The sequence below is a fragment of the Ammospiza nelsoni genome, chromosome 22 (assembly GCF_027579445.1).
Source record: "Ammospiza nelsoni isolate bAmmNel1 chromosome 22, bAmmNel1.pri, whole genome shotgun sequence".
Classification (NCBI taxonomy): Eukaryota; Metazoa; Chordata; class Aves; order Passeriformes; family Passerellidae; genus Ammospiza; species Ammospiza nelsoni.
In genome coordinates this window covers 6,280,095-6,561,789 of record NC_080654.1, presented here as the reverse complement: position 1 = coordinate 6,561,789, position 281,695 = coordinate 6,280,095, and the positions used below count along the sequence as shown (strand labels likewise).

The window sequence follows — 281,695 nt, the reverse complement described above, 5'->3', positions numbered from 1 at the left end:
CAACAGTTGGGAAACGTTCATTTAATAACTTAATTATTATAATATCAGCGTTATTTAGCACTTAGGCAGGGCCCTGCTGCGGGATAACAAAACCCAGGGTTTATAACTGAGTCTGATCTGACCTGACCGTGGCATCACAGAGCGCTGAGGGGTTGGGATGGACCTGAAATATCTCCTGTGCCCAGCCCTGCCACGGATGGGACAATCCCAATCCCACCCTCCCGGCCCTGCCCAGCCTGCCCTGAGAGCTGGCACCACAGCTGGGCAGCCACGGCTCTGTGTGCCCCTGTGCCAGCTGTGCCACCCTCACAGGCTGCCCAATACCCGTAATTGTATTGTGCCCAAAATCCACAATTGCACGGTGCCCGATATCCAAAATTATATTGGTGCCCAATACCCACAGTTATATTGGTACCTGATATCCAAAATTATATTGTGCTCAATATGCACAATTATATTGAGCCCAAAATCCACAATTATATTGTGCCCAATATCCACAATTGCATTGCTGCCCAATATCCAAAATTATATTGCTGCCCAGTACTCAAAATTATATTGGTGCCCAAAATCCACAATGATATTGTTCCCAATATCCACAATTATATTTTGCCCAATATCCACAATTATACTGCTGCTTGATATCCACAATTATGTTGTGCCCAATATTCAAAATTGAATTGCTGTCCAATATCCACGATTATATTGCTGCCCAATACTCAAAATTACATTGGTGCCCAATATCCACAATTGTATTGCTGCTTGATATCCACAATCATATTGCTGCCCAATATTCAAAATTATATTGCGTCCCAATATCCACAATTATATTGCTGCTGGATATCCACAATTATGTTGTGCCCAATATCCAAAGTTACATTGGCGCCTGATATCTACCATTGTGTTGCTGCCCAATATCCACAATTGCATTGCTGCCCGATATCCACGATCATATTGCTGCCCAATACCCAAAATTTCCCTCCTTCCGTTTTTACCCGTTCCCCCCTGTCCGGCCAGCCCAGCTCCCGATGCAGCTCCTCCTGCGGGCTCCCTCCATCCCCTGCATCCCCGGAGGAGCTGCGGTGTCCCCGCACCCCTTCTCCTCCCCGGGGGGATCATTCATTCTCGGGGGGACATTCCCGCTCTCCCGCCCGGCTCCAGCTCAATGCGGGGACCCCGCGGGCTCCCCAAAATCCATCGAACCCGCGGACACGTGGAGGGCGTGGCTGCTGCACGGCGGGGCGGGGCCATGCAAATGAGCAGCGTTGTAATGGTGAGGGGCGTGGCTATGGACTGCACAGGGATACGGCAATGGGGCGTGGTTATGTAAATGAGGCGCTGCGTATAGAGATACGGGGCGTGGTTATGGAAATGAAGGTGTGTATATGGAAATAGGGGGCGTGGTTTGGGGGTATGGACGGTGCCTCGGCCGCGGCGCGGGCGGTGGAGGCGGGGCCGGTCCCGCCCCGCGCTCCCGCCCAGAGCCCTCAGAGCCCCCGGAGCGCGGCGGCGGCCGCAGAGACAGCGGCGGTACCGGCGCGGCCGCTCCGCACCGCCGGACCCTCCGCCACCGCCGGCCCGTCCATCACCGCCAGACCCTCCGCCACCGCCCCTCCGCCATGAACTCGCTGCTCTTCGGGGAGATGGCCCGCGCCTTCTCCCCCACCGCCGCCGCCGCCGCCGCATCCTCCTGCCCGCTGGGCCCCGGCGGCGGCGGCCCCGCGGCGGCCGGGGGGGGCCCGCCGGTGACGGCGGCGCTGCGGAACGACCTGGGCTCCAACATCCACCTGCTCAAGGGGCTGAACGTGCGGTTCCGCTGCTTCCTGGCCAAGGTGCACGAGCTGGAGCGGCGGAACCGGCTGCTGGAGAAGCAGCTGGCGGCCCAGCAGAGCGAGCGCGACCGCCGGCTGCGCTACAAGACCTTCTCCCGGGACCAGGCGGTGCAGACGGACGGCGGGACCCCGCCGCTGGTGCCGCCGCCGGGCCCCGGGCACGGGCCGCTGCCGTCGCCGCCGCACTACGGGCGCCTGCCCGGCACCATCTGGAGCTACACCCAGGTGCGGCGCACCGGCGGCGGCGGCCTGGAGACCGTGCAGGGCCCCGGCGTGTCCTGGGTGCACCCGGACGGCGTCGGGGTGCAGATCGACACCATCACGCCCGAGATCCGCGCCCTCTACAACGTGCTGGCCAAAGTCAAGCGGGAGCGCGACGAGTACAAGAGGAAGTGAGTGATGGGGGATGCGGGCGGTCCGCGCTGCACTGCGGGGAAACGGGGCCAGCCCTCCCCGGGAGCGCCCGGGGACAGCGGGCACCGGCTCCCCCTGCCCGGGGCTCGCTGCGTCCCCGGGCTCCTGGAGGGGTTTTTCGCCCGGGGGTTTGGGGGTTGAACATCCTTTGATACCCAGAAAACTGTGGGGTGCATCCCTGCGGGGATGGAGAGCCTGGATCTTGCAAGGAAAATTGTCAGCTTAACTTAAAAAACAATATATATACATATATATATATATACACACATATATACGTATATATAGTTTTTTGTTTGGAAGGGAACTAATCCATTATTAATATTGCATCGCATAGTTACTCCTAAATTTAGCTCGCCTTCAGTTTTTTTTTATTTTTTTTTTTTGGTCTGATTACTCCAGTAGTCGCCCGTGTGTGCCAGCTCCCTGAAATGAGCTCAGCGCTGCAATATTTGGGTTGCAAATACTGCAGGGCAGGGTTTGCACTCCGAGATGTTGCTCGGAATTGGCCAAAACAAAAGCCTTTGTAAGGCCGGCGGGTCTGGAGGTGTCCCCTGGCCTGTGGATGGGCTTGGAATGGTGATGGATGGCGTTCCCTTGGATCGCTGTTTGTGTGGCAGAGATGGAGGCCAGAGGGGAAAAAAATGTACTTGGGCTTCTGCAGGAGATTCCTGCATTGTGTGCGGAGCTGCTGCCCTTCGGGCTGCCGTGCGCTCTCCCGGCTGCAGTTTGGGCGGGTTTAGCCTCAAAATGCATTTCCTGCCCTCGGGGCCGGGGTTTTCCCTGCAGAGCCCCCCGGATCCGGCCTCATTTCCCGCATTATTTCCCGGCTCCGTGGCCTGCGGAGCGGGGCCGGGTCTCTCTGCCCGGCTTTGCAGACTGCAGTGAGCTCAGGGCAGCTTTTGTAACAGCCTGGAATCAGCTCTAGGTGAGGTCTCCATCAATGCGATGCAATGGATTTCTTGCACACCTCTGTCCCATATGCTGCCTCTCCAGACCCTTTTTCTATGTAGCCCTTACACATAGATGTAGTTTTTGTCTAACAACATTTTCAGGCCCTCTAGTTCCTTTTTTGTGACAAATCCAAACAAATTTTCCCCTGCCCCCATTTCCTAGGCCATTCACGCTGTTGCAAACCTCTCACATCTATCTCCCATTTGATTCCTAGACTGAGGAATCCCATTCAGTCTTAATGTAGAAGCTGCTTTGTATTTAATCATTCCTTGGTCCCTTTTTTATTTCATTTGCAATGCTCCAGCTTGGTTTGTCAGATCAGAACAATATGAAATATTTCCAGACTGATGTGGCTGTGGGTTTGGACAGGGAGGTGATAACATTTGGACAGGGAGGTGATAACATTTCCTAGGAGGGTTTGGTGCCCCAGCTGGGCTCTGTGCCCCTGTCCTGGGCTGGTGCCTGTCCCTGGGGGTGCCTCGGGTGCTCTGTCCCTGCTGTGGCTGGAGAAAGGAGCTGCTCTCTGTTTTCCAGCCTGCTGCTGTGGTGGCAAGAGCTGGTTTTGGTTTCTGTGGCCGGTCCCGAGGAATGGGAGGAGCAGGGAGCACAAAAAGTGGTGCTGGATGGGGAAAAGGGATCCCACAGCATGTGGGGTGTGGGATGTGTCACCAAAACTTGGGGCTGCTTCTCCTTTTTCCATGGATATTTCATTTATTCCTGCTTCTGGGGGAAGAGGAGACTTGTGGGCCTTGAGGTTCAGGTTTACTGCTTTTACTCACTTGTGTAAAGCACATTTTCCCCCCAGTCTTTCTTACACACTCAAGGGTTGCATGAACCAGATAAATTCAGCAGAGCAAAGGGGAGCCTCAGATCTTATTCCTGCCCTTGAAAGGTGTTTTCCTTGTGGGGAAAACAAAAGTAATTAACAGGAATCAACACGTTCCACCCCACGTTGGTGGTGTTGTGTCTGCAGCGTGCGTTGGATGGGTGCTCGTTTCTCTGGAGCCGGAGTTGGTTCTGTGACCTTCAGTCCCACACGGACAGCACACCCTTGTTTTTGGGGGTTTGGCTTTTTCCTCAGGGCTTTGAGGTGCCTTGGGTGGGCTCAGGAAGCAGGAGTGAGCTGTGAGAATTCTCTGGGTGCTGCAGGGCTTGCATGGAGTTTGTGCAGGGCTGGGCTGCTCTGGCACCTCTCTCTGTGTGTGTGCACTAAATGCCCTCTTTGGGGTTCCCTCACCCTGCTGGGATCCCTTGGATGCTCTGGGTTTATTTAGGGAGCCCAAAGAGCTCCAGGTGGGACAGGAGGAGCCTTGTGCCTGTCTGGGGTTTATGGAGAGCTGGGCACCAGCACAGGCCCCCAGCCCAGGTGTGTGAGCAGGGAAAGAAGGAAGGAAAAAGAAAAGGAAAAGAACTTTTTATTGCTCAGTCTGAGAGCCAGCAGAGCCCACAGCCTTTGTGGAGCAGCCAGGCCTTGTCACCTCACCCAGCAGCCCCCAGCCCATAGCCAAAGACCCTTAAGCAGATATTGATAATTCCATTTATCTCCTGGGGCAAGAGAGGCTTTTCCCCCTTTCCAGGGTGGCTGCTTGGCCCAGGAGCTTGTGGCCACCAAAGGTTTGTGGTTTGAAGCATTTGGCTGTGGGGAAAAGCCAGGCAGGGGATCAGAGGGACACCAGGGCAGTGCTGGGTGTGCAGGGCTCACCTGGGATGTCTCACATGCCCCACCTGGGAACTGGTGCAACCCAGAGGGGAAATAATCCCTTTTGTTTCCTTTCTTTTAAGGGAAAAGCAGCCTTGCTGCTGTGAAACAACAGTGGGAGATCACCCAGGATGTTCTTGCCAATGGAATTGTGCCTGTGCAGTTTCTGGGATTAGCAATGGCTTCATTTGGGGGAAATTTGGTGATTTTCTTTGTTCTGTTCCCTCAAATAATTTTCCTTGGATGTTGTCACACAGCAAACCGGAGCTCTGAGAGGGCACAGTCAGTCGAGCACGCTGATCATATTTTACCCTGGCTTTTGTTTGTGTTTGAGGCAAAATGAGGAACCCAGCAGATATGTCAGTCCAAAACTGCTTTTGCTTTTTCCTCCAGGTGATGATATTTTACTCAAATGATGTATAACTTTGCGCATTTTCTACTCATTGTGCTGCCTTAATCTCATATTGTTTTTAGCAATGATCGTGGTTTTACACAAGATTATGACTTCAGTGCAGCAACTGGAGGAGTTTTAGAGGGAAAAGGAAGTTAAATTAATTTTCTTTTTTTTTTCCAGCTATACTTGCATTTAGAAGAGCTTTTGGACATAGATCTGACTCCAAATCAGATAATTTATTGTTTATCTATCGGAAATTTTGTAATTTTTACCTCTTGTTACCCTTTTAGCAGGAAAAAGCAAAACTGTGTTTCTGCAAGACTGCACTTTTGCAGTGAAGGCAGCTCAATAAAAAAGCATTTTCAGGGACAGCTAATTTAAAACAGAGCAGAGTCACTTTTTGAAATTGAAAACACTGAGGTGAAATGATTTTTTTTTCTAGACAGAATACTAATACTAATAATAAAAGTGATAATAACAATGAAAATAATGATAATAATCAGCCGTGGTGCTTCAGGTGCTGGGAGGTGAGCCCGAGCAGGGCTGGGATCCAGGCTCTGTATCCCCGGGTTTGGGGTTGGTCCCTTCAGGTTATTCAGGAGAAAATTCTGGTTTTATCTTTATCTGCCTTTGGGGGAGCAGTTGGGGTGAGCCCAGCCTGGCCCGGCTCCTTTGGGGGTCTTTGTCCCCATGTGGGGACACTCGGGAGCCTCAGCAGCCCCGGGGCACGGCAGGGAGGGCCCTGGGGAGAGTGAGTGGGATTTTCCCCCTAATTAATTAATTATTGTTAATCAGTGACCGAGGGGGCTCTGCTGTGACAGTGCGAGGTGTGGCAGTGATAGCTGGGATGTGTCCCTGCCTCTGGGCTGAGCTGTCACCGTCCCGAGATCCTGGGGGGAGCTGGCACAGCGGCGGTGACAGGGACAGTGGTGATGGGGACAGTGCAGGTGTGACAGTGACAGTGGTGGTGCAGCTGTGACAGCATCAGTACTGCTGTGATGGTGACAGTGGCAGTGTAGCTGTGACAGTGGTGGTGACAGCAGCAGTGCAGGTGTGACAGTGACAGTACTGCCGTAGTGGTGACAGTGGCAGTGCAAGTGTGACAGTACTGCTGTGATGGTGACAGCAGCAGTGCAGGTGTGACAGTACTGCCGTAATGGTGACAGTGGCAGTGCAAGTGTGACAGTGACAGTACTGCTGTGATGGTGACAGTGACAGTACTGTTGTGATGGTGACAGCAGCAGTGCAGGTGTGACAGTGACAGTACTGCTGTAATGGTGACAGCGGCAGTGCAAGTGTGACAGTGACAGTACTGCTGTGATGGTGACAGCAGCAGTGCAGGTGTGACAGTGACAGTACTGCTGTGATGGTGACAGTGGCAGTGCAAGTGTGACAGTGACAGTACTGCTGTGATGGTGACAGCAGCAGTGCAGATGTGACAGTGACAGTACTGCTGTGATGGTGACAGTGGCGGTGCATCTGTGACGGCAGCAGTGACAAGTGGCAGTGCAAGTGTGACAGTGACAGTACTGCTGTGATGGTGACAGCGGTGGTGAAACTGTGGCAGTGCAGATGTCACAGTGATGGTACTGCTGTGATGGTGACAATGGCAGTGCAAGTGTGACAGTAGCTGTGCTGCTGTGACAGTGGCAATGCCCCTGTGACACCTGTGACAGTGACAATCGCAATGCCCCGTGAGAGTGGCGGTGCAGGTGTGACAGTGGCAGTGCAGGTGTGACAATGACAATATAGCTATGAAAGTGACAGTGCCCCTGTGACAGTGGCAGTGCAGGTGTGACAATGACAATATAGCTATGACAGTGACAGTACAGGTGTGACAGTGGCAGTGCCCCAGTGCCAGTGCAGGTATGGCAGTGCCCCAGTGACAGTGACAGTGCCCCTGTGCCAGTGACAGCACTGCTATGACAGTGGGCAGTGCCCCAATGACAGTGCCCCTGTGCTAGTGGCAGTGTCCCTGTGACAATGGCAGTGTCCCTGCGTGTGGCAGCCCAGCTGGCTGCAGCCATTCCCTCCTTTGGTGGCTGTCCCCAAGGCCAGCCCAGCGCACATTTGTACATTTCTGGTTCCACCATTCCCTGTAATTGCTGCAGATATTGAGTCTGCCAGATGTTGCTTGTCTTTCCCAGCACGGGCTTAGCTGGCACTCAGAGCTGAACTGGAAATAATTGTTTTACCTCAGGATGGTATTTCACTGGCAAGATTAATAAAGTCCACTTGGAAAAGAGATTATCTTAAATTTGCTGCAGCTGGGAAGGACAAAGATTATCATTGTCAAAGGCAGCGCGCGTCAAAACTCACTGCAGCTTGTTTTTTTTTTAGAGAGGGGGAACTTAATAAAAATGTGCTTAAGATAAGCCCTGGAGGAATGTCTGAGAACTTTTAAGGCTAAAATATCAGCAGTAACAAGATGCAAATGTTCTGCATAGAGCCAATCAAAAACAAATAATTTTTTCATCCCCCTGGAGGAATGTAAGCAGCGTGGCAGACCTGTCCCTGCCTCGATTGGTCACAGGGCTGGCAGGAGCAATCTCTGTGCAAAGCCACCTCTTTAATTCTGCTATTCCTGCTTTTCTTTTTTCTGTTTTAGAGGCATAATTGTTTTTCAATGTGGCTTTTCGCAGAAATTCCGGATTTTCCACTGCTTCCAGAGTAGTGGAAAATCCCTGGTCTGGGGGATTTTTGGCTGCCTCTTACAAGATGTGAAGTTTGATATTAAATGCTGGCTCTGCTGAAACCTGAGACTCAGGCTTGAAAAGCCCCTTTTTCCCTGGCCTGGGAGAACATCAGTTTTCCTTGTGGAGAAGGGATAAAATTGCCTGATGTGAAAAACCCCTTGGCTGTGTGGCACAAATATCCAGCTGTAATTGCTGGGTGGAAAGTGGCTCTGCTTGGAGCTGTGCAAGTGAAGCCCCATAAGAGTAAAATTTCCTTAAATAATTCCATCTTTTATTGTAAAATGCTGCTGCAGAGACACACATTTAGGGTACACATGGTATCTCTCACAAATCTCAGGTTTATTTCTTTTTTTCCAGCTGGGAACTGGGATTTCTGGGCTGTATGGATGCAGGAGAAGGTTTGTGGGGAGGGGAGGGTTTCTCTTTGATCCTGATTTCTCCACAGTGGGGCTGGGGCTGTGCTTGGAAATTTTAATAGACAAAGAAATCTCTGTGTGTGCCTTCAGCTGATTTGTGATGGGAGGGCTGAGTGTGTTATGAGTGACTTGGAGGAGCTGCTGTTATTCTGAACTTTGTCTTTAAATTAGAATTAACATAATGAGTTTGTAGATGAACTCAGCGAGGAGAAAAATCCCCCCCCTCGTGTTGTGGTTGGAGTTTTAAAGGAAAAAACTTCTTGTTTCTCAAGCAGCTTCCCCTGCTGCAAGAGAACCACAGGACTGTGTGTGTGTATTTAGAATTTACCTTTTGATTCCTGCTGTGACTCACTCTGGGCTTTCTGAAGGCAATAAAACCTCAGATTTCAGCTCAGCTCTGAGGGAGCAAACCCCTCACGTAGCTCAGATCCTAAACCCAAAGAATCTCCCCAGGGGCTGCTGCAGTGTGGGCTGAGGTGGAAGCAAACACAGGAACAGTGATAACCAGTGAATTCCAGCTTTTCTCCTGGGTCTTTGGGGCAGAGATGCCTCTGGAGTGCTGAATTTGGGGCCAGGGAGGGCTCTGAGCCTCCTCCAGCTCAGCAGCTGCTGTTTCGTGGCTCAGCCTTTGTGGTGCTGCTCTGCCAGCTCCTGGGTTGGTTTCCTGCATCTGCTTTTCTCTGACTAAATTTACTTTTTTTTCCTGTGCTAGAAATACTCACAGGATGTTGTGTTTTGGTCCTGCAGGGGCCCTGTGGGTCCTTCCTAGCTTGGGATATTCTGATTCTAAATCTCCATCTTGGTGTTTAAAACCAGCCCCTTTGAACCCAGCCCCTTTAAAACCAGCGCTTTTAAAATCATCTCTTTTAAAACCAGCTCTTTTTTTGTGTGTGGTTGTATGAGAAAGGAAGAGATTTCTTCCAGGTTTTTTTGAAATTTAAAAGCTTTCACAGTGTCTGTGTGTGCATTGTTCAGAGTGGCTGAAACTCCTGCACAACCTTGTGACCTCTTCCTATTAAAAATTACCTTGCTCCAAGAGCCCTGGAGGGATTAGTGAGAAGTGATAATAAAAGGCAATAAATGATAAGAAATGGCATGAGACTGGGTGGGGGAACAGGGAAATCATGGAATCATGGGGTGGTTTGGGTTGGAATGGCCCTTAAAGATCCCATTCCAAACCCTGTGCCATGGCAGGGACACGTCCCTCTGTCCCAGCCCTGTCCAGCCCGGCCCTGGGCACTGCCAGGGATCCAGGGCAGCCACAGCTGAGTTTGTTTTTCTCACATTTCTAACCTTGAACCTCCCTCTCTTACATCTAAAGGGAAGCAATTTGCCTCCACTTGATGATAAATTTGGAATATGATTGTAGTAGGGCAATAGCCTGGGCACACTGAGAGCTTCTTGAATTTCAAATTTATTGTCAAAAATGCCTTAATTTGGGTCAGGCTCTTCTCCCAGGGAGCAGTGGCAGGAGAGGGAGCAGCCTCGTGTGGCACCAGCAGAGGATTGGATTGGATTGGATGTAGGGAAAATTTCCTCATGGGAAAGCTCCCAAAATCCTGGCAGAGGCTGCCCAGGAATGGTGGAGTCACCATCCATGGGAATGCTCCAAAATTGTGTGGATGTGGCACTGGGGATGTTCTGGCTGCCTGCTGGTGCTGAAGGGATTGCGTGGGGTGGGGGGATCTGGTTTAGATGCCAAAGAAATCAAGAACTTGTCTGGTGTTTCCTAAGCCCTGGTGTCACCTTCTCCAGGGGCTCTTCTGGTCCTGGATCATCAGATTATCAGATTATCCTGATTATCAGATCATCGTGCTTCCAATTAAACCTGGATTTTACCAGGTGATTTACCTGACTTCAGGAAACTTGGGAAGGGTTGCCTGACATTCTCCACTGCTGTGGCATCTGGGGCACACACACATTTTTACCACCACTGCATTACCAAGGTGCTGTGTTTGGAAAATTAAAAATGTTAAAAAAAATTAATTTTCAGGAAACTTGGGAAGGGTTCCCTGACATTCTGCAGAGCTGTGGCAGACACACACACATTTTTACCAGCTCTGCATTACCAAGCTGCTGTGTTTGGAAAATTACAAATGTGAAAAATTTTTCATTTTCAGCAAACTTGGGAAGGGTTCCCTGACACTCTCCAGTGCTGTGGCAGCTGGGGCACACGCACATTTTTACCACCACTGCATTACCAAGGTGCTGTGTTTAAAAATTTTTAACGTTTTAAATTTTCCAGTTTTCAGGAAACCTGGAAAAGGTTCCCTGACATTCTCCAGTGCAGTGGCAGCTGAGGCACACACACATTTTTACCAGCACTGCATTACCAAGGTGCTGTGTTTGGAAAATGAAAAATATGAAAAATTTTTAATTCTCTGGAAACTTGGGAAGGGTTCCCTGACACTCGCCAGTGCTGTGGCAGCTGGGGCACACACGCGCATTTTTACCACCACTGCATTACCAAGCTGCTGTGTTTGGAAAATTAAAAATGTAAAAAAAAATTAATTTTCAGGAAACTTGGGAAGGGTTCCCTGACATTCTGCAGAGCTGTGGCAGCTGGGGCACACGCACATCTTCACCAGCTCTGCATTACCAAGGTGCTGTGTTTAAAAATTTTTAACATTTTTAATTTTCCAGTTTTCAGGAAACCTGGAAAAGGTTCCCTGACATTCTCCAGTGCTGTGGCAGCTGGGGCACACACACATTTTTACCACCACTGCATTACCAAGCTGCTGTGTTTGGAAAATCAAAAATGTTCAAAATTAAATTCTCAGTCGTGGTTTGGAAGGCCTGGGCGCCTGTCCCGTGCCCCTGCTCGCTGTGCAGGGTGACATCAGCTGTGGCTCTGTGCTGCAGGAGGGGAGGCTGGCACAGAATGGAGCTCTGTGCCCGCTAACGAAGTGCCCAGCTCGTTAGGGAGCCAGGCCAGGGCTGAAATCCCAGCAGAGTCCCTGCAGCCCTTTGTCCCTGCATCCAGCCCTGCTCCATGTGCCTCCCTGTGCCCCACTTCCCCAAACCTGGCTCCTCTGGAGCCCTTCCCAAGGGGGTTTGGGACTCACCATGGCCCCTCAGCTCTTTGTGCTGCTCCTTCTCCCTGGGGACAGGTTCAGGGGTCTCTTTTTTGGCTTTTCCTGCCTGGGAGCAGCACCATTCCTTGCTTTGAGGTGGAATTGCCCTGTGTGTGATCAGAGCCTTCGGTTTAATCTTCAATGTGCTGCTCATTTCAGGGGGTTTGTTGTGAATTTGCACTGAAATCTAGTAAAAACCAAGGCTTGGTGTTCCAGCCTGCACCTCAGTTCCATGTAACTTCCCAAATTTCTGGGTTCTGTGGGCAAACAACTTAAAATTTCCCACTCTTTGGTTTGGTGAGCTTCATCCAGAGCTCTGGGGTTCCTCTCTGGGGTTTTCTCTCTGGGGTTTTCTCTCTGGGGTTCCTCTCTGGGGTTTCTCTCTGGGGTTCCTCTCTGGGGTTTCTCTCTGGGGTTCCTCTCTGGGGTTTTCTCTCTGGGGTTTTCTCTCTGGGGTTTTCTCTCTGGGGTTCCTCTCTGGGGTTCCTCTCTGGGGTTCCTCTCTGGGGTTCCTCTCTGGGGTTTTCTCTCTGGGGTTTTCTCTCCGGTGCTTTGGGCACTCAGGGGTGCCTGGCTTTGTTTGCTGTGTGTGCACAGACATCAGAGCTGGAAAACCTGACAGCTCCACGATCCTGGACTGAAAAGAGGAGGAATGAACTCGCTGCTCTTCATGTGGGCAAGGGAAGTTGGTCATTTGCAGTGGCTCACTCGGGGAATGCTGAGGGAAGTGATGATTTACAGCATCCCCCTTCCCTTCAGTGCAGTGACTCAGGCTGGGACCTGAGATCAAAGGGATCCTTGTTCCAGATCTGGGGTTCCACTGCAGGAGTCTCTGCCTGTGCATTCTTACAGGTAAAATCTGTCTCTGAGGGGAGAAAATACAACTGTGCCATTTTAATTTATTTTTTGTAAATGCAGCTCCCTCTGCCACAGAGCACAGAGTTGAATTGAGCAGGCCCATGGCAGATCAGGCACAGAATGTGACCCTGACCGGTCACATCTGGCTAATGAGAAAACCAGGCACTGGTGGAAATTCACTGAATTCCATAAATTGGCAGGGGGGGCATTAATATTGAATCACAGTGGGGATATTTTAATATCAATATTTAATATTTCAAACAGCTGCTGTCATTAAAACTGCTACAAGAAATCCCCCCTCTCACAGGCAGAAGAGAAATCTTCATTTCCTTCTCTTCTATATGCTGAAGCATTGGGCAGTCTGGAATATTTTCCCAATCTTTTATCAAATGTTTCCCCCAAATGTCTATACCAGAATCACCTCACCTTTGGCTCTTTCTGCATTTTTTATTTGTTTGTTTGTTCGTTTATTTATTTATTTATTTATTTATTTATATTTTTAAAAAATTTTCCCCCTCTCTTTTTTGTTATTTTGTTTCAAGAAAGGGAGGCAATGGGGATATTTAAATATTGATATTAAATATTTCAAACATCTGCTGTCATTAAAACTGCTACAAAAAATCCCCCCTCTCACAGGCAGAAGAGAAATCTTTATTTCCCTCTCTTCTATATGCTGAAGCATTGGGCAGTCTGGAATATTTTCCTAACTATTTTATCAAATGTTTCCCACAAATGTCTATGCTAAAATCACCTCACCTTTGTCTCTTTCTGCAATATTTATTTATTTATTTATTTATTTATTTATTTTTTAATTTTTCCGCTCTCTTTTTTATTATTTTGTTTCAAGAAGGGGAGCAATGGGGATATTTAAATATCAATATTTAATATTTCAAACAGCTGCTGTCATTAAACTGCTACAAGAAATTCCCCCCCTCACAGGCAGAAGAGAAATCTTCGTTTCCTTCTCTTCTATATGCTGAAGCATTGGGCAGTCTGGAATATTTTCCCAAGTCTTTTATCAAATTTTCTCCCCAAATAACTATGCCAGAATCACCTCACCTTTGGCTCTTTCTGCAATTTTTATTTATTTATTTATTTATTTTTTATTATTATTTAAAAAAAAATCTGTATTTTTTTTATTTTTTACATGTTTTCCCCTTTCTTTTTTTAATTATTTTGTTTCAAGAGAGGGAGAAATGGGGAGAACAGAGGAGTTAAAAATTCCCTAATGCCCTGGAAAATGTGTTGCTGCTAATCTGTATTCCCCCCTGGCACAGAGCTGCTGGCTGGCAGCAGGAGAGCAGCTTTTCTTTCCCTGTCCCTGTCCAGGGACAAAGTCACCCTGGGGATGCTGTCCCACATGCAGCCTCCCCTGGGGCAGCACAGAGAAATCTCAAATAAACCCCTTTCCTGTTGTTATTGCATCGAGGATGAGTGAATTTGATAACTAAAAAATAAATAAAAGTGATTTATAAAGTCTCAGAAGGTAAAATGTTGAGTTTATTAGAAACCACACGTTCTTTTATAGATAGCTGTGATAAAAGTGAACTTGATTGGTCTTTAATCACTGCTTTTTATATTATTGCTTAATTAGGACAACACCCTTCTTATAAACATCTTAAAACTAGCAACACACTGCCTTTGGGGTTTCTCTTTGGGGTTTCCCTTGGAGGTCTCTCTTTGGGGTCTCTCCTTCTTTGGGGTTTCCCTTTGGTGTTTCCCTTTGGGGTTTCTCTTTCTTTGGGGTTTCTCTTTCTTTGGGGTTTCTCTTTCTTTGGGGTTTCTCTTTCTTTGGGGTTTCCCTTGGAGGTTTCCCTTGGAGGTTTCCCTTTGGGGTTTCCCTTGGAGGTTTCTCTTTGGGGTTTCTCTTTCTTTGGGGTTTCTCTTTCTTTGGGGTTTCTCTTTCTTTGGGGTTTCTCTTTGGGGTTTCTCTTTCTTTGAGGTCTCTCTTTGGTGTTTCCCTTGGAGGTTTCCCTTTGGGGTTTCTCTTTGGGGTTTCCCTTGGAGGTTTCATTTTGGGGTTTCCCTTGGAGGTCTCTCTTTGGGGTCTCTCTTTGGGGTTTCCCTTGGAGGTTTCTCTTTGGGGTTTCACTTTGGGGTTTCCCTTGGGGCCAGGGGATCCCTCTCTCAGTGCATGTCCAATGCAGGCAGGCCCTTCCCTGCTCTCCTTTGGTGGCTGGAAGAAGGAATTCACTGTTTTCCCCTTCTTACTTCATGGAGGGGAGGGTGGGAGCCTGGTGTGGAGCAGCACTGAGCTGCTCTGGGTTTGTCTCAGCCCTCCCCTGTTTGCAAAGGCAGAGCCTTTTCCTTTTCCCAGCCTTCAGTGGAGCATTCATTCCAGTTTGCTCTTTCTCCTGTAAAATCCCCGGTGAGCTGGAGCTGCGGGGATTGATTCCCTGGGGCAGCTGTGCTTTGCTTTGGGGGGTTGGGTCCGTGACTCAGCTCCTGCAATTGTGGGGCAGGGGAATGAGGTCACTGCCTCACTCACTGCAGCCCTGGTACAGTGGGAAAGGCTGGGAGAGTTGGGATTGTTCATCCTGGAGAAGCTCTGCACTGACCTAATTGTGGCCTTTCAGTGCCCGAGGGAGCTGCAGGAAGTGTGGAGAGGGATTATTTACTAGGGATGGAGGGGCAGGACAGGAAATGGTTTTAAACAAAGAGGGACAGTTTAGATGGGATTTTGAGCAGGAATCCTTCCCTGTGAGTGCCCAGAGCAGCTGTGGCTGCCACTGGATGCCTGGCAGTGCCCAAGGCCAGGCTGGAACACCCTGGGACAGGGGAGGTGTCCCTGCCATGGCAGGGGTGACACTGGATCAGCTTTAAGGTCCCAGTCTGGTTTTCCATGAAAACCAAGTCTGAACTGGAACTCTGCTGCTGCCCATCCCTTCCCCTCTACAAATACCCCAGGGCTGCCCCTGCCCTGGCTGTTTATGTCCCCCTCTGCTAAAAATTCAAGCACTAAACAGCTCCAGTTCTTGGAGATCTGTGCAACTGGGGCAGCAAAAGCACCTGGTGTGTTTGTGTGAGTTGGAGATTGTTCTGCCTTTATGTAAATATTTAAAAATGCCTCATCTTGAATTTTATACCCATGCTGTCACCTTTATTCACATGCTTCCCTCTCAATGGCAGAGTGCTGTGGATTAATGGTAATTCTGTAGTGCCCATGATTAACTGGAAGCCCTGAGCTCCAGAGGCGATGAGCAGGGGCACATTCTGTTCCTGGGTGGGTGTTCAGGTGCCCCTGCAGCCCCTGAGAACACTTTGTTTCTTACCTTGTGTTAACATTTGTGTTGTTACAATTGTGGCACTGCATTTTCAATATCTTTACCTTTGTGAAGGCAGTAAAACTTTAAATGCAGATATGGGAATGAATCTATAGGAGCTGTGCAGGGGTGCTGGGTGTTCCTCAAGGCCATGGGAGCCCTTGATGAACAGTTTATTTCTTACCCTCTGTTAACATTTGTGTTGTTCCAATTGTGGCACTGCACATTAAATGTTTTTACCTCTGTGAAGGCAGTAAAACTTTAAATGCAGATATGGGAATGGATCTATAGGAGCTGTGCACTATAGAGCTCCTGGGTGTTCCTCAAGGCCATGGGAGCCCTTGAAGAACAGTTTATTTCTTACCTTGTGTTAACATTTGTGTTTTTACAATTGTGGCACTGCACATGAAATGTCTTTAGCTTTGTGAAGGCAGTAAAACTCTTTAAATGCAGATTTAAAACTCTTTAAATGCAACTCTTCCCATGCAGAAATGGGAATGGAACTATAGGAGCTGTGCAGGGGTGCTGGGTGTTCCTCAAGGCCATGGGAGCCCTTGAAGAACAGTTTATTTCTTACCCTCTGTTAACATTAGTGTTGTTCCAATTGTGGCACTGCACATTCAATGTTTTTACCTCTGTGAAGGCAGTAAAACTTTAAATGCAGATATGGGAATGGATCTATAGGAGCTGTGCACTATAGAGCTCCTGGGTGTTCCTCAAGGCCATGGGAGCCCTTGAAGAACAGTTTATTTCTTACCTTGTGTTAACATTTGTGTTTTTACAATTGTGGCACTGCACATGAAATGTCTTTACCTTTGTGAAGGCAGTAAAACTCTTTAAATGCAGATTTAAAACTCTTTAAATGCAACTCTTCCCATGCAGAAATGGGAATGGAACTATAGGAGCTGTGCAGGGGTGCTGGGTGTTCCTCAAGGCCATGGGAGCCCTTGGTGAACAGTTTATTTCTTACCTTGTGTTAACATTTGTGTTTTTACAATTGTGGCACTGCACATGAAATGTTTTTACCTCTGTGAAGGCAGTAAAACTCTTTAAATGCAGATATGGGGATGGATCTATAGGAGCTGTGCACTATAGAGCTCCTGGGTGTTCCTCAAGGCCATGGGAGCCCTTGAAGATCATTTTATTTCTTACCTTGTGTTAACATTTGTGTTGTTACAATCTTGGCACTGCACAGAAAATATGTTTACATTTTCAAAGGTAATCAAGCTCCTCAAATGCAGATAAGGGAATGGATCCACAGGAGCACTCTTGGGAGTGTTGTGTGTTCCTCAAGTGTCTTCGGAGCCCTTGAAGAGCTTTTTGTTTCTTCCCTTGGTTAATCCTCATGTTCTTACAGCCCTGACACTGCACATGAAAGCTACCCTTCAATATATTTCCATTTTCAAAGGCAGTAAAACTCTGGGAATGTAGATAATGGATCCATAGGAGCTCTGTAGGAGTGCTGTGCATTCCCTCCAGTGGCAGCGGAGCCCTTGAAGAAAAGTTTATTTCTTTTGAGGTCAGAACCTCCACAATGCACATAAAAGCTGCACTTAAATATATTTACTTTTCCAAAGGTCATAAAGCTCTTCACACTGAGATAATGCATGTGTAGGGCAGTGTTGGGGGCTTTGCTGTGCCCTAGGTGTGTATTCCACCTGTGCTCCTGACTCCTGGGAGCAGATAAGCTTTATCTCATTGTTTTCTTTGTTCTTTAGTAGGTTCAGTACAAGTATTTAGGGCTGGGACAGAGATTAGGGTGAGCTGAGCTCTGAGATTTGAGTTTGGCTCTGTTTTGAGGCTGGTTCTTAAAGGATGTGGTGGAAGAGGGAGATAAACCCAAACACAAGGTGAGGAGGGCATGGGCACTCCATTATTTTTGCTGCTTCAGGCTGAAGAGCTGCAGAGGGGAATGAAAATGAATTCCAGCAGGTTCCTTTCCACAGAAGCGTGATCCTGATCTATTATCACTTGGTCTTATCAGGGCCTTTCCCAGTGACTGAGGTGATAACAGCATTGTGGCTGGGCAGGGAGGGCTATTTATAGACAGCATTTACTCAGGGAATCAGAAAGTAAATAAAGCCTTTTGTGAGAGAGGTTGTTGAGCCCCAGCGTTCTGAGCCTTGTGCAGGTTCCACTCTAAGGGCTGAGCTCAGCCCGTGCACATTTCATGGCACAGATCAGTGCTGCACTACAGGATGGATCAGCCTTTCCCAAAAATGGGGAATTGTCTGAGTGCTGGGGGCAGGAGATGGAACATCCCTGGGTTCAGGTGTTCCATCAGGAGCTGGTGGAGGCTGCAGGTGGTGGGAGGGGGGCTGGCCCTGGGGGGGTTGGGTAGGGGAGCATTGGGGGGTGGGATGGATGGAGAGCAGAGATCTCTGCAGCCAGGTCAGGAACTTGGGGTTTATTGCAAAGGGCCAAGTGCAGGGACCTGCTGGGAGCTGCCAAACACAGCTGGAGCAGGAGTGAGAAGAGAGGGGGAGAGAGTAAAAAGGGTAAGAGTGTGTGTAGAGGGGTAAGAGAGTGAGGTTCCCGTTCCAATACCATAAATCTCCTTCTGTGCTGAATATTCTAATTCTCACTAACCAATCTAGCACAAGATACAAATCCTACAGCATTTACATACAGCCTATAAGAATCATTACATTACCACACTGGGTTACATTTTAAACCCTAAAAACTCCTCTTTGGGCCCCTTCTGCCAAGCTGTAGGGTCTGCTCTGAGCCTTGGGCCTGTCTGCAAGCAGGGGTGTTGTTCCATCAAAAGGGGGATGTCACTATAGGACATGAAAGAACACAGCAACTCACACTGCTGTTTCTCAAGGTGAAGAAAAAAGGGGAGTTTTTCTGACTTAAACATTTAGAGTTTTCCAAGAGTGACCGTGGACTGGAGGGTGACAGTGCCACCTCTCCAATGGCACTGGACAGACTAACAGTCTATCAAATTTCTCTTCTTCCATAAAGGAATGCAAGACAATGAGTGATTTACAGAAAGTGTGTGAGAAAGTTTGCTACAAGAATGTCAACATCAGAAGGCTTAGAATATCTTAAAAGAACAGGGTGACAGGGGATGGCCATACTATGGCCTTCAGCTGGCCATGCCATTGTTTTCCAGTTGTTCAGTAACTGAGGGATCTCAAAGCTTGCTTTCATTTCAATCTCGCTTATAGTTTCCGTATTCTCAAAATCTTTTGCCAGACAATCATATTTATAAGGCTTTCCTGTTTCATCTTCCCCAACAGGTTTGTGCCATCCCAGGGATTTCTTCCCTTTTTTTCAGGTGTGTGTCCCTGAGAGCAATCCTTCAGGAAGACTGCCAGCCTGGCTGGGGTGGCTTTCCAGGTGTGGAAGTCAGGGGACAGCCCTGGTTTGCTCCCAGGGTGACACTGAGACCTGTCCTGGCTCTAAGAACTCCTCTTTGGCCCCTTCTGCCAAGCTGCAGGGTCTGCTCTGACCCTTGGGCCTGTCTGCAGGCAGAGGGTGTTGTTCCATCAAAAGGGGATCACCTTCAGCTGGCCACACCATTGCTTTCCAGTTGTTCAGTAACTGAGGGATCTCAAAGCTTGCTTTCACTTCAAGCTCGCTTATAGTTTCCATATTCTCAAAATCTTTTCCCAGACAATCACATTTATAAGGCTTTCCTGTTTCATCTTCCTCGACAGGTTTGTGTCATCCCAGGCTGTCACAGACATCTTTTATGAAAAAGCCTTTCCTTAGGATTTTTCCTCCTGAGAAGCTGAGAGGCCTCAGGAACAAAATGTAAACATTGATTATCTGCTGCTGTGGAATGGAACAGGTGCATCTGGGATTGGTCTTGTGTGGTTGTTTCTAATTAATGGCCAATCACAGTCAGCTGGCTGGGACAGAGAGTCCAAGCCACAAATCTTTGTTATCATTCTTTCTTTTTCTATTCTTAGCCAGCCTTCTGATGAAATCCTTTCTTCTATTCTTTTAATATAGTTTTAATATAATATATATCATAAAATAATAAATCAAGCCTTCTGAAACATGGAGTCAGATCCTCATCTCTCCCCTCACCCTCAAACCCCTGTGAACACTGTCACACCAGGGATTTCTTTCCTCTCTTTCAGGTGTGTGTCCTTGAGAGCAATCCCTAGGAAGGCTGCCAGCCTGGCTGGGATGGATTTCCAGGTCTGGCAGACTTGGTTTGCTCCAGGGTCACACTGAGACCTGTCCTGGCTCACCCTCCTCACCAGAGACCTTGGTGGGAGCAATTCCAGTTCCAGGGAATCCCAGCTCTGTCTGGAGAGCAGGACACCCACAGCCCCACTCAAACATCCACCAAATGTTCCCCTCTCCACCAGCCAGCCCTGCAGTCACGAGGCAGCGAAACAAAACGAGTCGTGAAACAAAATAATCCTCACCCTACATGGGCAAGCTTTCCTGTTAGCCACAATGCTGGGAGCTGTGATGGAGGAGCCTTGCCCAGAGTCATGTGCAGCAGCTGAGGGAATGCTCTGTGCTGCCTTGGCAGCCTCCAGCACAGCTTCCACGGGCTGTTTATAGGGCAGGGAAAGGAAAAACATGCCACACAAGTTTGCCTGGACTTTCCGACAGCTTAGACCTTATTATGGCCTGAAATCCCTGCTGGAGCTCCTCGTCTGAGCTGCCAGAGCTTTGGCCAAGTCTGTGCTGTGCTGGGAGCCTCAGTGGCAGTAGGAGGTGAGAAATGACAAAGGAAATGTCCTGAGCACCATAAAAACACAAATGTATTTTTAAAAGGGTGATGCTGTGTGTTGGAGCACGCTCTTAGGTCACCTCCTCAGAGTGGCTGCCAGGCTGGAGCTGGGGGGGATTATTCTGTTTTGTTACAGCATGTTCTTCATTAGGATTTCAAACCTGGTTTGTTGTGGGTTTTGTTTCTCTCGTTCTTTGTGCTCCTGCCCAAGATCCCTCCCCTGTGCTGATGTTTGTGTCAGCTCTGGAAGTCTCCTGCAGTCTGGGGATCAAAAACAAAACACAAACCAGAAAAAGGAACTGAGAATTCAGGGTAAAAGAAAAAGGAAAGGTGAGAGAAGGGGAAATGCAGGTGTATGTGAAAAAATATGGGTTCTTCTCATGCTACTTAAAGAGTTGAGGGAGAGCCTTGAAAATCAAGTCAAGTTTTGTGTTCTGGATTTTATTTCAAAGCTCTTGGGGTGCTTGGCCTCTGAGGTGAGTCCTCCTGGTGCTGGCAGTGCCCCTCAGGGCCTGTGGGATTGATTATTGGGTGTTTTATGTTCCCCTAAGATTCATGGTCTGAAGGGGAGGTGAAGGAAAAAGAGTTTGAAGATGGAACAGGGTGGGACCCCCTGCTCTGGGGACCTCAGGACATGGGGGCAGTCACATCCCCAGTGCAGGGAGCTCCAGCTCATGTTTGGGGGCAGCTGGCAAAGAGCTTTTATTCCTTACAAACATTTGCTTAACACCAGGTTCCAGGGCATGGAGTCCTCATGAGGACAATCCCTGCAAATTATCAAGGCTCTGTTGAAGGCTGGGATAAGATTTTTGTATTATTTTTATTCATTTTTTTAAATTGCAATTTTTTCCTATTACGTTTAGTCCAGGCATGCCTGTGCCCATCTCCTGCTGGTTTATTCCATTTCAATAACCGAGGAGCACGGGGCAGTTTCCAAGTGTCCCCAAACAAAGGCTGGATTTTGCAGCCATTATCCTGTGACTCAGCCAGATCCCCATTCCCAGAGATCCCCCATTCCCAGAGATCCCCCATTCCCAGAGATCCTCAGCCAGATCCCCATTCCCAGAGATCCCCCATTCCCAGAGATCCCCTCTTCCCAAAGATCCTCACCCAGATCCCCATTCCCAGAGCTCCTCAGCCAGATCCCCCTTTCCCAGAGATCCCATTCCCAGAGATCCCCCCTTCCAAGCACTGCTCCAGTTCTGCTGGGAGCTGCCTTGTAAACAACGTGGGCTGGGCTGTGCCATTCTGTGCCATTCTGTGCCATGCTGTGCTGTGCTATTCTGTACCCTGCTGTCCTGTGCCATTCTATGCCATTCTGTGCCATTCTGTGCCATGCTGTGCTATTCTGTACCTTGCTGTCCTGTACCATTCTATGCCATGCTGTGCTGTGCCATTCTGTGCCATGCTGTGCCATTCTGTGCCATGCTGTGCTGTGCCATTCTGTGCCATGCTGTGCCATTCTGTGCCATACTGTGCTGTGCCATTCTGTGCCATGCTGTGCTGTGCCATTCTGGGCTGTGCCATTCTGTGCCATGCTGTGCCATGCTGTGCTGTGCCATTCTGTACCATGCTGTGCTGTGCCATGCTGTGCCATGCTGTGCTGTGCCATTCTGGGCTGTGCCATTCTGTACCATGCCGTGCTGTGCCATGCTTGCTGTGCTGTGCCATGCCGTGCTGTGCCATTCTATGCCATGCCATGCCATGCCATGCTGCGCTGTGCTGTCAGCGCTGAGGGCTGAGCCCTCTGAAGGCACCACGATGCAGTTCCACACTCCTTCCTTCCTCCCCTTTGTCTGCCCCGGCTCTCTGAGCTGCTTTTCACCTTCCCCACAAGTTTCTCCCGTCAGCACGTGCACCAGGAGAGCTGCAGATGATGAATTGTCCACTGGATGCCTGGGGATTTGGCTTTTCTGTGTTTCAGCCCCTGCACTGCCTCAGTGCAGAGCTCTGAACCCCACAGCCTGTTCTGCCAGCTGCTGTTCTCTGTTTTATTCAGACACAACAATTCCTCTGGGCCTGAAACCCAAGGGCACCCTCCAGCCTCAGGGCCCAAAAATATAAACAAAATTACTTGGGGGGAGCAAACTTGGGGTAAATGACTTCATCACCTGAAGCTGTAATTGGAACATTAACTCCTGATATGCAAATTGGGTTAAAAATCTATAATTGTCTGAAAAACTCGAGCCCATCGTCCATTTGGGTGTAGCCTTGGAGGCTTCTGACTGCCCAAGGTGTATCTGTGGAAGGCCTTTGATAAATATTCACTTTTATTTTCTCAATCTTGTTTAGCCTCTGTTCTAGGCAGCCATCCCAAGGATCACATGAGTGAAATGGGATTTAAAAGCAGTGGATGGGCTTCTTCTTCCTGCCCTGCTCTTCAGGGTTGGCAGAAAAACTCCTTCAAGGCATCCAACTCCTGCCTCTGGTTTGCTCAGGGCTGCCTGGGCCTGGCTGCCAGACCCTCACAGTGAATTTTAACCCCTGCATGCCATAGAGAGAGACACAGAGCACCTTCTCAGGAGCAGGGAATAGCTGGGTTTGGAGCTTCTGCAGGAAGTTAAAAAATATTGGCTTAAATCAGTGCTTTCTTCAGGCTCAGCAGAGAATAACTGGGTTTGGGACTTCTGCAGGAAGTTTAAAAAATTATTGGCTTAAATCAATGCTTTCTTCAGGCTCAGCATCTCTCTTCTTTGCTGAAGTTTTGTAGGAGTCCAGGATCTTCTGCAGCCTTAATGATTCTAAAGCATTGCTGCTGAGGTTTGGTAGTATTTTCTTCAAGGAGCTTGGTCATCAGTGAGTTTATTCAGCTGGATTTTCCCAGCAGTTTTTGATATTTGCCAGTGCCACAGTGTTGGGACAAAACACCTGAATGCACCCACACTAAATCCCATGGAATTGCAGCTTGTCAAGAGGCAGAGCTGTAAAAGAAATGTAAATAAATGTGTGCTGATGTGTGTTAATGCAGGGGGTTTTCTTGGGGAGAAAATGGTTTGATCAGAGTGTGGTACAGAGACTGGTAGGGCTCTGCAAAATGGGATTTCTTCCCAGCTTTAGTTGAGTTCTGTGGAATTTCCCCTCTCCCTTCCATGCAGCGTTGGAATGAATGGGTTTTTAAGGTGCCATCCAACCCAAACCATTTTCCTTTCCCTCTGTGTTCCCCAGTTGTTCCCAGCAGTGCCCTGAGACCCCTCAGGGAACACCAGCACAGGAGAAAACCTTGGAAATGTGATAAATGTGATGCCACCCTCTCAAACTGAAACCAGGATGTGCCCACTTTAAATTTGCCTTTTGCTGTTAACAAAATTCTGTATAGAGAAAGGGAAAAAATAATTGGCTAATTCAGTTTTTTGGCAGCTCACATGTCCCTGGGGTGCCTCTGCTCCAAGGCTGTCTCAAACAAATGAGGGCCAGTTTCAGAAATTGGGAGTTTAAAGTTCATCACCATATTTCCCTTTTTTTTTTTTTTTTTTTAACTTTTTAGTGGTATCTGGCTTTGGAGAGGCTCCTCTTCTCTGTGCTGCCCATTTTCTCCTTCCCCACTGATGTTTTTGTCCAGCGTTCCCATTGATGTTTTTCTCATTGTGGACTTGTTTGTGCTTGTTCTCTTGGCTGCTTTTCCATGATTTCTCAGGGATTTCCCTCTCCCCCAAAGCACAGGCCCTGCAGACCTTTCCCAGGCTGCTGTTTCCCACCAGGTTCTTTTGTTGGGGGCAGTTCTGGGTTGCTGCAGTCCCAGGAAATGGCTGGGAATGGGAGGCAGAGCTGGATAAATCCCTCTCCCCTTCCCTGGCAGCTTTGCCTCCCCAAACCTGCATTTCAGCTGTCAGAAACTGCAGCAGATCCCACTGCAGAATGATTTGTTCGTGCTTAAGAGCCATGCATTTGTTCAGGGCTTGTAAACACTGTCAGCAAGGTTTTGACAGCAGTGAAAAATGAATTTAAGTCGCTGGTGCAGAGGCAAAATAAAAACCAGCCTTGGCTCTGCCTGCAGCCTGCCAGGGGTAAAATAAAGGGGAAAAGTCGTTCCCTGGGAGGCCCTGGCACAGACTCCCAGAGAGGCTGAGGATTCCTGGTCTCTGGAAGTGTCCAAGGCTGGGCTGAACGGGGCTTGGAGCAGCCTGGGGCGGTGGAAGGTGTCCCTGCATGGCAAAGGGATTGGAACTGCATCAGCTCTCAGGTCTCATGTCACAGACATCTTTTCATTAAAATCCTTTCTTTAAGATTTTTTCCCCCTTCTGAGAAGCTGTGGCCTCAGCAACAAAGTGTAAACAATGGTTATCTGCTGCTGTGGAATGCAACAGGTGCATCTGGGATTGGTCTTGAGTGAATTTTAGATTTACTGACCACTCATGGCAGAGCTGGGTATTCACTCCTTTTCTATTCTTAGCTTAGCCAGCCTTCTGAGAGCTTTCCTTCTATTCCTTTTAGCACAGTAATAATGTAATATATATCATAAAATAATAAATCAAGCCTTCTGAACATGGAGTCAACATTCTCGCCTCTCTCTTCATCCTGCAACCCTTGCAAGCTCTGTGCCAGTCCCTCCCAGCCCAAACCATGCTGGGATTCTGGGAAATCCAATCCAGCTTGGTCTGTTATTTCTTGTGGCTCAGGCTGGGACAGGCTGGGCACAGATGTGCAGGGAAGGGACGGAAAGCAGAGTTCAGTTCTCATTGTGTCTCTGTTCTGTGTCCCTTATCACATCACAAATTACAGCCTGAGCCTTTCTGCACACCTGGTGGTGCCTTATCAGGCAGAGCAGTTTGTGACTAACCCCAGATCCTCTCTCTGCAGGAAACTCTGTGTTCCTGCCACGGCACAACGGTGGGAGGTGTGATAAAATGTGCTTTTAATTACATCCAGTTTCTTGAGCGTGGATATTTTATTTATAAAGACTGCACAGGCAGAGGCCTTTTGTGGTTTTGCTCCTCAGGATGAAACTGCTCTGGAGCAGCTCTGATTTCCTGAGCTCAGGAGCAGCAGAAGGGCCAGGCTGCAGTGCACAGATGCTGTGAGCTTCCATGAAACCTTGGGAAGGAACTAACTAAGGAATTAATATCCATGGTTCTCCTCAGGAGTGTGTACTCCTGGCCATAGTGGGTGGGAGTTGTGGCTTTGGACAATCCTCATGGGTTTCACCTGGTAAACAATGTTAAAAATCATTTACAGCTGTGGAAAGGCACAAGAGTGGTGATAATCAGGCTGGGTTCTGTTGCCTTCAGCCTGAGCTTCTCTCCAGGAGAGTAAGGAATGGGATTAGGAAGGGAAGAAAGAAGAAGCTGAGATGTACAAATCTTTTCTGTCCAGACTTCTACTTGCAGAAGCTCTGGACTCTCATGTGGAATGGCTTTGACACAGGACAGTGATCACATTTTCCTTCACTTGGCTGGGTGTGAGACTGAGCAAACATCAATTCCCCGTCAGCAGCTCTGTGCAAGGCCAGGGGATCTCCTGGGGGTCTCCTCCCTTGTGTGGTGTCAGAGCTCCGTGCGTCCCTCTGGGTGTCCAGAGCTGCCAGGACCCCACTGGGGGGCTCAGAGACCCTGGCACACAGCCCAGAGCACCTGTGCTGAATATTCTGATTCTCACTAACCAATCTAGTACAAGATACAAATCTTACAGCATTTCTATACAGCCTATAAGATCATTACATTACCACACTGTGTTCCATTTTAAACCCTAAAAACTCCTCTTTGGGCCCCTTCTGCCAAGCTGTAGGGTCTGCTCTGAGCCTTGGGCCTGTCTGCAAGCAGAGGGTGTTGTTCCATCAAAAGGGGATCACCTTCAGCCAGCCACACCATTGTTTTCCAGTTGTTCAGTAACTGAGGGATCTCAAAGCTTGCTTTCATTTCAATCTCATTGCTAATTTCCATATTCTCAAACTCTTTTCCTAGACACTCATATTTATAAGGCTTTCCTGTTCCATGTTCCCCAGCAGCCTCGCAGAGCTCTGTGGTGCAGGGATGGCTCACACAGGAGCGGTGACTCTGCAGGGTGTCACTGCCCCTCTGGCTCCTCCTGCTCTGCTCAGAGCCCCATAATTTTCCCTCTGAAGGAATGCAGGCACAGCTGCTGCTTTTACTTGATGTTGTTGACCTGTGGTGTCATTAAAGGTGGGTTTGTTTGAACAGCCCGTGTGGGCAGGAGGAGACACAAAGGAACCTGCAGAGGATTTTTATTGTGGTTCCACTGACAGGCTGCAGCATCTGCCTCGCTGGCTGTAATCAGGGGCTGTAATTAGGCAATGTTTTCCTGCAGAGTAACTCCTTTTAGCAATTTTCTTCACAAGGAATTGCTGTTCAAAGGTCTGCTTGCTGCTTTAAGTAGAGCCCAGCTCTGGAAGAAGGCTTTAATATTAAACCTCTGCTTTATGGGGAAACACCCCACAGGAGCAGTGCAAAGGGGGCAGGTTCTGCTCTGCAGAGATTTGGTGTCTCACCACAGAGAGTCAGGCACAAACTCCCTCATGGCTCTGATGTTTGGGAAGTTGGGCAGAGATTTAATGACCCACAGTAAAGACTGAGGGACGAACTCTCACACGGCTGTGATGTTTGGCAAGTTTTACTCTGCAGAGATTTCATTTCTCTGCAGAGATAGATTCAATAGATTCAGGATAAACTTCCCCATGGCTCTGATATTTGGGAAGTTTTACTCTGCAGAGATTTGGTGTCCCACAGTAAAGACTCAGGGATGAACTCTCACATGGCTGTGATGTTTGGGAAGTTCTGCTGGGCAGAGATTTGGTGTCTCACAATAGACTCAGGATAAACTTCCCCATGGCTCTGGTATTTGGGAAGTTCTGCTGGGCAGGGATTTGATGGCTCACCACAAACTCAGGGATAAACTCCACCATGGCTCTGGTGTTTGGGAATTTTTGCTCTGCAGAGATTTGGTGTCCCACAGTAAAGATTCAGGGATGAACTCTCCCATGGCTCTGATATTTGGGAAGTTCTGCTGTGCAGAGTTTTAATGTCTCACAGTGAAGACTCAGAGATGAACTCTCCCATGGCTCTGAAGTTTGGGAATTTTTGCTCTGCAGAGATTTGGTGTCTCACAATAAACTCAGGGATGAACTCCCCCATGGCTCTGATGTTTGAGAAGTTTATTCTGCAGAGATTTGATGTCTCACCACAGACTCAGGATGAACTCCCCCATGGCTCTGATATTTGGGAAGTTCTGCTGGGCAGAGATTTGGTGTCTCACAAGAAACTCAGGGACAGACTCCCCCATGGCTCTGATATTTGGGAAGTTCTGCTCTGTAGAAATTTGATGTCCCACAGTAAAGATTCAGGGATGAGCTCTCCTATGGCTCTGATGTTTGGTAAGTTCTGCTCTGCAGAGATTTGATTTCTCACCACAGACACTCAGGATAAACTCCCCCATAACTCTGATATTTGGGAATTTGGATGCTTGGAATGGTTTTTGGCAAAAGAGCTTTGGTGAGAGGGTGTTGCAACAGGCAGCAACACAACTTCCCTGAGTGCTGCATCCTCTGTTGCAGCCAGGCTCTAATGGAATCAGCCCTTCCCATTAAATTAATATGTTCTCCATGGAGCCCATCAAGCAACATTTAATTTGCCTCAATGAGGTTGGGCATGTGGGATCAGCATGATCAGTGCTTGGGATAATCAGGAGCAATCCCTTTGCTGTGCAGCATCCTCAAAATGCTCATTTAGACAGAGGTAGCAATTGGGAAGGATCTAATTGGTTGGTGCAATTTTATGTCTAATTTAGTGCAAAATGAAAACTGGGAGGAAAATGATCTCTTGGGCAAGGATTCCAAAATCAGAGAGAATGGTGAATTGTTCATTTGTTTTGGCTTGGTTTGGGGTTTTTTTTTGGCCTTTTTTTGGTGTTCTTTTTTTATTTATTTTTCTTTTTCTTTTGGTCTCTTGTTTTATCTTGTTTTATTTAACAAGAGCCAGGAGTTTGTGATTGCCCTGTGCCTGGCAGTGTCCAATGCCAGCTGGACAGGGCATGGAGCACCCTGGGATGATGGAAGGTGTCCTTGCCATGGCAGGGGGTGCAGTGGGATAATCTTGGAGCTCCTTCCAACCCAAACCACTCTGGGATTCCATGGAAAGTAAAGAAGCCTTCAGAGAGTTCTTTATTTAAAATGAAATCCAGTGTGGGTCACACAATGCCAGGGTGGGTCACACGGTGCCAACGTGGGTCACACGGTGCCAACGTGGGTCAGACAGTGCCAGTGTGGGTCACACAGTGCTAGTGTGGGTCACATGGTGCCAGCGTGGGTCACACAGTGCCAGTGTGGGTCACACGGTGCCAACGTGGGTCACACGGTGCCAGTGTGGGGCACACAGTGCCAACATGGGTCACACAGTGCCAACATGGGTCACACAGTGCCAGTGTGGGTCACACAGTGCCAGCATGGGTCACACAGTGCCAGTTCGGGTCACACGGTGCCAGTGTGGGTCACACGGTGCCAGCGTGGGTCACACAATGCCAGGGTGGGTCACACAGTGCCAGTGTGGGTCACACGGTGCCAACGTGGGTCACACGGTGCCAGGGTGGGTCACACGATGCCAGTGTGGGTCACTCAGTGCCAGTGTGGGTCACACGGTGCCAATGTGGGTCACACGGTGCCAGTGTGGGTCACACAGTGCCAGGGTGGGTCACTCAGTGCCAGTGTGGGTCACACAGTGCCAGTGTGGGTCACACAGTGCCAGGGTGGGTCACACAGTGCCAGCATGGGTCACATGGTGCCAGTTTGGGTCACACAGTGCCAGTGTGGGTCACACAGTGCCAGTGTGGGTCACACAGTGCCAGTGTGGGTCACACAGTGCCAACATGGGTCACACGGTGCCAGTGTGGGTCACACGGTGCCAGTGTGGGTCACACGGTGCCAGGGTGGGTCACTCAGTGCCAGGGTGGGTCACACAGTGCCAGTGTGGGTCACTCAGTGCCAGTGTGGGTCACACGGTGCCAGGGTGGGTCACACAGTGCCAGTGTGGGTCACTCAGTGCCAGGGTGGGTCACACAGTGCCAGTGTGGGTCACTCAGTGCCAGTGTGGGTCACACGGTGCCAGGGTGGGTCACACAGTGCCAGTGTGGGTCACTCAGTGCCAGGGTGGGTCACTCAGTGCCAGTGTGGGCATGGCCTCATGTGGGCACAGCCCCGTGCTCTGGGCTCCTGTGAGTGCCATGTGGTGCCAGCACAAAGAGGGCTTTGTGCTCAGGCTGCCGTGGGTGCCACACAGTGCCAGTGCAGGCATGGCCTCATGGGGCTCCTGTGGGTGCCATGTGGTGCCAGCACGGACGTGGCCTCATGCTCAGGCTCCTATGAGTGCCAGACGGTGCCATTATGGGCACAGCCCCGTGCTCAGGCTCCTGCGGGTGCCATGTGGTGCCAGCACAAAGAGGGCTTTGTGCTTGAGGCCGTGTGTGCCACATGGTGCCAGTGTAGGCATGACCTCGTGCTCAGGGATCCTGTGAGTGCCACCCGGTGCCATGGTGGGCACAGCCTCGTGCCCAGCTCCTGTGGGTGTCCCCCTGCGCCCTGGAGCAGCCCAGCCCTGCTGGGGGAGGTGGGAGCACGAGGCTGGTCCTGGCATGGGGCACGGCCTCGGGGGCATCCGTGCTGTGCCAGGGGAGGGGAGGGGCTGCTGTGCCCAGGAGAGCAGGGCTGGGGGCAGCTGGTGCCGCACTGGGGTGGGCAGGGACATGCAATGGTTCTGTTCTGGGGTGCTCAGTGTTCTGGGGGTTGGTGTTTGGGAACTGTTCCTGTCTCCGTGGGCATTTTATGGGTACTGCTCAAACCAGCGCTTCAGTTTCCCCTTGAGGACTTAAACCTGAAAGCTCTGGAGCCCTTCCCTTCCCTTCCCTTCCCTTCCCTTCCCTTCCCTTCCCTTCCCTTCCCTTCCCTTCCCTTCCCTTCCCTTCCCTTCCCTTCCCTTCCCTTCCCTTCCCTTCCCTTCCCTTCCCTTCCCTTCCCTTCCCTTCCCTTCCCTTCCCTTCCCTTCCCTTCCCTTCCCTTCCCAAACCTTCCCTTCCCTTCCCAAACCTTCCCTTCCCTTCCCAAACCTTCCCAAACCTTCCCTTCCCAAACCTTCCCTTCCCAAACCTTCCCAAACCTTCCCTTCCCAAACCTTCCCCTCCCAAACCTTCCCTTCCCATCCCATCCCATCCCATCCCATCCCATCCCATCCCATCCCATCCCATCCCATCCCATCCCATCCCATCCCATCCCATCCCTCTTTTTGGGGATTTTCTTCCCTCCCCAACCCTACAAAAAGGGTCTTCCTGAAGAGTTTTGCTTCTGGAATAAATACTTTGTCATTAAGTAACACTTGCTGAATGTTTTATTCCTTGAGGGAGGGATATTTTTAATGAAGGGATAATCCAGCTGATACCATCAGGCGTCATTAACGATCAGCTGCTCTGCTTGTGCCTTTCTGCCTCGAGCAAAACCATTCTGAGCCCGGCATGTTTGTACCTGGTGCCTCCTGTGAGCACCTTGTTCCTTGGTTAAATCAACCCAGGCATCTCAAATCCCTGCAAAAGGCAATTACAGAGCAGCTCTCTGCAAGGCAGACTTGTCTGGAGCTGATCTGCTGTTCCACAGGGGTTTTTGGGATTCTGCTGCCCTTCCCTGGTCTGTGTTCCTGAGCTGCACATGGCACTGGGTCTCAAGGAATGAAGAGGATCCCATTCCTTGAGAGGGGTTTTGAGGCAGTGCTGATGCCTTGGGAAGGCTGAGCTAAAACAGAGACTGGACAGAGCTAAAGAATAAAATAGGGATTTATTGAAAGGATCTCTGTCGCAGACATCTTTTATGAACAATCCTTTCTTTAGGATTTTTCCTCTTGAGAAGCTGAGAGGCCTCAGGAACAAAATGTAAACAATGATTGTCTGCTGCTGTGGAATGCAAACAGGTAGATATTTGATTAGCCCATGTTAATTGTTTCTAATTAATGGCCAATCACAGCCCAGCTGGCTTGGACAGAGAGTCCGAGCCACAAACCTTTGTTATCATTCCTTCTTATTCTATCCTTAGCCAGCCTTCTGAAGAAATCCTTTCTTCTATTCTTTTAGTAGAGTTTTAATATAATATATATAATAAAATAATAAATCAAGCCTTCTGAAACATGGAGTCAGATCCTCATCTCTTCCCTCATGCTAAGACCCCCGTGAGCACAGTCACAGATCTCCTCAATGGACCCACCTTGGGCAGCACAAGAGCCCAGCCAGGGCTGCACCCAAGATGAACCAAAATGGCACAAAATGAACCCAAAATGGTCACAAAATGAACCCAGGATGAACCCAAAATGGCACAAAATGAACCCAAAATGAACCAAAATGGGCACAAAATGAACTCTAAATGGTGCCAAAAATGCACAACCGCTCACAGTCTTTCAACTTTTCTAAGTTCTGCTCCATTTGCATCTTGCAGTTCATTGTCCAATTCCAGCTTTAGCCCATGCAGTCCCATCCTTGTTTTTCTCTCTCCATTCCATGTTGTTTGTGCTCCTGGGCTGAGATTTGGATCATTTGTCCTTGGTCCCAGCAGAGCAGGAATTGTTTTGTCTCCCTGCTCTGTGCAGAGCTCACCGTGCCCTGATGTGAGCCCAGACCCACGCACCAAAGCAGCACAGAATGTGAAAAACGGAACATTTAAACCTGAGATATCAGCACAGAATCTGAAAAATAGAAAAGCTGAACCTGAGATACCAGCACAGAATCTGAAAAACAGAAAATCTAAACCTGAGGCATCATCGGTGGCAAAGCGTTTTGGGGCTGGTGCCAGCACAGAGCTCGGTGCAATTCCATGAACACCGAGGCTGGAAAAGCTGGGGAAGATTTCAGGGCTGTTATCCCGAGGTGTGTCCATCTCTTTGCTGAGCTGAGCTGTGACTCAGCTGTACAAGGGCACTGCTCGGAGCCCTGCTAATCCTGGCTGCTCCGGGGGTTTGTTTGCCCCGTGTCCTTCCCGGGCTCCCTTTGTTCTGCTCTCAGACAGCCAGGCAGGGCTGAAGGAGTGACGGAATGGCCCTGGAATGTGAGAATGTGATGTGTCACATCTGGGAAAAAAGGGCTTCAGAGAAAAGTCAGGCTTGCCCTTTATTTGTGGCTGGATGGGACTGACACGTCCTTGGAAGGTGGGAAAGAAGGGGGAAAAAAAAATAAAAAAGCCTGGCTTAGGCATGAACAAATTCATGTCGCTGAGCTTTTTTTAGAAGAAAGAACTAAAAATGTAATAAAAAGCCTCAAAGTCTGGGAGCTTTGGACGGCAGCGTTTGTGAGTCAGAAAAGGATTTTTGGATGCAGCTGGAAACCATTGCAATTGCTGCATGTGAGCCAAGAAATGAAGCGTGCTTGGGGAGCAGCAGCTCAGCCCCTGCTGCAGCGGGGAGGCTGCTGCCTTCCCAGCAGTTTGGCTCTTGCAGAATTGTGGGATCTGGGGTCTCCTGGGCTGGAAGGGACCCTCAGGGATCAGGGAGCTCCTGCTGTGCGGAGCTGGAGGTGCTCCCCTCTCCCTTGGGATTGGGGGTGCTCCCTTCTCTCTTGGGATGGAGGTGCTGCCCTCTCCTTTGGAACTGGAGATGCTCCCCTCTCCTTTGGGATGGGAGTGATGCCCTTTCCCTTTGGGATTGGAGGTGCTCCTTTGGAACTGGAGGTGCTCCCTTTCCTTTGGGATTGGAGATGCTCCCCTCCTTTGGAATTGGGGGTGCTCCCCTCTCCTTTGGGACGGATTTGCTCCCCTCTCCCTTTGGGATTTGAGGTGCTCCCTTGGGATGGAGGTGCTCCCCTCCCTCTCTTGGAATTGGAAGTGCTCCCCTCTCCCTTAGGATTGGAGAAGCTCCCCTCTCCCTTGGGTTGGAGGTGCTCCCCTCTCCTTTGGAATTGGGGGTGCTCCCTTGGGATGGAGATGCTCCCTTGGGATGGAGGTTCTCCCCTCTCCCTTGGAAATGGAGGTGTTCCCCTCTCCTTTGGGATGGAGGTGCTCCCCAAACCCTTGGGATTAGAGGTGCTCCCCAAACCCTTGGGATTGGAGGTGCTGCCCTCTCCCTTGGGATTGGAGGTGCTGCCCTCTCATTTGGGATGGAGGAGCTCCCTTCTCTCTTGGGATGGAGGTGCTCCCCTGTCCCTTGAGATTGGGGGTGCTCCCTTCTCCCTTGGAATTGGAGGTGCTCTCTTGGGGTGGATGTGCTCCCCTCTCCTTTGGGATGGAGGTGCTCTCCTCCCTTGGGATTGGGGGTGCTCCCCTCTCCCTTGGAACTGGGGGTGCTCCCTTCTCCCTTGGAATTGGAGATGCTCCCTTGGGATGGATTTGCTCCCCTCTCCCTTTGGGATGGAGGTGCTCCTCTCTCCCCTGGAATTGGAGGTGCTCCCCAGTCCCTTGGGTTGAAGGCAGCTCCTGAGCTGTTGGGTCCCTCTGTGGCATTTTTGGGCTGCCTGCCCTGGTTCTGTGTGCCAGGGAGCAGCACAGGGGCACCCACAGCCTGCTGGGGTTACAGTGTGACCTCAGATGGTAACTGAGGAGAGAAATACTGATTAATGTAAATGACCAGGGGAATAATGGAGTGTGGTGAATAATAAAGGCAGCAGAGCCATAATTAGCATCCTCTCAGTGCCCTGGCTCCTGGATTTTGGGAATGTGCAGCAGCACAGCTGCCAAGGTCCCTTTAAAGTCGGCTGTGCTGCAGCAAACACAGGATGATCACAGAATGAGCAATCTTCTTATTGTCTCACCTCCCTGGAAGTTGAGATGCACAATTAATCCTCCTCTCCATTGTCACCCCCTGCCTGGCTGTGTCCTCTCCTCACTGGGAATATTCTCTCGAGGTTTAAGTGTGAGGGGAAAGTAAGATTGGCATTTTGAGCTGGTAAATGAGGTTAATCAGCTTGGTGGTGGGTGGGAGGAATGTGCTCTGGGGTTAAGAATTTGCTATTAATGGTTAGCAGGACCCTCCTTGCCAGACCTGTGAAAATTTCCTTCAGTCAGGCAGGAACTTTTAAAAAATTTGCGTTAAAAACTGGTTGGAACTGATTAAAAATCACCTGATGGTTTTATTGTTGCTGTAACTAAGAGAAACACAGGGACTGTGGGAGGATGGTGGCACTTTCCCCCTCTCCTGAAGAAGACACTGGTTGGGTTTGCTGGGCAGGAATTAGGGCTGTAAATCTGCAAAAAGCACCAAGCAAAGAAATGGAGCTGCCGGGCTGCCTGCAGGATGGGGGAGGTTGGTCTGAGCAGGCTGGGATGTGTAATTCTGGCAGCTGACCTGCTGGGGGGGAACTCAAATCCCTTCTCCTGCCTTTTGGCAGAGTCAGGGAAAACACAGAGGTGACGTTCTCCAAAAATCCCTCTCTCCCTCCCTCTGCAGAAGGCAGGGTGAGGAGGCAGGAATTCAGCAGGAGGGCTGCATGCAGCCAGCATCCCTCCCTCCTGCCAGGAGTTCAGCCCTTGAGAAGCAGCAGATCAATTTTGCAGTGTCTGCTCCACTCCCATCCACCACTGGCAGCAGAGGCAGGAGGGATGATCGCCCTGGAACAGGAGAGGCAGCTCACTCATTGCCAGTATAATTGCCTGCTTTAATTAATTTCACCTTCTTGCCTTTGATATTAGAAAGGCAAAGCTGCTATTTTTATAGCAATGCACATTAATTAGTACAAACCCACCGAGGGCACGGAAATCCGAGCTGCAACGTTTGGTGACAAATGCAAATTGCAGCCTAAATATTTTCCCCTGCTTGGCAGTGAATCCATGCTGGTAAAGAGATGCACAACAAGTCCTGCTGTGTAAGAGCCTGAATGAGAGATGTGGGACTCCAGGTGGGTGTCCAAAATGCAGTTTATTGTATCCAAAATGCAGTTTATTGTGTCCAAAATGCAGTTTATTGTATCCAAGAGGTTACAGCACTCCAGGGTTGTGGGTGACAGAGCCTGTGCCTACAGCTGTCAGCTCCAGCTGCAGGCAGGCCTGGACACCTTAATTTTAATTGAAACTTTAAAGTTTAATTTAAACTTAATTTTAGTTACAGTCAATTATATACTTTGCTGAGCATCTTAGTACAGTAGAACCAATCTATACCTCAACTGTTATCTATAACCCATCATAACTACTGTAATTACCATAGTCACGTTACTTTCTCCAATCACTAAAAGTTAGTACTTTACAGTTTAAGCTAGAAGTTGTTTTTCAGTTTCTTGCAGTGGAAAATTCTGAGACCTTTTTTCTACTTGCCACATTGACAGGCTTCTTTGCCTGTGCTCTCTTTCTGCTTGTAAAAACATCTTCTTGTTTGGGGTGGGTTTATCCTTTGCTCTAAGTCATTAAAAGCCTTTCTAACTAACACACTCTTTGCCTCCTTGGTTAGCCAGTAAGACTGGCTCAGCCATTCTTTTCTTCTATATCAAAACTTGCTTCCATCTCTATTCCTTCATCAGACTCAACATTTAAAAACGTTTCTGCTAAGCACACATATCCGTGAGACTTCTTTGTCAAACTTTGATCCTTCCCAGCACTCCTGCACAAGTGCAGCTCTCACGGGCTGCTGTGCTGGATGTTCTGTCCCCATCAGCAGGGAAGAGTGGCTGGGGTGGGAATGTCCTCAGAGATTCCCTCCCTGCCCCAACATCCCCTGTGGTCCTTGCAGGGGTGAGCTCTGTGCCCAGGGGCACCAGATCAGCCTCCATGGGCTCATCCTGCAGCCATCCATCCCCAGTGCTCTGTGCCTTGCAAAATGGGCTGAATCTCTGCATTTTGGTGGATTTAACCACTGTGTTTTCTTTGATTTCTGGCCTCACAGTTCCAGCTGAGCTCTGAGAAGTGTTGAGGTAGCAACAGAATGGTGGTGATGGCACGTGGAGAGTCTGTTCACAAGATTCTTTTTGATTTGTGTATCCAAAGGAGGAAAAGGTCCCAACAGACAGGCAGGTCTGGGCTGGCACTGGTGCCTGTTCAAAGAGGGGCACACACTTGGCTTTCCCTCTCCTGCTAGACTCAAACCATGCCCATGTCTGTGGGTGTGTATCAGCGTTTTTCCAGAATGTTTCCAGTTAAAATTGTCAGATTTGGGGTTTGCTGTAAAGGGTTTCAGTGCTTGAAAACAGAATTAAAAAAAACCCCAACAATACAATACAATACAATACAATACAATACAATATAAAAATACAATATAAAATACAATACAATATAAAATACAATACATATAAAATACAATACCATATAAAACACAATACAATATAAAAAACAATTATAAAAATAATTGTAGGACCCCAGAACGATTTGGGTTGGAAGCAGCCTTAAAGTCATTTTATTTCACTCCCTTTCATAGACCAGGCTGCTCAGAGCCCCATAATGACCTCAGCCACTTTAATTAAACAATTTCAGCTCTGTCTCCTTCCCTGGCACCCCCAGCACTTGGGGACTTGTTGGAGTGTTCTCCTGGCAGCTGGAGGGCTGGGACATGGAGATCAGTGAGGATTTGGATGCAGAAGGCACAGAAACACATGGACTGCTTGGTCTGAAGTGGGAAATCGTAACATTTTTGATTGACATAACTTCCCTGATTCTTTCTGGACCAAAATCTTCCCACCTCGTTTGCAGCCAAATATCAAATGAACTGAAAGAGGGGAAATTTAGGTTGGAAATGAGGAAGGAATTGTTCCTGTGAGGGTGGGGCTGGCACAGGCTGCCCAGAGGCTGCCCCTGAGTCCCTGGCAGTGTCCAAGGCCAGGCTGGAACACCCTGGGACGGTGGAAGGTGATTTTTGAGGGGTTGGATCCCTGGGATGGGATCTTGGAGCTCCCTCCCAGCTCAAAGCTCTGCTGGTGGAATGCTGGTCCCAGTAAAAGTGGAGACAGCTTTGCTTCCCTCACAGACTCCCTGTTCTGTCTGAGGGAGCCCATCTGCTCTGCATTTCCAGAAACTGTCACATCTCCTCCCACAGCCATCAGAACTTGTCATTCTGAGGGGAAAAGCTGCTTTTCTCTGTAATTAACCCTTTGCACCTCTTGTCTTTCAGATGGGAAGAGGAGCTGACCAGGAGGATGAGCCTGGAATCCATGGTGGAAACCTTGAGAGAGGTGAGGTGTGGGCAGTGTGGGGTGAAAGGTGCAGCTCTCCTCATGCTGCTCAGCATTTTATTTGTCTTTTAATTATAAATTTGCCCTTTGGCTTGAGCAGCTGTGCTGCTGCAGAGGACAGGGCTAATGCTGGGAAGCTGGAGCAGGAAATGACGAAGTTTGTGACAAAGTTTGTCACAAAGTGGGAGGAGGGAGTGGAATTTACAACAGAGGGTAACAATTAAATTCCATTAAAGAATGAAGTTCCATTCTAAGCCCCTTTTTAAGCAGCCTGCTCAGCTGGGTGGGGAGCAGGGCTGGGCTCTCACCCCCGGGTGTTCCCTTGCAGGAGGCTCAGGAGGCAGAAGCTCTGCAGGAGGAGCTGAATGAGAAGATCGAGAGGCTGAAGGCAGAGCTGGTGGTGTTTAAGGGTCTGATGAGTGATGTAAGTACAGAGGGCCCTCTGTGGGAGCGTGTCCTGCACATGGCTTCACCCCCAGCCAGGTGATTAGCGAGTGCTGCTGTGTAATTAGCGAGTGCTGCTGTGTAATTAGCGATGGCTGCTGGGATCAGTGCATCAGACAGATCCCCCTCCCCTGCTTCCTGTCTGGTCTGTGTGGAGATGCATTAACTGCTGCTTACCATCACCAGGACTCTGCCCTCCCTCCCTCCCTCCCCACAGCTGCTGGGAGAAAAGGGCTGGAAAAGTCCCAGCCTGGGGAGCAGCCCCAGCCCTGGGCAGCTCCAGGAGCTGCTGGCATGGAGACTTTGCCTGGAGCCATGCAGGAACAAATTCTGTTCCAAACCCTGTTCCTAAAGGAACATATTGTATGGAATCATGGGCTGCTTTGGGTTGGAAGGAGCTTAAAGATCATCCTGTTCCAGCCCTGGCATGGCAGGGACACCTTCCCCTGGCCCAGGCTGCTCCAGGGGCAGCCACAGCTTCCCTGGGCACCTCTGCCAGGGCCTGCCCACCCTCACAGGGAGGAATAAGTGTTTCCATCTCCCTTAATGAGCAATGAAAAGATAAATCCTGGTTCAGGTACTGGCTTTGCTTCCAGGGCTGGTTCAACCAATTCATCTTTTCAGAGTTCATTAAGGGAGATGGGAAACAGTTATTCTTCCCTGGGAGGGTGGGCAGGCCCAGGCAGCCACAGCTTCCCTGGGCACCTCTGCCAGGGCCTGCCCACCCTCACAGGGAGGAATAAGTGTTTCCCATCTCCCTTAATGAACAATGAAAAGATAAATCCTGGTTCAGGTACTGGCTTTGCTTCCAGGGCTGGTTCAACCTCGTGGCTTATTAAAAAAAAAAAACAAAAAAACCCAAAAAAGTGTTGTTTTCTCAGGCATTTCCTCATGTCTCATTAGACACTGAGCTCTCTTCAAAGCCAGAGGATCTTTTAGGCCCTGAGTGCATAAAATTCTTTTATTTAGAAGTGAGATCATGCAGGTATCTGGAAAGATAAGCCAGGTGAATATTAAAGTGCCTTTCTCAGTAAGTCTGAGGCAGTACTGAAGCCATTTGTGTGAGGAATAAACCCTGCTACGCTGATTCATTCTGTAATTTTTGCACAAACAGCCTTCTCCTGACTTCACAGAAACCTGCAGAACCCGCTCCCGGGTGTCAAATCCATTCTCTCAGGGCCACTAGATCTGCTCATGGGAAATTTGGCAATTAGCTGTGTGTCCTTGTGTGGTTAATCAGGGGTGGCTGTGCTGGGTTAGAGCCTGCAGGGGCTGGGGCCTGGCTCCATTCACCAGGAGCTGCTGCAGGCAAACATCCTCTGGGCCAGGGAAAGTGCTCTGGGCAGGCTCTGAGGGATCTGGGAGCCCAGGGAAAGCACTGGGAGTGCTTCCTCTGAGCCTCACTGGGCAAATATTTAGAATAGAGAAGTGCAAAAATGTTGGCACGTGGCTCTTTCCTTCCTGCAGATAAGGATCAGCAGCTCAGCAAGTGAGATTGTGTCAGTGTTGAGAGATTTATTTTGCTCTGAGTGTCTGGAAAACAGAAATCTCCAGAGGTGATTCACAGAGGCTGGAGAAGACTGTGTAAAAAATTAATCCAAAAAATCTCAAACTCTAAAGGTGCTTCACAGGGGCTGGAGAAAACTTGTGTAAAGATTTAAAACAACAATATCAGACTTCAATGGTGGTTCACAGGGGCTGGAGAAGTAAAAATGTGTAAAAATTTAATCCAAAAAACCTCAAACTCTAAAGGTGGTTCACAGGGCTGGAGAAGACTCTGTGTAAAAATTTAAATCAAAAAAATCTCAAACTCTAAAGGTGCTTCACAGGGGCTGGAGAAAACTTGTGTAAAAATTTAAAATAACAATATCAGACTTTAATGGTGGTTCACAGGGGCTGGAGAAGACTCTGTGTAAAAATTTAATCCAAAAAACCTCAAATTCTAAAGGTGGTTCACAGAGGCTGGAGAAGACTGTGTAAAAAATTAAATCAAAAAACCTCAAACTCTAAAGGTGGTTCACAAGGGCTGGAGAAGTAAAAATGTCTAAAAAATTAAACCAAAAAACCTCAAACTCTAAAGGTGATTCACAGGAGCTGGAGAAAACTTGTGTAAAAATTTAAAACAACAATCTCAGACTTTAGTGGTGGTTCACAGGGGCTGGAGAAGAGTCTGTGTAAAAATTTAAACCAAAAAAAATCTCAAAATCTAAAGGGCCTGGAGAGGACTCTGTGTCAAAATTTAAAACAACAATATCAGATTTTGAAGGTGGTTCACAGGGCCTGAAGAAGAGTCTGTAATAATTTAAAACTAAAAATGGTGGGGAAAAGCAAATCAAACCAACAAAAAGCCCAAAGTTTTTTCTTAGAAAGGGGATTTGTGTTCAAGAATGGTCTGCAAAGGGTTTTTGCACTTTTGTGTCCCAGGTGGAGGCATTGCTGAGGAGTGGAGCTGTCCAGGACAGCAAGTCTCAGCTAGGATGGAAAATATACTTTGGGTTTTTTTTTAATGTTTCTTCCTTCACAAGGAGCCAGATTTCTGTCTGAGTGGGAGGATCTCAGAAATTAGAGCTACTACCAGGCAGTGTTTTCACACAGAAATTTTCATGCAGAGCTTTAGCTGGGCTGGGAGCCAGGGAGTGCCAGTGAGGAGTGTTCTCTGTGCCAAGGTTTTCATGGATCTCTTTGGATCCACTCAGGATTTGCAGTCCCATGCTCTGTGTGCAGTTTGTGTGGAACCTGGATTCTGGTTTTTCAGCAGCTCCTCTGTGCAGGCACAACTTTTGTGTCTGCAAGAGGGGAAGCGTTGCATCCTCACCAGGATTCACACTTCACTCTGCTCTGCTACACAGGGGATGCTCTCCATTTTTAAAGGGTTATTTATGGAATCCCAGAGTGGTTTGGGATGGAAGGGACCTCCAGGACAATCCAGCCTCACCCCCTGGCCTGGGCAGGGTCTCCTTCCACTGTCCCAGGTGCTCCAAGCCCAGCTTGAGCATTTCCAGGGCTGGGGCAGTCTCATTTCTCTGGGCATTGCATTGTCCTGCCCTGTTCCTGACCCACTGAGGCTCCCCTTGCCACACTGAGCAGTTTTGGGGTGGGTACAGGTATTTTTTAGGTGGCAAATCCCTCTGAGTTGGAACTTTGTTAGAATCAGGGGTGAGCTTCCTCAGACTGCCCCAATGGGAAATTTATTCCCTGGAACAAAGGTTCTGTGGAAATTCCTTCATGGAATAAAGGCTCTGTGGAAATTCCTCCATGGAACAAAGGTTCTGTGGAAATTCCTCCATGGAACGAAGGTTCTGTGGAAATTCCTTCATGGAATAAAGGCTCTGTGGAAATTCCTCCATGGAATAAAGGCTCTGTGTAAATTCCTCCATGGGACAAAGGTTCTGTGGAAATTCCTTCATGGAATAAAGGCTCTGTGGAAATTCCTTCATGGAATAAAAGCCCTCTGGAAATTCCTCCATGGAACAAAGGTTCTGTGGAAATTCCTCCATGGAACAAAGGCTCTGTGGAAATTCCTTCATGGAATAAAAGCCCTCTGGAAATTCCTCCATGGAATAAAGGCTCAGTGGAAATTCCTCCATGGAACAAAGGCTCTGTGGAGATTCCTCCATGGAATAGAGGCTCTCTGGAAAGGTTTCCTGTCTGTTCCTTGCTGGGGTTCTGTTCTGGAGGCCACCTCTGTGGTGGTGGCAGGAGAAAGGGAGAGTTCTGTCCCTGCTCTGTGCCCCAGAGCAGGGTGTGAGGTTTAGCACTGGGGTTCCAGAGATACTGTGGGGTATCTCCTGTTGCCTGAACTGTCTAATAATAGAAGATAATCCCTGCTGTCCTTCCTGCAGCCCATGACAGACCTGGACACAAAGATCCAAGAAAAGGCCATGAAGGTGGACATGGACATCTGCCGCCGAATCGATATCACGGCCAAGCTGTGCGATGTCGCGCAGCAGCGCAACTCGGAAGACGTTTCCAAGATTTTCCAGGTGATTAGGCCCTGAATTTCCCACAGGGCAGGGCAGGAGGGAGCAGTGCTGAGCAGTGTGGTCCAGCTCATTTGCCTTTTCTTGAACTCTCTCTCTCTGTGGCTGTGTTTCCCCCGCTGGCTGTCAGGGTAGCTCTGCTGCAGCACCAGGAGCACAAAGTGCAGAGAGTTGAACATAAAAAGGAGTCTCAGGGTGATCTTTAAGCTGTGCTGTGAGCCTGATGTTAGTCTGTACTGAATGCAGGGGAAAAAAAGCAGTGTTACAGGTTTAGGTTTGTGTAATTCCTCCCTCCTATTTGTTCCCTTCACAAGTGACAGGTTTTAAGCTCACGGAGCTGTCATCTGCATGTTCTTATTTCTGGCTCAAGCTCTGTGGCCAGAAATAACATTTGTGTGATGGTGGGCTCTGGCTGCTCCAGTTGCTTTCCTTGGAGCTCCTTGGGGCTCAAAGGAAAGTCCTTTAATTTGCTCCCATAGGAGCAGTGACAGCTCTGCTGGATCAGGGCTGTCACTCCCAGTGCAGCTGGTCTTGTCACAACTGCAGTTCCAGCTCTGACTAACCCACCTTCCTTCTGCTTCCATCTCAATGTGTCTTGCTCAGGCTTGCAGTAAATCTGATGCTTTTTCTGTGTGCAGTGATAGCACACAGTGTGCCAAGTGCTGTCACAAACACTGTAAAAGATCCTTGTGGGCTCTGCTGTTGAAGCTGTGAAATGTTTGATGGTTTTTTCCCCTTGTGTTCCCCAAAAGACTCAAACCTCCTCAGAGGAGAATTATTTCTCTGGCAAGTTGAGCCACTGTATGGTGCCAGTGCCTCTTTCTTGTCTCTGAGGGGAATTGCTGAGTCTTTGTGCTCAGAGGTGAGTGCAGAGCACACTCCTGCTCAGGCCTGCAGGGGTTAAAATGACCAGGAGAACAAGGCCAGCAAGGGATAGTCTGTGTGCCAAGGAGAGGGAAAACTGCTGTAGGGTGGGAGTGGATTGTGTGTTTGAGGTTCTGGCACCAGCTGTGCATCCTGTGTGTTCCCAGCCCTCTGGGATCCTCTGGGATCTGGGAGCATCCTGTGGGTTCCCATCCTTTTGGGATCTGGGATCATCCTGTGTGTTCCCATCCCTCTGGGATCCTTTGGGATCTGGGAGCATCCTGTGTGTTCCCATCCCTCTGGGATCTGGGAGCATCCTGTGTGTCCCCATTTCTCTGGGAGCATCCTGTGTGTTCCCAGCCCTCTGGGATCCTCTGGGATTATTCTGTGTGTTCCCAGCCCTCTGGGATCCTCTGGGATTATTCTGTGTGTTCCCAGCCCTCTGGGATCCTCTGGGATTATTCTGTGTGTTCCCAGCCCTCTGGGATCCTCTGGGATCATCCTGTGTGTCCCCATTTCTCTGGGATCATCCTGTGTGTTTCCTCTGTGCCCCTTGCAGGGCTGTCCCTCGAGTTCCCTGAACTTCTTTTCTTGGGGGCTCTCCAGACTTTTTCATGGCTCAGCCAACCCTTCTTGTGTGTTGAGGATCCTCAATCTGCTGCTGCTGCTGCTGCTGGGGTGGGAAATTCATTCCCTGGAACAAAGGGTTCTCTGGAAATTCCTCTGTGGAAGTTCCTCCCTGGAATAGAGGCTCTCTGGAAATTCCTCTCTGGAAATTCCTCCATGGAATAAAGGCTCTATGGAAATTCCTCCCTGGAAATTCCTGTCTGGAAGTTCCTCCCTGGAATTAAGGCTCTCTGGGTGTTCCTCTCTGGAAATTAAGGCTCTCTGGGTGTTCCTCTCTGGAATTAAGGCTCTCTGGGTGTTCCTCTCTGGAAATTAAGGCTCTCTGGGTGTTCCTCTCTGGAAATTAAGGCTCTGTGGGTGTTCCTCTCTGGAAATTAAGGCTCTCTGGGTGTTCCTCTCTGGAATTAAGGCTCTCTGAGAGGTTTCCTGTTGGTTCCTTGCTGGGGTTCTGCTCTGGAGGCCACCCCTGTGGCGGTGGCAGGAGAGGGAGAGTTCTGTCCCTGCTCTGTGCCCGGGCACTGCTGCCCCTCGTGCTTTGCCCTGGCTCATCCCAGCCTCTCCCTGGCTCCCCCCAGGCTGTGCATGGCCCCTGGCAGGTGCCAGCAGGTGCCAGGCTGGCTCAGTGCCACCCCCAGAGCTCTGGCAGCCCCCACAGCTCGCTTTGCTCTTTCAGCCGCTTCCTGTGCTCCGCGCGCGCTGCTCAGGCCGGGCAGGGGATCAGCCCCGCCCCAGGCTCAGCCCTCACCCCTCTGCTCTCCCTGCACCCCGATTCCCTCCCCAGCCCTGCAGTCAGTGCTGTCTGTGCCCCCCAGGTGGCTTCCAAGAAGAAGGAGAGGAAGCTGCCGTCGGACGAGGAGCTGTCGGAGCAGGACGCCGATAACGGGCGGTTCTCGGATGACGAGGTCAGCTGCTCCCTCAACATCACAGATGAGATGAAGAGGATGTTCAACCAGCTGTGAGTACCCCTGAGAACTGCTCCTGGCAGCAGCCTGAGCCTGCAACCTCTGAGCTGGCAGCATGGAGGTTTTGGGGAAGCTCAAATGAAATGATCGGATTTCTGCTCCTCCCTCGAGCGGGAGGAACTACAGAGATATAAAAAATACAAATTGGTTTTGCTGATCTGGGTTGCTGCAAAAGAGGAAAAATTGCAACAAAAAAGAGTCAAAACCAGGAGTCTGTTCTGCATCTTGGGCTGAGTAATTGATTTCTGGAGTTGCTGCTGCTTGGCTGGGTAGAATTTGAACTGAAAGCTCAGCTTGGGGTGGTACAAACCTCTCAGGTTTTTTGGGAGGTTTTTCAGTTGGGCTGCAGGCAAAAGGGAGTGGTGGATGTGTCTGAAAGATCAGTGGACAACAATTTATAGATGTCAGGAATGTTGGTGCTGTCAGCTGTTGCTGCAAAGTCCAGTCTCCCACACTGGAGTTTATTTTGCCTAAGAAGAACTGGAGTTTATTTTACTTAAAGCTTTACCCCTGAACTAAATATTTTTGCCTGAAGCTTTACCCCAAACCACATTCCTCCCAGGAAGGAGGTTTGGAGCAGCCCAGGAGGGACTCTCAGCACGTGGTGCTGTCTGAGCAGTTCAGGGAGGTGGCTGGAGGTTTGCCTTGTGTCCCCTTCTCCCATCAGGGCCAGGCTAGGGACCCCCAAACCCCCCAAAATATCCCCTAACCCCACCCTAGAACTCCCAAACCTCCTGGAAGCCTCAAAATGCAGGTGGGGACCCCCAAAATACTCCTCAAATACGCCCAAATACTCCCAAATATCCCCAAATTCCATCCTGGGAGCCTCAAAATGCAGGTGGGGCCCCCCAAACCCTCCCAAAGTACTCCTCAAATCCCGTCAAATACCCCCAAATATTCCTTAATTCCATCTTGGGAGCCTCAAAATGCATGTGGGGACCCCCAAAATACTCCTCAAATACCCCCAAAGCCCAGCCTGAGATCTCCTGGGACCCCCAAAAGTTCCCAAAATCCTTCTCAAACATCCACAAATGTTCCAAAATTCCACCCTGGAAGCCTCAAAACGCAGGTGGGGACCCCCAACCCCCCCCAAATACTCCTCAAATCCCTTCAAATGCCCTCAAATATTCCTAAATTCCACCTTGGGAGCCTCAAAATGCGGGTGGGGTCCCCAAACCCCCCCCAAAATACTCCTGAAACACCCCAAAATATCCACAAATATCCCCTAACCCCAGCCTGAGATCTTCTGGGACCCCCCAAAATCCTTCTCAAACACCCCCAAATATCCCCAAATTCCACTCTGGGGGCCTCAAAATGCAGGTGGGGACCCCCAAAATACCCCTAAAACACCCCAAAATATCCACATACCACACCCTGAGACCCCCAAACCTCCAGGGAACCTCAAAACGCAGGTGAGGACCCCCAGAACCCCTCAAAATACTCCTAAAACACCCCAAAATATCCACAAATACAGCCTGGTGAGGCTTTTTGGAGTTCTGGTTCAGGGGAGCATTTCCTCCTTTCTGCCTGAATCCCCTGTGTGTGAGGGATGGGTTTTGCCAGAGCTCTGATGATTCCCCTTGTTTGGGCTCCTTTTAGGGTTAGGGTTAGTGTTAGGGTAATAATCAGTGTAATAAATACAGAATTTTGACTTTTCCACTGCTAAATTCAGTGTGACAGCAGGCAGTGTGTGGATTTTTTAAAAAAGCAAGAAGTTAAATGTACCTGCCAGGTTGGTCATGCATTTAAGTTTTAATTTTGTTCCCAAACTTGCCCTGTGACACCCAGTTGGTTTTGGTTCTGCTAATGAAATTCTTGTGTCCATGTCCTATTACCTGTGGCACAAAGTGCTACAGGAGCCGTGTTCTGTCAAGCTGGGGTGAAAATGTTGGTGGGGATGGGCCTGGGGTCTTTGTGAAGCAGAAAATAATAGCTTAGAAATAGATAGAGGAGCTGGTATCATTAACAGAAACAAACCAACTTGCTTTTTAGCTGTAATGAACTGAATTTTTAACAATAAGTAGCACAAAATCAGAACTGCAGTGGATTTTGTGTGAGGTCAGCTCAGGAGCCTTTGTGCTCTCTGACCAGGACAGATCCTGGAAAAAGAGAACAATTTGAAGAGGTGGAATGGCAAAAGGCACAATCAGGAGTGTCCAAGTGTTTAAAATTACATTTTTACAGTGCTGCTGATCCAGACAAACCTCCTGGCCCTTGGGACAGCACCAGGCTCCTTCTTGAGATGTTATCAGCTCAGAGGAAGTGAGCTAAAGCCATAAAAATGCATCAGCCTGGAATCCAGGCTGCTCAGGGAGGAATTCCAGCTCTTGGTCAGGGCTCCTTAACCCCCATGGGGAGCAGCTACTGCTGTGTGCTCTGTCTGCAGCTTTCCTTCATTGCACAAGGTTAGAGATGAGGAGCAGCTGCTGCTGTGTGCTCTGCAGCTTTCCTTCATTGCACAAGGTTGGGGCAGCTAAGGGTGTGAAAGGCCACTCCTGCCCTGTGCTCTGCCCTCAGTGCCTGCAGCAGTGTCTGTGCTGCTCTGCACATCTCAGGGGCTCAGCCTTTTCATCCTTGTTCCTTCCACTTCTTGTTCCTTCCAGCTTTTGTTCCTTCCATCCCTGGTTCCTTCCAGCCTTGTTTCCTTTCAACTTTTGTTCCTTCCTGCTCTTGTTCCTTCCAGCCTTGGTGGTTCCTTCCAGCCCTGGTTCCTTCCATCTCTGGTTCCTTCAGCCCTGTTTCCTTCAGCTCTTGTTCCTTCCAGCTCTTGTTCTGTCCATCCCTGGTTCCTTCCATCCCTCATTCCTTCAGCTCTTGCTCCTTCCATCCCTTGTTCCTTCCAGCCCTGCTTCCTTCAGCTTTTGTTCCTTCCAGCCCTGCTTCCTTCAGCTTTTGTTCCTTCCAACCCTTGTTCTTTCCATCCCTTGTTCCTTCCAGATCTTGTTTCTTCCAGCCCTGGTGGTTCCTTCCAGCCCTGGTGGTTCCTTCCGGCCCTGCTTCCTTCAGCTCTTGTTCCTTCAGCTCTTGTTCCTTCCATCCCTTGTTCCATCCACCTCTTGTTCCTTCCATCCTTTGTTCCTTCCATCCCTTGTTTCTTCCATCCCTGATTCATTCAATCCCTTGTTCCTTCAGCCCTGGTTTCTTCCATCCCTTGTTCCTTCCATCCCTTGTTCCATCCATCCCTGATTCATTCAGTCCCTTGTTCCTTCAGCCCTGGTTCCTTCCAGCCCTGCTGTGTTCCAAGGCTGCAGGGGAGCCCTTGGCTGGGCTCCCCCATGAAATCCTTGTGGGTTCTGAGCCCTGTGACACCCCCTGAGCTGTGTTTGGGCTCCTTTCCTTTGGAGGACAGAACAGCTCCAGACATTTCTGTGCTTTTGCAGGCAGGGGAGGCTCCTGTGCAGCTCCACCTGCAGGGCAGAGCCAGGCTGGTGCTCCAACAAGGAGCTTTTATTGAGCCCTGGGGTGGCAGGGAGCCCAGCAGAGAGGCCCTGGCAGTGCCACAGGCTGTTGGTAAAAGCTGTGAGGATTTCCAGGCTGCATTGTGCCCCATTCAGCTCTCATAGCCCATTTTCTAGACAATTAATTAGAGGACTGAGGCAGTGGGGCTGCAGTGATGGCTCTTTGTTCTCCCAGCCGCGAGACCTTTGATTTCGATGACGACTGTGACAGTTTAACGTGGGAGGAGAACGAGGAGACGCTGCTGCTCTGGGAGGACTTCACCAACTGCAACCCCTCCATCGACCTCCAAGGAGAGGTGAGTTCATTCTCGTTGTTTTCTCCAACTCTTCCCTGCACAAACTCCCCCTCAGCCACTCCTTTACACCATTTGAGCCTGTGGGTGTTGCACTGGTGAGCTAGTTTGCCACACAGACTGACTTTGATTTTAAAATCCTCTTAGTGCTTCCTCTCTGTGGCTGATTTGCAGTCTGTGCAATCACTTTATTGGCCAAACTTTACTTCCTTGGCTCCTTCAGAGTGAGTGTTTAAAATCCTGAGTGAGAGGTGAAGGATCCAAGGTGTCTGTTCCAGGCCCATCAGGGAATTTGTCACCCTTCAGAGCTTTCTCTAAAGTTCTGGGATGACAGGAGGGAGGTTTAGATTTGATTTTAGGGAAAAATCCTTCCCTAAAGGATTAGGGTGGAGGGTGTGAGAGGCTCTGCACAGGGTGCCCAGAGAAGCTGTGGCTGATCCATCACTGGCAGTGCCCAAGGCCAGGCTGGATGGGCTTGGGAGCAGCCTGGGACAGTGGAAGGTGTCCCTGCCCATTGATGGGGTGGAATTAGGTTAGGAATTAGGAATTTAAGTTCCTTCCAGCCCAAACCAGTCTGAGATTCTGTGATTTTCCACAGCCCCTCACTTTCTATCTGAATTATCATTCGCACTTGGTTATGATAACATGTGCAGGGCATGGGGTTGCACAGCTGTTCCTGTGGGGAGCTGAGCAACCTCAGCGTGGTCTGGGGAGGTGTTGAGGGGTGTAAATCCCATCCCAGACACAGAACCTGTGGTGGCAGGGCCATAAAAAACCCCAGGGATCCTCTGGACCTGTGAATCTTGGGGCTTCCCTCTGCCCAGCCAGTGGGGATCTGCTGGCAGTGCTGCACAATGAACAGCTTCCTTTTAATCCTGAAATCCCAGGGAAAGGCAGCTAATCCAGGCACTGCAGAGCCTCCTTAAACCAGCCTGGAGAGGGCTGGGAATGACAGGAAATGGCTGGGAATGGGCTGGGGATGGTTGGGAATGGGCTGGGGATGGGCTGAGAATGACAGGGAATGTCTGAGAAGGGGCTGGGAATGGTCTGGGAATGGACTGGGGATGGGCTGGGAATGGACTGGGGCTGGCAGGGAACAGTCTGGGAATAGCTGGGAAGGGATGGGAATGGGCTGGGAGTGGCAGGGAATGGGGCTGGGAGTAGCTGGGAATGATGGAATGGTTGGGAATGGCCGAGAGCAGGCTGGGAATGGACTGGGAATGGCTGGAGATGGGGCTGGGGATGGGGCTGGGAATAGCTGGGAATGATGGAATGGCAGGGAACAGGCTGGGAATGGGTTGGGAACAGGCTGGGAATGGGTTGGGAATTGCTGGAACTGGCCTGGGAATGGGGCTGGGAATAGCTGGGAATGATGGAATGGCAGGGAACAGCCTGGGAATGGGTTGGGAATTGCTGGAACTGGCCTGGGAATGGGGCTGGGAATAGCTGGGAATGATGGAATGGCAGGGAACAGCCTGGGAATGATGGAATGGCAGGGAATGGCTGTTACTGCATCCTGAGCAGCACAGGGCAGGGGGGTGGGAGATGATCCCTCCCAGGCAGGGAAGATGCTGAGGCAGCAGCCTGGGGATGTCTGGCTGTGTTCCTGTTCCACCTCCTGCTCCTGGATCATCCATCCAGAGCTCAGGGAGCCTCTGGGGATTACTGGGAACTGCTGGGGCTGCAGAAACCACGGGGATAACAGGGACAGAGAGTGGCACAGGGATAACAGAGAGTGACACAGGGATAACAGGAGCAGGAGAGTGGCACAGGGATAACAGAGAGTGGCACAGGGATAACAGAGAGTGACACAGGGATAACAGGGACACAGTGGCACAGGGATAACAGAGAGTGGCACAGGGGTAACAGGAGCAGAATGGCACAGGGATAATGGCTGGACAGTGGCACAGGGATAACGGGAGCACAGAGTGGCACAGGGATAACAGAGTGGCACAGGGATAACAGGGACAGAGTGTGGCACAGGGATAACAGGAGCACAGAGTGGCACAGGGATAACAGAGTGGCACAGGGATAACGGGAGCACAGAGTGGCACAAGGATAACAGAGTGGCACAGGGATAACAGGAGCACAGAGTGGCACAGGGATAACAGAGTGGCACAGGGATAAGAGGGGGACAGAGAGTGGCACAGGGATAACAGAGTGGCACAGGGATAACAGAGGCACAGAGTGGCACAGGGATAACAGAGTGGCACAGGGATAACGGGAGCACAGAGTGGCACAAGGATAACAGAGTGGCACAGGGATAACAGGGACAGAGTGTGGCACAGGGATAACAGAGGCACAGAGTGGCACAGGGATAACAGAGTGGCACCATAGGGGGCACAGGGATAGCAGGAGCAGCAGAATGGCAGTGATAGCGAGCAGAGGGAGGGTGGCAGGGTGATAACGAGCAGCCTCGTGCAGGAATTAATGACAGCTGATTTGCATAGCCGGGCGTGCCTGCCTAAGCGCTGCAATAGCGCCGAGCCCGGGCCCCGCGCGGGGGAAACTCTAAAGATTTTAAGAAGCTTAAATCCTTCTAAATGAAAATTATACAAGGAAAGGGTAGATTTGGCTTGTAGATGGAGGTTCAGAATAAAGGCTGCTCCGGCTGTGCCTGCTCTTTAACATGTGCTTTACATGCCTGAATCTTCCTTCCGTGGGTTTTATTCCTTTCAAGTTCTTACACGCTGCCCTCACCACCTTCTTTTATGACCTTCCTCCTTAAAGCTCTTCTGCATATAAAAGGATCAGAGGGATGATTCTTGTAACTCCAGGCTGGGTAGCCTGGTGTGGGTACCAGCAATGAGCTCTGTAAATCTGCCACAGATGTGGCCAGAGCATGGAAACCCCTGTAACACTCATTGCTGCAGTTGTGCTAAATTGGGGATCATTTTTTAATGGAAAACTGAGGTGGTTGAAGGCTTGAAAGAGGGAACAGTGACATTGTGGTGCCTTTTTGGGCAGCACCAAGCAGCTCTGTGTGTTTGGGAGCCCAGGCTGTGCTGTCAGTCCAAAGGAGGAGCTTTCCTGTGGGACAGCATCTGTTCCTGCTTTATCCAGCAGTGCAGGAATTCCAGTGGGAATCTCTGTGTGCACTGGAGAGTGATGATATGGAACTGGAAAATGAGAATTCCAGTGCAAACCTGGGAGTAACAGCATGGTCAATGCAGGGAAAATTAAAAGTTTCATGGCTGGAGAGCAAATCCAGTCTGTCCAAGTGAGATCAGGCTGTGAAAGGCTCAGGAAAATCCAGGGGGTTGGTGCTTTGGAATGCAGCAGGTGCATGGGTTTAATTGCTGGAGCCTTGATCAGACCTTGCCTTTGTGTGTCCAGAGCTGTGGTCATGGCACAGAAATGTGTTTTCCTGGTATTCCAGACTGAAGAATATTCCTAGTCTGTGAAGCAGTGTCTTAAAAAAATCAGTGCAGGAAGGAACATAATAACCTGCATTTCCAAAGAGGTTAAATAAAATCTCCAGTTCTCTCCTGAATTCCTTTATTTCCTTGCTGATTTTTCGTGTCCTCCTCTCCCCTGCAGGAAGAAAACCTGGGAAACTTGAGAATTCCTTTATTTCCTTGTTGATTTTCGTGTCTTCCTCTCCCCTGCAGGAAGGAAACTTGAGAATTCCTTTATTCCTGAATTATTCCTTTATTTCCTTGCTGATTTTTGTGTCCTTCTCTCCCCTGCAGGAAGAAAACCTTGGAAACTTGAGAATTCCTGAATTCCTTTATTTCCTTGCTGATTTTTTGTGTCCTCCTCTCCCCTGCTGGAAGAAAACCTGGGAAACTTGAGAATTCCTTTATTTCCTTGTTGATTTTTGTGTCTTCCTCTCCCCTGCAGGAAGAAAACCTTGGAAACTTGAGAATTCCTGAATTCCTTTATTTCCTTGCTGATTTTTTGTGTCCTCCTCTCCCCTGCAGGAAGAAAACCTGGGAAACTTGATCCACGAGACAGAGTCTTTCTTCAAAACGAGAGACAAGGAATACCAGGAGACAATAGGGCAGATAGAGGTGAGGGAGCTGTTCCTGATGGATGGACACAGCACAAAGCTGTCCCAGAGGGAAGCAGGGATGTCCATACATCCAGCAATGCAAAGGCATTTCCCTCTGGCTTGCCCTGGGGATTTTTCTAAATGCCATTCTCTGGGTTATTATTGCTCCATGCTTCAGCACTGAGCATAAATCTGAGGCTGGTGGAGAGAGAACCTGCAGAACAAAGGGAATAAAACACATTATTTTTCTTTTTACTCCTTTGTTCTGCATATCCACCCTCACCCTGGGAAATGCTTCCCCTGATGTGGCCTCACAGGTGGCCAGAAACAGCAGCTGGAGCTTCTCAAAATCTCTGTCCTGCCTGGAGCTGCTTTCATTAATTGCCTGTTGACAAACAAAGTGCAGGAAAAGCCCTCCAGGGTGATATATGGGTTTTTTTGGGCTAGTCTTATAAGCTCTTGGAGATTTATATTACACTTAAGATAGTTCAGCTACTTTAAAAGCAATAAAATCAGCAGGATGGCTTTTGTGGTAGTGTTAGAAACAGAAAATTTTTAATAAAAAGCCAGACCAGGGCTGTTCAGAGCCAGTGTGGAGCTGTGATTGCCCTTCCTGGGCTCATGGGTGCATTGGCAGCCAGGAGCAGTGAGTGAAATGGGCACTGTGGGGTGTGTGGGTGGGCTCTGGGCAGCTGAGGCAGTGTGAGGAGTGCAGGAAAACAGGAAAAGTGGGATTGCTCCTGCCCTGAAGCCGATTCTTTGCCCTTCAGCTGGAACTGGCCACGGCCAAGAGCGACATGAACCGGCACCTGCACGAGTACATGGAGATGTGCAGCATGAAACGGGGCCTGGACGTGCAGATGGAAACCTGCAGGAGGCTCATCAAGGGCTCAGCTGACAGGTGAGGGCTCCTCTGGTCCCCCAGCAGCTCCTTCCTGCTCCCTCCTGCTCCCTCCTTTTCCTTCCTGCTCCCTCCTTCTCCTTCCTGCTCCTTCCTGCTCCCTCCTGCTCCTTCCTGCTCCTTCCTGCTCCCTCCTTTTCCTTCCTGCTCCTTCCTGCTCCTTCCTGCTCCCTCCTGCTCCCTCCTGCTCCCTTCTGCTCCTTCCTTCTCCTTCCTGCTCCTTCCTGCTCCCTCCTGCTCCCTCCTTTTCCTTCCTGCTCCCTCCTGCTCCTTCCTGCTCTTTCCTGCTCCCTCCTGCTCCCTCCTTCTCCTTCCTGCTCCCTCCTTCTCCTTCCTGCTCCCTCCTGCTCCCTCCTGCTCCCTCCTGCTCCTTCCCGCTCCCTCCTGCTCCTTCCTGCTCCTTCCTGCTCCCTCCTGCTCCCTCCTGCTCCCTCCTGCTCCTTCCTGCTCCCTCCTGCTCCTTTCTGCTCCTTCCTGCTCCCTCCTGCTCCTTCCTTCTCCTTCCTTCTCCCTCCTGCTCCCTCCTGCTCCCTCCTTTTCCTTCCTGCTCCCTCCTTCTCCTTCCTGCTCCTTCCCGCTCCCTCCTGCTCCTTCCTGCTCTTTCCTGCTCCCTCCTGCTCCCTCCTGCTCCCTCCTGCTCCTTCCTGCTCCTTCCTGCTCCTTCCTGCTCCCTCCTGCTCCCTCCTGCTCCCTTCTGCTCCTTCCTTCTCCTTCCTGCTCCTTCCTGCTCCCTCCTTTTCCTTCCTGCTCCTTCCTGCTCCCTCCTTCTCCTTCCTGCTCCTTCCTGCTCCTTCCTTCTCCTTCCTGCTCCCTCCTGCTCCCTCCTTTTCCTTCCTGCTCCCTCCTGCTCCTTCCTGCTCTTTCCTGCTCCCTCCTGCTCCCTCCTACTCCTTCCTGCTCCCTCCTTTTCCTTCCTGCTCCTTCCTTCTCCTTCCTGCTCCTTCCTGCTCCTTCCTGCTCCCTCCTTCTCCTTCCTGCTCCTTCCTGCTCCCTCCTTCTCCTTCCTGCTCCCTCTTGCTCCCTCCTGCTCCTTCCTTCTTCCTGCTCCTTCCTTCTCCCTCCTTCTCCTTCCTGCTCTTTCCTGCTCCCTCCTGCTCTTTTCTCCTCCCTCCTGCTCCTTCCTGCTCCCTCCTGCTCCCTCCTGCATGCTGAGAGTTTCAGCCTTTCTGTGCTGCCAGGCACTGCCCCCAGGAGAGCACTGCATTGACCTGAGGCTGTGGGGAAGGTTCCAGAATTGATCGATAACTCTGGGATTGTGGTTGATTAGAGTTGATTAGAAGTGTGTAGTATCACAGGGTGGAAAACTCAGAGTTTGGGGTTTTAGAATATAGTAATAATTATAGAGCAAGATGGAGGTTTTAGGGTGGAGGCTTCTCCTTCTTCTTCACCTTCTTCACCTTCTTCACCTTTACCTTCTTTACCTTCTTTACCTTCTTCACTTTCTTTACCTTCTCCACCTTCTTCACCTTCTTCCCCTTCTTCACCTTCACCTTCCTCACCTTCTTCACCTTCTTCCCCTTTTTCACCTTCACCTTCCTCACCTTCTTCACCTTCTTCCCCTTCTTCACCTTCACCTTCCTCACCTTCTTCCCCTTCTTCACCTTCTTTACATTCTTCTCCCCCTTCTTTACATTCTCCACCTTCTTCACCTTCTTCTTCCTTCTTCTCCATGGGTTTCAGTGATATTTTCTAACTGGACAGAAAAGCCTGCATTGCTGACTTTGAGGGATCAATTATTGGGTTAAAAGTAAAAATAATTCGGGTGTCATTTCTTACTTGGACAGTTTAGCCTTAAAAGACCTTGTAGCAAAAGATTGTTGGCCATTTAGAGCCTTGTTGGTGAAGAACTGCAGAACTCACTGCTGTGAGACTGTAACACTGATGAGAAATAATAAACACCTAAATCTGAGCACAAACTGTCAGCTCCAGTGCCTTCCATCCTGACCTCAGAGGTAGAAAAAGAAGCTGAAAACCAGCACAGCCTTCCTGGTCTGATGCTGGAGAGGGCACCTAGAGCAGAGGCTGTTACAGGAATAAAGTAGGGATTTATTAAATATATAAAAAAGTATAGGGATTAATTAAAAATATAAAAAATATAAAATATAAAAAAGTAGGGATTCATTAAATATATGAAGGCCTTTTAATAAATCCCTACTTCATTTAAATAAAGTAGGGATTTATTAAAAGGCCTTCAAAGATACACTTTGGGCAGTGCAAGGGCCTGGCCATGGCTACATCCAGGATGGACCATGGGGGATCAGTTTTCACACTTTTTAAAGTTTAGTCCGTTTGCATATTGTGGGTTAGTTGTTCAATTACAGCTTCAGGTAATGAAGTAATTTACCCCAAGTTTGCTCCCCCCAATTCATTTTTGTTTGCACTTTTTGGGCCTGAAGCTGCAAAAGTTCCCCTTGGTTCTGGGGCTGGAAAAGAATTGTTTTGTCTGACTAAACTGTGAGGAGAACTTGCTAACACTCTGTGTGAAGTTCAGTTATACACAAATGCAGCACAAAATCAGAGAAGTACAAAAGCTGAAACTTAAAGCATCAATTCCTGCCAGCCTGGGCTAAAGTCAGCACTGTCACTTGCTGGCCTTGTCCTTTGGAGATCTTGTGTCCCACATCAGCCCTGGAAGGGGGAATTTGGGGTCCCCAAGGGCTCAGCAGCTGCTCCTGAGCACAGGGAGCTCCAGCTCAGCTGGACTTCCAGTCTTTAACATCTCAGATTTACAATTCTTAAAACCCCAAATTAAATCTCGACTCTGGACTTACATGAAGAACTTGTTTTTTAATCTTCTCATGTGTTAAGAACCTTACACTATGAGGGATTTCTCTTATCTCTTGCTCAACCCCAGTAGAACAAGATGATAAAGTTTCAATTTTCAGGGCTCTGGGTATTAGGGCTGCTGAGAGTCTTTGCTCTCCATTTCCCCATCAGCAAACCTGGGACAGCCTCTGTGTTTGAGCTGGGCATGGCTGGGGTGGCACCTTGATTTTTGTACTGATATTTGCTGTTTAAGCAAAATTTTAATGTTATTAAAGGGGTTTTTGAATAGCTTGGGGAAATTCCAATGTTTAATGTTAATAAAGAGGTTTTTCAGTAGTGTTGGGAAGGGAAAGTGGCTGTTTTCTTGTAAGACTTTTTTTTCTTCCTTCAGTCATGGATATTTGACTTTTTTGCTGCACCTTTCTCTGTGTTTCCCTGCAGGAATTCTCCATCCCCCAGCTCTGTAGCCAGCAGTGACTCAGGAAACACAGATGAAATTCAGGACGATTTGGACAGAGAGACGGACGTGGAGCCCATGGTCAGCTGATAGCAAGTGGGAGCATTCCAGCCAAGGGGGAGATGGAGAGAGAAGAAAAATTCCAAACCAATTGCTGGGGGAAAGGTGAAAGACTCGAGAGCCCCTGCAGGGGGACTCTGAGGACTCATTCCTACACGCATCCCCTCCCAGCCAAGGATTGGTGCTGTACATTTCTATTGTTCTACAAACCATAAATGCAGAGTCCTGTAGGAAAACATGGTGTTTTAATTGTGCCTTTGCCCCAAGCTGAGCCACTTGGAGCTCCAGTGGAATATTAATAGCAGGTGTTTTTATAAAATATATTACTTAAAAAAAAAAAAACACAACCAAAGCTGTTGGCAGCAGAGGATGGTGCTGCAGAGGCTCTGGGTACTTCAATAAGCTGCTGGATTTATTGAGCTGCTGCACTGATTGGCAAAAGCAACATTGGCAAAAAGAGCAGCAAAACCAAGACAATTGTGGTGCAATTACAAATGTCTGGCACAAGAAAACAAAAAAGAATTGCCTCCAAATTGAACTGCAAATGTTTAAAAACAACAGTGGGTTTGGAGACAGCTTGTAGTAAAATTCAGAGGGTTTTCTCCATCCCACCTTCTGGGGTGAGGGAGCCTTTGGGATGTGTCCAAGGTTTCTTCTGGACTCCAGGAGCTGGAGGAGCAGGACTCAGCTCGGTGGCAAAGCAGGGGGGCACAGGAGGGGGCACTGGGGGGGGACTATCACTGAGTAACTTCTATGCAAAAACAAAAAAAAAAAGCTCGCCTTATTTATATGGAATGTTTGGTCCCTGCTGGGCTACAGTTATCCCTTGGGAAAAGGAAAGCTAAACCCACATTTGCACACTTAGATGTCTGTAGAGCTTCTTTTGAGGTGGAATGTTGTATCACAATGCCTTTGTTTCCAGTGGTTGGGTTAGGAGGGGAGTCAGCCCTGGTTTGTGTCTTTTTTTCAGGGTTTTTTTTTTAGTGTTTGCAGATTTTCCTTTGCAGACAGAGAGATAACTCCATTTTATGCTGCTTCCATGATGTGCAGGTGAAGCATCAGGATAAACTGACCTAGGTTAGGCTGCAGACATGACTTGAGAGAGCTCCTGCCCACTGTTCTTGGGGAAAGCTGAGCACTGGGAAATGCTGTCACCCTTTTTAGGGTGTAGTAAACTGAACCCCAAAGTGCTGCTGCCCTAGAACTGGGGAGGAACAGCCATGTGCTTTCTCTGTGAGAAAGTGGCAAGACCTTGGCTTTACCCATCATTATTTTTACCCAGGAGAAGCAGCATCAAAGCTGGATCACACAGTGGTGGCTGAGGAAACTCCAGCCCTACTGAGCTCTTCACAGTTAAAATGGGAATTGTAGCACCTCAGCCAGGTAAAAACAGGGTATAAACCTCAGCCAATAACTTTCTGTTTGTTTTTAAACCAAGATTGAGAGTGTAGTTGGTACTGCCCAAAGCCAGCTGTGGGGTTAAGCAGTGCTTGGAACTCAGAGTAAATTCCAGATGTGTTTGTTCTGCCTGCCAGGATGTGCTGTGCAGGAGCAATGCTGGGGCTGGACAGGGAAAATCCTGATTTCTGCAGCCTCTCAGTGTTAGGGAAAGGCAAAGTGGCCAATCCTGTGAGCTTCCAGAGTGCTGTGCCCAAGCCTCTGCATCTCTGGAGCTGCAGATCCTGCTGCTCCATTCCAGAGAGCACAGGTGTCCTGGAAAATGCCTCATTCCTGACTGGAACCCCTCAGTCTGGCATGGCCATGGAGTGGGGCAGGACTTGGGGTGTTCCTGGTGGAAATGTGGGCACAGGAATGTTCCCCTCCTGTGCTGCTGGACATGGACATGGAGCAGCTTTGAGGCCACGTGGGTCAGAGGAGCTCCCTGAGGTTTCCAGGCTGGGAAAGGAGAGACCAGACTGATCCATCAGGATCTACAGAGTGCAGGACCACAGCTGACGGATTCTGTCCAAGCCCAAGGATATTCCTGATGGGGGAGATGAAACAGGAAAGCCTTATAAATATGATTGTTGTGGTGGATCCAGGGATATTCCTGTGGTGGATCCAAGGATATTCCTGTGGTGGATCCAAGGATATTCCTGTGGTGGATCCAAGGATATTCCTGTGGTGCATCCAGGGATATTCCTGTGGTGGATCCAGGGATATTCCTGTGGTGGATCCAGGGATATTCCTGTGGTGGATCCAAGGATATTCCTGTGGTGCATCCAGGGATATTCCTGTGGTGGATCCAGGGATATTCCTGTGGTGGATCCAAGGATTTCCCTGTGGTGGATCCAGGGATATTCCTGTGGTGGATCTAGGGTTATTCCTGTGGTGGATCCAGGGATATTCCTGTGGTGGATCCAAGGATTTCCCTGTGGTGGATCCAGGGATATTCCTGTGGTGGATCTAGGGTTATTCCTGTGGTGGATCCAGGGTTATTCCTGTGGTGGATCCAGGGATATTCCTGTGGTGGATCTAGGGTTATTCCTGTGGTGGATCCAGGGATATTCCTGTGGTGGATCCAGGGATATCCCTGTGGTGGATCCAGGGATATTCCTGTGGTGGATCCAGGGATTTTCCTGTGGTGGATCCAGGGATATCCCTGTGGTGGATCCAAGGTTATTCCTGTGGTGCATCCAGGGATATTCCTGTGGTGGATTCAAGGTTATTCCTGTGGTGGATCCAAGGATTTCCCTATGGTGGATCTAAGGATTTCCCTGTGGTGGATCCAAGGATTTCCCTGTGGTGGATCTAAGGATTTCCCTGTGGTGGATCCAAGGATTTCCCTATGGTGGATCTAAGGATTTCCCTGTGGTGGATCCAAGGTTATCCCTGTGGTGGATCCAAGGTTATCCCTGTGGTGGATCCAAGGTTATCCCTATGGTGGATCCAAGGATATTCCTGTGATGTCCTTACTGGTGGCAATGCTCAGTGCAGAGTAGGTGACAACTCCTTGGCTCCTGGGGTGAGGGGCTTTCCAAAGCCTGGTCTGTCCTGTAAATAACTTTTCTCTGGAAGAGAAACCTCATTCCAAAGTGCTCATTCCTGTTATTTCATAGGTGGCCAAAGTGGTAAATGTGATGTTCACTAGGGCTGCAAGCTGGGGGGTGGGTAGGGGGGGGATTTGGGGTATTTTTTGGGCTGGGACTGCATGTTTGAAAAGGGTTTTGAAGGGTTTTGAACTTCAGCTGCTCCCGAGGAGCCTCTCCCGAGGCTGAGGGAGTGCCTGCCAAGTCTGGATGTCTGTGATGCTTCAGTGGCTGGGGCAGGCATTGCTCAGCACAGTGAATCAGCTCCTGGAGCCTGCCCCGGCTCCTTTCCTGGCTCCTCTCCTGGCTCCCTTCCTGCCGGGAATGCTCCTGGAGCTGCCCCTGCCTCTGCCCTCACCCAGGAACACTCCTGGAGCTCCCACTGCCACCTCTCACCCCAGGAATGCTCCCAGAGCTGCCCCTGGCTTCTCTCATCCTGTGAACACTCCCAGAGCTGTCCCTGGCTCTGCCCTCACCTGGCAATGCTCCTGGAGCTGCTCCTGGCTTCTCTCATCCTGTGAACACTCCCAGAGCTGCCCCTGGCTCTGTCCTCACCCCATGAATGCTCCTGGAGCTGCTCCTGGCTTCTCTCATCCTGTGAACACTCCCAGAGCTGCCCCTGGCTCTGTCCTCACCCCATGAATGCTCCTGGAGCTGCTCCTGGCTGTCCCCTCCCGGCCCTGCCCTCACCCCAAAATGCTCCAGGCTCCACAGCCCCAGCAGCTGTTGAGGTTGTGCTTCCCTTCCACTCTGAGTTTGTTGTTTTTCTCTAAAACTGGATTTTCTGGTAGGAAAAAGGCTGAGTGTTCCCAAAGGCAGGAGCTGCTGTGCTGAGGGCAGGGAATTCCTACAACAGGAATTGGGGTGTGGGGTGGGCAGGAGCACCCACAGTGGGAATTCCCAAATCAGGAATTGGGGTGTGGGATGGGCAGGAGCACCCACAGTGGGTGCTAAGGGAATTCTCATATCAGGAATTGGGGTGTGGGGTGGGCAGTGGGTGCTGAGGGAATTCCCACAACAGGAATTGGGGTGTGGGATGGGCAGTCGGTGCTGAGGGAATTCCCATATCAGGAATTGGGGTGTGGGGTGAGAGGAGCACCTACAGTGGGTGCTGAGGGAATTCCTGTAGCAGGAATTGGAGTGTAGGGTGAGCAGTGGGTGCTGAGGGAATTCACGTATTGGGAATTGGGGTATGGGGTCAGAGGAGCACCCACAGTGGGAATTCCCATACAGGAATTGGGGTGTGGGATGGGCAGGAGCGCCCACAGTAAGAATTCCCTTATCAGGAATTGGGGTGTAGGGTGGGCAGAAGGTTGGGGTGTAGGGTGGGGAAGGGGCACCCACAGTGGGAATTCCCTTATCAGGAATTGGGGTGTGGGATGGACAGGAGCACCCACAGTCAGTGCTGAGGGAATTCCCAAGCAGGAGTTGGGGTGTGGGGTGAGAGGAGCACCCACAGTGGGAATTCCCAAACAGGAATTGGGGTGTGGGATGGACAGTGGATGCTGAAGGAATTCCCATATCAGGAATTGGGGTGTGGGGTGGGGAGCAGCACCCACAGTGGGAATTCCCTTATCAGGAATTGGGGTGTAGAGTGGGCAGGAGAGTGCTGAGGGAATTCCCTTATCAGGAATTGGGGTGTGGGATGGGGAGCAGCACCCACAGTGGGAATTCCCTCATCAGGAATTGGGGTGTGGGGTGGGCAGGACCCCACATTGGGGTGGCTGAGGGGGCTGTGGGTGTAGCAGAGGGTGTAGAGCTCACGTGCACGGTGGTGATGTGTGCAGGACAGCAGAGGTTCCCATGGGTGTCGGTGTCTTTCTGTGACCACATTTTAATCCATTTCTAAAGCAGAAAAGGTGTTTTCATGCTCGGGGTTTATGTTCATTTAGGCTGGGCCAGCCCTTTGGGGCAGCTGGGGTTGGTCCTTGGGGGTTTTGGGAGGTCGTTGTGTCCAAGTCCAGCTGTGCTGCTGCTCCTGCTCCGTGTGTGTGGCACCAGATCAAAGCTTGCCAGAGGAAAAAAAAAAAATTTAAAAAAAAGAATTTAATTGTAAAAATGCTGGAAATGATTTTGATGACCTCTTTCTTTTTTCCTTTGTAAAGCTGTAAATACTTTATTTTCGTTTTCTATTCTTAATGCGGTGTCATATTGACACTTTTTTAGATTTCCAGTCAGAAAATCCTCCTCATCGTTTCTCATTTTTTAAAAGGGGATTTCAAGGAAGCAAATTTTTTTGCTCGCTAGCAGTGTAATAATAGATCAAATTCCTAAACTGGGTTTGTACAAAAAAAAATGTTTTCAGTAAACAAATGGCAGTTTGTGGATGCATGTTGTTCAAAAATGTCCAAAGAATAATGTGGTACAAATGTTTTAAAGAATAATGTGGTGCAAACATGTTTTTCAAAGATTTAGTGACGATCATCTTAGTTCACACAAGGAAAAAAAGCAAAATTCTTTAAAAAAAAAAAAGTTTGGGGGGGAATGTAATGAAACTCATGTAAGCTAAATGTGTAATCTATTTATAAAAACACAGTATATATTCTATTTTTATCAGAGGTTTTTAAAGTGCAAACAGATTTCTGTTGGCAGATGCAATTGTTCCCTTGTAAAGTCTCTGCTGCTCTCATGGGACCCCCAAATCCTCTGATGGTTCCAGGAGTCAGCATGGAAATAACCAGGGCAGGTTTGGCTGTGGAGCACTCACAGTGGCTTCCTGCAGGGGAGGCTGCAGCTCCAGCATCTCCTCTGCCTCTGCAGAATTGCTGCTGTGATTTTATTCCCTTCCCTGCGGTTTTGTTCCATTCCCCTCACTGGGAGGATGCTCCTGGAAAGGGTCAGCACCTCCTGGATCTCTGCAGTGTGGCAGGACAGGGGTTAAACTCTGCCTGGGTAATAAAAAATTAAATTATAAATTCAATTTGTACCTGTAGAAATCGGGATTAACTCAACAAAACAGAACAACAGATGGGAATCGTGCCTGAATCCGCATCCAGAGCTGCTTCTAAAGTGAGATTATATTAATTTTCCTTTCCATGATCATTCCTGCCAGCAAAAACAGGAGCTGGCTGTGGCAGGGCCGTGGGTGCTCCCAGAGCTGTTCCTGGTGTTTCCCTTGGCTCTGGGAACAGGGGAAGGATGTTTGTGTTGGAAGAGCTGCAGAGCTGGGAGGTTTCACGTTGGAGTGCCTCATTTTAGAGCTGAGTGTTTAAGGAATGATTTATCCTGGTTAAATTGAGACATCCCAGCGCTTGCACGAGGCAGGGACACTCAGTGAGGATTTCCCACCCTTGGCTTCAGCAATTTTGGGGTTTTTGTCCTCCTGCTGGGCTGCAGGGGAGCACACAGCCCTTAGAGCTCTTTGCCTCTGGGGCTGCCACCCAAACCTGGATTTTGGGGTTTTTAGTGGGATGTGATTTGTGTTTTAACCGAGAAATAAAATTACCAAGGAGGCAGCAGGAGCTGTCCTGGTGGGAATGGCAGCAGAGGGGAGCTGGGGGCACTGCTGGGAATTCTCCATGGGAATGGGATCCCAGCCCCTCTCCCTGCACAGGGAACGCTCGGGGCCGGGCCAGGCCCTTGGCAGAGCATGAGGAAACACCTGAGCCTTCCCTCCTGTGTGTTCTGGGGTGAATTCAGTGTCCTCAGACCCTTCTGCGCTTGCAGGAGCCTTTCAGAGCTTCTCTTTTGAAGGAGCAACAAGTTGTGTTTAAATGTGGGTGTTTGATTGCAGAAATCACCATTCCCCCCTATCCTGTGGCACTCCAACAGTGAAGCACTCGGTGAGGGGGTGCTTGTGGGTCTGGCCAGCTCCTTTTTTTCTTTTGGGAAATGATGTTAAAGCTTAAAACAACCCCTGGGGTGGCTTCAGACTGGTGTCGTCTCTGTGGCAGCACAGCCCAGAGCACCACGGTGCCACCAACCCGGTGGAGCTGCCCAGACTGCCACCCCAAAACCCCAAATTTCTGTTTATTGGAGAGGGTTTGAGGGCGGTCCAACCTCACTAAACACACTCCTTTGTGTTTCACCAAAAAACTCACAATCCAGTCCCTAAAACACATTCCTGTGGTTAAAGTAAATGTAGCGACCTTCTGCCAAAAAAGATTATTTATTATTTATCGTGTTCGAGCTGGAGGCATTGATGCCTCTTCCCTCCTGCTGTGTCACTTCTTGTCGGTTCCTCTTTAGGTCACTCGAGATTTTCTGTTATCCCCGTGACAATGAACTACTGATGGTGTGGGAACGCCCCTGGTTACCTGTCCCCTGTAAATACCGTGCTTTATATTCTGTATATTAGCTCATTTGAACAGAAAAGACTGCACTGATGATGCTGTTGGGTGGGGAAAGGCCGGAGGGTTCTCCTGGGGCTGGAATGGGACATCACCAGTGGATTTGGGACCACGAAACTCTTCGAGAATCCAATCCACGGCAGGAAGAGCCCCGAGAACATCCCAATCTCCTCTGAGCTCGGCGGATTTGCTCCATTTTTCCTTTTTTTAGTGCCAAAACCGAGCCCACCATCCCCTCCCAGGTGTGCTGGTGTCCATCCCATGTCCAGCTGGTGTCCATCCCATCCCTCCGTCCAGCCCGGGCCGGAGCTCAGCCCTCGGTACCGGCCCTGCCCATGGAACAGGCCCCAGTCGGTCTCTGGTGACGATGAAAAACCACAAAAAACTATAAAATAAACACCGAACTCCTGGTTGAACGGCTCCGCGTGTTCATTCTTGGGGTGGAGAACGCCTCCACAGCAGAAGGATTTGTGTCTGGGGAGGGAGGAGCATCCTCGGGTCTGGAAATCCGCCCAGCCCAGGTGATTTGGGAACATAAAATAGCTCGAAACCCCCTCAAAATTAGCGTCCTTCAGCTGCAGCTCTTGAAACATGGCTCTGCATGGAAATTAAAGCATCCCCTGCACACCTCAGCTTCCTCCTGGCCCTACGTCCCAGCCAGGCACCTCCTTTGGGTTAAAATCATCAAATTTTCGGTAATTTTCAGTTCCCAAAGGGATTCTCAGTTGCTTTTCTCTTTCTCCCCGCCCATGTCCTCTCGGGCAGCTCGGACCCGCGGAGCTCCGGGCACAGTCCCAGCTGCTGCCTCTCCTCGGGCCGCTTTTGTTGTTGTTTTTCCCGAATTTCCCTTTTTTAAAGGATTTTTGGCTCCTTCCCGCGCCCCGCCCCCTCCCACGTGCCGCGCGCGCCACCGCCCCCTCCCGCTCCGGCCGCAACCATCACCGCGCGGGGGGGGGGAGACACACGCCAATGGGGACACCCCACGGGCACCCCACGGGTAGAGGGGGGACGGGGCCAGCACCCTCACACACAGCGAGCGGCGGGCGCGGGGCAGCCCCTCCAGACCGCCGCCCCCGGGGGTTTATTAATTTATTAATTAATAGATGGTTGAGTCTCCTCCCCGCCCCTCCCTCCCCCCGCGCGGTGGGTGGTGGCGGCCGCGGGCAGGGAGCGCGGCGGGGCCGGGATGTGGCGGCGGCTGCGGGCGCTGAGGGGCTGCGGGTGAGTGAGGGCTCCTGCCTTCCCTTCCCTTCCCTTCCCTTCCCTTCCCTTCCCTTCCCTTCCCTTCCCTTCCCTTGCCCCCTTCCAACGCGTGGGGCGGGCTCGGGCTCCGCTGCCGCTCCTGCCATCCCCGGGCACTGTCCCGCTGCCAGCTGCGGGCACTGCCAGCCCTCAATCCCCCTTGTTCCTCCGTCCTTCTTCCTTTTTCTGTCCTTGTTTCCCTCGTTTTTCCCCTTTGTTTTCTCCTTTCCCACCCGCTTTCCACAGTTTAGCCCTTGTTTTCCCTTTTACCCTTGTTTCCACCTGTTTTCCGCTGCTTCCTATTGGCTTTCCTCCTTTACTCCCCTTGCTTTTCCTCTTTTCTCCCTTGTCTTCTCCTTTTCTCCTTGTTTGCTCTTTTTCCTCCCCCTTTCCCCTTCGTTTCTCCCCTTTCCCCCTCGTTTTCCCCCTCGTTTTTCCCTTTTCCCCTTAGTTTTCCCCCCTTTTCCCTTCCTTTTCCCCCCTTTCCCCTTCGTTTTTCCCCCTGTCCCCTTCGTTTTTCCCCTTTTCCCCCTCGTTTTTCCCCTTTTCCCCGTCGTTTCTCCCCTTTCCCTCTCGTTTCCCCCCTTGTCACTCTCGTTTTTCCCCTTTTCCCTTCGTTTTCCCCCTTTCCCCTCTCGTTTCTCTCCCTTTTCCCTCTCGTTTCCCCCCCGTTTCACTTTCATTTCCCCCCTTTCCCTCTCGTTTCCCCCCTTTCCCTCTCGTTTCCCCCCTTTCCCTCTCGTTTTCTCCCCTTTTCCCTTCATTTCCCCCTCCTTTTTCTCCCATTTCCCCCTTTTTCCGGGCATTATCTCTGATCTGGTCAGCGTCTCCCGTTCCTGTGGCTGGTCAGTGCCAAGGTCCGGTGACCGGGGGCAGCTCAGGGTGCCCGTCCGGCTTTTGCCCCCTGGACTTTGCCAGGAGCCGCCGGAGCGCTGGAGCAGCCTGGGTCGATCCTCAGCTCTTTCCTTAAAAATCGATCCTGTTCCTTTTTCCTTACAAATCTATCCCGTGCCTCGTTCCTTTAAAGCACCTGTCCCAGCGCTTTTTGCAGAGCAAGGGAAGGGTGCTGGGCTGGGGGTGAGAGCCAGGCTCGGCTCCCGGCTCTGGCATCGCCATCCAGCGGGAGGGATGGAGCAGGGGCTGGTTTGCGGGGCAGCCGGGAATCGAGGTGTCCCCCGGGGATTAAGGTGTCCCTGGGACCGTGGTGTCTCCTGCAATGGAGGTGTCCCTGGGGACCGAGGTGTCCCCCAGCACTGAGGTCTGAGGTGTCCCCCTGGTGTCGAGGTGTCCGCTGTGATTGAAGTGTCCCCGGGTCGAGTTGTCCCCTGGCACTGAGATGTTCCTGGGACCGAGGTGTCCCCTGGATCAAGCTGTTCCCCAGGACCGAGGTGTCCCTGGCACTGAAGTGTCCCCAGAGGTTGAAGCGTCCCCCACGACCGAGGTGTCCCCTGGCATTGAGTTGTCCCTCGGGATGGAGGTGTCACCCATGATTGAAGTGTTCCCAGGACCAAAGTGTTCCCGGGACCAAGGTGTCCCCAGAGGTTGAGGTGTCCCCCAGCACTGAGGTGTTCCCCGGGATGGAAGTGTCCCTTGGGGATTGAGATGTCCCCCGTGATTGAAGTGTTCCTTGGGATGGAGGTGTCGCCCGGCACTGAGGGGTTCCCTGGGACTGAGATGTCCCCCAGCACTGAGGTGTCCCCTGGCATCAAGGTGTCTCCCGGGGATTGAGGTGTCCCTTGGGGATTAAGATGTCCCCCGTGATTGAAGTGTCCCTGGCACTGAGGTGTCCCCTGGGGATTGAGATGTCCCCCGTGATGGAGATGTTCCCAGGACCGAGGTGTCCCCTGGCATCGAGGTGTCCCTTGGGATGGAGGTGTCACCCATGATTGAAGTGTTCCTGGGACCGAGGTGTTCCCAGGACCAAGGTGTCCCCGGGGCCGAGCTGTCCCCCGGTGCTTCCTCCCGGGGAAGGAGGAAGCAGCAGGATTGCAGCAGTTCCTGTCCTGCCCTGTCGCAGGCGGCGATGGCAGCACGGCCCGGCCATCCAGGTGACCAACGAGCCCATCCTGGAGTTCAAGCCGGGGAGCCCCGAGCGAGAGGCGCTCCAGAAGGTACCGGTGCCAGGGTTTGGGGGGTTTGGGGGCTGGGGGGGCCCTGGGCTGTGCTGCAGGTGCTGCAGGGCACCCCAGCTCTCCCTGCTGTGACAGCCCCATCCTGCCCTGCCCCGTGCCCACAGCCTGTTCCCAGTTCCCTCTGCCCGTGGGAAGGGGGATGGAGGGCAGCTGGAGGGGCTGGGAGCTGCTCCCACCACGTTCTCCTCTCTGCCAGGCCCTGGCTGACCTGAAGGACAAGACCGAGGACATCCCGTGTGTGATTGGGGGGGAGGAGGTGTGGACCCCCACAGTGAGGTACCAGGTCTCGGTGAGTCAGGGGGGTCTCACTGAACGGGGGAGAGCAGAGCAGGGGGGGCCCTGCGGGAGAACCCTGGGACTGGTTCCTACAGAGCTTCTTCTTCTCTCCCCAGCCCTTTAACCATGCACACAAGGTGGCCAAGTACTGCTATGCCAACAAGGTGAGTGCACCTCTCTGTCCCCCCTCTTCCTGGCTGGTTTTTTTTGGGAAGCAGCAGCACTTAGCCTTGGTTTAGCTAGTGAAATTAATTTTGTGAGCAGGGAGGCTCCAGAGCCTTTCCAAGCCCCAGGGATCCTGGAACAAACCCACCTTGGGGTTGTGATGGCACCAGTCGTCTGTGCCTGGGGTGCGTGACCCCTCGTTTTCCCTCTGAGCTGGTGGTGGGCAGTGTTGTTCTGGTTTATTAAGATTTTCTAAGCCTTCTGATGTTGACATTCTTGTAGCAAACTTTCTCACACACTTCCTGTAAATAACTCATTGTTTTACATTCTTTACAGGAGAAGAAAAAACGTTGATAGACTGTTGGTCTGTCCAGTGTCATTGGAGAGGTGGCACTGTCACCCTCCAATCCACTGTCACTCTTAGAAAACTATTAATGTTAGAGTCAGAAAATAAACTTCCCTTTTTTCTTAACCTTGAGAACAGCAGTGTGAGCTTGTTGCAGACATCTTTTTATGAAAAATCCTTTCCTTAGGATTTTTCCTCCTGAGAAGCTGAGAGGCCTCAGGAACAAAATGTAAACAATGATTATCTGCTGCTGTGGAATGCAACAGGTGCATCTGTGATTAATCTCATAAAGTTGTTTCTAATTAATGGCCAATCACAGTCAGCTGGCTCGAGCTCTGTGTCCCAGCCACAAACCTTTGTTATCATTCCTTTCTATTCTTAGCTTAGCCAGCCTTCTGATGAAACCTTTTCTTCTATACTTTTAGTATAGTTTTAATATAATATATATAATAAAATAATAAATCAGGCCTTCTGAAACATGGAGTCAGATCCTCGTCTCTTCCCTCAACCTGAGACCCCTGTGAACACCACCACAGTGTTCTTTCATGCCCTGTGAAAGCCTGCAGAGGCTCCTGCTTGCTGCCTTTTCCCTTTTGCCTCCACAGGAGCTCATTAACAAGGCCATTAACGCTGCCCTGGCAGCCAGGAAGGAGTGGGACCTGAAGCCTGTGCAGGATCGAGCCCAGATCTTCCTGAAGGCAGCTGACATGCTGAGTGGCCCGAGGAGAGCAGAAGTGCTGGCCAAGACCATGGTGGGACAGGTAGGGATGGGCTGGTGACAAGCCAGGTGTCTGCTGAGGAAGGCAGGAGCCTCCCCTGAAATAGAAAATGTGAACCCTCTCCCTCCAAATTGTTATAATTTTGAAATTAAGGGGCTCTCAGGTAAAGATATGGGAGTAGGAATAACAGCTCTTTACTAGGAAAATTAAAAATACAAATGTAGTAGCGCAAACAAAGGAAAGCCAACAAAAAACTATTGTCAGAGTGAGAATCTGATCTGACCCCCTGTGTGTCAGGGGGTGTCCCAGCCCCATCCCACGGGGGCTCAGCCCTCCTGCAGTGCCAGCTGTGGCTCTGCTGCAGCAGGGATCCTGCACAAGGGGGGAGTTTTCCTCTGCAGCTCCAGGGCTGCTGCAGATGGGCCTGGGCTCCCTCTGGCCATGCAGGGCAGCACAAAGCTGCTCCCCTGGGAATGCAGGGGGCAAAGGCTGCCCTGGTGTCCCAAACCTCAGATTGGATCCAGGTAAGAATGCTTGGCTCCTCCCCTGGGTGGAGCAACTCCCCATGGGATGATTGAATTTGTTCAGCCATGCAGGGACACTCAGTGGCCATGGACAGAAGGTATTTCCTAGAGGGAAGATTGGTTGTGGAAGAGATAAAGAAAACTGCCCCATGAACAGAATATCCTGAATATCCCTCAGACCTCCTGTGGATGGGAGAGGGAGCTGGGAATGCTCCCAGCTCATCCCTGTGTCTTAGGTCAGAAATGGGAGTGTGTGTTCTGTTCCTATCTGTGGAGCTGTTATCTCCTGTTCCTTGGGCAGTTATCTGTGGGGTTTTGCCCCACCTCTGACAGTTGGGAACAGAATACACACCCCCATTTCCAGCCTAAGACAGGGGTGCTGCAGAAGCTGAGCTGGGCAGGAGGGGCTGCCAGGGTGGTTTTTGGCAGTGGGAATGGCTGGAGGTGCTCTGTGGGGGGATCCAGGCTGATCCTCACTCCTTGCAGCTCCTGGGAGCAGGATCAGCCTGAGGCAGTGCAGGAGGCCCCACCCTTGGGAACTGAGCTCGGGAGGTGCTGCCACATTTCTCTTCACAGAGAAGAGCAAGGCACAGCTCTTCCCAAGAATATTTCTGGGTTTCACATTCTCTGAACCTCAGAGAAAGGAAGAGCAATTCTTATCACTTGCTGTGCCTGTGTTTGGGCAAAAGTAGAATGCAACATGGAGATTGTTTACCCACAGCGATGGTGGTTTGTTTCCTTGGCCTACCAGGGTGTGTGTGTTGGGATTGTTGGGGGATGGTCACAAAATGCTGTGTGCGCAGAGTTGAGTGCTGGGCAGATTCAGTTTAGATGTAATGTAATACAGTGTAATGTAATACAGATAATATAGTATAATAAAGTAATTAATTAGCCTTTTGATATCAGTGGAGTCAGATACATCATTTCTTCTCCCCTCATTTGGGGGGGTGTCCTGATTCAATAGAGAGGGGCACCCCACAGCCAGCACTGCACCATTGCTGCATTCCCTCCCCCATGCACCATTGCTGCATTCCCTGATGCGCTGTGGCTGCATTCCCTGTGTGCCATTGCTGCACCCCCATGCATCATTGCTGCATTCCCCCATGCACCATGGCTACATTCTCCATGCACCATTGCTGCATTCCCCGTGCGCCCATCCCCTCATGCACCATTGCTGCACCCCTCAGCAACATTGCTGCATTGCCCCATTGCTGCATTCCCCTTGCACCCATTCCCCCATGTGCCCTTGCTGCATCCCCCTATGCCCCATTGCTGCATCCTCCATTCACCCTTGCTTGCATTCCCCATGCACCACTGCCACATCCCCCATGCCCATTGCTGTGTTCTCCATGCACCATTGCCACATCCCCCATGCCCATAGCTGCATTCCCCATGCCCCATTGCTGCATTTCCCCATGCACCATTGCTGCATTTCCCCATGCACCATTGCTGCATCCCCTCCCCGTCCCCGCAGGCCAAGACCGTGATCCAGGCCGAGATCGACGCCGCGGGCGAGCTCATCGACTTCTTCCGCTTCAACGCCAAGTACGCGCTGGAGCTGGAGCAGAGCCAGCCCCTGAGCGTGGACATCAGCACCAACTCCATGGTCTACCGGGGGCTGGAGGTGAGCAGGGGCCCTGGGGGACAGCAGGGTCCCCATGTCCCTGTGCTCCATGGGGGCTGGAGGTGAGCTGGGGCCCTGGGGGACAGCAGGGTCCCCATGTCCCTGTGCTCCATGGGGGCTGGAGGTGAGCTGGGCACCCTGGGGGACAGCAGGGTCCCCATGTCCCTGTGCTCCATGGGGGCTGGAGGTGAGCTGGGCACCCTGGGGGACAGCAGGGTCCCCATGTCCCTGTCCCTGTGCTCCATGGTTTAGCAGGGGCTGGAGGTGAGCTGGGCACCCTGTCCCTGTGCTCCATGGTCTTCCGGGGGCTGGAGGTGAGCTGGGCCCCCCTGCCCCTCAGGGTCGCCCTGGGGACAGCAGGGTCCCCACGTCCCTGTCCCTGTGTCCCTGCAGGGCTTCGTGGCTGCAGTGTCCCCCTTCAACTTCACGGCCATTGGCGGCAACCTGGCAGGGGCTCCGGCACTGATGGTGAGTGCTGGGGGACAGGGTAGGGGACAGGGGGGCAGGGCAGGGAGACAAGAGGACAGGGCAGGGGGACAGGACAGGGTGGCAGGGCAGGGGGGACAGGACAGGGCAAGGGGACAGGGGATGTGACAGGGCAGTAGAGCAGGACGGGGACAGGACAAGGGGCAGGGGGATGGGACATGGGGACAAGGGGGCAGGGCAGGGGGTCAGGGCAGGGCAAGGCGACGGGATGGGGACAGAACGGGGGGCAGGGGGATGGGACGGGGGGCAGGACATGGGGACAAGGGGGCAGGGCAGGGGGACAGGACAGGGCAGAGGGGCAGGACAGTGGGACAAGGGGACAGGGTCACAGGATAGGGGGACAGGACAACGGGCAGGGTGGCAGGACACAAGGACAGGGCAGGGGGAAAGGGCAGGGGGAAGGACGGGGGGTAGGGGGGCAAGGGGACAGGGCAGGGTGGCAGGACAGAACGGGGAGCAGGGGGATGGGACAGGGGGGCAGGACACGGGGACAGGACAGGGTTACAGGATGGGAGACAGGACAAGGGGGCAGGGTGGCAGAAAGGGGGACAGGACAGGGAGCAGGACACAGAGGGGCAGGGGGGCAGGACAGTCCAAGGAAAGGTTGGGACAGGGATCCCAGCCCTGAAGTTCAGCTGGGCTGGGGTGTGTGAGGAGGGAGCTGAGCCCCCCTGGGGCTGTTCCCCAGACACTCCTGGGGCTGTTGGACCCCTTGACCCAGTCAGCATTCAGGCTTTAATTAAACACCCAGGGTCTGGATTGCCAGTGTGGTGAAAAAGCACAAATTCCCCAAACCTGCCCTCCTGGGGTTTTTGCTCTGACCAAGGGGTCTTTTCCTTCCCAGGCTGGATTTGGGATCTGGGAATTACCACAGCAGGGTTTGATTTCTACCTGCACTCGGGGTGCTGTCGAGACATGACAGTGTAACCAGTTTGGAGCTGCTCACATTCCTCTGGGATGACACTTCTGGGTGCAGTGTGTGTGTTAGGGGCATGGCTCTGCCATTTAGCTCTGAACTGGCACACAGGAGAGCACAGAAGGTCTGAAAATATATATATATTAAAAAAAAAAGTATTGGTAAAAAGCATTTCTGCACATTCCCATTTGTGTCCCAGCCCATGGAACACAGCAGCTCCTGCCTCTGCAGGGTGGATTTTGGGGAGAGACTGTAATAACCTGGTGAATTTGGGCCAGCAATAATTAATTTATTGTTGCACTGAGAAAGAAAAAAAACCCAACAAATTGTCCTCAGCTCTTTGCTAGTCAGGCTCAGATTTCCTGCTGGCCCCAAAGAGGCTGGGGAGCTTTTAATTTGGGAACATCACATTTAAAGCTGTATTTGAGTGAAACATTTGAAGGGGTGGAGGGACAAGGAGAGGGTGAAGCCACCACGGAACTGGGAGGGTTTCTGGGGAGAGAGGTCCCCAAAACCTGGGCAGAGAGGTGCCCGGGACCTGAAGGACACCCTTGGCTTTGTGGAATTTGGGCATGAGCTCATCCCAGAGAGGCTGAGCCCTGCTGGGATGGCACAAACCCCTGCTGGCAGCTCTGAGTGACACTGGGGACACCCCATGGCAGTGAATTCCCCCTGGGATGCTGCAGGGGGATGGATCCCTGCCCTGGGCTGGGAGCAGGAGGCAGCAGGACACCAGCAGTGCCTTGGGAAGCTCAGCAGCAGGGGGCACCTGGAGTTACAGTGAGGAGAAAACACTGATTAATAGGGGAATGTTAATTAGAGCCCCAGTGAGAACAATGCTTAATAGGGGAATGTTAATGAGAGCCCCAGAGTTTCTGTCCCCACGTAGGGGTGAGAGGTGCAGCAGTCAGTCCTGGCAATGGGATTTCCTTGGGATCAAGGCAATCCAGGCTGCTGGGAATGCAGTGCCCAGCCTGGCCTGGATTTCCCAACTGCTGCAGGGCTCTGGGAGTGGGGGATTGGAGGGGCTGTGCCCATGAGCTGTGCCCAGGGGAGTTTTCCTGCCCAGCAAATCCCTGGGAAGCAGGAGCCAGGAGTGCAAAGCTGTGACTGTGATCACAGAGATCCGAGGATGAGGGAAGAGATGAGGATCTGACTCCATGTTTCAGAAGGCTTGATTTATTATTTTATGATATATATTACATTAAAACTATACTAAAAGAATAGAAGAAAGGATTTCATCAGAATAAGCTAAGAATAGAAAAAGAATGATAACAAAAGTTTGTTTCAGACAGAGTCTGAGCCAGCTGAGTGTAATTGGCCATTAATTACAAACAACCACATGAGACCAATCCCAGATGCACCTGTTGCATTCCACAGCAACAGATAACCATTGTTAACATTTTGTTCCTGAGGCCTCTCTCAGCTTCTCAGGAGGAAAAATCCTAAGGAAAGGCTTTTTCATAAAAGATGTCTGTAACACAAAGCTCCTGTGCAGGGCTGTGACCCCGTGCAGGGGAGGCTGAGCCGTGTGACACAGGGACAGGGATCACGGGGACATGGGGCAGTCACAGGGCCCAGGGCTGGGGTGGCACAGGGCCAAGGGGGTGGCACCTGGGGAGTTCTCCAGCTCCTTGTGCTGTTTGTGCCTGGTTAATCCAGCAGGAGCTTTGTTTTCACTGCCCTGCCTGCTGGCCCTGCCTGGGGCTGGTGGCAGTGCTGGTGACATCAGGAGCACATTCCTGTGTCCTGAGGCAGGAACAGGGCCTGGTTTCCAGCTCCTCTTGGGGAAGGCTGGCACAGGCACCTGGTGAGAGGAAAAGGGAGGATTTGTGCCCTCAGCTGAGCAGGGCACACCCAGCCCTGCCCAAACAGTGCTGGGGTGAAGGTGGTGCTGCCACCCTGGAAATGAAACTGGAAATGATTTTCGTAAAAGGGCAGATCTTTATTTGAAGGCCTTCAGGGGCAGTGATGGAAAGATGTCCCCAAAAGCCCACCCCAAAGGGATGAGAACATTTTTACAGATTTTAGGAAATCAGCAAAATTGATAAAAAGCACCAATTAGGAGGATAAGCAGTGATGCAGCCCCCCTGGTCTGGAGCACCCCTCAGCACTGGCGGTGCTCTGCCCATGAAATAATATCATATTTATGTATAAACATAATAATATCCCAAGAGTTGTTCTCACCTTTGGTTCCCAGGAATAACCAAGGCAGCACTGGGGCCTTGTACCCCTGGGGCTTGGAGTTTTGGGATTTTTGTCTTTCTGCCTTGGAAAAGCCATGGAAAAGTACTGGGAGATGCAGTCACTAATCCAATGGGCTAGATATGTGTGGAGAATATATGGAATAATAGGGAACCAGTAATAATATGGGATATACCATGTAAACCAATAATATCCCAAAAATGGGATATACCATATAAACCAATAATAGGGAACCATAAAGGCTGGGTGTCCATGAAATATCCCAGGAGTTGTTCTCACCATTGGTTCCCTGGAATAACCAAGACAGCTCTGGGGCCTTGTACCTCTGGGGCTTTGGGATTTTTGTCTTTGTGCCTCGGGAAAGGCCATGGAAAAATATTGGGAAATGCAGTCACTAATCCTACAGAGCCACACATGAGTGTTGGAGAATATATGGAATAATAGGGAACACAGAAAAGAAATAAAGGCTGGGTGTCCATGAAATATCCCAGGAGTTGTTCTCACCTTTGGTTCCCTGGAAGAACCAGGACAGCTCTGGGGCCTTGTACCCCTGGGGCTTTGAGTTTGGGGATTTTTGTCTTTCTGCCTCAGGAAAGGGCATGGAAAAATACTGGGAAGTGCAGTCACTAATCCTACAGAGCCACACATGTGTGTGTGTGGAGAATATATGGGATAATAGGGAGCACAGAAAAGAAATAAAGGCTGTGTGTCCCCGAGGTGCCACCGCTCTGGGACAGCTTCCAGGGAGTTCTGATGTCCCTGCTGAGGTGCTGTGTGTCCCCAGGGTAACGTGGTGCTCTGGAAGCCCAGTGACACAGCTGAGGTGTTTGTGGTGTGTCCCCAGGGTAACATGGTGCTCTGGAAGCCCAGTGACACAGTGACACTGCTGGGGTGTTTGTGGTGTGTCCCCAGTGACATGGCCCTGTCAGGTGTTTGTGGTGTGTCCCCAGTGACACAGCTGGGGTGTTCTGTGTGTCCCCAGGGGTAACGTGGTGCTCTGGAAGCCCAGTGACACAGTGACACGGCCCTGTTGAGGTGTTTGTGGTGTGTCCCCAGGGTAACGTGGTGCTCTGGAAGCCCAATGACACAGTGTCATGGCCCTGTGAGGTGTTTGCTGTGTGTCCCCAGTGACGTGGCCCTGTTCAGAATTCTGTGTCCCCAGGGTAACGTGGTGCTCTGGAAGCCCGGTGACACAGTGACACGGCCATGCTCTGTGTGTCCCCAGTGACGTGGCCCTGTTCAGAATTCTGTGTGTCCCCAGGGTAACGTGGTGCTCTGGAAGCCCAGTGACACAGTGACACGGCCATGCTCTGTGTGTCCCCAGGGTAACGTGGTGCTCTGGAAGCCCGGTGACACAGTGACACGGCCATGCTCTGTGTGTCCCCAGGGTAACGTGGTGCTCTGGAAGCCCAGTGACACGGCCATGCTCTGTGTGTCCCCAGGGTAACGTGGTGCTCTGGAAGCCCAGTGACACGGCCATGCTCTCCAGCTACGCCGTGTACAAGATCCTGCTGGAGGCGGGGCTGCCGCCCAACGTGGTGCAGTTCGTGCCCTCGGACGGGCCCGAGTTTGGGGACACCGTCACCAGCTCCGAGCACTTCTGCGGCCTCAACTTCACCGGCAGCGTGCCGTAGGTTGGGGACAGGGGGACAGGGAGGGGCTGGGGGGGGACACGGGGACAGGGAGGGGCTGGGGGCGCCGATGGGGACAGGGGGACACAGGGAAGGGCTAGCGGGTCAGGGGGAGGGCAGGGACAGGGAGGGGCTGGGGGCTCCAGTGAGAGCTGGGGACATTGGGGACATTGGGGACAGGGAGGGGCTGGGGACTCCAGTGAGAGCTGGGGACATTGGGGACAGGGAGGGGCTGGGGACTCCAGTGAGAGCTGGGGACATTGGGGACATTGGGGACAGGGAGGGGCTGGGGGCTCCAGTGAGAGCTGGGGACATTGGGGACATTGGGGACAGGGAGGGGCTGGGGACTCCAGTGAGAGCTGGGGACATTGGGGACAGGGAGGGGCTGGGGGCTCCAATGGGAACTGGGGACAGGGGGGGACAGGAAGGAGGGGCTGGGGACTCCATTGGGGACAGGGGCAGGGCAGGGAGGGGCTGGGGGCTCCACTGGGAACTGGTGGGGACAGGGAGGAGCTGGGGGCTCCAATGGGGGCAGGGGGGGCTGGGGGCTACAGTGGGGATGGGGGCTCCATTGGGGGCAGGGCAGGGAGGGGCTGGGGGCTCCTCTGAGAACTGGGGACAGGGAGGGGCTGGGGACTCCACTGGGAACTGGTGGGGACAGGGAGGAGCTGGGGGCTCCAATGGGGGCAGGGGGGGACAGGGGACAGAGGGGAAACAGGGAGGGGCTGGGGGGTCCAATGGGGACAGGGAGGGGCTGGGGGCTACAGTGGGGACATTGGGGACAGGGAGGGGCTGGGGGCTCCCTGAGGGCAGGGAGGGGCTGGGGGCTCCTCTTGGATCTAGGGACAGGGAGGGGCTAGGGGCTCCAGTGGAGACAGGGAGGGACTGGGGGCTCCTCCTGGCCCTGGGAAGGGCTGCAGCAGCTGGCAGGACGTGGTTGCACGGTTACATCCAAACAGGAGGTTCAAAGTCGTGACAAAAAGGGGCTGAGCAGGGTTTTGGTGCTGGGGGAGGAGTGGTTTTAGCTCTGGGGCTGAGCCTGGGGCACGGGGACAGCCAGAGGGGCAGTGACACTCCCAGGGGTGCTGTGGGTGGGTTTGCACCCCAGGTGGGTTTGGTTTCCTCCCAGGTGGGTTTGGTTTGCCCTGGATGGATTTGCACCCCAGGTGGGTTTGGTTTGCCCCCTGGTGGGCTTTTTACCCCAGGTGGGTTTGGTTTGCTCCCAGGGTGGGTTTTGTACCCCAGGTAGGTTTGGTTTGCCCCCTGGATGGGTTTGCATCGCAGCTGGGTTTTGTACCCCAACTGAGTTTGGTTTCCCCCCAGGTAGGTTTGGTTTGCCCCTTGGTGGGTTTGTACCCGAGGTGGGTTTGGTTTGTGCCCCAGGTGGGTTTGGTTTGCCCCTTGGTGGGTTTGTACCCCAGTTATGTTTGGTTTGCCCCCAGGTGGGTTTGGTTTGCCCCTTGGTGGGTTTGTACCCCAGTTATGTTTGGTTTGCCCCCAGGTGGGTTTGGTTTGTACCCCAGGTGGGTTTGTACCCCAGTTATGTTTGATTTGCCCCCAGGTGGGTTTGGTTTGCCCCTTGGTGGGTTTGTACCCCAGTTATGTTTGATTTGCCCCCAGGTGTGTTTCCCCCGAGCTGGGTTTGCTCCCTGGGCTCTGCTGTGTCCCATGGGCTCTCAGAGGAGCTGGCGGTCCCTGCAGGGGCTGTCAGAGCCCGGGACCCCTCCCCAGGCCGGGCCACGCTCGGGTGAGCAGGGGCTGCCCAGGTGGGGGCTCACAGCTCTGCTGTGCTGTGGCTGAGCCTCCTGCTGCGAGCCCATTTCCATTTTTATTGTTTTCCAGCCCAGGGGTTTGTCACAGTGAGGCCTGGAGGGAAGGGGGGAGAGGGGAGGAACAGAAACTTCTGGATGCTCTCTGTGTGCCCTTCCCTGCAACAGTTCATTTTTAAAGCTGTGGAGCTGCTGTGTGCAGCCTTTGTGTGATACCTGTGCTCCAGTCCCTGTGCAGGGGGGTTTCCCATTAGGGCATCCCTTTTATTAGGGGGTTTCCATCAGGGCATCCCTTTTCTGGGTGATTTTCCATCACAGCATCCCTTTTTTTAGGGTGTTCAACGTCGGGGCATCTGTTTTTTTGGAGGGTTTCCCATTAAGGCATCCCTTTTATTAGGGGGTTTCCTATTAGGGCTTCACTTTTTTTGGATGGTTTCCCATTAGGGCATCCCTTTTTTGGGTGATTTCCCATTGAGGCATCCCTTTTTTTAGAGCGGGTGGGGGTTCCATCCTTCTTTTTTATGGAGTTTCCCATCAGAGCATCCGTTTTTGGAGGGTTTCTCATCAGGGCATCCCATCCCTCTTTTTGGGGGATTTCCCATCCTTTTTTTTGGGGGGGTGTTGGGGGGGATTTTCCCATCCTTCTTTTTTATGGAATTTTCCATCAGAGCATCCCTTTTTTAGGAGATTTCCCATCAGGGCATCCCTCTTTTTGGGGGATTTCCCATCCCTTTTTTTTTGTAGGGTTTCCCATCAGGGCATCCCTTTTTTTGGGGGGTGTTGGCGGGGCATTCCCCATCCTTCTTTTTTAGGGAGTTTCCCATCAAGGCATCTCTTTTTTGGGGGGCATTTCCCATCCCTTTTTGGGGGACTTCCCACCCCTTTTTTTGGAGGGTTTCCCATCAGAGCATCCCTTTTTTTGGGGATTTCACTCAGAGCATCCCTTTGCTGTGGAGTTTCCCATCAGGGCATCCCTTTTTGGGGGGCTTTCCCATCGGAGCATCCCTTTTTATTGGGGGGGGGGGTTCTCATCAGGGCATCCCTCTTTTTGGAGGATTTCCCATCCCTTTTCTTGGAGCGTTTCCCATTGGAGCATCCCTTTTTTAGGAAATATCCCATCAAGGCATCATTTTTTGGGGGGATTTCCCATCAGGGCATCCTTCTTTTTGGGGGATTTCCCATCCCTTTTTTTTTGTGGAATTTCCCAGCAGAACATCTCTTTTTTAGAAGATTTCCCATCAGGGCATCCCTGTTTTGGGGGATTTCCCATCCCTCCTTTTTGAGGGGGTTCCCCATCAGGCCATCCCATTTTTTAGGGTGTTCCACATTGGGGCATCCCTTTTTTGGGTGATTTTCCATCAGGGCATCCCTTTTTGGTGGGATTTTTCCCTATCAGGACATCCCTTTTTTGTGGGGGTTGGGTTTCCTTTCAGGGCATCCCTTTTATTGGGGGGTTTCCCATCAGGGCATCCCTCTTTTTGGGAGACTTCCCATCCCTTTTTTTGGAGGGTTTCCCATTGGAGCATCCCTTTTTTAGGGGATTTCCCATCAGGGCATTCTTTTTTGGGGGGGGTTCTCATCAGGACATCCTTCTTTTTGGGGGACTTCCAATCCCTCTTTTTTTTTGTGGAGTTTCCCATCAGAGCATCCCTTTTTTAGGAGATTTCCCATTAGGGCATCCCTTTTTTTGGAGGGTTTCCCATTAGGGGATCCCTTTTCTGGGTGATTTCCCATTGAGGCATCCATTTTTTTAGAGTGGGTGGGGGTTCCCATCCTTCTTTTTTATGGAGTTTCCCATCAGAGCATCCCTTTATTGGGTGATTTTCCATCGGGGCATCCTTCTTTTTGGGGGCCTTCCCATCCCTCTTTTTTGTGGAGTTTCCCATCAGGGCATCCCTTTATTGGGGGGGCTTTCTCATCAGGGGATCCCTTTTATTAGGGGGTTTCCCATTAGGGAATCCCTTTTTTTCGTGGGCTTTCCCATCGGGCCATCCCTTTTTTCGGGGAATTTCCCATCCCTTTTTTCAGGGAATTTCCCATCCCTTTTTTCAGGAGATTTCCCATCAGGGCATCCCTTTTTTTTGGGTGGGTTTCCCATTTGTTTTAGAGGGTTTCCCATCACCCTGTGTGCAGCAGAGCCCTGAGCAGCCTCTCCCTGTGTTCCAGAACATTCCGGCGGCTCTGGAAGCAGGTGTCAGAGAACCTGGAGCGCTACCGCAACTTCCCGCGCCTGGCTGGAGGTACCAGCCCCTCCTGCCCCATTGTTTTGTGTTTCTTTGCTTCATAGAATCACAGAATATTTTGGAAGGGACCCACAAGGATCAGCAAAGTCCTGTCTCTGTCCAGGCCAGTGCCAGGAACCCACCCTGTGCCTGGGAGCAGCCTCCAAACCCTTCCTGAGCTCTGCCAGGCTCCGTGCTGTGCCCATCCCCTGGGAGCCCCCAGCCATCCTCTGGGTGAAGAACCTTCTCCTAAAATCCAACCCAAACCTCCCCTGGTACAGCTCCAGGCCATTCCCTTGGGTCACCAGAGAGGGGATCAATGTCAGTGCCTGGCCCTCCCCTTGTCCTCATGGGGAAGCTGCAGTGAGGTCTCCTTCAGTCTCCTCCTTTGCAGGCTGAACAATCCGGGTGACCTCAGAACAATCCGGGTGACCTCAGCCTCTCCTCATCCAGATTCTCCTCCAGACCTTTCACTCCTCATCCAGATTCCCCTCTAAACCTTTCACTCCTCATCAGCTTTCCTTCTAGAGCTTTCACTACCTTTGCAGCCCTCCTTTGGATGTTCTCTAATAGATTTATATTCTTTTGGGGCACCCAAATCTGCCCCCAGGATTCAAATGCTGCCCCTCTCCTGTGCCTGGGGAGGAGAGGGCAGCATTCCCATCCCTGAGGGCAGGGGATGCAGGAAATCCCTGGACATTCAGAGCTGTGGGGGTGGGATTTTAGGGTGGGGAGGTGGTGGTTGGACCCCAGTGTTCGGGGTGCCAAAGTTTGGGAATTGGGGTTGGTCCCTTTGGGAACTGAGGTTGGTCCCTTTGTTCCCTTCTCCATGGGTTTTATTCGCCTGCTGCAGGGTTGTGTCCCTGTGGTCACAGCTCTCCCTGTCCTGATGCCTTTTGGGGCTGCCTAAAAACAGAGCCAGACCAAGTGAAGGGAATTAAAAGCAGGTGGATTTATTTATTGAAGGGCCCTCAGGTACATCCCAGGCAGGGCTGTACCCAAAACTGGACCACAGCTCACGGGTTTTCACACTTTTGGAGGGTTTCCCATTGGAGTATCCCTTTTTTTGGGGGATAACTTTTGTCCATTTGCATATTGGGGGTTAATCCTCCAATTACAGCTTCAGCTAATGAAGTAATTTACCCCAAGTTTGCTCCCCCCAGCTCCCTTTTGTTGAATCTCTGGGGGCCTGAGGCAGTGAGGTGTCCTTGAGTGCCAGGCCTGGAGAGGAATTGCTGTGTCTGCCCCAACCGGGAGAACAGCAGCTGGCACTGCGTGTGGGGTTTGGAGTTGTACACAAAACAACTTCAGGGTCACAAATACATGAAACATATAAAATATATTTAATATAGAATATATTTTATTATATAATATATAAACATCATTATATATATATATATTTATATATATCATTATATAAAAACATATATAGGTATCAGTTTCCCTTCTAATTATATATATTTTACATATACAATATATATTATATTATATATAAACATAATTATATATATTTATTTATATCGTTATATAAAAACATATGTAGACATCAGTTCACCTCTAAATATAGATATAGATATAAAAAGTATATTATATTATATTATATTATATTATATTATATTATATTATATTATATTATATTATATTATATTATATTATATTATATTATATTACAGTTCTATCATATTATAGTTATTTATATCTAAAATATTATATATGAACATCGATATATATCTTTATATGTTTATAGATAGCATTATATATAAACATATATATAGACATTAGTTCCCCTCTAATTATACATATAAAAATATATTTATAGTATCATATATATATATTATTATAGTATATATAAACATCATTATACATCATTATGTACTTATATATTTATAGATAGCATTATATATAACCATATATAAAATATATAATATTATATATAGACATAATTATATATTTATATATAATATTATATAAAACATCATTATATATATATTTATAGATATCATTATATATAAACATATATAGGCATCCATATTATATTATATTATATTATATTATATTATATTATATTATATTATATTATATTATATTATATTATATTATTCGTATTTATATTTAATTATATATAAACATATATAGACATCAGCTCCCCTCTAATAATATAGAATATAGAATATAAACATCATTATATATTTATATATAATATTATATTGTATATAGACATCATTATATATTTATGTATTTATAGATAGCATTAGATATAAACATATATAGAGACATCCATTATGTTATAATAACATACTTATATTTATATTTCGATTTCTATATAATTATATAAACATATATATACATCAGTTCCTATATTATATTATATTATATTATATTAGTATTTATGTTTAATTATATATAAACCTATATAGACATCCATTTCTCTCTAATTATATAATATATAATATACACATCATTATATGCTTATATAGAATACTATATTGTAAATAGACATCATTATATATTTATATATTTATAGATAACATTAGATATAAACATATATATAGACATCTGTTATCTTATATTATAATAACATATTTATATTTGTATTTAGATTTGTATTTGTATTCTTTATTTATATTTAATTATATATAAACATATATAGACATCGGTTATGTTATAATAACATATTTATATATAATTATATAAACATATATACATCAGTTCCTAATATAATATAATATAATATAATATAATATAATATAATATAATATAATATAATATATTCGTATTTATATTTAATTAAATATAAACAAATATAGACATCCGTTTCCCTCCAGTAATATCATATATATAATTTATAATATATTATATATTGTATATAATTAAAATATAATATAATGTAATATAATATAATATAATATAATATAATATAATATATTCGTATTTATATTTAATTAAATATAAACATATATAGACATCCGTTTCCCTCCAATTATATAGTATATATAATATATAATATATTAATATAATATAATATATTAATATAATATAATATAATATAATATAATATAATATAATATAATATAATATAATATCTACAATATATAGTATATAATATAATCATAATCATATGTTTATATATAATATTATATTGTATATAGACGTCATTATTTATTTATAGATAGCATTAGATATAAACATATATACACATCAGCCCCTATTATATTATAAGTATATTTATAGTCGCATTTATATTATTTATACTTATATTAACATTTATGTCCTTTATTCATATTTAATTACATACACACACATATGCAGCCATCAGTTCCCCCGTACCCCCGGGGCGGGCAGCCCCCAGCCCCGTTCCGGGCTGTGCCCCGCCCCGGCCGCTCCTCCCGTTTCGTCTCCGTCCCTCAGAGTGCGGCGGGAAGAACTTCCACGTGCTGCACCGCTCGGCGGACGTGGGCAGCGCGGTGAACGGCACGCTGCGCTCGGCCTTCGAGTACGGCGGGCAGAAATGCTCCGCCTGCTCGCGGCTCTACGCGCCCGCCTCGCTGTGGCCCCACATCAAAGAGAAGCTGCTGGAGGAGCACGGCAAGATCAAAGTGGGAGATGTGAGCCGAGCTGCCGGGCTGCTGAAGGGCTTTGCGGCTCAGCGGGAGCCTGATGGGATTAGGGGCTGCGGGGACCGGCTGCTAATTCCCATTGAAGCCGGCTTTTCATCCCCCCTCCGCCCCGCAGCTCCTGGCCCTGATTAGAAATTAACTTGTAGCCGCTCCTAGGGGAGGGCTGGGCCGGCTCTGCCCGAGCTCCCGGGACGGGTTTGGGGAGCTGAGGGGGAGCTGAGGGAGCGCTGGGGTGCAGGGTGAGCTCTCATCCCTTTCCTCCTTTCTGCCTGCTTCTGGTGCTCTGGGGTGCTGGGTGAGCTCTCATCCCCTCCTTTCTGCCTGGCCCTGGTGCTGAGAGAGCTCTGGGGTGCTGGGTGAGCTCTCATCCCCTCCTTTCTGCCCGGCCCTGGTGCTGAGAGAGCTCTGGGGTGCAGGGTGAGCTCTCATCCCCTCCTTTCTGCCTGGCCCTGGTGCTGAGAGAGCTCTGGGGTGCAGGGTGAGCTCTCATCCCCTCCTTTCTGCCTGGCCCTGGTGCTGAGAGAGCTCTGGGGTGCAGGGTGAGCTCTCATCCCCTCCTTTCTGCCTGGCCCAGGTGCTGGGCGAGCTCTCATCCCCTCCTTTCTGCCTCCTGCAGCCCACCCAGGACTTTGGCACTTTCTTCTCGGCCGTGATCGATGACAAGGTGAGCTCAGAGCAGCCCCAGGTGGGGTTTGGTCCAGAAATGGGGACAGGATGAGCCCAGAGCAGCCCCAGCTTGGGGCAGAAGTGGGGACAGGGTGAGCCCAGAGCAGCCCCAGGTGGGATTTGCTGCACAGGTGGGGATGGGGATCAAGGTGAGCCCAAAGCAGCTCCAGGTTGGGGCAAAAGTAGGGACAGGGATCAGGGTGAGCAGCCCCAGGTGGGGTTTGTTGCAGAAATGGGGATCAAGGTGAGCCCAGAGCAACCCCAGGTGGGATTTGCTGCACAGATGAGGACAGGGATCAGCTGGAGCTGCCTGTGGCTGAGTGTTGTGTGCCCTGCTGGTGAAAATTCTGGGAGTTTCCCCAGAAATTGTCTGAGGGTTTTGTGTGCATTCCCTGCTCCTGCTCCTCCTCCGAGCCAGGAGGGCACTGAGAGCGGAGTGTCCTGAGTGACCCAGACCCCCTGACAGACCCCAAACCCCCTTTTAAATCCCTCAACCCCCTCCCAGACCCCCAAATACATTCTTTACCTGTAATTCCTTACCCAGACCCCCTTCCAGACCCACAAAGCCCCTTTCAGCCCCCCAAACCACCTTCCCAACCTCAAAACCCAGTCTTTTCCTGTCATCCTGCCTTCCAGACCCCCAAACCCCCCTTTCAGACCTTAAACCCCCCCAAACCCCCCTTCAAGATCCCCAAACTCCCTTTTAAACCCCCAAACCTCCTTGCAGACCCCCAAACCCCCTCATTTCCTGTCAGTCCCAACCCAGACCCCAAACCCCCTTTAAAACCCTAAAACTGCCTTGCAGACCCCAAACCCCCCTTAAACCCCCCAAACCCCACTTCCAGACCCCCAAACCGCCCTTTTAAACCCCCAGATGCCCCTTCCAGACCCCAAACCCCCCTTTAAAACCCCCAGAGTCCCCTTTTAATCCCTCAACCTCCCTTTTAAGCTCCCAGACCCCCACTTGCAGACCCCAAACCCCCCTTCTAAACCTTAAAACTGCCTTGCAGACCCCAAATCCCACTTCCAGACCCCCAAACCACCCTTTTAAACCCCCAGATGCCCCTTGCAGACCCCAAACCCCCCTTTAAAACCCTCAGACTCCCCTTTTAATCCCCCAACCCCCCTTTTAAGCTCCCAGACCCCCCCTTGCAGACCCCAAACCCCCCTTCTAAACCCCAAGACCCCTCTTCCAGACCCCCAAACGCCCTTTAAAACCTCCAGCCCCCCTTGCAGACCCCAAACCCCCTTTAAAACCCCCAAACCCCTGTTATTAGCCCCCAGACCCCAAATCCCCCTTTTAAGGTCCCAAACCCCCCTTTTAAACCCCCAGACCCCCAAACCCCTCATTTCCTGTCGTTCCTAACCCAAACCCCCTTCCAGACCCCAAACTCCCTTTTATACCCTAAAACTGCCCTGCAGACACCAAACCCCTCTTCCAGACCCCAAACCCCCCTTTAAAACCCCCAGACTCCCCTTTTAATCCCCCAGCCCCCCTTTTAAGCTCCTAGACCCCCCCCTTATAGACCCCAAACCCACCCTTCTAAACCCCAAGACCCCTCTTCCAGACCCCCAAACCCCCCTTTTAAGCCCCCAAACCCCCCCTTGCAGAGCCCGGACCCCCCTTTTACACCCCCAGACCACCTTCCAAACCCCAGACCTCCCTTTTACACCCCCAAACCCCCATTTCAAGCCCGCAAACCCCCCTTGCAGACCCCAACCCCCCCTTTTAAGCCCCCAAACCCCCCTTTTAAGCCCCCCAACCCTGTCCTGTCCGTCCCCAGTCCTTTGCCAGGATCAAGAGCTGGCTCCAGCACGCCCACAGCTCCCCCAACCTGACGGTGCTGGCGGGCGGCGGCTGCGACGACAGCGTGGGCTTCTACGTGGAGCCCTGCATCGGGACCCCCGGGACCCCATCATGAGAGAGGTGAGGGGCACCCACCCCAAATCCCTGTGGGGAAACCTGGGACCCCACCCCAAATCCCTGCAGGGACCCCCGGGACCCCATCATGAGAGAGGTGAGGGGGATCCCTGTCCCAAATCCTTGTGGGGAAATCTGGGACCCCATCATGAGAGAGGTGGGCACCTGACCCCAACCCTAACCCCACCCCAAATCCCTGTGGGACCCCCAGGACCCCATCATGAGAGAGGTGGGGCCTAACCACGACCCTAACACCAACCACATCCCAATCCCTGTGGGGAAACCTGGGACCCCACCCCAAATCCCCCTGGGACCCCATCATGAGAGAGGTGAGGGGCACCCACCCCAAATCCCTGCAGGGACCCCCGGGACCCCATCATGAGAGAGGTGGGACCTAACCCTAACCCCATCCCAAATCCCCCTGGGACCCCATCCCAAATCCCTGTGGGACCCCCAGGACCCCAGCATGAGAGAGGTGAGGGGGATCCCTGTCCCAAATCCCTGTGGGGAAACCTGGGATCCCATCCCAAATCCCTGCAGGGACCCCATCATGAGAGAGGTGAGGGGGACCCACCCCAAATCCCCCCGGGACCCCATTGTGAGAGAGGTGGGCACCCGACCCTAACCCATCCCAAATCCCTATGGGACCCCATCCCAAATCCCTGTGGGACCCCTGGGACCCCATCCTAAATCCCTGTGGGGAAACCTGGGACCCCACCCCAGATCCCTGCAGGGGCCCTATCATGAGAGAGGTGGGGACCCCATCCCAAATCCCTGTGGGACCCCCAGGACCCCATCATGAGAGAGTTGAGGGGGACCCCATCCCAAATCCCTGCAGGGACCCCTGGGACCCCATCATGAGAGAGGTAAATCCCTGTGGGGAAACCTGGGACCCCATCCTAAATCCCTGTGGGGAAACCTTGGACCTCATCCGAAGTCCCTGTGGGACCCCATCTCAAATCCCTGTGAGGACCCCCAGGACCCCATCATGAGAGAGGTGTGGGGGATCCCAATTCCAAGTTTCTGTGGGAGCCCCAGGACCCCATCCCAAATCCCTGCAGGGACCCCATCCCAAATCCTTATAGGAACCCCTGGGTCCCCATCATGAGAGAGGTGTGGGGGATCTCCATCCCAAATCCCTGCAGGGACCCCATCCCAAATCCTTGTGGGACCCCCAGGACCCCATAATGAGAGAGGTGTGGGGGGGATCCCCATCCCAAATCCCTGTGGGGCATCCTGGGACCCCATCCCAAATCCCAGATCCCATCACATGAGAGGTGGGGATCCCACCCCAAATCCCTGTGGGGCAACATGGGACCCCATAATGAGGGAGGTGTGGGGGATCCCACCCCAAATCCCTGTGGGACCCCAAATGAGGGAGGTGTGGGATCCCATCCCAAACCCCTGTGGGATCCCAGCCCCAGTCCCTGCTCTGGGGGGCTCCCCAGGAATGGGTTCCTGCATTGGGGTCGGGCTCTTTGGGGTGGGGCAGCTCCTGCTCCTTCCTGGGGCTGATCCCAGACTTAGGGCTGAGATTTTGGGGTTGATCCTCATGGGGTGTTTTGGTTTTTTGGGGCTGATCCTGATGGTTCGTGGTGTTTTCTGGAAACCCAGGAAATTTTTGAGCCCATCCTTATGAGGTGTGTGGGTTTTTGGGGCCAATCCTGATGGCTTGTATAGGACTTTTGGGTCCAATCCTGACAGGGTGTGTGGGGTTTTTGAGGCTGATCCTGATGGTTTGTGGCATTTTCTGGGCTCCAGGAGATTTTGGGACCAATCCTGACAGTGTGTGGGGTTTTTTTTGGGGTCAATCCTGACAGTTTTTGGTACTTTCTGCATTCCCAGGAGATTTTCAGGCCAATCCTGACAGGGTGTGTAGATTTTGGGGCTGATCCTGACAGTGTGTGTGGGTTTTTTGGGGTTGATCCTGCTGGTTTGTGTCATCCTTTGGGCTCCAGGAGATTTTGGGGCCGATCCTGACAATTTGTGGGGTTTTCTGAACTCCCAGGAAATTTTTGGGCCAATCCTTATGGGATGTGTGGATTTTTGGGGCCAGTCCTGATGGTTTATATGGGTTTTTTGGCCTCCAAGAGATTTTGGGGCCAATCCTGATGGTTTTTATGGGATTTTTGGGGCCAATCCTGACGGGTTTTGGTACTTCCTGCATTCCCAGGAGATTTTCAGGCTGATCCTGACAGGGTGTGTAGGTTTGGGGCTGATCCTGACAGTGTGTATGAGTTTTTTGGGGCCAATCCTGATGGTTTTTGGTACTTTCTGCATTCCCAGGAGATTTTGGGGCCAATCCTGATGTTTTTTTATGGGATTTTTGGGGCCAATCCTGACGGGTTTTGGTACTTCCTGCATTCCCAGGAGATTTTCAGGGTCATCCTGATGGTTTTTATGGGTTTTTTTTGGGGCCTATCCTGACGGGTTTTGGTACTTTTCTGCGTGCCCAGGAGATTTTCAGGCTGATCCTGACAGGGTGTATGGGTTTTGGGACTGATCCTGACAGTGTGTGTGGGTTTTTTGGGGCCAATCCTGATGGTTTTTGGTACTTTCTGCATTCCCAGGAGATTTTCAGGCCAACCCTGACAGTGTGTATGGGGTTTCTGGGGTCAGTCCTGACGTTTTGTGGCGTTTCCTGCCTCCCCAGGAGATCTTCGGGCCCATCCTGACGGTGTTCGTGTACCCCGAGTATCAGTACCGGGAGGTGCTGGAGCTCATCGACAGCTCCACCCCCTACGGCCTCACGGGGGCGATCTTTGCTCAGGATAAGTGAGTCCCAAAACTGCCGAAAATTCCCCCAAAAAGCGGCTGGGGGTGCTTTTCCCATCTGCACTGAGCCACGGATCTTCCTTCTTATCTTCCTATATCATATAATATCTTATAATATCTTTTCCTTCCTTCCTTCCTTCCTTCCTTCCTTCCTTCCTTCCTTCCTTCCTTCCTTCCTTCCTTCCTTCCTTCCTTCCTTCCTTCCTTCCTTCCTTCCTTCCTTCCTTCCTTCCTTCCTTCCTTCCTTCCTTCCTTCCTTCCTTCCTTCCTTCCTTCCTTCCTTCCTTCCTTCCTTCCTTCCTTCCTTCCTTCCTTCCTTCCTTCCTTCCTTCCTTCCTTCCTTCCTTCCTTCCTTTTCCTTCCTTCCTTTTCCTTCCCTTCATTCCTTTTCATTCTTCTTTTCCATCCCTCCCCTTCTCTCATTTTCTTTCCCTTCTCTCCTTTTCTTTCCCTTCTCTCCTTTTCCTCCCTGCTTTTCCTTCCCCCTTTTCCTTTGCCCCTCTCCCTTTTCCTTCCTTTCTCTCCTTTTCCTTGCCCTTCTCCTTTTCCTTCCTTCCTTGTCTCCTTTTCCTTCCCTTTGGTCCCTTTTCCTTTCTTTTCTCCTTTTCCTTCCCTTCTGTCCTTTTCCTTCCATTCTTTCCTTTTCCTTCTCCTTTCCCTTCCTTCCCTTTCTCCTTTTCCTTCCCTTCTTTCCTTTTCCTTTCCCTCTTTCCTTTTCTTTCCCTTCTTTACATTTTGTTCCTTTCCCTTTCCCTTTCCTTTTCCCTTTCCCTTCCCTTCCCCTTTTGCTGCTCCTCCTGCAAGAAGGGAAAGGGATGGTTTGGAAGTTTAGCTTAGTTAGTTTTTTTGGGCTTTCTTAGCCCAAATAAGCTTTTTTTTCAGTGAGGAATTATCCCAAAGGAACATTTGGAGCACGTGGGGGTGAACCCCTGGTGTCACCTCAGAGAGAATGACCCAAAATTGTCCCAGAATTCTGGGCTGGAGGGGCCTTAGAGCTGATCCAGGGCCACCTCCCAATGTCCCAGGGAGCTCCAAGCCCCTCCAGCCTGGCCTGGGGCACTGCCAGGGGTGGGACAGCCACAGCTGCTCTGGACAGTGAGGGAGAGCAACCCATGAAATGTAAACAGAGAAAGAAACTGTAAAAAAACCTCAAAGGAGGGAAAATGCAGGGGCTGTGTGTGTGTGAAACCCCTGAGGGCAGGAACTGAGCATGAGGGGACCCAGACCCCTCTGGAGGGGGCACAAACCCTGATGGAGGGGACACCAATCCCTCTGGAGGAGACCCAAACCCCTTTGGAAGGTGCACAAACCCCCGTGGAGGGGGCACAAACTCCTCTTGAGGAGACTCAAACCCTTCTGGAGGGGACCCAAGCCCCTCTTTGTGCAGTCTGGTAGCTCTGCAGCCCCTGGGCTGTGCTCAGGTGTGATGGTGTCACAGGGGTTTGAGGGTGAGGGGAGAGATGAGGATCTGACTCCATGTTTCAGAAGGCTTGATTTGTTATTTTATGATATATATTACATTAAAACTATACTAAAAGAATAGAAGAAAGGATTTCAGCAGAAGGCTAGCTAAGAATAGAAAAAGAAGAATGATAACAAAGCTTTGTGGTTCAGACTCTCTGTCCAAGCCAGCTGACTGTGATTGGCCATTAATTACAAACAACCACATGAGACCAATCCCAGATGCACCTGTTGCATTCCACAGCAGCAGATAACCATTGTTTACATTTTGTTCCTGAGGCCTCCCAGCTTCTCAGGAGGAAAAATCCTAAGGAAAGGCTTTTTTATAAAAGATGTCTGTGACACTCAGCCTGTCCCTGTCCCTGTCCCTGGCAGGGCTGCCATCGAGGAGTCCCTGAGGCTGCTGCGCCACGCCGCCGGCAACGTCTACATCAACGACAAATCCACGGGGGCCGTGGTGGCCCAGCAGCCCTTTGGGGGTGCCCGCATCTCAGGTGACCCCAGCGCTGCTGGACAGCCCCCCTGTGTCCCCCCTGTGTCACTCCTGTCCCCTGTGTCCCCCCATGTCCTTCCTGTGCTCTGTGTCCCTTGTCCTCCTGTTCCTCCATGTCCTTCCTTGTCCCCATCCTTCTGTGTCCCTCCTGTTCCTCCCATCCTCCTTGTCTCTCCATGTCCCTCCCGTCCCTCCATGTCCTCTGTTCCTCCTGTCCCTCCATGTCCTTCCTTGTCCCCATCCTCTGTGTCCATCCTGTCCCTCCATGTCCCTTCTGTCCTCTGTGTCCTGTCCCTGTCATCCTCCATGTCCTTCCATGTCCATCCTGTCCCTCCTTGTCCTTCCATGTCCCTGTCCCGTATCCCTCCCATCCCTGTGTCCTTCCACGTCCTTCCTGTCCTCCATATCCCTGTGTGTCCCTTCTGTTGCTCTGCATCCCTCCGTGTCCCCATCCCTGCCTGTCCCTCCCATGCCTTGTGTCCCACCATGTCCCTCCTATCCCGTGTCCCTTCCACCCCTCCACATTCCTCCTGTGCTCCGTGTCCCTTGTCCCGTGTCCTTCCCATCCCTCCATGTCCCTCCCATCTCTCTCCATCCCTCCTGTGCTCTGTGTCCTTCAGTTCCCTCCATGTACCTCCCGTTCCTTGTGTCCTGTGTCCCTCCCATCCTCCATGTCCCCCCATGTCCCCCTCCTCTCTGTCGGTGTCCCTCCCGTGTCCCTGTGTCCCTCTGTGTCTTTCCCATCCTTCCATGTCTCTCCCATCTCTCTGTATCCCTCCTGTGCTCTGTACCCCTTGTTCTCTGTGTCCCTCCTGCACCTTTTGTCCCTCTGTGTCCCTCCTGTACCCCATGTCCCTCCATGTCCCCATCCTTCTGAGTCCCTCCATGTCCCTCCTGTACCTCCTGTCCTTCTCTGTCTCTCCTGTCCCTCCTGTCCCCTGTGTCCCTCCTGTCCCTCTTGTGTCCCATGTCCCCATCCTCTGTGTCCCTCCTTGTCCCTCCTGTGCCCTATGTCCTTCCGTGTCCCCATCCTTTGTGTCCCTCCTGTACCGCATGTCCTCCCGTCCCCCGTGTCCCTCCATGTCCCTGCCACCCCCCTGGTGTCACCACCCTCTGTGTGTCCCCACAGGCACCAATGACAAGCCCGGGGGTCCCCATTACCTGCTGCGCTGGACGTCCCCCCAGGCCATCAAGGAGACGCATGTGCCGCTGGGGGACTGGCGCTACGCCTACATGCAGTGACCTGGGGACAGCCTGGGGACACTGCCACCCTCCACAGCACTCACACTACTGACCCCAACCCCCCTCCCCTCCTGAGAGGTCTTTAAAAAAGGAAAAAAGAAAAAAAAACAAAGCGTTGTTCAATGGTGAAGCTCCGAGCTCCTGTGTGTCCTGGGTCGGGTGGCACTTGGGGACATGAGGGTGAGTGTGGCAGTGGTTGGATTTGGAGGCTTTAAAGGTCTTGTCCAACCTCAGTGGTTCTGTGTGAGTATGCTTAATTAGGTCATTAATTAATTAAGGGGTGGTTGCAGAGGCACAGCTGGACCCGGCTCCCTTTTCCTGCCTTTTCCTCCTGGTCTCCCATCCCTGGGGCAGTTCCCTCTCCAAGGGGCTGAGCAGGAGCTGGGATTGTCCCTGTCACCTGTCCCTAGCCGTGTCCCTCCCTGTCCCCAGCAGCCCCAATCCCTGGGTGTGCAGGGCAGCCAGGCTGGTTCTGTCCCCTGGGCTGGGCTTTGTTCCCAGCCTGAGGCCCCTGGGCTGGGCAGGAGCCTCGAGCCAGGAGAGGGCAGCTCTGGAGAGAGCAGCTCTGGTGCTGCCTGGAACGAGCCCCAGTGCCTTATCCCAGTTCCCATCCCAGCCCCATTTTCATCCCCATCCCATCCCCATCCCCATCTCAGCCTTATGCCATTCCCAGTTCCCATCCCAGCCCCATCTCAGCCTTATCCCATCCCAGCCCCATCCCATCCCAGCCCCATCCCCAGCCCTATCCCATCCCTCAGCCCTCCCAGCTTGGCTCAGGCTGGCCCAGGGCAGCCTCACCCCCCCTTTGTGCCCAGCTTTGCCCCTGGTGCCAAGGCCAGGCTGGCCCTGCTCTCCCATCCCTGGGTGTGCCTGGCAGGAGGGGAGAGCTGCTGGGACTGGGGCATCAGGGAATGTGCAGGGAATGTGCAGGGAATGTCCTGCTCCAGCTGCTGGGGAGGGGGAACCTTCACTGCCCCCCTGTGAGGGGCTGGGGCTGCAGGAAATGCAGAGGGTTGCAGGAAATGCAGAGGGCTGCAGGAAATGCAGAGGGTTGCAGGAAATGCAGAGGGCTGCAGGAAATGCAGAGGGCTGCAGGAAATGCAGAGGGTTGCAGGAAATGCAAGGGCTGCAGCCCTCCCACCCTGGGAGCTGCCGTCCCAGCCCAGCCCAGCCCCAGGGCTCTGCCAGCTGCCAAGACCAAGCCTTAAACCAGCCCTCATACCAGGCCTTAAACCAGGAGTTAAAATTAAACCAGGCCTTAAAGCAAGAGTTAATCAGGCGTTAAACCAGGAAATAAATCAAACCTTAAACCAGGAGTTAAAATTAAACCAGGAGATAAACCAGGTGTTAAACCAGGAATTAAATCAGGCCTAAAGTCAGGACTTAAAATCAAACTAGGAGATAAGCCAATAGATAAACCAGGTGTTAAACCAAGAGATAAATCAGGAGTTGAAATTAAACAAGGCCTTAAATCAGGCCTAACATCAGGACTTAAACCTGATTAAGTTTCCTGGTTTATCTCCTGGCCTTAAACCAGGTGTTAAACCAGGAGTTAAATCAGGCCTAAAGTCAGGACTTAAAATTAAACCAGTGGATAAACCAGGCCTTAAATGAGGAGTTAAACCAGTCCTTAAGTCACACCTAAAATCAGGATTTAAACTAGGCCTTAAGCCAGGAGATAAACCAATACATAAACCAGGAGTTAAACCAGGAGTTAAAATTAAACCAGTCTTTAAATCAGGCCTAAACTCAGGACTTAAAATTAAACCAGGAGATAAGCCAATAGATAAAACCAGGAGATAAAATTAAACCAGTCTTTAAATCAGGCCTAAAATCAGGACTTAAACCAGGATATAAACCAGGTGTTAAACTAGGAGTTAAAATTAAATCAGGCCTTAAAGCAAGAGTTAAATCAGGCCTAAAATCAGGACTTAAAATTAAACCAGGAGATAAACCAATGGATAAATGAGGCGTTAAACCAGGAGATAAACCAGGACTTAAACCAGGAGTAGAAATTCAACCAGTCCTTAAATCAGGCCTAAAATCAGGAGTTAAACCAGGCCTCAAATGAGCAGGCCTTAAATGAGGAGTTAAAATTAAACCAGGCCTTAAATGAGGAGTTAAAATTAAACCAGGCCTTAAATGAGGAGACAAACCAGGCCTTAAATGAGGAGTTAGACCAGGCCTTAAATGAGGATTTAAAATTAAACCAGGCCTTAAATGAGGAGTTAGACCAGGCCTTAAATGAGGAATTAAAATTAAACCAGGCCTAAATGCGGAGTTAGACCAGGCCTGACCTGGCTCGGCTGGGAGCTGCAGTGTGAGCAGAAGGCTCTGGACCCGGCCCTGCTCCTCCAGCTCAGCCCTAATTCCCAGAACTGTTTGTTTCTAACCCCCAGCATTAATTACTGCCCAATTAACCGCTCAATTAGTGGCCCCTGGCAGGTGAGCCCTGGCTGTGCAGGGCTGCAGGAGCGGCTGGGGCTGCTCTGCATCCTGGCTCAGCTGCAAAAACGTGCAATAAATTAATTTTCAAGGCTCTTTGTGTTGATTTATGAGTGATTTCTGCAGGTTGCTGTCAGATAAAGAGCGAGGGGGGGGTCAGGATTTGGGACCTTTCAGTAAAACCAACCCAGCTTTGCATTTCTGCAGAAATGGGGCTCCCCTGCCTGGGGAGAGAGGCAGGAAAAGGAGGGGCCTCGTTCAGAATCCGGGATGGTTTGAGTGGAAGGGACCTTAAAGCCCATCCAGTGTCCCCCTGCCATGGCAGGGACACCTTCCACTGTCCCAGGCGCTCCCAGCCCTGCCCAGCCTGGCCTTGGGCACTGCCGGGGATCCAGGGGCAGCCACAGCTGCTGTGGGCACCCTGTGCCAGGGCCTGCCCACCCTCACAGGGAACAATTCCTAAAGCCCAAAATCCTGTCCCGCCCTGCCCCAAATCCCATTCCACCCCACCCTGCCCCTTTCAGCTTTAACCAACCCCCCTTTGTTCTCATTGGTGTCACTCCCAATCTGGGCACAAGAGAGCCCCAAACCCACCCCAAATGCACCCAAAAACTTGGCAGGGAGGAGAGAGCCCCAAACCTGCCCCAAACCACAGCAGGGTGGAGAGAGAGCCCCAAACCCTGTCAGAGAGGAGAGAGAGTGCCAAATCTACCCTAAACCCCCAGAAGGGGGGAGAGAGAGCCTCAAATCCACCCCGAACCCTGTCAGGGAGGAGAGAACCCCAAACTCCAGGCAGGGAGAGAGAATCCCACACCCTGAGAGGGAGGAGAACACCCCAAATACTCAGCAGGCAGGAGAGAGCCCCAAACCCACCCCAAGCCCACCCCAAAGCCCCAGGAGGGAGGACAGAACCTCAAATCCACTCCAAACCCTGTCAGGGAGGAGAGAGAGCCCTAAATCCACCCTAACCCCTGGAGGGAGAACCCCAAATCCACCCTAAACTCTGGAAGAGAGAATTCCAGACCCCCCCCCCCCAAAGCCACAGGAGGGAGGAGAGAGCCCCAAATCTCCCCCAAACCCTGGCAGAGAGGAGAGAGAGAACCCCAAACCCACCCCAAACCATGGCAGGGAGGAGAGAGAGCCCCACACCCCGGGAGGGAGAAGAACACCCCAAATCCTCAGCAGGCAGGAGAGAGCCCCAAACCTGCCCCAAACCCTGTCAGGGAGGAGAGAGTGCCCCAAATCCACCCCAAACCCTGGAAAGGAGAACCCCAAACCCCAGAAGGGAGAACCCCAAACCCACCCCAAAGCCCCAGGAGGGTGGAGGGAGAACCCCAAACCCACCCCAAAGCCCCAGGAGGGTGGAGAGAGAGCCCCAAACCTACCCCAAACCCCTGGGAGGGAGGAGGGAACCCCAAACCCCAGCAGGGAGGGCAGAACCCTGCCCTGGCTGCCGGGATTGTCCCCAAACCATCACCCAGGTGGGGTCCCAGCCCTGTCCCCTCCTGTCCTCTCCTGTCCCCCAGTTTGGGACCAGCCCTTCCCAGCCTCAGCTCCTTTCACGCCTCAGGCCCGGGTGTCAAGTGGATTTTTGAGCCTGAACTCTGAATTTCACGGCTCTTGTGGCTCCACATCAGCCCCTGGTGCCGTTCAGACCTCGGCTTTTCCACGCCAGGGTGGGTGTGGGGACAGGGGGAAAGGGACCGGTGGGGGCTCGGGGGGCTCCAGGGACCCCAAAAATGAGCACCAGCAGCAGGGCTGGGGTGCCCAGCCGGGCTCCAGCCCCATTCCCTGGCTCTCAGCATTCCCGGGCACATCCCAGAGCTGGGAGAGGGCAGGAGGCTGAGCCAGGCTTGGATGGGAAGGGGCAGAATTTCCCTGGAAAAGTGGCAAATTTTCCATGTATGAGTGGCAGATTTTCCCTCAAAAACTGTCAGATTTTTCCCCGGATGAGTGGAAGGTTTTCCTTGGACGAATGGCAGATTTTCCCAGGAAAACTGGCAATTTTCCCCTGCAAAAGTGGCAGGTTTTCTTTGGATGAGTGGCAAGTTTTCCCCTGGAAGTGGCAGATTTTCCCTGGAAAAAGGGCAGGTTTTCCTGGGACAAAGGGCAGATTTTCCCTGGGAAGTGGGCAAATTTTCTTTGGAAAACTGGCAATTTTTCCCTGGAAAAGTGTCAGGTTTTCCCTCGATAAAGGGCACATTTTCCCTGGATGAGTGGCAGATTTTCTTTCAAAACCTGGCAGATTTTTCCCTGCATAAATGCCAGATTTTCCCAGGATAAAGGAAAAGTTTTCCCCGGGAAGTGGCAGATTTCCCCAGGAAAACTGGCAAAATTTCCCTGGATAAATGGCAGATTTTCCCTGGATAAGCAACAGATTTTTCCTGGGATAAGTGGCAGGTTTTCACTGGATGTGTTGGGTTTTCCCTGGGTAAGTGCCAGGTTTTTTCCTGGGATAAAGAACAGATTTTCCTTGGAAAAGTGGCAGATTTTCTGTGGAAAAATGGCAAAATTTCTGTGTATGAGTGGCAGATTTTCCCTGGATAAAGGGCAGGCTTTTCCCTGGATAAGTGATAGATTTTTCCCAGGATAAAGGGCAAGTTTTCCCTGGAAAAGTGTCAGGTTTCCCCTGGAAGTGTCAGATTTTCCCTGGATTAAAGGGCAGATTTTCTCCGGATGAATGCAGGTTTTCCCAGGAAAACTGGCAAATTTTCCCTGGAAAAGTGGCAAAATTACCCTGGATAAATGGCAGATTTTCCCTGAATAGGAAACAGATTTTCCCTGGAATAGTGGCAGAATTTCCCTGGATGTGTTGTGTTTTCCCTGGGTAAGTGCCAGGTTTTTTCCTGGGATAAAGGGCAAATTTTCCATGTATGACTGGCAGATTTTCCCTCAAAAACTGGCAGATTTTTCCCTGGGTGCCAGGTTTTTTCCTGGGATAAAGGGCAGATTTTCCCTGGATGAATGACAGGTTTTCTCAGGAAAACTGGCAAATTTTCCCTGGAAAAGTGGCAAATTTACTCTGGGTAAATGGCAGATTTTCCCTGGATAAGCAGCAGATTTTCCCTGGGAAGTGGCAGATTTTCCCTCAAAAACTGGCAGATTTTCCCTGGATGCGTTAATTTTTTCCTGGGTAAGTGCCAGGTTTTTTTTGGGATAAAGGGCAGATTTTCCATGTATGAGGGGCCGATTTTCCCAGGAAAACTGGCAATTTTTCCCTGGAAAAGTGGCAGATTTTCCCTGGATTATTTTTTTTTAATTTAATTTTTAAATTTTCAATTAAATTTCTAAAATTTTAATTTTAATTTTAATTTTTTTTAAGGGAAATGCTTCACTTCAAGGGCAATTCCTGCAGCTCAGGCCAGGCCATGAGGCAGGAACCCCCTGGGTGTGGGGACCCCTCTGGGCACAGGACAGGGACACCAAAGCGGGGGGGGACAGGGGGGTCCCCGATGGGACAGGGGGTCCCCAATAGGGGAGGAAGTGTCCCCAGTGGGACAGGGGGGTCCCAAATGGGACAGGTGACCCCCATTGGGCATCCTCAATGGGCAGGGGTGTCCCTGGTGGGACAGGGGTGTCCCCAAGGAGATAGGGGATCCCCAATGGGACAGGGGGGTCCCTGATGGGACAAGAGATGTCCCTGATGGAGCAGGGGTGTCACCAATAGGACAGGGGTGTCCTCGATGGGACAGGGGTGTCCCCAAGGAGATAGGGGATCCCCAATGGGACAGGGGTGTCCTCGATGGGACAGGGGGGTCCCCAAGGAGATAGGGGATCCCCAATGGGACAGGGGTGTCCTCGATGGGACAGGGGGGTCCCCAAGGAGATAGGGGATCCCCAATAGGGCAGGAGTGTCCCCAATGGGACAGGGGTGTCCTCGATGGGACAGGGGTGTCCTCGATGGGACAGGGGGGTCCCCAATGGAGCAGGAGTGTCCCCCAATGGGACAGGGGTGTCCTCGATGGGACAGGGGGGTCCCCAATGGGGCAGGGAGTGTCCCTGATGGATCTCTACAACTTCCTGAAGGGTGGCTGTAGTGAGCTGGGGGTCGGCCTCTTTCTCCGGGCGACAACGGATAGAACAAGAGGACACAGTCTCAAGTTGCGTCAAGCTAGATGTAAGTTAGAAGTAAGAAGGAAATACTTCACAGAAAGAGTGGTCAGAAACTGGAATCATTTACCCAGTGAGGTGGTAGAGGCATCATCCCTTGAAGAATTTAAAAAAAGACTGGATGTGGCACTTGCTGCCATGATCTAGCTGAACAGTTAGAACATCGGCTGGACTAGATGATCTTATAGGTCTCTTCCAGTCTTGAAAATTCTGTGATTCTGTGATTCTGTGAAAGGGTGACCCCAATGGGCAGGGGGGTCACCAGTGGGACAAGGGAGTCCCTGATGGGACAAGAGGGCAGGGAGTGACCTCGATGGGACAGGAGGGTCCCTAATGGGGTAGGGGGTGTCCCCAATGGGCAGGAGGGTCACCAGGGGGGCGTGGGGGGTCCTTGGTGGGACAGAGGGGTCCCAATGTGACAGGGGGTCTCCAATTGGGCAGGGGTGTCCCCAATGGGACAGAGATCTCCCTAATAGAGCAGGAGTGTCCCCAGAGGGACACGGAGGTCCCCAATGGGGCAGAGGGGTCCCTGATGGAGCAAAGGGTGACCTCGATGGTGCAGGGGGGTGTCCCCAACAGGACAGAGGGGTTCCCAATGGGGCAGAGGGGTCCTCGATGGGAGACAGGGGGTCCCCAATGTGATAAGAGGGATCCCCGATGGGGCTAGTGGGTCCCCAATAGGACAGAGGGGTCCCTGATGGGGTAGAGGTGTTGCCAATGGGGCAGGGGGTTCCCCGATGGGACAGGAGTGTCCCCAACAGGACAGGGGTGTCCCTGATGGGACAGGAGATGTTCCTGATGGGGCAGGGGTGTCCCCAATGAGGCAGAGGGGTCCCCGATGGGGCAGGGGGGTGTCCCCAAGGGGACATGGGTGTCCCCAGTGGGGTAGGGGTGTCCCCAATGGGACAGAGGCCTCCCCAGTGGGGCAGGATGTCTTTGATGTGACAGGGAGGTGCCCAGCGGGGCAGGGGTGCCTCCAATGGGACAAGGGGGTCCCCGATGGCTTTTGGCTCTGGGGTGTCAGAGGAGCCCCTGAGGGGTCACTAAATGAGCTCTCAATCCCTGCCCTGCCAGCAGAGGCACCCAGATGGGAGCTGGCACCAAATTTGGGTTTTTTTCTGGGAAATTTTTGCTTTCTGTGTCCGGGGGCAGGTCGGGGTCCCTGCAGAGCTCCCCCCCCGCACCCCCACAAACTGCTCTGGGGGACCCTCAGGGCTTTCTTCTCTTCCAGCCTGCCTGGTGCCCCCCTAAAAACCCCAAATCCGGGGTTCTGGGGTGGATTTGGGAAAAAGGGGCATCCCACAGGATGGGGGGAAAAGGGAATATCCCAGAGGGTGCAGGAAAAAGGGGCAACCCCCAGGATTTGGGGTAAGGAACATCCCAGAAGATGCGGGAGGGGCCGGGCTGAGGGATAAAGGGAATATTCCACAGGATGGGGGGAAAATGCACATCCCAGAAAAAAGGGAACATCCACAGGATATGGGAAAAGGGAAATATCCCAGAGGATTCCAGATAAGGAACATCCCAGAAGATTCGGGATGAAGGAAACATCCCAGAGGATAAGGGGGGAAAGGGAATATCCTAGACAATGCAGGGAAAAGGAACATCCAAGCGGGATGAAGGGAACGTCCCACAGGATTTGGGGGAAAGGGAACATCCCAGAGGATTCAGGATTAAGGAACATCCTAGAGAATTCGGGATGAAGGGAACATCCCAGAGGATGGAGGGGAAAAGGGATAACCCACAGAGGATGCAGGGAAAAAGGAATATCCCAGACAATGCAGGGAAATGCAGGATGAAGGGAACATCCCACAGGATTTGGGGAAGGGCCGGGCTGCAGGACAAAGGAACATCCCACAAGATGCGGGATAAGGAACATCCCAGAGGATGTGGGAAAAGGGAACATCCCACAGGATTTGGGGAAAAGGGAGCAGCCCAGAGGGTGCGGGATGAAGGGAACATCCCACAAGATGCAGGAAGGGCCGGGCTGCGGGATAAAGGGAATATCCTACAGGATGCAGGATAAGGAATATCCCACAGGATTGAGGATGGAGGGAATAGGATGTGGGGAAAAGGGAATAGCCCAGAGTGTGCAGGAAAATGGGAACATCCCACAGGATTTGGGGAAGGGCCGGGCTGCAGGAAAAAGGAACATCCCAGAGGATTTGGGAAAAAGGGAACATCCCAGAGGATGTGGGAAGGGCTAGGCTGCGGGAAAAAGGAACATCCCACAGGATGCAAGAAAAAGGGAATATCCCATAGGATTCGGGATAAGGAACATCCCAGAGGATTTGGGACGAAGGGAACATCCCACAAGATGCAGGATAAGGAATATCCCAGAGGATGTGGGAAAAGGGAGCATCCCATAGGATTTGGGATAAGGAACACCCCAGAGGATTCAGGACGAAGGGAACATCCCACAGGATTTGGGGGAAAAGGAACATTCCCGAGGACTGGGGATAAGGAACATCCCACAAGATGCGGGATAAGGAACATCCCACAGGATTTGGGGAAAAGGAACATCCCACAGGATTTGGGATGAAGGGAGCATCCCAGAGGATTTGGGATAAGGAGCATCCCCCAGGATGCAGCTCTCGCTGCTGGGCACGGCCGGGGGGCACAGAGTGAGACCCCCCAAAATCAATCCCAAATCCATCCCTCTGTCCCTTCCCAGCGCTGCCAGGGATTCCTGGGATATTTTATTAAAGGATGAAGAGGAGAAAGGAGCCACGGAGGGAGGGAAGGCACAGCAGAGAGAAAACCACGGGGGGGATCCAGGAACGCTGAGCTCATCCCGGGGTTTTCCAGGATAAAATCCCCCCCGAGCTGCATTTCCTCCCTTTCTGCCCCGTTTTGTTTCTGCTCTCGCCGTTTCTGCCCGGGATCTCTGGGGGGGTTTGGGGAGCGGAGCGGCCCCGGAGCGGCGGCAGAGGGAGATCGGGATCCCGATCTGAGCGGGGAAATAGGGGGAAAAAGGGTGAAAAAATGGGAAAAAACCCGGGGGAAAAAAACTGGGAAAAGCGGGGGGCAAACGGGGGAAAAAACGAGGGGTAAAAGCGGGGGGAAACTGGGAAAAGCGGGGAAAAAAAAAAAAAAAACACAGGGGAAAAAACGAGGGGGGAAGAAAGGGAAAATAGTGGAAAAAAACGGGAAAAGAGGGAAAAGCAGCGGCTCCCTCCGAGCTCATTTTGCGACACTTTGGGTTCATTTTGTGCCATTTTGGGTTCATCTTGGGCTCATTTTGGGACCATTTTGGGACCATTTTGGGTTCATTTTGGGGCCATTTTGGGCTCATCATCCCGGTGTCTCCTTGCTGACTGCAGAGCCTCCAGCCCTTCCCAGGCTCGCTCCCGCTGATCCAAATGCCCCCGGTCCCGGGGCTGTCCCCGGTGGGAGCAGGACGCTCTGTCCCCAAGGTTTCCAAGGCTTGGATGGTAAAAGACTCAGGGGATGCCTGAGGCGCTCCCACCCCTCATTTTCCAGGTTTTCCCCTGCCCCGAGGTGGGGTCACGGCTCCTCGCCGCTCAGCCCGGGGATGTGAATCCCTCTTTATTTTTTTTAGCTGGAAGCTGACATCCTGCTGCATTCTCATGACTCCGGGACCCGCGGCTTTAACAAAAATGTTAAATATTAGCAGCCTCTCGGTGATTTCGCAGCGTTCCTGGAGGGGAAGGGGAGTGCAGGCACTTGCTCCTAAACCCCCGGTTTGTTTGTGGAGCGGGGACGACGCCCCCAAAGCCGCTCCCCTGTCCCGGCCCCCTCTCACCCTCCCTGTGGGAAAATCGGGATCCGAAACTGAACCCTGCGGCCCTTCCCTTCCCTTCCCTTCCCTTCCCTTCCCTTCCCTTCCCTTCCCTTCCCTTCCCTTCCCTTCCCTTCCCTTCCCTTCCCTTCCCTTCCCTTCCCTTCCCTTCCCTTCCCTTCCCTTCCCTTCCCAAACCTTCCCAAACCTTCCCAAACCTTCCCAAACCTTCCCTTCCCAAACCTTCCCTTCCCAAACCTTCCCAAACCTTCCCAAACCTTCCCTTCCCAAACCTTCCCAAACCTTCCCAAACCTTCCCAAACCTTCCCAAACCTTCCCTTCCCAAACCTTCCCTTCCCAAACCTTCCCTTCCCAAACCTTCCCAAACCTTCCCAAACCTTCCTAAACCTTCCCTAGCCCTCCCCAGCCTGTTTAAGATGTATCAGCGCTCCCATCTCAGCTCTGGTTTCCATCCCTTCCCGATAAGGGATCTGCGCGTTCCCAGCTCCGCTCCTTCCCTCCGGGCCCGATTTTCCGCACCCTCCCAGCGGCGGCCCCGCTCTGCCCTTGTTGGTTTTGGGGGGATTTTTCTCCCTCCCCTCACGCCGCCCCTCGGTTCCGAGCCCGGTGCTGGCAGAGCTGAGATCGCAGCGCTGACACTGGGGCAGAGCCGTGGGGACAATCGGGACAATCGGGACAATCGGGACAATCGGGGACAATCGGGGACAATCGGGACAATCGGGGACAATCGGGGACAATCGATTCTCCCCGCTCCGAACCACCCTCGGGAGATCAGCCCCGGCCCCGGCTCCTGCCCCGCTGGGGGGGGGAACGGGGCACCCCAAAACCGGGAACGCTCCTGGAACGGGGCACCCCAAAAACCGAGAATGAACGAGACACCCCAAAAACCGGGAGCAGTCCTGAAGCCCGGCGCCCCAAAAACCGGGAACGAACGGGGCACCCCAAAAACCGGGAACACTCCTGGAACGGGGCACCCCAAAACCAGGGAATGCTCCTGGAGCCCGGCAGAAGCAGCTGGGAGGGGAGGGAAAAGGGAAAAGGGAAAGGAAAAAAAGGAAGGAGAAGGAGAAGGAGAAGGAGAAGGATGAGAAGGAGAAGGAAAAGGAGAAGGAGAAGGAGAAGGAGAAGGAGAAGGAGAAGGAGAAGGAGAAGGAGAAGGAGAAGGAGAAGGAGAAGGAGAAGGAGAAGGAGAAGGAGAAGGAGAAGGAGAAGGAGAAGGAGAAGGAGAGGAAGGGGGAAGGGGAACTGGAGCAGCCCCGAGCAGGGAAAGCCGTGCCCTCTGCAGGGCAAACTGGGCTGTGCTGGGATGGCAAACTGGGACCACTCTAGAGCAGGAATTGTTTTGTCTCCCTGCTCTGTGCAGAGCTTACCATGCCCTGATGGGAAGCTCAGACCCACGCACTAAAGCAGCACAGAATGTGAAAAATAGAAAAGCCAAAACCTGAGATATCGGCACAGAATGTGAAAAATAGGAAAGCTAAACCTGAGATATCAGAATGAGTCATAAATCAGAGATGCATGGGATGGTTTGGGATGGAGGGAGCTCAGATCCCAAGTGCCACCCCTGCCATGGCAGGGACACCTTCCCCTGTCCCAGGGTGCCCCAATCCCTGCCCAGCATGGCCTTGGCTGGGATCCAGGGCCATTCCCGGGGTTAGGGTGGCATGGGAGCTCTGGGAACAGCCGGAATGCCGGGGGTGCCACCTCCCCGCGCTGGTGGCACCTCAGTGCCCGCCCTGCTCTGCCCCTCGGGCTCCGGAGCAGCTGCGGGAGGCGGGGAGGGCTCGGAGCCCACCCTGGGCCAGGAATGCGGGGACAGCTGTGCCCGGTGACATCACCCGGAGCTCCGGGGAAAGGACGGGAGGGAGCCCCTGATGCCCTTAACCCTCCCCATGCCGGGATCCGGGCAGCGCTGGGGTGGCTGATCCAGCCCCTGGAGGGATCACTGGGATTGCTGGGATCACTGATCCCCCCCCCGGAAAGGATCCAGTGGGATCACTGATCCAAGTCCTGGGAAGATCACTGGGATGGCTGATCCAGCCCCCGGAGAGATCTCTGGGATCACTGATCCATCCCTGGAAGGATCACTGGGATTTCTGGGATCACTGATCCCCCCTCGGAAGGAATGTCCTGAATGGCTTTGAGCCCCTTGGAGAACTCAGAGCGCCCACCCAGCCCCTCGGGAGCTGCTCGCTGTCCCATTCCCGGAGCGAACCCTGTCCCCTCCCTGTCCCCGAGGATGAGGAGGGGCGATGCGGAGCCGCGATAATTCCCCGCTCATTCCCACCCGCGCTCCCAGCGCTCCCTGCCCCTGTCAGCTCCTTCGGGGCGCTGAGAGCTCGCCGGGGCTGGGCAATGCGGGGAGCAGCTGCTGCCGGCCAGGGCGGCTCTCAGCGCTCATCTTTGTGCTCCAGCCAAGGAGAACCCGCCTGGAACCTCCCCCGGCTCCCGATTGCACCGGGAGCGCCGCGGCTCCGGCCCCGCTTCAGCCCCGGCCGGGGGCACCAGTGCGGCTCCTGCTCGCAGCCCGGGAAATGTTCAGGGCTCCGGTTTGCCCCCAGAGAGCTGAAATCCAAGCGGCCGCAGCTCCGCTCCCACCCTCCACCCTCCTCCGGCTCATTTTCCATCCCCCTTTTCTCAGCCCAAACTTATGGACCTCGTGGAAAATCCAGGGCTCGTCCCCATCCCATCCCATCCCATCCCATCCCATCCCATCCCATCCCATCCCATCCCATCCCATCCCATCCCATCCCATCTCATCCCATCCCATCTCATCCCAGAACCCCGACTGATCCCACCCTCCCCTCCCTAAATGAATTAACCCCTTCCCTCCCTGTCGGGTGATTCTATGACAGTGTCACAGGGGTCTGAGGATGAGGGAAGAGATGAGGATCTGACTCCATGTTTCAGAAGGCTTGATTTATTGTTTTTTGATATATTTTTGATATATTTTTTTGATATATTTTGATATAATTCAGATCCCAAGGTGTTCCAGAAATTCCCAACCTAGATTCCCATCCTGTTTGACAGGAGGAATTCAGATCCCAGGGGGTTCTGCAGATTCCCAGCCCAGCAGAGTGGACACGGACAGAATTCCCACAGATCACCTGTTTTGGGAAGTTTATCCCAGTTTCACCAGGAGGAGCTCCCCAGCAGCAATTCCTGCTAAGAGCCACCAATTTTCCCTAGCAGGGAGCTGGGGCACAGCCAGAGCTGCTGGATTTTCAGGGGATGTCTCAGGGGTCTGGGTGCAGCCTGGTGTCCCTGACCTTATCTCCATCTCCATCTCCATCTCCATCTCCATCTCCATCTCCATCTCCATCTCCATCTCCATCTCCATCTCCATCTCCATCTCCATCTCCATCTCCAACCAGGGGGTTTGGGTGTACCTTGGTGCCCTCGTCCCCATCTTGGTGTTTTGGGGGGGGAGTTCGGCTACAGCCTGGTGCCCCATCCCCATCCTCATCTCCATCTTGGGGGTCTGGGTGCAGCCTGGTGTCCCTGTCCTCATCTCCATCCCAGGGGGTTTGGGTGTACCTTGGTGCGCCTATCCCCATCCTGATCCCAGAGGTTTGGCTACAGCCTGGTGCCCCCATCTCCATCCCCATCCCCATCCCCATCCCCATCCCCATCTTCCTCCATCTCCATCTCCATCTCCATCTCCATCTCCATCTCCATCTCCATCTCCATCTCCATCTCCATCTCCATCTCCATCTCCATCTCCATTCCAGGGGGTTTGGGTTCAGCCTGGTTCCCCATCCCCATCCCAGGACTTCGGGTTCAGCCTGGTGCCCCCATCCCAGGGGGTTGTGGTGTACCTTGGTGCCCCCATCCCCATCCTGATCCCAGGGGTTTGCCTACAGCCTGCTGTCCCTATTCCCATCTCCATCTGGGGTGGGTTGGGTACAGCTAGGTGTCCCCATCTCTACCTCCATCCCCATCCCAATCCCCATCTCCATCCTGGGGAGTTTGGGTGCAGCCTGGTGCCCCCATCTCCACCCCAGGACTTCAGGTTCAGCCTGGTGCCCTATTTCCATTTCCATCCCCATCCTCATCCCAGGGGGTTTGGGTGCAATCTGATGTCCCTGTCCCCATCCCCATCTCCATCCCGGGGGTCTGAGTGCAGCCTGGTGTTCCCATCTCAGGGGGTTTGGGTGTAGCCTGGTGCCCCCAACCCCATCCCCATCTCAGGGGGGTTTGGCTGCACCTTGGTTTGAGAGCACCTTGGTGTTCTCATCCTCATCCTTATCCCCATCCTGATCCCAGGGGTTTGGCTACAGCCTGGTGTCCCCATTCCCATCTCCATCCAGGGCTGGTTGGGTACAGCTTGGTGTCCCCATCCTGGGGGTTTGGGTGCAGCCTGGTGCCCTCATGTCAGGGGTTTGGGTACAGCCTGGTGTCCCCATCTCCATTTCCATCTCCATCTCCATCCCAGGGGTTTGAGTGGAGCCTGGTGTCCCCATCCCGGGGGTCTGGGTTCAGCCTGGTGTCCCCATCCCGGGGGTCTGGGCTCATCCTGGTGTCCCCATCCCAGGGTTTGGGTGCAGCCTGGTGTCCCCATCTCCATCTTCATCCTGGGGGCTTGAGTGCAGCCTGGTGTCCCGGTCCCCATCTCCATCTGGGGTGGGTTGGGTACAGCCTGGTGTTCCCATCCCAGGGGTTTGAGTGTACCTTAGTGCCCCCATCTCCGTCCTGGGGGTTTTAGGTTCAGCCTGTTGCTCCCATCTCCATTTCTATCCCGGGGATCTGAGTGCAGCCTGGTGTCCCCATCTCCATATCTATCCCCATTCCTATCTCCATCCCCATCCCAGGACTTTGCATGCAGCCTGGTGCCCCCACCCCCATTTCCATCTCCATCCTCATCCCAGGGGGTTTGGGTGCAATCTGATGTCCCTGTTCCCATCCCAATCCCCATCTCCATCCCAGGGGTCTGAGTGCAGCCTGGTGTTCCCATCTCAGGGGGTTTGGGTGCAGCCTGGTGTCCCCATCCCCATCTCAGGAGGGTTTGGGTGCACCTTGGTGCTCTCATCCCCATCCTTATCCCCATCCTGATCCCAGGGGTTTGGGTGTCCCCATACCCATCTCCATCTGGTGCTGTTTGGGTGCACCTTGGTGTCCCCATCTCGGGGGTTTAGGTGCAGCCTGGTGTCCCTATCCTCATCTCCATCCTAGGGGGTTTGGGTGCACCTTGGTGTCCCCATCCCCATCCTGGGGGGGTTTGGCTACAGCCTGGTGCTCCCATCTCCATTTCGGGTGGGTTGGGTACAGCTTGGTGTCCCCATCCTGGGGTTTGGGTGCAGCCTGGTGTCCCCATCTCTGTCCTCATCCCCATCCCCATTCCCATCTCCATCTCCATCCTGGGGAGTTTGGGTGCAGCCTGGTGCCCCCATCCCCATCCTCATCCCAAGGGTCCAAGCTCAGCCTGGTGCTCCCATCCCCATTGCCATCCTCATCCCAGGGGGTTTGGGCGCAGCCTGGTGTTCCTGTCCCCATCCCTGTCCCCATCCCCATCCTGGAGGTTTGGTACAGCCTGGCGTCCTTGTCCCCATTTTCGTCTCCATCTCCATCCCAGGGGTCTGGGTACAGCCTGGTGTCCCCATCCTGGGGGTCTGGGTGCAGCCTGGTGATCCCATCTCCATCCTCATCCCAGAGGTCTGGGCTCATCCTGGTGTCCCCATCCCAGGATTTGGGTTCATCCTGGTGTCCCCATCCCAGGATTTGGGTTCATCCTGGTGTCCCCATCCCAGGGTTTGGGTTCAGCCTGGTGTCCCCATCCCGGGGGTCTGGGTTCAGCCTGGTGTCCCTGTCCCCACCCCGGGATCTCTCCCAGCCCCTGGAGCCCAGGGACAGGCGGCAGCGGTGACAAACAAGGCAGAACAGCGCTTGTGACGCTCCTGAATTAATCAGCAGCGGGGCCGCGGGCTGGGCAAACAAGGCTGGAATCGCGTCCCGGCCTTGATTAAATTAGAGCCGAGCCCTGACACAAACACCGCGGTAAACAGGGAACGAACGGGGCGGGAACCGGGCCGGGAGAGGCGGGGAGGGAGCGGCAGGGACTGGGAAGGGATTGGGGCAAGGGTAGGGATTGGGGCTGGGATTGGGGATGGGATTGGGGCTGGGATTGGGGATGGGATTGGGGATGGGATTGGGGCTGGGATTGGGGAAGGGATTTGGGGCTGGGATTGGGGTTCGGACTGGGACTGGGGAAGAGATTGGGGCTGAGATTGGGGATGGGATTGGGGCAAGGACAGGGGCTGGGATTGAGGCAGGGATTGGGGCTGGGATTGGAGCTGAGATTGGGGCTGGGACTGGGACAGGGATTGGAGCAGGTATTGGGGCAAGGGCAGGGATTGGAGCAAGGATTGGGGCAGGGATTGGGGCAGGGATTGAGGCAAGGGAACGGATTTGGGCGTGGGGCAGTGGTTTGGGCAGGGATATGGGCAGGGAATTGGGCAGGGATTTGAGCCAGGATTTGGGCAGCAATTTGGGCAAGGGCACAGATTTGGGCAGAGGTATGGGCAGGGATTTGGGCAAGGGCAGGGATTTGAGCAGGGATCTGGGCAGAGATTTGGGCAGGGGCAGGGATTTGGGCAGGATGAAAGGGAGAGGGAGGCACGGTCAGACAGGAACAGGGACAGAGACATGGAAGGGCTGGAGGGGAACAAGGGGAAGGCAATTTCTATCCCTGAAAAGCTGAGGTGCAAAGGAAGGGTTTTCTGTGAATGAGGAGAGAACAGCAGAGCTTCAAAAGTCACCAGTGAGGACACTGGGGAAGGGCAGCGCGACAGCTTTTCCTGCCTGAGGAAGGCGCAGGAACCCACGAGGCTGTGATGGATCTGAGCCAGCTCCAGGAACAGCTCTGGAACACCTCCAGAACAGATCCAGGAACAGCTCCAGGACCAGTTCCAGCCTGGCTGAGCTCAGGAGGGGCCAAGTCCAGCCCTGGCAGAGGCTGAGCCCTGACCTGGCTGAGCTATGGATGGAACCTGAGGAGCTGGGATTTGGCACCAGGCTGGTTCTGCTCCCCTGGCACTGCCAGGGTCCCTCCTCACACCCTGCCCTGCCCCTCGTGGGCAGCCCCTCCCCAGCATCTCATTTCCCTCACTGGGATGGGAATCCTGGGATCAATCAGGAATGAGCTGTGGGTGCTGGAGGTGCATGGAGGGTGTGGGAGCAGAGCCCACCCAGCTCCTTCTCCTCCCACCCAGATAAAATCAATCATTTCTGAAATCCTGGGCCCTCCCCAGTGCCCAGCCCAAACCTGATCCGAACGAGGATGCCCCCAAAATAAAGAAATCTTGGAGAAAACCTCCAAGAGCAGCTGGAGTACAGCTGGGAGTGAGGAAGGGATTGGGGAGAAGTGAATGGTCTGGGGTGGGCCTGTCCCATTGAGGGAGAGTGGGAGGGATGAGGATTTCCATAGGAAACGTGGCCGTGGCAGGGATCCTGCAGCACTGCAAAAACTGCTCACTGCAAAGCGCTCACCAGCCCCAGGGAGCTGAAGGGGCACCCCAAAACCTGCCCCGGGGCGAGACTGGGGATGAGACAAAGCAGGTGCTCTGCACACACCTGGTGGAGCATGGGGAGAGCTGTGAGATCGAGTAGAATTGAGCCCATGAATCCCTGTGCCTGCTCCTTCCCTTCCCTTCCCTTCCCTTCCCTTCCCTTCCCTTCCCTTCCCTTCCCTTCCCTTCCCTTCCCTTCCCTTCCCTTCCCTTCCCTTCCCTTCCCTTCCCTTCCCTTCCCTTCCCTTCCCTTCCCTTCCCTTCCCTTCCCTTCCATTCCCCCCTTTCTGTTTTTCTCTGTCTCTCTTTCCTTCTTGCTTCTCTTTCATTCTTTTTTTCTCTTTTAATCTCTTTCTCCCTCCATCCCTTCATCTCTTTTTTTCTCTCTATTTCTCTCTCCCTTCCTCCTTTTTTCTCTCTCTTATTTCTCTTTCTCCCTTTCTTTCTCCCTTTTTCTCTCCCTTCTCTCTCTCTCCCTGTTTCTCCTTTTTTTCTCTCTCTCCCTTCCTCTCTCCCTTCCTCTCTCCCTTTCTTTCTTTCTTTCTTTCTTTCTTTCTTTCTTTCTTTCTTTCTTTCTTTCTTTCTTTCTTTCTTTCTTTCTTTCTTTCTTTCTTTCTTTCTTTCTTTCTTTCTTTCTTTCTTTTCTTTCTTTCTTTCTTTCTTTCTTTCTTTCTTTCTTTCTTTCTTTCTTTCTTTCTTTCTTTCTTTTTCTTTCTTTCTCTTTTATTCTCGTTCTCCCTCCATCCCTTCATCTCTTTTTTCTCTCTATTTCTCTTTCCCTTCCTCCTTTTCTCTTTCTCTTTCCTTTTCTCCCCTTTTCTCTCCCTTCTCTCCCCGTTTCTCCCTTTTTTTCTCTCTTTCTCTCTCTCTCCCTACCTCTGTCTCCCTGCCCGCAGATCCGCAGCCGGTCCCGGTCCCTTCCCCGCCCTCCCAGCCCGGCTGCGGCAGCGAATTTCCAATTTTCAGCTCATCTCAAGGTCGTGCCAAGAGGCGCAGAGGCCCTGGTAGGACATAATGGCAGAAGAATTGTAAATGTCGCTTTTAGTGAATGCGGAATGAGGCAGGGCCAAGGAGGGGAAATTTTCCATCCGGAGAAGGGAATGCATTTTCTGCCGCCCGCGCCGCATTAGATTTCCAGAGGTGCCCGGCACCAGGTACATGTCATTAGTAACACTTTGCGTGGTAATGAATCCTTTTATTTCCCTTCCACACAGCTCATGAATACATAAAGAGCCGCTCTGAGCCGCATCTGCCTCAGCTGCGGGAGCCTCTCAGAACTTAATTCCGCATCCTCTGCAGCGAGCGCAGCTGGGGCCGCCCTTAAAGGCGCAGGTGATGCCTTTGGGGCCGCCTAAAAACAGAGCCGGACTGAATTTGGGGGTTAAAAGCGTTTATATTTATTGTATGTATTTATTGCCTCGGGTACATCGCAGGCAGGGGCCGCGCACAAAAATGAACCACGGCTCACTCGTGGGTTTTCACACTTTTATAACTTTGGTCCATTTGCATATTGGGGGTTAATCCTCCAATTACAGCTTCAGCTAATGAACACATTCACCCCAAGTTTGCTCCCCCAGCTCCCTTTTGTTGAATCTCTGGGGGCCTGAGGCAGTGAGGTGTCCTTGACTTCCAGGCCTGGAGAGGAATTGCTGTGTCTGCCCCAAACGGGGGAACAGCAGCTGGCACTGCGTGTGGGGTTTGGAGTCACACACTAAAGAACTGCAGGGATATAGTACAAATTACAAACTGAAAATATTACAAATAATAAAACATATCTTAAATGAATATATGAAATCCTGAGGCAGTGGGGTGTCCTTGTGTCACAGACATCTTTAATGAAAAATCCTTTCCTTAGGATTTTTCCTCCTGAGAAGCTGAGAGGCCTCAGGAACAAAATGCAAACAATGGTTATCTGCTGCTGTGGAATGCAACAGGTGCATCTGGGATTGGTCTCATGTGGTTGTTTCTAATTAATGGCCAATCACAGTCACAGAGAGTCTGAGCCTTTGCTATCGTTCTTTCTTTTTCTATTCTTAGCTAGGCTTCTGATGAAACCCTTTCTTCTATTCTTTTAGCATAGTTTTAATATAATATATATGATAAAACAATAAATCAAGCCTTCTGAAACATGGAGTCAGATCTTCGTCTCTTCCCTCATCCTCAAACCCCTGTGACACGGTCACATCCTTGAGTGCCAGGCCTGGAGAGGAATTGCTGTGTGTGCCCCAAATGGGAGAACAGCAGCTGGCACTGCGTGTGGGGTTTGGAGTTACACACTAAAGAACTGCAGGGATATATTACAAATTACAAATACAAATAATAAAAAACATATTAAATAAAATATATTACAATAATATTAATATTTATATTATAGTATATTTATTATATTTAATAATATATAATATAAATAACAATATATATTAAATAATATATATATTACAAATTACAAATATATATTACAAATTACAAATATATATTACAAATACAAATAATAAAAAACATATTGAAGGAATATATGAAATCCTGAGGCAGTGAGGTGTCCTTGACTTCCAGGCCTGGAGAGGAATTGCTGTGTGTGCCCCAAACAGGAGAACAGCAGCTGGCACTGCGTGTGGGGTTTGGAGTCACACACTAAACAACTGCAGGGTCACAAATACATGGGAAATATAAAAGTTAAAGTCTTGAAGCACCACGGGGAGTTTGGAAAACCTCCAGATATCCTGGCCTGGAGCGGGGAGCGACCCCCGGGTCCCCTCCCCAGGGAGGAGCTTCCCTTGGCCGGGCCTGGCCCGGGATGGCCAAAAAGGGCTCGGGGTGGGACTTTGGGGACCAGGAGCGGGGTCGGGGCCGTTCCAGGGGGAAAATCCTTTGGGGCAGGGAGGAGGTGATGGCCGGGGCCTTCCTGGGCTTCCCGGCAGGAATCCCGGCAGGAATCCCAGCAGCACGGAACCCCTGGGTCTGCAGGGGAGGGCTCGGCTTCCCTTTGGAGGCTTCGGATTCCCTAATGACAGGAAATTAATGGGAAGGAATGATAAATGGTAAAAAATGAAATTAATAAATAATAAATAATAAAATCAAAATGTGAAAGAATAATAACATAATTAAAATTTCAAAATAAAAAATTAAAATAAAATAATAAAAACGAAAATAAAATTAATAAATAATACAAAAGTAGTGGTGACAATGGTGATGGTGATGACGATGATGATGGTGATGGTGGTGATAATAATGGTGATGATGATGGTGATGATGATATGATGATGATAATAATACCTCAACCTCCAGTGCCTTTGGAGATGGGAAATTGATGGGAAATAATAATTAAAGTACAAATAAAATTACTAAATAATACAAAGGCAGTGATGATGGTGATGGTGATGATGATGATGGTGGTGATGATGGTGATGACGATGGGATGATGATGATGATGATGATGATGATAATACCTCAACCTCTGGTGCTTTTGGAGACAGGAAATTGATGGGATTAATTAAAATAAAAATAAAATTAATAAATAATACAAAGACAGTGATGATGATGATGGTATGATGATGGTGGTGATGGTGATGGTATGATGATGGTGGTGATGGTGATGATGGTGGTAATGGTGATGATGATGGTATGATGATGATGATGATGACAATATCCCAACCTCCAGTGCCTTTGGAGATGGGAAATTGATGGGAAGTAATAAATAAAATTAAAATAAAATTAATAAATAGTACAAATACAGTGATGATGATGATGGTGATGATGATGACAATGATGGTTGTGATGATGGTGATGGTGATGATGATGATGGTTGTGATGATGATGGTGATGGTGATGACGGTGGTGGTGATGATGATGGGGATGATGATGATGGTGATGGTGATGATGGTGGTGGTGATGATGGTGATGGTGGTGATGATGGTGATGACGATGATGGTGATGATGATGATGGTGGTGGTGATGATGGTGATGGTGGTGATGATGGTGATGACGATGATGGTGATGATGATGGTGATGATGATGGTGATATTGATGATGGTGGTGGTGATGGTGGTGATGGTGGTGATGATGGTGATGACGATGATGGTGATGATGATGGTGATGATGATGGTGATATTGATGATGGTGGTGGTGATGGTGGTGGTGATGGTGGTGATGATGGTGATGATGATGGTGGTGATGATGATAGTGGTGATGATGATGGTTAGGATGATGATGATGATGGTGATGATGATGATGATGATGATGCCCCAACCCCCGGTGCTTTAGGCTCTCCAGGTCCCCTCGGGGCCCAGCCCCTGCAGGAGCTGTCAGAGCATTCCCGACCATCCCGGGCACCCGGGGCTGTGCCTGAAGATGAAATCCAGCCCCGAGCCCCAGCCCGGCTCCGTCCCAGGGACCCTCCCGAGCTCCCTCCAGCCCTCCCTGGGGCTCCAGAGCCTCCCAGCAAAGCCATTCCCACCCTGGGGCAGCCCCGGAGTATTCCCAGCTGGAAGGAGAGGCTGGGAAGGGTTTGGAGATTCCCAGGTGGGGACCAGAGAGCTGCAGACACCCGGGAAATGGGGATTTGGGAAATGGGGGATTTGGGGAATGGGGGATTTGGGAAATGGAAATTGGAGGGCTGGGAAATGAAGGTTCAGGAAATGGGAGGGTTGGGAAATTGGAAGGGTTGAGAAATGGGAGATTTGGGAAATGGGAGGGTCAGGAAATGGAAGGGTTGGGAAATGGAGGATTTGGGAAATGGGAGATTTGGGATATGGGGGATTTAGGAAATGGGAGATTTGGGAAATGAAGGTTCAGGAAATGGGAGGGTTGGAAACGGGAGAGTTGGGAAATGGGAGGGTTGGGAAATGGGGGATTTTGGGGAATGGGAGATTTGGGAAATGGCAGGCTTGGGAAATTGAAGGTTCAGGAAATGGGAGGGTTGGGAAATGGGAGATTTGGGAAATGGAAGGGTCAGGAAATGGAGGATTTGGGAAAGGGGGGATTTGGAAAATGGGGGATTTGGGAAATGGGAGAGTTGGGAAATGGGATGTTCAGGAAGGAGGCAGCTCTGGGAAGCCCCAGCTCTTCCCAGCCTGGCCAGGAGTGAGCTCCAGGGATCGTTGCCCACCTCTAGCATGGACTGACACCCAGCATTCCCGGCCTTCTCAGACCCCGTGGGCTCAGCAGGGTCAGGATGGATCCTCCCAGCCCTGGGAATCCCTTGGGAAGCGTTCAGGGGGTCCCGAGCAGGGCTGGGGGTGGCTCTGAGCTCCGGAGCCGTTTGGGAAGGGCTCTGGAATGGGGACATCTCTGGGGCTTGGGACAGGGACAGCCCAGCCGGGGACAGGAACAGCCTGGCTGGGGACAGCTCTGGGGTTTGGGACAGCTCTGGGACTGGGCAGGGAGGAGCAGCTCTCAAAAGATCCAACAACCAAAGTGAAAGCAAAACCCACACTAAAACAAACATAACATTTGAAACAAGAAACCCAGCAGAAAAAGGACAGCCAATCTGGGATGCAGCAGAGTATCTCAAAAAGAAAGGAAATCAGATTGCAAACACTAGTCCCAACCCAGAGTGGACCTGGATCTGCTTTTCCTGTGTCCCATCCCAAGGGGAGTCTGGGTCCAGGAGCAACTCAATGGAGACACATCTGAGTTAATTTGGGTCAAAATCTGGTGAGAATGGGAATGGGAATGGAAACAGGAATGGGAAATGTTCCTGGTGAGGCCTCTTCGTCTGCAGTTTGGGGTAAAGGAACGAACTCTGGGGAAATAAACCCCAAACACCAATAAAACACCAAACCCCAATAAAAACCACAAAACTGAGCTCCAGCCCTACCCACAGCCCCAGGGAGGGCTGCCCTGGGACCAGAGCTACTCTGGGAATGCTCTCAGTGTGCTCCAGCCTCTCCTGGAACTCATTCCCAAATTCCCAACATGGATAAGGAAGGATCCCCCCATCCCCATCCCATCCCCATCCCATCCCATCCCATCCCATCCCATCCCATCCCATCCCATCCCATCCCATCCCATCCCATCCCATCCCATCCCATCCCATCCCATCCCATCCCATCCCATCCCATCCCACTGCCCTGACCTCTCCTCCTTCCCTGCCTGACTCCTCCTTTCCTCCTTTTTCAGAAAAAAACCCCACAATTTTCTTTATATTTTATTTACTCAGTGCAGACCAAGCAGCTCCAGCTCTGCTAAAAAACCTTTTTTCTTCCCAAATTCTGAATAATTTCTCAGCTGAAATTATTGATCGCCTTAAAGGCGCTGCTCAGCTCTGCTCTGCCCTGTGCAGCTCTCCAGCCCAAAATCAATATCTGTTACTGGAAACCAGGAGCTGAGAGGCTTTCGAGATGAAGGTGGTGAAAGTTGAAAGAATATATAAATAAAAAATGAAATAATTTATAGTGGGGGCCGATAAATAAAATTATTTATATATATATATATATATATATATATATATATATATATATATATATATATATATGAATGATATAATTTTATATTTAATAAATAATTATTTTAAAATTAAAGAATTATTTATAGCAGGGACTGATTCCAAGGCTGCTCCATTGCTCCTGTCTATTTTTATTTAATATTATAGATTTCAATATATTATTTTAATATATAATATTATTATATATTAAATATTATATTTTAAATTATTTATAGTGGGGGCTGATAAATAAAATTATTTAAATATCTATAATTATTTAAATATTATAAATAAAATTAAAGAATTATTTATAGCAGGGGCTGATTCCAAGGCTGCTCTATTGCTCCTGTTCAGGGCTGTGAGAATCCACAGGAAATCATTCCCTGAGAGCCTCCAAGCACTGAACACCAGGATTTCCTCATGGACAGCTCACAAGAATTCCAGATTTTGGTGAACCAGCCCAGCATCCACAGGAGCCACTCAAAGCCACCAAAAAATGGACTTTTCCTACGAAACTCCTCTAAATTCCCAAACTGGAATGGGATTAATCCTTCCCATCCCTGCTTGGTGTGCTGCTGAGCAGACGCGGATCCCAGAGCACGAATCTGGGGTGAAAACCACAAATTTTGGGAGTAAAAGCTCAGGAATGGGGATGGAGGTCAATAAACCTTGAGGGAGCCAAGGCTGGAGCCATCCCAGCGAGGTCCCCAATTCCTGCAGGGGCAGCTTTGGGGAGGAGGAGGAGGGATGGAAATCATGGGAAAAAGGATTTTATCCCATGGAAAACAAGGATTGGGAGCTGCTGCTCAGGAGAAACCTGCCTGAACATCCCTGGATTCCTGGAGGAGGACAGGACCCAGCCAGGAGGAAAGGGACAAACCCCACTGAGCTTTTCCAAAATCCACACAAAACCCCAGGAATGTTGGAGCCAGGAGGGAAGGGACAAACCCCACCTGAGCTTTCCCAAAATCCAGCACAAAATCCTGGGAATGTTTGAGCCAGGAAGAAAGGGCCAAACCCCACCTGAGCTTTCCCAAAATCCAGCACAAAAAACCTGAGAATGTGGGAGCCAGGAGGAATCGGCCAAACCTCACCTGAGCTTTCCCAAATCCATCACAAAATCCTGGGAATGTTGGAGCCAGGAGGGAAGGGACAAACTTCACCTGAACTTTCCCAAAATCTGGGACAAAATCCTGGGAATGTTGGAGCCAGGAGGAAAGGGCCAAACCCCACCTGAGCTTTCCCAAAATCCAGCACAAAAACCTGGGAATGTTGGAGCCAGGAGGAAAGGGACAAACCCCATCTGGGCTTTCCCATATTTGGTCCAAAAACCTGGGAATGAGGGAGCCAGGAGGAGAGGGATAAACACAATCTGAGCTTTTCCAAAATCCACACAAAAACCTGGAATGTGGGAGCCAGGAGGAAAGGGACAAATCCCACCTGAGCTTTCCCAAATTTGGCACAAAAATCTGGGAATATTGGAGCCAGGAGGAAAGGACCAAACCCCACCTGAGCTTTCCCAAAATCTGACTCAAAACCTGGGAATGTGGGAGCCAAGAGGAAAGGGCCAAACACCATCTGAGCTTTCCCAAAATCCACACAAAAACCTGGGAATGTTGGAGCTAAGAGCAAAGGGAGAAACCCCACCTGAACTTTCCCAAACCCAGCACAAAAACCTGGGAATGTTGGAGCTGGGCCCAAAATCTGGGATTATCCCTCTCCACTCCAGGAGAATGGATTGGAATACAGGCAGGTTTTAAAGTCAGACTCACCCCAGAGGGAAAAATAAACTCCCCAGCCTTATCCTCCCAGTCTGGAATCCCAGGGAAAACACAGAAAATCCTGGAAAAATCCTGGAAAAATCCTGGAAAAATCTTGGAAAAATCTTGGAAAAATCTTGGAAAAATCTTGGAAAAATCCTGGAATGGCTTGGCTTGGAAGGGCCTGGAAGCCCATCCAGTGCCACCCTCGGGCAGGGCCACCAGCCCTGTCCCAACCTGTCCTTTGGACACTCCCAGACAGCCAGGGGCTTCTCTGGGAATTCCAGAGAATTCCCATGCTCTGGGAATTCCAGCCCAGCTGGGAATTCCTTCCCAAAATCCCACCCAAACCCCTCTCCCCAGGTGTTTTATGGAGGAGCTGGAAAAGGCCAAGTTTGCACAGCCCCATCTGGGCTTGTTTTGGGGATCCCTAAAAAAAAAGGGGAGACAAAGGACCAGAGCCATCCTGGGATGTGTAACCGGGATGGGCTGGGAAAAACTCACCGGAGGGTTCTCAAAAATGATGTTTTATGCTCCAAATTCCCCTTAATATTTCTGTATTTTACCCCCCAAATTCCCCCTCTAATTTCTGTATTTTACCCTGAAAATCCCCCCAATTATTTCTGTATTCACTCTCCAAATTCCCCTTCTAATTTCTGTATTTTATCCCGAAAATTCACCCTGCCATTTCTGTATTTTACCTCCAAATTTGCCCCTATAATTAATGTATTTTAGCCACAAAAGTCACCTTATCTTTTCCATATTTTACCCCCAAAATTCCTCCAATAATTTCCATATTTCTCCCAAAAACCACCCCCTATTATTTCTGTATTTTACCCTGAAATTCCCCCTATTATTTCTGTATTTTACCCCCAAAATTCCCCCTATAATTTCTGTATATTCCCCCAAATTCCCCCTTTTATTTCTGAATTTTACCCTGAAATTTCCCCCTATTATTTCTGCATATTACCCCAAATTACCCCTGTAATTTCTGTACATTCCCCTGAAAATTCTCCCTATTATTTCTGTATATTCCCCCAAATTCCCCCTATCATTTCCATATTTCCCCCTGAAATTGCCCCCGTCATTTCTGTATTTTCCCCTGAAATTTCCCCCTATTATTTCTATATTTTCCCTTAAAATTCCCCCAATCATTTCTATATTTCCCCCGAAAATCCCCTCTGTAATTTCTGTATATTCCCCCAAATTCCCCCTATTATTTCTATATTTTCCCCTGAAATTCCCCCTGTCATTTCTATGTTTTACCCCCAAATTCCCCCTTTAATTTCTGCATATTCCTCAAAACTCCCCTGATAATTTCCATATTTTCCCCCAAAATTCCCCTAATCGTGTCTGTATTTCCCCCTAAACTCCCCCCTATCATTTCCATATTTCCCCCCCCAAAATTCCCCCATTCATTTCCGCATTTCCCCCAAAATCCCCCCTATCATTTCTATATTTTACCCCCAAAACTCCCCATATAATTTCCATATTTCCCCCCAAAATTCCCCCAATCACTTCCATACTTTCCCCCCCAAAATTCCCCCTCTCCCTCCTTTCCATGCCTCGCTCCTCCCGCTGCTCCCAGTGGATTTTCCCGCACAGCCATGGGGGTCCAACCCTGCTGTTCCCCCCAAATTCCATCTCCTCCCGCATTTCCCAGCCCCGTCCTTCCCCTCCATCCCTCCCTGCCCAGCTCGGGGTCAGCGCCCCTCTGATCCCCCCCTTGTAGCCGCACCCGGGCCAGAGGAACATAATGGAAAAATAATTAAAAAATAAAAGGATCGGAATCGGGGAGGGGCGGGGGGCGATGCGCGGAGCCGGCAGATAACGGGCAGATGTGATTTTTGCAGATAAGCGTAGTAATTTAGATAAATCTCGAGGCTTTAGAGCCTTTCGCTTGCGTCCCTTTTCTTTCTGTCTGATTTTTTTTATTTTTCAATTTTATCTCGCGAGTCAAGAGGAGGAGGGAGAGGAGGAGGAGGAGGAGGAGGAGGAGGGGAGGGGGGAGGTTTAATCTTTGGGGAGTTTTTCTTTTCTTTTTAATGTGTTTTTCCCCAGAAGGTGGGATAATGGGAGCCGCTCTCCCCCCCACGCACGCTCACACACACACACACACACGCGCGAGCGTGAGCCCGGGCTGTGTTTTTTTTTTTGAAAAGCAGCGGACAAAAATCAAAATATTTGAAAATGTATTTCATGGTAATTATGTCATATTTCATGGGCTGATGCCACTACTGAAAGAGAGCCTGAATGCCTTAATTTGTATAGAAATTGTAATCATTTGTTCATTTCAAGGTGAAAATTGCATTTTTTAATTTAAATTGTATCCTGCGTGATAGTCTATTATCTAGTAAAATTGTCTCCATGTCTGAATGCCTTATATGCAGCTGCAATGCTTGTTACAAATCCAGTTATATTCATAAAAGCTTTGTCCATGTCTCGGGAAATGTGAACAGTTTCTTCTGGGTTTCTTCACTCTCTTTTTTCCTTTTCCCCCCCCCTCTCCCCTCCCATCCTCATCCTCCCCCTTCTTCCCCCTCGGATTTTTTTTTAAAGTTTTTATTTTTTTTTTTTTTTTTTGGTCTCCTGGTTGAAATAAACCCAAATCTGCCATTAATAATAATTAGCCTGGCTCTGTACAAAAGGCAGTCCTGGGTGGAATTCGGGGTGAGGGACGTGCAGGAATCAGCCAGCATTCCTGGATATTTTATTTATTTATTTATCTTTATTTATTTATTTCCCAATCAGGAAAAAAAAAAAAAACAGGGATGAGAGGATGGAAAAGAGAGAGGAGAGAAAGGTGGGGATGAGGGGAGAGATCCAGCACGGGGAACTCGATCCCAAAGCAGCTGAGACAGGGATTGAAGTCAAATTTTGGGATTTGTGAGGGAGAAGGGAGCTTTGCTTCCAGCTCCTGCCTGTAGGAGAATATTCCCAATATTTCCTCTCCTGCCCCTGGATCTGTTCCCTGGTGGAATTTTGGGGATGCCCAAGGGGTGCTGAGGGAAAGCAGAGCCTGGGGAGGGAATTGGGGTGTCTGGGATCCCCCAGCCCCAGGAAAATCGGATTTTCTCCCCTCCTGGGTCCTGTCCTGCTCCCAGGGAATTCCGAGGGGGAACTGGGATGGGGGGAAACCACAGACACCCCAAACTGGGCCTGCTGCACCCCTGAGGGGGACCTGAGGGGGGATTTCGGCTCCCCCAGGATCCTTTTTGCCAGAAATGTAGATTTGGGAATGTTACACTTTACTCTGCCCCCCCAGACTGTTTATTCCCAGAAATGTGGGTTTGGGAATGCTGTACCTCAACCTGCTTCACCCAGGCTGCTTTTCCCCAGAAATTGAGATTTGGGAATGTTACACTTTAACCTGTTCCCCGCAGGCTGCTTTTTCACAGAAATGTGGATTTGGGAATGCTGCACCTCACCCTGTTCGCCCCAGGCTGTTTCTTCCCAAAAATGTGGATTTGGGAATGTTACATTTTTCCCTGCTCCCCCCAGGCTATTTATTCCCAGAAATGTGGGTTTGGGATCTCTGCACCTCACCCTGCTCCCCCCAGGCTGTTTTTTCCCAGAAATTGAGATTTGGGAATGCTGCACCTCACCCTGCTCCCCCAGGCTGGTTTTTCCTGGGAATGTGGATTTGGGAATGCTGTACATTACCCTGCTCCTCCCAGGATGCTTTATCCCAGAAATGTGGATTTGGGAATGTTACACTTCACCCTGCTCCCCCAGGCTGGTTTTTCCTGGGAATGTGGATTTGGGAATGCTGCACCTTATCCTGCTCCCCCCAGGCTGCCTTTTCCCAGAAATGTGGATTTGGGATCTCTGCACCTCACCCTGCTCCCCCCAGGCTGCTTTTTCCTAGAAATTGAGATTTGGGAATGCTGCACCTCACCCTGCTTCCCCGCAGACTGTTTTTTTTTCCCCAGAAATGGAGATTTGGGAATGCTACACTTTACTCTGCTCCCCCAGGCTGTTTATTCCCAGAAATGTGGATTTGGGAATGCTGCACCTCACCCTACTCCCCTAGGCTATTTTTTCCCCCCCAGAAATGGAGATTTGGGAATGTTACACTTTACCCTGCTCCCCCAGGCTGTTTTTTCCTGGGAATGTGGATTTGGGAATGCTGCACCTCACCCTGCTCCCCTCCCCTCCTCTAGCACCCCTTTCCCAGGAAAACTCTCCCAAAAGGAATTTTTCCCAGCCTGCAGCAGAAAATGGGCATGCTGGCACCGGGATGAGGGAAGGGAATGCTCTGGGAATGCAGGATGAGCCGAGCTGAGCTCCCACGTTGGAATTGTTAAAATTGTTTAAATTCCGAGCTGCTCTGCACCAGGTGAGCGCGAGCCCGGGCCAGGATCTTAATTACAATTAATCCCGAAAAAAGAAAGGAGCGGGGCTGGCGTGGAAATCCTCCCTGAGGGATTTAATTCCCTCCCGTGTCCCTGGCCCTGCTCGGAACTCTCTGATTTTATGCAGGGCCACAGCCCGGTTTAATCAGCCCAGAGCTGGAACCGTTCGGGGAGCGCCGAGAGCTCCACACGGGGGGAGCAGAATCCTTGGGATCAGGAATGGGATGTGGGGCAGGACCTGGATGTGGGGCAGGGAAACATCCCTGGGATTGGGGACCTAGATATGGGGCAGGACCCAGATATGGGGCAGGAAAACATTCCTGGGATCAGGAATGGGATGTGGGGCAGGACCTGGATGTGGGGCAGGGAAACATCCCTGGAATCAGGAATGGGGATGTGGGACAGGACCTGGATACGAAGCAGGGAAAACATTGCTGGGAACAGGAACCTGGATATGGGGCAGGACCTGGATGTGGGGCAAGGGAACATCCCTGGGATTTGGGACCTGGATATGGGGCAGGAAAACATCCCTGGGAACAGGAATGGGGGATATGGGGCAGGAAAACATCCCTGGGATCAGGAATAGGGACCTGGATGTGGGGCAAGGAAACATCCCTGGGAACAGGAATGGGATATGAGGCGGGACCCAGATATGGGGCAGGGAAACATCCCTGGGATGGGGGATCTGGATGTGGGACAGGGAAACATCCCTGGGATTGGGGACCTGGATATGGGGCAGGAAAGCATTCTGGGGATCAGCCATGGGGACATGGGCAGGGAAATATCCCTGTGATCAGCAGTGGGGGATGTGGGGCAGGGAAATATCCCCTGGGATTGGGGACCTGGATGTGGGGCAGGACCCGGATATGGGGCAGGGAAACATCCCTGGGATCAGCAATGGGGGATATGGGGCAGGGAAAACATGGCTGGGAACAGGAACCTGGATATGGGGCAGGGAAAAATTCCTGGGATTAGGGACCTGGATATGAGGCAGGGAAACATCCCTGGGATTAGGGACCTTGATATGGAACAGGACCTGGATATGGGGCAGGGAAACATCCCTGGGATCAGGAACAGGGGATTTGGGGCAGGGAAACATCCCTGGGATCAGACATGGGATATGGGACAGGACCTGGATGTGGGGCAGGAAAACATCCTTGGGAACAGGAACCTGGATATGGGGCAAGGAAAAATCCCTGGGATCAAGAATAGGGACCTGGATATGGAGCAGGGAAACATCCCTGGGATTGGGGACCTGGATATGGGGCAGGGAAACATCCCTGGGATCAGGAATGGGATGTGGGGCAGGACCTGGATGTGGGGCAGGAAAACATCCCTGGGACTGGGGACCTGGATATGGAGCAGGACCTGGATATGGGACAGGAAAACTTCCCTGGGATCAGGAACAGAGGATATGAGGCAGGGAAACATTCCCGGGACTGGGGACCTTGATGTGGGACAGGAAAACATCCCTGGGATCAGCAACCTGGATATGGGGCAGGGAAACATCCCCAGGATCAGCCATGGGATATGGGACAGGACCTGGATATGGGGCAGGAAAACATCCCTGGGAACAGGAACGGGGATCAGGATATGGGACAGGAGCTGGGAATGACCCTGGGCTGTGGGATCAGTGGGATCAGTGGGATCGGGAACCAGGAGCTGGATATGGGGCAGGAAAACATCCCTGGGATCAGGAGCAGGGATTGAGATATGGGGCAGGAGCTGGGAATGACCCTGGGCTGTGGGATCAGTGGGATCAGTGGGATCAGTGGGATCAGTGGGATCAGTGGGATCAGTGGGATCAGGAACAAGGAGCTGGATATGGGGCAGGAAAACATCCCTGGGATCAGGAGCAGGGATTGAGATATGGGGCAGGAGCTGGGAATGACCCTGAGCTGTGGGATCAGTGGGATCAGTGGGGCCAGGAACAGGGAGTGGGACATGGGGCAGGAGCTGGGAATGGCTCTGGGCTGCCATAAAACACCCCCAGGATCAGGGATTGGGAACGGGATCTGGCCTGGGCTGGGTGTGTTCCCAGTGGGATTTGCTGGAATGTGGCTCCACTCAGAACCAGAGGTTTGGGAGCTGGGAGTGGCTGGGTTTGGGGTTATTGACCCAAAATATTTACCCACGATAATATTGAGAAAATACCTAAAATAATACCCACAATAATACCTAAATAAAATATCTAAATAACAAACCTTAGCTAAAATACCTAAATGACACATCTAAAATAATACCTAAATAAAATACATTGATAAAATAACTAATCAACAAACCTAAAATAACACTTAAATAAGTACTGAAAAAATCCTTGAAAACCCCTAAAATAATACCTAAATAAAATACATAAATAAAATACCTAGATAAAATGCCTTAGTAACACATCTAAAATAATACCTGGATAAATTACCTAAAGTAATATGTAAATAAAATACCAAAATAAAATACCTAAAATAATATTTAAATGAGTACTGAAAAAAGCCTAAAACCCCCCTAAAATAATACCTAAATAAAATACTTAAAATAATACCTAAATAAAAACCTAAATAAAATACCTAATTACATAACTAAAAAGACCCCTAAAAATACCTAAAATAATACCTAAATAAAATCCCTGAATTAAATCCCTGAGAAAATACCTACATAAAACAGCTAAAAGCTACTCAAAATGGGTTTTTACTCCTCCTCCACCCTGAAGGAATTGTGATCCCAAAAAGGGGCTCCAGGCATTCCCAAAGGTTGCCCCTGATCCACAGAACTTGGGGAATAATTCTACTCAGGTGCCTGAGCCAGGGGGAAAAGGCTTTAGCCAGGGGTTGGGATTCCCACTGGGATGGGAATGGGAATGGGGATGGGAATGGAAATGGGAATGGAAATGGGGATGGGGATGGGAATGGGAATGGGGATGGGAATGGAAATGGGGATGGGGATGGGAATGGGAATGGGGATGGGGATGGGGATGGGAATGGGAATGGGAATGGGAATGGGAATGGGAATGGGAATGGGACTGGAAATGGACCCCTTCCAGCCCAGCATATTCCATGGTTTATAACCCTACATTTCCATGATTCCATAATCCTACAATTCCATGATTTTATAATCCTATAGTTCTGTGATTCTATAAACCCACAATTCCGGGAATTGTAGAATTGCGGAGTTGTAGACTCATGGAATTGTAGGATTATGGAATCATCATGGATTTGCAGGGTTATAGAATCACAGAAATACAGGATTATAGAACCGTGGAACTGTGGGTTTATGGAAGCATAGAACTATAGGATTATAGAATCAGAGAATTGTAGGGTTATGGAATCATGGCATTGCAGGGTTATGGAATCACGGAATTGTAGGACTGGGGAGTCATGGAATTGTGGGTTTATAGAATCACAGAACTACAGGATTATAGGGGGGTTGTAGGATTATGGAATCATGGCATTGCAGGACTGTAGAATCATGGCACTGTAGGATCATGGAATCATGGAATTATAGGATTATAAACCGCGGAATCAGGGAGTTGTAGGGTCATGGAATCATAGACTTTCAGGTTTATAGAATCACAGAAATATTGGATTATGGAATAATGGAATTGCGGGTTTATAGAAGCACAGCCATAGAGGATCATGGGGGATTGTAGGATTACGGAATCATGGAATTGTAGGGTTATGGAATTATGGAATTACGGCATTGCAGGTTTATAGAATTGCGAAACTGCAAGATTATACAATCACGGAATCATGGAACTGTAGGATCAGGGAATTGCAAGCTTATAGAATCACAGAATTATAGGATTACAGAATCATGGAATTGCAGGGTTGGACAATCATGGGACTGTAGGATTACAGAGGCATGGAATTGTAGGATTCTAGAATCACGAAATCATGGAAATCTAGGATCAGAGAACCAAGGATTTGCAGGATTATAAAATCACAGAATCATGGAATTGCAGGATTGTAGAGTCATAGAATTGTGGGATTATGGAATAATCTAATTATAGGATTATAGAATCAGAGACTCATGTAATTGTAGGATGATGGAATCACGTAAGTGGAGAATTAAAGAGTGACAGAATTATAGGATTATAGAATTCTGAAATTGTAGGATCAGAGAATCATGGCATTGTTGGATTATAGGATCATGGAAGTGTAGGATCAGAGAACCAAGGATTTGCATGATTATAAAATCACAGAATCATGGAATCATGGAATTATAGGATCAGGGAATCTCAGAAATATAGGATTATGGAATAATGGAATTGTAGGTTTATAGAATCATAGAACTAATGGATTAGAGAATCATGGGATTGTAGGATTATGGAATCATGGAATTGCAGGGTTATGGAGTCATGGAATTGTAGGATTATAAATAATTGAATTGTAGGATTATAAATCATGGAGTCATGGAATATGTAGGGCTGGAAGGGATCCATCAGGATCATTGAGTCCAAGAATGAGAATATCCAGGAAAACAATGGGAATATTCAACTCTTTTTGGATGTGAAGTTGAAAAGGGAAGTGCGAGCTGCTCCTCTGGGAGTTTCTGCCCTACAGAACCTCAGAGCCAGGATTTCACTATTTGTATTTGGGGATTTTCCTGTGCTTGGGCTCTCTCAGGCTTGGAATCCCTCTGGTCTGGGCAGCAAATAATGGGATTCCAGGGGAATATCAAAATTCCAGGGGAACATCCAGTGGGACGGGTCAGAGGAGGCTGCAAGGGGGCACAGAGGTCCTGGGGGCCAGAGGGAAGAGCTGTGACTCCCAGATAATAAAAACAAACAAATGTATAAATAAATAACAAAATAAAATCAAAATATAAACAAAATTATGAAACCAGTAAAACATGAAAATATAAGCAGCAAATAAATATAATAAATGAAAATAATAAATAAAAATAATAGAGAAAATAAAAATAATAAAGGAAAAAATAATAAATTATAAAGGAATAAAAAATAAAAATTTAAATTAATAAAAATAATAATTTAAAAAATGGCAGGAAAGGAGCAGATTTTGCCCCCCGGGACACAGCGACAGACCCTGCTTTGGCCTCGGGTCCCTCGCAGGAGCCGGGCTGTAAACACGACCTGTGCCAGGGCCAGCAGAGCTGTCACCCGGGCTGGGAGCTGATTACAGGCACCTTATCAGCTCCTTATCAGAGCCTTATCAGAGTCTTATCAGGGGATTAACGCCGCCCGGCTCCCCCGGGGCTCCGGGAACGCGGGGCTGGAGCGAAGGCTCCGGGAAGGGTCGGGATGGGGCTGGGAGCCGGGACCGGGCAGCGGAGAGGGTCTGAAAACGGGGATGGGGCCGGGAATAATGGGGCCGTGTTCGTAATGGTACCGTGGTTACAGTGGCACCGTGTTTTTAATGTCACTGTGTTTATAGTGTCACCATGATTTTAATGTCATCCAGTTTTGGTGTCACCATATTTATAGTGTTAATGTGTTTTGGTGTCATCGTGGTTATGGTGTCACCGTGGTTATAGCGTCATTGTGTTTGTAATGTCACCATGTTTTTAATGTCACCATGTTTTGGTGTCACTGTGTTTATAGTGTCACTGGGTTTTTATTGTCACCCCATTTTTGTGTCATCAGGTTTACAGTGCCACTGTGATTTTAATGTCACCCCATTTTTGTGTCATCAGGTTTACAGTGCCACTGTGATTTTAATGTCACCCCATTTTAGTGTCACCATGTTTATAATGTCACTGTGTTTATAATGTTTTTATAAAGTCACCATGTTTTTAATGTCACCATGTTTTGATGTCACTGTGGTTATGGTGTCACCATGATTTTAATGTCACCATGTTTTGGTGTCACCCCATTTTAGTGTCACCATGTTTATAGGTTCACCATGTTCTAAATAACCATGTTTATAGTGTCACTGTGTTTTTAATGTCACCGCATTTTAGTGTCACCCTGTTTTGGTGTCACCATGTTTATAGTGTCACTGTGATTTTAATGTCACCCCGCTTTAGTGTCACCATGTTTTGGTGTCACCATGTTTATAGTGTCACTGTGGTTATAGGGTCACTGTGTGATACATAACCATGTTTATAGTGTCACTGTGCTTTTAATGTCACCCCGCTTTAGTGTCACCATGTTTATAGTGTCACCCTGTTTTGGTGTCACTGTGTTTATAGTGTCACCAAGATTTTAATGTCATCCTGTTTCGGTGAACTGTGATTATGGTGTCACCATATTTTTAATGTCACCATGTTTATAGTGTCACCATGATTTTAATGTCACCCTGTTTTGGTGTCACCATTTTTATAGTGTCACCATATTTTTAATGTCACCCCATTTATTGTCACCCTGTTTTGGTGTCACCATGTTTGTAGCATCACTGTGTTTATAGTATCACTGTGCTTTTCATGTCACCCCCTTTTAGTGTCACCATATTTACAGTGCCACCATGTTTTAAATGTCACCCCATTTTAGTCTCACCATGTTTGTGGTTCCTGTACAAACAAGGTCCCTTCCCTGACACCCCAGGTGTGACCCCATGGTGTGGAGGACTCAGAGCTGCCCTCAGCAGCAGCTCCTGATTTTCCCACCTGGAAAAATCCAGCAGGTCCTGGTGGGACACAGCTCCTGAAAGGTGCCTGTGCTCAACTGGGGCTGGGCTCTTTCTCCGGCAGCTCTGACAGAACCAGAGCACACAGTCTCAAGCATCAAGGGAAATACAGGTTGGATATTAGGAAAAAGTTTTTTACGTGAAGAGTGATAAAGTTCTGGAATGGCTGCTTGTGGTGGAGTCACCATCCCTGGATGTGTTTAACAAAGCCTGGATGTGACTCTTGGTGCCAGGGTTCAGTTGAGGTTGGGTTGGACTCCATGATCTTGTAGGTCTCTTCCAACCTTTGGGATTATGTGAATACTGTGTGATTCTGTGAAACTGGGAATTCTGTGAATTCTGTGTGATTCTGTGAATTCTGTGATTCTGTGAATGCGTTTCCAATCCCACAGCTGGTGTTCCCCACACCACATTTGGTGTTCCCAATCCCACATTTGGTGTTTCCAATCCCACACTTGGTGTTTCCCACCCCACACTTGGTTTTTCCCACCCCACAGTTGATGTCTCCTACCCCACATTTGATATTTCCAATCCTACATTTGATGTTTCCTACCCCACATTTGATGTTTCCAGTCCTACATTTGATGTTTCCCATCCCACAATTGGTGTTTCCCACCCCACAACTGGTGCTTCCTGTCCCACAGTTAGTGTTTCCAATCCCACATTTGATGTTTCCAATCCCACAATTGGTGTTCCCCACCCCACATCTGGTGTTCCCCACCCCACACTTGGTGTTTCCAATCCCACATTTGGTGTTCCCCACTCTGCAGTTGATGTTTCCCATCCTGAACTTGGTGTTTCCCATTCCATATTTCGTGTTTCCAATCCCACAATTGGTGTTTCCTATCCCACACTTGATATTTCCCATCCCACATCTGGTGTTTCCAATCCCACATTTGATGCTTCCAATTCCACATTTAGTGTTTCCCATCCCACATTTGATATTTCCCATCCCCCACTTGGTGTTTCCAATCCAATAGTTGATGTTTCCCCCCTTAAATTTGGTGTTTCCCATCCCGCAGTTGATGTTCCCCACCCCACACTTGGTGTTTCCAATCCCACATTTGGTGTTTCCCACCCCATATTTCGTGTTTCCCACCCCACACTTGGTGTTTCCAATCCAATAGTTGATGTTTCCCCCCTTAAATTTGGTGTTTCCCATCCCGCAGTTGATGTTCCCCACCCCACACTTGGTGTTTCCAATCCCACATTTGGTGTTTCCCACCCCATATTTCGTGTTTCCCACCCCACACTTGGTGTTTCCAATCCCACATTTGATGTTTCCAATTCCACTTTGATGTTTCCCATCCTGCAGTTGATGTTTCCCACCCCACAGCTGACATTTCCCATCTCACAGTTGATGTTTCCAATCCCACATTTGATCTTTCCCATCCCACAGTTGGTGTTTTCCATCCAACAGTTGATGTTTCCCATCCTAGAGTTGATGTTTCCCACCCTGCACTTGGTGTTTCCCATCCCACACTTGATGTTTCCCACTCCACTCTTGGTGTTTCCAATCCAACAGTTGATGTTTCCCATCCCACATTTGATGTTTCCAATTCCACATTTGATGTTTCCAATTCCACATTTGACCTTTCCCATCCCACACTTGGTGTTTCCCATCCTGGGGTGACCCCTCTGAGGTGGGACAGCCCCAAATGCCCCCAGGGCTGCTCCTGTCCACTGCACCCATGGGGCCTGGCTGGAGATCAGCTCCTGTTCCCAGGATCCAGAACCTCTCTGGGCTCGCTCCTGACCCCAGGCCTTTGTTCCCAAGGTCTGTTTCCAGCCCTGCACCCCGTCTGCACTTTGGGAATATTTTTCAGCTTGTTGGCCCCGGTGTTTACCCCAAGCCATGTGCCCACAGTGATCAGAATCGATGGATAGAGGCTCAGCTGTGCTGTGGGCAGGCCAGGGAATCGTCCCCACCCCACGCAGAGCCACGGTGAAATTCAAGGTTTTATTTATTTGCCCAGATTCTCCACCTTGCTGCCGTGTTTTGCCGGGTTTTTGAGGGAAAACAGCTGAAATTTGCCTGCTTTGTGTGTTGGATATCCCCAAGGCTCTCCCACCTCTCTCTGCTATGTAAACAACCCAAAGCCACTTGGACTCAATTTTTTTTTCCTTTTTTTTCTTTTTTTTTAATGTATAACAGTTATGCCTGAGTTACAGAAAGACACCTACAGGCAGCAGGTAGTTAAAGCAAAACCAGTTTCTCTTCCTACTAAATCTACTCCATATAGCTGAATAAATTATGGTGTGGTTCCGTATTTACACACTCGGCCCGGAGCGGGTGGGATGAGGCGAACACAGAAGCGAGGATCCCACAGGGATGGGGACAGGGGACACCCCACAGCTTGGGGGGACCCACGGGCACTGGGGAGGGCGAGTTAGAAGCGTTAAATACACAAAGGAGCCAAAGGAGCCAAAGGAGCCAAAGGAGCCAAAGGAGCCAAAGGAGCCGATCTGCTGCGCTGGCCAGGCCCAGTCCGGCTGTGCTGGGGTGGGATGGGGCTGGTGGGGCCAAAGGAGCCCCTCGGGGTCACTGCTGTGCCCCAGGGTGGACAGAGGTCACCAGCAGGCCTGGGAGAGAGGTAGAGCTGGGAGAGCATCCCTGGGTGTGGCCAACTCTGGTTGTGTCCATCTCTGCTGTGTCCATCTCTGCTGTGTCCATCTCTGGAGTGTGTCCATCTCTGGAATGTCTCAATCTCTGGCCATGTCCATCTCTGCTGTGTCCATCTCTGGAATGTGTCCATCTCTGGAATGTCTCAATCTCTGGCCATGTCCATCTCTGCTGTGTCCATCTCTGGAATGTGTCCATCTCTGGAATGTCTCAATCTCTGGCCATGTCCATCTCTGATGTGTTCATCTCTGGAATGTGTCCATCTCTGGCTATGACCATCTCTGACATGTCCATCTCAGCTGCGTCCATCTTTCATGTGTCCATCTCTGACGTGTTAATCTCTGGAGTATGTCCATCTCTGGAACATGTCCATCTCTGGTCATATCCATCTCTGATGTGTTCATCTCTGGAGTGTGTCCATCTCTGGAGAGTGTCCATCTCTGGAATGTCTCAATCTCTGGCCATGTCCATCTCTGGAATATGTCCCTCTCTGGAACATGTCCATCTCTAGCCATGTCCATTTCTGACGTGTCCACCTCTGGCCATGTCCATCTCGGGAGTGTGTCCATCTCTGGAATGTCTCAATCTCTGGCCATGTCCATCTCTGATGCATCCATCTCTGGCCATGTCCCTTGGTCACTGTTGCTCTGGTTTTTGGGTGATTTTTGGTCCCCTAGAGTCAGCAGCAGCTGAGGATCTGCTTGGTCGCTGCTGGGTGGTCCTAGGTGGCCACAGCCAGGTTCCTGCTGTCCATCTCTGTCCAGCTCTCCAGGTTTGGTCCCCGTTGGTGGCCCCGGGTAGCTACAGCCAGGCTCCTGCTGTCCAGCTCTCTGAGCTTGGTCCATGCTGGTGGCCTCAGGTGGCTGCAGGTGGCCACAGAGAGGTTTCTGTTGTCGAGCTCTCCAGGCTTGGTCCTTGTTGGTGGCCCCAGGTGGCCACAGCCAGGTTTCTGGTTTTTGGGTGATTTTTGGTCCCCCAGAGTCAGAAGCAGCTGAGGATCTGCTTGGTCACTGCTGGGTGGCCCCAGGTGGCCACAGCCAGGTTCCTATTGTTCATCTCTGTCCAGGTCTCCAGTCTCAGTCCCTGTTGGTGGCCTCAGGTGGCTACAGGTGGCCACACACAGGTTCCTGCTGTCCATCTCTGTCCAGGTCTCCAGTCTCAGTCCCTGTTGGTGGCCTCAGGTGGCTGCAGGTGGCCACAGCCAGGTTTCTCTTGTCTAGCTCTCCAGGTCTTGTCCCCATTGGTGGCCCCAGGTAACTACAGCCAGGTTCCTGCTGTCCAGCTCTGTCCAGCTCTCCAAGCTTGGTCCCCATTGGTGGCCTCATGTGGCTGCAGGTGGCCCCAGTCAGGTTCCTGCTGTCCAGATCTCCAGGTTTGGTCCCCGTTGGTGGCCCCAGGTAACTACAGCCAGGTTCCTGCTGTTCAGCTCTCCAGTCTCAGTCCCCGTTGGTGGCCCCAGGTGGCCCCAGCCAGGTTCCTGCTGTCCCATTGTTCATGCTCTGTCCTGTCCCAGCTCCAGGCCCTCCCCCGCCGTGTCCCCTCCCCGTCCCTCCCACCCCCCGAGTTTGTCTCTCATCAGCAGAGCTGAGGTTGGCAATCCATAAAACAAAACTGAACCAACAGAACAAAACCAAAAGTTACTTTTGACTTTCATACATGAACAAAAGGAAGAAATGAAACAAAACAAAAAGCAAAAAAAAAAAAAAAACCCCAAGCCCAAAATCAACCCCATCCCACCCCAAAGATTCTGGAATGTCTTTTGAAAACACACAATAGGCAAATTTCTACAGTTCATCCCCCCATCCCCTTTTTTCCTTCTTTTTATATTTTTTTTACATTTTTCTTTTTTTTTTTTTCTTTTTTTAACTAGCACGGCACTCACTGTGGATTTTTTTTCCTTAGTATATAAAAAAAAAAGAGTCAACTTCCTATAAACATACAGCACATGACCAAATTTTCCAACTAAATGTACAAAGTGCGACCACGAGGGGAAGGTCAGAGAAGAGCTATTTCGTTCCTCTAGGAATTCTATTTACAGCAGTGCCCAGCTGCCCACGGACGCCCTGGGGAAGGGGATTGGCAGGGAGGTTTCTGCAGTGCTCCCGCTTTTGAATTTTGGGGTTTTTTGGGGGTCCTGCCCTCGGGTGAGGTGGCCAGGCCCGGCTGTCCATGGGGGAGGTGACAGAGGAGGGAAGAGCAGGAGCAGCAGCCAAGGATTCCTTGGAATGGTGGAGGCTTTCCTTGTGGCTGGGCAGGCAGTGAGGAGGGCACTGGGATGGGAATTCCAGTGGTGAGGAGGAGGGATCGGCACGGGATGGAATTGGGATTGGCACAGGAGGGAATTCCAGAAGCAAGGATGAGGGATCGGCACGGGATGGAATTGGGATTGGCACAGGAGGGAATTCCAGTGGTGAGGATGAGGGATCAGCATGGGATGGAATTGGGATTGGCACAGGAGGGAATTCCAGTGGTGAGGAGGAGGGATCGGCACAGGATGGAATTGGGATTGGCACAGGAGGGAATTCCAGTGGTGAGGAGGAGGGATCGGCACAGGATGGAATTGGGATTGGCACAGGATGGAATTCCAGTGGCAAAGAGGAGGGATGAACATGGGATGGAATTCCCAGCGGTGAGGGGGAGGGATGGGCATGGGATGGAATTGGGATTGGCACGGGATGGAATTGGGATTGGAAAGGGATGGAATTCCAGCAGCAAAGGGGAGGGATTGGCATGGGATGGAATTGGGATGGGCATGGATGGAATTTGAATCGGCACGGGATGGAATTGGGATCAGCACAGGATGGAATCCCAGTGGCACAGAGGAGGAGGGATCAGCATGGGATAGAATTGGGATTGGCACAGGATGGAATTGCAGCAGCAAAGAGGAGAGATCAGCACAGGATGGAATTGGGATCAGCATGGGATGGAATTCCAATGGTGAGGAGGAGGGCACAGGCGGGAAGGTGCTCCCAGCTGGGGATGATCACAAATGTTAAATATCAGGAAATCTCCCATTTTAGCACTTGCTGTGAGTGGTGCCGAGAGAAATTCCAGCAGGTGCTTCCATCGCTGCCTGGAGATGCCCCCATCCCTTCGGGGCTCCTGCTGGGAATGACATTTCAGCCAGGCCTGGAATTCCGCAGGGTTTTCCCTTCCTCCAGAGCTCTGAAGTGCAAACACCACGAGCAGCAGAGGCTTCGCTGCTCCCCGAGATCTCTGGAGTGGAGCAGGGAGAGGCCTCGGGGTCACCCAAGCAGTCCAGGGCTGGGGGCTCCTCTGTCCCCTCCGTGTCCCTTTGGCCTCGCTGGCTGCCTGGGAGAGGAGGTGGGAATGGAATTGCTCCCAAACTCTGTGATCCAGGGAATGTTCGGGCTCCGTGTGTGACACGAGGATTTCTGGAGCACCGAGCCTCTGGGTTGGTGCAGCTCCTGCAAGGGATAGGTGCAGGGAAATCCCTCTGGGAATGTGGAGCCAGCTCTGACAAAGGAGGGAAGCAAAGCTGGTGGGAGCCATGTGGGCTCTGGTGGGACACTGGAATCCAGGACAGGTGAGCTGGTCCAGGTGGCTGCAGTGACAGTGGGACAGTGGCCTGGTGGCTTGTGATGAATGGGGAGGGGGCCAGGCAGGGGAAGAGCCCAGGGAGATGCTCCAGCTGCCAGAACATTCCAGCTGCTTCAGGAAGGGCGGGAGAGGGGAGAACCAGGGAACCTCCTTCAGCAACCTGGAGTGGCCACGGGGTCCCTCAGAGCACAGAGGCAGAAAATTGCGTGAAAGCAGAGATCTGAGGGGCTCAGGGCATCACAAACCCCGACAGTCCATGGGGGACACCGAACTGTGTCTGTGGGGGACACTATTCTGCTTGTGGGGGATACAGCTCTGTCTGTGAGGGACACCAAACTCTGTGGGGGACACTGAACTCTGCCCATGGGGGACACAAATTCTGCCTGTGGGGGACACCAAACTTTGCTTGTGGGGAACACAGCTCTGCCCATAGGGGACACCAAACTCTGCCTGTAGGGGATATTAAACTCTGTCTGTGGGGGACACCAAACTCTGCCCATGGGGGACACAACTCTGCTTGTAAGGGACACCAAACTCTTCTTATGGGGGACATCAACCCCTGCCCATGGAAGACATAACTCTGCTTGTGGGGAACACTGAACCCTGCCCATAGGGGACACCAAACTCTGTCTGTGGGGACACAAATCTGCTCATGGGGGACACCAAACTCTGTCTGTGGGGACACAAACTCTGCTTGTGGGGGACAATGGACTTCGTCTGTGGGGGACAAAACTCTGTCCCTACAGGACACCAACTCTCACCATGGGGGACACAACTCTGCCAGTGGAGGACCCCAAACTCTGCCCATGGGGACACAACTCTGCTTGTGAGGGACACCAAACACTTCTCATGGGGTTCATCAAAATCTGCCCATGGGGGACACCAAACTCTGCCTGTGTGGGACAAAACTCTGCCCGTGGGGCACACAACTCTGCCCATGGCCACCACGCCTCTCACATCTCAGCTCCTGCCTCCCAGGCCAGGTTTCCTGACCCTCTCCAGGCCAAATCCCCTGACCCCACATGGGGAGGTGAGGGGTGGCCTCTGTGCCACTGGGAATGCTCAGGGATCACCGAGGGGCTTCACCCTAGCCAAAAGGGAATTGTGTCACCCACAGGAGGGCGGTGCCTCAGTGGGGACCTGGGGGGGCTGGCTGGGCTTGTCCGAGCAGGGACAGGAGGGGACACAAAGGCAGGAGAGGAGAAAAGTGGGGGGATGAATCCAAGGAACAGGATCTGGCTTAGAGGGGGGAGAGAGAGAAAGAGAGGGCTCAGCAGCAGAGGAAGGGACTGTGGGACTGGGCTGGGCTGGGCTGGGCTGGGCTGGGCTGGGGATGGATGGATGGATGGATGGATGGATGGATGGATGGATGGATGGATGGATGGATGGATGGATGGATGAAGGATGGATGGACGCATAGATAGAGCAAAACTTTCTCCTGGCAATGCCTCAGGAACACAAATCCCATCCCTGCAGTGTGGAGAGGGGCAGCTGGGAGGCCCTTCCCATCCTGGCTGCTGCAGAAACCCCTCAGCTCCTCTGTCCTGGCTCCACGTCCCGGGCAGGGCAGCACCTCCAGGCCCAGCTCCGTTCCCTTCCAGGCCACTCCCATGGCAGAACCCAGCTCTGCTCAACACATTCCTGGCCCTGCCCTCTTGTCCTTGCTCCCGTGGCCAGCTCAGGGCCAGCAGGGCCACCAGGAGCCCTGCCCTGTGTCCCCGGGGTGTGTTGGCAGCCCCTCCTCGTGCCAGGCCAGCGCTGTCCCCGCTGATGCTGTTCTGCTGCCATGTCCTGGCGGTGACACTCAGCTCTGGATTGTCCCTCAGAGGAGCAGTGAGTGTCACCCGTGCTCTTCCTCTCCGCTTCTCCTGCAGCCATTCACGTTTTCCAAAGGTCCCAGGCTGGCTGGAATTCCTCCCCAGCCCTGCTTAGCAGCGATCTGGGGAGCCACCGGTGAGAAGGGAGGGTAGGCTGGGCTGGGGAAATTTGCTGTCCATTGAATAAATGTTTTTCTGCTTTCATTTGTCTTTGCAGTTTGTTTGTTTGTTTGTTTGTTTTTTAAACAAGTCCTCATTTTTTGGTCCATAGGTCTTCCGTGGTCCCGATTTACATCACCCTTAATGCTCAGCTGGGTTGTTCCTTCCTATACAACATTCACCAAATTTACAGCAACAGAAAGGAAAGGAAACAAAATGAAACTTTTTCTTTTTCCTTTACAAAGAAAAAAAAACCCCCAAAGCGCTCAATTTGGCTTTGACTATGCCAGCTACCTAGGGAATGGCAAGTCCTGGAGTGTGGGAATGTCGTGGCCAGGGGCTTTGGAGGGATGGCTGGATTGAGGTTGATGAATGCACCCAGCCCATGGTCTCTGGCCGCAGGAGGAGCCAGGCCCAGAGGCTGGACCTGCCTCTGGAATGTTCTGGAGGAGCTGGATCCTGGGAGAGCTCCCCCCTTTCCCATCTCCTCGGCAGCTGGGGTGGAACGGGGCAGGGAGGGTCCCTGGGGTCCCCAGAGGTGCCTGGCCTGGGCTCTCCAGGGCTCCCTGGCATGGGCTCTCAGTAGGCCTGGCCCGTCTCCACCGGCAGCAGCCCCAGCACGGCCGAGTGCTCGCCCAGCTTCATGCGGCGCTGCGTGGACAGGCTGACGTTCTTGGCCAGGTAATCCACGGCGGCTGCGGGGGAAAGGGACAGTGAGGACAGTGAGGACACGGGGGGTACTCATTGAGCAGCGTTTCAGCCCTGCAGGGCAGCACCAGGGGTCTCCTGATCTTCTGGGAAGGGCTCAGAACTAGGATGGGACTGTCACACATACCAGGGACCTCCTGCTCTCCTGGGAAGGGGGTCAGACCCAGGATGGGGGTGACAGGAGGAGAACAGGTCCTGCAGGGCAGCAGAGACAGCCCAGAGCTGTCACACACACCAGGGACCTCCTGCTCTCCTGGGAAGGGGGTCAGACCCAGGATGGGGGTGACAGGAGGAGAACAGGTCCTGCAGGGCAGCAGAGACAGCCCAGAGCTGTCACACACACCAGGGACCTCCTGCTCTCCTTGGAAGGGGGTCAGAGCCAGGATGGGGCTGTCACACACACCAGGAACATTCTGATATTCTGGGAAGGGGGTCAGACCCAGGATGGGGCATTCACACACACCAGGGACCTCCTGATCTTCTGGAAAGGGCTCAGACCCAGGATGGGGCTGTCACACACACCAGGAACCTTCAGATCTTCTGGGAAGGGGTTCAGAGCCAGGATGGGGCTGTCAGGAGGAGGACAGGTCCTGCAGGGCAGCAAGGACAGCCCAGAGCTGCCGCACACACCAGGGACCTCCTGCTCTCCTTGGGAAGGACTCAGAGCAGGGCTGGGACTGTCACACAGAGCAGGGACCTCCTGCTCTCCCAGGAAGGGGTTCAGAGCCAGGATGGGGCTATCACACACACCAGGGACCTCCTGCTCTCATTGGGAAGGGCTCAGACCCAGGATGGGGCTGTCACGAAGAGCAGAGACCTCCTGCTTTCCTGAGAAGGGCTCAGAGCTGGGATGGGGCTGTCACACACACCAGGGACCTCCTGCTCTCTCAGGAAGGGTTCAGAGCCAAGCTGGAGCTGCCAGGAGCTGCCGTGGGGCCCAGCACAGCCGAGGGGAGGCCCTCAACTCTCCCCATGAACACCTGAAAGGAGCTGAAATTCCGCATGGGAAAGGGGAGTTCTGAGGGAGCTGCCTGGGGGCTTGGGATGAACCTTCCAGGCTGCCACTCCGGGTGATGCTGCTGGATGTGATTCCAGAGGTTTCGCTGGAGGCTGCCCAGCCCTGGGCTCGCACCTGCCTCGCCCACTGCTGCGAGCCCTGCCTGCCTCCCTCCATCCCACCGAAAGCTCTTCCCTCGCTCCCATCCGGGAAGGGAGAGCAGCCCCAGCCCGGGGGGGACGGCAGGACCCCGGGGTGAGGGGACAGGGCTGGCACAGGACGGTGACACCGCTCATTAGCCGGCCTTCAGTCACAGCTTTCCCCCCCCCCCCCCGCGCCTCTAATGGCCTCAATTAGATTAATCAGGAGCTGGCAGGAGCTGCCCGATCGCTGCCAATGAGTAAACAAATCCGAGCCATCACCGTCCTGTCAGCGGCGGGCCCCAGAGGAGCCCCTTCCACGCACCAATCCTGATTAGACTTGGCAGATCCATTAGAATTCTCTTCACGCTCCCGCGTTCCATCACCGGCATCATTAACGCGGCCCCGGCCGCTGGGAGCGGCGGATCCGCCGGCCCCGCTCCCCGCCGGGCGGGATGGAACGGGTCTGGAGCGGGACAGACCCGGGATAACCCAGTGGGAGCGGGAGAGACCCGGGATAACACACCGGGAGCGATCCCGGGATAACCCACAGGGAGTGGGAGGGATCTGGGATAACCCACGGGAAGCAATCTCCGGATAGACCTGCAGGAGCGGGAGAGACCCGGGATAACCCACTGGGACCCAACCCGGGATAACCCACCGGGAGCGGGAGGGATCCGGGACAACCCATCGGGAGCTATCCCGGGATAAACCAGCGGGAGCGATCCCGCGATAACCCACAGGGAGCGGTTGGGAGCCGGGATAACCCACAGGGAGCGATCGGGAGCCAGGATAACCCACTGGGAGCGATCGGGAGCCGGGATAACCCACTGGGAGCGGGAGCAATCCCGGCATAACCCACCGGGAGCGGGAAGGATCCCAGGACAACCCACCGGGGCCGATCCCGGGATAACCCATCGGGAGCGATCCCGGGATCCCGACAGTGCTGGGTGTGCCCCCTCCGCCTTCCACGGGCTCCCTCCCCCAGCTCTCATCCAGAATTTTCCCGGGTATTTCAGGGGTTTCACCGCTCCGGTGTGAGGTGTGGCCCTGTCCCCTGGGTGGCCCTGGGGGAAGGAGGGGGCGAGCAGGTGGAGCCCCCGAAATCCTGGAATGGTCAGGGAGGCTGGAAAAACCCCCTGAGATCACAGAGTCCAGACCTTAGCCCAGCACTGCCCGTCCCCAAACGCTGTATCCGACCACTGGATCCATTTTTGGGGGCAATCCCAGGACTGGCATCTCCCCTGGCAGCCCTGAGCCCCTTTCCATGCAGGATTTCCCCCCAAAATCCAACCTGAGCCTCCCTCGGTGCTGTTTGAGGCTTTTGTCCAGTCCCGTTCCCTGCGAGCCGAGCCCGACCTCCCCCAGCTCCCACCCCCTGCCAGGCTGGGAATTCCATGGCAATTCCATCCTCCCAAAAATCCCCAAACATTCCTCGCTGTGCCCGTGGGAGGAACCCAGAGGCACCAGGGGATGCCAGGTCAGAAATCAGGGGTGGGGTTTGTTGGTTTAACGGGGCAGAAGCCAAAATAAACCCAGAAATTTAGGGAAAGTGTTTGTTTGTTTGTTTGTTTTGTTTGTTTAAGTGAGAGGGAAAGTGAGGCTGGGTTTGTTCGTGTAAAAATGGGGATAAGGCAAAGTGGGAGGAGAGGGATTCTCTGATTCCCAAATCCTGGGTTTGTCCCCTGTCACACAGAGCCTGCTCCAACCCCATAACCCCCATTCCTATAATATCATTTACATAAATTAAATTATATAAATGATATAATTTATATTATGTTATATCCTATATAATAATATATTTATATTATATCCTATAGTGATATAAATATATAATAATATAGTTATATATTTTCTATGTATTTCTATATATTTACATATTTCATATAATATATATAGCAATATAAGAATAATATATTTATATTATATCCTACAATAATTTAATATAATAGATAGTATACAATATATATTATATATAACATTATTTAGATACTATTATAGCATTTATATTAATTATATACCATTAATTACATAATATTATCTCCACCATGACATTATATATATAATCCAAATGATACTTTGTGTTATGCAATTAATATAATTTAGCACCTAAAAATAGTTTGTGATGCCTTTACGCCGCAGCAGAGAAGGAAGGAGCACCTGATGTGAATAAATGACCCCGCGGGGTCACCTCACGCCGACGGGCGTTAAAAAAGAATTTGAAGGGAAGTGAAGAACCCAAAAATAGGAGGAGGAATCAGAATTATCTGCGAAGCACAACAGGCATCGGGAAAGGCAGGAAAAAATCTCCTTATTCCAAGGTCAACAGCACGTGAGGGCAGCGCTAATTACCGAGGCGAACTGCGGAGAGCTCGGCACCAACGGGGTGACAGAAACGGGCACGGGGGGCCCGGGAAACGACACAAACCGTGCGAGCTAAAAATTCCTGCAGCAAAACCAGACAAACCCTCCTTTCTCCTTCCCCCTCTCCGCCGAGCGCTGCTCGCCCTCCTTATTTTATTTTTTTACACACATGGGTGTGACTAACGCCTCGCCCAAGGGAATCTTTATTGGAAATACATGGTATCGGAATTTGTTTAAGATTTTTATCAATAGCACGTGTGTCCAGCCCCGCATCCAGAAGCGAGGGGAAGGTCGGGGGGTCACAGATCAAACTCCCGACAAACAAAAAGAGGAGGGGCGGGGGGGCCGCTATTGATCCCGTCTGCCGCCACAGCCGGTTCTCATTGAGGCCGCGCGTTAAGGACATTAAAGGGCTGTGACAGAGCGGGGCCGGAGCCGCGGCCGAGGGAGGAAAGGTCAGCGAGGACACGCTGGGGCAGCCCGCAGGAAGAGGATGCACCTTTAACCCTCGCGGGTCAGCGGCGCTGCGAGAGCCCCGCGGCCGGGACAGCGCGGCAGGTGACAACAGTGACAACAGCCCGGCAGCGGGGTGTGCCTGTCACCCGGCTGGGGTGTGCTTGTCACCCGGCTGGGGTGTGCCTGTCACCCGGCTGGGATGTGCTTATCATCCTGCTGGGGTGTGCCTGTCGCCCGGCTGGGGTGTGCCTGTCACCCGGCTACGGTGTGCCTGTCACCCGGCTGAGGTGTCCCTGTCACCTGGCTGAGGTGTCCCTGTCACCTGGCTGGAGTGTGCCTGTCACCTGGCTGGAGTGTGCCTGTCACCGGCTGGGGTGTCCTTGTCACCCTGCCGGGCTGTGCCTGCCACCCTGCCGGGCTGTGCCTGTCACCCGGCTGGGGTGCGCCTGTCACCTCCTGCCACACTGTGCCTGTCACCTGGCTGGAGAGTCCCTGTCACCCTGCCGGGCTGTGCCTGTCACCCTGCCACGGTGTCCTTGTCACCCAGCTGTGCTGTCCCTGTCACCCCGCCAGGGTGTCCCTTTCACCTGGCTGGGGTGTCTCTGCCACCCCCTGACCAGGCTGCCTCTGTCCCCTCCAGCCAGGCTGTCCCTGTCACCCAACAGGGACATCTCCCACTGGCGAGGCTGTCCACGTCGTCCAGCCAGAGCAGCGCCCCATGACTGGAGTGTCCCTGTCACCTCCAGCCAGGCTGTTCCTGTCACCCAGTGGGGACAACACCCCCTAGCTGGGCTGTCCTTGTCACCCATCCAGAACAGCATCTCCTGACCGGGGTGTTCCTGTCACCCCTGGCCAGGCTGTCCCTGTCACCCAAAAGGGACACCACCCCACTGGTCAGGCTGACCTTGTCACCGCTGACTGGGCTGTCCTTGTCACCCCCTGACCAGGCTGTCCCTGTCACCCAGCAGGGACACCAGCCGGGCCACGCTGTCCCTGTCCAAGGGCAGCTCAGGGTTCCATCCCAGCTGTCCCACAGTCCCAGCCCTGGTGACAAACGCGTTCTGCAGGAAGAGCTCCCAGCCCCGGCCTGGGGAGGGCAGGGCAGGCTCAGCTCAGCTCAGCTCGGCTTTACAAAGCCCAGCTTTCCCCCGGCTGAGCAGAGTGAGCCACTCACGGTGATTTTGGGGAAGGAGAAGGCGCTGGGAGCTGCCCTTTGCTGACAGAAAACTTCACCCAAAACATTCCCCTGGGGGCTTTTGATTCACAACCCATGAGTGGATCTCACTTCAAGCAGGACAAACTTCCAGGGGTCTCCCACCCAAAAAAAGGCAGAATTCGGGTGCATAAACCCAACCCCCACTCCCTCCCCATCTCCTGCCCTTCCCATGAAGGGGGAATCGCTCCCAGCACTTACTCTGCCCGTACTGGCCGTACTGGTATCCGGCCACGGGGTCCACGCTGTAGCTGGTGCTGCTGTAGGTGGGGGGACAGTAGGACTGCGAGGTCGGGAGGCTCTCCACGGACTTGATGGAGTCGCTGCGCTGGCTGCAGCTGGCCGAGATGGAGTTGGTGCTGTCCAGGCCGCCGTGGAGGGGAGAGATGGAGAAATCGGCCTGGGGCTGAGGCGGGACCCCGCTGGGGTTGCTCAGGATGCTCATCACCTGCAGAGACACCGGGGCACCGTCAGGGGCTGGCCGGGAGGGAAACAGCCCCGAAAACGGCCCCGAAACGGCCCCAAAACGGTCCTGAAAACAGCCCCAAGACGGCCGCAAGATGGCCCCGAAAACGGCCTCAAAACGGCGCCCAAAAACGTCCCCGAAAACGGTCCCAAAAATGGCCCCAAAAATGACCTCGAATGGCCCCAAAAGCACTCCCAAAACCGGCCCGAAAATGGCCCCAAAAACGGCCCCGAAAACGGCCCGAAAAGCAGCCCGAAAAACGTCCCAAAAACGGCCCCAAAGCGGGCCCAGAAACCGCCCCAAAAATGGCTCCAAAACCGACCCCAAAACCAGCCCCGAAAACGGCCCCAAAAGCGCCCCGAAAAACGGCCCCGAAAAACAGCCCCCAAAACGGCCCTGAAAACGGCCCCAAAAAGGCCCCAAAACGGCCCCAAAACGGCCCCCAAAAGCAGCTCCGAAAACGGCCCCAAAAGCGGCCCCAGAAACAGCCCCAAAACGGCCCCCAGAAACGGCCCTAAAAGCACCCCCGAAAGAGGCCCCAAAAGGCCCCCAGAACAACCCCGAAAATGGCCCCAAAAGCGGCCCCACAAACGCTGCTTTGGGAAGGACAGCACCCACACGGGAGAGCCGAGCTCTGCTCCCCCAAACCCCGCCGGGGCTCCCCTTGGAGCCCTGAACAGGGAGAATGCCACAATTCCGCTCAGCCCACTCGGGTTTTTGGGGATATTTTGCTGCCCCTGCCAGGGATGAGCAGAGGGGTCATGGAAAACCAGGAGAAAAGTCCCGATTTTCCCAAAGGGACGGTGAGGAAAAAAATCTTCCCGTTGTTGGGAAGTCAGGTTTGCGAAAGTCCCCGAGCAGAGCAGGTCAAAGCCTCGCTGCCTTTGATGCAGCTCCAGGGGCTGAAACGTCCGAGGTCTCTTTGGCCCCAAAAGTTAAAGGGTAACAGGTCCTGGTCCGGCTCCTTTCAGTGGAAAATGTAATTGAATTTGCACACAAAAAATCTTCCTGCTTTGAGACCCGAACCAGATGAACTAATTGGGTTTTTGTTGGTGTTTTTTTTTTTTTTTTCTCCTTTTTTTTTTTTTTTTTTTTTTTTTTTAGGAAAAATGCCAGATTTGTTCCCGGGGCTGAGCTGGGGGTGATGCTCTGCCCTTCACACGGGGACCCCGCTCCCGCCAGGGATCAGCGCAATTTCCCCGGGGTAATTCCGAGTTAAGGGCTGGCCGGGGAAGGGCCGGGGGTTCCTGAATCCCCTCGGTCGTGTCGGGGGGAGCGGGGACAGGGGACGGTCACCTCGGGGGGGCCCGCCCGGCGCTCAGATGCCGAGCGGCTCCAAATCTCCGAATTTAGCATAACCTTATTGACATCAATTAAAGTGGCAAATTGGAAATATTTGGAGCCTGGCAAGTGGTAAAATGAGCCCTTTATCCGCCAGCAGCGGCCTGGTGAGCTTTTGTGCCGGGGCTGCATTCTCGGCAAGGACACTTTGGGGGGGGGGGTTTATGGGGCCGAGGTTTCCCTTCCTGCTCACCCCGACACCTTCCCGGCCCCTCCACCGTGCCCCAGCGGGGTGAATGCCCAGCCACGAGCTGGCCTCTGCTTTCTAAAGCATCTCCTCCTCCCCCCGGAAGGGCTCGGCAGCGCTGCAAAGGCGCTTTGCCTGCATGGAAAATCCGCTCCCGGCTCCGCTCCGCCAGGAGAATTTGTCCGGGAGGGGAACTGGGCAGCGGGGGGTGGAGGGGGTTGGGTAAAACGCTGGAAAATCCATCTGACCCCGAGCGCGGGGCTGGGCTGGCTGTGGGGCTGGGGCACGGCAGTGAGGTTTGAGAGAGGGAAGGGCTCGTTCCCCCCATCCCTCACTACTTTCCTCCCATCCCTGGCTCGTTCTCCCCCATCCCGGGCTCTTTCACGCCCATCTCTGGGTCGTTCTCTCCCACCCCTGGCTCATTCCCCTCCATCCCGGGCTCGTTCCCCCCAGTCCGGCTCTTTTTCTCCCATTCCTGTCTCGTTGCCCCCATCCCTGCCTCCTTCCCCCCATCCCGAGCTCTTTCCCCCCTATCTCTGGCTCCTTCCCCCCCATCCCTGGCTCGTTCCCCCCCATTCCAGTCTTGTTCCCCCTATCTCTGGCTCGTTGCCCCCATCCCTGGTTCATTTTCCCCCTTCCGTGGCTCCTCCTCCCCCATCCCGGGCTTGTTCTCCTCCATCTCTGGTTCATTCCCCCCATCCCTGGGTCATTGCCCTCCATCCCTGGCTCGTTCTCCCCCATCCCGAACTCTTTGCCCCCTCTCTCTGGCGCGTTCCCCCTATTCCAGGCTCATTCTCCCCCATCCCAATCTCGATCCCCCCCTCCACTGCTCATTGCCTCCCATCCCAGTCTCATTCCCCCCATCCCGGGCTCGTTCCCCCCCATCCACGTTCTCCCCATCCCTGACTCATTCCCCCATCCCTGGTTCATTTTCCCCCTTCCATGGCTCACTGACCCTCATCCTGGGCTCGTTCTCCCCATCCCTGGCTCCTTCCCCCCATCCGGGCTCCTTCCCCCCCATCCTGATCTCGTTTTCCCCCACCCATTGCTCATTTCCCCCCATCCGGGCTCCTTCCCCCCCATCCCAGTCTCGTTTTCCCCCATCCATTGCTCATTCCCCCCCATCTGGGCTCGTTCCCCCCATCCAGGGCTCATTTCCCCCCATCTCAGGTTCGTTTCCCCCCCATCTCTGGTTCATTCTCCCCATCCCTGGCTCGTTCCCCCTATCCCGAGCTCTTTCCCCCCATCCCTGGCTCATTGCCCTCCGTCCCTGGCTCGTTCTCCCCCATCCCAATCTCAATCCCCCCCTCCACTGCTCATTGCCTCCCATCCCAGTCTCATTCCCCCCATCCCTGGCTCCTTCCCCCCATTCTGGACTCTTTCCCCCCCATCTCCGGTTTGTTCCCCCCAAGACTTGTCTCATTCCCACATCCCTGGCTCTTTCCCCCCATCCCGGACTCTTTGTCCCCCATCCCTGGCTTGTTTCCCCGAGTCCGCTCCTTCACCCCCATCCCAGTCTCGTTCCCCCCCCATCCAAGGATCGTTATCCCCCATCCATTGCTCATTTCCCCCCATCCCGACCTCATCCCCCCCATCCCAGTTTTGTTCCCCTCATCCCAGTTTCGTTCCCCCCCCAAATCTTGGCTCATTCCCTCCATCCCAGTCTCCTTCCCCCCCCCATCCCTGGCTCTTTCCTCCCCATCTCTGCCTCATTCCCCCCATCCCTGGCTCATTTCCCCCCATTCCCTGACTCATTGCCCCCATTCCCTGCCTCGCCGACCCCTCCTCCTCCTCCAGGCTTTCCATCCTGCCCCAAGCTCAGACCTCTCTGCTGCTCTCCCAGAGTTAAACCCGGCTCAGCTGCCCCCACACCGAGCTCAGCAGAGCCTGGATCGGCTCTCCAGAGCCTCCTGGCAGGGATTAAACCCCGAGGTGCTCCCATGGGAAGGTTCAGCCCTAAAAACCCCTAAATGTTCAGTCCCCGTGGGGCTCCCAGCCCAAGGATTCAATACGAAGAGAGGAAAATGCATTTAACACTCAGGAGGGTGGGTTAATCCAGGACTGGGGTGCTGAGCAGTTCTGGGGGTGCCACACGGACCCCCCTGAGGCTCTGCAGAGTGGGGAAATCACGGGAGGGCAGCCTCAGAGTTAATTGCGGGCTCCCCCTAAAGCCCACAACCTGGGTTCAGCCCCAATCCCCTCTGGGCTGGAGGAGCTGGGGCTGTGTCCTGAGGGACACCCAGGACCCTCACACAAACACGGCTGGAGTGAATTCACGAGCAGAACCCGCCGTTTAAAACAACAAACATGCAGAAAACACAGACTTTGGGGCTGTGAGTTATTTCTGGAAGCTCTGCCCTCTCTCCCTGCCCTCTCTGAGCTGTCCAGGCCCGGCAGTGCTGCCTGGATGGGGCTCTGAGCCCGCCCAGCCCCGCAGGTGCAGGGAGGATTTCAGGCATCACTCGGGGAGCTGCGGGGTTTGTGCTGCTCTGCTCCCCTCCCTCCCGGCCCCAGCTGCTCCTGATTACCCCCAGAAAAGAACCCGAGGCTCCCCAAGGCGGGGAGAGCCACATTAACACTTCCTCTTAGGAAAGAAAGGGGGATGTAAAGCAAGGCTGGCAAATGAAACCCAGATTCACACTCCAGATTCAGGCAGCGGGGCAGATGCTTCCGTGAATCCCGCGAAAAAAAGGAATTGGCATCAACTGGTGGGAATCGGGAGCGGGGCCTGAGCTCAGCTCTGCCCCTGAGGCCTCTCCAGACCAGCCTTGGCTCCAGCAGCCCCGGCCCTGGAGATCCAGGTCCCTGCTCCCCCTTGGGATCCCTGCAGGGACGTTGTCCCAACGAGGGACAGCTCAGGAGGGCGAATTTCCCTTCTGGGAATCCATCAGGACACCGGGATTCACTCCCAGTGCTGTTCCAATTCCTGTTCTCCCTGCAGGGACACTGCCCCACCAAGGGACAGCTCAGGGGCCGAATTTCCCTCTGGGAATCCACCAGGACGCTGGGATCTCCTCCTGCTGAATTCCCAGTTCCTGTTCCCCTTCTGGAACACCTGCAGGGACACTGCCCCATCGAGGGACAGATCAGGGGGACGAATTTCCCTCTGGGAATCCATCAGGATGCTGGGATTCGCCCCCATCCTTGCTGAATTCCTAATTCCTGTTCCCCTTCCAGAACCCCTGCAGGGACACTGCCCTGACGAGGGACAGCTCAGGGGGACAAATTTCCCTCTGGGAATCCATCAGAACACCAGGATTCACTCCCAGCCCTATTCCAGTTTCTATTGTCCCTGTGAGATCCCTGCAGGAGCACTGCCCTGCCAGGGACAGCCCAGCCTGGCCCAAAGGGGACAGGAAGGGCTGAATTTCCCTCTGGGAATCCATCAGGACATCGGGATTTGCTCCCAACCCTGCAGAGTTTCAATTCCTGCTCCCTCTCTGGGATCCCTGCAGGGATACTGTCCTGCCAAGGGACAGCTCAGGGGGACAAATTTCCATCTGGGAATCCACCAGGACACTGGGATTCCTTCCCAGCCCCGCAGAATTCCAATTCCTGCTCTCCCTGCAGGATCCCAATTCCTGTCCCCTGCAGGGACACTGCCCTGCTGAGGGACAGCTCAGCCTGGCCCAAAGGAGGACAGGAAGGGCTGAATTTCCCTCTGGGAATCCACCAGGACGCTGGGATCTCCTCCCGGTCCTGCTGAATTCCCAGTTTCTGTTCTCCTTCTGGAACACCTGCAGGGACACTGCCCCATCGAGGGACAGCTCAGCCCAGCCCGAAGGGGACAGGAAGGGTTGAATTTCCCTCTAGAATTCCACAGGGGAACATCTGGACACCGGGATCCCCTCCTAGCCCTGCAGAGCTCCCAGTTCCTGCTCCCCCTCAGGGATCCCTGCAGGGACACTGCCCTGTCAAGGGACAGCTCAGGGGGATGAATTTCCCTCTGGGAATCCACCAGGACACTGGGATTCGCTTCCATCCCTGCAGAATTCCAAATCCCGCTCTCCCTGCGGGATCCCTGCAGGGACACTGCCCTGCTGAAGGACAGCTCAGGGGCTGATTTCTCCCTGGGAATCCACCAGGACACCAGGATTCCCTCCCATCCCTGCCGGGGTGGGGAATGGATGCCTCTGGGATGGGGGATTCATCCCAGCTGGATGCTCCCCTGGATTTGGGGTGGCTGAGGGGACCCTGACAGCTCAGCTGAGCCCCAAAACTCTCCGGTTCCTCTCCAAGAACACCGACCATGGGAAGTCCCTTGGACAGGCTGAGGGGGATTTGGGGCTGGAATTCCCTTCCTGCACAGGCTGAGGGATGTTTGGGGCTGGGATTCCTCTTTCTGGATGGGCTAAGAGGGATCTGGGGTGGAGAATCTCCTTCCCAGACAGGCTGAGAGGGATTCGGGGTGGAGAGGTTTCTTCCAGGACAGGCTGAGAGGGATTTGGGGCTGAGAATTCCCTTCCCACACAGGCTGAGGGGGATTTGGGACTGGGATTCCTCTTCCCAGATGGGCTGAGGGGGGATTTGGAGCTGAGAATTCCCTTCCCAGCCAGGCTGAGGGGGATCTAGAGGCGAGAATCCCCTTCCCAAACAGGCTGAAGGGGATTTGGGGCTCCCTGAGCTCTGCACAGGTTCAGCCAAGGGCAGATCTGCCTTTCCCCACCCCAGGACATGAAGGGGATTGGGATATTGAGAGGTTCCCATTCCCTCCTTCCACCCAGCACAGCAAACCCTGCAGAGCCCTCCCAGGCCCACGTCCCCGGCCTTCTCCTTCCAGCTGCAGAAACTCATTTTCCAGGCCGCTTTTGAACTCTGCGTCCCCTCCTCAAGAATGCAAAGTCCTTCTCCCTTCCCTCTCTGACCTTGCTGCCTGCTAATTTATGACTTCTTGGTGCATTATCATCCCTGACTAAAAATCAATGCCCGCTCCACATCTGCCGGGCTTTATCTGCAGGGGGATCTGCTCGCTGTCCATCAGTGGGACTGACAGTGTCTCTTTCCCTCCCTGCCATCCTCATCCTCATCCTCTCCCTTCCCTGGCCCAAATCCATCCTTGGGCTCGCATTTAGGGCTGACTCTTGCCTCAGGCTTCATCCCTGCCTTTCTTGGGGTAGGGATGAGCGGGGAGAGCTCCTGGGGTGTGGGGTTGATGCACAAAGACCCTCCTGGATGAAAGCAGCAGCTCCCCCCTCACCTCCTGCTGCTGCTGCCTCCCTCCCCACCCTCCTCAGCAGCTCCCCCCGGGACGTTTCATCGCTCTCTCCCCTGCTATAAAAGGAGGGGAGTTAAAAAAATGTAATTAATTCCCTCCATTTCTGAGCTGGCCCTCGGGGCCTGTGGCCGCGGAAGCTGCGGCGGGGGAAATGTGCACCCTTTATGATAAAGGAGCGGCTCTGGGGAGGGGAGCGCAGGGAGGACCTTCCAGCTGGGCAATCAGGAGCTGCTTTTGGGGCGCAGGGGGCCGCAGGGGACCCAAGTGATGGGGACAGATAACGCAGGGACAAGGGCAGGGCAGCAGCGGGGGCCGGTGCCAGCCTGGCCACGGCAGAGCTGGGGTGGCTCCATGGTGGCTGCTGAGAGCCATGGGACAGCCCTGGAGTGACCACGGTGCCTTCTCTGTGGGACATCCTGGAGTGACCACAGCTCCTGCCCCAAAATATCCCTGGAGTGACCACAGCTCCTGCCCTGAAACATCACCAGAGTGACCATGGTTCCTGCCCTAAATAGCCCCAGAGTGACCACAGCTCCTGCCCTGTGGGACATCCTGGAGTGACCATGGTTCATGCCCTAAAGCATCCCCAGAGTGACCACAGCTCCTGCCCTACAACAGCCCTGGAGTGGCCACAGCTCCCTCCCTGTGGGATATCCCAGGGTGACCACAGCTCCTTCCCTATGGAATATCCTGGAGTGACCACAGCTCCTGCCCTGTGGGACAACCCCAGAGTGACCACAGATCCTGCCCTGTGGGACAACCCCAGAGTGACCACAGATCCTGCCCTGTGGGACAACCCCAGAGTGACCACAGATCCTGCCCTAAAACAGCCCTGGAGTGACCATGGTTCCTGCCCTGAAACAGCTCCAGAGTGACCACAGCTCCTGCCCTACAATGTCCCCAGAGTGACCACAGCTCATTTCCTGTGGGACATCTCCAGAGTGATCACAGATCCTGCCCTAAAACATCCCTGGGGTGACCACAGCTCCTGCCCTGTGGGATACCCTGGAGTGACCACGGCTCTTGCCCTAAAACATCTCCAGACTGATCATGGCTCCTGCCCTGTGGGATATCCTGGGGTGACCACAGCTCCTGCCCTGTGGGTTATCCTGCAGTGACCATGGTTCCTGCCCTAAAGCATCCCCAGAGTGACCACAACTCCTGCCCTGTCCCTGAAACTCCCCAGGATCCCCAGGTGATCCCTGTCAGCTCCCAGATACTGTGGGGACACATCCAGGGACACACTGGGGACACACCCAGGGACACCCCAGAAGGGCTCCTGGCACTGTGATTCCTGGGGCTGTGGTGCTGCTCTGCTGGGAACGGGAACAAATGGGGACAAATGGGGACAAATCCACGCTGGCAATGAATGGGATCTGTTGCACTTTTTGGGGCCACACCAGGCAAGAAGCCCCAGGAAATTCCCTGCAGAGGAGGCTGAAATCTCTCCTGGGCTGTTCCCACCTCCCTTCCCAGGCACAGCAAACCCTCCTGCCAGGAAACCTGCTGGATGCCCAGGATTCAGGGAGGGCAAAGCTCTCCCAGCTCCTCCTGGGGAAGCTCCTGGGGTCACCTCCACCCCTGGCTGCTCCAGCTCCTCTCCAGGTCCTGCTCTGCCCTCCCAGGCAGTTTTGGGGGGACCCAGCTCCATCCTGCCCATCTTTCCCTCTCACCCTGCTCGTGGCAGAAGGAAAAACCCTTCCCCACGTTAAAGCTTTTTGATCTCTGTGGATTCATTTCCACTTGGCGGGAAGAGGAAGAGTCGATTATTCCACACATGCATTAAATGGGAACAAAATGAAGAGGTGACTGTAGGATGGCTGAAAGCCGAAGAAAGAGTTAGGAGGAGATAAATACACTTTCCCCAAAGATCTCCACTTGAAAGGAGGATAAATATATGCAAATATGCCCCTAGGTAGGACTAAAATGACTTGTGTAGCAATCGCTAACACTGCACTCACAAAACCAAGCAATTAATTTCCAATATTTTCTAAATCACCGCAGCCAGCTGAGCAGGATCCCAGCACTCCAAACCAACCGAGCACCCCCTGAATTTGCTTTGCAGATCCAGAGGGTGCTTCACCCTTCCTGCACCGGGAAAATCCCTGATCCTGTCACTGCAGCCCCGTGCAGGCGGGGTTTGGAGCAAACTGGAGCCCGTGGTGGGGTTTGGGTGCTCCTGAGGACCCTGCAGGTGTTTCCCAAGCCCAGCAATTCCCTCTGCAGTGACCTCAAACTCAGCCCTGCCTCTCTTGGGTGTGATCGAAGCCTCCACTTGGATTTTGGGCGATTCAAGGTTGGCAAACCCAGGGCTGATCCCTGGCCTCATCCCCCCTCCAGAAGCGAGAGAAGCAGTGGAGGAGCCCCCACAACCCCACAGCTCCTCTTGATATGGGGCAGCTCCAGAGCTGCTGCTGGGGAGCTGCTTCACCCTTCCTGCACCAGGAAAATCCCTGATCCAGCTCCGTGCATGCAGCAGTACTGCCAGGCAGGGTTTGGAGCAAACTGGAGCCGGTGGTGGGGTTTGGGTGCGCCTGAGGACCCTGCAGGCGTTTCCCAAACCCAGCAATTCCCTCCGGGGTGACCTCGCTCACCTTGAGCTCAGCCCTGGCTCTCTCGGGTATGATCAAAGCCTCCCTCTGGATTTTGGGGGATTCGAGGTTGGCAAACCCAGGGCTGATCCCCAGCCTCACCCCTCGGGTGTTCATCCCCCTCCAGGAGCAAGGGAAGCGGTGGAGGAGCCCCCACAACCCCACGGCTCCTCCTGATACAAGCTGACTCCAGAGTTGCAAAATCCCAATTTCCAACCCCAAACCTCTGGAAAACAAGGGGAGAGCTGGGAACGGAACTCAACATGCCTGAATCCCACACTTCCTACACCCCCAGGACACCAGAGCAGCCCCAAACAGCAACCAACCAAGCAACCCCGGCCAGGCAGTGGCGCTTCCCGTGGCTTTGAGTCCCGAGGGACGCCCTGGCACCGCAGGGACGGGCTCGGGGACACGGCAGGTGACATGGACATGAGCGCTGTGCCCTACAATGGCCCTGCTCCCGCCACACACCGACGATGGAGAGGGTGGGATGGAGCCGGGGATGCGATGATGGAGCTGCGGGGGCTGCGAGGGACGAGGAGGAGGAGGAGGAGGAGGAGCGGGGGTGGGAGGTTGTTACCTGATTGTTCAGGGCTATGGTGAGGTTCCAGCGGGAGCACTGCATCTTGTTTTGGGCACCCTGCTTCTGTAGGGATGTACAAATCACAGACAAGGTCTGAGGAAAGGCGCTGAGCTACTCGCAAAGGGCTCGGCACGAGGGGAGAGGGGCGGCTGCTGCTCCGGGGGATCCCATGAGGGAATCGGGAGCACCGAGGGGTCAAACATCCACTGAGGGCTCCGAGAAATCCCATGGGAGAAGCGGGACAGGCAGGGGAAGAGCGGGAATTGAGTCTGGGGACATGAGACGCAGTCCCTGCCTTGGGACACCAGACTCTGTTCTGGGACACTGAAATCTGCTCTGGGACACCAAACTCTGCTCCAAAACATGAGACACGGTCCCTGCCTTGGGACACCAAACTCTGCTCTGGGACACTGAAATCTGCCTTGGGACACCAAATTCTGCTCCAAAACATGAGCCATTGTCCCTGGCTTGGGACACCAAACCCTGCTCTGGGACACCAAAACTTGCTGTGTGACACGAGGCTCTGCCTTAGTACACCAGACTCTACTTTGGGACACCAAAATCAGCCTTGGGACACCAAACACTTCTCCAAAACATGAGCCATTTTCCCTGGCTTTGGGACACCAAACTGTGCTCACAAACATGAGACACAGTCCCTGACTTGGGACTCCAAAGTTTGATTTGGGACACCAAACTCTGCTCCAAAACATGAGCCATTGTCCCTGGCTGGGGATACCAAAATCTTCTTTGCGACACCAAACTCTGCTCTGGGACACCAAAACTTGCTGTGGGACATCAGGCTCTGCCTTGGGGCACCAGACTCTACTTTGGGACACCAAAATCAGCCTTGGGACACCAAAATCTTCTCTGGGACACCAAACTCTGCTTCAAATTACGAGCCATTGTCCCTGGCTTTGGGACACCAAAATCTGCATACAAACATGAGCCACAGTCCCTGACTTGGGACTCCAAACTCTCATTTGGGACACCAAACTCTGCTCTGAGACACAAAACTCTACTCCAAAACACCAGCCATTGTTCCCATCCTTGGGACACCAAACTGCTCCAAAACACAAGCCATGGTCCCTGGCTTTGGGACACCAAACTCTGCTCTGGGACATCAAACTCTGCCCTGGGACACCAAAATCTGCTCTGAAACACAAAACTCTGCTCAAAAACATGATCCATGGTCCTTTACTTGGAACACCGGACTCAGCTTTGGGACACAAAACTCTGCTCCTAAACATGAGCCATGGTCCTTGGCTTTGGGACACCAGACTCTGCTTTGGGACATAAAACTCTCTTCTGGGACACCAAAATCTGCCGTGGGACACCAAATTCCGCTCTGGGACAATAAAATCTGCTCTGAAACACGAACCATTGTCCCTGGCTTTGGGAGGCCAATCTCTGCTCTGAGACACCAAACTCTGCTCTGGAACACCAAACTCTACTCCAAAACATGAGCCATGGTCCTTGACTTGGGACACTGAACTTCACCTGGAAACACAAGCTATTGGTCCCTGGCTCTGGGACAGCAATCTCAGCTCTGGGACAGCAATCTCTGCTCTGGGACACCAAACTCTCCTCCAAAACACAAGCCATGGTCCCTGGGTTGGGGCACCAAACTCAGCTTTGGGACACCAAACTCAGCTCTGGAACACCAAAGTGCTATTCCCCAGGGAAAAGCAGGAAGAAAAGGCTTGGCCGGGCTGGGTCACCAGGGAGGAAACACAAAGGGGTTTTGTGGCCTGGGGGCTGGGGGAGGCCAGAGGGGTCCCAGGTCATGGGCATTGATTTCACCGACCGGGAAACACCGGGAGAGGCTTGAGCCAAGGGGAGAACGAGCCCCTCCACACCCCCAACTCCTACAGGGTTCTGATTTCCAGGGGCAGGTCCCCTTGGGGAAGGAGCAGTTTGTGCTTTACACCCATCAGCACCGAGCATTTTCCCTGATTTCATGGGGATTCTGAGACATTTGATAGAGAAAACCCAGGATGGAGCCTGGGCTGCCCCGATGTGCTGCTCAGCATGATAATATAGGAATAAAATATTTCTAAAATCTTTGTATATTCAGGGGAGTTAGAAAGAAAGTTAGGCCCTGGGAAATGTTAGGCCTTGTGTTGGCTGGATCATGTGAAACTGCACCTGTGTAATCAGTATGTAATAAATGATATAATTGTTAGATGTGATGATTGATTAGTAATTAGAGATAATTATTGTTTAATTGTAAAAAGAATCATGAGAAATTATACTCAAGGGTTTGAGGGGCATCACAAGAAACCCATGCTTGGGTGGAATCAATGTCTACAATAGAACAATGTAAGTTTAATAATTATATGTAAGTTATATAAGGATAGAATATAAAACATGTTCATCCCAAACCATCAGATTTGGGTCTGTACCCCTGACACTCAGAGCTCTTCAATAAAAGCATTTGCATATTATCATTCAATAATTATGTGTTCCTGAATGCTAGCGAGCAAACAGAGCTGCCCCAGCCTCCTGATTTTGAGTCACCACGAGCAAACTCCATCCTGGTGCTGCTTCCACCCTCCCCTTTGTGTTTAACCTCACATTTCTCTGTGAGTATTTCGGAAGGGAGAAATTTTCTGCGTGGGAAAATCCCCCTGGTGGAATGGGAAGTGTCTCTGGGACACCTCACCCCGAGTATCCAGGGCATGAACCTGAATCCTTGCTGGTGGAATTTTGGGACAAAGTCACCTGGGAGAGAAAGGAGGAAGGTAGGACCATGGAAAACTGGAATTCCCAAGTGCTTCCAGACCAATGGAAGGACTCGGGGTAGATTCGGGGTTGGGAATGGGTCGGGCTTGTGGCTTTTGTTCTGCATTTTTGGGTAAGCTCAGACCTGCTGGGAGAAGCAGGAGCTCTGGGGGCTTGGTGAGGCATACAAAACGCCAAGAAAGGAACAAACACACCCAAGGTTCCCCATAAAACAGCCCCAAACCTGCAGCACCTCAGCAAATTCCAGCTGCTTTAGGAACTTCTCTTATTCCTCTGACAAAGCCAGACCCAAACAAATCCACAACAAGGTCTCCTCTTCACCTCCTCCCTTGTCCCTCCTGTCCCTCACTCTATTCCCATTCCCAATTTCGGCGGTGCAACCTCCGGGCCCTCTGATGGAGCTTCCAAAGGAGATTTCCTGGGATGCTCTGGGCCCGGGGAGTGCGGGGGAGCCTCTGCCAGCGCCAAAGGAGCTGCAGCACAAAGAATCCCCTGCAGGGCTCCCGGCCCCGGGCGAGGCTGCTCCGTGTGCTGATAGTGCTGTGGGCTGAATGATACCCTCGTGGGCTGATATCTCGGTGAGCTGATAGTTCTGTGTGCTGATAGTCCCGTGGGCTGAATGATAGCCCTGTGGGCTGATAGTTCCGTGTGGTGATATCCCTGTGGGATCATTGATAGCCCCGTGTGCTCACTGATAGCCCCGTGTGCTGAATGATAGCCCCGTGTGCTCATTGATAGCCCCGTGTGCTCATTGATAGTCCCGTGGGCTCATTGATAGTCCCAGCCCTGCCTCAGCTCTGTTCCAGGCTCACCACGCTGATAGTGATGCCTGAGGATTTGAGTTTTTATATTTTCATGTATTTGTAACCCTGCAGTTCTTTAGTGTGTAACTCCAAACCCCACACGCAGTGCCAGCTGCTGTTCTCCCGGTTGGGGCAGACACAGCAATTCCTCTCCATTTTCAAGGACACCTCACTGCCTCAGGATTTCATATATTCATTTAATATATTTTTTATTATTTGTAATATTTTCAGTTTGTAATTTGTACTATAACCCTGCAGTTCTTTAGTGTGTGACTCCAAACCCCACACGCAGTGCCAGCTGCTGTTCTCCCGTTTGGGGCACACACAGCAATTCCTCTCCAGGCCTGGCACTCAAGGACACCTCACTGCCTCAGGCCCCCAGAGATTCAACAAAAGGGAGCTGAGGGGAGCAAACTTGGGGTGAATGAGTTCATAGCTGAAGCTGGAATTGAAGGATTCACCCCCAATATGCAAATGGACGAAAGTTATAAAAGTGTGAAAACCCGTGACCTCACAAAACTCACAAAACCCATGACCCACGGTCCCTTTTTGGGTGCCACCCCTGGGGGGATTTTTCTGCCTGAGATGTACCTGAGGGCCCTTCAGTAAATACAAATGCTTTTTATCCCTTTAATTTTATTCCCTTAATTTTATTCCCTTAATTTTATTCCCTTAGTTCTATTCCCTTCATTTTGTCTGGCTCTGTTCTTAGGCAGCCCCAAAAGGCACCAATAGCCCCAAAAGGCACCAATAGCCCCAAAAGGCACGGATAGCCCAGCCCTGCCCGGGGCTCCTCCGTGCCTGCCCCGCTCTGTCTCTGATCTATCGAGGGCTGTAATGAGTTAATCCCGGTTTAAGCGCGGTGTAAGAGACCTGGCTCGGCCGGGGATGTCACGGCGGTGAAACGGCGCTGCTGGGCCCGGCAAGTGCAGCAGGACCGAGCACTAAACAGCCCGAGAAAAGGGAAAATCAGCGATGCTGAGCTCCCTGCCCGCTCCCTTTCCCCATTCCCGGCGGGTTTTAGGGGAGGGTTTTTAGGCCGGCAAGGGGGGTTATTCACAGGCACGAACGGGACGGGGCTGCTGCTGAAAGCGCTTTGAGCTGTTTTATTTTTCAACATCAGTCTCATTACGTGATTATGAGAATGGGAAGATGCCAGCAGCTCACGTCCCAAGAACTTAATGTTACAACTCACTTTATAACTTCTTCACCAATCACACAAAGCAAAAGCACATTGACAGTAGTTCTATCCAACCACTATAAGCACAGGCATCTTTGGTTAAAACAATGCTTGCTTATTTAGAATACAAAACCTGCTTGTAAGCCTTAAAACACAACGCACAGAGCTCCATTACTAAGCTTTAACCTTCCTAATATCTTGCTAGATAAACTTTCTGTAGCTTAGAGAGTTATTCTAGACAAGCATTAACACACAGACCATTGTTCTATTTGCCCTTGCTTTTCTACAGTTTAAATAATTTTTCTGCTGACCAATCTCATGGCTGCTGCTTAGCTCTAATCACAGTTCTGCTGTGTCTGAAGCCTGCATCTTGCAGTTTTCCCAAAACCCTCTAATTTTGTAGATTCCCACAGATTTCTCTTCCCAGCCCGCCCCAAAGCCTGTGCAGGATCCCGGGAGATCCTGACTGAGCATCGGCTCCGGGTGGATTTTCTGGGGCTGCCAAGGGAGGAGGATTTTTAAACTCAGGGCCCCTTTTTCCTTCACTCAAAGGAAAATCCCAGCTCCCGAACGCAAGGAAATGCCTTTCCCAGCCTCCCGAGCCCTCTCTGCTCCTGGGCTTTCAGGAGCCGCTGAAACACCACCAAACATGAGCCTCCAAAGCCTCCCAGAAAAGCGAGAATCGGGGATGGAGGAGCTGCATCCACCGCGGGATCGTTAAAAGGGATCGTTAAAATCCCTTCCAAAAATCCTGCAGGCACAAGCCCTGAGGAACACCCAGAATTTGTGGGGTTTTCTCCTTCCAAGAGCACCCCTGACACAACCCGTCACCTGCTCTTAAATTCTCCCTGAAGGATCCCAAATCCCCTCTGGGCTGCTGAAGGATCCCAAATCCTCTCTCAGCTGCCAAAGGATCCCAAATCCCCTCTCAGCTGCCAAAGCATCCCAAATCGGCTGCCGAAGGATCCCAAATCCCCTCTGGGCTGAAAAAGGATGTCAAATCCCCTCTCAGCTGCCAAAGGATCCCAAATCCCATCCCAGCTACTGAGGGATCCCAAATCCCCTCTGGGCTGCGGAAGGATCCCAAATCCCCTCTCAGATGCCAAAGGATCCCCAATCCCCTCCTGGCTGCCGAAGGATCCCAAATCCATGCAGCAGGGAAGGAATTGGGATCGGCACTGAAATCCAGGCTGAAGGAGCGCCGATATTTGAGCTCCACACCTTTCCTGCCCCCTTTTCCCTTCCCTCCAGGAAGGGCCATTCCCTGAATGCTGCAGGGAAAAGGAGCCCTTTGTGTGCCCCGTTTGTCACCGTCCCGTCGTGCCGGGTCCCGCCAGCCCCGATTCCATCCCGAGCGAGCCCCAGGGAATCTCTGGGCAGGACCGGCACGGCCCGAAGCGATTTCTGAAATCCCTGAGCTCATTCCTGCCCCCCAGATGGGAGAAACCCGCAGCACTGGCTGCCCTCACCCCAAATTCCACCTGGCCCTAATCCCAAACTCCGGGCTCCGAACATCCCCGGATCGAGATGGGATGGGGATAGAGAGGGATGGGATCGGGATCCCATCGGGAATCGCCGATTTTGGGAATAAAACCCGGCAGGGTTGATTAGAAACGGCGCAGGCACACAAAGAGCAGAGCAGAATCTCCCCCCGCAGCGCTGGGAAAGGCCCGGGGGTTTGGGTTTGGATTCTGCCCCTCCCCGGCTCCTCCAGCGCCCCCAAACCGCTCGGGTGGGGTTTTCCTGCCCAGCTCCAGGTGATGATTTCAGCAGGGAATGAGATTAATCCTTCCCCGGGTGTCTCGGCTCTGCCGTGCCTGGGCTGGCCGCAAACCCCGAACAATTCCCGGTGTTTGTTTATTTGTGTGCTCATCACAAACGGGGAAGCCTCGGAACAGCGAGGGAGAAAAGCAGAAGCTCCCGGGTTAACGCCTCACTCGCCCCCCTTTGAGGGCACAATTTGAATTTTTGGGCACCTCTGAAGGTGTTACGAATTAAAATATCTTTTAGAATGACAAAGCAAAGCCACCACGGAGCGATCTGTATCATCAGAGCAACAAAACGCCTCTTTTTAAGCCCTTTTTTTGTTGATTTTTTTGGTTCTTTTTTTGGTGGGTTGATTTTTGTTTGGTTGGTTTTTTGTTTTTGTTTTCCTCACGGACGCCATCGATGGCCTGGAACCAGGAGATGTTTTTGAGGGGAAGAAGATGCTCTGATGGAAAGCGGGCAGAGCTGAGCCTGTGCCAGGGCTCTGCCTCACTGAAATCCAACCTTTTCCAAGGAAAGCAGCCCCGCATCCACCGCGCGAGCATCCCTCGCCCTCCCGCACCAACGCGACAACTTCATTCCTTAACCCCACAACTCCCGGCCGAGCCACGAGGTTTTTATGACAATATCTCGGTCCAAAACGTGCAAAAAGCGGCAAATCCTCGCTCTGTGCCCGTCCTGGCTGCGGTGCCAGGGGCGGGAGCGCGGCTGCCGCTCGAGCGGAGTTTTGGAGCATCTCCTGCCGCAGAAGTTTAAAAAGCACACAAGGCTCTGCTGATGCCGAGATAACGGCTGGAAAAGGGATTAGAGATACTTAGCGGAGGAGAGGGAAGACTCAGGAAGGGCTGATCATTTCCAAGATATGACTATTTAAAGATAATGATTGCATAAATTTAATTAATGCATTTTCATGCCGCAAATGGCCGTTTTGTAATTAATGTATCTGGCCTCGCTAAGCATGGGAGATCACATCTCCCGCCCCCTCCCCTCGCGAGCCCCCCTCCGCCTCCCGTTTAATGAAAGACAGAGAGCAGATGACAGAAACAATTTGTCAGCCCGCGCGGGTGTCAGATGCCTAATTGGTTGCGCTGAGTTAGTGGGAAGTGAAGGGGGAGAGGGTCGGGGCTGGGGGGGCTCCTTTCCCTCTTTATCCCCAGCTCCGGGCCGGGTGTCCGCGCCGGGGGCGGGGGGAGCGAGGGGCGAGAGTGTTTCGTGTTAATTGATGGCGATTAGGACGCAGATTGGCTGTGGCAGGCGCTGGGCAGTGACAAGCGGGGGACACAGCGCACAGCTGGCACATGTCACCGCTGCCGGCAGCAGGGACAGCGCCCGCGCTCCCGGCCCGCCCGCTCGCTGCCGTCTCGATCCCATCCCGCTTTCATCGCCATTCTATCCCAACCGATCCCTCTCTATCTCCATCCCATCCCGATCCTATCTCGATTCCATCCCTCTCTATCCCCCTGCCGTCCCGCTCCCGTCCCGCTCCCATCACGATCCTATCTCGATCCCACCCCTCTTTCACAGCGATCCTATCCCAATCCCATCCCTGTCTATCTCCATCCCATCCCCATCCTATCTCGATTCCATCCCTCTCTATCCCGCTGCCGTCCCGTTCCCATCTCGATCCCATCTCGATCTGATCTCGATCCCAGCCCTCTTTCACAGCGATCCTGTCCCAATCCCATCCCTCTCCCATCCCGATCCAATCCTGCTCCTATCTCGATTCCATCCCTCTCTATCCCGCTCCCATCCCGCTCCCATCTCGATCCCGTTCCCATCCCAAACCCATCCCGATCCCATCCTGCTCCCATCCCGATCCTACCCCGCTCCCGTCTCGCTCCCATCTCGATCCCATCCCGCTTTTCATCCCGATCCCAATCCCATCCCTCTCTATCCCGATCCCATCTCGATCCCATCCCAATCCCATTCTGCTCCCACCCCGATCCCGATCCCATCCCTCTCTATCCCGCTCCCATGCCGTTTTCATCCCTATCCTATCTCGATCCTATCTCGATCCTATCCCGATCCCATCCCGCTCCCATCCCGCTTTCATCCCGATCCTATCCCAATCCCACATCTCTCTATCCCGCTCCCATCCAGCTTTCATCCTGATCCTATCTCAAGCCTATCTCGATCCCATCCCACTCCCATCCCGATCCCATCCCGCTTTCATCCCGATCCTATCCCAATCCCATCCCTCTCTATCCCGCTCCCACCCTGCTCCCATCCCGCTCCCGTCCCTCTCTATCCCGTTCCAATCCCGCTCCCAGCTCTGCTCCCACCCTCCGGCTCAGCGAGGAACCGGGACCTCTGGGCAAAAGCTGAACCCCCCAAACCAGAGCCCAGCCCGGGTTTTATCTGCCCTGAACCCTGCCAGGGACAATCTCCGTGTCCCGCCTGCTCCCGTCCCTGCCTCGCTGCGAGCCGGTTTTAAACTTGATATTAGGGCAGGGCGGAGTTAATGCACGGACCAGCTGCTGCCAGGGCTTTTGCACAAGGTTTGGGACTGCGGGGAAAAGCCGAACCCCAAAAATCAGAGCCCAGCTCGGGTTTTACCTGCCCTGAACCCTGCCAGCCTTTACACCTGAGAGATCCTGGAGAAAAATCTCCTTGTCCCGCCTGCTCCCTCACTAGGAGCCGGTTTTAAAGCCGAGATTAAGGCAGAGCGGAGTTAATGTATGGACCAGCTGCTGCCGGGGCTTTGCGGGTGCCCGCGGGTCAGCGGCAGTAAAGCCTCGCCTGATTAATTCTGCCCTGGTCATTATGTGGAGGAGAAAAACCTCCTGTCCGCACAAAAACCGGGAATCTGGAGCTTCCGAGGGGGAGAGATCCTGCATCCCGGCAGGACACAGCGCACACGGCCCAAAGTCCTGCCAGGAGAAGGGATCGGCCTCGTTTCTGGAATGTTCTGCCGTTTTCTGGGGCTCTGAGCTGGTCACAGCGCTCAGCAGCAGCGGCAGGAACGGCAGGGCTCAACTCGGCCCTGCCCACAGGAAAAACAGCCCAAAAAGGCCAAAACTCGAGCCCAAAAAAGGCCAAAATTCGAGCCCAAGAAAATATAAAACTCGAGCCCAAGTAAGGGTAAAACTTGAGCCCAAGGAAGGTCAAGACTCGAGCCCGAAAATGGTTAAAACTCAAGCCCAATAAAAGCTAAAGCTTGAGTCAAAAAAACCTTAAAACCTGAGCCCAAGAAAGGCCAAAACTCGAGTGCAGGAAAGGCCAAAACTTGAGCCCTAAAAAGCTAAAACTCGAGCAAAAGAAAGATCAAAACTCGAGCCCAAAAGAGGCCAAAACTGAAACCCAGGAAGGCCAAAACTCAAACCTAGGAAGGCCAAAACTTGAGCCAAATAAAAGATAAAACTAGAGCCCAAAAAAAGGCTACAACTTGAGCCCAAAGAAGGCCAAGACTTGAACCCAAGAAAGGCTAAAACACAAGTCAAATAAAAGCTAAAACTCAAGTCAAAAGAACCATAAAACTTGAGCCCAAGAAAGGTAAAAACTTGTGCTCAATAAAAGCTAAAACTTGAGCCCAAGAAAGGCCAAAATTCGAGCACAGGAAAGACCAAAACTCGAGCCCAAAAAAGGCCAAAACTCAAACCCAAGAAGGCCAAAACTCGAACCCAATAAAAGATAAAACTCGAGCCCAAGAAAGGCTAAAACTCAAGCCCAATGAAAACTAAAGCTTGAGTCAAAAGAACCATAAAACTTGAGCCCAATAAAAGCTAAAACCTGAGACCAAAGAAAGGCCAAAACTCGAGTGCAGGAAAGGCCAAAACCTGAGCCCTAAAAGCTAAAACTTGAGCACAGGAAAGACCAAAACTCGAGCCCAAGGAAGGCCAAAACTCAAACCCAGGAAGGCCAAAACTCAAACCCAAGAAGGCCAAAGTCGAGCCCAATAAAAGATAAAACTCTTGCCCAAGAAAGGCAAAATCTTGAGCCCAAGAAAGGCCAAAACTCTAGTGCAGGAAAGGCCAAAACCTGAACCTTTAAAAACTAAAACTCAAGCACAGGAAAAGCCAAAACTCGAGCCCAAAAATGTAAACCTCAAGCCCGAAAAAGGCCAAACCTCAAGCCTAGAAAGGGTAGAACTTGAGCCCAAGGAAGGCTAAAACTCGGGGGTTTATTGGGGAGCAGGAATTTGAGTATCCCAAATGCTGGCAGGCTCGTTCCAGCCAGCCTTGGGATAAGCCAAGCCTAGCAAAGACAGCTTCAGACTGGGGTGGGGTGGTTTGGGGTCTCCCTCAGCCCACCCCTGGGAGGTGTAAGGGAGGCTGATAAGGTTTGATGAGGTTTGATAAGGTTTTATCATCTTTGTTTCAGTGCCACGCACAGGAATGGGGTGGGGAGGAGGAGCTGAGAACAGAAAGTGTGGGATTTCCACGCTGGGCCCCGATTTAAACCCACACAAAAAGAGAAGCTCTGGCTTTAAATCCCAGCTGCTCCTGGAAAAGGTTGACAAAGGGTCAGCAGGTGAGGGATGAACGCTGCGGGAAGGATAAACAGAATTTTCTTCCAGAGGGAAAAAGCCTTTCCATCGGCATCCATGGAGCGAGGGATTCATGCACGCACAAACAGCGAGGCAGAGGCCAAAATGAGGAAAAACGCCACGATTTGGGGCAAAGCACGGGGAAATGAACGATTTTGCCACTGTTTGTTTGTGTCACCTGCACACAAAGAGAAGCAAACACCCCCAAAATCCCAAATATTCCACATCTGGGCCCTGCCCTTCTCCTCTCAGGCCCCGCTCTGGCTGTGCCCTTCCCCAGGAAGCAAATCCAGGAGAAAAGAGGGAGAAAGCCACAAATTCCTGAACCTCTCCCTGCAAAGTCGAGTCTGGTCCCACCCTGGGAATGACAAAAAGAGGGGCTGGAAGTGCTGTGGGTAAAACAGAGGGATTGTTAAAATCCCTTCCAAAAATCCTGCAGGGACAAGCCCTGAGGAACACCCAGAATTTGTGGGGTTTTCTCCTTCCAAGAGCAGCCCTGATGCACCCTGGCCTGGTCACCCGCTCCTGAATTCTCCCTGAAGGATCCCAAATCCCCTCTGGGCTTCCAAAGGATCCCAAATCCCCTCTGGGCTTCCAAAGGATCCCAAATCCTCTCCTGGCTTCCAAAGGATCCCAAATCCTCTCTTGTCTTCCAAAGGATCCCAAATCCTCTCCTGTCTTCCAAAGGATCCCAAATCTTCTCCTGTCTTCCAAAGGATCCCAAATCCTCTCCTGGCTTCCAAAGGATCCCAAATCCTCTCCTGTCTTCCAAAGGATCCCAAATCTTCTCCTGTCTTCCAAAGGATCCCAAATCCTCTCTTGGCTTCCAAAGGATCCCAAATCCTCTCCTGGCTTCCAAAGGATCCCAAATCCTCTCCTGTCTTCCAAAGGATCCCAAATCCTCTCTTGGCTTCCAAAGGATCCCAAATCCCCTCCGGGCTGGGCTGGGCTGTGCCTGTCATTTCCCCACCGCCCCGCGGCAAACCAGCCCCGATGCTCAACCGGGATTTATTAAATGACATCAACAACTGCCTCATTAAATCAGGGCTCCGAAGTCTTAATTTAAAGTGTCACCACCAATCAGGTGGTTGGGGCAGGCAGAGAAGGGGAAAAACCGGGCTCAAAAAGTCAAAACCAGAGCCCAGTTTTGGGGCGGGAGGTGATTTTTGTGCTGCTCAGGCCAGAAGTTGGGAAAATCCTTGGATTTTTGTGGACCAGAGGTTGGGAAAATCTTTGGATCTTTGTGATTTTTGTGGGCCAGAGGTTGGGAAAATCTTTGGATTATTGTGATTTTTGTGGGCCAGAGGTTGGGAAAATCTTTGGATTTTTGTGAGCCAGAGGTTGGGATAATCTATGGATTTTTGTGGGCCAGAGGTTGAGAAAAATATTTGGATTTTTGTGGGCCAGAGGTTGGGAAAATCTTTGGATTTTTGTGATTTTTGTGGGCCAGAGGTTGGGAAAATCTTTGGATTTTTTGATTTTTGTGAGCCAGAGAGTGGGAAAATCTTTGGATTTTTGTGATTTTTGTGAGCCAGAGGTTGGGAAAATCTTTGGATTTTTGTGGGCCAGAGGTTGGGAAAATCTTTGGATTTTTGTGATTTTAGAGGTTGGGAAAATCTTTGTTGTGCGCTTGCTTTCGCAGGGTCCCCGCCGTGAACGCTCGAGCACCTTTGGGGTGTTTGAGATGCAGCGAAGGTTGAGGCCGAGATTGCCTCGCAATTGAAAACGCGGCCAGCGGTAAATTCGGTTTGTTCGCACCGGGAACGCTTCGGCAGCCGGGCAGGGGCGGGAGCCGCTCCCCGAGCCCCGGCCAAAATTAAATTTCAAAGTTTAATGAGTTGCGAAGGGCGCGGGATTAAAGCAGCGCGGTGCCCGCAGCGGAGCGGGGCCGCGAGGAGGGAGCGGGAGAGGAGAGGCAGCGGAAAAATCCCACCCAGCCCCGAAACGTCAGGGAACAGAGCGAGTGAAAAATGTCAGGGCAAATTGCTCTTGACAGTGTTAATATCTGCACCTCATAGCAATAATTACATGTAAATAAATAGTGAAATAGCTCTCAGCTGGAGGCGCGCAGATGCCACTCACAGCCAGCTGGGGACCTTTCGCTCCTCCGCGTCCCCCCTCTCTCCCTCCTTCCCTCCTTGCCTCCCTCCCTCTCCGCTTTCAGCCGTGCCAGAGCCGCCACAGCGAGCGCTGCCGGCCGCAGCTCGGAGCTCAGCCCGCTCCCAGCGCTCCTTCGCTCCCCAAATCCCGGGAAAACGGCGCCGCTCCGGCCCCTGGGATCGGCGGGGAAAAGCGGCTTTGAACTCACGGGAGTGGCGTGGGGGAAACGCGGGGATGGGGTGGGGATGGGAATGGGATGGGGATGGGGTGGGGATGGGGATGGGAATGGAAGGAATGGGGATGGGGATGGGATGGGAATGGGGATGGGAATGGGATGGGGATGGGATGGGATGGGGATGGGGTGGGGATGGGGATGGGAATGGAAGGAATGGGGATGGGGATGGGATGGGAATGGGGATGGGAATGGGATGGGGATGGGATGGGATGGGATGGGATGGGATGGGATGGGGATGGAAGGAATGGGGATGGGGATGGAAGGAATGGGGATGGGGATGGGATGGGATGGGAATGGGGATGGGAATGGGGATGGGATGGGATGGGATGGGATGGGGATGGGGATGGGATGGGATGGGATGGGATGGGATGGGATGGGATGGGATGGGGATGGGATGGGATGGGGATGGGGATGGGGATGGGATGGGATGGGATGGGATGGGGATGGGATGGGATGGGATGGGGATGGGGATGGGATGGGGATGGGATGGGATGGGATGGGGATGGGGATGGGATGGGGATGGGATGGGATGGGATGGGATGGGATGGGATGGGATGGGGATGGGGATGATGTGGCCATCCCTTCCCTCTCAGCAGGCCCCCGGGAGTGCCAGGGGGGCCAGAGACATGCCAGCACTGGGATTGCCCTGCTCTGATCACAGCCTGGCTCTGGCTGTGAAGGACGCCGGGGAACGTGTGGCGTACTGGTCCAGCAGGACCAGCAGGACCAGTAGGACCAGCAGGGTCAGCAGGAAGAGGCTTCACTTCCCCGAGAGATCCATCCTGGGGCATCCCCAAGGATTAACTGCCCATCCTTGTGCACCCCAAAATCACCCCCACACCCCCCCTCTGCCAAGGCGTCGCTGCAGAACCGCCCGGCCAGGAGGGGACAGAGCCACAGCCCCGTCACCACCAGGGACAGCCGGCCCCGTTCCAGCCCCTTGGCAGGCTAGAAACACCAGGAATGACCAGGGAAGGGGATTTAGGGTGGCTGCTCATGGTCCCCGCCAGGAGGAGCCCGGGATGGGGGAAAGGTGACACGGGGAGCAAACAGAGCAGGGCCACCACAGCCTGAGGAGTTCCTGCCAGGACAGAGATGGATGCCAGGACCACGCGTGGAATGGGAGTGGGATGAGAGACTGGAACAGGAGATGGGATGAGAGACTGGAAAAGTGGGATGGAACAGGAGATGGGATAAAGGCTTGGAAGAGCAGGATGGAGCAGGAGATGGGATAAGAGCAGGATGGAACAGGAGATGGGATAAGAGGTTGAACAGCAGATGGGATAAGAGGTTGGAAGAGCAAGATGGAACAGGAGATGGGATAAGATCTTGGAGGGACAGGATGGAAGAGGAGATGGGATAAGAGATTGGAAAAGTGGAATGGAATGGAATGGAATGGAATGGAATGGAATGGAATGGAATGGGAGATGGAATAAAGATTTGGAAGAATGGAATGGAACAGGAGATGGGATAAGAGATTGGAAAAGTGAGATGGGATAAGAGGTTGAAAGAGGAGATGGGACAAAGGCTTCAAAGAGGAGATGAGATAACAGCTCGGAAGAGCAGGATGGAGCAGGAGAAGAGACTGGAAAAGTGGGATGGAATGGGAGATGAGATTAGAGCTTGGAGGAGTGGGATGGAATAAGAGAAGGGATGAGAGATTGGAAGAGTAGGATGGAATGGGAGATGGAATAAAGGCTTGGAACAATGGAATGGAACAGGAGATGGGATAAGAGGCTGGAACAGGAGATTGGATAAAGACTTGGAAAAATAGGATGGAACAGGAGATGGGATAAGGGCTTGGAAGAACAGGATGGAAGAGGAGATGAGACAAGATCTTGGAAGAATGGAATGGAACAGGAAATGGGATAACTGGTTGGAAGAACAGGATGGAACAGGAGATGGGATTAGAGATTGGAAAAATGGGATGGAGCAGGAGATGGAATAAGAGCTTGGAAGAGGAGATGGGATGAGAGATTCGAAGAGTAGGATGGAATCAGAGATGGAATAAAGGCTTGGAAGAACAGGATGGAATAGGAGATGGGAAAAGAGGTCAGAACAGGAGATGGGATAAGAGCTTGGAAGAGGAGATGGGATAAGAGCTTGAAAGGACAGGATGGAACAGGAGATGGGATAAGAACTTGGAAGAGGAGATGGGATATGGGCTTGGAAGAACAGGATGGAATAGGAAATGGGATTAGAGCCTGGAAGAGCAGCCCGGGCAGGATGAGCAGGTGAAGCTCCTTTGTTCCAGGACATCCCCTGAGCTGGACAGCGGGAGGCCAGGGCCTGGCTCCTGATCCTTGAGAGGGACGGTCCCTGTCACTGTCCCCAAGGCTCCTGGCAGCTCCAAGGGGGAAATTCCCATAATTCCCATTATTCCCATGGTTTGGCTAATACAGCCCAAGGCCTGAGTGGTGATAGAGGGAGGGAGTGCTCTGAAGGACTGAAACAAACACAGGGCTGCAGGAACATGGATCTGCAGAGCTCCTGCAGAGAAGGGGCTTGGGGCCAGCACAGGCCCTTGGCAAAGCCTCAGGGCCCCAGTCTAACATTTAAATGGGATAAAATCCCTGAGCCCCCATTCCTGGCCTGGGAATCAGCACCTTCCTCCTGTGGCACCGTGAGGAGAAACATCCCAGGGGAGGAGATCCTGGGATGGGACAGGGAAAGGTTTGAGGAAAGGCAAGATTTCATTCCAGCCCCATTCTGCTCCTTTTGGACAAAATCTCCCTCTACACCCTCCTCAATCCCAGCCCTACAGCCCAGCTCTGACTGGGAATTGTGGGATTCTTATTGGGAATTGTGGGGCTCTGACTGGGAATTGTGAGATTTAGACAGGGAATTGTGGGGTTCCAACTGGGAATTGTGAGGTTCTGAAGGGGAATTGTGGGGGTCTGACTGGGAATTGTGAGATTTAGACAGGGAATTGTGGGGTTCTGACTGGGAGTTTTGGGGTTCTGACTGGGAATTGTGGGGTTCTGCTGACACCTCTCAGAGGGGTTATTCCTGAATACATCCAGCTTTTAGTCCCAAATAAATCCAAAGATGTTCTCCACCAGCAAACCCCTGCCCAGCAGCCAAACCTCAAACCCAAGACCTCAAACCCTGAGAGGAGGGAGAGGCTCCTACACAGCACATCCCAAACCCAAAAAGAAGGAGAGGCTCCTGTTCTACCACATCCCAAACCCTGATAGGAAGGAGAAGCTCCTGCACACCTCATCCCAAACACCCAAAAAAGGAGAGGCTACTGGAGCACATCCCAAACTGAGAGCAGGGAAAGCTCCTGCACCCCACATCTCAAACCCCAACAGGACGAAGAGGCTCTTGCTGTGCCAGAAACCCAAACCCCAAAAGAGCAGGGAGAGGCTCCTGTACACCACAAACCCAAACCCTGAGAGCAGGGAGAAGCTCCTGCACACCTCATCCCAAACTGAGAGCAAGCAGAGTCTCCTGCACCTCATCCCAAACCCCAAAACCCTGAGAAGAGGGAGAGGCTCCTGCTGCACCTTATCCCAAACTGAGAGCAAGCAGAGGCTCCTCCACAGCACATCCCAAACCCCAAAAGAGGGAGAGGCTCCTGCACCTCATCCCAAACCCTGAGAGGAGGGAGAAGGTCCTGCACACCTCATCCCAAACCCCAACAGGAGAAAGAGGCTCCTCCACACCTCATCTCAAATCCCAACAGGAGGGAGAGGCTCCTGCACAGCACATCCTAAACCCCAGAAGAGGGAGAGGCTCCTGCTGTACCACAAACCCAAACCCCAAAAGAGGAGGGAGAGGCTCCTGCACAGCACATCCTAAACCCCAAAAGAGGGAGGGGTTCCTACACACCTCATCCCAAACTGAGAGCAGAGAGAGGCTTCTGCTGCACCTCATCCCAAACCCCAAAAGAGGAGGGAGAGGGTCCTCCACATCTCATCCCAAACCCCAAAAGAAGGAAAGGCTCCTACACAGCACATACCAAACCCCAAGAGAAGGCAGAAGCTCCTGCACCTCATCCCAGACACCAAAGGAGGAGAGAGAAGCTCCTGCTGCACCTCATCCCAAACCCCAAAAGAGGGAGAGGCTCCTGCTGTACCAAAATCCCAAACCCCAGCAGGAGAGAGAGGCTCCTTCACAGCACATCCCAAACTCTGAGAGCAGGAAGACGCTCCTGCTGCACCACATCCCAGACTCTGAGAGGAGAGAAAGGCTCCTGCACCCCACATCCCAAACCCCAACAGGAGGGAGACACTCCTGCTGCACCTCATCCCAAACGCCAAAAGAGGGAGAGGCTCCTGCACAGCCCAAACCCAAACCCTGAGAGGAGGGAGAGGCTTGAGCACTCCACATCCCAAACCCCAACAAGAGGGAGAGGCTCCTCCACCCTCATCCAAAACCCCAAAAGAAGGAAAGGCTCCTACACAGCACATCCCAAACCCCAAGAGAAGGCAGAAGCTCCTGCACCTCATCCCAAACACCAAAGGAGGAGAGAGAAGCTCCTGCTGCACCTCATCCCAAACTGAGAGGGGGAGAGGTTCCTGCACACCACAAACGCAAACCTCAACAGGAAGAAGAAGCTCCTGCACCTCATCCCAAACTGAGAGCATGGAGAGGCTCCTGCACCTCATCCCAAACCCCAAAAGAGGAAGAAGCTCCTGCACACAACAAACCCAAACCCTGAGAGCAGGAAGAAGCTCAGGCACCCCACATCCCAAACTGAGAGCAAGTAGAGGCTCCTGCTGCACCTCATCCCAAACCCCAAAAGAGGGAGAGGCTCCTGCACCCCACATCCCACATCCCAAACTCTGCCAGGAGAGAGAAGCTCCTGCTGTACCACAAACGCAAACCCCAAAAGAGGGAGAGGCTCCTGCACAGCACAAACCCAAACCCTGAGAGCAGGGAGAGGCTCCTACACCCCGCATCCCAAACCCCAAAAAAAGAAGAGGCTCCTGCTGCACCTCATCCCAAACCCCAAAAGAAGGAGAAGCTCCTGCACAGCACATCCCAAACCCTACAAGGAGGGAGAGGCCCCTCCACACCTCACCCCCGTGCAAGGCAGGAGAGCTCGGGGGCCTCTCCTTTGGGGTAATGAAATTCCCCCCACTGCACCGAGCCACAAACACAGCTCCATTCTTTGGAAAACAAATATGTTCTTTAGAGCTTCCTGCTTGTCAAACACCTTTTTGTTTAGCTCAACAACTAATCCACTTATCAGAGGATAAAGCTGCCAGTGAATCACCAGGATGATAAAAGCATGCACAAAATTAGCAAAAATTTGCCTATGGCTCCTGCACATTTAACAAACAGCAGCCAAGAGAAAAAATGATTCTTTTTTTTTCTTTTTTCTTTTTTTTTTTTTTAATAACTGAGATCCCCAGGAGAGATTCTGTCAGATAGCAGCTTTTTATTTTGCTCACAGTTTTTTTTCCCTTCTCTCTCTCTCTCTCTCTCTTCCCACATAACCCAAGCACTGAGATGCTGGGAGCTGATATGAGATCCACGGAAATTGGCACTGTTTGAATAAGCAGGAGATGCAGCCGGGAGAAATTTTAATAAGTTGATTTTTTTTTCTTTTTCTTTTTTTTTTTTTTTTTAACATAAATGTTCATGCATTGGCTGCTTCTCTCCAACCTTGGTGCTGCTCAGGAGGCTGCAGCACCTCGCAGGAGCCTGGGTTTGTCCTTCCCTGTTCCTCAGGGTGCCCTTTGGGGTTTTTCATCTCCACATTCCTGCAGGGGGGATCCACCCTGATCAAGAGATGGGGAAAATCCCCCGGGGTTTGTCAGGGTTGGGGTTGGGAGTGACCCCAGCAGGAAATCTCCTTCCCTGCCTCTGCTGAGCCCTGGAACACCCCCAGCTCCCTGGGGTAACTGGGATTTACCTCTGAAACCCCTCAGCACCCATGTGTACCTGGGATTTACCTCTGAAACCCCTCATCTACAATGGGTACCTGGGATTTACCTCTGAAACCCCTCATCTACAATGGGTACCTGGGATTTACCTCTGAACCCCCCAGCACCCATGGGTAACTGGGATTTACCTCTGAAACCCCTCAGCACCCATGGGTAACTGGGATTTACCTCTGAACCCCCCAGCACCCATGGGTACCCTGGATTTACCTCTGAAACCCCTCAGCACCCATGGGTACCCTGGATTTACCTCTGAACCCCCTCAGCACCCATGGGTACCCTGGATTTACCTCTGAAACCCCTCAGCACCCATGGGTACCCTGGATTTACCTCTGAAACCCCTCAGCACCCATGGGTACCCTGGATTTACCTCTGAACCCCCTCAGCACCCATGGGTACCCTGGATTTACCTCTGAAACCCCTCAGCACCCATGGGTAACTGGGATTTACCTTTGAACCCCCTCATCTACAATGGGTAACTGGGATTTACCTCTGAACCCCCTCAGCACCCATGGGTACCTGGGATTTACCTCTGAACCCCCCAGCACCCATGGGTAACTGGGATTTACCTCTGAACCCCTCAGCACCCATGGGTAACTGGGATTTACCTCTGAACCCCCCAGCACCCATGGGTACCCTGGATTTACCTCTGAAACCCCTCAGCACCCATGGGTACCTGGGATTTACCTCTGAAACCCCCAGCACCCATGGGTACCCTGGATTTACCTCTGAACCCCCTCAGCACCCATGGGTACCCTGGATTTACCTCTGAAACCCCTCAGCACCCATGGGTAACTGGGATTTACCTTTGAACCCCCTCATCTACAATGGGTAACTGGGATTTACCTCTGAACCCCCCAGCACCCATGGGTACCTGGGATTTACCTCTGAACCCCCCAGCACCCATGGGTAACTGGGATTTACCTCCCTTTGAACCCCCTCCAGTTCTCATGGATAACTGGGATTTTCCTCGCCTCTAAGCCCCCTCATCTTCCATGGGTAACTGGGATTTACGTCCCCTCTGAGACTCCCCAGTTCTCATGGGGTAACTGGAATTCACCTCCCCTGGAACCTCCTCAGCTCCCGTGGGGTAACTGGAATTTTCTTCCCTCTGAACCCCTCCAGTTCTAATGGATAACTGGGATTTTCCTTCCCTCTGGACAACTCCAGCACCCATGGGTAACTGGGATTTCTCTCCCCTCTGAACTCCGTCATCTCTCATGGGTAACTGGGATTTATCTCCCCTCAAAGCCCCTCAGCACCCTGGAAACTGGGATTTACCTCCCTTTGAACCCTCCAGGCTCTCATGGGTCACTGAGATTTACCTCCCCTCTGAGACCCCCCCAGTTCTCATGGGTAGCTGGGATTTACCTCCCCTGCAACCCCCTCATCTCCCATGGGTAACTGGGATTTACCTCAAACCTCCCCTCAAACCCTGGAGTAACTGAGGTTTCTCTCCCCTCTGAACCTCCACATCTCCCATGGGTAACTGGGATTTACCTCCCCTCAAACCTCCCCTCAAACCCCGGGGTAACTGGGATTTACCTCCCTTTGAACTCCTTCAGCACCCTGGGGTAACTGGGATTTGCCTCCCCTCTGAAACCTCTCAGCTCTCATGGGTAAGTGGGATTTACCTCCCCTGGAACCCCCTCTTCTCCCATGGATAACTGGGATTTTCCTCCCCTCTAAACCCTTCCAACAACCTGGGGGTAAACTGGGATTTATCTCCCTTCAAACCCCCTCAGCTCTCTGGGGTAACTGGAATTTTCCTCCCTTTGAACCCCCCCCAGTTCCCATGGTGCAACTGGGATTTTCCTTCCCTCTCAGACCCCTCATCTCCAATGGGTAACTGGGATTTACATTCTCTCAAACCCCCCCAATTCTCATGGGTAACTGGGATTTTCCTCCCTTTGAAACGCCCCAGCTCATTGGGGTAGCTGGGATTTATCTCCCCTTTAAGAGCCCCCAGCATCCTGGGGTAACTGGGATTTACCTCTCCTCAAACACTCCTCATCTCCCATGAGTAACTGGGATTTACCTCCCTTTGAACTACTTCAGCTCTTGTGGGTCACTGAGATTTACCTCCCCTCTGAACCCCCTCATCTCCCATGGGTAACAGGAATTTTCTTCCCTTTGAACCACCCCAGTTCTCATGGCTAATTGGGATTTTCCTCCCTTCTGAGACCCCCCACTTCTCATGGGGTAACTGAGATTTACCTCCCCTCTGGAACATCCTCATCTCCCATGGGTAACTGGGATTTACCCCAAACCTCCCCTCAAACCCTGGAGTAACTGGGATTTCTCTCCCCTCTGAACCTCCACATTTCCCATGGATAACTGGGATTTCTCTCCCCTCTGAACCTCCACATTTCCCATGGATAACTGGGATTTCTCTCCCCTCTGAACCTCCACGTTTCCCATGGATAACTGGGATTTCTCTCCCCTCTGAACCTCCACATTTCCCATGGATAACTGGGATTTACCTCCCTTTGAACTCCTTCAGCACCCATGGGTAACTGGGATTTACCTCTCCTCTGAGACCCCCCCAGCTCTCATGGGTAACTGGGATTTACCTCCCCTCAAAACTCCCCTCAAACCCTGGAGTAACTGGGATTTCTCTCCCCTCTGAGACCCCTCAGCACCCAGGGGTAACTGGGATTTTCCTCTATCTGAACACCCCCAGCTTCTTGGGGTAACTGGGATTTACCACTCTTCTGGAACACTCTCAACTCTCTGGGGTAACTGGGATTTATCTCCCTTCAGACCCCCTCAACTCTCTGGGGTAATTGGAATTTTCCTCCCTTTGAAATCCCCCAGTTCTCATGGGTAACTGGGATTTCTCTCCCCTCAAACCCCTGCTCATCTCTCATGGGTGACTGGGATTTTCCTCCCCTCAAACCCCACCAGTTCTCTGGGGTAACTGGGATTTACCTCCCTTTGTACCTCCCCAGTTCTCATGGATAACTGGGATTTTCCTCCCCTCTGAGCCCTCTCGTCTTCCATGGGTAACTGGGATTTACCTCCTCTGAACTCCCCCAGTTCTCATGGGTAACTGGGAGCTCTCTGGGGTAACTGGGATTTCTCTTGCCTCAAACCCCCCAGCTCCATAAACCTCAGGAATTTCCCTGCTTGGACATGCACAGAGGTTCTGGGGTGAAACCAGCATGTTTTGGGCCATGTTCTGGAGCAGAGTGGGGATTTCTGGCATTTCTGGACACCCAGAGTGTGAAAAGGGGGTGAGAGAGAGGCACAGAACTCCTGAGGCTCGGGCTCCACAGATGTGTCCAAAAAACACAAAACCCCCAAATCTCCCCATTGGCCCAAGCAGCACCAGAGGGATTCGGCTTTCCTGGGCTCTGACTCGTTCTCTGGGGGTCTCAGGGCTCTCTGGGGGATCTATGGGTGGTCTCAGAGGCTCTCAGGGGGTCTCTGGGGGACTCAGGGGGTCTCAGGGGCTCTCTGGCATCTCAGGGGTCTCTGGGGGTTTCTGGGGTCTCTGGGGGTCTCTAGATTCTCTGGGTGTCTCAGGGGATCTCTGGGTTCTCTGGGCGTCTCTGAGGGTCTTTGGTTATCTCTGAGGGTCTCTGAAGGTCTCAGGGGGTCTTTGGGGTCTTTGGAGGTCTCAGGGGTTCTCTGGGGATTTCTGGGGTCTTAGAGGCTCTCTGGGGGTCTCTGAGATCCCTGGGTTCTCTGGGGGGGTCTCAGGGGCTCTCAGGGGTCTCAGGGAGTCTCTGGGATCTATGGGGGCTCTGGGGGCTCTATGGGGGCTCTCTGGGGGTCTCTGGGGGATCTCAGGGGTCTCAGGGGGGTCTCAGGGGTTCTCTGTGAGTCTTTGGGGGTCTCAGGGGCTCTCTGGGGGCTCTGTGGGGGATCTCAGAACCTCTGGGGGACTCTGGGGGTCCCAGGGGCTCTCTGGGGTCTCTAGGGCTCTCAAGGAGTCTCAGGGGGTCTCAGGGGGTCTCAGGGGCTCTTAGAGACTCTCAGGAGCTCTCTGGGGTCTCTGGGGAGTCTCAGGGGTCTCTGGGGATCTCTGGGCTGTCAGAGGCTCTCTGGGGCTCTCTGGGAGTCTCTGGAGGGAGAACTGAGAGAACTGAGAGAACCGGGAGCTCCTGGCCGTGCCTCCCACCCAAGCACCCTCACTGGGACAGGCTGGAGGTGCAACCCTGGAGGGACAGGAGCCCCCCCATTCCCAGAGCTTCCCCCCAAATTTTGGCCAGGCTGGGGTGGGGTCGGGAGCCCGGGTGCTTTTAGGGGAGCTGGGAATTCATCAAGAGGCGCCCACCTGTCAGGCTGGCATCTGGAACTAAACGGAAACACTCGCGGGGGCCTGACCTCGCTGCCCCGGGCGGGATCGGGGAAAAACCTCGGCCAGCCCCAGGACGGAACGGAATGGGATGGGATGGGATGGGATGGGATGGAACAGAATGGAATGGAATGGGATGGGATGGGATGGAATGGGATGGAATGGAATGGAATGGAATGGAATGGAATGGAATGGAATGGAATGGAATAGAATGAAATGGAATGGGATGGGATGGGATGGGATGGGATGGGATGGGATGGGATGGGATGGGATGGGATGGGATGGGAAGGAACAGAACGGAATGGAATGGGATGGAATGGAATGGAATGGAATGGAATGGAATGGAATGGGATGGGATGGGATGGGATGGGATGGGATGGGATGGGATGGGATGGAATGGAACGGTATGGAACGGAATGGAACGGGACAGGACGGGACAGGACGGGATGGGATGGAACGGAATGGCGTGGAATGGAATGGAATGGAATGGAACGGGATAGAACAGAACGGAACGGAACAGGACGGAATGGAATGGAATGGAATGGAATGGAGCGGAACGGAATGGAGTGGAGCCTGGAGCCATGCAGGAGGGAGTGGGAATGCTGGGAGGCCTGGGACAGCAGCAGGGACCCCAGCGGGGATGGTCTGGGGGCAGCAGGGCTGGAGCTGCCCGGGCTGGGGGCAAGGAACAGCCCTGGAGGCAAAAACCATTGGAGATTGCACAGAATTTGCAGAATTGACAGAATCACAGAACTCACAGAATTCACAGAATTCCACAGAATTCACAGAGCCAAACCCCCCCCAGGACCTCCCCTGTGTGGGGTTTGGGTGTGTTTGGGCAGGCCAGCCCAGCCCTCAGGGGTAATTCAGCCTTTCCAGCCCCAATTCAGCCTTTCCAACCCCAATTCAGCCTTTCCTGTGGGGTTTGGCTGCTGAGGGACGGGTTTGGTGTTGCAGAACTCCTTTGAATTTTTTTGGGAATTACTCCTGTGCCAGCACAGCTGTGATGCTTCCAAAGGCATCCATTCCAAGCCTTCTTCCTCCTCACCCCAAATAAATCTCTGTCCCCCGCATTCTCAGTCCTGTCCCCAGCACTCCCTGGCACTCCCAGCCCCCTCCCCAGCTCTTCCAGCCCCCTCCCCAGTGCTCCCCGGCACACCTAGCCCTGTGCCCATCTCTCCTAGTCCTGTCCCCAGCACTCCCCGGCACTCCCAGTCTCGTCCCCAGCATTCCCAGCTCGATCCCCAGCACTCCCCGGCACTCCCAGCCAGGTCCCCAGCTCTCCCAGCTCTGTCCCCAGCGCTCCCCAGGTCTCTCATCTCTGTCCCCGGCATTCTCAGTCCTGTCCCCGGTGCCCCCTAGCCCTCCCCAGTGCTCCCAGCCCTGTCCTCAGCATTCCCAGCTCGATCCCCAGCGCTGCCCAGCTCTCCCAGCCCTGTCCCCAGCTCTCCCACATCTGTCCCCTGCACTCCCCAGCTCTCCCAGCTCTGTCCTTGGCATTCTCAGAGCTGTCCCCAGCGCTCCCCAGCACTTCCAGCTCCCTCCCCAGCTCTCCCCAGCACTCCCAGCCCTGTCCCCAGCACTCCCTGGCACTCCCAGTCCCCTCCCCAGCTCTTCCAGCCCCCTCCCCAGCGCTCCCCGGCATACCTAGCCCTGTCCCCAGCCCTCCCAGCCCTGTCCCCAGCTCTCCCAGATCTGTGCCCTGCACTCCCCAGCTCTCCTAGCTCTGTCCTCAACACTCCCCGACACTTCCAACTCCCTCCCCAGCTCTTCCCAGCTCTGCCCAGAGCTCCCAGCCCTGTCCCTAGTTCTGCCAGATCTGTCCCCAGCACTCCCAGCCCCCTCCCCAGCGCTCCCGGCTGTTTCTCCCCTCAGCAGGAACCCCACACACAATGCTCCTCTCCTCCTCCCTCCCTCACAGGCAGCCCCCAAAGATTTCTTGCTTCTCCCTTCTCCTTCATTTTTTTTTTTTTTTGCTTTCTTTTCTTCTCTTATTTTTTTCTTTTCTTTTTTTCTCCTTTTTTTTTTAAGGAAAAATGTTATTTTGTGCCTCCTGAGCCTTTGCCGGCTGGGCTCGGCGTCTGTATCAGCTGGAGGAGCTTATGAGCTTCGTCTCCTCGGATTTAGACTGAAATTTTGATTTTCTGCCGCGCTCAGATAATGTGGAAATCCTGTTCCCCGATATTTGCTGTTTATCAGCGCGGTGCAGCGCAGTTCTGGGGGGAAGGGACCCTCGCCCCCCGCCGCCCCCCGGCCCCGCCGCTAATGGAGTTTCACTCCGGAGCGGAGCCACCACAAAAGGCTCATTACGGGAGCCAGGGGGAGAGGAACGGCCCGGCCGAGGGGTTCTGGGGGGCTGGGAGGGGCTCCAGGCCCCCGGCTCAGGGTTTGGGGGGGGCTCAGGGGCGGCTCGGAGCTGCCCGGGATGGTGGGAGAGATAAGAGAGGGGTCCGTGCCCATGGGAGGGCGTCCGTGCCCACAAAGGGGTCACTGCCCATGGAAAGGGGTCTGTGCTCATAGAAAGATCTCCGTGCCCATGGGAGGGGTCCGTGCCCATGGAAAGGTCTCTGTGCCCATGGAACGGGGTCCATGCCCATGGAAAGAGATCCATGCCCACGGAAAGGGGTTTGAAAGGGGTCTGTGCCCATGGTAAGGGATCCATGCCCATGGAAAGGGATCCATGCCCATGGGAGGGGGTCCGTGCCCACAAAGGGGTCACTGCCCATGGAAAGGGGTCCGTGCTCATGGAAAGATCTCCTTGCCCACAGGAGGGGTCCGTGCCCATGGAAGGGTCTCTGTGCCCATGGAAAGGGATCCATGCCCATGGAAAGAGATCCATGCCCACAGAAAGGGGTTCGAAAGGGGTCTGTGCCCATGGTAAGGGATCCATGCCCATGGAAAGGGATCCATGCCCAAAAAGGGGTCCCTGCCCATGGAAAGGGGTCCGTGCCCATGGAAAGGTCTCTGTGCCCATGGGAAGGGATCCATGCCCACGAGAAGGGGTCTGTGCCCACGGGAGGAGTCACTGCCCATGGAAAGGGATCCGTGCCCATGGGAGGGGTCCGTGTCCACGGAAGGGGTCTGTGCCCACGCAAAGGGGTCCATGCCTGCTGGAGAGGTCTCTGCCCACAGAAAGGGGTCCCTGCCCACAAGAGGGGCCCGTGCCCGTGAGAAAGGTCTGTGACCACGGAAAGGGATCCATGCCCATGGAAAGGGTGCCTGCCCATGGGAGGGGTCCCTGCCCATGGAAAGGTCTCCATGCCCACAGAGAGGAGTCCCTGCCCATGGAAAGGGATCCGCGCTCACGGGAGGGGTTGGAACGATGAGAACTCCAATGTCCCTTACAGCCCAACCCTTCCATGATTCCCCAGTCCCTGTCCCCACCCCTGAGTGTGGCTCCGTCCCGTGTCCTGCCAGGGACATCCGAGGAGGCTGGGTCACCCGAGGTGCCCTGCAGGGCTGGAATGGAGCAGTCTGGGATTCAGGATCCATCCTGAGTGGATCCATTGAGGATACATCCTGAATCTGTCCTTTGGGGATCCACCCTAAACAAATCTATTGAGGATCCACCCTGAATCCATCCATTGGAGTTCCACCCTGAATGCATCCATCGGGGATCCACCCTGAATGGATCCATCAGGGATCCACCCTGAATGCATCCATTGGGGATCCACCCTGAATTCATCCACTGGGGATCCATCCTGAATGCATCCATGGGGGATGCACCCTGAATCCATCCATTGGGGATCCACCCTGAATCCATCCATTGGGGATCCATCCTGACTGCTTCCATTCAGGATCCACCCTGAATGCATCCATGGGGGATCCGTCCTGAATGCATCCATTGGGGATCCCTCCATTGGGTATCCACCCTGAATGCATCCATTGGGGATCCACCCTGCATTCCCATAGCTCCTCACGCCTGCAGTGGCCCTGTCCCCCCGTGTCCCCGTGTCCCCTGAGCCATCTCCCTGGCCCTCCATGTGCTGTTTGTCCCGGAGCGATCCCCGCGTTTGGGATCCCAACTCCATTCCCTGTTCCCACACGCCCTGCACCCTCAGTGTCGCACACCGCGCCCCGGAGCCACCAGGCCAAGGCTGGGGGGACATTCCCTGCGTGACACGAGCCCGGCAAAGCGAAATTAAAGAATCCCAAAGAAAATTCCGGGGCTCAGCAGCGGGGGAGCAGCTCCGAGCGCCGCTTAAGTGGCCAGCGGTGGGTAAAGCCCGGCTCCTAATGAGGCCGCCCCCCTCTCCTGAAAGGGCTGCTCATTGTCACACAATGGCTCTCGGTGTCCCCCGCAGCCCCTCGCGGGGACAGCTGGCTCGGAATAATGTCCTGGGATGCTCAGCGACATGGGCGGCACCGGGGAAAGGCAAAGGGGGGAAAAGAGGGGGTTTTAGGGGAAAAAGAAATAAAATTAAATTTAAAAAAAAGAAGGAGTGGGAAAGGAGACATAAAGCTCGGCTCTGTGCTCGGCTCCTCTCCGCTGCTCCTCTGGTTTAAAGTGACTCCGCTTCTTATGGAAACGGAGAGGCGGTATTAGAAGAGGAGGAAAAAAAAAATAAAAAAAACACCAAGACACAGAGAGCTTCCTTATCTCATGGAGACAGTTGTCAGGAATCACTTTGACTGAGTCGTTTTGTCTCCATGCTTTTTTTCGCTGTCAAGCAGGCCTCAGGACATGGATCAAAGGAGAGGCGCCGAGCGCTCGCTGAAACTTCTGATCCCTTCTCGGAACAGACGCGCGAGTGGCAGAGCAGACAGAGCAGGCAGAGCGGAGACAGCTCCCCGGCACATCAATGGGGACAGAGGAGAGAGGAGAGGGAGCGCAGGCACCGCGCGGGGACAGCGAGAGCTGCGACACAGAGCCGAGGATGCTCCGGGCTGCCGGGGCCGCTCGGAGCGCGGGGGAGGCTGGGCAGCCTCGATGTGTCCCCACGGGAGTGACCCCCTTTTCTGTCCCCATAGGGAGTGACCCCCTTTTGTGTCCCCATAGGGAGTGACCCCCTTTTGTGTCCCCATAGGCAGCGTCCTCTCTTTGGGTCTCCGTGGGGAGCATTCCCTCTCTGTGTCCCCGTGGGGAGCGTCCCCCTTTTGTGTCCCCATCGGGAGTGTCCCCTCTGTGTGTCCCCATCGCGATGTCCCCCCTGTGTCCCCTCTCTGTGTCCACATGGGGAGCGTCCATGTGTCCCCATCGGGAGTGTTCCCTCGCTGTGTCCTCATCGGGAGTTTCACCTCTCTGTGTCCCCATGGAGAGAGTCCCCTCTGTGTCCCCATGGGGAGAGTCCCCTCGCTGTGTCCCCATGGGCAGTGTCCCCCGTTTGTGTCCCCATCAGCAGAATCCCCCTTGTGTCCCCATTGCGAGTGTCCCCTCGCTGTGTCCCCCATGCGGACACAGAAAAGGGACACTCGCAATGGGAGCATCCCTCCTCTGTGTCCCCACCGGGAGTGTCCCCTCCCTGTGTCCCCATGGGCAGCGTCCCCTCTCTGTGTCCCCATCGCGAGTGATCCCCTCCCTGTGTCCTCATAGGGAGTGTCCTCTCGCTGTGTCTCTATGGGGAGTGTCCCCTCTCTGTGTCCTCATCGGGAATGTCCCCTCTCTGTGTCCCCATTGCGAGTGTCCCCTCGCTGTGTCCTCATAGGGAGTGTCCCCTCGCTGTGTCTCTATGGGGAGTGTCCCATCTCTGTGTCCTCATCGGGAATGTCACCTGTCTGTCCCCATGGAGAGCGTCCCCTCTGTGTCCCCATAGGCAGCATCCTCTCTCTGTGTCCCCCATCAGGAGTCTCCCCTCTCTGTGTCTCCATGGGCAGTGTCCCCTCGCTGTGTCCTCAGCGGGAGTGTCCCCTCGCTGTATCCCCATGAGGAGTGTCCCCCCGAGGGTCAGCTGAAGGGCGGCGGTGGCTCCGCAGGGCCAGGGCAGCGCCCCAGGGCTGTCCCGAGCGGGGCAGGAGCGCGGGGAGAGCTGCGGGGACAGCGCGGTGTCACCTCAGCCCCGGCCTGGCCCGTGAATTCCCTCCCCAAATTCACCGGTTTGGCCTCTTTGCCCTCAGTCCCGCGAACCGCTCCTTGTGATTTCCCAAAACAGCCCGTCCGCGGCTGGATTCCCTCTTTCCCTCTCCCAAATTCCCCGCGATTCCCCCAAACAGCCCCTCCATCTCTGCATTCCCTCTTTCCCTTCAATCCCGCAAACCACTGATTTTCCCGTGATTTTCCTTAAGACTCCTCAAAACAACCCCTCCATGCCTGCATTCCCTCTTTCCCCTCAAGCCCGCAGCCGGGCTAATTTCCCAAATTCCTTGTAATTTCCCAGAACAACTCCTCCATTCCCTCTTTCCCTCCGGCCCCACCGCCAGCCCCGTGATTTCCCTGGATGTGCCTGCCCGGCTCCCCGCTCCGCGAGGCTCCCGGTCGACTTTCAGGAGCTCATTCCCTGAAATCAGATCCCCCACATTTACAAACTCGACGGAGCTGAGAGCGGCGAGCCGGGACCCCGCGCACCTTTGATCCGCTCGCCCCCAGCCCCGCCGGTGTTTGCTATCTCCAGCTCTGAGACTGGTGACCCCCATCTCCCGGGGTTTGTGATCCCCATCTCCCGGGGTTTGTGATCTCCAGCCCCGGGGTTTGTGATCCCCATCTCCCGGGGTTTGTGATCTCCAAAACCCGGGGTTTGTGATCTCCATCTCCCGGGGTTTGTGATCCCCATCTCCCGGGGTTTGTGATCTCCAGCCCCGGGGTTTGTGATCCCCACCACCCGGGGTTTGTGATCCCCACCACCCGGGGTTTGTGATCTCCAGCCCCGGGGTTTGTGATCCCCACCACCCGGGGTTTGTGATCTCCAAAACCCGGGATTGGTGACCCCCATCTCCCGGGGTTTGTGATCTCCAAAACCCGGGATTGGTGACCCCCATCTCCCGGGGTTTGTGATCTCCAAAACCCGGGATTGGTGATCCCCATCTCCCGGGATTTGTGATCCCCATCTCCCGGGGTTTGTGATCTCCAGCCCCGGGATTTGTGATCCCCATCTCCCGGGGTTTGTGATCTCCATTCCCTCCCTAAACTCATCCCGGGCACGCTGGAGGAGGCAGAGATGGCTTTAGGCAGCAGAGCTCCCGCAGCACCCGGAGATGTCCCCGCGCATCCAGCACCAGGCAGGGAGGACCTGGCGTGGAACAGACCCCACAGCCGGGAGTGCGAGGGACCTTCCCTGCGGCTCCTGCAGCTCCTCCCTCTGCACTTCCCGGGGTACCAGCGGCTCCTGCCCGGCCCTGGCACCCCAAACTGGCCGAGCCCACAGCACAGAGCCATTCCCTGGCACCCCAAACTCTCTGAGCCCACCCCGCAGAGCCGTTCCCTGGCACCCCAAACTTTCCAAACTCACCTTGCAGAGCCATTTGCTAGCACCCCGAAATGGCCGAGTCCACAGCGCAGAGCCATTCCCTGGCACCCCAAAGTGTCTAAACAATGTCCCTGCTCCTGCCCAGCCCTCGCACCCCAAACTCTCCAAACACACGCAGCAGAGCCATTCCCTGGCACCCCAAAGTGTCTAGACAATGTCCGTGCTAAGCCCTGGCACCTCAAACTGGTCAAGCCCACCCTGTACAGCAATGTCCCTGCTCCTGCTAAGCCCTGGCACCTCAAAATCTCCAAGCTCACCCTGCAGAGCTGTTCCCCAGCACCCCAAAATCTCCAAGCCCACCCTGCAGAGCCGTTCCCCGGCACCCCAAACTGGCCAAGCCCACCCTGCAGAGCCGTTCCCCGGCACCCCAAACTCTCTGAGCCCACCCTACAGAGCCGTTCCCTGCTCCTGCTCCACCCCTGGGGCCCTGGGGTGGTCGCTCCGGACGCTCTGGAAGCTGACGCGATCCCCAAACTCTCTCCCACCTCACACCAAAGATCAGTCCAGCATCCTTTTGGGATTTATCTCATCCCATTATCCTCCCCTGAGGCTTTGGGACTGCACAGCCTGATCCTCCCGAGCAGCTCCCCGGGATGCTCCAGGATGGACAGAGCCCCAAAGTCCTGCAGCCTCTCCAGCTGGGACGGGAGGGAAAGAGAGTTTCTCTTTTCCTTAACGCATGGGATGGGAAGCAAAGGGAAACCCAACCCCACACCGAGTCCTGACCCTCTCACACATCCCGGCAGAGCTGCGCACACAGAGGGGACTCACAACCCCCTGTCCATCCTCCCCGGGCTGGGGTCCCGCCAGGAGTGATAGCAAAAAGTTTTAAAATCATAAAATTCGGGGAATTAGAAGCTAGACTTAGTGGGGCCCCGGAAAAATGTTAAAAATAGACTCTGAAAATGTCAGGCTTTGTGTTTGCCAGATCACGTGAAATTGCACCTGCGTAAGCAGTATATGATAAATGATATAGTTGTTAGATGTGATGATTGTTTAGCAATTAAATATAATTATTGTTTAATCGTAAGAAGAATAATGAGAAACTATATTAGAAGTTTGAGGTGGACCACGAGGAGCCCATGCTTGGATGAAATCTATGTATACAATAGAAGAATATAAGTTTAATAATTAACATGAAAGTTATAGAACGATAGAATATAAAAACATGCATGTCCCTGCGAGGCGCAAACAGCTCGGGGCTGGATCCCCGCCCGCTGTGGGTTTTTGCTGCTCTCCCCAGGCGGGGCACAGCTGGAGCACAGCTGGATGGAGCAGGCACAGCTGGAACGCGCACCCCGGGAATGCGCTGCGTGCCCCCGCCCCCCAAATCCCGATTATTTATTCTTTTCATTGCATTCCTCGCTTTTAAGCGTCCCCTCTGCCTCGCTGCCCCCTCTCCGGGGCTGCCTCTGCCCCCGATCCATCGCGGCACGGAGGGAGCGCCGGGCAGCGGCGGCGGCGTTAATTGCTGACGGCGTTAATTGCTGATGGCGTTAATTACAAATGGCTCGTTTTCCCTCCGTGCCCGGCCCGAGCTCCCTCAGTAATCAGCGCTCGGATCCTCCCGGCCGAGCCCCTGCTCCCTCCCCAGGAGCCGGAGGAGGGGAGGTGAAGGAATTCAGGAATTCAGGAATTCAGGGATTCAGGAATTCCGGGATTCAGGAATTCCCGTTCCACTCACCCTGCTCTGCCTGGAGACCGAGATTTGAACATTCTGGGGACAGATTTCTGTCTCCAAGCCCTTAAATTCGACATCTGGGGGTTTTCAGGCGCTTCCACACCTCCCCGCGCTTCTCCTTCCTGCTTGCCATCGCTCTTGTTCTTCTCCTCAGGTTTCCCCCACTTTTCTTCTCCAATTTATTCCTTATTCCCTGCAATTTGTGTCCTGCTGCTCTCTGAGCTTGCAGAGCCCTGGGGGCCGATCCTGGGCCCACCAAAGGCAGCGCCAAATTCCCATGGGATTCCAGCCTCGGGAATCGACTGTTTGTTCCCAAATCCTTCCGTATTCCCAACATTTTCTTGTCCCAGTAACACACGCAAGGAAAAACCTCCGGAGTGGCAATACCAAATCCTTCCATTTTCCTTTCTCAGTAACACACACATGGAGAAACCTCTGGAGTGGGAATATCAAATCCTTCCATTTTCCTATCTCAGTAAAACACAAATGGAGAAACCTCTGGAGTGGGAATCCCAAATCTTTCTATTTTCCTATCTCAGTAACACACGCAGGGAGAAACCTCTGGAGTGGGAATCCCAAATCCTTCCGAGTTCCCAACATTTTCCTCAGTAAAACATGCAGGGAACAACCTCGGAGTGGGAATCCCAAATCTTTTCATGTTCCCAACATTTTCCTATCTCAGTAAAACACTCAGGGAACAACCACCGGAGTGGGAACCCCAAATCTTTTTGTGTTCCCAACATTTTCCTGTCTCAGTAAAACACTCAGGGAACAACATCCATAGTGGGAATTCCAAATCCTTCCGAGTTCCCAACATTTTCCTCAGTGAAACAAGCAGGGAAAATCTCTGGAGTGAGAATCCCAAATTTTCCCGTGTTCCCAATGTTTTCCTATCAGTAACACACGCCAGAACAACATCCGCAGTGGGAATCCCAAATCTTTTTGTGTTCCCAACATTTTCCTTTCTCAGTAACACACACAGGGAACAACTTCTGGAGTGGGAATCCCAAATCCTTCTGTGATCCCAACTTTTTCCTGTCTCAGTAACCCACACAGCGAGAAATCTCCGGAGTGGGAATCCCAAATCCTTCAATTTTCCTCTCTCAGTACCACACAAAAAGAACAACCTCCGGAGTGGGAATCACACAGGGACGAGCACAGAATTGGGTTCAGGGAATACAATCCTGCATTTTTTACTCCCAGTGTGTTTCCAGCAGGATGGGAGCGCCCCAATCGATCGAGGGAACCCACGGAACTCGGCAGGGAGAGCGGAGAGGCCCCTGGGCTGTGAATTCCCCCCTTCCCACCCTCCTCGGAGCCGGAGTCACCGGGAATCAGGCAGAGAAGGACGGATCTGTTTTCACACGGGAAGAATGTTCCCTTCTCCCCCGCTCCCAGTTTGCAGCAGAGGCGGCAAACTGACAAGAGCAGATGGGCTTTGTTGGGTGAAACATATCCCCAAAAATGCCAGAAACTTTAGTGGAAAACAGGGCATGGGCAGGTTAAAAGTTTAGGGAGACGAAGACGAGGTGGAGCCGCTTTTCCCAGAGGAGCCCGGAGCTGCCGGGTCCCGTTCCCGGATCCCGGAGAGGGAAGGAGGCGGAATTAGAGGGGAGGGAGGGAAGGAGAGAGGGTTTGGAGCTCCCTGGAACAGCGGGAGGTGTCCCTGCCCTGCCAGGGGGGCCCTGGATCAGCACTAAGGTCCCTCCAGCCCGAACCAGCCCAGAATTCTGTGACAATTTTGGGTGATTCTCTCTGAGGTGACACCAGGGGTTCACCCCCACGTGCTCCAAATATTGCTTTGGGATAATTCCTTACTGAAAAAAAAGCTTCTTTTGGGCTAAGAAACCCCCCAAAACGAAATTAGCTAAACTTCCAAACCATCTCTTTCCCTCCTCACAGGAGGAGCAGCAAAAGGAAGGAAAAGGGGGAAGGAAAAGGGGGAAGGAAAAGGGGGAAGGAAGGAAGGAAGGAAGGAAGGAAGGAAGGAAGGAAGGAAGGAAGGAAGGAAGGAAGGAAGGAAGGAAGGAAGGAAGGAAGGAAGGAAGGAAGGAAGGAAGGAAGGAAGGAAGGAAGGAAGGAAGGAAGGAAGGAAGGAAGGAAGGAAGGAAGGAAGGAAGGAAGGAAGGAAGGAAGGAAGGAAGGAAGGAAGGAAGGAAGGAAGGAAGGAAGGAAGGAAGGAAGGAAGGAAGGAAGGAAGGAAGGAAGGAAGGAAGGAAGGGAAGGCTCAGCACATCCATGGGAATGTTGGGATGCGGAGGAGGCAAAGCCTGGAGGAAGAAGAAGGAGAGAGGGGAAGGGAAGGCCCGGTGTGCGGGCGTTGAGGGATGAGGCAGAACACGGCCCTACACCCGGCTAAGCCGGGAAATGAATCCTGATCCGGCCAAAACCCAGCCTGGAAAATTCGAGCGGGAGAAGGGTCTCCTTTCAGGGAAACGGGGAATCCTTAATGCTTCCTCCCTCAGCAACTGTAATGCCAGGATGTTCCCAATCTGCTTTGAGGGATGGAAAGATTAAGAATAATAAAAAAATTGCAATAAAATATGTGTGAACGAGGGGGTAATTGTGGACAAATGCAGCATTCAAATTCATTTTTCAGCTCTTTACACACCATTTCAATCTTATTTTCTGCTTGTTAATGAGATCTTGTTGGTTGGGGTGGGCACGGCTGCCCAGTATCGCTCGGGTAATTGCACATAATTTTCTCTCTACCAGTGATTGCATCAGATTTTTTTTTTCTAATTCTTTGCTATTTAAAACCCCTCCTCCTTTTCCCCCTTCCCCAAATCTCCCCCACCCTCAACCCCCCAAATCTCATCCTCTCCTCCCCTTCTTTCTTCCCCTCCCCTTTCTCCTGGCCCAGCAAGACTCATTTTGAATGCTTATTACAGGCACAGTGTCTCCGACAAAAAAAAAAAAAAAAAAAAAAAAGGAAAAAATAAAAGGAAAAAAAAAAGCACCAGACGGAGAAAGGGATTGGTGGCACTGAGGGAAGGGAGACAGAGCGGCCTCTCCAGTGCCAGGAGGATCCCTGGAAATCAGGGAAGGACTTCCCAGAGCCAGGAGAGATCCCTGGAACTGAGGAAAAGAATTCTCAGAGCCTGGAGGGATCAGTGGAAATCAGGGAAGGAGTTCCCAGAGGATCCATGGAACTAAGGGGAGGAAATCCCAGAGCCAGGAGGATCCTTGGAAATAAGGGAAGGAATTCCCAGAGGATCCCTGGAAATCAGGGAAAGAATTCCCAGCACCAGGAGGGATCCCTGGAACAGAGGGAAGGAGTTCCCAGAGCCAGGAGGGAGGGACCCATTGAAATCAGGGAAGGAGTTCCCAGAAGATCCATGGAAATCAGGGAAAGAATTTCCAGAGCCAGGAGGATCCTCAGAAATCAGGGAAGGAGTTCCCAGAGGATCCATGGAAATCAGGGAAGGAATTCCTAGAGCGAGGAGGATCCCTGGAACTGAGGGAAAGAATTCCCAGAGCCAGGAGGGATCCCTGAAAATCAGGGAAAGAATTCCCAGAGGATCCACAGAACTGAGAGAAACAATTTCCAGAGCCAGGAGAGATCCCTGGAACTGAGGGAAGGAATTCCTAAAGCCAGGAGGACCCAAAGCTGGAATTGGGAATTCCAAGCTCCAGACACTGGGAATGAATTCAGGGAGCACAAAGCCAAAGCCACTGCAAGCCCTGAGGAAATTAAAGCCTCAGCTCCAAGGAGGTGACCAAGTTTCTCTTGGCTCTTTGTGCCTCTGAAATTGTCTCAATCCCTGCAGATCCCGCAGGGCTGTTGGGAGATCCCGAGCTCTCAGGAAGGACAAGGTCTGCAATTCCTGCTTTTTAGACAAGGTCTGCAATTCCTGCCTTTTAACCCCGTTCTGAGCTGTTTCCCAGCCCCAGCTGCCCAAGCTGAGATTTTTTGTTCTGGGGGAGCCCTTGGAGACCCCGAGGTGCTGCAGGGAACGGGCACACGGAGGGCCCCAGAGGGAACGGGGAGGGGGCAGAGCTGGGACAAAGGGGCATTTCCCACCATGGAATGTCCCCATTCCCTGGGTACAGACTGGGACAGTTACTGGGAAAGGGTTGGGAAGGGGGGGTCTGGCATTGGCCAACAACTGCAGTGAGCAGCACTTGGTTTTCCTTTATTACTATTACTATTACTATTACTATTGCTAACTATTACTATTTTATTATAATTATCATAATTCTTTAATAACAATAAATAAATATAGAAAAATAATAATAAATTAATATATAAAATAAAATAAAATAAAATAAAATAAAATAAAATAAAATAAAATATAATATAATATAATATAATATAATATAATATAATATAATATAATATAATATAATATAATATAATAATAAATTAAATATTTTTGTTTATAAATAATAAAATATTAAATAAATATCATTACTATAATTAATGAACGTATTCATATATTATCATTGTTATTATGTTTATATAACCAATATAGATAAATATAGAAATATAATAATAAAATAAGATAAAATTACTAAATACAAATAATAAATGAATATATATATAATTATCATTGTTATAATTATCACTGTATTTTACTTCATTCTCAGTTATTGAACCCTCCTTATCTCAACACACAAACACACCTTTTTTTTTTTTTTTACTATTTTTTCCCCATTCCAGGGCTGGAAGTGAGAAACGGGGCCTGGACAAGAAGCTGGGTCAGGCTTAATTTCCAGCTGGGCTTAACCCCTCACGAGACCAGCCCAGCCAAGCCGGTGTTTTCAGATGAAGTGTCACAGAATCCATTGGGATTTTGTGACATTTCACCCAGGATGAAGTCATGGGAGCCAAAATTCCCAGCTGAGCTCTGGGATGGAGGCGGAGCAGCCTGGGAAAGCCGGGAGGCTCCAGCGGCTGAGCTGGGCTTTGTGAGGCTGAAAAACAAAACTGGGACTAAACAAATCCTGAGTGAGGGCTGGGCAGGGCTCCTGCAGGATCTGACCCGGAGAGGGAGCATGGCTGGGGGTGGACCTGGGGTGGGCACCCCAAATCCCCATCTGGGAATGGGAATGGCACCCCAAATTCCTGTTTGGGAATGGGAATGTCACAGTGGGCATCCCAAATCCCCATTTGGGAATGGGAACACCGCAGTGGCCACACCAAATCCCTGTTTGGGAATGGGAACACCTTGGTGGGCACCCCAAATCCCTGTTTGGGAATGGGAATGGGAATGGGAATCGCAACCCAAATCCCTGTTTGGGACTGGGAATGGGAATGGGAATCGCAACCCAAATCCCTGTTTGGGACTGGGAATGGGAATGGGAATGGCAACCCAAATCCCTGTTTGGGACTGGGAATGGGATTGTCACAGTGGGCACCCCAAATCCCTGTTTGGGAATGGGAAGGGGAATGCCGCAGTGGGCACCCCAAATCCCCGTTTGGGAATGGGAACACCTTGGTGGCCACCCCAAATCCCTGTTTGGGAATGGGAATGCCGCAGTGGGCACCCCAAATCCCCATTTGGGAATGGGAACACCGCAGTGGCCACCCCAAATCCCTGTTTGGGAATGGGAATGGCAACCCAAATCCCTGTTTGGGACTGGGACTGGGAATGTCACAGTGGGCACCCCAAATCCCCATTTGGGAATGGGAATGGCAACCCAAATCCCTGTTTGGGACTGGGAATGGGAATGTCACAGTGGGCACCCCAAATCCCTGTTTGGGAATGGAAATGCCACAGTCGCTATCCCAAATCCCCATTTGGGAATGGGAACACCGCAGTGGCCACCCCAAATCCCTGTTTGGGAATGGAAATGGGAATGGGAATGGGAATGGGAATGGGAATGGCAACCCAAATCCCTGTTTGGGAATGGGAATGTCACAGTGGCCACCTCAAATCTCCATTTGGGACTGGGAACACTGCAGTGGCTTCCCTAAATCCCCATTTTCTCTTTGGATATGGGAATGTCACAGTGACCACACCAAATCCCCATTTTCTGTTTGGGATTCGGAAAACCACAGTGGCCATCCCAAATTTCTGTTTGGGAATGGGAATGGGAATGGCACGGTGGCCATCCCAAATCTCTGTTTGGGAATGCCACAGTGACCACTCCAAATCCCCATTTTCTCTTTTGGGAACAGGAACGCCACAGTGGCCACACAAAACGTCCTAATTTCCTGTTTGGGAATGGGAATGTCACGATGGCCACCCTAAATCCCCATTTTCTGTTTGGGATTGGGAAAACCACAGTGGCCACCCCAAATCCCTGTTTGGGACTGGGAACACCACCAGTGGTCTCCCTAAATTCCCATTTTCTCTTTGGTAATGGGAATGCTGCAGTGGCCATCCCAAATCCCCACTTTCTGTTTGGGAATGGGAATGACACAGTGGCCACCCCAAATCCCCATCTGGGAATGGGAATGTCTCAGTGGCCACCCCAAATCTCTGTTTGGGAAGGGGAACACTGCAGCGGCCACCGCAAATCTCTGTTTGGGAAGGGGAACACTGCAGCGGCCACCCTAAATCCCCATTTTCTGTTTGGGACTGGGAATGCTGCAGTGGCCACCCCAAATCCTTGCTTTCTGTTTGGGAATGGGAAAACCACAGTGGCCACCCCAAATCCCCATTTGGGAGTGGGAATGTCACAGTGGCTATCCCAAACCCCCATTTGGGAATGGGAACTGCTGTGGCCACCCCAAATTCTCACTTTCTAGTTGGGAATGAGAAAACCACAGTGGCCACCCGAAATCCCTGTTTGGGACTGGGAATGCCACACTGGCCATCCCAAATCTCTGTTTTCTGTTTGGGAATGGGAATGCCACAGTGGCCACCACAAATCCCTACTTGGGAATGAAAATGTTACAGTGGCCATCCCAAATCCCCAATTTTTTTCTCTTTGGGAACAGGAACACTGTGGTGACCACCCCAAATCCCTGTTTTCTATTTGGGAACAGGAACACCCAAATCCCCATTTTCTCTTTTGGAACAGGAACACCGTGGTGGCCGTTGCAAATCCCCAATTTTTTCTCTTTGGGAACAGGAATGCTGTCCTTCTCCTCCCAGACTCCAGCTGCCAGCAGAGCCCGTGGATTCCAGCCAGGACACCAAATCCCGGGGTAACTGGATAGGGAGCAAAAGCTGGGAGCTCCTGGGCCCCTCTCCTTGTCTGAAGTGCCAAGAAATCCCCTCCTGCTGCTGCTGCCGCCATGGGGGAAACGAGAAACCCGGCCAGAGACAAATCACCATCACCCTCAGCTCCCAGTGTGGGGTTTCCAACCTCCTGAACTCCCTCTTCATCATCTTCTGAACCCTCTCTTTCTCACTCCCTGAACCCCTTCTTTTCCCATTCCTGAGCTCACTCTTTTCCCCTCCTGAACCCCCTCTTTCTCTCCCCCATCCTGAGCCCCCTCTTTCCAGCCTCCTGAACCCTGGCTTTTTCCTCCTGAGTTCCCTCTTTCCCCCATCTTGAATCCCCTCTTTTCCCTCTCCTGAACCCTCTCTTTCCAATCTCCTGAGTCCCCTCTTTCTTTCCCACCTCCTGAATTCCCTCTTTCCCCGCTCCTGAGCTCCTTTTTCCCCTCCTGAACCCTCTGTTTTTCCATTCCCAAGCTCCCTCTTTCACATCTTCTGAACCTCCTCTTTCTCCCTCCTGAACTCCCTTTTTCCTTCCTCCTGAGCTCCTTTCCCCCCCTCCAGAATCCCCTCTCTCCCATCTCCTGAGCTCCCTCTTTTTCCCCTCCTGAGCTCCCTCTTTCTTTCCCCCTCCTGAACTCCCAAATTGTTTCCCCCTTCCTGAACCCCCTCTTTCCCCCATCCTCAACCCCCTCTTTTTCCCCTCCTGGATCCCCTCTTTCCAACGTCCTGAATCCCCTCTTTCCCATCTCCTGAGCCCTCTCTTTTTCCCCTCCTGGACCTCCTCTTTCCAACCTCCTGAACTCCCTTGTTTTCCTCCTGAGTTGCCTCTTTCCCATCTTCTGAACCTCCTCTTTCCCACCCCCTGAGCCCCTTTCCCCCCTTCCTGAACTCCCAAATCCTTTCCTCCCTCCTGAACCTCTTTGTTTCCATCTTCTGAGCTCCCTCTTTCCAACCTCCTGAGCTCCCTCTTTCTCACGTCTTGAACCCCCTCTTTTCCCCCTTCTGAACCCCCTCTTTCCAACCTCCTGAACCCTCTAATTTTCCCATCTCCTGAGCTCCCTCTTTTCCACCACCTGGACCCCCTCTTTCCCCAATCCCAAGCCCCTCTTTTCCCCCTCCTGAACCCCCTCTTTCTCACCTCCTGAACCCCCTCTTTCCAATCTCCTGAGCCCCCTCTTTCTTCCCCCCTCCTGAACTCCCTCCTTCCCACCTCCTGAGCTCCTTCTTTCTTTCCCCCATCCTGAGCCCCCTCTTTCCCACACCCTGAACCCCCTCTTTCCCCCATCCTGAACTCCCTCTTTCCCACCCCCTGAACCCTCTCTTTTCCCCATCCTGAACTCCCTTTTCCAACCTCCTGAACCCCCTCTTTCCACCTCCTGAGCTCCCTTTTCCCCCTCCTGAGCCCCCTCTTTCTTTTCCCGATCCTGAATCCCCTCTTTTTCCTCTCCTGAACCCCTCTCTTTCCAATCTCCTATGCCCCCTCTTTCTTTCCCACCTCCTGAACCCCCTCTTTCATTCCCCCCTCTTTCTGTCTGTCTGATCCTTCCCCTTGCAGACAGGACCCTCAGGCAGTTGGGAGGGTGGAATTTTCCTGGGATTTCCCTGGAATGCCCCAGCAGAGCCGGATCGTGCTCAGCAAAACTGATAAATCACACAGAGCACCCCATAAAGAGACCCCCCAAAAAACTTCCCTATAAAAGGACAAATCCAGGAATTCTTCATCCTGCTGGGAGCATTTCTCATCTCCTTCCACTAGGAACAGCAGAGGGCTTGGAAAGGCAGGAATTTTTTGATCAGGGAATGTAAAGCAGTCGGGAAATAACCTGGGTTAGGCTCTCAGCACACAAAGGGAACAGACGAATTTCCACACCGATATCTTGGCCCTCACATGATTAAAAGCTCTGGGAAAATGGGAATCTCCTCTTCCTGGGGGTGCAAAGCTCTCTTTTCTTCAGGCCTGCCAGATAAAGGCTCCTCTCTTTCCCATACAAAGGGCTTATGGGCTCAGGGATATCTGTCCCCAGCCTGAGCCTGGGGGCAGGGGAATTTGGGATTGGGATAAGCGCAAGAAAAGCCACGGTCTGGTCCTTTCAAGGAACCCCTGATTCTGCAGGACTGGGCAGGAGAGGATGAAGGGAAATGGAAATTGCAGGATGGCCTTCTCTGCGCCTGGGGCTCATCCCAGGCATCTCATCCCCGCCTTATTCCATGGGGATAAATTGCACTTGGGATCATCTGAGTTAATCCTGGGCCCTGGCCCAGCTAACCCAGGCCTGCCTTTCAATCCCAGGCTGTATCCTCTGAGCCTGAGCCCAGGGCTCTCAGAAATCCCTTGTCAGAGGGATATCTGCCTATTCCCCCACAAATGTCCCTGTTTGGAGCAATAGCCAGCCCTGTGCCAGTCACATTTCAGTATTTTCCCATCCAGCCCCGTGCCATTCAATACTTCAATATTTTCCCATCCAGCCCTGTGCCATTCAACATTTCAACATTTTCTCATCAAGCCCCATACCAGTCACATTTCAATATTTTCCCATCCAGCCCCATACCAGCCACATTTCAGCATTTTCTCATCCAGCCCCATACCAGTCACATTTCCATATTTTCCCATCCAACCCCATGCCAGTCAATATTTTAATATTTTTCCATCCAGCTGTGTGCCAGTCAATATTTTAATATTTTCCCATCCAGCTCCATGCCAGTCACATTTCAGTATTTTTCCATCCAGCCCTGTGCCAGTCACATTTCAAAATTTCCTCATCCAGCCCTGTGCCAGTCACATTTCAATATTTTCCCATCCAGCTTTATGCCAGTCAATATTTTAATATTTTCTCATCCAGCCCCATGCCATTCAATATTTCAGCATTTTCTCATCCAGCCCCATACCAGTCACATTTCCATATTTTCCCATTCTGCCCTGTGCCACTCACATTTCAATATTTTCCCATTCTGCTCTGTGCCAGCCACAGTTTTCCCACTCAAACCCAAAAGTGGGGATTTGAACCATTCCAGAGAAGTGCAAAGTTTCCCCCTTTCCACTGACACTCCGTGTTTGTTTCCACACCCAGACTGCTGGACCTTAACTCCACACCCCTGATGTCCCTGTTTGTTGGACTTCAAACCCCTGCAGCTTTTCCATTCCAGGTGCCCACCTCGTTTCTCCTCCTCATCTCAAATTATTTTGGTTTTCCATCCTAAATAAACTGATCCCTGTGAAACAACTGCTGCCCTCCACACAACTCCATATCCCACGAGCGACCAAGAGCGGAAAAAACGGGATTTGGTGTCCCTCAGGATAAGGACAAGTCCTGGCTGCTCATTTTCAGTTCCACTTGATAACAAAGGTGAGCTTGGAGACTCCTTTCCTCCTCCAATCTCACCAGGATTGTCTGCACGAGTTTCCCCAAATCAAACCCCAAATCTGCATCTCTGAGCTCAGCTCCGTGTCCAGCCAGACCTGGAGGAGCTCCAGGTTGTGCCTAAATCAGCCAGCCAGGATGAGCTGTGGAGTCCACCCAAGGTGTGCTGTCCTTGGGCTCACCCCCAGCACCACAGGGCCCCCCCTGCTCCGCGGTGGTTTTGGGGATGCTCCAGGTGTTGGGGTTCTGTCACAGACATCTTTTATGAAAAATCCTTTCCTTAGGGTTTTTCCTCCTGAGAAGCTGAGAGGCCTCAGGAACCAAATGTAAACATTGATTATCTGCTGCTGTGGAATGCAACAGGTGCATCTGGGATTGGCCCATCTTAGATGTTTATAATTAATGGCCAATCACAGCCCAGCTGGCTTGGACAGAGAGTCCAAGACAGAGCCTTTGTTATCGTTCTTTCTGATTCTATTCTTAGCTTAGCCAGCCTTCTGATGAAAACATTTTCTTCTATTCTTTTAGTATAGTTTTAATGTAATATATATAATAAAATAATAAATCAGCCTTCTGAAACATGGAGTCAGATCCTCGTCTCTTTTTTCAACATAAGACCCCTGTGAACACCATCATAGGGATCCCCTCACCCCAACCTGGCTGTGGGAACGACCAGCAGGACAGAGCTGCTGCTCATTAACAAACCAACTAATTGCTCTGCCTGCAGGAATTCCTGACCACAACAACCACCATGCCATCAACAACCACACCAACACCAACCCCAACCCCAACAACCGCGGTGCCGGCTCATTGCAGATATCTTTTGTGAAAATCCTTTCTTAGGATTTTTCCTGCTGAGAAGCTGAGAAGCTACAGCAACAAAATGTAAACAATGCTTATCTGCTGCTGTGGAATGCATCACGTGTGTCTGTGATTGGCCCATCTTGAATGTTTGCAATTAATGGCCAACCACAGACCTGATAGCTTGGACTCTCTGTCCGAGGCACAGATCTTTGTTATTGATTCCATTCTATTCTTAGCTAGCCTTCTGAGAGGAAACCTTTCCTTCTATTTCTTTTTAGTACAGTTATAATACAATATATATATATATCATAAAATAACAAATCAAGCCTTCTGAACATGGAGCCAACATTCTCATCTCTTCCCTCATCCAAGAACCCCTGTGACCACGGTCACACCGGCTCACCACGACATCCCGGAGCTGTCGGAAGGCGGAGGAGGCTGGAAAGGGGCACCTACCTGCGGGGAGAGGCCGTTGCTGACAGGGTTCATGTGGTTGGCGGGCGCTGCGGCGTTCATGAAGCTCTCGGAGTAGCTGGAGAAGCTGTGCCGGGCGCCGTAGGCAGAGCCGGAGTCGGCAGCGGCGGCCAGGCCGCCCTGGTGCATGGTGGAGGGCGGCAGCGGCTGCGGCCGGTGCACGGTGCTGCCGCCGTCTGCGGGGACACAGGGACACACACGGGCTGGGATCCTCCCAGAAACCCCTGGGACATCCCTGGGACACCCCCAGGAGACCCCTGGGACACCCCCGTGAAACCCCTGGGACATTCTTGGGACACGCCCAGGAAACCCTTGGGAAACCTCCAGGAGACCCCTGAGAAACCCCAGAACACCCCCAGGAGACCCTGGGAAATCCCTGGGAGACTCCTGAGATATTCCCAGGAAACCCCTGGGAGACCCCCAGGAAATTCTTGGGAAACCCCCAGAAGACCCCTGGCAAACCCCGAAACACCCCTGGGAGACTCCTGAGATACCCCCAGGAGATCCCCAGGAGACCCCCAGGAAACCCTTGGGAAACCTCCAGGAAATGCCCCAGGAAACCCCCAGGAGACCCCTGGGAAACCCCAAGGAAACCCCTGGGAAACCCTCGGGAAACCCAAGAATGGCGGCTTGGCCATCCTGGGACACAGCAGCTCCACACTTGGCCAAGTCTGGGTTTTGACTTCGTTTTCTCCCCCAAAAAGAGCCACGAATTCCTTGGGAAAGGGCAAAGGCAGCTGGAATTAACAATGTTCCTTCCACTGGAATATTCTCACCACTGAACCCCAGATTGGAGATTTACCCACCATGAGGTAAATCCCACATAATTTGAGTAAATAACAAATAATAAATAGAGTAAATGCCCAATTTACAAGGTAACTAATTAACAATATTCCTTCCACTGGAATATCCCTGCTGCTGAGCCCCAGATTGGAGATTTACCCACAATGAGGGATCACCCACACAATCCCAATTTACTGGGATGTGCTCCACGTCCAAAACTCCAGCTATGGGACACGGGGACACAGCAGAAGGGACGTGGGATAGAGAACAGAAGAATTTCCATTGACTTGATGAAAAACCCCAATTTCCCCAACAAAACAAAACCCACAAGGGGCTCCCAGCTATCCCAGGATGTCCCAGCCCAGAAGGGCCCAAGGAGAGAATCGGGGGTGGTTTGGAGGGGACCCCAAAGCCCTCAGTGAAGGGGGGGCAGGGGAACAGGGGGCTCACCTTGGGAGATGGTGGTGCTGGGGTAGGACGAGTCGGGCAGCTGGTACGGGGGCAGCGCCGGCATCCCCGTGGGCGGGAAGCCCCCTGGCAGCAGGTGGTTGAAGGCTGCCAGCTGGTTGGCCCCGGCCTGCTTGCGCCAGCGCGCCCGCCGGTTGCTGAACCACACCTGGGGGGACAGAGAACAGCCCGTGGGCGACACCTGAGTAATGTTTGTAACACCTTGGGGACAGGAAAAGCCACACCTGGGGGGACAGAGAACAGCCCGTGGGTGACGCCTGAGTAATGTTTGTAACACCTTGGGGACAGGAAAAGCCACACCTGGGGGGACAGAGAACAGCCCGGGGGTGACACCTGAGTAATGTTTGTAACACCTTGGGGACAGGAAACACCCCACGGGTGACACCTGGGTAATGCGTGTCACACCTGGGGGACAGACAACACTGTGTGGGTGACATCTGAGCAATGCATGTCACACCTGAGCAATGCATGTCACACCTGGGGACAGAGAACACCACATGGGTGACACCTGAGCAATGCCTGTCACACATGGGGGAAGGGAAACATCCCACAGGTGACATTTGAGCAATGTCTGTCACACCTGGGGGGACAGAGAACAGCCCGTGGGTGACACCTGAGCAATGTATGTCACACCTGAGGGGACAGAGAACACCCCACAGGTGAGACCTGAGCAATGCCTGTCACACATGGGGAAAGAGAACACCCCGTGGGTGACACCTGAGCAGTGTCTGGCACACCTGGGGGACAGAAAACACCTGAGCAATGCCTGTCACAGATGGGGGACAGAGAACATCCCACGGGTGGCACTTGAACAATGTATGTCACACATGGGGGTCAGGAAATGCCCTGTGGGTGACATCTGAGCAGTGCCTGGCACACCTGAGGGGACAGGAAACACCCCATGGGTGACACCTGAGTAATGCCTGGCACACATGGTGGGACAGGAAACACCCTGTGTGTGACACTGGAGCAATGTATGTCACACATGGGGGCCAGAGAACACCCCGGGGGTGACATCTGAGTAACGCATGTTACACATGGGGGACAGAGAATACCCGGTGGGTGACACCCGAGCAATGCCTGGCACACCTGGGGGACAGAGAACACCCCGTGGGTGACACCTGAGCAATGTTTGTCACACCTGGGGGATAGAAAACACTCCGCAGGTGACACCTGAGTAATGCCTGGCACACCTGGGGGGATGGGAAACATCCCACAGCTGACACCTGAGCAAAGTATGTCACACCTGGGGGACAGAGAACGCAGAGAACACTCCATGGGTGACACCTGAACAGTGTCTATCACACCTGGGGGACAGAGAACACCCCACGGGTGATACCTGAGGAATGTATGTCACACCTGGGGGACAGGAAAAGCCACACCTGAGGGGACAGGAAACACACCGTGGGTGACACCTGAGCTGTGCCTGTCACACCTGGGGGACAGAGAACACAGAGAACACCCCATGGGTGACACCTGAGCTCTCCCTGTCACACCTGGGGGACAGGACCCTGCAGGTCACAACTGAGCTCTGCCTGTCACACCTGCCAGCAGCACCCTCTGGCCAAAGCCAAGCCCAGGCTCGAGCTGCTCCTGGACCATAGTAGGTCCTTCACCCTGGAGTGTGGACATGAATCCCACCACCCCTCCTCACTTCCCTCTCCCTGCTGACCCCACACCCCCATCCCCGTCCCCACCCAGGATTTTGGGTGGATCCTCGCAGGATTTTGGGTGGATGCTGCTCCCAGCTGTGGGGGTGGACAGGGATTCACAGAATGACCAGGTTGGAAGAGACCTTCAGGATCAATAAGTCCAACCCAGCCCCAACACCTCAACTAAACCCTGGCACCCAATGCCACATACAGGGATGGTGACTCCGCCACCTCCACGGTTCCTGGAATCCCCAAAATTCAGAGAATTCACAGAATTCCCTCAAATTCACAGAATCATCAGGCTGGAAGAGGCCTACAAGATCATCGAGTCCAACCCAGCCCCATTACCTCAACTAAACCCTGGCACCCAGTGCCACATCCAGGCTTTCTTAAACACATCCAGGGATGGTGATTCCATCACCTCTGCCGGCAGAACATTCCAGAACTTTATCACCTTTCTGTAAAAACCTTTATCACCTTTTCTGTAAAAAACTTTCTCCTAATATCCAACCTGTATTTCCCTTGGTGCAGCTTGAGGCTGTGTGCTCTGGTTCTGTCAGTTCCTGGAGAAAGTGTCCAACCCCACCTGAGCACAGGCACCTTTCAGAAAGTTCTAGAGAGTGTTAGGATTACCCCGAGTCTCCTTTTCTCCAGGCTGAACACCCCCAGCTCCCTCAGTTGTTCCTCACAGGGTTTGTGCTCCCAGCCCCTCTCCAGCCTCGTTGCCTCCTTTGGATGTCCTCAAGCTCTCCAAGTCCTTCCCAAATTGAGGTCCCACACCCACAATGGGGTTTGTGCGTTCCCGAAAAGTCCATCCCAGGGAGATGCCCCCTGCCACCTGGCCCTCCCCGTTATCTGCGAGGCTGGGAATTCTGCCGGAGGATTAAGGGCCATAATAGCGGCACTGTTAGGAGGGATCAATGGCCAGATTAGCATCGTGCTCGCGGTGTTAGACAAGCTGGAGAGATGGACCCGCCCCGCAGGGAGATCGGGGCTCGGCTCCTCTCAGAGCCCTGCCCTGCCTGCAATGATGCCTCAGGTTTAGATTTTATATTTTCCAGGTCCTGTTCCGCTTTAGTGTGTGGGTCTGGGCTTTATTTTAGGGATGGGAAGTAAGGACACGGGGCAAACAAACCCCCGGAGCAGCCAGGATTAGCAGGGCTCCGAGCAGTGCCCTTGTACAGCTGAGTCACAGCTCAGCTCAGCAAAGAGATGGACACACCTCGGGATAACAGCCCTGAAATCTTCCCCAGCTTTTCCAGCCTCGGTGTTCATGGAATTGCACCGAGCTCTGTGCTGGCACCAGCCCCAAAACGCTTTGCCACCGATGCCTCAGGTTTAGATTTTCTGGTTTTCAGATTCTGTGCTGATATCTCAGGTTTAGCTTTTCTATTTTTCAGATTCTGTGCTGATATCTCAGGTTTAAATGTTCCGTTTTTCACATTCTGTGCTGCTTTGGTGCGTGGGTCTGGGCTCACATCAGGGCACGGTGAGCTCTGCACAGAGCAGGGAGACAAAACAATTCCTGCTCTGCTGGGACCAAGGACAAATGATCCAAATCTCAGCCCAGGAGCACAAACAACGTGGAATGGAGAGAGAAAAACAAGGATGGGATTGCATGGGCTAAAGCTGGAATTGGACAATGAACTGCAAGATGCAAATGGAGCAGAATTTATAACAGTGAGAGACCCCATGAGCGGTTGTGCATTTTGTGACGATTTTGGTTCATTTTGTACCATTTTGTGTTCATCTTGGACTAATTTTGTGACATTTTGGGTTCATTTTGTGCCATTTTGGGTCCATCTTGGGCTCATTTTGTGACATTTTGGTTCATCTTGAGTTCATTTTGTGACCATTTTGGTTCATCTTGGGTGCAGCCCTGGCTGGGCTCTTGTGCTGCCCGAGGTGGATCCATTGAGGGGATCCTTTCAATAAATCCCTATTTTATTCTTTAGCTCTGTCCAGTCTCTGTTCTAGCTCAGCCTTCCCAAGGCATCAGCAGGAGCTCTGCAGCCAGCCCAGAATGTTGCTGCAACTTCTGCATTAAAATAAACCCAGCCTAAACACTGGAGCAAAGCTGAGCTCAGCTCTGCTGCTTCACCTGCGAGGCTCCAGAGGAGCTTTTGTAATTCCTGCTGCTGAACCCCAGAACGGAGATTTACCCAGAATTTGGGGTCACCCACACAACCTCCAATTTATGGGACGTGGTCTTAGGGGTTTGGCATTCCTGGTGGGTTTTACTGGGGGAAGTCTTCATTTCTGCAGGGTAAAAAGGGTTTCCTAAATGTTTTATCAGGAGCAATCCCATTTCTGCAGAGCAAAAAGGGTTTCCCAAGTGTTTCACTGGGGAATTCTCCTTTCTGCAAGGTAAAAAGAGATTTCCAATGTTTTACCAGGGGGAATCCCTTTTCTGCATGGTAAAAAGTGGTTCCCAAGTGTTTTATTGGGAGCAATCCCATTTCTTCAGGATAAAAAGAGATTCCTAAGAATTTTATCTGGGGAAATCTCCTTCTGCAGAGCAAAAAGGGTTTCCCAAGTGTTTCACTGGGGAAATCTCCTTTTTGTAGGGTAAAAATGGTTTCCTAAATGTTTTATTGGGAGCAATCCCATTTCTGTAGGGTAAAAAGGGTTTCCTAAATGTTTTATTGGGAGCAATCCCATTTCTGTAGGGTAAAAAGGGTTTCTCAAGTGTTTCACTGGGGAAATCTCCTTTCTGCAGGGTAAAAAGGGCTTCCCAAGTGTTTCAATGGGGAAATATTCTCTCTGCGAGGTAAAAAGGGTTTTCCAAGTGTTTTATCAGGGAAAATCTCCTTTCTGCTGAGCAAAAAGAGCTGCCCAAGCTGCCTGGTGGGCTGGGTTTGCTCCATTTCAGCACAGAGGGCTCTCAGGTCTGTTCTGTTTGGGGTTCACGAGGATAAGCTTTCAGGCCAGATGAGAACACAGCTGCTGAGCTTTGGGAGGCCTCAAGGGCTGCAAAACACGATTGAATTTCACAGCAATGGGAAAAAAACTGAGCAAAAATCAGGAGTGGGGGAAACCCCCCCTCCTTCCATCAGGTTCCCAAGCTGCTCAGCCTCAGAGCAGGAGCTGGGCTTGAAAAGGGTTCCCACACCTTGAGGGCCAACCTCAAACTCCCTTCCCAAATCCTGCAGAACTAAACCCAAACTCCCCCAAATCTGCAGAACCAACCCCAAACTCCCTTCTCCAAATCCTGCAGAGACAACCCCGAAATCTCTTCCCCAGGTGCTGCAGAACCAACCCCAAACTCCTTTCCTCAAATCCTGCAGAACCAAACTCAAAATTAATTCCAAAATCCTGCTGAAAAAGCCCCAAACTCTCTTCCCCAGCTGCAGCAGAAACAACCCCAAACTCCTTTCCTCAAATCCTGCAAGGCTACCCCAAACTCCATTCCCCAAATCTGCAGAACCAGCCCCAAACTCCCTTCTCCAAATGGTGCAGAGACAACCCCAAACCCCCTTCCCCAGACACTGCAAAGCCAACCCCAAACTCCTTTCCCCAAATCCTGCAGAACCAACCCCAAATTCCCTTCTTCAAATCCTGCTGAAAAACCCCCAAACTCCCTTCCTCAGACACTGCAGAACCAACCCCAAACTCCCTTCTCCAAATGGTGCAGAGCCAACCCCAAACTCCCTTCCCCAGACACTGCAAAATCAACCCCAAATTCCCTTCCCAAATGCTGCAGAACCAAACCTCAAACTCCCATCTCCAAATGGTTCAGAACCAACCACAAACTCCCTTACCAAACCCTACTGGAAAAACCCCAAAATCCCTTCCCCAAATCCTGCAGAACCACCCCAAACTCGTTACCCAGACACTGCAAAATCAACCCCAAACTCTTCCCCAGACACTGCAGAACCAAAACCAAACTCCCTTCTCCAAATCTTGCAGAACCAACCCCGAACAAACCATCTCCCTTTTGCAAATCCTGCTGAAAAAGCCCCAAACTCCCTTCTTCAAATCCTATGGAAAAAACCTCAAACTCCCTTCCCTAAATCCTGCAGAACCAACCCCAAACTCCCTTCCCAGACACCACAGAACCACAGTCCCACAAGCCCCAAACAGGATCCCAGTCTCAAAGTGGGCATCTTTCTATTGAGTTCCCTACAAACAATTCCTCATTCCTAGGTGTTGTTCTTACAGGAAAAGGCAATTTTCACTCAGGAGGTTCTGCCCCCCCTTCCTGTCTGCTGGGCAGGGTCCCCTGAGCTTCCCCTCGGGGTTGGTTTGGGGTTCCTGGATCTGTTCCCCCTTTCTGGGCTGCTATGGAGTTCCCTGTGGGGTTACTGTGGGGTTCCTGGATCTGTTCCCCATTTCTAGGGTGCTTGTGGTGGCCATTTGATCAAACCCCACTTTCTGGGGTTGTTCTGGGGTCGCTCTAGGTTTCCCTGTGGAGCTCCTCTGGAGTTTCTGGATCTGTTCCCCTTTCCTGGGGTTGCTCTTGGATCTGTTCTTGGTTTCTTGGGTTGCTCTGGGGTTCCCTGGACCTGTTCCCCATTCCTGGGGTTGCTCTGGCGTTACACAGGGGTTCCCTGTGGGGTTTCTGGATCTGTTCCCCACTTCTAAGGTGCTCTGGGGCTACTCTGGGGTTCCTGGAATCTGTTCCCTGTTTCTGGGGTTGCTGTGGGGTTGCTGTGGGGTTCCCTGGATCTGTTCCTCATTCCTGGTGTTGCTCTGGGGTTCCTGGGCTGCTCTGGGGTTCCTGTGGTCCTCAAGGGTCACTCTGGGGTTGCTCTGGGATGGCTTTGGGGTTCCCTGTGAGATCACTTTGGGGTTGCTCTGGGGTTCCTGAGGTTGCTCTGGGGTTCCTGGGCTGCTCTGGCCCCATTTTACCAAACCCCTCTCCAGGCCCGCGGTGCCTCAGGCAGGCCCCAGGCCCAGCCAGGCCCCATTTCCCGCTGCTTTTCACACCATGAACACCAGAACCCCCCGGCTCCCTTCATGGTGCCTGTGAGCTCTGGGAGGTTTGTGGGGCCCTGGCAGGTCCTTGGCACCCAGCCCTGCCTGCCCAGAGCCCTCAGAGGGTGACAGAAATGGGTCACCCCCGTCCTGTGAGCTCCGGGCCAGCGGGGCCAGCGGGGCCGCGGCTCCTGGCACCCAAACACCCCAAATCTGGGACAGGGCTGAGGGGACAGCCCTGAATGGACCCCGAGCACTTTGCATTCATCCTGCCCTGTCCATGGAAGGTTCTGGGAGCGGGGAGCAGCACAAAGGAATAAAGGAATAACCTAAATAACCTTTTGTGTGCCCTGGTCGTGCAAAGAGGATCCCCCGGGCCTTTTTTGGTCCTGCACGGGTGGAAATTCCAGTGTGGAATTGGGGCTGTGGGACTGCTCTGCTCCTGAAATGTCACCCCCTTCCACTCCCACAGCTTGGGGGTTCCTGGTGCTTAGGAGAGAAATAAACTTTGTCTTTGCAGAGGAAAAGCAATGGAATAAACCTTGTCTTTGGAGAGAAAAATGGGAGAAAGAAACCTCTTTGCAGAGGAAAAGGAGAGAAAGAGATCTTGTCTTCTCTTGTCAGAGAAACAGTAGAGAAAGAAACCCCTTTGAAGGGGAAAAGTGAGGAATAAACCTCCTTGCAGAGGAAAAGGAGAGGAAGAAATGTTCTCCTTGCAGAGGAAAAGGAGAGAGAGAAACCTCTTTGAAGAGGAAAAGGAGAGAAACAAACCTCGTCTTTGCAGAGAAGGAGAGAAAGGAAATTCCTTGAAGAGTAAAAGAGAGGAATAAGCCTCCTTGCAGAGGAAAAGGAGAGAAAGAAACCTCTTTGCAGAGGAAAAGAGAAGAAATAAACTTTGTCTTTGCAGAGGAGGAGAGAAAGGAAACTCCTTGCAGAGGAAAAGAACAGAAAGAAACCTCTTTGAAGAGGAAAAGAGGAGAAATAAATTTTGTCTGTGCAGAGGAAAAGTAGAGAAATAAACCTTGTCTTTGCAGAGGAAAATGAGAGAAAGAAATGTTCTCTTTGCAGAGGAAAAAATAGGAATAAACTTTCTTTGCAGAGGAAAAAAGAGGAATAAACCTTTCTTTGCAGAGGAAAGGGCTGGGGCTGGAAGAGCCACCCTACAAAGATCAAGATCCCAGTGCAGAGATCAGCACATCAAAGTCCTGCACCTGCAGCAAAACCAGGGCCAAGATCCGAATCCAGCACAGAGAGAGGAAGAGGAAGGTGCCAAAGCCACCCCAGCAATTTCTGGCATCCCCAAGGGTGGGAAAGTTCTTTTTCTTTTCTCAACCAAAAGCCAGAGACTGCAAATCCAGCTGGGATGAGGTGGAAGAAGATGTGGAGTGAGATGTTCTAAGGTGGGACAGGAGGATTTGGCTGCCCTGGGGTCTGATTTGTGTGATCAAAACACAGCTCGGAACAGATTTGTGCCGTTTCACGGCCCGTGTGAGGGGATTTTTGTCTCATTTACACTTTCAATCTGTTCGGGATTAAAATCCACCTGTGCGAGAGCGGCGCCTCCCGCCCTGCCTCCCCCACGCGGTGTCATTCCTTTGTTTTATCGGAGATAAAAGGATCCTCGGGATCCCTTTACAGCCAGGTAGAGCCACCCTGGGGATGAGCCTTTTTGCTCTGCAGTGTTGGAGAAGAAAGGGAAGATAAACTCCAAGGGAGAGGATTATCAGCCAGGAAATCCAGTTCCTAATTACGCTCCTCCTGTGACTCCAGGAAAACTGTTGCTTTTGGGATTGAAATCAAGCAATTTGAGTCCTTACACAGGTTAAACTGAGGATAAACCCCCTATTTTTTCACATTTTGGGCCATTTCCACACTCAGCCAGCTGAGACTGAGCCTCTTTCTCACTGGAAGGTGCCGGAGCCAGTGCAAGATCTTGGTGCTTGCTGGAGCCAAACAAATGAAAAATTATAACATTAAAAAATCCACCTGCACCAAAAGAGGTTCTCAGGAGGTGAAAGAAGGTCTTCCCACTGAGCCTGGCTGGAGGCTGCAGCCCCACGAATATGTGCCATATTGTTAGTAAATTATGTCAATATATCATTATATTCTATATTATATTCTATGTTATTATATCTTATAAATAGATTATTTTATTATTCTATTTATTGTCAATAAAGTATTTAATATTTAATATAATTTTATTTCTTTTATAGTAACATTAATATTTAATATTTATTTTATTAGTATTTGATGTTATTATAGATCATCTATATTATTTACATTATAAATAGTTTATTATCTTATTTATTGTTAATAAAGTAATTTAATATTATTATATATAATCGATATTGTTATATATTATAAATATTTTATTATTTTATTTATTGTTAATAAAGTAGTTTAATAGTATTATATACAATCTCTATTATTATATATTATAAATAATTTATCGTTTTATTTATTGTTAATAAAGTAGTTTAATATTGTTATATATAATATATATTATTGTACATAATAAGTATTTTATTATTCAATTTTTTTAATAAATTAAATTTTAATTTTTCATTTTATTGCCCAAACAGGTCTATTCTGCCCCTCATTCGTCACCCCGAGAAGAAAAAGAGAAAAAGCAGAGCCTCTGCAGCTAATGACGTTTGCAATTCCTCCCCTTCCCCCAGCTCAAAGGTGGCTGGGGCCTTTTATGCTCATAAATCATTTTATTGGTGGTTGAAATCCCGAGGCTGGAGCAGCTCGCTGTAATGCGAGGTGCACTTCAAAGGGAACCTGCCTTCAGTTCCCGCCTGCTCGGGGTTTATCAGCCCCGAAAGATTCCCTGCCACGGGATCCTGTTACACCATGGCGAGCCTGGCGTGGAGCCTGGCCCGCCGCAACCGCACGGAGGAGGGAGAGGAGGGAGAAGAGGAAGGCTGGGAGCTGCCAGGGAGGTTTCTCTGAGGCTGCGCTTACAAAAGGGTTCCCACGCCTTGGGGGCCAACCCCAAACTCCCTTCCCAAATCCTGCAGAGACAACCCCGAAATCTCTTCCCCAGATGCTGCAGAACCAAACCCAAACTCCCTTCCCCAAATCCTGCATAACCAACCCCAAAATCTCTTCACCAGACCCTGCAGAAGCAAACCCAATATCTGTCCCCCAAATCCTGCTGAAAATGCCCCAAACTCTCTTCCCCAAATCCTGCAGAACCAACCCGAAACTCCTTTCCTCAGATCTGCAGAACCAGCCCCAAAATCCTTTCCTCACATCCTGCAGGGCTACCCAGACACTGCAGAACCAACCCTAAACTCCTTTCTCTTAATCCTGCAGAGCCAACCTCAAACTCCCTTCCTCAAATCAGAACGAAACCCAAATTCCCTTCCCAAATCCTACTGAAAAAACCCCAAACTTCCTTTCCAGACACTGCAGAACTAGTCCCAAACTCCTTTCCTCAAATCCCACAGAACCAACCCCAAACTCCTTTCCTCAAATCCTGCAGAACCAACCCCAAACTCCCTTCCCAAATCCTCCTGAAAATACCCCAAACTCCCATCCCCAGAGACTGCAGAACTAAACCCAAAATCTCTTCCCCAAATAATACTGAGCCAACCCCAAATTCCCTCCCCAGACCCTACAGAACCAACCCAGAATTTGGGCCCGGCGCTTGGGGAAGAATCAGCAGCAGGAAAATCAGCAGCTGCAGGTTCTTCCCCAAAGCAGAGGAGCCGTACCTGCTGCTTTTGGGGTTTTCCCCACTGATCAGTTCCCAAATAATGCCTTAAATAAAGAAATGTGTCCTAGAAACCACCTGGCATTGCTGAGGAGGAGCAGAGATGGGATGGAAAAATCTGGGATGGAGATACCCAAGGAGTCCTTGTGCCACTGCACCTTGCTCAGCCATGCTTCTGAATGTCTTAAATATCCTGAATATCATAAATATCCTGAATATACTGGGTATCCTGGATATCCTAAATATCCTGGATATCCCTCAGGCCTCCCATCCCTGTGCCTTAGGTTGGAAATGGGGCTGTGTATTCTATTCCTATCTGTGGGGCAGTTAAATTCTGTAATTGGGCAGTTTTCTTTATCTCTTCCACAACCAGTAAGTGTCCCTGCATGGCTGATAAAATTCCATCATCCCATGGGGACATGCTCCACCCAGGGGAGGAGCCAAGTGTTCCTACCTGGATACAATCTGAGGTTTGGGACACTAAGGCAGCCTTTGCCCCCTGCATTCTGAGAGGAGCAGCTTTGTGCTGCCCTGCATTGCCTGAGGGAGCCCAGGCCCATCTCCAGCAGCCCTGGAGCTGCAGAGGAAAACTCCACCCTTCTCCAGTGTCACAGACATCTTTTATGAAAAATCCTTTCCTTAGCATTTTTCCTCCTGAGAAGCTGTGAAGCCTCAGGAACAAAATGTAAACAATGATTATCTGCTGCTGTGGAATGCAACAGGCCCATGTGTGATTGGTCTCGTGTGGTTGTTTCTAATTAATGGCCAATCACAGTCAGCTGGCTCGGACAGAGAGTCCAAGACAGAAGCTTTTGTTATCATTCTTTCTTTTTCTATTCTTAGCTAGCCTTGTGATGAAATCCTTTCTTCTATTCTTTTAGTATAGTTTTAATATAATATATATCATAAAATAATAAATCAAGCCTTCTGAAACACGGAGTCAGATCCTCGTCTCTTCCCTCATCCTCAGACCCCTGTGAACACCATCACACTCCAGGTTCCCTGCTCCAGCAGAACCACAGCTGGCACTGCAGGAGGGCTGAGCCACCATGGGATGGGACTGTGCCACCACCCTGACCCACAGCTCCTGTTCTGACTCTGTCAGTGTTGTTTTGTATTACTGCATTGGTTTTTTGACAGTTTGTTTTAGGTTTGTTTGTTTGTTTTAAAATTTTTCTTCCCTAGTAAAGAGCTATTATTCCTATTCTCATATCTTTACCTGAGAGCCCCTTAATTTCAAATTTATAACAATTCAGAGGGGGAGAGGAGGTTTACATTTTCCGTTTCAGGGGGGGCTCCTGCCTTCCTCAGCACACACCTGTCTTTTCAAATCCAGACACCCTGCTGGAGCAGCTGCCTGCCAGGATGGGGCTGGAGCAAATTATCCCAGCTCTGGGTCAGCTCCCACAATTTGTCAGACAAGGAGAGGAAAGGAAGGTCAAAAAGAGCCTCCTGTGGGAGGGGGAAAAAAAACCCTGTTGTGCTCCTGCTCAGCCTAATCAGGACTTGATGTGGGAGAAAGATGGATGGGGTGGATGAGGAAATAAATGGAAACAGGGCTGGGAAAGCCAAGGAGCTGCAGCACCTGTTTGTGCTCAGGGGCTGCAGGAACCAGGTGGGAAAGGCTCTTTTATGGCCTCAGCACACCCAGAAAGTTCCACGGGGTCAGCTGAGGGCTCTTCCCAGCTGGGAAAGGGGATTCTGCTGGGTCAGGGTCTCAACACGCCCCAAATATTCCAAAAGGTCAGCTGAGGGCCTTTCCCAGCTGGGGAAAGGGGATTTTGCTGGGTCAAGGGATCAGGACTCCCCAAATATTCCATAGGGTTGGCTGAGGGCCTTTCCCAGCTGGAAAAAGGGGATTCTGCCTCAGGACACCCCAAATATTCCACAGGGTCAGCTGAGGGCCTTCCCAGGTGGAAAAAAGGGGATTCTGCTGGGTCAGAATACCCCAAATATTCCATGGGGGATTCCAAGGGGATTTTGCCAGGTCAGGGCCTCTCCCAAAACAGAGCAGAGCATTGTCCATCCTACCAAAAGCTGGAATTCAGGGGATGGAGGGGAGTTTTAGGGAGGAGCTGGGGAGACCCCAAGGATATTCCCTGCTCCATCCTTCCAGGTGGGATCCCCTGAATCCACACCACAGTGGGAACATTTCCTGTGCTGGCTGTGACACCAGGGACGTGGGAGCATCACCAAGGCCACCAAGATGATTCCTAAGAGAACAGGAAAAAAATTCCCAACAGGACACCCAGATTTGGGAACCCTTTGGGTTTTTTTCCTGCCGTCCCTGCTCTGGTTCAGTGCTGAGCTTCTTCCTCTGGTGGGTGATGCGGTGGAGATAAATATGAAATATGAAATATTCAATTTCAAACCAGGTTAGTGGAGCAGAACAAATGGCTCCTCACAAATGAGATTAACCAGGGAATTCAGCCTGAATTTCTGCCGGCACATCCCAGCTCCTGGAGGTGGCAGCTGCTTGTGGGATTGCAGTGAACAGGTGAGCAGGGTTTTTTTGGGGAAACCACCTGGTTTTGGTTAAGCAAACTCTTGTGAGCAGGGAACTATTTCACTGGGGCGTTGGTTCCTCCAGGGCTGCAGTATTCCTTAAAAACTTCCTCAGGGGAATGGGATAGGGAGGGCTGGGATAGAGGGGAGTAGGATAGGAGGGAATGGGATAGAAAGAAATGGGGTTGAGGGGAATGGGATAACAGGGAATGGGACAGAGGGAATGGGATAGAGGGAATGGGATAAGGGGTATGGGATGGGCGGGTGGGAGAGAGGGGAATGGCATAGAGGGGAGTGGGATAAAAAGGAATGGGATAAAAGGGAATGGGATAGAAGGGAGTGGGATCGGGAGAGTGAGATAGAGGTAATGGGATAGAAGGGAATGGGATTGGAGGGAATGGGATAGGGGGAAAATGGGATAACTGGGAATGGGATGGGGGAAAATGGGGTAGAGGGGAATGGGATTGCAGGGGAATGGGATAGAGGGGAGTGGGATGGGGGGAATGGGATAGAGGGGAGTGGGATAACAGGGAATGGAATAGGAGAGAATGGGATAGAGGGAAGTGGGATTAGAGGGAATGGGACAGAGGGAATGGGATAAAGGGGAGTGGGATAGGGGGAATGAGATAACAGGGAATGGGATAGAGGGGAATGGGATGGGGGGAAATGGGATAACAGGGAATGGGATAGGGGGAATGGGACAGAGGGAATGGGATAGGGGGAATGGGATTTAGGGGAGTGGGATGGAGGGAGTGGGATAGAGGTTATCCCATTCCCCCTCTAACACATTCCCCTCTATCCCATTCCTTCTATCCCCTCCATCTCATTACCCTCTATCCCATTCCCTGTTATCCCACTCCCCTCTATCCCTCTTCCCTCTATCCCATTCTCTGGGATAACAGGGAATAGAGGGAATAGTGGGATAGAGCAAAGTGGAATAACAGGGAATGGGATAGAGGGTGATGGATAGAGGGGAATGGGATGAGGGGAATGGGATAGAGGGTGATGGATAGAGGGGAATGGGATGAGGGGAATGGGATAGAGGTTCCACTTCCACATGAGCCATCCTAAAGCCAGGCCGAATCTCCCAGCCCCAAGCCCTGCCCTGCCCAGTGCCACAGCTTTACCCCTCAGCACAGAATTAATGATATTTATAAATAAAATAATATTTCCAGGGAACAAAGCAGCTTTTGGCCACTGTTTGCCATCAGTGTTTTCCAGCTTCACATTTTACAAGTTCTGTATGCCAGGGATGATTTCAGCTGGCAGAGGAGATGCTGCTAAATTCAAATATAAACTTTATATAAATTATTATAATTTATATTAAATATAATTAAATATAAACTTTAAATCCATCTCTGTGTTTTGTTTCCCTGATTATCCCTGTCTAACCCTGTAAAGAAATAAAAAAGTATTCTAAAAATTTAATCACTTCTTGCCAAGGGTGATTTCAGCTGGCAGAGGAGATGCTGCTAAACTCAAATATAAACTTCCTATAAATTATTATAATTTATTTATATACAATATAAATAAAATGTATTAAATAGAAATTTTAACTTTATAGAAATTATTATAATTTATATTAAATATTATTAAACATGAACTTTAAGCCCTTCCCTGTGTTTGTTTCCCTGATTATCCCTGGGTCTGAGCTAGCACTTGGGGAAGGTGACAAACACCAGGAAGGGCTGGGTGCTGTGAGAAAATTGCAATATTTTAGAAAAATTATTAAATATATAAAAATATATTTCTACATATATAATATATAATATATAATATATAATATATAATATATAATATATAATATATAATATATAATATTATTAAATATATAAAAATATATTTATCTTAAATAAATATTTCATCAATATTTTTCTCCTGGCAGCCAAACCTGGATGCTTTAAGAGCTGCATTGGAACATTTCTGGGCCAGCTTTGATGTTGGCACCCCTGGGAGCTGCAGGAGATGCCAGGGGCAGATTTCTGCTGCTTCCTGGCTCAGCCAGGCCGGGTTTAGCAGCACCTCCAGCCCTCCATCCATCAGAGGATCCTCCATCCACCAAAGGATGGGGATCAGGCTCCAGGGAGCATTTTCTGCTGTGAAATTCTCCCCTTGGGTCATGGATTCCCTGCCCTAAATAAGCCGGCCCTGCAGACCCTCAGGATGATCCCATTCCCATTTCCATTTCCATGCTTCCCACCAGCCCAGGGTGCTCCAAGCTGGCCTTGGGCGCTTCCAGGGATCTCCAGCTGCTCTCCCAGGGCCTCCCCAGCTCACAGCCAGGAACTTCCTTCCAAAATCCCACCTAAACATTCCCTCTTCCAGAGAATTCCCATTCCCCATGCCCCATTCCTCATTCCCCATTCCCATTCCCATTCTCATTCCTCATTTCCCATTCCCATTCCTGTTCCCAATCCCCATTCCTCACTCCCCATTCCCATTCCCCATTCCCATTCCCCATTCCCCATTTCCCATTCCCATTCCTGTTCCCAGTCCCCATTCCTCACTCCCCATTCCCATTCCCCATTTCCATTCCTCATTCCCCATTCCTATCCCCATCCCCATTCCCATTCCCATTCCCCATTTCCCATTTCCCATTTCCCATTCCCCATTTCCATTCCTGTTCCCATTCCCCTTTCCCCATTCCCATTCCCCATTTCCATTCCCCATTCCCCATTTCCCATTTCCCATTCCCATTCCTGTTCCCAGTCCCCATTCCTCACTCCCCATTCCCATTCCCCACTTCCATTCCTCATTCCCCATTCCCCATCCCCATTCCCATTCCTCATTCCCATTCCCCATTCTCATTCTCATTCCCATTCCCCATTCCCATTCCCATTCCCCATTCCCATTCCCATCCCCATTCCCATTCCCCATTTCCATTCCTCATTCCCCATTCCTATCCCCATCCCCATTCCCATTCCCCATTTCCCATTTCCCATTTCCCATTTCCCATTCCCCATTTCCATTCCTGTTCCCATTCCCCTTTCCCCATTCCCCATTTCCTATTCCCATTCCCCTATCCTCACACCCCAGGCCCTTCACAAAAGAATTCAAATTCAGACAATTCATCCTCTCCTGAAGCTCAGGTGGGGAAAGATTTTCTGCTGGATCTTGCAGCTCCTTCCCATGGAAAAGGGAATTTCTCGGTGTGGTGAATGTAAATGCAAATGGAATGTTAAGAAACAAAAAGGTACTCTAAAAATTTCATCCTAATTCTTATTGCTCTTTCTTTTAATTACTATATAATAAATTTATTCATTTATTAAATTTAAATTAATTTATTAATAAATAATTTTATAATTTATTAATTTAAAATTTTTAAACCTATTTTACCTTTCTCCTAATCCTACCTCACAGCAAAAAATAAATTTGTAATTAACCAGCACTGAAGCCACCCATGGAATTCCTTTTGTGGGGCCAAGGTGTTGCTGCCCTGAGCAAAATATCCCCAAAAATCCACATTTCTGTGGAATTCTCCCAGATCCCAGAATTGCTCCAAGGCTTTCTATCACCCCCAGGTGATGCTGAGGAGTCAAAAATACTCTATGGGGTTTTTTGGGGGGTAGAAATTGAGGTTGATTTTTTGGGTGTAAAATTTCAGAGCCTTCAATCTCTGTCTCAATCACAGCACTGGGAGAAGAAGAAGAATATTTGGAAATATTTCCTCTGCACCAGGGAATATTGTCAATGGAGAAATCTCCAAGTTAGAAGTGGAAAACATTCCCAATGGAGAAATCTCCAAGTTAGAAGTGAATAATTTGGACAGTTTTGTTTTACTTCTCATTTCTTCCTGCCCGTGAAATAACAGAAATAAGCAGCGAGGGCTTTTGGTAACCCACCCTAAAAATGGAACAGCTTTGGGAAAACCACTCCACAACTGGGATTGTCCAGGACAGGGATTAATTCCAGCCCCATGGGTTGGCCCTGGTGGCTTTTGTGACACCGACATTGCTTGGAGAGGTCATTTCTACACCTACAGAAGAATCTCCTGCCAAAAGGATTTTCCTGGTGGATTCCACCCCACAAAAAAATTTCCCATTGTTTATGGGAAATGGATTGTTCTGGAAAAAGTTCCCTCCACCAGGAATGCCAGGGAGAAAAGCTTCAAAGTTGTCACAAAATCCCTTTTAATAGTTTTGGGTTTTTTTCCCCCCACATCAAAACTTTGACATCATCCGTGAGATAATCACAAAAACGGGTGAAAAATCCCAGAAAACATCCAAGATCAAAATCAAAGCTCCCGCTAAATGAACGGAGAGAATTCCTGTTAATTCCCTAATGCCCGGGACATTCTCGGGTTGTTTTCTGGCACGGAAGGAGGGAAGAGGAGCTCACAGATGGGTGAGAATTCCTCCAGGACATTCCCTGGGTCAGGACAGCGACAAATCCCTGGAATTCGCACGGAAATCCGCTCGGGCTCATCCCTGGCTCGGCTCATCCCGTGATTAACCCGTTCACACTCATCGCCCGGGAAGGCTGAGCTGGAATGCGAGTCCCGAACACCCGAACACCCAAACCCCGCCGTGACCCGGCCGGAACCCCGCGGGAAACCGGAGCCGTCGCGGCTGCCCCGGCCCCGTCCGGCTCGGGGGGGTTTAGGAGCTGTCAGCGCGTCGGGGCTCCGGTTATCCCGACAGCTCCGGTTATCCCGACAGCTCCGGTTATACCGACAGCTCCGGTTATACCGACAGCTCCGGTTATCCCGACAGCTCTGGTTATCCCGACAGCTCCGGTTATACCGACAGCTCTGGTTATCCCGACAGCTCTGGTTATCCCGATAGCTCCGGTTATCCCGACAGCTCCGGTTATCCTGACAGCTCTGGTTATCCCCACAGCTCCGGTTATACCGACAGCTCCGGTTATCCTGACAGCTCCGGTTATCCCGCCGGGCTCCGGTTATCCCGACAGCTCCGGTTATCCCGACAGCTCTGGTTATCCCCACAGCTCCGGTTGTCCCGCCGGGCTCCGGTTATCCCGGCAGCTCCGGTTATACCGACAGCTGCCGGGACGGGCGGACACTGCCCGCGGCTCTCCGCGACCGGCAGGGAAAGGAACGAAATGGAACGGAACGGAAACGGGAATGGGAACGGGAATGGGAACGGGAACGGGAGTGGGAGTGGGAATGGGAATGGGAATGGGAATGGGAATGGGAATGGGAATGGGAATGGGAGTGGGAATGGGAATGGGAGTGGGAGCGGGAAGATGAAGGGGAAAGGGAATGGGAATGGGAGCGGGAACGGGAGCAGGAATGGGAATGGGAACGGGATTGGGAACAGGAGCGGAAAGGGGAATGGGAATGGGAATGGGAACGGGAATGGGAAGGGGAATGGGATTTGAAATAGGAATAGGAATAGGAATAGGAATAGGAATAGGAATAGGAATAGGAATAGGAATAGGAACAGGAATAGGTATTGGATGCAGGAAGAGGAATAGGAACAGGAATAGGAAGAGAGATAGGTTGCAGGAATAGGATGTGGGAATAGGAATTGGAGGCAGGAATAGGAATTGGAATAGGAATAGGGACAGGGACAAGGATAGGAATAGGAACAGGAACAGGGATAGGAATAGGAATAGGAACAGGAACAGGGATAGGAATAGGAATAGGAATTGGATGCAGGAACAGGAATTGGATGCAGGAAGAAAGCCAGCCCCAAGCTGTGATCCAGGGGATGAGTGGAACAAGGACCAGATGAGGGGCAGCTGCTCTCCTGTCCCTCTTTGGGGTCACAAACACCTCCGTGCCTCTGCCCCCACCCCACACGTGGAGCTCAGGGATGAGGAGGATGGGCAGATGTCGGCGAGGCCCTTAGTGGAATCATGGAATGAATCATGGAATGAGTAATGGAATGAATAATGGAATGAATCCCGGGGTGGTTTGGCTTGGAGGGACCTCAGAGCCCCTCCTGTGCCACCCCTGCCATGGCAGGGACACCTTCCACTGTCCCAGGCTGCTCCCAGCCCTGTCCAGCCTGGCCTTGGGCACTGCCAGGGATCCAGGGGCAGCCACAGCTGCTCTGGAAATGCTGTGCCAGGGCCTGCCCACCCTCCCAGGGAGGAATTTCTCCCAGATATCCCATCTGAACTGTCTCTCTTTTAATTTAGAGACATTCCCCCTTGTCCTGTCCCTCAATGCCTCATAAACACCCCCAGAAACCCTGCTCTGATCTGGCCCTGCTGTGTTGGAGCCATTTTTAATCCAAAACTGAATTCTTGGCTTAAAAACTCAATCAAGACAGCAGAGAGCCCCCGAGGTGGGGGAAGATTCCCTGCTGGATGTGCCCATGGGGGTTCATCTGTGTGTGGAGCTATTATTTTAAAATTTTTTGCACAAGATCTTGGCTGAGCGATGTTTGCAGATCCCAAGGGGCGGCGGAAGATCAGCCCTGATATCCAGAAAATCAGGTGGTGGGAAGGAGGTGCCCGTGCCAGGCTGCTGGAATGAGCAAGGCACCAGGAATGTGCCTCTGAGAGCAGCTGCTGCACAGCCCTGGCAGGAGCCTCCTCACCCAGGGAGATCCCAGCTTGGGACAGGGAAAAAGGGCATTTTAAAATTAATTAATGGGTTTTTTGGTTTTGTTTTTGGGATTTTTTTAGTTGTCCTTCCTCCCTCCATTCTCCCAGATCCTCGGGAAAGGTTTGTGCTCTCTCTGATTTGGGCCTCTCCCCTTCATCCTCAGCATCCCTCGCGCCCCATCCCATGTGCTCCCTAAACTCTGCTCTCCCTCAAAATCCCATTTTTTCCATTATTTACCACAGGAACATCCATTTTCTATCCCCTGCTCAACAGCTTGTGCCCACCTACACAATCAGGGCTAAAACATGCAAAACCAAACAGGGGGAATTCACACATTCCAACCCTGGGTGGCTTCGTTCCCTTAATGAGCCACTTTCCCAGGCTCCAAACATCCCTGATCCTACATGGCCACCAAATCCACACTTCTGAACTCCCTGGGCCAAGATCAAAGTCAAACCAGCCTAAGTTGAGTTGTGCTGGATTTCCTTCTCCAGTCTCCACAGCCAAGTCTAGAGGGATGGTGGCTCCAGGAAAATCCAGGATTTCCCAGGAGGAAGCTGCAGGGAGGTGACAGCACCTGCCACAGTGCTGGAAGTGCTGGACAATTCTTTGGGAAAAATCCTTAACCAGGAGTGGGGGACACCCCCATTCCCAGGAGGGGAAAACCCAAAACACCAAAACATCAGAGGGGAAAACCCCAAAACTCTAAGGCAGTTCCTGGGTGAGCATATTCTTATCCTGACACCTCCAGCAACACCCAGCCTGGTTTCCTTTGGAAAGGCCATTTTCCTTTGGAAATATTAATTTTGCATTGGAAAAGCCCTTTTTTCTTTGGAAAACCCCATTTTCCTTTAGAAAAGCTAATTTTCTTTTGGAAAAGCCCATTTTCCTTCGGAAAAGCTCATTTTCATTTGGAAATGTTAATTTTGATTTGGAAAAGCCCATTTTCCTTTGGAAATGTTCATTTTCCATTGGAAAAGGCCATTTTTCTTTGGAAATGCTCGTTTTCATTTGGAAATGCTCATTTTCCTTCGGAAAAGCTCATTTTCTTTTGGAAATATTAATTTTGCATTGGAAAAGGCCATATTTCTTTGGAAATGCTCATTTTCCTTTGGAAATGTTAATTTTCCATTGGAAAAGCTAATTTTCTTTGGAAAACCACATTTTCCTTTGGAAATGCTCATTTTCTTTTGGAAATGCTCATTTTCTTTTGGAAAAGCCCGTTTTTCTTTGGAAAAGCTCATTTTCCTTTGGAAAAGCTCATTTTCCTTTGGAAATGCTCATTTTCCTTTGGAAAACCCCATTTTCCTTTGGAAATGCTCATTTTGCATTGGAAAAGACCATTTCCCTTTGGAAATGCCCATTTTCCTTTGGAAAACCCCATTTTCCTTTGGAAAACCCCATTTTCCTTTGGAAATGTTCATTTTGCATCGGAAAAGCCCATTTTTCTTTGGAAAAGCCCATTTTCCTTGCAAAAGCCCATTTTCCTTTGGAAATGCTAATTTTTTTTTTAGGAAATGTTCATTTTCCTTTGGAAGAGCTCATTCCAGGAGCGTTTCTCCAGCAGGAGAGAGCTCGGAAAGCCCTTTCCCTGCTCCCACAGCGCCCGGGATTCCTGCTGGGGGCACAGACTGCTGGGGTCCCCATCTCACTGCTGTGACCCTCCCAGACCCCAATCCCCGATCCCCAATCCCTCCCCCTTCCCAAGGGATCCCATTATCCCTGATCCTGATCCCGGTGCTGTTCGCACACTCCACTGACCCAGCTTTATGTGGGACACATCAGGGGCTCTGTGTGCCGCTCCCACCAGGGCCATTCATCGTGTCCATGTCAGAATTCCCGGCTCCGAACCCTCCCTTCCCGCTCCTCCCATCTCCTGCTCTCCCTCCCCCCCAGCCTTGTTGTGCTCCCCAGAGATCCAAGGAGGGGGGGAAAAGAAAAAAATCCCCCAAACTTGTCTGAAAATTCACACGCGGAACTTGCAAACGTCGCGGAATCCGATCTGCGCCGCGGGGCCAGGCTGGGAAATGTGGGATTGCTCCAGCAGGGAATAACCCCCCCACCGGGCCTCCAAGGGATGGCCTCCAAGAGAAAATGCCAAACTTTTGCTGCCAGTCCCAACGGGGATGCAAACCCTGCAGCTGGTACCGCTGCAGGGGCCAAATCCAGAGGGCCTCCCTGAATCCGTGGGAATGCACAGGAGTTGGACGGGGCCCGAGAGGCAGAGCTGGGTTTGACCTCGGCTCCCACCTTGGAGCTGCCTCATTCCCAGCTCCTCTCCAAGGGGAGGTGATGCCTACAGATAATTTTCCCCATTGTTTGTAGCTCTGTGGGGCACCATCCCAGAGTTATGTAGCTCCTGGTGGTTTTCCTACATTTCCCCAAGATTTTAGGACAATGATTAACCTCCTGACGCATCCCTAAAACTGCCGAGCCATATTTCCAAGAACATTTCGTTTTCCAGCCACAATCTGAGAAGAAAACGGGGCCAAGAAGCCCTTGGGGCTGACATGGGGTGAACTCCTGGGAAAAGTGAACACCCCATTGTACCAGTCAGAAATCCTAATTAATCACCCTTATCAAATTGCAGGAATCCCATGACTGGGTGTGTCCATGCCCGGCTGGAAGATTCCAGTACAGATCTGCTTTAATTTGATTGGTTGAACCCCTCTCAAGCAAAGGTTTTGCTCTGTTAAGACGAGGCAGAGAAGGAGCAGCCACGTTCTGAGTGGGGAGAGTGGGGTTAGGCTGGGCTGTGCAGGGTTAGGCCAGGGAGAGCAGGGTTAGGCTGGGGTGAGCAGGGTTAGGCTGAGGAGTGCAGGATTAGGCTGGAGTGCACAGGGTTAGGCTGGGGAGAGTGAGGTTAGGCTGGGGAGAGTGAGGTTAGGCCTGGGAGTGTGGGGTTAGGCTGGGCTGCACAGGTTAGGCCAGGAAGAGCGAGGTTAGACTAGGGAGAGTGGGGTTAGGCCAGGGAGAGTGCGGTTAGGCTAGGCTGGGGATAGTGAGGTTAGGCTGGGGAGCCTGAGGTTAGGCCTGGGAGTGTGGGGTTAGGCTGGGCTGCACAGGTTAGGCCAGGAAGAGCAAGGTTAGACTAGGGAGAGTGGGGTTAGGCCAGGGAGAGTGCGGTTAGGCTAGGCTGTGTGGGGTTAGGCCAGGGAGAGCAGGGTTAGGCTGGGCTGCACAGGCTTAGGCCAGGAAAAACGAGGTTAGACCATGGAGAGTGGGATTAGGCCAGGGAGAGTGCAGTTAGGCTGGGGTGAGCAGGGTTAGGCTGGGGAGTGCAAGATTAATTTGGGGTGCACATGGTTAGGCTGGGGAGCCTGGGGTTAGGCAGGGGAGCCTGGGTTAGGCCTAGGAGCGTGGGGTTAGGCCGGGCTGTGTAGGGTTAGGCTAAGGAGCCTGGGGTTAGGCCTAGGAGTGTGGGGTTAGGCCGGGCTGTGTAGGGTTAGGCTAAGGAGCCTGGGGTTAGGTTGGATGCATGGGGTTAGCCTGGGCTGTGCAGGGTTAGGCTGAGGTGCGCAGGGTTAGGTTGGAACACATGGGGTTAGGCAGGGCTGTGAAGGGTTAGGCTGGGGTGCACAGGGTAAGCCAGAACTTGTAAGGTTAAGTCAGGAGTGCACAGGGTTACTCTGGGGAGCACACAGGCTTAGACCTTAGACCGGGCCGCGCGCGGTTAGGCCGGGCCCTACCTGCACGCGGGCCTCGGTGAGCTTGGTGCGCTGGGCCAGCTCCTCGCGGGTGTAGATGTCGGGGTAGTGGGTCCTCTCGAAGGCCTTCTCCAGCTCCTCCAGCTGCTCCGCCGTGAACGTGGTGCGGCTGCGGCGCTGCTTCCGCTTCAGCGGCAGGTCCGGCTCCGACTCCACGTCCGAGCCCTCGTCCAGGCGGTTCCCTGGGGAGAAGGGGAAAGTGGATATCAGGAGAGGGAGCTCAGTCCCACAGGGAAAAATATTGTGTTTATCTGAGTAATAAATCATTCTTAGCCCCAAACCGGTCCCATTCCTTCATTAATAGCAGCAATAATAATCTAATTTGGGTTGGAAAGGCCTCGAAATCCATCCGGTGCCATCCCTACTGTGGGCACGGACACTTCCCACCATCCCAGGGATCTGGGGCAGCCACAGTTTCTCTGGGAAATCCATTCCAAGGAGGAATTTCTTCTCAGTATCTAAGAAAAGGAGTCCCTCAATGCCACAGCCATGGGAACCCTGGAATCCCAGTCCTTTAATCCCACAGCCATGGGAATCCTGGAATCCCAGTCCCTTTCTCTGCAGCCATGGGAATCCTGGAATTCCAGTCCCTGTCCCCACAGCCATGGCAATCCTGGAATCCCAGTCCCTCAATTCCACAGCCATGGCAATCCTGGAATCCCAGTCCCTCAATTCCACAGCCATGGGAACATAGAATCTCAGTCCCTGTCCCCACAGCCATGGCAATCCTGGAATCCTGGACCCTTTCTCTGCAACCATGGGAACCCTGGAATCCAGTCCCTCAATCCCACAGCCATGGGGATCCTGGAATCCCAGTCTCTCAATTCTACATCCATGGGAATCCTGGAATCCCAGAATGGTTTGGGCTGGGAGGGACCTTAAATCTCATCCCATTCCACCCAGTCCATAGGGACACCTTCCATTGTCCCAGGTTGCTCCAAGCCCTGTCCAGCCTGGCCTTGGACACTGCCAGGGATGAGGAATTTCCAGTTTCTCTGTCCCATGGACAGAACATTCACTCTTTTCATGCTGTTTATGGCATTTGCCACCTTTATTTCCCCCCACATTGTGAAGAAAACCTTGGGAAATCAAAACTTCTCCCTGAATATGGGGAGCCCATAATCCCTGATTCAAATTGTTACAGAGAACTGTCAGTGTTTGGCTTATTTCAAGGAATTTCCAACTTTTCTCTGGAAATTCCTGTTTCAGAGTTGCCCATTTTGCCCCAAAAAAGGTAAGAACTGAAATGTTGTCAACAAATGGTGCGCTGCCCAATTTCCTCCTGTGTTTTATCAAGGGTTGGGCTTGAAGATTTCAGTTTTTAAAACTTAGGAAGGAAAGAAAGAAGAGCAATTGGGGGTTTTACAGATGGGAAAAACCCTTCCAGCTCAGCATTGCTCAAGGTTGGGCTGTCCACAGGAGACAACTCAGCTCTTCAGCTCCCAAATTTCCTACGGAATTCAGGCACCATCCAGTCCTTTCCAAATGTTTAATCAATCATTTATTCCTCCACCTGGACTTTTCCCTTTCCCTTCTCCCTGCCTCAATCCCAGCACCAGGCACTCCTGAAGCTCTGGTGAACCCAGCTGGAATAAATAAACCCATTTTTGCCCCATTTTTGGCTGGAGATCAAGCAGAAAGCCCCCCATGGATATCCCCCAGGTCCTCAGCGGCTTTTGGAGGAGCTGGAACTCCAATGTTGTCTCTCCTGGAGCAATCCCGAGCTCCAGAGATGTTCCATGTGGGGGTTATGGGTTCCCTGTGAGGGTTATGGATTCCCTGTGGGGTGCAGATGTTGATTTTGGAGGGTCTCAGCCAGGCCACAAAATGTCCCCAGTCAGGGCAGTAGAGAAGGGACAATGTGGCACGGGAAACCTCCGAGCTGGGGACTGGGAATTGGGCTTGGAAATTTCAGTTTTTAAAACTTAGGAAGGAAAAGAAAGAGGAACAACTGGGGATTTTACAGATGGGAAAAACCCTTCCAGCTCGAGATGTTCCATGTGGGGGTTATGGGTTCCATGCGAGGGTTATGGGTTCCCCATGGGGTGCAGATGTTGATTTTGGAGGGTCTCAGCCAGGCCACTGTTGCAGACATCTTTTATGGAAAATCCTTTCCTTAGGATTTTTCCTCCTGAGAAGCTGAGAAGCCTCAAGAACAAAATGTAGACATTGATTATCTGCTGCTGTGGAATGCAACAAGTAAATCTTTGATTAACCCATGTTAGATGTTTGTAATTAATGGCCAATCACAGTCAGCTGGCTCGGACAGAAAGCTGAGCCACAAACCTTTGTTATCATTCTTTCTTTTCTATTCTTAGCCAGCCTTCTGATGAAACCCTTTCTTCTATTCTTTTAGTATAGTTTTAATATAATATATATCATAAAATAATAAATCAAGCCTTCTGAAACATGGAGTTAGATCCTCGTTGCTTCCCTCATCCAAGAACCCCTGTGACACTGTCACAAGCCACAAAATGTGCCCCCAGTCCATGGAAGCAAAGAAGGGACAAGGTGACACAGGAAACCTCCGAGCTGGGGACAGCTCTGGCCCTGCCACCTCTTCCTTCTTTCCCAGGAAAACAGAGGATTCACTGCATTAATTGATTTTTTTCCCTTCCCGAGCCTGGCTGTTGTTTTCCACAGGAACCACCCAGCCTCGCTGAGAGCCAGAACCAAATCGTGCTCACAGCAAAGTCCTTTTTCTTCCAGGCGAACCTTTGCTAATTTAGGATTAAAGCAGGGCTTACATAAGCTCTGCTTGACCGTAAAGTTCCCTGAAGTCTCTAACCGTGTTTTCCAGCCTGTTTTTTTCCCCCTTTTTTATTCGGCTCCTATATTATCATCACCCAAAAATCTGCTTTTCTTCTTGGCAGCGCTGGGAGCTGCAGCTGTGGCTCCCGACAGCTGCTGGGGGGTTTGGGAGGCTCAGATCCCCCCGGGGCCGCCTCGTTTGTACTGAGATCACCACAAAAAGCCTCTGCATTCCTGACAAAATTCCTTTTATGTCCCGGGGCTTGTGGGACCTCGGAGAAGGTGCTGGATGCAGGGGAGCTCTGCTCCAGGGGTTGTTTTTGGAGGAAAAAACATCCCTTGGAGAGGTTTTCCCTCCTTTCTCTCCACCCCATTAAATGCCCTAAACATGTTAAGCTTTTAGATCCAAACCCTTCTAATCCTGAATTTTTTCCCCCAAAATCAATGAGAAATTCCCTGATGACTTCAGAGGGGCAGCAACTGCCCCACATTTTGAAGATCCTAAAGAAAAAATCCTAAAAAATTTCCAAGTTCTCCCACGCGCCGCCAGAATTTGTTTCTAAACGAGATTTTTGGGATTTGGCCACTTCCAGGGAAGCTCTGGGGTCTCCAGGAGAAGGAACATCTGTGCTTGAGGACAGGAGGGCTGCACATCTGGGCCCCAGATGATGCAGGGCAGGTAGGAGCCCACACATCTGGGCCTTGGAGGAGCAAAGGCACATCTGGAAAGCTCCAGCACATTCCCTGAAGCTCCTCCGTGGAGCTGCTCCATCAGGAATGAGCTTGGCTGCTCCTCCCATCCCACTCCTGGGATCCAGAGCTCCCAGGGGCAGCAAAAACCACCCGGGAAAGGATCTGTGCCAAATTCCACCTGGGAAGGGAAATCTCATTGTTGCCACATTTTTCTTCACAGAGAAAAGCAAGGCACAATTCTTCCCAGGAATATTTCTGGGTTTCACATTGTCAGAACCTCAGAGAAAGAAAAAAACCAATTCTTATCTCATTTACTGCTCCTATGTCCGTTCACAAGTGGAATTGTGTACAAACATTGTGGAAGATTGTTTACCTGAAGGGAATTGATAATTGGATTCTGTGTGAATATTTTGATTCACTGATCAATTGAATCCAGGTGTGTGTGAGTTGATACTGTTGGCTGAGAGTTGTGAGATTCTGAGCAGGGTGTGCAGTTGAGTGCTTGGCAAATTCAGTTTAGGTGTAATGTAATACAGTGTGATATAATATAGAATAATATAGTGTAATAAAGTTATTAAGTAGCCTTCTGATAAGATGGAGTCCTCCTTGTCATTTCCTCCTTTGTCAGGAGCAAAAAGATCCACTATCCCCACCCAGCTCTTGCTAAAGGATCCCTGATTTGTCCATGAGGTTTTGGGAGAGGATTGTCACCCTCGGTCCCCACCGTGGTGCTGATTCCGAGATAACAGATACCAAGACCAGGATAAGCCTCTCCATCCATTCCCAAGCTTCCCAACAGCTCCTGCCAGGCGTTATCCCCATTTTCCAGCCATGCCAGAGCCAGCAGGAGCCACCCCCCACCCCAGTGACCCCAGGGGCCGGGAAGGGCTGGGAACAGCAACCACAGCTCCCGGTGCCAAGTGCCCGGCTCCAAGAGCCCGACCTCAAAGCTGGAACCGAGGAAAACTCCCAGGGAATGGCTGGGAACAGCTGCTCCCAGCCCGAGCAGCTGCTGCTGTCAGGCAGGGATGTGGGGAAGGACAGGGAATGTTTTCCAGCTGGGATGGGCTCCCGGCACATCCAGCAAGCCCCACGAGCAGCTCCCTCAGCTCCCAGCCCCACAGGTCTCTCCCATTCCCAACCAGCTGCAATATCCAGGACAATCCATTCCCACGTTCTCCCCAAAGCTCCTGTATTGTATTTGCAGGGAATGCAAATACAATACACAAAATAATACAATATACAAAAAAATACAAAAACATTCCTGCCATGACGAAGGCAGGAATGATGCATCTGACTCCATGTTCTCAGAAGGCTCATTTATTATTTTATAATACTATATTATATTAAAGAATTCTCTCGTAAATATACAAAGGAATACAGAAAGGATATTTACAGAATGCTAAAAAGAGAATAATGAAAACTCGTGACTCTTTCCAGAGTCTTCACACAGCTTGACACTCATTGACCAAAGAGTGAAAACAACTCACAGCAGAATCCAATGAAACAGGAATATTTCATTGGATTCAGAATCCAATGGAACAATCACATGTGGGTAAACATCCTCCAAACACATTCCATGAGCACAACACAGGAGAAGCAAATGAGATAAGAATTGTTTTCCTTTTATCTGAGGCTTCTCAGCTTCCCAGGAGAAAAATCCTGGGTGAAGGAATTTTTTCAGATTCTCTTTTGGATTCTCCAAAGCTGTGGAGATCCTAAGCTGGGGATTCACCCCAAACTCAAACCCTTCATTTTTCCCAATCCATCCCTGTGTGAGCAGTGGCTGCCAGCAGCAGGAGCAGAGGGACACCCAAATTTTCCACCCAAATTTTCCACCCAAATTTTTCACCCAAATTTTTCACCCAAATTTCCAGAGATTTTTGCTTCAGGAATGCCCTGTTGGTGTTTTGGCCTTGCTCAGCCTGCAAAGGGGAAGGTGCAGAAATTTCCAGCAGCTCCTCCCTGGGTGGGAAGGATGAAGGATGGGAAGCAGCAGGCTGGCCGGCAGCGGCTCCACCGGGAGCTCATCCCAGGAAAGATTGACGGGAAAATCAGAGCCGGGAGTGAAAGGAGGGGAAACCTCTGAGGACAAGGCAGGGAACAGGGAAAACTGAAGGGAAAGGGGAAAACTGAAAAGGGAAAACTGAAAAGGGAAAACTGAAGGGAAAGGGGAAAACTGAAAAGGGAAAACTGAGGGGAAAGGGAAAACTGAAAAGGGAAAACAAGGGAAAGGGGGAAACTGAAAAGGGAAAACTGAAGGGAAAAAGGAAAAGTTAAGAGAAAAGGGAAAACTGAAGGGAAAAGAGAAAACTGAAAAGGGAAATCTGAAAAGAGAAAACTGAAGACAAGAGGGAAAACAAAAGAGAAAACCAAAGGGAAAAGGGAAAACCAGAAGATAAGGGAATGCCAGTAGAGAAGCGTGTGGGTAACAGGACTCAAGCTCATCCCACTGTATTTGGGTTTTTTAGAACAATCCCATTGTTTTTTCATCTGTTTTTCAGAGTAACTGCTCTGCAGCTCAGAATCAAAGCTCAAACTGCCCAAATCTCTTTGCTTTTGGAAAGAAATGGTAATTTCAGGAATGAAAAGGCACAGGCTTCATCCTGGGATGCAGTGGGAAGCTCTCCCCGCTGCTCTGAGGGGGATATTCCAATGTCTGGGCAATTTTTGGGAGCCAAGGGGAGCAGTGGCCCTGTGAAGGGACCTGCTGAGGGTTTGTGTGGGGCACTGCCGAGTCCTGCACCTTCAGGAAGAGCTGGGAACGGGAATAAATCCCCTTGGAGCAGCCGGGGAAAGACGACAAAGGGAAGCCTGGCCTTGTCCCGGGGCTCATTCCATCGTGAGGAAATGTGGGAATTACAACCTCAAACTCCGTTCCTGAGCAAAGCCTGGGTTCAGCTTGGGGAGGAACGAGCAGGAGCCCTTTGGAGGGGTTTGGAAAGAGCAGGAGAAGGCTGGAACTGCATGAGGGCACCAGGAAAAGCCGTCTGCAGTCAGCAGCTGGCCGTGTCCCCATCCCCATTCCCGTCTCCTCTGCCTCCCTCCTCTCCAGCCGCAGCTCCCGGGCTCCTCTTGGCCCAGCCGGAGTTAAATTAATCAACAGGATTAGGAGCAGCCGGCTCCAGCGAGGCCCTCCAGGCTCAGCCTGAGCCCGGGATGCTCCACAAGGAGCCGCAGCCGGCGCGGGGAGCGGGATGGCAGCGCCGGGCGTGGGGGCGCATTCATTACGGGGATGGGGCGAGGGCAGCGGGGGCTGCTCGCCAGCCCCGGCCCTGCCCTCCCCTCGCTCTCCCTGCCAGCTGTGCCACCCTAAAAATGAGCTGGGAGAGGTGGGGAGGGAGAAGAATTGGGACTGGGGATGGAGCGGGACTGGGGACAAAATGGGATTGGGGAGAGAGTGGGATTGGGGACAAAATGGGATTGGAGATGAAGCGGGATTAGGGAGGGTACAGGACTGGGGACAGAATGGGATTGGGGACAAAGCAGGAGGGATTGGGATTGGAGAAAAAGTGGGATTGGGGATGGAGTAGGATAGGGGAAGGAGTGGGATTGGGGACAAAATGGGATTGGGGACGGAATGGGATTTGGGATGAAATGGAATTAGGGAGGGAGCAGGACTGGGGACAGAGTGGGATTGGGGACAGAGCAGGATTGGGGAGGTAGCGGGATTGGGGATAAAATGGTATAGGGGAGGGAGTGGGATTGGGGAAGAAGTGGCATTGAAGATGGTGTGGGATTAGAGATGGAGTGGGATTGGTGTTGGCTTGTCTGTGGCTGCACCTCTTGTGCTTCACTTGGCTGCAGCAAATTCACCTGCCAGAGAGGGGTTTAGGTGAGGTATTGGGAAGGAATTCCTGGCTGTGAGGGTGGTGAGGCCCTGGCACAGGGTGCCCAGAACAGCTGTGGCTGCTCCTGGATCCCTGGAAGTGTCCAAGGCCAGGCTGGACAGGGCTGGGAGCAGCCTGGGATGGTGGAAGGAGTCACTGCCTGTGGCAGGAGGATGGAGCTGGATCCATTTTAAGCTGCTGCCAAGCCAAGCCAAGCCAAGCCAAGCCAAGCCAAGCCAAGCCAAGCCAAGCCAAGCCAGCCCAACCCAACTCAAGCCAAGCCAAACCAAGCCAAGCCAACTCAACACAACCCAAATCAATTCAACACAACCCAGCCCAACCCAGCTCAACTCAACTCAACTCAACTCAACTCAACTCAACTCAACTCAACCAGACTCAACCCAATGCAACCCAACCCAACTCAGCCCAAGCCAATCCAACTCAACTCAACCCAACTCAATGCAACACAACCCAACTCAACTCAACACAACCCAGCCCATCCCATCCCATGATTACAGCCAAGATCCTGCCCTGGGCCTTGCCTGTGGGGCAGGAAGGAGGAATCTTTGGGATTCAGGCATGGAGGGATCCCTGGATCCACCATCCCAAGCTGTGCCTGTGGGGCTGGAGAGGTGGGAGGGCACAGCCTGAGCTTTGGGCGTCCCCAGGAGGGCACGGAACAAGCCGGGATCAGCGGGACATTGGGATTTATCCTCTGCTGAGCTGGGCCTGCAACTGGCAGCTCCAGAAGCTGGGATTGGAGCTCTCCCAGCCTTCCCAGCTCCTCTTTCCCTGGCAGGAGCAAACCAACCCCATCCGGGTGCAAACAGGGCCTCGTGGAGCCCAAAAAGGCAGCGCAGAATTGTCCTGCCATGATTTTGTTGTCCCCAGCACTGTTAAAGATACATATTATAATATTGGCTTTTCACAAATATTAAAATAGATTTTATTTATGTAGTGTTGAAGTGACTTTGTTATAAAGATATAGTTTTTATTTCTGTTGTTAATTAAGCTTAATTAAATAGCTGGTATAAGTATACTTATATTAAAATACCTGCTTAGATAAGATAGCATCCAATAAACATATAAAAAATATTCCAGACAGAACTTTCCTTTGGTTAAAGGCTCATTTGGGATCCACAGGGATCTGATCCCAAACAGGATCACAGAGGCTCCATGTGGGAACAGTGGGATCCATGGGGCGGATCTGATCCCAGAAACTCCCTGTGAGGACAGCAGGATCCACGGGGCTGATCTGATCCCAAATGGGATCCCAGAGGATCCTGTGGGAACAGTGGGATCCACGGGGCTGATCTAATCTCAGAAACTCCCTGTGGGGACAGTGTGATCCACAAGGCTGATCTGATCCCAGATGAGATCCCAGAGGGAACAGTGGGATCCACGGGGCTGATCTAATCTCAGAAACTCCCTGTGGGGACAGTGTGATCCACAAGGCTGATCTGATCCCAGATGAGATCCCAGAGAACAATGGGATCCACGGGGCTGATCCTGAGGCTCTGCCCCACTGCCCTGTCCCCATACCCATCACAAACCCCAAAACTTTCCTCTCCTTCCAGAGGGAAACAAACCCGACCCATCCCGACCGTTCGGCGGCAGCCCAGGAGGGAGGGAGGGAGGGAGGGAGGGCAGACAGGGAGCCACGTCCTTTGTGAATGCCCTGGCCACAAACAGATGGAATATCCATCAACTCCAGCCCTCTTTTCTTCGCTTTCAACTTTTTCCTGCTCCTCGCCTCCCTGCCCCCTCCGCCCCTCGCCCTCTCTCTCGGGGCTTTTGTTCGGCCTTTTCAGGCGGCCCGAGGTGATGGGGCCGGCCCCGAGTCCCGGCACATCTGTGGGCTCCATAAAAGGCCCCTCTGGCACTTCAATATTCATGGCCTCGTGCCTGTGGCAGGCGCAGGACCCAGCCCGGACAGAGGGAGGTGTTATAGATATCAGATTTTATAATATAATACATATTATAAAATAGATATTTAATTTATATATATATATATATATATATACATATATATATATTCTATAAATATATATCATTATAATATAATTATATTATATGATAATATATTTTATTGTTTATATATTATAAATAAAATTATATTATATATAATTATAATATATAATTGTATTAAAAATATGATATTGTTTATATGTAGTATTTATGGTTCTATTATTTCTATAATATGAAATTATGTAATATATTGTTTCTAATTCTATTATTTATATAATGATATAAAATTATATTATATGTTATGATATATGATAATATATTAATCTATATGAATATATTGTGTATGAATATATGATATATTATAATATGTGAATGTATTAGATCATATGATAATATTGGCTTTTCGCAAATATTAAAATCTATTTCTATAGATGCATAGTGTTAAAGTAACTTTGTTATAAAGATATAGCTTTTATTTCTGTTGTTAATTAAGCTTAAACATAGTAGTAAAATAGTGTTTTGTGTTTAAATATTGTGTTTATATTGTGTTTTAGATACATTTGTGTTTAAATGCCTGCTTGGATGGGACAACATCCAATGAACACAAGAGGAAGACACCTGTACAGATCTGCCAACTATCAACACTCACCATCTAAAAACAGTGAAGACCAAGGCCCAAAAACTGGACGTGATAAAAAATTACTAAAAAATGACTAAAACCACAGCCAAGGAATCCACATGCTCTAAAAACCAGACCCAAGGAGGAGCCAGACTAAACTATTCTTAAAACATATAAACTGGTTTAGAGAAAAATGTTACTACCCATAAAAGTCTATGAATATACAACAGACTGATGTAACAGAAAAATTATTTAAAGAGTATCCCTGAAGAAAACAGTGCAGTCGTAATAACCTTTGCTCTATGGTGCTTGTCTCCTATTGTCCTTAATTAAACTTTTTATATTTTCACAGGAGAGTGAATGTGGTTTTCACAGAGGGAAGAAGAGCAATGCTTTAGGATTTAACTTTTCTATTTTTCAGCCCCTGCACTGCTTCAGTGTAGAACTCTAAAACCCCACAGCCTGTTCTCTCAGCTGCTGTTCTCCTGTTTTATTCAGACACAACAATTCCTCTGGGCCTGAAACTCAAGGACACCCTCCAGGCTCAGGGCCCATAAAGTATCAACAAAATGAGTTGGGGGGCAGCAAACTTGGGGTAAATGACTTCATCACCTGAAGCTGTAATTGGAGCATTAACCCCTGATATGCAAATGGGGATAAAAATCTATAATTTTCTAAAAAACTCGTGCCCATTGTCCATTTTGGGTGTAGCCCTGGAGGCTTCTGACTGCCCAAGGTGTATCTGGGTTTACAGGGATCGGATCTGATCTGATCCTGGATAACCCCTGGATTTACAGAAATCCAATCCCAGAGAATCCCTGAATTTACAGGGATGTGATCCCGGAGAATCCCTGGATTTACAGGGATTCCATCACAGGGAATCCCTGGATTTACAGGGATCTGATCCCGGAGGATCCTTGGATTTACAGGGAAGGGCAGCAGAGATGGGAAATCTCATCCTGAATAACCCCTGGATTTACAGGGATCTAATTACAAAGAATCCCTGGATTTACAAGGATCTGATCCCAGAGAATCCCTGAATTTACAGGGATGTGATCCTGGATAGCCCCTGGATTTACAGGGATGTGATACCGGATAACCCCTGGATTTACATGGTAAGGCAGCAAAGATTTGAGACCTGATCCTGAGTAAACCCTGGATTTACAGGGATCCAATCCCAGATAACCCCTGGGTTTACAGGGATCTGATCCCAGAGAATCCCTGGATTTACAGGATAGGGCAGCAGAGATGGGAGATCTGATGCCAGATAACCCCTGGATTTTCAGGTATCCCATCCCAGAGAATCCCTGGATTTACAGGGATCCCATCCCAGAGAATCCCTGGATTTACAGGGATCCCATCCCAGAGAATTCCTGGATTTACAGGGATCTGATCCCAGGGAATTCCTGGATTTAAAGGGATCTGATCCCAGGGAATTCCTGGATTTACAGGAACCCAATCTCAGACAATCCCTGGATTTACATGGATCTGATCCCAGACAATTTCTGGATTTACAGAGATCTGATCTCAGACAATCCCTGGATTCATAGGGATCCCTGTAAATCCCTGGATTCATGGGATCCTGTAAATCCCTGGATTTACAATCTCTGGAATTGCAGGGATCTGATCCCAGCCCTGATCCCAGCCTGCAGGGGACACTGCCAGGCTCAGGAGACCAGCGTGGCTGTGGCACCGGGGCTTGGGACATTGGTGGGAAGGAGCAGAGGGGACATTCCCTGTCCATGTTTGTCCCCACGGCTCCTCTGGGCCTTGGGGCAGCTCCGTGGGCTGGGCCTGGCTGCTCCTCCTCATCCTCAGCTCCAGTTTGGGGCTGGGATCCACCAATCAGTGCCAGTTCTGACAGGGACAGGGACAGGGACAGGGACAGGGACAGGGACAGGGACAGGGACAGGGACAAGGACAGGACAGGGACAGGGACAGGGACAGGGACAGGGACAGGGACAGGGACAAGGACAGGACAGGGACAGGGACAAGGACAGGACAGGGACAGGGACAGGGACAGGGACAGGGACAGGGACAGGAACAGGAACAGGGACAGGGACAGGGACAGGGACAAGGACAGGACAGGGACAGGGACAGGGACAGGGACAGGGACAGGGACAGGGACAGGGACAGGGACAGGAACAGGGACAGGAACACCCTGGAGATGTTCAGCTCCAGTTTGGGGCTGGGATTCACCAATCTGTGCCACTCCTGGCAGGGACAGGGACACCCTGGGAATACTCAGATCCAGTTTGGGGCTGGAATCCATCAATTTGGGCCACTCCTGGACTGGGATTTGGCTCCAGCCAGAGACAGGGACAGGGACAGGGTCACCCTGGGAGTGTCCAACTCCCTGGGATCCCACCCTGAGCTCCTACCTGTTGGAACCCTGATATCTGAGAATTTCAGACTTTCTGTGCTGACCCCCAAGAGAACACCACATTTAACCCAGAGCCATAGACAAAGCTTCCAAAATGAAATACTACAACTAAGATTATTAGTGCATAGTTTAAATAAAAATGTATAATATCACATAGTAGAAAACTCAGAGTTTAAGGTTATAGAATATAGCAATATATATAAAACAAGATAGAAGTTTTAGGACAGAAACTAGTCCTACTTCTTCACCTTCTTCTTCATAAATTTAAGAAATATTGTGTAAATAGATTTTAAAAAATCCACATTACAAGCCACAAGTTACTAAGTTAAAAGTAAAAAAATTTAAGTGCCATTTGTTAATGAAACAGTTTATCCTTAAAAAGCCTTATAAAGAGAAAGATACAGCTCCATTTTAAGTTTGTTAAAGTACTGTCAAACTCACAGTTTGTGAGCCTGCAGCAAAGATAACAACTGATAAACACCTGAATCCAAACAAGAAATTCTGTCTCACACATTTCATCCTGACCCCAGCAGAAAAGAAGAGAAAAACTCAGCACCAGCCCTGCCTGTTTTCCCAGATCCCAGTTCCAGGGACAGATCCCGATTCCAGGGACAGATCCCAGTGCCAGGGACAGATCCCAGTGTCCCTGAGCCACCTCTTCCCTTCCCTCTCCTCATGCTCCAGCAGGGAAATCAGGAATGAAGCCAAACTCACAGAGGATTTTTGGAATATCTCATTTTTTCATCCCCCACCTGCTCTCCGTGTCTCTGTGAGCTTTGATTTGGGTATTAATGTTCTATACTATTCGTTTTCTATACACTTTCTATATATTTATAAATATATAAGAATATATTTATATGTGGATATTCACAACCCCACAACCCTGCCTCGCCATAAACTCCACTTTCCCTCCCGCGTTTCCCCCACCTCCTCTCTCTTTCTCTCCACGTTTCCCCCCCTCCCTTGCCCGCTTTTCCCCCCAAAAATCGCTCCCAGCTCTCCATTGATGTCAGGAAGCCCCGGGACGCCCCGGGATGCGCCGGCAGCGGGGCTGTGACATTCGCCCGCGATTGAACCCCCGGGCCCGGCCCTGCCGCGGCCGCCAGAAGAAAGAGAAGAAAGGGAAACGCAGGGAGGAGAGAATGCGAGTGACAGAAAGAAGGATTGAATGAAGGAGCGCGAAGAAAGGAAGATATCCCTGCGCCGCGCTCCTTTATCAGCGCTGTCATCTGGAGCAGGGCCCTGCCCGCATTGTCTCACCTTGGGCAGAACAAAAAAAGGGATTTTTTTTTTTTGTGCGGATTCCTTTAGAGCTGCCAGGACCCGCACCTTAGGGGGTCGCGGGAGGCTGAATGTGCAGCTGACAGCCCCGAGCGGCCCCGGGTGATATCAATAAACCCCGACACCCGGCTCTTCAGCACTGCTCATGTGGAAGGTACGGCCTGAATATTAAAAAACCCCCGGGAAGGAGCCCGGGATGCCGCGGGGGGAGGGAGAGAAGGAGGGAGGGAAGGGGAGGGAAGGGAGGCCCGGAGGGGTCGGGCCGGGGGATGCGGCGGCGCCGGCCCGGGCAGGGCAGCGGAACGAGGGAGGAGGTATGGAGCGGCTCCCACCGCGCTCCCCGAGCTGCTCGGGGCCACCAGCCGGTGCCTCAGGGTTTAATTTTTATATTTTCCGTGTATTTGTGACCCTGAAGTTCTTTAGTGTACAACTCCAAACCCCACACGCAGTGCCAGCTGCTGTTCTCCCGGTTGGGGCAGACACAGCAATTCCTCTCCAGGCCTGGCAGCCAAGGGTGTGACCGTGTCACAGGGGTCTGAGGATGAGGGAAGAGACGAGGATCTGACTCCATGTTTCAGAAGGCTTGATTTGTTATTTTATGATATATATTATATTAAAACTATACTAAAAGAATAGAAGAAAGTATTTCATCAGAAGGCTGGCTAAGAATAGCAAAAGAAAGAATGATAACAAAAGTTTCTGTCTTGGACAGAGAGTCTGAGTCAGCTGACTGTGATTGGCCATTAATTAGAAATAACTTTATGAAACTAATCACAGATCTACCTGTTGCATTCCACAGCAGCAGATAATCAATGTTTACATTTTGTTCCTGAGGCCTCACAGCTTCTCAGGAGAAAAAATCCTAAGGAAAGGATTTTTCATAAAATGTGTCTGTGACACAAGGACACCTCACTGCCTCAGCATTTCATATCTTCATTTAATATATTTTTTGTTATTTGTATTCACAATTTGTAATTTGTACTATAACCCTGCAGTTCTTTAGTGTGTAACTCCAAACCCCACACGCAGTGCCAGCTGCTGTTCTCCCGTTTGGGGCACACACAGCAATTCCTCTCCAGGCCTGGCACTCAAGGACACCTCACTGCCTCAGGCCCCCAGAGATTCAACAAAAGGGAGCTGGGGGAGCAAACTTGGGGTGAGTGACTTCATTAGCTGAAGCTGTAATTGGAGGATTCACCCCCAATATGCAAATGGACCAAATTATAAAAGTGCGAAAACCCGTGAGTGAGCTGTGGTTCATTTTTGGGTGTAGCCCCTGCCTGAGATGTACTTGAGGACCCTTCAATAAATACACCTGCTTTTTATTCCCTCAATTTTGTCCAGCCTCTGTTTTTAGGCAGTCCCAAAAGGCAACACAGCCAGGTCAGAAGGAATAAAGGGTGGGGTGGCAGCTTCTCCCACAGCTGCTGGAATTGGGATTCTTCTCCAGGAGCCCAACAACAACCCTGGAATCACATCCTGCTCCCATGGAACGGCTCCCATCCTGCTCTGCCCAAAAATCATCTCAGTCAGGTCATGAAAAATCAGATTTTTTATCCAAAAACGGGTATCCATCCATGGGAAAGGCCTGGTTTCCTCATGGGGTGGACCTCCAATTCCTCATGGGATGGGGTTCCCATTCCCTATAGGATGGAGCTCCCATTCCTTATAGGATGGAACTCACATTCCTCATGGATGGAGCTCCCATTCCTCATGGGATGGAGGTCCCATTCCTTATAGGATGGAACTCCCATTCCTTATGGGATGGAGTTCCCATTCCTCCTGCGACAGAGTTCCCATTCCTTATAGGATGGAGCTCACATTCCTTATAGGATGGAGCTCCCATTCCTCATGGGATGGAATTCCCGGCCCCCAGCGGGGACAGAGCCCAGCTGTGCCACCTCCCAGGCTGGGGAAAAGGCAGGAATCCCAAATTCCTCCTGCTTGGGGTTCCTGATGCCCAGCAGGGAATTCCCAGCCACCACACCAAGGTGCTTTGGCACGGAGCGGGCACAGCACCACCAGGCAAGAACCTGGGACTTTTCCTGGTTTTTGGCACAAAATATTCCCTTCCCAGCTCAGATCTCACAGGAACGACAGCAGGAACCGCTCATCCATGGTAACCTGAGCCCCTCTCACACCAGGCCAGCCCTGCAGCCCCATTTCTGCAGGAAATTGCCCCAGTTTGTCCCTCAGGGTCTCGGACATCAATTCCACGAAAGGACAGGGGGACAAATCCCACCCCGGGCTGTCCTGGGCGAGGGGAGGACACAGCTGTCCCCAAGGCCACCACCCAGGAGGAGTTTCCAAGTCCCAGGAAATGGATGTCCTCATGGCAGGAGCTCCCAGGGAGTTTTCCAGGACACTGGACAGAGCTGTTGCCAAGGCCATCAGCCAGGAGGAGTTTCTCAGGACACAGGACACAGATGTCCCCAAGGCCACCAGCCAGAAGGAGTTTCCAAGGACACAGGACATGGATGTCCCCAAGGCCACCACCCAGGTGGAAACTCCCAAGGAGTTTTCCAGGACACTGGATAGAGCTGTCTCCAAAGCCACTAGCCAGGAGGTGTTTCCAGGACACAGGACATGGCTGTCCCCAAGGCTGTGGCTCCCAAGGAGTTTCCCAGGACACAGATGTCCCCAAGGCCACAAGCCAGGAGGAATTTCCAAGGACACAGGACATGGATGTCCCCAAGGCCACCACCCAAGAGGAAACTCCCAAGGAGTTTCCCAGGACATGGGACACGGGACATGGCTGTCCCCAAGGCTGGAGCTCTCAAGGAGTTTCCCAGGACAGAAGACACAGATGTCCCCAGGGCCACCCCCAGCAGGAGTTTCCAAGGACACAAGATACAGATGTCCCCAAGGCCACCAGCCAGGAGGAAACTCCCAAGGAGTTTTCCAGGACAGAGGACACAGATGTCCCCAAGGCCACTCCCAGGAGGAGTTTCCAGGACACAGGACACGGATGTCCCCAAAGCCACCATCCAGGAGGAATCTCCCAAGCTTCCAGTCACACAGGAGTTGGGACTTTGCTGTCCAGGGATTAGCTCTGACATCAAATTTTTTGTTCCCCTGGGACCACAATGGTGCCAGAGGGATGGGAATTTTGTGCTTGGATCCAGGTGGGATCTCTGGGATCCCCATGAGATCTCTGGGATCCCTGTGGACACTCAGCCTCCTGGGCAGGGGCTGGTTCTGGCACTCAGCATCTCCGGAACCACCATGGGACGGCACCAAACCTGTTCTGAGCTAAACCACCAACAGAGCAGATCCTAAAGACTGGAAAAAGGGTCAGAAACCCCAAGGAAACTCCTGGAATGGCTGGGAATGAGTGAGAATGAGTGGGAATGGTTTTGAATGAGTGGGAATGGCTGGGAGTGCCTGGGGATGGTTGGGAGTGACTGGGAATGGCTGGGAATGGTTGGGAATGGCTGGGAATGGTTGGGAATGACTGGAGATGGTTGGGAATGGGCTGGGAATGGCTGAGAATTACTGGGGTTGAGTGGGAATGGCTGGGAATGACAAAATTCCCTGCCATTCCATTCCCAACCATTCCAGAGCTGTTGAAACCCCTGGAAGTTCCCAATCCACAGGCAAAGAACCTGAAATCCACCAAAATTCCAACACCTGGCTCCAAACCCTCCCCACTCGGGCTCAGTCCAGTTCACCACAACCACAAATCCATAAATTATCCTCATAGTGATATATCCATAAATTATTCCAGAATTCCCATGGGAATTCCCTCCAAGAAGCCAAATTCCACCTTTCTATCCTTTCCCATACCCACAGAACAGCTCTTGGATCCATTTTGTTCCCACAGCAGCCAAGTTGCCCTTCCAAACCCTCAAAATTCCATCAGAACCACGGAAAAAGTTGGATCAGGCACCTCATTTTGCATATTTTAAAAATTCCGAAAACCTGGAATTTTTAACACAGCACTGAGGTTTACATCTAAAACATTTCCACAGCAAATTCATGAAAGGAATTCCTTATTACCCCAAATCCCCTTTCCCACAACCCAACGCTCTTTCTTGGCATTTCAGGCCATTCCTCAGGATTTTTAGGCCACTTTGGATTTTCCCAAGTTTTGCTGGCGGCATTCCGGGTAGTCCCCAATATTCCCCAATCCTGCACAATGTCACCCTCTGCTGACGCCTTCCCAGAGGAGTTTCCACACCAAAAAGGGCCAATTTTATCCCAAATCCTGCCCCTGGCAGCTCCTAAGGCTGGGATCCATCGAATCCCTTCCCGATGGAAACTTGGGATACTCCAGGATCACCCAGGGGGATCTTCCCAGGGCTGGGAATTCCTGGCTGCTGCTGCTGCCAAAAGCTGTGAGGGTTTTTTTTTTCCCCCATAAAAATCTGATATTTGATCCCTGGGATCAAATTCTGCAGGGGCTGGAAAATGTGGCTGGAAAAGCATCCAAGGAAACACCAGGATTGGGATTGGAATGATGTTTGTGCACTGAAAGAGGAGGGGAAAGCCCCAAATTTTCATTTTTTTGCCAGCAAAATTCCAGACTGGGATCTGCAAATCTGGGAGGATGTAAAAATAATCTCTGTCAGGTAATGAAAAATCTGATATTTTATCCAAAAATGGGGTTTTATCCATGGAAAATCTTGATTTCCTCATGACCTTCACTACCTCATGGAATTGTTTCTCCTTAAAAAGGATTTGGCCCTTTTGGATCTTTTCCTTGAGTTTTATGGGGGGAAACAGCTCCAGCTGGGATTTATTGTGTCCCAAAGAAATGGGAAATGGAAATAAATGGAAATAAATTGGAATAAATGGAAATTCAGGTGAGTTCCTGGCAAGGTTCACACCTGGACATAGGTGGGGAGAATCCCAGGAAAGACAAATATCCCTATAAAAATAACATCTGGGATTTATGGGTTTGTAAAAATCCATGTGATGCCAAAATCATGGAGGGAATGGAGAACAGACCCGGGAAAAATGAGATAAATATCAATGAATTAATTAATAAATAATTAATCTGTTATTAAATAGAAATGTGCATTATTGGATCTAAATGTGAGTTATTAAATAGGAATGGGAATTGCTAAAGAGAAATGGGAATTATTAAATCTGAATTACAGCCCTGGGAATGGTGGTGTTGGGAGCATGGGAGGGAAATTTTATCTGGATTGATAAATATTGATCTGGATCAATAAAGGGGAAAAAAGGAGGGGAAGGAGGAAAAGGGGAAAATGGGGGGAGAAAGGTGGGGAAAAGGGAAGGGAAGGTTTGGGAAGGTTTGGGAAGGTTTGGGAAGGTTTGGGAAGGTTTGGGAAGGGAAGGGAAGGTTTGGGAAGGGAAGGTTTGGGAAGGGAAGGGAAGGTTTGGGAAGGTTTGGGAAGGGAAGGTTTGGGAAGGGAAGGTTTGGGAAGGTTTGGGAAGGGAAGGTTTGGGAAGGGAAGGTTTGGGAAGGGAAGGTTTGGGAAGGTTTGGGAAGGTTTGGGAAGGTTTGGGAAGGTTTGGGAAGGGAAGGTTTGGGAAGGTTTGGGAAGGTTTGGGAAGGTTTGGGAAGGTTTGGGAAGGGAAGGGAAGGTTTGGGAAGGTTTGGGAAGGGAAGGTTTGGGAAGGGAAGGGAAGGTTTGGGAAGGGAAGGTTTGGGAAGGGAAGGGAAGGGAAGGTTTGGGAAGGGAAGGGAAGGGAAGGGAAGGTTTGGGAAGGTTTGGGAAGGTTTGGGAAGGTTTGGGAAGGTTTGGGAAGGGAAGGGAAGGGAAGGTTTGGGAAGGTTTGGGAAGGTTTGGGAAGGGAAGGGAAGGGAAGGGAAGGGAAGGGAAGGGAAGGGAAGGGAAGGGAAGGGAAGGGAAGGTTTGGGAAGGGAAGGTTTGGGAAGGGAAGGTTTGGGAAGGGAAGGGAAGGGAAGGGAAGGGAAGGTTTGGGAAGGGAAGGGAAGGGAAGGGAAGGGAAGGGAAGGGAAGGGAAGGGAAGGGAAGGGAAGGGAAGGGAAGGGAAGGGAAGGGAAGGGAAGGGAAGGGAAGGGAAGGGAAGGGAAGGGAAGGGAAGGGAAGGGAAGGGAAGGGAAGGGAAGGGAAGGGAAGGGAAGGGAAGGGAAGGGAAGGGAAGGGAAGGGAAGGGAAGGGAAGGGAAGGGAAGGGAAGGGAAGGGAAGGGAAGGGAAGGGAAGGGAAGGGAAGGGAAGGGAAGGGAAGGGAAGGGAAGGGAAGGGAAGGGAAGGGAAGGGAAGGGAAGGGAAGGGAAGGGAAGGCCCTGAGTGACCTAGGCTGCCTCTTTGATTAATTAATGGCCCTAATTGGGACTGGCTGAACCTGGCCTGGCCCTGCAGAGGGACAGACAGAGGGATAGAGGAATGGACAGAGGGACACTGGAGATTTTCACATCTTCCTTCTGTTTCATCCCCCAAACCCACAGAGGATATTCCAGGAGAGGGGCTGGGAATGCTCTGCAGGGAGGGATAAACTCCAGCAGGAAGGGCTTTCAGGGAAAGGTGTTTTCCAGCATTATAAACTCCAGTGGGAAGGGTTTTTAGGGAAAGGTGTGGGGAATGAGGGGTGAGAGAGGGAATGACAGGATTAGAGATGAAAGTGGGGAGGTTTGGATGGGATATTTGGGATAAATCCCACCCTGTGGAGACGGAGAGGCCCTGGGTGGATTTCCCAGAGAAGTTTTGGATTCTCCATCCCTGGCAGTGCACAAGGCTGAGCAGGACAGGGCTTGGGATCCCTGGGGTGGAGCAAGGTGGGCTCCAAGGTCCCTCCAGCCCAGCCCATCCCATGATCCCAGGAAAAAGCAGGACAGGGAGAGGACAGAGGGTGACAGCAGGGACAGATCCCACAGGGAGAGCCAGGTTTGGATGGCTTGGGAAGGGCAGAGCTCAAATGGGGACAGAGAGGAGGGATTTGGGTGGAACAACTCCCGATATCCCTACAGTGCGAGGAATAAAACCCCTTAGGAATAAAAACCCCTCTGGAATAAAAACCCCTTTAGGGAAAAAAAACCCTCAGAAATAAAAATCCCTTAGGGAAAAAAAATCTCTTAGGAATAAAAATCCCTAAGGAATAAAAATCCCTAAGGAATGAAAACCCCTTAGGAATGAAAACCCCTCAGGATGAGTCCTTAGGAGGTCACCCCTGCCCCTGCAGCCACACCAGGCTGCTCCTGCCAGCAGGAATTTTCCTCTTTAAATCCCAACACTTCTTTCTCCAGTGTCCAAATGCCAGAGAGGGAAATCCAGGCAGGCCGCAGCTAAGTCCTAAAAATCTCCTTTTTTTTATTTTATTTTTTTTCCTCTTCTCCCTGCTCCTATTTGTTTGGATTCCAACAAAGCTCGGAGCACGAGGCTGTGCTCAGAGCTGGGCTCAGAGGTCACCGGGGGTGGCTGTCCCTGCTCCAGCTGGCCCTGGCTTGGGGGACACGCCAGGATGGCCCCGTGGGACCAGCTCAGGGATGAGCCCAATGGGGGAAGCGGGGCTGGGGCTGAATTTGGGATGAGCTGTTCAGCCCTGAGGTCCTGGAAAGGGCTCTGGGTGCCCCAGAAAAGCTTGGCCCCAAAATTGTCCCCACAGGGACAGCCCAGGTGGTGTCACATGAACTGAGGGCTGTCCCCAGCTCTGCAGAGAGTCTGGAACTGATTTCAGGGCTGATCCCCAAAATTGTCCCCACAGGGACAGCCCAGGTGGTGTCACATGAACTGAGGGCTGTCCCCAGCTCTGCAGAGAGTCTGGAACTGATTTGTGGGGCTAATCCCCAAAATTGTCCCCACAGGAACAGCCCAGGTGGTGTCACAGCAGTGGCACATGATCTGGGAGCTCTGCAGAGAGCCTGGGCCCAGATTTGTAGGGCTGATCCCTGAAATTGTCCCAACTGGTGGTGGTGTCCCCGAAATTGCTCCAGTCAGTGTCACAGTGAGGGGACATGGCCTGGGAGATGCCCCCAGCTCTGCAGACAGCCTGGAGCTGATTTCAGGGCTGTTCTCTGAAATTGTCCCCACAGGGACAGCCCAGGTGGTGTCACAGCACTGAGACACGAACTGAGAGCTCTGCAGAGAGCCTGGGCCCAGATTTATGGGACTGATCCCCAAAATTGTCCCCACAGGGACAGCCCAGGTGGTGTCACATTAACTGGGAGCTGTCCCCAGCTCTGCAGAGGGCCCAGACCTAGATTTTTTTCCCCAAATCTGAGGAAAGCAGCACTCAGCTGCCAAAACCCCAAAACACAAAACCTCAAAACCCCAAAACCCAAAACCCCAAAACCCAAAGTCCCAAAACCCCAAAACCCCAAACCCAAAACTCCAAAACCCCAAACCCAAAACCTTCTCTCAGGCTGTGAGGGGCAGAACAAACCCTCCTCAGATCTTCTCCTCACTCCACAGCGAGTTCTTTCCCCCACCGTTTCTTTCTCCCAGTTTAACCAGTACAGACCAGTCTAAATCAAAACAAACCCCCCCCCCAAAAAATCCCCAAAAATTCAGAAAAACTCTCTGAAGGCTCCACACTTCTTCCAGGAGCTCCTGCCACCACAAGCTGCCTTTTCAGGGCAGAATTCCCGCTGCTCCTTCTCTCCCTGCCCCGATCCCGGTGACTTCCAAGGGCCCCGATCAATCTCGGGCCCCTTCCCCCGCCCGCTCCCGGCCGTTCCCAGGGAAAAAGGCGCCTTCACCCGGGAAGGTGGTGGAAAAAATGTGGACAAATTTCTGATTTGCAACACTCTGGGCACGGGCTGATTGCCATTGTTGGAGTGCAAATGTAGAAATAAAGCAAAACGAAGATTCCGGGGTGAGGCCGATGAAAAGCAGAAAACGAGGAATTTTATGGCCATAAGTGGCGTGGGCTAATGGGGATTTTTGAGGCACTGGACCATGGTGGTTCCTTAGCTCCGGGATTGCTGGGAGAGGCGCTCAGTTCTTAATTGCTGCCATGTCTGGTGGTGGCTGTCACTGCCAGGGATGTGCGGGCACAGGGAGTGATCCCAAAAACAGCAAACTAGCCCCGAAAATGCCAAATCAGCCCTGAAAATCCCAGTCCAGCCACGAAAAAGCCAAACCAGCCCAAGAAAACCCAAACTAGCCCCAAAAATCTCAAACCAGCTCTAAAAATCCCAATCCTGCCATGAAAATCCTAAACCAGCCCTGCATAATCCCAAACCAGCCCCAAGAATCCCAAACCAGCCCTGAAAATCCCAAACCAGCCCTGAAAATATCAATCCAGCCCCGCATAATCCAAATCAGCCCTGAAAATCCCAAACCAATTCAGAAAACCCCAAACCAGCCTTGAAAATCCCAAACCAGCCCTGAAAATCCCAATCCAGCCACGAAAAAGCCGAACCAGCCTAAAAATTCCCAAACTGGCCCCAAAAATCTCAAACCAGCTCTAAAAATCCCAATCCAGCCACGAAAATCCTAAACCAGCCCCCAAAAAACACAAACCAGCCCTAAAAATCCCAAACCACCATCAAAAATCCCAAACCAATGCTGAAAAACCCAAACCAGCCCTGCCCAATCCAAAACCAGTCCAGAAAAATCTCAAACTGGCCCCAAGAATCCCAAACCAGCCCTGAAAATCACAAATCAGCTCCAAAAAACCAATCTAGTCCTGAAAAATTCAATCTAGCCCTAAAAAAACCAAACCAACCCTAAAAAGCCTAAACCAGACCTGAAAATCCCAATCCAGCCCAGTTTCCCCAGTGCCAGGGGCTGGAATTGAAGGGTTTTCCTTGGAGGAGCTCTGGGAAAAGGCAAAGCTTTGGGGACACTGAGCCCTTTGGGGACACCAGGTCACAACAGCTTTGGGGACACTGAGAGCCCTTTGGGGACACTGAGAACTTTGGGGACACTGAGAGCCACAGCAGCTTTGGGGACACTGAGAGCCCTTTGGGGACAGTGAGGACTTTGGGGACACTCAGAGCCACAACAGCTTTAGGGACACTGAGAGCACTTTGGGACATTGAAAGCTCTTTGGGGACACCAAGAGCCCTTTGGGGACACTGAGAGCCCTTTGGGGACACTGAGAGCCCTTTGGGGACACTGAGCCCTTTGGGGACACTCAGAGCCACAGCAGCTTTAGGGACGCTGAGAGCCCTTTGGGACGTTGAAAGCACTTTGGGGACACTGAGACCCCTTTGGGGACACTGAGCCCTTTGGGGACACTGAGAGCACTTTGGGGACACTGAGAGCCCTTTGGGGACACTGAGCCCTTTGGGGACACTGAGAGCCCTTTGGGGACACTGAGCACTTTGGGGACACTGAGTCCTTTGGGGACACTGAGCACTTTGGGGACACTGACAGTCCTTTGAGAATGCCAGGTCAAAAAAGCTTTGAAGACACCAAGCCCTCTGGGGACACTGAGAGCACTTTAGGAACACTGAGCACTTTGGGGTCACCAAGAGCCCTTTGGGGACACCGAGAGTACTCTGGGGACACTTAGAGCACTTTGGGGACACTGAGCCCTTTGGGGACACAGGTCACAAAAGCTTTGGGGGACACTGAGCTCCAACAGCTTTGGGAACATCAACCCCTTTGGGGACACTGAGCCCTTTGGTTCCACCAAGCACTTTGGGGACACTGAGAGAGTTTTGGGGACATTGAGCACTTTGGGGACACCAAGTCTCCCAGCCACAGCCCAGGCAGGGGTTGGGGTTGGGGTCTCTTCCCTTGGGGACAGGAGCTGCCACCGCTGGCCTTGGTGTCACACTGGGACTGGGAAGGGAAGGAAGGGGAACTTCCCAGGTCACGGAATCACAGGTTTGGGATGGAACACACAAATCCCAAAGGTTTGGGGCGGATCACGCAAATCCCAAAGGTTTCAGATGGATCGTGCAAATTCCACAGTTTTGGGATGGGTTGTGCAAATTCCATAGGTTTGGGATGCATCACACAAATCCCAAAGGTTTGGGATGAATCACACAAATTCCACAGGTTTGGGTCACAGAAATTCCCTAGGTTTGGGATGGACCACACAAATTCCATAGGTTTGGGTCACACAAATCCCAAAGGTTTTGACCGAGCAAATTCCCTAGGTTCGGGATGAGTCACACAAATCCCAAAGGTTTCAGATGGATTGTGCGAATTCCACAGGTTTGGGATGGATTGTGCAATTTCCATGGGTTTGGATCACACAACTTCCACAGGTTTGGGATGGATTGTGAAAATCCCAAAGGTTTGGACCCTACAGCTCCCCCAGGTCTGGGCTGGATCCCACAGCTCCCATTTGGGATTCCCAGGAGGAACTTCTCTGGGGTTAATGCATCCCATGGGGCTGATCCTGTCCCATTCCCCATTCCCAGATGGACCAGTTAATGGGGGAATTCTGGGATCACAGCCAGGGAATGCCCCAAAGCTGAATTTTCCCTGGATATCCCATTTGGAATGAGCTTTGACCCCACTCCGTGGGGCGTTAATGAGGCCCTTTCCCAATTAACACCAAAATTCCAGCTCTGCTGCACAGGCCCTGGAAGGAGATTTGGGATATGGGACCAGTCAGATAAAATATGGGATAAGTCATGGTGGACTTGGGATGTGAAACCACTCAGATGAAATATGGGATAAGTCTTGGCAGATTTGGGATATGAGACCACTCAGAAGATGAAATACGGGACAAATATTGGCAGATTTGGGATATGGCACTACTCAGAAGATGAAATATGGGATAAATCATGGCAGATTTGGGATATGGCACTACTCAGAAGATGAAATACGGGATAAATCATGGCAGATTTGGGATATGGGTCAACTCAGAAGAAATATCTGATAAATCGTGGCAAATTTGGGATTTGGGACCACAAGGACCAAAGGCTACCAATCAGATTTTAGGGGTGATAATTCATGGGGATCTCCAACCTCATCGCCGTTTCCAGGGCATGGTGAAGAATTCCCAATTCCACCTTTAAGGTCCCTTCCACCCCAAAGCATTCCCTGAATTTCTGGTGGCAGCCTCAGAACATTCCCGCTATCCCGGGCTGCTCCAAGCCCCGTCCAGCCCAGCTTTGGACTTGGGAATTGTGGAACATTACAGATTTTCAGCCCTCAAAGCCATGACTCGGTTCGGTATTTTTTAGGGAAAATAGAGGGAATGCAGGGAGCAGGGTGGGGTTCGGAGTTAGGGATTGGATTTGGGATTAAATAACCTGGGAATGGGGAAAAATCAGGGATTTTTAAATCCATATCTGGAGTTAAGAGATGAAATTCCTTAAATTCCATAAATCCCCTACTTATGGCAAAATCCCTCCTGCGTGAGCTCTGCTCCGGGAGTATCCAAGGAGATCCCAAATCCGGGGAAAGGCTGATTCCTACTGAGCCAACAATCCTAAATTCAGGGAAAGGCCAATTCCCACTGAGCCAGTGATTCCAAATCCAAGGAAAAGCAGATTCCCACCAAGCCAACGATCCCAAATCCAGGGAAAGGCTGATTCCCACTGAGCCAATGATCTCAAATCCAGGGAAAGGCTGATTCCCACTAAACTAATGATCCCAAATCCAGGGAAAGGCTGATTCCCACTGAACCAACGATCCCAAATCCGGGGAAAGGGTGATTCCCACTGAACCAATGATCCAAAATCCAGGGAAAGGGTGATTCCCACTGAGCCAACGATCCCAAATCCAGGGAAAGGCTGATTCCCACTAAACTAATGATCCCAAATCCAAGGAAAAGCAGATTTCCACTGAACCAGTGATCCCAATTCCAGGGAAAAGCAGATTCCCACTGAACCAACGATCCCAAATCCAGGAAAAGGTTGATTCCCTCTGAGCCAACAATCCCAAATCCAGGGAAAGGCTGATTCCCACTAAACTAATGATCCCAAATCCAGGGAAAGGCAGATTTCCACTGAGACAAGGATCCCAAATCCAGGGAAAGGCCGATTCCCACTCCCCTTTCCCAGCTGTTCCCAGTTTTCCAAGAGGTGGGAGTGGAAGGATCTCCTGGTTCTCCCACTGTGGGGCCTCTCAGATGGAGGGAATTAAGCCAGGCCTAAGCGGTTGCAGGTTTGGGAGCCGAGACAATCGGGAGCGAATTTCCAGTGGGGAATTCCCGGCCCCCAGGAGCGCACGGATTAATCGGGAGATGCGGTTGTGAGCGCCGGCCTTTTCCTGTGCCCCAGGAAAACACAAACCCATTTTCCATGGATCAACCCCAATGAATCCCAGACCAGAAAGGCGGGGATGTGGGAAGGGGGGGGCAGGAACCGATCCCTGCTCTGATCCATGGAAATCTCCCATGGAATATCCCGCATTCCATGCAGGGAATTCAGGGATTTCTCCACCGTCCGCGAGGTGGGAAAGGAAGGGAATCACTTCCCAAATAAAATCCCAGGAGGTGCAGAACTTGTGGATTCTCAGATCCCAAATCCCTCCAGCTCCTCCTCAAATTCCCCCTCATATTCCAAAACTCCCCAAAGGAAACCCAAACCCATTTCTCGCCCTTTGATCCCTGAGACTCCGCTCAAAGTTGGGTTGGGAACGTGAAGGAATTCCAGGAGACACAAAACTCCTTCCAAGAGACACAAAATTCCTGCAGGGGGACACAGAATTCCTTCCAGGAGTCACAATTCCTTCTGGAACTGGGAACTCCCAGTGGGACATGAGGTGGCACCTCCAAGTTTTCATTCCCTCCCATACAAAAATCCCAATTATTTTTCCATTTTTCTGGGGTGCAGAGCCCCAAACCCCACTGAGGATGCGCTGCCGACGTTCCCAGATTTTCCAGCTGCCCCCATGTCCCTGGAACCCTTCCCAAATTCTTTCCTTTCTGCCCCAAACCACAAATTGCTCAATCCCAGGTGGAATAAACCCAGGAATATCTGCCCCAGAGATTCCCAGTGGTGCCAGCAGCCTTCAATCCCGGTTTTTTGGGTTAACTGGGATGTGGCCTGGAGCTCTTTGGGGCCCTTTTCCAGCATCAAAGCTCACGTTTGTGATGCTGAACCTGGAAAGCTTCAAAACATTTTTTGTACATTAAAAATTTTGGGGGATAAAAAAGAGAAAAAAGGAGATACCAAAAGCTCTGAAGTTTTTGAGGCTTTTTTTTGGGGAATGTGCTTTGATTTCGGGGTTTAATGGGAATAAAATTCCCTCCTCCTCCTCCTCTCTGCACCCCCGATGGAAGTTTTGCTGCCAACAGGAGCTGGGAGAAGCAAACTTGGCATTAATTGTCCCAGAAAACAAGTAAATAATGGCCCTGTGCTTTTCCCACTGGGAATGCTGGCTGGAGCTGGGAATGGCTTTATGGCAGGGCCCCATCCCCTCCCCGGGAGCAGAGGTGAGCCCTCAATTGTGTCTTTAATTAATTAATTAAGGGCAGAGCGAGCTGAGCTTTGCTCGGAGCACTGGAACCCAGCTGGGGGCAGCAGCCTCTTGTTTGATGCCAGGAATATTCAGGAATGAGTTCCAGGCCCTGCTTGGAAACCCCCAAATCATCCCAAAAAATCCAAATTTTGGGGAGTTCAGCGCATTCCAACAACTTCATGGGGTTCCTCAGATTTTCTCGAGATTTTGGTTCTTCCTGGTGCCACTTTGGGCGCTGATTCCTGGAATTCTTCTTAGCAGGCTGCCCCAATCCCTAAAATGCTGCTTACACCTGGAATCCTCTCAGGGATGGGATGGGATGGGATGGGGCTCCTTGGGATAAAACTCCCCACAGAGCTAAGCCTTGGCAGGCTGGGCTTTATTCCTGGGCTTTCCCTGTGAGCTGATTTTCCTCCCAAATCTCCAGACCCACACTCCATCTTTGGGTATAACTCCTGTGGGTGCCGTGGTAATTTGGGAATTTGGGGATTTGCTGCTCTAAATGTGCCAGGCTTTGGAAGGGAATGAAAAGCCAGAGATGGGGTCCTGCTTCAGGGATTCGTGCATGAGGTTCTGGCCTTGGTTTTGCTGCTGGAATTCCAGGAAAACCTTGGGAAAGCAGCTTCCCTTGGGTCATGCCCGGCTCTTCCCTGTTCTGAGGCATCCCATAAATCCAGGGAATTTCAGCCCCAAAATCCAGGGAATTTTCACCCATCTATCCGTCCATCCATCCATCCATGGATTCCATCCATTCATCCATCCATTGATTCCATCCATCCATCCATCCATCCATCCATGGATTCCATCCATCCATCAATCCATGGATTCCATCCATCATTCATTCATCCATCCATCCATCCATGGATTCCCTGCATCCATCCATCCATCCATCCATGGATTCCATCCATCATCCATCCATCCATCCATCCATCCATCCATCCATCCATCCATCCATCCATCCATCCATCCATCCATCCTCTCCCAGTGCAAAACCACGGATTTATTCCCTCTGCTTTTCCCCTAAAATGGGAATTTCTGAGCTGAAGGCCGCAGGATTTAATGCCTGGAAATTCCATAATTTTTGTGGATTGGAACCTCTCTTCTCCGCCTCATTCCCGGGATTTTTCCACAGCTGGGATTTTTCCATAACCAGGGAATTTAATGGATCTACTTTATCTTGTGCTGAATAAGGAATTCCATGCTAAATCCAGATACTGAATTTTTTCATTAAAAGTCCTGATTTTTTTCCCCATCCCTGGGTTATTTAATCACTAATTTAGTCCAGGATCTTCTGGCCTGGCCAGGATTCCAGGCCAGGAATGTGGCCCTGGATAAATCCCAGCCATCAGGAAGAGCTGACGGCACCTGCTGGGCTGTGATGGGCAACAAGTGATAACCCCTGGAGCAACAAAATGGGATCCAGGATCAGGGAATTGGCCTGGAAAATGCTCCTTGGCTTTGTGGGAATTCCTGTTTCATTTTTAGGTTTTTTTTTTTCCCTCTGGGAGTAAAAACAACCCCAAATCTGGGTATTTTTCATCACCTCAGTGCAGCAAAATGAGATTCAGGGTCAGGGAATCAGCCCGGAAAACACTCCTTGGATTTGTGGAGAGTTCCTGTTTCATTTTTAGGGGTTTTTTTCTCTCTCTGGGAGAGAGAATTACCCCAAATCATCCCTGGGAAATGATCCCAAAAAATCCCTCCCTGTGGGGAGATGTCCCAAAAAATGATCCCAAAAATCCCTCCCTGTGGGGAGATCACACCCCTGAATGCCAGCAGGGTCCTCTGGAATGGGATCCATGGGAATAGATGGGATCCATGGGATGGGATTAATGGGATCAGTGGGATGGGATTCATGGGATGGGGACGGCATCAATGGGATCAATGAGATCCATGGGATGGGATGGGATCCATTGGATGGGATTAATGAGATCAGTGGGATGAGATTAATAGGATGGGATGGGATCTTTGGGATGGGATGGGATGGGATCCATGGCAGCAGTGGGATGGGATTAATGGGATGGGATTAAGGGGATGGGATCAACGGGATGCAATTAATGGGATGGCATGGAATGGCATGGGATTAATAGGATGGAGTCAATGGGATGGGATGGGATGGGATGGGATGGGATGGGATGGGATGGGATGGGATCAATGGAACAGGATTAATGGGATGGGATCAATGGGATCCATGGGATGGCATGGGATGGGATGGGATTAATGGGACAGGATTAATGGGATGGGATCAACGGAGTTGGATGGGATCCATGGGATCTATGGGATGGGATGGGATGGGATGGGATGGGATGGGATGGGATGGGATGGGATGGGATGGGATGGGATGGGATGGGATAGGATCCATGGGATGGGATCAACGGGGTGGGATCCATGGGATGGGATGGGATAGGATCCATGGGATCCATGGGATGGAATGGGAACATGGGGGCTTGGCTGCAGGAATTGCACTGGGAATTCTCTGCCCTCAACCTCACAATTCCCACCCTGCCCGGGTGTTTTTTGGGATCTGCACCCCTGGAAGTTGTTCCAAGGGACAAGGAGGTGACAAAGTCACCCTTTCCCTGCTTTTCCCACTCTCCAGACAACAAAATCCCCCCTAAATCCCAAATCTGAGCCCCACCACTGCAAACACTCATAAAACACCTCTCCTCCCCAAAACTTGGTCATTTTTGTCAGAATCAAACAAATTTGATTAAATTTTGTCTGAGGTGCTCACGCAGCTCCTGGGAGTTTTCTGGGAGAAGCCAAAACTGCCAAGTTCCACCCAAATTTTTTCCTTCCATCTGAGACAGGGTCTGGAGGGGCAAAATGAGGGGAACCAAACAGGATTTGGGGACTTTTCCAGGTTTTCCATCCCCTGCCCCTCTCCATGGGATGCTCAGAGAGTTTTTCCCCCCCATCCCCTCATCCTGACAGCACAGGGCAGAGATCCAGGGAAAGGACAGGGAAAAGTAAAATAAAATAAATCCTAAAATAAAATAAACCCTAAAATAAAATAAATCCTAAAATCAAATAAATCCATCAAAGCCTATTAAGGGGAATTGCTCTGTGCAAACCTAATTGACCACGAGGGATCTCCGGGAGAGGCAGGGCCATAAATTGTGAAATGGGAAAAGGGGAAGGGGAGAAGGGAAAGGGATGGAGGAAAAGGGATGGAGGGGAAGGAAAAGGGGGAGGAAAATGGTCGGGGGGAAAGAAAAGGGAAAAGGGGGAAGGGAAGGAAAGGGGAAGGAGGGAGGAAAAGAAAGAGGGAAGGAAAAAGGGGGAATGAAAATGGTCAGGAGGGAAGGAAAAGGAAAAAGGGATGGAAGGAAGGAAAAGGGAGAGGGGGAAAGAAAAAGGAAAAGGTGGAAGGAAAAGGGAGAGGGGAAGGAAAAGGAGGGAAGGAAGGAAGGAAGGAAGGAAGTGTCGGAAGGAAGGAAGGAAGGAAGGAAGGAAGGAAGGAAGGAAGGAAGGAAGGAAGGAAGGAAGGAAGGAAGGAAGTGTCGGAAGGAAGGAAGTGTCGGAAGGAAGTGTCGGAAGGAAGTGTCGGAAGGAAGTGTCGGAAGGAAGGAAGGAAGTGTCGGAAGGAAGTGTCGGAAGGAAGTGTCGGAAGGAAGTGTCGGAAGGAAGTGTCGGAAGGAAGTGTCGGAAGGAAGTGTCGGAAGGAAGTGTCGGAAGGAAGGAAGGAAGGAAGGAAGGAAGGAAGGAAGGAAGGAAGGAAGGAAGGAAGGAAGGAAGGAAGGAAGGAAGGAAGGAAGGAAGGAAGGAAGGAAGGAAGGAAGGAAGGAAGGAAGGAAGGAAGGAAATGAAAAGGAAAGAAGGAAAGGAGAAGAAGAGAAGGGAAGGAAAATGAGAGAGGGAAGGAAAAGGAGAGAGGGGGAAAGGAAAAGGAGAGAAGGAATGGAAGATTGGGGTTTGTGGGGCTCGCCCGCTGCCCAGAAGGAGCCGAGCGCAGCATATGGCGCAGAGAGCCGGGCCGGGGGGGGCACAGCAGCCCCCCCGGGCGCCGGTGCTGTAAGGAGCTATTTATTCCTCCCCCTGCAGATGTCCGTGAATGCGGCAGGAGCAGGGGGAGCAGATCTTTGGGCTCGGGGAGGGAGAAGCAGCGCTCCTTCCTTTTACCATGCTGTTGTCTGGCTTGATCTTGTCACTCCAAAGGGCCCCATTCAGAGGTATTCATGCATCTGCCTCGGGGGGACAATGGCAGCTCAGTTTATAAACTGTCTGTCCAGTTGCCTGCGGCCTTTAGTCCTTTTGTTTTCGCCCCTCTTAATAAACTTTTTGGGGGAGTTCATCAATACGCTTGAATAGCTGATGTTCTCATTCTCAGGGAGGGGAAGAACAGAAGGGCTCGAAGGTTTTTTTTTTTTTATTTTTAACAGAGGTGGGGGTGGAGGATTTTTGCCCCTTAAAGGAGAAGCGAGGCTTGAAAAGCATCAGAATAAACCCGTTAAAATAACAACAAAAAACACGACACAAACCCACAAAAAAAAAAAAAAAAATCGGAGTCCACCCCAAACAAAACCGCTATTGAAAAGGGACGGGGAAGTTCACAACATTTAATTGCCCCCCAAAGCAATTTTCGTCGGGCCGGCAGAATTGAGACGATCCTCGACTAATTTTACAGCTCTGCCAATATCGCGGGCAGGGGGATTGGGAAGGAATTTCGGAGAGCAGCCTCATTTCCAGGGGATTTAGGGCCGGGAGCCGCCTCTGCCCTTTCCCCCTCCCTTCCCCTCTTCCCCCGGCGCTCGCAGGAATCGCAGCCCGGCCGATCCATCCCCTCTCCAAGCCCCCAAATCTCCGCGAAGATCCCAAACCCCGAATCCCCTCCGGAGCCCTCCCCTCGCCCGGCGCCTCCTTTGTAGCCGAGCCCGGGGCAGGGGGGGCGCGGGGCCGCCCCCATTTCCAAGGCACGGCCCCCTCCCCGTGCCGGCTCCCTCTGTCCTCCCCTTGATTTCTCTTTTAAGGGGTTGATTTTCCTGGCAGCGCCTTCTCCGTGCCCGCCGAGCCGCCCCCTCCCCAGCGCTGCCTTCCCCGGCGGCTCCCGCTCAGCGCTTCAAGGCCCTAATGAGTGTTGACAAGTTTAATGAGTTTGTTTTAAAGAGGAAAAAACTGGTCAAGTCGAGATTTCCGAGTCAAATCCATTAGGGGGGGGGGATCCCATTGAAACCTCTCTCACGGCCAGCGCGGGGGGCAGCGCCCCAAAACGGAGACCCCCGAGGAGGATGGGGAAGGGGGGGGGAAAAAAAATCAAATCATCCCATAAAACCCCAAAGGAAGCCGAAGGGGAGCAGAACCTGGCGGAACCTCCTCCTTTTTTCTGGAGGAAATTTCATTAAAGCCCCCGCTGCGCCCCCCGCCCCCTTTTTCCCCCCTTTTTCCCCCGTTCCCGTGCGCGAGCAGCCCCGCGGAGGTCACGGCGAGTCAGGCAGTCTGACTCGGTGAACTCTGAGCCGGGGAGGGAGGGAGAGAAGCGGGGGGTTTCTCCTTTTTCAATTTCGCCACTTCCTAGGTCTCTCCATTGTTCCAATTCCAAACAGCTGCTGGTGCTAATCTTGCGCTTATTTGCAATCGGGGAGGAAGAAATACCCGAGATTGGCGCTGCCCGCCGAGCCCCGCGCCCGGGGCGGGGGGGGACAAAGGGGAGCCGGGTGTTGAACTCGCTGTGACTCGGAGCCCTTCGGGTCCCCCCCAAAACCCCCAAAAATCCAAAAACCGGGCTCGCAGGTAGCGCCGCGCCCCTCAAAAGCCCGACCCGAGGGGGGTTTTTTATTCTCCCCAAAGGTTAAACTCCTCCGTGCGCTCCGAGTCTGGGGGGAAAAGCCGAGCTGGGAGCCAAAGGAGCGGCCACAAAAGCCCGGTTGGAGGCGAACCCGGGGAGCTGCGCCCGCCAGGCCTTGGCTCGAGCTGGCTCCGGAGGATTTTATTATTTTTAAGCCGTTATTAAGAGGGGATGGAGAAATTAAAGGGCTGCAGGAACCTCGTGCCAGAGGAACCATCCCGCTGGCACGTGTGGAGGTGGGGGAGCCCTGCCCCGCTCGGCCGGCGGGGGATCCTCTTTAACTCATTTATTGCCCTAATTAACAGGGCCAGGGGTGCCGGGAAAGCATTCCAGGCCCTTGGGCACCCCGAGGGAGGGCAGGGAATCACCCATGAGCAGCAGAACCCCCCCAGAAACCCGATTCTCTGCCAAGAACCTCCACAGCCGGACTCCCCAAATTGCCGGGGGCGGTGCCACGCGTGTCGGGGCCGGTTTTTGGGGGGAGCCGCGGCTGGTCCTGCCCGGCCCGCAGCCTCTCGGGGCCTTTATTGGTTTACCGAGGTGTTAATCCGCTCACAATCGAGTTGTCTGACCACGGAGCCCCGTCTCTATTCTTGTTTACATCTAATTACGGCGCTGGAACGCCACTTCCCTTCCCACCCTCCCTCTCCCGCAGCTCCCAGCTCCCACCCCAGCCTTTTCCAGCAGGTAAAGCCCCCTCGGAGGGTGATTCCGGAATTTTCCAGAGCTGGGAAAAGAGACTTGGGCGGAGCACGAAGGGGTTTGGGCACCCAAAAAATCCTCATCACCCCCCAGCGGAGCCGGGTTTGGGGGCGCCTCGTGGCTGCCGGTGTCAGCGGCATCCCCGAGCTCCCCTTAATGAAATTAACTCAATTAAAGGCCGTCACCCCAGGAAAGGGCCAGAACCGCGTTAACAAAGAGCTTTTGAGCGCTGAGGGCGCGGGGACCCCGCGTATCCCCCGCACCGGCGGCTCCGGGGTTAAACCCGCAGCGAGCTCCGCGCCTTGGCTGCGATAGCGTCTCAGCCCTGGGGCCATTCCTCTAAATCAATTTTCAAAACAATCAGTTTAGGGGCTTTTAATTAAGCTTTAAACCGGCGGTTAAAAATAGCAGTTTACTTCTTTGGGATGCAAACGAGGCGAGCGTAAAAATAAATCAGAGAGAGAGAGACGGGGCCCGCTGCCTTTTGGGATTCGGGGAGACGCAGATTAAACACGTCCCAAGATTACAAGGATTTTTTTTTCTCCCCCTTTTCTTTTAACACTTATTCTCTCTCGCAGCAGCTGCTCTTTCCCTGCCAGGCACCGAAGTGTCCGCGGCACCGGGAACGCGGCGCCTGCTCCCAAAAGCAAAGGTGGAAAACCCAAAGCTCCGCAGCCCCATCCCAGCTCAGCCTCCTGCTGAGGTTCAGCACCATAAAACGCGAATAATATTTAATTTTGAAAATTTTAAATAGCTAAACTCGGCTGCGTGGATGGCAAGGAGGAAAATCCTCCGAGCGCGGAGATGCGAGCGCCACAAACCCAACGCGCTTCCCACCAGGATGAATTTCGCTTAAAAAGATGAATTTCGGCTCCTTTTCAGCTTTCGAGGTTCTGCCCTCCCGAGAGCCTCTCCCTTTGTCTCGGATCCTCCCGGCCCGGCCCCAGCACCTTTAAACCCCTTAAACCGGAGCGGGTTTGGGGCAGCCGGGCCGGCAGCTCCTAAACCGCTGATTTTCGCCCCAAAAGCGGCTCCTGCAAGGCCCCGCTGCGCCGCGTTGATTAAAGATTAATTAAGAGCGGCGGGATTCCCTCGGTGCGGATTTCTCCGCAGGTGACCCCGGCATCGCTCCGGGCCGGGCTGAGCGGCTCCTGTTGGGCCTGGAAGCAGCGCTGGGGGCGAATTCTCCTCCCTGCGGCCCCTCTGGGGGTCTCACCCCTTCCCCACGCTCCAAACCCCCAATTCCCATCCCAAATTTCACCGAATCCGCGGCCGAGACCTTGACACGGTTTGGGGGCAAAATTGGGGTCCGGGCGTGCTCCAGCAGCGAGGTTGGGGCGGGGATTTCCCCCGAGCCCCCAAACTTTGGGGTGAGGCTCTGATGGGGTCGGGGTGGGGACTCCTGCACCATCCCCGTGCCCCCAAGGAGAGGTTGGGATTTTCCTTTTTTGGGTTTTCCTTTTTTGAGTTTTTCTTTTTCGGGGTTTTCCTTTTTCCCCCTCTCCCAACGGGAGGAAAGCGCCGAATTCCTCGTGGGGAAGGGTGGGGGAAGATCTTTCAAAAAATCTAAGTGGCACCATCAGGGAGAAAAAATTAAATTAAAATAAAAATGGACGGGGGGTGAGAGAGACAGAGCGGGATGGGAAGGAAGAAAAACCTTTCCCAGATGGATCCAACCCTCCCCAAGCTCTCTCCCGTCCCTTCCGCGCTACTTTCAGGCACTTTCCTCCGCTTTTTTTCCGCCGCCGCTTCCCCGAGCATCCATTCCCCCCCTGCTCCCGGAGCGCCTTCCCCCCCTTCAGATCTCAGCGTGTTTGCTCTTGACTTCATCCACTAAGTCAATAGTTTGGAGATGCCCTCATCCTCAGAGGCCCGAGCCCCCCGTGTCCCCTCCCTGTTTTCTGCGGCGGATAATGGCAGCCTTTTGTCGTGTAATCAAGCTCCCGAGGGGTTGGGAGACAGATATAGATTCTTGGCATTTGTCGGTGAAAATGAAAGCTGGATTAGGCAGAGGCGGCTGCACACTCCATGGTAAAGGACAACAACTATTCCCCCATTGAAAGTCCCATTCTGGTTTGGTTATTTTATCTCTAAAAGTTGTTTGTATTTCTAAAGTGGCCATTGAGGCACTTAGAAAGTGTAGCAAGCTGTAAAGCCGCGCTCGCCATGAAAGGCGGGCGCACAAAAAGGAGCGGGGTTAAGGGGAGAAAACAGAGCGGGGAGAGAGGAAAAAAAAATAAAATGAAATAGAGGCGAGAGAGGGGCGGGGGGGAGCGGCAAAAGAGTTTAAAAAGATCAAATTCGAGCGGGGGAAAAGTTTAAAATCGGCCAGAAAACACGCGGGGCTCGCTCAGAGGAGCGAGGCTGCGGCGCCGGTTTTCCCTTCCCAGCCGGGCAGGGGGGAAAATCACCCCAACATTTGCGGTTCCCTGAGGATTTGGGGGTGCAGGGATGGTTTTGGCTCCTCGTGGTTGAGCCCCGAGCCCGGCCCTGAGGTTGTTTTATCCCTTGGGATCGATCCCAAGCGAGGAACTCCCACTTTACTCCCCGGCCGAGCCGGGCAAAAGTTGGGGAATTTCTCCCTCTCCGCTCCGCGAACCTGGGAACGTTTTCCCTCAGGAATGGCGAAAATTCAGGAGTTATTTTTCAGTTATCTTTTATATAATTTCACCCAAAAACATCCCTTGCGTTTCACCACCCGAGGTTGCGCCAGCTCTTCCTCTTCCAACCCCCATGCTGTGAATTTGGGACGGCAAAAAACCGCCTGGTTGGGTTTGTTTATTTAAACAACCCAAAAAAAAAAAAAAATCAACAAACCGGCAAAACAAACCGTCTGTCAAAGCCCGCAAACTTTCCTCCTCCTTTTGCCGAAGTTTTCGGGCGTGGAAATCGCCGCGATCCCGCTGCGAGCCCGCGCGGGGGAGGGTTGGACGCTGGAAGGAGATTAAGGGGAAAAACTCCGGGAAAAAAAAAAAAACCAAAAAAGCAAAAAAACCAGCGGAGCAGCCAGGTACAGCCCAAATATCCGCATTCCCGGGGAAGGGAAGGGAAGGAGGGGGAGAAAAAAGCTTCAAATAGCTCAATTTGCTGCTTTTCAGCATCAAACGGCATCTTCTGCGGGAGTGGGGACGGAATTTCAAAATAATTAAGTCGCCGCATGGGGAAAAAAAAAAAATCACGAATCCCTCTGGAAAACACCGGCCTGGCGCGGAAAGCGAGATAAAAAAGTGCAAATAAATAGAAATATTTCTAAAATCAGCACGGTTGCGGCTCCCCGGATCATTTAGGGCAGTTTTTGGTCATTAAAGAGAGGTTTTGGTCATTAATTGAGGCCCCTCAGGGCAGCGATATTTCTTTGCCCCATCCCATGTGCGAGGCCCGATTTAAACATCTCTGTCCCCTGAGTGTCCCCTGAATGTCCCCTGAATGTCCCCCGACACTGAGGCGCCCTTTGCTTCCTCACCCTCTGTTTCCTAACTTTAAAAACGCCAAAAAACCCCAAATTCATCGCTATTAAAGCCCCCACGAGTCTCCCCGCGGGTTCCAGGATTTTTCTCCTGGAAAAACCCAAATCCTGCGGAGCTCTGGGGGCTCCCCGGGTGGTTTCAGGAGCTTTCTCCCAACTCCGAGCCAGCCCAGAACCACCCGGGTGCTCCCAGCTTCTGTCCGAAATGAGCTTCTCCAAAAGCGGCTGCTGGAATCAACTTTCGCCCCTTAATTCCCAATAAAAATGCAAATCGGCGCGGGAATATAAAATAAATTCAATAAATTCAATGAATTCAATAAAGAACGGGGTGGCCCTGCGCGGCCGAGCTGGGGAGGGCAGCGGGGCAGGGGGGGTTTGGAAAATCGGAAAATCGGAAAATCGCTGCTTTTTTTTTATATCCCCCCCTCGGGTTTGGGCACGGCGGTTCCACCCCCGCCCCCTCTCGCGGAGATGTCCCCGGGTCGCTTTGATCCGGGCAGGGGACAAAGGCGGCTCCGAGGGTCGGGGCCGGGGCTCCCCCGGGGCCGGGCAGCGCTGCCCGGGGTCAGCCGGGGGCTCCTTCCAATTTTAGCACCAAGAAACCCCCGAGGGGAGCGCGGGGAAAACCGAGAAGGGATTTTCCTTTTCCTTTTCTTTTTCCTTTTCCTTTTCCTTTTCTTTTTCCTTTTCCTTTTCCTTTTCCTTTTCCCTCGGTTGGGCAGGGCCGGACCCAGGACAGGGGGCGGTGGGAAATGGGAAGGGAAGGGGTGTAAAAATAGCACGGAGCCCCCAGAAACATCCTCGGGGTGAGGGAGAATCCTTTGGGGTCAGGGAGCATCCCTGGGGGCAGGGAGAATCCTTTGGGATCAGGGAACGCCCTATGGGATCAAGGAGCGCTCTTTGGGATCAGGGAACGCCCTTTGGGATCGGGGAGTGTCCTTTGGATCAGGGAGAGTCCTTTGGAATCAGGGAACGCCCTTTGGGATCGGGGAGTGTCCTTTGGATCAGGGAGTGTCCTTTGGGATCAGGGAAAGCCCTATGGGATCAGGGAGTGCTCTTTGGGATCAGGGAGAATCATTTGGGGCAGGGAGCGCCTTTTGGGATCAGGAAGTGCCCTTTGGGATCAGAGAGCGCCCTTTGGGATCGGGGAGCACCCTATGGGATCAAGGAGTGCCCCTTGGGATCAAGGAGCGCTCTTTGGGATCAGGGAACGCCCTTTGGGATCAAGGAGTGTCCTTTGGGACCAGAGAGCATCCTTTGGGATCAAGGAATGTCCTCTGGGACCAGGGAGCGTCCTATGTGATCAGGGAGCATCCTTTGGGATCAGGGAGCTCCCTTTGGGATTGGGAAGCATCCTTTAGGATCAGGGAGCGTCCTTTGGGATCAGGGACCGCCCTTGGAGGGGCAGAGCAGAATCCCTCAGTGGGGCACAGGAGGATCCTTTTGGGGCAGAGGATGAGCCCTCAGTGGGGCAAGGGAACCTCAGCTTGTGGGGCAGCAGCGGGACATCCCACAGAGGGACAGGGGACACCCCATATGGGGCAGGGACTCTCTTCTGTCTATGGGACAGGGGACATTCCCTATGGGACAGGGGACGGCCCTCAATAGGGCAGCGGACACCCCAATAATGGGGCAGAGGTCATCTCTCTGTCTATGGGGCAGGGGACACCTCTCTCTATGGGGCAGGTGACAGCCCCTATGGGACAGGGGACAACTCTCTTTGTGGGGCAGGACAGAGACAGGGGGACACCTCTCTCTGTTTGACAGGGGGCATGTCTATGGGGCAGGGGACAGCCCCAATGGGACAGACGACCCTTCTATGGGGCAGGGGACACCTCTATGGGGCAGGGGACAGCCCCAAATAAGGACAGGGACAGGGGACACCTCTATGGACAGGGGACACTTCTCTCTGTGGGACAGAGGGCACTTCTGTGGGACAGAGGACACCTGTCTGTGGGGCAGGTGACAGCCCCTATAGGACAGGGGGAGGGGACAATCCCATTCCACCTCTGTGGAACCCCAGTTTTCCCTCGGCTCCCAAAATCCCCCTGGGATCCCTCTCAGCACAGGGGGAGGCAGAGCAGCATCATTCCCACATCTGCCCCATCCCTCCCTATCCTGAGGAAAACCTGGCCGGGCTTTTTTTGGGAATTCTTTCACAACATTTCCCTGGGAAGAGCCAAAACCCAGCGCTCCCAAAACCTCCGTGAGCTCAAAAGCTCTGGGCGGCCGCGGATTTCATCAACCAGGAAGCCCCGCCCTGCCCTGCCCCACCCTGCCCTGCCCCACCCTGCCCTGCCCCACCCTGTCCTGCCCCACCCTGTCCTGCCCAGGTCCAGAGAAGCAGAGATACAGAAATTCCAAATGATATCCCAAATGATGTCCCAAATGCTATGGCAACACTATTGCCAATGCTATCCCAATGATATCCCAATCCTATTCCCAATGACATCCCAATGCTATTCCAGTTATATCCCAATGCTATTCCAAATGATATCCCAACTCCATCCCAGTGCTGTCCCATGCTATTCCCCTTCCTATGCCAAATGATATCCCAATGCTGTCCCAGTGCTGCCCCAATGCTATTCCCAACCCTATTCCCAGTGATATCCCAATGCTATTCCCAATGCTATCCCAGTGTTATCCCAATGATATCCCCAGTGCTATCCCCAATGCTATTCCCAGTGCTATCCCAGTGTTATCCCAACGTCATCCCCAATGATATCCCAATGCTATCCCAGTGCTATCCCCAGTGATATTCCCAATGCTATCCCAATACTATTTATTCCCAACACTGTTTCCAGTTATATCCCAGTGCTATCCCAATACTATTCCCAATGTTGTCCCAATCCTCTTCCCAATGCTATTCCCAATCCTCTTCCCAATCCTTTTCCCAGTGCTGTCCCAATGCTATTCCCAGCGCTATTCTCAGTGCTAGCCCAGCACTATTCCAAATGCTATTCCCAATGCTAATCCCAACGCTATTCCCAGTCCTATTCCCAACACTATTCCCAGTGCCATCCCAATGCTATTCCCAGTGATCTCACAACACTATTCCTAGTGCTGTCCCAGTGCTATTTATTCCCAATACTATCCCCAGTGGTATTCCTGGCACTATCCCAGTGCTATCCCCAGTGATATTCCCAGTGCTATCCCAAAGATATGCCAGTGCTACCCTAATGCTATTCCCAATGATATCCCAGTGCTATCCCAATGCTATTCCCAGTGCTATCCCCAGTGATATTCCCAATGCTATCCCAATGCTATCCCAGTGCTGCTGTCCCAATGCTATCCCAATGCTATCCCAGTGCTATCCCAGTTATATCCCAATGCCATTCCAAATACTATTTCCAACACTATTCCCAGTGCCATCCCAATGATATCCCAGCAATACCTCAATGCTATTCCCAGTGCTATCCCACCTCTATTCCCAGTGCTATTTATTCCCAATGCTATTCCCAATGATATCCCAGTGCTATTCCAATGATTTCGCAGTGTTACCCCAATGATATCCCAGTGCTATTCCCAATGCTATCCCAATGCTATCTCAGTGCTATTCCCAACGCTATCCCCAATGCTATTCCCAATATTATCTAAATGATATCCCAGTGCTATCCCAATGGTATTGCCAACAATATCCCCAATGCTATTCCCAATATTATCCCAATGATATCCCAGTGCTATTGGCAACGCTATTCCCAGTCCTATCCCCAATGTTATTCCAATGCTATCTCAGCGCTATTCCCAACACTAACCCCAATGGTATCCCGGTGTTATCCTAATGATATCCCAGTGCTATCCCAGCACTATTCTAAGTGCTATCCCAATGCTATTCCCAACACTATTCCCAGTCCTATCCCCAGCACTATTCCCAGTCCTATTCCCAGCTCTATCCCAGCGCAATTCCCGAGGGAGAAGCCGCCCCCCGGCCCGCTCCCGTTCCCGCTCCCATTCCCGTTCATTCCCGGAGCCAGCCAAGCACGAAACGCGCCCTCAGATCGCGCGGTCCCGCCAGAGCCGCGGCCGCTAATTAACGGCGCGAGCCGCTGTAATGTGATGAACTTCCCTTTGTGGGGGAGCGCTCCCGATAAGGGAGAGCAGCCGCGATCAAAGGCTCGCAGCGGCTCCATTTCCTGCAGCCGCCGCCGCCGCTTTCCCTCGCCCGCCTCGGCTTTCCCTCGCCCGCCTCGGCTTTCCCTCGCCCGCCTCGGCTTTCCCTCGCCCTTGCTTTCTGCTCCCGGCCCCCGCTCTCTCTGCCCTCGCCAGAGCGTCCCGAGGGGATGCGGCTCCCCCCGAGAGCTTCCAACACTCCCCGAGGAGCTCCAAACCCTCACTGAGGATTTCCAAACCACCCCAAGGAGCTCCAAACTCTCCCCGGGGAGCTCCAAACCCTCCCTGAGCTGCTCCAAACCACCCCGAGGAGCAGCTCCAAACCACCCCGAGGAGCTACAACCCTTCCTGAGGAGCTCCAAACCCTCCCCGGGTAGCTCCAACCCCTTCCCAAGGAGCTCCAAACCCTTCCTGAGGAGCTCTAAACCCCCTCCGAGGAGTCCCAAACTACTCCGAGGAGCTGCAAACCCTCCCCGGGGAGCTCCAACACCCCTCCGACGAGTTCCAAACTACCCCGAGGAGCTCCAACCCCTTTCCGAGCAGTCCCAAACTCTCCCTGAGGAGCTCCAAACCCTCCCCGAGGAGTTCCAAGGGAATGCAGCTCTCCACGAGGAGCTCTAACCCTCCCCGAAGAGTTCCAAACCCCCTCTGAAGAGCTCCAAGGCCCTTTCGAGGAGCTCCAAACCCTCCCTGAGGAACTCCAAGGCTCCTCCAAGGGGATGCGGCTCCCCCCGAAGACTTCCAAACCCCTTTCGAGAAGTTCCGAATCCTCTCCGAGGAGCTCCCACCTCCCTCCCGAGGAGCTCCCACCTCCACCCCGAGGAGCTCCAAGTCCCCCTTGTTCCTCCCCACAGCCCCCAGGGCCAGTGCACGGGCCAGAACCAGGCGGTGCCCCCGAGTTATGGCCACCACCACCATCATCATCATCACCATCATCATCCCCTGCCCGTCTCACACCCCGCTCCGCTGGCGGCTCCTGCCTTGCCCTCGCCCCCCCCCCCCCCCGACCCTTCCTTCTCCCCGTTGTCCCCAATTGCGGGTGACAAATGTCTTTATAAAGTGGCATTAGTGACATCCAAGTCCTTTTGTGGCGCGGCCCCGCCGAGCGCCAGCCTCGGGATGAGCCGGGAATGAGGAGGAGGAGGAGGAGGAGGAGGAGGAGGAGGAGGAGGGGTTTTGGGGAGGGGGATACCCCGAGCCTCCCTCTCCTCTGCGAAGCCGCATCCCCATCCCAACTCTGCTCCCTCCCGGAGCTGCACCTGCGCTTCCCAACTGCTCCATCCCTGATTTTTCTGGGATGAGGGGGCAGAAGGGGACGGAGAGCCCCCCAAAACCCCAGATCTGGGGGTCTGCCTCTCTCCCTGCCCCCTCAGAGCTTCCCTTTCCCCGCTCGGATCCCTCCTTTCCCGACCCTCTCCTCGCCCCCCAAAAACCCCAGAGCCCAAACCAGCCTGAAGTTCCGATTTAATACAAAATAAAATCAAATCCACTTAAAAGGCGACGAAAACCGCGTGGGGAAAGGGAGAGAAAAGTGGCAGCAGATTGAAACGGGATTTTTTTCCCCCACTTCTTTTTAAGAATAATGCCCATAAATACAGAATATCCGCAAAGCCAGGTCTGCAGCAGAGGGGCCCTGATTCGCTTTTATTTATTTTTTTTTTTCTCTCTCTTTTATGGCAAACGCAATTTTCCCAAAGATCCTTCACCCTAATGCCGGAGTCCCTCCCCGCTGTTCTGTGCGCTTTAAAACCCCGCCGAGGAAATTCCCCTGAAAAAAAATTTGGAAAAAAGCTTCTCGTGGGGGTGGAATTTGGGGAGTTTGGGGGGGTTGTGAAACGGCGGCGGGGGAGGGGGAGGAAGGGGAGGTTAATCCGGGTTTAACGCCGTGATGCAGTCGCAGGACCAGGGCTCGGCTGATTGTGTTATCTCTCCCCAACATTTGGGTCTCCCATATTTCACCCAGCCAAATAGCTGCGAGGGAAAAGTGCGTATGGAGGCACTCCTGACGCCTCAGGAAAATATGTTATTAATATCTAAATAACTTCCCAATACTGTCTCTAAATCTCCCCTTCGCCACTCCAGATGATGAATTCGTTTGAAGTGTTCTCCCGTCTCATCTTCGCTCTCTCTCTCTCTCTTTCTCCCCCCGCTTTTTTCTTTTTTCCCTTTTTTTTTTCTTTTTTTTTTTTTTTCTCCATACCCAGGCTTATTTCAAACTGGTAAATATCTAATTCCTTTAACCACGCTGCAGACACGCGCAATTCCCGCTTGGAAAAATCCTCCACGGGAGAGCGAGACCCCAGCGCGGCCTGCGGCTGCTCCTTGAGATGATTTCGGGTTAAAAGCGGTGTTTTTTGGGGGACATCTGTTTGTTTGCAGCAAGCCCTGGATCACGCGTTCCCCTCTCAGCCTCTCCTGCCTTAATTCCGCCTCTGCCCCCTCCGTCCCGGCCCAATTAGGGCCCAAACCTGGGATTAGGACGAGACCTCCCCTCTTCCTTCCTGCGCTGCTCTATCGCGGCTCCATCTCCCCGCTTCGCCCCAAATCTGCTTCCCATCTCCAAATTCAACATTAAAACCTCTCCTATCCACCTGGGTAATGGAATCACTCCAAAATTCCACATTAAAAACTCAACCTACCGGCCCTGGGTAATGGAATCACCCCCAAATTCCACATTAAAAACTCAACCTACCGGCCCTGGGTAATGGAATCACCCCAAAATTTCACATTAAAATCTCAACCTACCGGCCCTGGGTAATGGAATCACCTCAAAATTTCACATTAAAAACTCAACCTACCGGCCCTGGGTAATGGAATCACCCCCAAATTCCACATTAAAAACTCAACCTACCGGCCCTGGGTAATGGAATCACCCCAAAATTTCACATTAAAAACTCAACCTACCGGCCCTGGGTAATGGAATCACCCCAAAATTTCACATTAAAAACTCAACCTACCGGCCCTGGGTAATGGAATCACCCCCAAATTTCACATTAAAAACTCAACCTACCGGCCCTGGGTAATGGAATCACCCCCAAATTCCACGTTAAACGTCTCCTATCCATCCTGGGTAATGGAATCACCCCCAAATTTCACATTAAAACCTCAACCTACCAGCCCTGGGTAACGGAATCAGCCCCAAATTCCTCAATAAAACCTCTCCTACCCTCCTGGGTAATGGAATAATCCCCAAATTCTGCATTAAAACCTCACCTACCCATTACCCTGGGTAATGGAATCACCCCCAAATCCCACATTAAAACTTCTCTTAATGGAATCACCCCCAAACTGCACGTTAAAACCTCTCCTATCCATCCTGGGTAATGGGATCACCCCCAAATTCTGTATTAAAACGTCTCCTATCCATCCTGAGTAATGGAATCACCCCCAAATTCTGCATTAAAACCTTTCCTATCCATCCTGGGTAATGGAATCACCCCCAAAATCTGCATTAAAACCTCTCCTACCCACCTTGGGTTGGGTAATGGAATGATTCCCAAATCCCACATTAAAACCTGAACCTACCGGCCCTGGGTAATGGAATCACCCCCAAATTCCTCATTGAAACATCTTCTACCCACCTTGGGTTGGGTAATGGAATCACCCCCAAATTTCACATTAAAACCTCAACCTACCCGCCCTAGGTAATGGAATCAGCCCCAAATTTCGCATTAAAACCTTTCCTATCCACCCTGGGTAATGGAATCACCCCCAAATTCCGCATTAAAACATCTCCTACCCACCTTGGGTTGGGTAATGGAATCAACCCCAAATTCCTCATTAAAACATCTCTTACTCGCCCTGGGCAATGGAATCACCCCCAAATTCCACGTTAAATACCTCCTATCCATCCTGGGTAATGGGATCACCCCAAAATTCCACGTTAAAACATCTCCTATCCATCCTGAGTAATGGGATCGCCCCCAAATTCTGCATTAAAACCTCTCCTACCCACCTTGGGTTGGGTAATGGAATCACCCACAAATTCCACATTAAAACCTCTCCTATCCACCCTGGGTAATGGAATGACCCCCAAATTCCTCCTTAAAACGTCTCTTACCCACCCTGGGTAATGGAGTCACCCCCAAATCCCACATTAAAACGTCTCCAACGCGTTTCCTCTCCCGGCCGGGGTTCCCCACCTGCCTCTGACCCCGAGATTTCCCTCCCTGTTCTTCTTGCCCCTCCTTTTCTTCTCCCCAAAAATGGGGGGAAAGAGGGAAAAACCCCCAAAACCAACCGAGCCCCGGCTCCCCAACCTCTCCCCGCAATTCCCTCGCTCCCTGCCGCACAGCCGAGCCCCGCTCGCCGCATCCTTGTCTCAAGTTTGTTTTTTCAAACGCCTCGTGTTCGATGATTCCCGTTTATTCCCCTCTCCAGCCTTATCTCTCCCTCCTCTCTTCTCTCCTCCCCGTCACACTCGATTTAGGCAGGAGTTTATCTTGCGAACATTTGCCGACTTTGTTTATGTAGCCCAGGTTCCCGTTCCCAAAAGCCACTGTTTGCCTTTGTAATTGTTATCTGTGTTTATTGTTGTACCTCATTTGTCTCAGCTTTTTTTGTGACATGTAAGCTCCGTGTGCGCCCGCATCCAGCCCCCCCTTCCCTCCCTCTCCCTTCTCCCTGCGTTTTTTTTTTTTTTTTTTTTATTCCTCTTCCCCTCTCTTCCCTCTCCTCTCGGCCTGAAATATGCACAGAATAACTCAGCCTAAAGCCAATGAATTGCTTGACACCTCCCTATCTCTTCTCCTGCCCCCCATTATTAGAGCTGATCCCGCTCGCAACACTCACAAATCCCGCCTGGGCTCTGTTTGATTAGATTGCCAACCTTTGGTAATCCCTTGATTTGATGAAGTGTCTGCTCGCGGCCCCCCCCGCGCTTCTAAACACACATTTACCGAGCAGGAGCCGCGTGTTGGTTTTTAAACCCAGCGCCGATTGTTCGCCGATAAATCGGCCCCGCAGCCCCGCTCGGCTCTCCCGGCTCGGGGAACAAAGCCCGGCCCAGCTCTGGGGGTTCCCCCGGCTCTTTCTGCTCCTCCCGAGCTCCCGAAAATCGGGTGGGATCCTCCAAACCCTCCCAAACCCCGGCGGGAGCAGCTCCTGGATGGAATTGTCCCTGTCCCCCCTCCCGCGCTGTCCCCAGCACGGAACCCCCATCCCACTATTCCCCCCAAATCTGAACCCCGATCCAGCCTCTTTTCCCCCAGTTGGGAACCCAGATCCCGCCTCATTTCTCCCCAGATCGGAACCCCCATGCCGCTGTTCCCCCAAAATCAGAGCCCCGATGCTGAAGCTCTGCCCCTTTACGCCCAAAATCGGAGCCCAAATCCCGCCGCTTTTCCCCAAAAAACGGACCCCCAATCCTGCTGTTCCCCCCAAATCGGAGCCCCGATCCTGCCTCTTTTCCCCCAAAATCAGACCCCCCATCCTGCCTCTTTTCCCCTCAAAACAGGAGCCCCGATCTCGCGGCTTTTCCCCCCAAAACAGAACTCAAATCCCGCTGTTTCCCCAAAATCAGAACCCAGATCCCGCCACTGTTACCCCAAATCGGAACCCCGATCCCAACTCTTTTCCCCCCAAAATCGGAGCCCCGCTCCAGCCTCTTTTCCCCCAAAACGGAGCCCCAAATCCCGCTGTTACCCCAAAATCGGAACCCCTATCCTGCCCCTCTCCAGCTGCTCCCCCATAATCGGAGCCCCGATCCTGAAGCTCTGCCCCTTTTCCCCCCAAATCGAAGCCCCGATCCCGCTGTTCCCCCAAAATCAGAACCCCCGTCCCGCCCCTCTCTCGCTGTTACCCCAAAACCAGAACCCCGATCCCGCCTCTTTTCCCCCCAAAATCGGAACCCACATCCCGCTGATCCCCCAGAATCAGCTGAGGGCACAAACTTGGGGTGCACAGTGAGGAGGGGAAGGGAAGATTCCCTAAAAAACCGCGTTTTCACCCCAAAAATAAAACCCGGGGATCCCTGCACCCCGCGGGGCTCCGGGGGGGGGCAGCGCTTGGGGGGACAGACCCGGGATGGGGGGACAGGTCCGAAATGAGGGGGACACACCAGAGAACCCCCAGATCTGGTCTCAGTTAATTCTGTCCCTCCCAATTCCGAGCGGCGCCCCCCGAAATTTGGGGGTGCCCAAACTCTGCCCCCCCCCAGCGAGGTAGAGAGCGGCGCATCCCCTCCCTAATAAATAACAACAAATAATAATTATAATTATAATAATAATTAATAACAACTCGCTCTTAACAAGGAGACATAAATATATATATGAAAATAAACATATATTAAAAAAATAAAAAAAAAAAAAAGAAACCAAAGTGAAGCCTCATGAATATCCGCCCAGGGCTAGCTGGAGTGAGCCGTTTAAAGATGAAAGTGCAAAGAAATAAAGGCTCAATTTAATCTGCCTTAAAACCCTTCAACTTAACGTTTGTGCTGGGAACTCAGAGAGTGAGTACTGATTGGGGATAAATACATTTCTTAGCATGCCTTGGAGCTATTACACCCTTCTCCAACACAGCTCCCTATTCAACAGCCACAGTTTTCATTACCAGCTCTAATAAGTCTTAACATTATTAAATGCCAAGCAGACGATAGAAAGAAACAGGCGCAGGGTGGAAGCTTTCTTTCCCACTTAAAAAGAGAGAGCATTTAGGGCTGTCTTCCCCCGGCTCCCCGCGAGGAGAACCCGCCACGGAGCGCTTGGGAAAAAAAAAAATAATAATAAAAAAAAAAGATTAAAAATAATAAAAAAAAGCAAAACCAAAGTTTTTGCGTCCCTTTTCCCCCCGCAGCTCTCGGAGGGAGAAGTCGCGTTGGGCGCAGAAATGGAGAAAAAATTTCCCCCCCTTTCTCTCAAGGCGTGCGAGGTTGGGTTGGTTTTAGTGGGAACCACCTGGAAATGGGAATTGGGCGGAGGGAGAAGCAGCTCGGAAGGGTTTTCATTGCGGGATGTGAAATCGAGGTGTTTTCCGGCAGAAATTGCGAGTTTTTCTAGCAAAAATAGGGCGATTTTCCTGCAAAATTCGCGGTTTTTTCGACCAAAATTAGCGAGTTTTTCGAGCAGAAATTGAGGTTTTTTCGAGCAGAAATTGAGGTTTTTTCGAGCAGAAATTCAGAATTTTTTTCTCCCCAGCAGAAATCGCGGCGTTTCCCAGCGCGCAGCCGCCGCCCGCCGATGCTTTACAAGCGGCCTCATCAATTATCTTAATTGGGGCCATTAAAACTTTCCCAGGCGTTAAAACCCGCCGGGGCAGCGGGAAATTCGGAATTTCGGACGCTCCTTTTGGAGATACGCAAGAACCCCCAGAAAAAAACCCCCAAATTCTCGCGGTTTTTAGGGGGGATTTCTGCTCGGCGCGGCCATAAAAACCCGGGAATTGCGGAGAAATTGGGATTTCTGCGCTCTCGGAGGGAGCGCGGCGCTCCACAGGCTCCGGCCGCGGGAATTTGCCCAAATTAGCCCCCTTTCATCCAGGAACGGGGGCTCGTGTTTGATTTGTCCGCGGCCTCACCCATGAAGGCAGAAGGGAGCGTTTTGTTTTGCCTCTTGACACGCAATTCTTGCGTGCTAATCAGGGATAAAAAGCTCCCCGCTCCTTCATTCTTTTTTTTTTTTTTAAATTTTTTTTTGTTGTTGTTGTTTTAGGGGTGGCGACAGCGAAACCGCAAGGATGAGGGGAAAAAAAACCCCCAACCCCCTTTATTATTTCAAAAATAAAGATTTTTTTACGAGCGGCGAGCCTGGATGAAAACACAACTTAAACCCCCCCAAATCTCCTTTTTCCCCCTCTAATAAAATTAAAAACACCCCGAAAGTGAGCGGGGGGAGCTTCTGGCCGACACAATGGCCCCGATTTGCAAATGAGCATCGCCCTTCTCCCAAATCACAGCAACATTTTGCAGCGTCCAACGGCTCTGCCTTTCTGCAGCAGCCGCTCCGATAATATTACAAAACTATCTAACAGCAGGGAGTTTTGAATAATTTATCTCCCTTTCTTCCCGTCCTCGGCCCTTTGTCCAAAAGTTTTTCTCCTCCTCGCGGAATTTTGAATGAGAATGGACGCGCCCTCCCTCCCCCATCCTTTTACTCCATTTTTAAGGCAGCCTCGGGTTTTTCCCCCTTTTCCCCCCCCCCTTTCTTTTTTCCTCCTTTTTCTTTCTTTTTTTTTTTTTTTTTTTTCCTCCGCTGTTTGCTTTTGTGGTCGGGAATCTTTTCCTTATAAAGCTTCAATAGACCCCAAGGTCTTTGTAAGTGAAGTTCATCTTCAAGGTTGGGAAAAAAAAAAAAGGGGGGGGGGGGAGATCGGATCCTTAAAAAAACCCAACAAAATCCCTTTTGTCACCTTCATTTCCAACTCCACTGATGGGGGGTCGGGGGAGGCTTTTTACCCCAAAATCCCCCTCCACGTGTCCCAAACTGGGGGAAATTCGGGATTGGGGGTGAATCCCGTTCACCCCCACAGCGGCGATGCCACAAATCCCCCAAAATCCCAACTCCGGCTCAAGACCTGCCCGTCCTCGCTTTGCACCAAATCGGGAGAAAATTGGGAAATCTCAACTCCCCTCTGCCGGGGATTCCCAAAATTCGCCCTTTTTCCCCCCCAAAAATCACAGTTTCTCCCCAAGAATCGCCGTTTTCTCCCCAAAAAACCCTTTCGTTTTATGCCCTACCGGAGCTGCTCCAACTCCCCCTTTTTCCCTGCCGGATCTCACGGATGCTCCCCCAAAATTCCACCTTTTCATTTTGTTGTTGTTTTTAGGAACCGCGGCGCTGCCCGCGCTCCGATTCCCACCCCCAAGCCCGCATTCCCAGCTGGGAAAAGTTGGAATTTTCCTGGCAGCGGGAGAGAAAACGCCGCGTTTGGGAGGTGATAACAGAGCCCCGCCACCGGCCTGGCTCGGAGCCTTCCCCCGCCTGGCCGGGAGCATTTCCCTGCATGGATTTCCCTGCATGGATTTCCCTGGATCGTTTCCTCGGGATGGTTTTCCCTGGATCATTTCCCCTGGATGTTTTTCCCTGGATAATTTTTCCCAGGATAATTGGGGGGTGCGGCGCCACTCCGGGGACACCCCCACCCACCCCCCCTTGCCCGTGTGTCCCCTCGTCCCTTAATTGATATTGATCGGCGCCATCGGTCACCTGTCAGCCCCGGTTCCAGGGGACCACTTAGGCGAAATCTGTTTAACAAATTCATTTACGAGGTGCCTCTCCCCCCCTCCGGCCATTCCCGGCCCTTTTTTTATGGATAATTGATCCCGAGCAAAGCACCGACAGCTCTTCCTCCTCCTGCCAGCCCCGCTCCCCGCAGGGATTTATTTTTTTGGGAAGAGCCAAACGCGGCGGCTCTGGAGCCACCCCCGGCGGGCAGGGGGTGTCCCCGTTGTCCCCGCTGTCCCCCCCCCCGGCGCTGCGGTACCTTTGTCGCCCAGGATGCCGTCGATGCTGTGCTTGGCCTTCTTGTCGCCGTCCTCCTCCTTCTTGTCGCAGTCGTCGTCCTCCTCCTTCTTGCCGAATTTGATGCGGAGCACGCGGCTAATCGAACTCACTAAACCTCGGACAGTCAAAGGCAGAAAGGCGAGTATAAGCTGCCTGCGAGGAGTGGGAATGGCCGGGAATTCTGCTCTTCCCGTGGGAATGCACCTGCCACCATCGCCGAGCCCCCGGAATTCCCGAATTCCCCAATTTGAGCATTCGCAAATTCACATCGTGACCTAAGCACCGCCGAGATGTCCCGAAGTCCCGGGATGCGCCATCCCCAGGTCACCGCACAATTCCCAAATTCCTCCTCCAGTTCCCAAAAGGATGGAGCTCCAGGTCTGCTCTGGCCCCAAAACCCGCAGGGACCCCACAGCGGAGCCCCCAGACCCCAAACACGGCCCTGCAGGCTGAACTTTGGGGCGCAACCTCGCTGCCCATGGATCTCGGGTTCTTTTGGGACATCCTGGATCTCAGGATTTCATGGATCCCTGGATCTAACAGATCTCTGGGTCTCTTGGGACCTCCTGGATCTCGGAATCTCAGGTCCGCATGGATCTCTGGATTCATGGATCTAATGGATGTCTGGGGATCTCACGGATCTCTAAATCTCATGGATATCTCAGGATCTTTAAATCTCATGGATCTCTAAATGTCTTGGCATCTCCTGGATCTCAGGATCCACAGATCTCACAGATTTCTGAATGTCTTGGCATCTCCTGGATCTCAGAATCTCTCGGGATCTCTGGATCCCGTGGATCTCTGCCCTATGGGGATGTTCATGCGCAGTCCCCACAGCACAAACCCCAGCGGGACCAACGGGGCTCCCCTTTCCCCCTGGATTTGGGGGGCGCCTCTGGGGGTCTCCCCTGCCCCGTCATCCCCCCGGCTTTCCGGGGAGCTGGAAAAACCTGGGAAAAGCGCTTGGTTTGGGGTCGGTTTTGCAGCACAAATCCCCCCCAATCCCGGGCTTTACTCTGGGTGATTTTCCCCGCTCCATCCAAGCAGAGCCTGGAGGGTGTTTGGATGCTCTGGAAAACCTTTCCCTCGGGATAACCATTCCCTCGGAGCCCGGGGAGTGTGGCCAAGCTGCCTTCTCACCTGAGGGCACCGTGCTGCGGTCGCAGTGGCCGTCCTTGAGCAGCCGGTCGCGGATCTCCCAGCTGAACATCCCGGGGTTCTCCCGCTTGTATTCCTCGATTTTCTTCTCCACGTCGGGAGTCGCGACCTGCTTTTGTGCCCAAGGGGCGCCGGGGTGTCCCCGCGGGGATGGAGGGAGGGAGGGAGAGCAGGGGAAAAGCGCTTTTAATTCAAAAGAAGCAGCGCAACTCAGCCATGCCCGGCCGGGCTGCGGGGTTTGGGGTGGAAAATGGGGATTGGGAGCTGGGAAAGGAGGGAAATAAAAGTGGAAAAAGGCCCTGATCCCCCAAATCCTAAAAGAAGGGAAAGGAGGGAATAAAGATGGGAAAAGACTCTGCTCCCCTAAGTCTTAAAAGCGGGGATAGGAAGGAAATAAAGCTGGGAAAAGGCCCTGCTCCCCCAAATCCCAAAAGCTCGATCTCCAAGAACCGGGAGGGCCGGCAGGATGGGATTACCCTGAGCTCCAGGGAGATGGTGCAGGGGACACTTTTTGGGGATTTTATGGGATTTCCTATTCCCGAAGAATCCCGAATTCTCTGCTCCCCACATCCCGCCGGGATCTCTCCAACGCGCACCACTTGTTGCACGTGGAAACCACAAAAAAGAAAAACACTTTCATCCATCACCACCTCCAGCTCGGGCCTCGCCTTCTCCCCACCAAAAACCAAAAACCGCAACTTTATTAAAACCTTTACTCCCCTAAAAAAACCACTGGGGAAACTCTCGCTGCTCCCCAAAACACGGCGGAATTTAGGGTTTCTCCCCTTCAAAAACCACTGGGGAAACTCGCGCTGCTCCCCAAAACACGGCGGAATTTTGGGTTTCTCCCCTTCAAAAACCACTGGGGAAACTCGCGCTGCTCCCCAAAACACGGCGGAATTTTGGGTTTCTCCCCTTCAAAAACCACTGGGGAAACTCTCGCTGCTCCCCAAAACACGGCGGAATTTTGGGGCTCGGTGCCCGCAGCGCACTCACCCTGGGCTTGCTGCCGCCGATGGCCCCGGGCCGGATGGATCCGGTCTCTTGGTAGCGGCAGAGGATTTTGGAGACGCAGCCGTGGGAGACGCGGAGCTGCCGGGAGATCACGCAGGGCCGGATGCCGTGGTGCGCCATCTCCACGATCTTGTGGCGGATGTGGTTGGGCAGCGGGCGCCCGTTGATGAAAACCCCTCCGAGCTGGTTCACCCTGCCCTGGCCCAGCGGGGTGGACACTGCGAGGGACGAGGGGGGAAAAAACCCGACCCAAAAAAAGCGGGGAAAAGTTAAATTAGAGGGGAAAATTCCGGCGTGTCTTTCCTCGCACATCGCGCTTCTCTCCCGGGGTTTGGAGGTTTGAAAGAAGGGGGAAAGTCTCGCCCGTGCCCTGCTCTCCGTGTTTATCCCGCTGGTTATCCCTCTGTTTGTTTTTCCCACTGTTTGTTTATCCCGGTGTTTGTTTATCCCGGCACCACGCGTGAGATTTTCCCCATAGAAAATGGGAAAATAAAAATCCCCCCCGAGCCGCTCTCCCATCCCCGAGACACCCCCCGTGTGTGTCCATCCCTGGAAATTTGTCCGCATTTGGGATTTCACACCTTGGTTTGAAACCATTCCGCGAGCAGATCCAAACCCGCACAACAAAACGCTCCCAAAACTTCTCCTTTCTCCCCCAAAAAAATCACGCCTGGATTTACAGAGCTCCGCTCTCAAATAAACTTTTGGCCATCACCTCTGGAACACCCTTGGGGAGATTTTTGGAGTGGTTTTGGGGGTTTTTTGGGGTGGTTTGGGCGGGATTTTACCCCGCGGCCGCTTCGCCGCCGCCTCTCCGGGCTCCTTCGCCCCCTCCCCAATTTATCGAACACCTCGCGCCGCAGATCTCGCAGATTAATACGATTTCACAGGCTGGAAATTAAAGCGAAAAGGAGGGGAGGCAGCACGGGAGGGGGCAGAACTCAGCTGGGTAATTTGCGCCAGGCGAGGCGAAGGGGGGGCGGATTTTTATTTCTTTTTTCTTTTATATATATATATAATTTTTTTTCCCTCCCCTTCTCTCGCTACAAAGAAAAGTCGATTCCAGAAATTGCCTGGCGATTTAGCGAGAATCATGCACCGCTAATTCCGAGTCACTTTGGCCGGCGCTCCCTGGATGTATCATTATCGACAGATAACACTCGAGTGGCCAATTTTACATTCAAGAGCCGCTAAAAGCGCCGGCCGCTCTCTCCTTTCATTATTCCCAGTCATGTTGTGCAAATATTGTTGTAATCCTTTGATCCTTTCCCTTGCCGTCTGTTTTACTTCATTTGCTACAGAAAAGCACTTCAGCAAATCCCCGCGCCCTGTGTGTTTTGCAGCCTGCGTGGTTTTCCGCGGGTTTGCGATTCGCCACTTGAGCACGGGCGGGATGAAATTTTCTCCGCTTTTAATAAATGCGGCCAGAGGGGTCCTGGATAGAAAATTTGCCTTTTTTTTTCCTTTTTTTTTTTTTTTTTTTTAAATTTTTTTTTTTTTTTTTTTTTTTTTTTTTTTGGAGCGTGTGTGCCTGGAAATAATCGCCCCCCTCGTGACAAAGGCACGGCGGAGGGAGGATGGGTGACACTCGGCGAGGTGACAGCTCCCGAGTCCCCCGCTTCGCCAGCCCCGGCCAAGGACATCATCCCGGCTTCCCCGCTGCTCCCCGGATCGAGGTTTTTATTCCTGTTTTCCCCCTCCGAAAAGTTAAATCCCGGCAGTTTGGTTGTTTTCCCTCCCGTTTTGACACGGGGACATTAAAAAATCGACCCAACGGCCCCAAAAAACCCCAAAGCGGGAGAAGCTGCCCCAAAAATCCTGCGGGATGCCCGGGAATGCTGGAAACACGGAAAAAAACAGCAAAGCGGATCCCGGGAATTCGCGGGGAGAGCGGAGGGAAGGGGCTGGATAAGGGGTGAGAAGTTGGGAGAATTTCGGGAACCCCCCAGGAGCGGAGCTGAGCCGCTCCCTCTGCCCCCGCGGGTGATTCCAGAGGGATGGAGCGGAGATTTTAGGGATGGAGCGGAGATTTTGCAGAGCTGAGAGCCCCCCCCCGGTTCTTCCAGAGGGATGGAGCGGAGATTTTCCAGACCTATGAGCCCCCTCGGGTGATTCCAGAGCGATGGAGCAGCGCTTTTCCAGAGTTAAAAGCCCCCCCGTAATTCCGGAGGGGTGGAACAGCGTTTTTCCAGATCTAGACTCCCCCCCAGGTTATTCCAGAGGGATGGAGCAGCGCTTTTCCAAACCTAAGAGCCCCCCCTCGTAATTCCAGAGGGATGGAGCGAAGGTTTTCCAGACCTAAAAGAACCTCCAGGGTTATTCCAGAGGATGGAGCGGAGATTTTCCAAACCTAAGAACCCCCCCTCCGCCATAATTTCAGAGGGATGGAACGGCACCTTTCCAGACCTAAGAGCCCCCTCTCATAATTCCAGAGGGATGGAGCGGTGCTTTCCCAGACCTAAGAGCCCCCCTCGGGTAATTCCAGAGGGATGGAGCGAAGCTTTTCCAGACCAAAAAGACTCCCCAGGTTATTCCAGAGGGATGGAGCAGCGCTTTTCCAGACCTAAGAAACCCCCCCAAAAAAATCCCGGAGGGATGGAACAGCGTTTTTCCAGATCGAGGGCCCCCCAGGTTATTCCAGAGGGATGGAGCAGAAATTTTCCAAACCTAAGAACCCCCCCAATAATTCCAGAAGGATGGAGCGGTGTTTTTCCAGACCTAGCCCCCCCGTGGGTGATTCCAGAGCGCTTTTCCAGCTTTCCCAGACCTACCTTCCAGCGGGAAGCCGGTGCGGGGGTAGTTCTGCCCCGGCGCCGGGCGCATCATCCGCGGCACCGTCCCGGGCAGCGCTGCCATGGTCGGGGGGCGGCCGAGGGGGCTCCGGTGCGGACCGGGGCTGGACCGGGGCGGGGGAACACCGGGCACAACCAGGGGGGCTGCGGAGCCGCCTCCTCCGACCTTCCCAGCCCTTCCAGCGGCTGCAAAACAAGGGAGAAATCTGGGCTCCGAGCGAGTGGGGAAAAACCGCCCAAAAATTATTAAAAAAAAAACCCCGAGAACGGTTAAAAAAAAAAAAATCAGCGGAAAAATCAAAACGCTGCAACGCTGGGGGATGAAAGGGGTGGGGGATGAAAGGGGAGGGGGGGGATCACCCACCAGAAATTGCCGGGAAAGTTTGGGGGCTGTGTCCCGAGCGGCCGCTCCGCTGGAATGTCACCCGGGAGGAGCAGGCACGGCCAAAGTTGCCAAAAGGAGCTGGGCTGGGCTTGGGGCTGGTTTGGGGCTGGTTTAGGGCTGGCTCGGGGCTGGTTTGGGGCTGGTTTGGGGCTGGTTTGGGGCTGGCTCGGGGCTGGTTTGGGGCTGGCTCGGGGGGCAGAGCGGGGGGAGCCGCGGCCCCCCGGATTCGCTCCGTGCGCTGCGGTTCTTCCTCCTCGCGGCGCGGCTGTGGCAGCGCTGGAGGAGGAGGAGGAGGAGGAGGAGGAGGAGGAGGAGGGGGCTGGAAGTTGCTCCGGCGGGGAAGTTGGGGCGGTGGGAAGGACGGGCGGGCTCTGATAGGCTCCGGCTCCTTTCTTTTATGGGAAGGGGGATCCGCGCCCGGCGCCGGCACCAATGGGAGCGCAGCCCCGCGCTCCTTCCCAGAGCGATTTTTTTGGGATGTTTTTGGTCATTCTCAGGCTCCTCGTGGAAAGATGGGGTGATGGAGCGGCTGGGAAAGATTTGGGGTGGAACAGAGCACGGGGAATCAGGAATTGCGGGAGTTTGGGGTTTTTTTGGTGGGTTTTGGGGGATTTTTTTAGGGTTTTTTTTTCCCCCTAAGCGGATTCCAGGAGGGGAAAAGCGGGCGGGGCATGGGATCAGGGTGGGGGAATTGCGGCGTGGATTGAAAAATAAAATAAAATTTAAAAACGCAAATTAAAAAAAAAAAAAGAAAGGAAATAAAATAAGGTTTTAATAAATAAATAAAAAGTTAAAAATGAATGAAAATTAAAATGAATGGCATTAAGTGGAATAGGAATTAAACAAGACAACAACTTTTAAAAGCTGAAGTTAAAAAATTGAAATTCAAATATTTAGAAAGTATTTTGAGAAAGTGAAAAGACTTCAATAAGAAATAAATGGAATAATAAGAAATAAATGCGATATAAATAAATAAATAAATAAAATGCTCTCCATCTCCAAGGTTTGGAGCCGCTTTTCCCATCCCTCCATCCCTCCCTGGGGGGTGTCAAAGTCCCACCCCGACGCCCCCCAAGTCTTTGGGGCCGGCCCAGCGCCCCCACACCTTCCCCATCCCAGGTGCCGCCCTCATTAATTAACAACCGCGTTAATTACGGGGCGGGCTGGGGGCCGGGCGGAGAATTCCCGATTTTGCCCCAAAAGCTGCGGGAGCCTTGGGAATGAGCGCGCAGCGGGACGTGACGCCGGCGCCGGCGCTGCCTTTTGTTCGCAGCTGTAAAAGGGACTCGGCCCCGCCGCCCCCGCCGCCCCCTCCCCAAAACCCCCCCAGGAGCGGCCGCGCCGCCCCCGGCCCCAAAGGGGACCCCAAAGCCCGGCCTGGCCCCCCCCAGCCCGCCCCGCTCCTCCCTTGGCTGTGCTGTGGGGTTAAACCCGGCCTGGAGCCCAATCTCGGCCTAAGCCGCGCCTAAACCTGCGCGATTTGGGCTTTTCTGCTTTTCCATCCTCAAATCCACCTCAATCCCCCTCCAAAATCGGGATAGTGCGAGGAGGGGGAAAAAGCGATTTTAAAATCCTTCCCGAGGCGTCAAATTGCGCCCGGACTCTGAGCCCGGCTCAGGCGCGACTTTGGCGAACGAAAATAAATCTCGCTCCTTCCCCGCTTCCCAAAAAACGCCAATTCCCGGAGGTTTTTTTTTGGGGAAAAAAATCCCGTCCCCGCCGCATTCCTGACGCTGTAATTGAATTATTAGCCGGGATAGTGGGGAAGGAGCCTGGGAATAAAGTTGAAAATTGAATATTTCTGCTCTGGCGGCGCTGGGGGAAGGTGAAACCCCGGGAGCGGAGCCCGAGCCCTCCTTCCCCGCCGCTCCCGCCGGGGTCACGGAGCCCGCAGGAAAATCCCGCACTTCAAACGCCGCCGTTGTTTTCCCTCCTTCCCCCGCCCCGTTCTGCCGGAATTGGGGGAAGATTCGGCAAAAAAAAAAAAAAAAAATTAGAAAAAATTAGGAAAAAATTCACTTTCTCCCTCCTGCAGCTCCGGACAGTGGCCACGCAAAGAGCTCCAATGGTTGTTGTCATTGTTTATATTATTATTATTATTATTATTATTATTATTATTATTATTATTATTATTATTATTATTATTATTATTATTATTATTATTATTATTATTATTATTATTATTATTATTTTGAGGGGGGGTCAGGCTGCGGCCGCGGCCGCACCCTGGGGTTTGTCCAGGTGGGGGCCAGGGGGTGACAGGGATTGTCCCCACCTGGGGAAGGGACAGCCTTGTCCCCACCCATCACCCCAAAAATCCGCTCCAGGAGGGGTCACCTGCGCCAAATCCTTTTTGGTGTTAAATTTGAATTTTTTTCCTTTTTTTTTCCAATTTTTTTTCTTCTTTTTTTTCCTTTTTATTTCAGTTTTCCCATCATCTCCCGGCTCTGCCTCGCGGACAAAAGCCGAGCGCGGTTCTCTGGATTAGAGGCGGCATCCATCGGGATGCGGAGCGCGGAATTCCCGGAGCTCTCCCGGCGGGAATTTCTCTCCCCACCTTCCCGGCGCATCTCCATGGTTTCCTAAGGTATGTTCCTGCTCGATAAATGCCGCGATTCCCGCGGGAACGCGCGCTGGGATTATTTGGGATTTTTTTAGGAGCATCCCGTTATTCCCCGCATCCCTCGCGGGAGTGTTTCCAACTCGGATGCGCGCTTGGAAATGCGGATTTTTGGGATAAAAAGGCTCCACATCCCATTTTCTCCATGGAAAAGACGCTCTCAGGTTGATTGAACCCGTCTGGAAAATCTCCCCAATCAGCGATTTTATTTATTGCAGTTCTCCTCAAAATCCCCTTCTAAAAATTATTTTTATTAATTAAGATTCTCCTCAAAAAGTCCTTTTATTTTTTAAAAAATTTTATTATTTTTTTAGGGATATCAGCCCATTTCTGGAGCGGGGCGCACCCAGGAAGGAGAAATTTCCCAGGAAAATCCCTCAGGAGGAAAACCCGAAGGATTCGATCCCGATTTTCAACACAAGGAGGGGAAAAAGCAAAACCAAACCGAGCCCAAAAGCGGCCGGGGATGAATTCCTCGATGAAAAGTTGGTTCCAGGAAGGCGATGGATGTGGGAAGGTTTTCCGTGGGAGATCCCAGCGTTATTTTCCCAAGCGATTATCCCAGGAATCTCCCTT

At 51.8% G+C, this 281,695-nt stretch overlaps 3 protein-coding genes across 6 annotated transcripts; 2 read left to right on the top strand and 1 right to left on the bottom strand.

Moving 5' to 3' along the window:
* The first annotated feature begins 1,583 nt into the window (after positions 1-1,583).
* On the top strand, positions 1,584-56,844 carry IFFO2 (intermediate filament family orphan 2). Of its 2 annotated transcripts, XM_059487513.1 has the most exons (9): positions 1,584-2,221; positions 37,288-37,348; positions 37,677-37,772; positions 41,635-41,775; positions 44,076-44,218; positions 47,859-47,979; positions 51,900-51,989; positions 52,741-52,871; positions 56,079-56,844. In XM_059487513.1, the coding sequence occupies exons 1-9, from the start codon at positions 1,617-1,619 to the stop codon at positions 56,182-56,184; spliced, it is 1,494 nt and encodes a 497-aa protein (XP_059343496.1). In that variant the 5' UTR covers positions 1,584-1,616; the 3' UTR covers positions 56,185-56,844. The 2 variants fall into 2 exon arrangements, with proteins under 2 accessions (XP_059343496.1, XP_059343497.1); XM_059487514.1 differs by lacking the exon at positions 41,635-41,775.
* A 7,781-nt stretch (positions 56,845-64,625) lies between these two features.
* Positions 64,626-92,034, top strand: ALDH4A1 (aldehyde dehydrogenase 4 family member A1). The gene is given in 16 exon segments (XM_059487402.1): positions 64,626-64,693; positions 66,732-66,825; positions 67,043-67,135; positions 67,239-67,286; positions 68,239-68,394; positions 70,351-70,500; positions 70,894-70,968; positions 75,550-75,737; positions 79,674-79,747; positions 83,138-83,334; positions 83,963-84,010; positions 85,797-85,908; positions 85,911-85,939; positions 88,587-88,708; positions 90,545-90,663; positions 91,792-92,034. Coding segments are annotated over 16 exon segments (1,653 nt in total). The 5' UTR covers positions 64,626-64,658; the 3' UTR covers positions 91,905-92,034.
* Positions 92,035-137,577: 45,543 nt separating this feature from the next.
* Positions 137,578-278,282, bottom strand: PAX7 (paired box 7). Of its 3 annotated transcripts, XM_059487469.1 has the most exons (10): positions 278,094-278,282; positions 275,305-275,540; positions 274,291-274,420; positions 273,131-273,259; positions 221,858-222,057; positions 198,839-199,004; positions 197,588-197,781; positions 153,257-153,322; positions 143,078-143,324; positions 137,578-137,693 (listed from the first exon to the last, which is right to left on the bottom strand). In XM_059487469.1, the coding sequence occupies exons 1-10, from the start codon at positions 278,176-278,178 to the stop codon at positions 137,578-137,580; spliced, it is 1,569 nt and encodes a 522-aa protein (XP_059343452.1). In that variant the 5' UTR covers positions 278,179-278,282. The 3 variants fall into 3 exon arrangements, with proteins under 3 accessions (XP_059343452.1, XP_059343453.1, XP_059343455.1); XM_059487470.1 differs by lacking the exon at positions 153,257-153,322 and having other exon boundaries at positions 273,131-273,265; XM_059487472.1 differs by lacking the exon at positions 153,257-153,322.
* Between the last annotated feature and the right edge of the window lie 3,413 nt (positions 278,283-281,695).

Bases quoted from the DNA above. Each gene is read 5' to 3' on its own strand.
- IFFO2 (XM_059487513.1), top strand. From the start codon at position 1,617: ATGAACTCGCTGCTCTTCGGGGAGATGGCCCGCGCCTTCTCCCCCACC. The intron at 37,349-37,676 runs GTGAGGTGTGGG...GTTCCCTTGCAG, and splicing joins TGGTGGAAACCTTGAGAGAG to GAGGCTCAGGAGGCAGAAGC. The intron at 37,773-41,634 runs GTAAGTACAGAG...TCCTTCCTGCAG, and splicing joins TTAAGGGTCTGATGAGTGAT to CCCATGACAGACCTGGACAC.
- PAX7 (XM_059487469.1), bottom strand. From the start codon at position 278,178: ATGGCAGCGCTGCCCGGGACGGTGCCGCGGATGATGCGCCCGGCGCCG. The intron at 275,541-278,093 runs GTAGGTCTGGGA...CGTCCCTCGCAG, and splicing joins CACCGGCTTCCCGCTGGAAG to TGTCCACCCCGCTGGGCCAG. The intron at 274,421-275,304 runs GTGAGTGCGCTG...TGGGCACAAAAG, and splicing joins TCGGCGGCAGCAAGCCCAGG to CAGGTCGCGACTCCCGACGT.